Consider the following 256198-nt stretch of genomic DNA (forward strand, 5'->3'; position numbering starts at 1 on the left):
ACTATTTTTGAAATTAATCCTAGAAGTTTTACCTAATATTATACACAGGAACTCACAAGCTTTGTTTCACTTTGATCTCCTTGATTTATTTTGAAGAGGACTTTGTACCTACTTTTCTCTATGTAAGTCTTGCCATTTGCAAAATCAGTAACATTTTGATTTCTTTTTAAATCTGTGTATTTTATTTTATTTTTTAAATTTTTATTGGGGTATAGTTGTTTTACAATGTTGTGTTAGTTTCTACTGTACAGCGCTAAAGTGAATCAGCCATATGTATACATATATCCCCTCTTCTTTGGATTTCATTCCCATTTAGGTCACCACAGAGCACTAAGTAGAGCTCCCTGTGCTATACAGCAGGTTCTCATTAGTTATCTATTTTATACATATTAGTGCATTTTGAACTGTTAACAACTTTTGAAGTTTGTGACTTTAAGTAAATTACTTAACCTCTTTGTGCCAAGTTTCCTTAACTGTTACATGGGAATAATACTTATCATTTAGCGTAGTTTTGAGCATTAAATATGTTCATTCATGTGAAGCACATTGACAGTGTCTGGCACCTCATAAGAATTTAATAGATATTTGCTACTTTAATACAGCTGTATGGATGGGCTACACACACACACACACACACACACACACGAAACCATCTAGGGACATAAACATTAATTACTATTATACTTAGGGTGACTTTATCTGAAAATGTTACTGTATTAGTTCATTAAGTTCAGATTGCATATTAAACAGATATTTTCAAACTTCCATGTAGTTGAGGACCAGTGCATACTGTCTTTAAAAATCTCATTACTGCACAGGAATATTCCACAGTACTTTATAGAATAGAGTTTCTCCAATTGTAGTGCACTAAACAACCACATCAAAATACCTCTGGGGCTTTTAAAGGTTTCCTGGGCCCAGAGACCTTCAAGATGGCAGAGGAGTAACACGTGGAGATCACCTTCCTCCCCACAAGTACATCAGAAATACATCTACATGTGGAAAAACTCCTACAGAACACCTACTGAACGCTGGCTGAAGACCTCAGACTTCCCAAAAGGCAAGAAACTCCCCACGTACCTGGGTAGGGCAAAAGATAAAAGAATAAGCAGAGACAAAAGGATAGGGACGGGACCTGCACCAGTGGGAGGGAGCTGTGAAGGTGGAAAGGTTTCCACACACTAGGAAGCCCCTTTGCAGGCGGAGACTGTGGGTGGCAGAGGGGGAAAGCTTCGGAGCCACGGAGGAGAGCGCAGCCACCGGGGTGCGGAGGGCAAAGCGGAGAGATTCCCGCACAGAGGATCGGTGCCGACCGGCGCTCACCAGCCCGAGAGGCTTGTCTGCTCACCCGCCGGGGCGGGCGGGGGTTGGGAGCTGAGGCTTGGGCTTCGGAGGTCGGATCCGAGGGAGAGGACTGGGGTTGGATGCGTGAACACAGCCTGAAGGGGACTAGTGTGCCACAGCTAGCCAGGAGGGAGTCTGGGAAAAAGTCTGGAGCTACCTAAGAGGAAAGAGACCATTGTTTCAGGGTGCATGAGGAGAGGGGATTCAGAGCACTGCCTAAGCGAACTCCAGAGACAGGCGGGAGCCACAGCTATCAGTGTGGACACCAGAGACGGGCATGAGACGCTAAGGCTGCTGCTGCCGCCACCAAGAAGCCTGTGTGCGAGCACAGGTCACTGTCCACACCTCCCCTCCTGGGAGCCTGTGCAGCCCGCCACTGCCAGGGTCCCGCGATCCAGGGACAACTTCCCCAGGAGAACACACAGCGCTGCTGCAACGTCCTGCCCCGCATCCATACCCCTCCCTCCCCCCAGCCTGAGTGAGCCAGAGCCCCCGAATCAGCCGCTCCTTTAACCCCATCATGTCTGAGTGAAGAACAGACACCCTCAGGCGACCTACACGCAGAGGCGGGGCAAATCCAAAGCTGAACCCTGGGAGCTGTGCGAACAAACAAGAGCAGCCTCAGGAGCAGCGGATTAAATCCCCACAATCAATTTGAGGTACCCTGCATCTGTGGAATACCTGAATAGACAACGAATCATCCCAAAATTGAGGCAGTGGACTTTGGGAGCAACTGTAGACTTGGGGTTTGCTTTCTGCATCTAATTTTTTTCTGGTTTTATGTTTATCTTAGTTTAGTATTTAGAGTTTATTATCATTGGTAGATTTGTTTATTGATTTGGTTGCTGTCTCCCTTTTATATATATATATATATATATATTTGTTCTTTTTCTCTTTTTGTGAGTATGTGTATGCTTCTTTGTGTAATTTTGTCTGTATAGGTTTGCTTTTACCACTTGTCCTAGAGTACTGTCTGTCCATTATTTTTTTCTTTACTTCTTAATTTTTTAAAATATTTTTTTATTTTAATAACTTTATTTTATTTTTTTCTCTCTTTCTTTCTTTTTTCTCCCTTTTCTTCTGAGCCATGTGGCTGACAGGATCTTGGTGCTATGGCCAGGTGTCAGGCCTGTGCATCTGTGGTGGGAGAGCCGAGTTGAGGACATTGGTCCATCAGAGACCTGCCAGCTCCATGTAATATCAAATGGCAAAAGCTCTCCCAGAGATCTCCATCTCAGTGCTAAGACCCAGCTCCACTCAACCACCAGCAAGCTATGCCAAACAACTAGCAAGACAGGAACACTACCCCACTCATTAGCAGAGAGGCTGCATAAAATCATAATAAGGTCACAGACACCCCAAAATACACCACCAGACATGGTCCTGCCCACCATAAAGACAAGATCCAGCCTCATCCACCAGAACACAGGCACAAGTTCCCTCCACCAGGAAGCCTACACCACCCAGTGAACCAACCCTAGCCACTGGGGGCAGACACCAAAAACAACGGGAACTACGAACCTGCAGCCTGCAAAAAGGAGACCCCATAAGCAAAATGAGAAGACAGAGAAACACACAACAGATGAAGGAGCAAGATAAAAACCCACCAGACCAAACAAAAGAAGAGGAAATAGGCAGTCTACCAGAAAAAGAATTCAGAGTAATGATAGTAAAGATGATCCAAAATCTTGGCAATAGATTGGAAAAACTACAAGAAACGTTTAACAAGGCCCCACAAGAACTAAAGAGCAAACAAACAATGATGGACAACACAATAAATGAAATTAAAAGTTCTCTAGAAGGAATCAATAGTAGAATAACTGAGGCAGAAGAATGGATAAGTGACCTGGAAGATAAAATAATGGAAATAACTACCACAGAGCAAAATAAAGAAAAAAGAATGAAAAGAATTGAGGAGAGTCTCAGAGACCACTGGGACAACATTAAACACCACAATATTCAAATTATAGGGGTTCTGGAAGAAGAAGAGAAAAAGAAAGGGTCTGAGAAAATATTTAAAGAGATTGTAGTTCAAAATTCCCTAATATGGGAAAGGAAATAATCAAGTCCAGGAAAGGCAGAGAGTCCCATACAGGATAAACCCAAGGAGAAACACGCTGAGAAACATATTAATCAAACTATCAAAAATTAAATACAAAGAAAAAATATTAAAAGCAGCATGGGAAAAACAAAACATAACATACAAGGGAATCCCCATAAGGTTAACAGCTAATCTTTCAGCAGAAACTCTGCAAGCCAGGAAGGAGTGGCAGGACATACTTAAAGTGATGAAAGGGAAAAACCTACAACAAAGATTATTCTACCCAGCAATGATCTCATTCAGATTCGATGGAGAAATTAAAACCTTTACAGACAAGCAAAAGCTAAGAAAATTCAGAACCACCAAACCAGCTTTACAACAAATGCTAAAGGAACTTCTCTAAGGAGGAAACACAAGACAAGGAAAAGACCTACAATAACAAACCCAAAACAGTAAAGAAAATGGTAATAGGAACGTACATATTGATAACTACCTTAAATGTAAATGGATTAAATGCTCCAATGAAAAGACATAGACTGGCTGAATGGATACAAAAACAAGACCCGTATATATGCAGTCTACAAGAGACCCTCTTCAGACGTAGGGACACATACAGACTGAAAGTCAGGGGATGGAAAAAGGTATTCCAAGCAAATGGAAATCAAAAGAAAGCTGCAGTAGCAATTCTCATATCAGACAATATAGACTTTAAAATAAAGACTATTACAAGACACAGAGAAGGACACTACATAATGATCAAGGGATCAGTCCAAGAAGAAGATACAACAATTGTAAATATTTATGCACCCAACATAGGAGCACCTCAATACATAAGGCAAATGCTAACAGCCATAAAAGGGGAAATCAACAGTAACACAATCCTAGTAGGGGACTTTAACACCCCACTTTCACCAATGGACAGATCATCCAAAATGAAAATAAGGAAACACAAGCTTTAAATGATACATTAAACAAGACAGACTTAATTGCTAATTATAGGACATTTCATCCAAAAACAACAGAATACTCTTTCTTCTCAAGTGCTCATGGAAATTTCTCCACGATAGATCATACTTGTGTCACGTATCAAGCCTTGGTAAATATAAGAAAATTAAAATCGTATCAAGTATCTTTTCCGACCACAATGCTATGAGACTAAATATCAATTACAGGGAAAAATCTGGAAAAAGTACAAACACATGGAGGCTAAACAATACACTACTTAATAACCAAGAGGTCATTGAAGAAATCAAAAAGGAAATCAAAAAATACTTAGAAACAAATGACAATGAAAACACAACAACCCAAAACCTATGGAATGCAGCAAAAGCAGTTTTAAGAGGGAAGATTATAGTAATATGATCCTACCTCAGGAAACAAGAAACATCTCAAATAAACAACCTAACCTTACACCTAAAGCAAATAGAGAGGAACAGCAACAAAAAACCCCCCAAACTTAGCAGAAGGAAAGAAATCATAAAGATCAGATCAGAAATAAATGAAAAAGAAAAGAAAGAAGAGCAAAGATCAGTAAAACTAAAAGCTGGTCCTTTGAGAAGATAAACGAAATTGATAAACCATTAGCAAGACTCATCAAGAAAAAAAGGGAGAAGACTCAAATCAACAGAATTAGAAATGAAAAAGGAGAGGTAACAACTGACACTGCAGACATACAAAGGATCATGAGAGATTACTACAAGCAAATATATGCCAGTAAAATGGACAACCTGGAAGAAATGGACAAATTCTTAGAAAAACACAACCTTCCAAGACTGAAACAAGAAATAATAGAAAATATAAATAGAGCAGTCACAAGCACTAAAATTGAAACTGTGGTTAAAAATCTTCCAACAAACAAAAGCCCAGGACCAGATCGCCTCACAGGCAAATTCTATCAAACATTTAGAGAAGAGCTAACACCTATACTTCTCAAACTCTTCCAAAATATAGCAGAGGGAGGAGCACTCCCAAACTCATTCTATGAGGCCACAATCACCCTGATACCAAGACCAGACAAAGATGTCACCAAGAAAGAAAACTACAGGCCAATATCACTGATGAACATAGATGCAAAAATCCTCAACAAAATACCAGCAAACAGAATCCAACAGCACATTAAAAGGATCATACACCATGACCAAGTGGGGTTTACCCCAGGAATGCAAGGATTCCTCAATATATGCAAATCAATCAATGTGATAACCATATTAACAAGTTGAAGTAAAAAAAAACATATGATGATCTCAATAGATGCAGAAAAAGCTTTTGACAAAATTCAACACCCATTTATGATAAAAACCCTGCAGAAAGTAGGCATAGAGGGAACCTACCTCAACATAATAAAGGCCATATATGACAAACCCACAAGCTAACATCATTCTCAATGGTGGAAAACTGAAACCATTTCCTCTAAGATCTGGAACAAGACAAGGTTGTCCACTCTCACCACTATTATTCAACATAGATTTTGAAGTTTTAGCCACAGCAATCAGAGAAGAAAAAGAAATAAAAGCAATCCAAATTGGAAAAGAAGTAAAACTGTCACTGTTTGCAGATGACATGATACTATACATAAAGAATCCTAAAGATGCTACCAGAAAACTACCAGAGCTAATCAATGAATTTGGTAAAGTAGCAGGATGCAAAATTAATTCACAGAAATCTCTTGCATTCCTATATACTAATGATGAAAAATCTGAAAGAGAAATTAAGGAAACACTCCCATTTACCATTGCAACAAAAAGAATAAAATGCCTAGGAATAAACCTACCTAGGGAGACAAAAGACCTCTATGCAGAAAACTATAAGACACTGATGAAAGAAATGAAAGATGATACCAACAGATGGAGAGATATACCATGTTCTTGGATTGGAAGAATCAACATTGTGAAAATGACTACAGTACCCAAAGCAATATACAGATTCAATGCAATCCCTATCAAACTACCAATGGCATTTTTCACAGAACTAGAACAAAAAAGTTCACGATTTGTATGGAAACACAAAAGACTCCGAATAGCCAAAGCAATCTTGAGAAAGAAAAACGGAGCTGGAAGAATCAGGCTCCCTGACTTCAGATTATACTACAAAACTACAGTAATCAAGACAGTATGGTACTGGCACAAAAACAGAAATATAGGTCAATGTAACAGGATAGAAAGCCCAGAGGTAAACCCACACATATATGGTCACGTTATTTTTGATAAAGGAGGGAAGAATATGCAATGGAGAAAAGACAGACTCTTCAATAAGTGTTGTTGGGAAAACTGGACAGTTACATGTAAAAGAATGAAATTAGAACACTCCCTAACACCATACACAAAAATAAACTCAAAATGGATTAAAGACCTAAATGTAAGGCCAGACACTGTAGAACTTTTAGAGGAAAACATAGATCATTCTATGACATAAGTCACAGCAAGATCCTTTTTGACCCACCTCCTTGAGAAATGGAAATAAAAACAAAAATAAACAAATGGGACCTAATGAAACTTAAAAGCTTTTGCACAGCAAAGGAAACCGTAAGCAAGATGAAAAGACAACCCTCAGAATGGGAGAAAATATTTGCAAATGAAGCAACTGACAAAGGATTAATCTCCAAAATTTACAAGCAGCTCATGCAGCTCAGTATCAAAAAAACAAACAATCCAATCATCCCCAAAGAAGATATACAGAGTGCCAACAAACTCATGAAAGGATTCTCCATATCACTAATCATTAGAGAAATGCAAATCAAAACTACAATGAGGTATCACCTCTCACCAGTCAGAATGACCATCTTCAAAAAATCTACAAACAATGAATGCTGGAGAGGGTGTGGATAAAAGGGAACAATCTTGCACTGTTGGTGGGAATGTAAATTGATATAGCTACTATGGAGAAAGTATGGAGGTTCCTTAAAAAACTACAAATAGAACTACCATACGACCCAGCAATCCCTCTACTGGGCCTATACCCTGAGAAAACCATAATTCAAAAAGAGTCGTGTACCACAAAGTTCACTGCAGCTCTACTTACAATAGCTGGGGCATGGAAGCAACCTAAGTTCATCAACAGATGAATGGATAAAGAAGATGTGGCACATATATACAATGGAATATTACTCAGTCATAAAAAGAAACGAAATTGAGTTATTTGTAGTGAGGTGGATGGAACTAGAGACTGTCATACAGAGTGAAGTAAGTCAGAAAGAGAAAAACAAATACTGTATGCTAACACATATATATGGAAGCTAAAAAAGAAAAAAAAATAATCGTTCTGAAGAATCTAGTGGCAGGACAGGAAGAAAGACGCAGATGTAGAGAATGGAGTTGAGGACATGGGGAGGGGAAAGGGTAAGCTGAGACGAAGTGAGGGAGTGAAGAAGAGAATTCCTTCTTACACTAAAATGTATTCTTATCTGAACTGACTGTGATTTGTTTAGATATTCAGAGGAACAGGAGGCAAGTGGATAAAAAACCGAAGGCACACATTGAGCTTTCTTCAACTCCTGAAATTTCCCTACATTCGAGTACAAAAAAAAAAAAAATAGATGGCACATTTCATTTGCATTTTTCACCCCTAATTGAAGAACCAGTTTGTAATGGAAGAACATGATGCTGAAAATGAGCCAATGAAGTAGTTGGGTTTCATCCGCTGTGGGACTGCTTTCTCAGTGCAAATAGTATTTGTGGTTTCAAACACAGAGTCTCCGTGGCTGGGTTAAGTGAACAGCAACTCAGATCAAACTTCGTGTAGCTGTTCTGACAAGCAAGAACTGTGTCAACATTTTCAAAACCACCAAAGGCTGTCAGGTAAGGGAAGGACCACCATGCTTCTATTCTGCCACAGAGTATCCCCCTCTTCATTCTGTGCTCACCTGGTGAGTTTCTTCAATTCAGAATGTAGGCATCTTTCATCCTAGGACCAACCTTAATTTGACATTGTATGCAAACTATAATAAATCACACACACACACACACACACACACACACACACACACACACAACTATTAAGCAGCCCCACCCCTTTTCTGTGGTATTGTTTTGAGCAAATAATCACTGAAAAGTCCTGTTATTATTTTTTTTTTAAGAAGTAAAACTTTCTTTATTCATAGATGACATGATTGCCAATTTAGAAAATCCTACAGAGTCTACAAAAATGTCACTAGAGCTAAGTGAGTACAGTAGACCTACAGATAGGATATCAATTATATTTCTAAATACTAGTAACAAACGATTGCAATAATTTACATTTTTAAAAGATATCTCCCAAAGTGTTTTATGAAAACACTTTTAAAAAAAGGAAGAAGAAAGGCAAAAGGAAGGAAGAGAGAGGAGAAAGAAGTAAGGAAGGAGAAAAGGAAGGAGGGAGGAAAAAAAGGAAAAAAGGGATGTTTAATGGGATGGTAAAGAGAAGTATTAGGCTACCCCGTACAATACCTCTCAGTCATCTTGTATTAGAGGATATGCTGTTGGTATTAAAGGCAAACTAATTCAGTGACTGAGATAAAACTAAAGCTCAGATTTCCAAGTCTCAGCTCCAGGGCTCTTCTTGCTCCCAGCCATCTCCCACCAGCCATTTAGAAGAAGGAAAGTGTTTATTTATTGCTCTATTATGACCCAAACCAGCATTATTTGGCAGTTACTCTCCAAAAAGTTTAAAGTCAAAACGTCAATTTCATGAAACAACAGGTTTGGTTAAGGCCAAAATACTTTGAGAGTAACTTTTTCTTCGCGTGGTATTTCCATGGCAGGTTCTAGCCAAAACCCAAACTACATACCCAGATGAAAATGAAAATAAATCACAAAGAACCTCAGAAATGGTCTGAGCTTAGTGTGAAGAGTGACTGAATGATGACTTAGGTTAGCTCGTATTTTATCTGAACTAGATCCTTGATTTTTTAAAAACTGATTAGATCAGGATTTCTTTTTATTTCTTGTTGGTTTAGATCCTTGATTTTTGTATGAATAAAATTGTTATTGTACTGGTAAAATGAAATTTAGCCTACTCCATTAAATGTTAGGAAAATTCCACTGATTGATGACATGTTACAATTATCTTCTCAGTCATTGCTGGTAAGTGGTCTAATTAGGAATTGAGCTTTCTTTATAAAATATACTAAAAGGAAACCATGAATCTCTAACTCCTCAAATCACTCTTTCTTGGGGAAAATATGTTAGCACCTTTTGTGAGATATACCTTAATGTTAGAAGTAACTGAGTCAGAAATTCCCTGGGTTCTTACCATTTTATTTGTTTGTGGACTTGGTGACCTTTTTTTTTTCTTTTCTAATATGGACAGGATGAAGCACATAAAAGCATTTATTAAAGGACATATTTTTGCCTGAAAACCAGCCCTGTTTCTGCCCCCACAGGATGTTGGTGCTCTCCACAGACCCCGTGTTGATTACCCTCTGTGGGAAGCAGCGGTCAACTCTAATTAACTAATTTACTTTCAACAAGTGTTTAATTAGGGCCTTGGCCCATATGTTGTGCTCTTTTGAAGATTCTGCACAATGTAGGAACTTTATTAAAATACAAAGAATTAATCTGGTTTTCTGATGTGAGAGGCCTTTGACCACATAGAAAACAATCTGAATCAGTTGACAAGTATTAAACTCAATAAATGTATATGAAACAACATAGGGCATTGAGCCAACCACCATGGGGATAAAATACTGAGCCTTCAGAGACTGGACTGAAGATGAGTACACGGAAACCAAAGGGCTATCTTCAAAAGATGCAAAATTATAATCACTGCTGGTGGATTGAGAATAATAATGATTCTTTTTTGACTTGTCACTGTGTGTCAGATACTTTCTGCACTCTATCTCGTTTCGTGCTCACAAGAATCCTACAGTCAAAATCATCCTAACTTTGCAGGTGAAGCAACTGAGGCAGAGAGGTTAAATAGCTGGCCAAGGTTACAGTTGGCAGGTTGCAAACTTGGGGTTCCAACCAGAAGAGTCTTAGGGAATCACAGAGGTGATACTTTAAAGAAGTGCTTTGCAAACTTTGACGCCTATTAGGACTCCCCCGGGAATCTGGTTAAACTGCAGAATCTAGTTCAGTGGGTCACCTGTGAGGTTTGAAATTCTGTGTTTCTAACAAGCTCCAGGTACTTCTCATGCTACTGACCCTTCAACCACAGTTTCAATAGCAAGGACTTAAAGGGACAGGGAGGATTTCATCAAACTAAAATGTGGTGGAGAACATGCCAGAGGCTCTTGAGAATCAGAGGGCATCAGCAAATTAATCAGTAACTTAGAGCTTATAAAATTGTGGAGGCAGTTCTAAAGCCCAGGTCCAGGGCCAGGCACTGTGATTCAAAATCCTGTACTCTTTCTCCTTGAGCACTAAGACTACATGATTATATTCCACATGGATATAGTGGAAGTAATGATTGCAACTGGAATTTAACAATTAACTGCCTCTTCTTGGAGTTATGGTCGTATCACGGCTAAAACTGATTCCACACCAGTTGATCGCTGTCCTTGAAGACTGAAGCATAGGAGGTAGAGTTTGACTTTTAAACTCTGCATTTCTAAAAACCGTCATAATAGTGGGTGAGAGTGGAAGCATCACTGAGATCAGCTGATGTGCTGATTCCTCAGAGGAATCAGATTATGCAGAAGTTAAGTGCTGAGTCAGGCTCTCTAGGTTGAATCCCAGCATCACCCACTAGCTGTTTGACCTAAGTTGAATTTCTTAACTTGCCTGTGCTTCTGTCTGTTTATCTGTAAAATGAGGACCATAAGATTTTTCCAAGTATTAAATGCGATATTATTGAAAAGTGCTTGAAACAGTTCCTAAAATGAAATAAATGCTATGTATTTCTATTAGAGAATCTAAATTTGATCTGATTTGCTCAACCTAGAATGAGCTCTGACATACCAGTGGAGAAGTAGCAATGGTAAAAATGAACCAAATTAAGGTAGAAAATAATTGTTAAAGCTTGGCTGTGCCACTACTTTGCTAACTGTGGACATTTCACTAGATTTCCCCAAGCCTTAGTTTTCCTCACCTATAAAAGAAAGGATGTTGATAAAATGGGTAATTTCAGACATTTCTCCCAGATATAATAAAGTAAGAATCTATAATCCTATTATGAATGAAAAGGGAGGGGAGGGACATGGGGACCAGAATTATTTGCAGAGCTTTGAATAAGGTTTTTCAACCCCACTCCCCAGATTGCTAGCCACCCCCCACCCTGCCAATTTAATAATTTAAGAAGAGACATAACTGACTGCATTTTAACAAGTACCTCACGTGATTCTCATATATGTGATCCTTATTCTTTGAGAAACACTGTCCTAGCTAATAGAGAAAAAAATCCAGCCTAGAGTTAGTTTTTGCAAATAATCCTTATATAGGTGATCCAGATGTGAATAAATGAAAGATAACATCCAAGGTAATGACAGCTCCTCTTTACTTAGTGCATACTATATGCCATTAGATATTTTTATGTATGTGTATAAAATATCTAGTTTTCACAAAATCCCTGTAGATTTTTTTGAGCTAGATTCCAAGTTATCTGAACCTATTAATTCCCTTTTCATTTAAGCCATGTTGAGTTGGGGTTTTGGTTCCTTGCAGTCAAAAATACCCTCAGTAATTCATATGTTTTATATCAGGCACTATGGATTTAAAGTGAGTTTCCCCAAAAAGCTCAATGACTCATGGTAGGGGGAGAAGGTGTCAGAAGAGCAAAGTTGTGATAAATTTCAAAACAGATTTATTTAAGATGCTATGGAAACACTGGGGAGGAATAGAAATGTTTTAGGAGATGAGGGCCTGAATTAATTCCTGAAAAATGAGTAAACAGAATGGGTGAGAAGGACGTTGCAGAGGGACTGGCTTGTGCAAAGGCACAGATATAGGGGAGAACATGGAATATGGGGCTTGCAGGAAGCTGGTCTTCTCTGCCAGGCTAAATAGGGTAGATTATCAGCAGGTCCATTTAGGCAACAAAGAATGATTTTGTCTCCTCTGGGCACCATGTGGAAGAAGTATCTGGGATGATATTATCTTGAATCTGACAGACCTGGGTTTAAATCTCAACTTTGCCCTTTATTAGCTGAGTGATCCTGAGTAAGTTACTTAACCTCTCCAAGCCTCCATTTCCTTGTCTGAAAAGTAAGGTTAATGATGTCTAATTTGCAAGTAAATTTAAAAGATAAGGCGTAAAAAGTGCTTGGCACTCTAGTCTTGTTGTTACTTTGGTTATCATTACTATCTCTGTGCTAAGAATACAAAGAGAAAAAGACATTTTCCCCTGCTCTTGAGAAGCTTACCATTTAATTGACAAGAATAATATGCAAGCAGATAGTTCTCTGAGAACAGGAATGCACAGGATAGTACGAGAGGCGCATTTGATGATAAATTGTTAATTGTTGGAAAATAATATAAACAGGTGATCAAGGTTTCATTTAAGATCATGGTTTCTGTAGCTGTGTGGAGAATTGATTGTAAGTAGAGGCAGCTGATTGGTTAAGAGACTGTTATAGTGGGAGGTGAGGCAAGAGGATGAGCTAGGGATTAGCAGCTGAATAAAGAAAACTAGATAGCTTTGTGAAACGTTTAGTAGAATTGACTGCATTTGGGTTTCATGCCTCAGCTACAAGTCTAGGATGATGCTCATGTTTCAGATTTAGGAATGTTTAATATTGATGTCATTTCCCAGAATCTGGAATGTAAGAGGTAGAACTAGAATCATCATCATTTTCCCGTTCTCATTTTCCTCACCTGATTCACCCAACGCATGGCCAACCATTAATTATTCCTTCCCCTGCGGTCTGTCGTGCAGATTTCAGCATGCTGCATTATAGCCTGCCGCTTTTGCCTAAACTGTTCTCTATTCAGGGCTTCTCAAAGTTCAGTCCTTAAACTAGCAACATCAGGATTATATGAGAACTTGTAGGAAATGCAGATCCTAGGGGCCCATTGCATACTGACTGAATCAGAAACTTTGAGACTGGGCCCAAGCAGGCTGTGATCGAACAGCCTACCAGGTGATTACAATGCATGCTAAATTTTGTGATATCACGTGTCTACCGTAACCGTCAGGGCACTCAGTGATCGGTAGCGTTCTGACTTGCGCGAGAGGAAGCAACGCCAGCAACATTCTGCCAGTTCCCGGGGAGAAGCAGCGTGACTTTCCATGGACAGCAGTGGGGCCCCGAGGATGGAGCAACCCAACAGCCCTCAACACAAATGCAGGTAAGATCCAACTGGGAGAATTACAGTGAGTTGGGGCAGCTCTGTAACTGATTTGACCCAACCTGGGTTTTCTTCCCAAAGCAGGTCGGAACTCTCAGAGTAGCCATGATACACACTACAAACTACCTTAAGATTAGCCCAGTATCAATACCCCAACTCCACTAGGGGAAAAACTGGGGCCAAGTGGAATATGTAAGAGGTAGTCAAAAGGAAAATTGTCCCTTAAACATGTCCCTCCTGCACACTGGGACATTCCACTAATTTTATAGACAAGAATACTCAAACTCCAAGAGACAAATATAATAGCCCATCATGCCAGGTCAGTGGGTAGAATTTCAAGGGTCAACAAGCCATGGTCTTAACGGCTCCAGTTACAACTAGGCCACCACACAGATGCTCAATTGTCTACTGGACTCTGTGGCACAACTCCCTGCTTCTTGGGGAAAAGGAGCGGGGGCTGGGGGTTCCTTGACTTTCTCAGGGAAAAGGAGTTAATCCTATCATGACCTCTAGGGTCTCAGCTCCCAGCTGCCCTTTAACTCTCTAAGTGGCATCCCTGGGTAGGCTGCGTGGTTTGAGAATTGCTATGAAATCCCTTCCTATCCATTTTCAGAATAAAATCTTATGTACAGAGGTATTTCCTTTCTAATTAAATCATTCATTTCCTCATCCCATGAGCTCTTTTGTTGAAATATTGTTGAAAATACTTAAATTGTCCCATCCGTGTTAATACAAAAACTAGAGCTGTAAGAGCTCCTTTCTCTAATGACAAGAGGCTGTGTTGGGCTCTCCAGCTAAATACGTGCAGCTGCCCACCATCCGGGCTGCTTAGTTTCTTACAGTTCATCTCCTCCCTGACCCTCTTAGCTAATTACACTCGCAGCCCTGCTCACAGTTGGACATCTATGGACAGGATCTAGACATGTAGGACTACCGAGAGGTCAAATGGGAGACTTTTCATCTGTTTGTTTTTCTCCAGTCTTAATAGGAATTGTTAAGTGCAAGTAGCCAGACAGCTAATTCTGACCCAGTCCTTTGGGACATCACATTTTCCTCTACTCCCCTGTCTTCCATTCAGTACTGTTGCAATCAAGACCTCTGGACTCTGAGCTCTAACTCAGTGACCTTGAGCAAGGGTTTATTTATGCAGTCTTCATTTCCTCATCTGTAAGATGGGGGTAGTTGTGAACATTAAATAAAAGAATGCATGCAAAGTTAGTGTTGAACCTAGTACATGGTGCCGAACAAACGTTAGCACTGAGATGATGATGATGTGGTTAATTCTGGTGCTTCCCCCAAATACCCAGTGACTGTTGAGTGTAAGAATATGAAAGTCCCAGGAACCATTGGGACCACAAGGATGCTCTGGAACCAAAGGAACAGAAGGTGTCACAAAAATGAGGGAAAGGATCCTCCTCGCTTTAAAACAAAATGGCTTTGGCGTAGTTTTATATGGATAATTCTTGACTTTGTGGTCATTAGCAGTGCCAGTACTCATACAAAAGGTGCCAATACCAGTGCAAGTGCCACCTTAACCTGATGGAGGAAGCTGTAACTTCATGAGTAGGCCAGCAGTTTCAGGGCTGTAGTGGGGGCAACAGTAGGTAGGGGTAAATCACTGGCAGCCATGAGGAGAAGTGTGGACGGTTGACAGAAGTTCAAAGGACTTTATTTGTGAACTCCGTAGGTTCTCCCAGAATAACTAGAGGATCTCTGAGGTGAGCTAAATGTCCATTAATAGTAAATAAAAAATAGTACCAGAAAAATGTAACATACTGCTGAATCAGGGTGAGTTTTATCCATGACTTTCAAGGTCCAAGGATGGCAGCTATAGAGATTCCTACCTCCCTCACCCAGTTGCACCACAGATGAGAAAGCAGGAGGAAGGACCAGGAGTTCTAGGTGATCTGGCCAAAGGAGAACTACAGGATCCTGGCCCAGATCCTTCCCGTCCAAAGTGACGTAGCTCACTAAGAACTGGTCACCAACAGCCAAGGGTATGAAGTCTGCCCCTCAGTAGCCTGTCTTCACATCTGACTCTTTCATCTCTCTCCCTACCTCTTACCTCCCCACCTCCATTGCAGAATGCTCCTGTGTGAATTATCAAGCCTACTAGTATATGATATTAGAGTCTACAATAAATTATTTATGTTGATAATTTCTTTATTTTTCTAAATCAATTCAATCTAGCCCAGCCCTGCACAACTCATGAGAAATCTAGTTGCACTCATTTTTTATGGGTCCCCTTCTCTTCCCATGGTTGTATATAAGAGCCTTGGCACTTCCTGGTAAAGGAAGTCTCCAAGCTTATGGATTCTATTCTGCCATTTCTGATTGACCAGATTTGCTTGAAGCTGTGGCTCGCTTAAAGGTATTTTCCTATAGCAAATCTGGCCTCCAGGACCTTTGACCAGGCTCCCAAAGCCATGGCACTCATGCCATAGTTCTTAATACCAGTCCCCCAATACTCACACGGTCACCTTATCTAAATTCGTATCACCTGCAGTGTCCCATGTGCTGCCTCTCTTTTCTCCAAGTGCCAAGTGATTTCACTCACCCCTCAAAGAATGTTTCCATTCTCCTGGTCAACACTCAAGAACACCTGATCTAGAAAAATTTAGCTCTAAGATTTTATAATAATAATAATAGCATCAACAATAGCTGACATTTAGTGGACTCTTCTTATATTTCCAGTACTATGCTAAAAACTAGAATTATAACAGGGAATATGGCATTAAAGAACTTTTCTAATTAAAAGAACAGAGAAATATGTGAAGAACTAGAGTACATGGTGCTAAGTTCTGACATAGTAAAATTCATATAGCAAAATAATAAGAGCATTTACTTTTTTAAAACTTTTTATTTTATATTGGAGTATAGCCAATTAACAATGTTGTGATAGTTTCAGGTGCACAGCAAAGGAACAGCCATATATATACATGTATCTGTTCTCCCCCAAACTCCCCTCCCATCCAGGCTGCCACATAACATTGAGCAGAGTTCCCTGAGAACATCCATTTATTGAGAATTTATCTCCCATGCATTGTGCCAAGCATACACATTTACACAATATACACCCTCTTTCATTTATTCCTTATAATGAACTGTTTTAGGTACATTTTGAGGTATATGGGGGACAGAGGTTAAGTAACTTGTACAAAGCCCTTAGATAATAAATGACAGGGCTGAGATTTGAATCCAGATCTACTGACAAAGACTGCTTCATCTTATACTCCTTCCCACCCCACCGTGGGCACATAATGAGGGATGTTTTATTCAGCCTTGGGGCCTAGGGAGGTCTTTCTAGTGGAAAGGATGGCAATTATAGTTAAGAGGAGACCCAAAGAGTGTCTAAGAGTTGGCCAGGCAAAATGGCAAGCGTGGGTTTATGTATCTAATGTTGGCAGTGGAGAAAGGAGGTAAAAAGTTCCCAGTAGAGAGACCAGCAAGTGCAAAAGCCCAGAAACAACAAAGTACATTGTTCATTACTAGTTCTGTCTGCTGGTACTCTGGAGATGTAAAAGATAAGCAAGTTAAAAAGTTAAGGAGTTTGAACATTGCCTTGAGGGTGATGGGAACCAGTGACAGATATTTAAAATGGGATTAACAAAATAAAATTTAGGAAGATTATGTTGTCTACATTATGTGATTGGGACTGCAGCTGGGTACATCTGGAACTGGGGAGGTCTTTCTTAATCTTCCCCTCAAGCATGCATGTATCTTGTATATATTTTAGTGTATAACTATGGTAGTACATCATATTTTTGTGTTCTATATTTTTTACTGAATCAATTTATTCAACAAATATTTGTAGAGTGCTCTCAGGCAAGGACATTACAAGAAATGAGAACTATGGACCAATATCCGTCATGAATATAGATGCAAAAATATTTAGCTAGATATAAGCAAATCAAATTTAGCAATATGTAAAAGAGTAATACATCATGACCAAAAGAGTTTTATTTCAGGTACTTAAGGTTGGATTTGCATTAAAAATAAATAAATCAGTGAGAGTGACATCATCAAGATAGGTCATTCTTGACTTCTCTTCCCCTCAGGAGAAAAACGACTAACATTTATTCAAGAACAAGACACCACTGAGAGAATTCTGGAACACAGGGATGAAGCTGAAACAACCCCCTGCACCACAGAGACCAAGGCAGACTACGTTAGAAGGTAAGAGAAGTGGCTTCATGTTGATTGCATTGCCCCTCCCCCAGGACAATGCAGCACCATGTGGGGAAGGTCTCTCTCCTGAGCCTCTGGCTCCCCCAGTGGGGAAAGAAACCAAGCAGGGACAACCAGCCTCCCCCAGCTTTGTGGATCTCTTTGTAGGAACTTCTACTTTGACTTCACACCATGGGGATTACAGGGGAATCCACAGGGCCCAGCCACTGGGAATCAACTGTGACAGAGAAAAGCAGAGACATTTGCAACAACCAGCACATGGGTCTTGGCAAGTGCACAAGTAGTAATCCCAACCCAACAGATTTGTTCATCTGCAGAACCAAGTCAGGGGTACACTCTGAACAGAAAACTTGGTAGGTGTACACATCTGCCTGATTAGGATCCTCAGATGAGGAGTTTTGCTGACCCTAGAGCCCAGTTTGCCCACACCCAGGTGAGGTGCTAAGTCATAGCCCTACCTACTGTGGAGAGTGCCTTCAAGCCTGATCTGACCAGAAGGGCTTGTGACAACTCCTGGAAGGTGTGTGGACGAGGTGTCTTCAAACAGAGAGGTAGGTGGGCAAAGCATCTTGTCCTCACAGCAAAGCCGGTACTGGGCATGAAGTCTTCTCATGCTAGGCACAGGCAGGGGATTAATTTATAGCCAAGGCTGAGGGTACCTCCTGGCCCCTCCCAACAAGAGAGCCTGTTTGGGAGATTGAGAGTAATTTCAGGGTAGTGGGGGGACAGATGAAATAGGTGAGGAGGATAAAGAGGTTAAAACTTCCAGCTGTAAAATGAATATCATGGGGATATAATATATGTATAGGGAATATAGTCAATACTATTGTAACAACTTTGTATGTAACAGATGGTGACTGGTCTTATTGCAATGATTATTTCATATTGTAGTTATCATTTTATAATGTATAAAATACCACATCACTATGTTGTCTACCTGAAACTAATATAACATTGTATGTTAATTATAATTCAATTTAAAAAAGAGTGAGCCAGTAGCCTAGAGTGGCACCTCCTCCTCTCTCCGAGGAATAAAAACTAAGATAGCTCCACCTGCTGTGGAGTCTTCCAGCCCCATCTGACCTGAAGGGTGGCAATTCCTAGGAGCTATACAACTCAGTGACACTCAAGCAGAGAGAAGGGCAGACAGAGCCAATAGTTTTCAGAGCAAGTCCAGTGGCCCTATTCAGCCAAGGAACTTGGTGTGTGGGTCAGCTTGAGTTGAGGCAACAAACAAAGAGCTTTACTAGTTTTAGAGCTGCTTTTCCTACTGTGCCTGGACAGGGAATTGAATCATAGCCCTGCTCATCACTGAATGTAGCCTTCAGCCTGTCTGATCAGAGAACCTAACTAGAGCACATGGGAAGCTGTATAGCCCAATGAACAGCTCTTTGTACAGTGGCACTTGAACAGAGAGCATAGCCCAGGGCTTCTCCGTCTATAGAGCAAACCAGTGACCTCACCTGACCAGGTAATTCAATGCACACACAGGCCTGATTTGGGCCCCCAAATAATAAGCTATATAGTCTGTGAACCCTGGTGTGCTGGCCTGCCAGAGCATGGGAGCTAATTCATAGCCTCATCTACTACTGAATATATTACCCAGTCTCAGCCATCTAATAAGCCTGACAAGAGAATTCAGGCAACTGTGGAGACCATCCTACAGCCTTACTTGGGTAGGGAACCAACCTAGTAGTCCTATCCAGTTGTTCTCAGCCAGTGACACACCCCCCAATCTCCATCCTCTGAGCTCAAGCAGTTGCCTTGCCCCAAAATAGACCATTATAACAGACCTCACTTGCCCAAAGACATTATCAACAGACACAACCAGAAACTCAAACTGATCTGACTGATGAAGAACTGTATCTGTCAAAACAAACATGTAAATTCTGGAAGAGGAACCCCATTACTCAAACGGGTGGATACCAACATAAGGAATCAAGAATCATGAAAAATCAGGTAAATGTGACACCACCAAAGGAAACTAATTAAAATCAAATAAGTGACCCTAAAGAAACAGAGATCTATGAGCTGTCAGACAATGAATTCAGAATAACCTGCTTAAGTATGCTTAGTGAACTATAAGAAAACACAGACAACTAAACAAAATTAGTGAAACAATCCATGAACAAAATGAAAAGTTTGACAAGGAAATAGCAACCATCAAAACAAACAAACAAATCCTAGAGTTGAAAAACACAATAACTGAAGAATTTAATAGAGTTTCAAAAATAGACTCAGCCATGTAGAAAAAAGAATCAGTGACCTTGAGGATAGAATATTGAAAATTATCCAGTAAGAGGAGCAAAAGAAAAAAAGAAGGAAAAAAAAATGAAGAAAGCCTACAGGAATTATGGGACACAATGAAAAGAAACTATTTGTATTATGGCAATTCCAGAAGGACAAGAGAAACACAAAGGGACAGAAAGTATATTTAAAGAAATAATAGCTGAAAACTTACCAAACCTGGGGAGAGAAATGGACATTCAGATCCATGAGGCCCAAAGAACCCCAAATAGGTTGAATCTGAATATGGCTACACTAAGACACATAATTAAATTGTCAAAAGTCAAAGATAAAGGATTTTTTTGGTGTGGTACACGGGCCTCTCACTGTTGTGGCCTCTCACTGTTGTGGTCTCTCTCGTTGCGGAGCGCAGGCTCAGCGGCCATGGCTCACAGGCCCAGTCGCTCCGCGGCATGTGGGATCTTCCCGGACTGGGGCATGAACCCATGTCCCCTGCATTGGCAGGCGGACTCTCAACCACTGTGCCACCAGGGAAGCCCAAAGATAAAGAATTTTGAAAGCAGCAAGATAGAGAAGTTACATACAAGGGAACCCTCCTAAGATGTTCAGCAAATCTCTCAACAAAAACTTTTTAGGCCAGGAGAGAATAGAATGACATATTTAAAATATTGAAAGAAAATAACTTAACCAAGAATTCCATACCTGGCGAAGCTATTCTTCAGAAATGAAGGAGGGATATAGATTTCCCAAACAAACAAAAGCTGAGGGAGTTCATTACCACTAGACCTGTCTAACAAGAAATGCTAAAGGGAGTTCTCTGAGTGGAAGTAAAAACGCTAGTTAACGTGATACTCAGTGGTGAAAGGTTGAAAGCTTTTCCTTTAAGATCAGGAGCAAGACAAGTGTACCCACTCTCACCACTGCTATTCAACATAGTACTGGAAGTCCTAGCTAGAGCAATTAGGCAAGAAAAAGGTGTCTGAATTGGAAAGGAAGAGTAAAGTTGGCTCTATTTGCAGATGACATTTTAGGAAATCCTAAAAACTCAACCAAAAAACTGTTAGATCTAATCAATGAATTCAGTAAAGCTGCAGGATATAAAATTAACACACAAAAATCAGTAGTGCTTTCATACACTAACAATAAAACCTCTGAAACAAATAAGTTATCTCATTTATAATAGCATCAAAACAATAAACTAGTTAGGAATAAATTTGAGCAGGTAAAAGATATCTACTCTGAAAACTATAAGATATTGATAAAAGAAATCAAAGAAGACATAAACAAATGGAAAGGTCTCCTATGTTCATGGATTGGAAGAATTAATATTGTGAAAATGTGAATACTACCAAAAGCAATCTATAGATTCAATGTAATCCCTATCAGGATTTCAATGGCATTTTTTACAGAAGTAGAAAAAAACACTCCTAAAATTTACATGGAACCACAAAAGATCTTGAATAGCCAAAGAAATCCTGAGAAAGAAGAGCAAAGCAGAAGATATCACACTTTCTGATTTTAAGCTATACTATAAAGCTATAATCATCAAAACAGTATGGTATTGCATTAAAATAGGCACATAGACCAATGGAACAAAATTGAGAGCTCAAATAAACCCAAGCATATACTGTCAACTAATATTTGACAAGAGAGCCAAGAATAGTCATTGGAAAAAAAGACAGTCTCTTTAAAAAATGGTGCTGGGGTAATTGGATATTCACATGTAAAAGAATGAAACTGGACCCCTATTGTATACCACTCACAAAAATTACCTTTAAATGTATTAAAGACTTAAATGTAAGACCTGAAACCATGAAACTTCTAGAAGAAAACATAGTAACAAAACTCCTTGACATAGGTTTTTGGGAATGATTTTTTGGATATGACACCTAAAGCACAAGCAACAAAATAAAAAATAAACAAGTTGGGACTCCATCAAATTAAGAGCTTTTCCACAGCAAAAGAAACAATCAACAAAGTGAAAAAATGGAAAAAAATATTTGCAAACCATATATCTGATAAGGGGTTACTATATAAAATATATAAAGAACTCATACAACTCAATAGCAAAAAACCCCCAAATAACCCGATTAAAGCATGGGCAAAAGACTTGAATAGACATCTCTAAGGAAGATATACAAAAGGCCAATGGATACATGAAAAGATACTCAACATCTCTAGTCATTAGGGAAATGCAAATTAAAATCACAATGAGATATCATCTCATGCCTGTTAGAATGGCCATCATCAAAGAGACAAGAGGTAACAAATGCTGGCATGGATGTGGAGAAAAGAGAACTCTGTGCACTGTTGGTGGAATCGTAAATTGGTACAGCCACTATGGAAAACAGTATGAAATACACTCAAAAATTAAAGATAGAACTACCATATGATCTAACAATTCCACCTCTGGGAATATATCCAAAGGTAATGAAAACACTAACTTGAAAAGATACCCATACCCCCATGTACATAACAACATTATTTATAGTAGCCAAGACTGGAAACAACCTAAGTATCCATTGATAGATGAATGAATAAAGAAATTGTGGTATATATACACAATGGAATATCATGAGGCTATAAAAGGATGAGGAAATCCTACCATTTGTGACAGCAAGAATGGACCCTGAAGGCATTATGCTAAGTGAAGTAAGTCAAAGACAAATACTGTAAGATCTCATTTATATGTGGAACCCCAAAATAAAACAAAACTGAGCTCATAGAAAAAAGAGATCTGACTTGTTACCAGAGGGGGTGGGGAGGGGGAATTGGATGACAGATACAAGCTTCCAGTTATAAGATATTTAAATAAATACTAGGGATGTAATGTACAACATGATGACTATAGCTAACACTGCTGTATGGTATCTAGGAAAGTTGTTAAGAGAGTAGATCCTAAGACTTCCTAAGACTTCTCATCACAAGGAGAATTTTTTCCTTCATTCTTTTTTTCTTTCTTTTCTTTTTATTGTATCTACAAAAAGATGGATGTTAGCTGAACCTATTGTGGTAAACATTTCACAATATATGTAAATCAAACCATCGTGCTGTATACCTTAAACTTATATACAGTGATATATGGCCATTATTTCTCAACTGGAAAAAAAGCAAAATACATGTATACAAATGAATGAACTATTAAAAAATCCCTCCAAAAATGAATGAAAGTAACTTACCACCTTTTCAAAGAAAATGGAGGAAATCATATGATCATCTTAATAAATGCAGTAAAAGTATTTGACAGAATTTCATACCTAATCAGAAAAAATAAATTAGCAAACTGGAAATAAAAAGAAATTTCATCAACCTTCTAAAGACATCTACAAAAATCCTCTTGCTAGCTAATATTGTACTTAAAGGAAAATACTAAACGCTTTTTATGTAAGATTAGAAACAGGGCAATAATGTTCACTCTCACCACTTACATTCAGCATTGTAGTGGACCTCTTAGTTAGCCCAACAAGGGAAGAAAAAGAAATAGAAGGCATAAATATTAGCAATAAATACAGTTGACCCTTGAGCAAGTCGGGGGTTGCTCTGCGTATAATTTATAAGTCAGCCCTCCGTATCCACGGTTTCTCTGCATCTGCGGATTCAACCAACCACAGATCGTTTAGTACTGTAGTAATAACCTTTGAAGAACATCCCTGTATAAGTGGACCCATGCAGTTCAACGCACATTGTTTAAGGGTCAACAGTAATTAAAGTGTGCAAGGCCAATTGCAGCTGCTGGTTCAAATGTTTCTGATGGCACAGAACACCAAGCTTTCTCTCTAGCTGGATAAATAGGAAATACCAAAAGCAATTTCCTTTCACTCATTAGGGATAGCAGTAACCTTTTCTACTGTGCCTAGAATTAGGTCACCTCTACAACTCTCATCCATAATTGAGTCCTTCAGGATATCCCATTGATCCTCTACATTTATCACACCACTTTGATAGGATCTGTAGAACAGGAAGTAGATAGTATCGATGTTTTTGTAGGACAAAAGGAAGGAAGTAAATCCCCCCCAAAATACAGGGATTTTCTACCTTGGTTAAGCTTCTGGGGATCCATGGTCTGAGGTCTGCATGGATTTTCTCTCCAAATTGAAATACAAGTTGCTATACCCAACATCCTATATGTTGAAAACTAGTGATATCATTTGTTAGATCTCTTTGGACTTTAAAGACAATACATGACACGTTTTGGTTTAGTATTCTGACCAATGTATTAAGTGACCCAAAAGGCTGCTATTTTGAGTACAGTCTGAAGCCAGAGCAGGCTCTCCAGCTTTTCCAGTTATAGAACTTGGATGAAACATGGGAAATAATATCCTCCTAATAGGCAGAATCTTACTAATATGTTTCTTTGTATAGTAGCTTAGGACTGTAAAAATGACCATGCAAGCTGTAACTTTGAAAAGCAAAGTTAATAATCAATAGGAAAAAGTTCTGTGACCTTTAAAAATTTTGGTCAAACATTAAAAACTCTTACTGTCAATTATAAATGCATGGGTAAATAAAAAATAGTAACTAATATTTATGTAATATACTGTAATTTAAAATATTAGAAACATTGAGAATTAAAGTGTTTTTTTTTGTTGTTGTTTAAAAAAATGTTTATCAAGAGTAGTTTGAACAGTGATTGCTGCCTCCTTTTTGTATAACTTGTGATATGGAAAGATTATGTTTCTACACCTTGGTGAATTTCCATCCTCCTTTTTATCATTCTAACATTTGATTCTTTGCACTTACACTGTCATGAAATATCTCTGAGAGTTACCTCTGTGATGTGTTTTTGTTGTCAGCATCACTTCCTCTGAAATTATCTTTACCTCTTGTCATAACCACTTTCCTCACTTATGCCCATAAGTTTGCTTCCACTAAGTTCCTCTGACTTCATATCTAGAGTCTCTCAAATGGCAAAAATGTCGACATTCCAAAGGTCAGTCGTTTCTTCCATAACTCCATTTACATTTTACTTGAATTTCACTTCCAGAGTCATCAGTTTTTGTTTCTTTGCTGCACATCCATCTTTGTAGGCCAGTTTCCTTTTACAGTTATCTGTTTTTATAAGTCACATGGGTTTATCACTGGGAGACAAGGAGGCAACAGATGACACACTTTGCTGTGTGTAAACAGAATAACAGATGAGCAATGACCGCTGACAGACTTTGAAAGAAGTGACATGATTTGGTGCTTACAGAGTGATTTGTGGACTGAAGAGCTGGTAGTGAAGTTTGTACTTTATGCAGTCTCTCAGGGTCAGTGGGCCATAGGAACTGAAATTTGAACTGTGCTGTTGGGGGATTGTTGTTATTTAACTAAACTGAGATAACTGAAATTTGTCCATGTAAGTTACAATATGCATGGTTATAGCAAAGTGAGGACCCCTGATACTTTTGTTGCTACTTTGCCTTGAAGGACACATGGTCGAAGGTAGGAGTTTATACTGATCTTTAGGCATGGTTTGGCCATTTGGTCAGAAGGAAGAATTTTTGCAGATTAGTGACAAGGAGGTTTGGGAAAGGATCACGTGGGTGGTTCTCTCAGAATGGGCACAGAATGTGAGAATAATTACATCATAAGTGAATGTTCACTAAAGGTCCCCTTTGTGGAAGAGGCTTTCAGTAATAATATGAACAAGATGATACACCCTGTGTTTATCAAGTCAACCCCATTCCCAGTCCCCCTAATGTTTGATTAGTGGATTCATGAATGTGCCATGATGGCAGGAATGTATTTTATGCAAGATCAACAGTATAGGTTGCTCTCACCAAGCCAAGTCAGATTACCCCCACTTCTAGGTATGCCATATTCTAAAGACACCAAAATTGAGTCCTTGGAGAACCAGCCAGTTATTTGGTGAAATGATATTGCAGCCCTGCCATCATTGTCTTAGACTGTTTGAGCTGCTCTAAAAACAATTACCACAGACTAGGTAGCTTATAAACAATAGAAATTTATTTCTCGCAGTTCTAGAAGCTGCAGGTCTGAGATTAGGGTACTATCATGTTCAAGTGAGGGATCTCTTCTGGGTCACAGACTTCTTGCTGTGTCCTCACACAAATAGTGGAAGGGGTTAGGGAGCCCTGTGAGATCTCTTTTATAAGGAACCTAACCACCTCCCCAAATCCCCACCTCCTGATACCATCACCTTGAAGATCAGGATTTCAACATATGAATTTTGAGGCAACACAACCATTAAGAACACAACAATTGTGGAACAGACAGTGATTTGTCTTTAGGAAATAGATAGTTTTGAATTTAGATTTGCCTCCCCTACCCAGCATACTTAGGCTAAAAATACATGTAAAATTCTTCTCTATTAGAGTTTTCTACACAAATATCTTGACTAAGAAACTCATTTTTGGGCTTCCCTGGTGGCGCAGTGGTTGAGCGTCTGCCTGCCGATGCAGGGGACGCGGGTTCGTGCCCCGGTCCGGGAGGATCCCGCATGCCGCGGAGCGGCTGGGCCCGTGAGCCATGGCCGCTGAGCCTGCGCGTCCAGAGCCTGTGCTCTGCAGCGGGAGAGGCCACAGCAGTGAGAGGCCCACTTAATAAAAATTAAAAAAACCCAAAAAACAAAAAACTCATTTTTCAGCAAAAAAAAAGGGAAACGATGAACCTGTGGGCTATCATGATGGAGCTCACTAGTGTTACCACGTACCTCATTACGCACATGAAATAAAAGCTATCAAAGATTCAATTACAGCACCAGTTGGCAGTCAACACCTTGCAAGTTTGGGATGTGGCATATACTCTGAGCCAGTGACTGAGATGAGGTGCTGTTTCCCCCAGAGTTAGAATACTTGGGTCTGGAAACGGGTGAATGTAGGCATGACACCTCCCATTATTATACCTTATTACTCACTTACAAAAAGTTTTCTCCCAGTCCCCCAAACTCTGCACTTTGCTGGTTGGAGAATTTAGCACCCAAGAGAGAAACACTTCCACAATGGGGCATAGCAACTGCTGCATTGAACTGGGAAATATGACAGACCATTGCCATTTGGAGATTCTCGTGCTATTCGACGAACAGGAAGGAAAAGGTTACCCCTGTTCTGCCTGGGTAATTGATTCAGGTCCAGGGTCTGAAATCATCTGTCCCTTTATGGAAAAAGTTAACTTTTCTGGTTTTGTGGGCCATATGTTCTCTGTCACAATTACTCAGCTGTGTGTGAAAGCAGTCATAGTCAGTACTTAAATGAATGGCCATGGCCATTCCTTACCAAATAGGAACAAGACACGAAACCAAAAGATGAAAAGTTCCCTTCCTTCTCCTAAGTCATCCCCATTTGAAACACAGAAGTGTAAGATCAGTTATCCTTTCAAATGCTCCATGTTCCTGACTTGGCCAGTAAAATGAGAATTCCTACCCTCTGAGAAGTATTGGGAAGAAATGTTCTCCATTTCTTTATCTATCTTACATTCATATCTTTCTCAAGACTGAGGAATAACTGAGCACTGTACATGTATATTTCAGCCTCTTCTAGGCTTTGTCTCTTTGGGGAAGTTTTGTACCCATATATTTCTCCACATATACTCTTTACTTCTCTGATCTCTCTACAGTAAGTTTAGTGGGGCGGTCAGACCTTGCAAGAGAAGATAGGTGTGAAGGATGGGGAAGTCTGCAGTTTTGCAGCTGCTTTCACCTGTAGCTGGTGGGTAAACTTAGCTTCTTCCTTAATAACATCAGTCCTTGTGTAAGTCTCACTGTTTTGTTCACTGATTTCCCTCTCCTAAACTTCTTCTGTGTTCCAGGATAACCAAGAACAAATTTAAGAATTTTTCTCAAGTGACAATTTTCTATAATACCTAAAGTCTTGCTATTCTGAACCATGAGTGTTTATATGAGTCCTAAATCTCAAGATCATGAGCATCCCTTAGATTGAGAATTGGAGAATATAAATTCCCCATGTAATAAGAAGGGCAGGGATTCTAGAAGGCCAGGAAGCCAATAACAATTTTTTAAATTGTTTTAGCTATTGAGCTAGGTATTTTAGGTGTATTACTTCATTTAATCCTTTAACAACCATTTAAAACTTATAACAAACTGAATATTATACCTCCTTTAGATGAAAAATGGGTAACCAGAGATGTTAATTAATTTAATATTACTTATACAAAATAGTAAGCAACAAAACCAGAATTTAAACCTAGATTTCATTGACTCCCAAATTCGTGCTTTTAATCACTGTGCCATGTTAGTGATTAGTGGAGGGGGAACTAAAACAATTAGCTATGACTGTTTGTTGGCCACCTCTCCCAAGACAGGAGATAATTCTGAGTAGCAGAAACTACCCAAGGAAGACAGGTAGTTCATCTGTGGCCATTCTCAACTGAAGTGAGCATTCCATTAATCAAACATCTTCCCACTTATAGAAATCTGAACTTGGACATATCCTAATTCATGACTCCTCACTGGAGTTACAGTTCCTGGCTTTTCCCAGTACAGTGATCCATACATGATGGACACAACCCATGGATGACTGACAGAATAAAAGAACAAGTAGGATTCTGATATGAAGAAATCCAATGAGGGAGAGCTTTCGTGGTCCAACTTGTGAGTGTCAAATTTTATACTGTCTCCATCTGCTTAACTAGGCAGTATTCTCAATGTCCCCCTTCTCTGCAATTCCCATAATGATAGATTTTTTTCTGGAAAAAATTATAGAACCATCGTGATTCACTGAAAATCCATGATATATACAACTCAGTTGATGTTCTACAATCTTTTTAAACATATTTTACTGGCTTTTAAGTATCCTTCTCCACAACCACTATACAAAACATCCAGTTTCTGCAAATATTTCCACTCAGAACAAATAACTCCACCTACTTTTATTGAGAAGGAAGCCATATTTCCTCATTTATCTTCTCCAAAATATATGTCTCGATATCATACCATCATAGGACTTTCTTTGTAGATACAGAATATTTACCTTAGAAAATAAAAACACAAGTAAGGTACACAATAGACAATTACAGTGATTTAAACTGTTTTGTTTTATATAGCTAAAATTTCACATAACTGCTCAGCCATCTGGCTTACACATGGAAGAGAGTAGACTTACTGAATTGGCTGAGAACACAAGGAGAACCATCTGGTCATGTAACAAACATAGCTTGAGTTCCTACTCTCTGCCAGGAACTGTAACTAAGATTGAAGACAATAGTTCAGTCATATGAGGCTCCACACAAGAAAGGCTTTTTCCAGTTTGAATTCTCGGACAATGGTATAGTCTATCTTAAAAACCTGTGAATACTCCATTTGTCAACCAGGTACCTACTGACCACATCAAATATTGTAAAAAGTGGGTGTTTTTTTCCCCACTGAAAAAGAGAGTTAAAAGTAACTCAATGCTTGTATGAGATGACAATTCTAGGTCTCTTTTTCCAGTATTCATTTTCTACCCCACACTGTTTTTATTTTCTCATTGCTTTAAAAATGGATCAAATCTCAGATTCACCTTTTTGATTATGACTCATAAGTGGTTTCTTCTAGTCCTGATGACCCCTCTAAGCACTAGTCATGCTTAGCCCTGCCTACTGGACATTTCCTGTTGGATGTCTTGCTGTTTGTCCAAATTATTTAATCAAACTTATCCTTAACTCAAAACTAGAACTCTTTCTGAAATTTACATTTCTAGTAATAGCACCATTTTATTCTTTCAGTAATTTTGGCACAAAATCTGGTAGTCACCATTGATGTACTCTTAAGCCTTAGAAATGATTCATCATCAATCATGTTGGTTCCATATTTCTAATGTTCTCTTACCAACTTAAAAAATGTTCTACCCATCCTTCTTAGTTCATGACTCTATTCCTTAGGCTGTCTAAAGAGTAGGATACAGATTAGGAACCAAGATCGTGGAGTAGAAGGACGTGCTGTCACTCCCTCTTGCAAGAACACCAGAATCACAACTAGCTTCTGGACAGTCATTGACAGGAAGACACTGGAACTCACCAAAAAAGGATATCTCACATCCAAAAACAAAGGAGAAGCCACAATGAGATGGTAGGAGGGGCGCAATCACAGTAAAATCAAATCCCATAACTGCTGGGTGGGTGACTCACACACTGGAGAACACTTATACCACAGAAGTCCACCCACTGGAGAGAAGGTTCTGAGCCCCACGTCAGGTTCCCAACCTGTGGGTCTGGCAACGGGAGGAGAAATTCCTAGAGAATCAGACTTTGAAGGCTAGTGGGATTTGACTGCAGGACTTCGACAGGACTGGGGGAAACAGAGACTCCACTGTTGGCGGGCACACACAAAGTAGTGTGTGCATTGGGACCCAGGGGAAGGAGCAGTGACCCCAGGGGAGACTGAACCAGACCTACCTGTTAGTGTTGGAGGGTCTCCTGAAGAGGCGGGTGGTGGCTGTGGCTCACCGTGGGGACAAGGACACTGGCAGCAGCAGTTCTGGGAAGTACTCCTTGGCGTGAGCCCTCCAACAGTCTGCCATTAGCCCCACCAAAGAGCCCAGGTAGGCTCCAGTGTTGGGTTGCCTCAGGCCAAACAACCAACAGGGAGGGAACCCAGCTCCACCCATCAGCAGTCAAGCGGGTTAAAGTTTTACTGAGCTTTGCCCACCAGAACAAGTCAGCTCTACTCACCGCCAGTCCCTCCCATAAGGAAACTTGCACAAGCCTCTTAGATAGCCTCATCCACCAGACAGCAGACAGCAGAAGCAAGAAGAACTACAGTCCTGCAGCCTGTGGAACAAAAACCACATTCACAGAAAGATAGACAAGATGAAAAGGCAGAGGGCTATGTACCAGATGAAGGAACAAGATAAAACTGCAGAAAAACAACTAAGTGAAGTGGAGATAGGCACCTTCCAGAAAAATAATTCAGAATAATGATACTGAAGATGATCCAGGACCTCAGAAAAAGAATGGAGGCAAAGCTCGAGAAGATGCAAGAAATGTTTAACAAAGACCTAGAAGAATTAAAGAACAAACAAAAGAGATAACAATACAATAACTGAAATGAAAAATACACTAGAAGGACTCAATAGCAGAATAACTGAGGCAGAAGAATGGATAAGTGACCTGGAAGAGAGAATGGTGGAATTCACTGCCATGGAACAGAATAAAGAAAAAAGAATGAAAAGAAATGAAGACAGCCTAAGAGACCTCTGGGATAACATTAAATGCAACAACATTTGCATTATAGGGGTCCCAGAAGGAGAAGAGAGAGAGAAAGGACCCGAGAAAATATTTGAAGAGATTATAGTTGAAAACTTCCCTAGCATGGGAAAGGAAATAGACACCCAAGTCCAGGAAGCACAGAGAATCCCAGGCAGGATAAACCCAAGGAGAAAAATGCCGAGACACATAGTAATCAAACTGACAAAAATTAAAGACAAAGAAAAATTATTGAAAGCAACAAGGGAAAAATGACAAATAACATACAAGGGAACTCCCATAAGGTTAACAGCTGATTTCTCAGCAGAAACTCTACAAGCCAGAAGGGAGTGGCATGATATACTTAAAGTGATGGAAGAACCTACAACCAAGATGACTCTACCCGGCAAAGATCTCATTCAGATTAGATGGAGAAATCAAAATCTTTACAGACAAGCAAATGCTAAGAGAATTCAGCACCACCAAACAAGCTCTACAACAAATGCTAAAGGAATTTGTCTAAGTGGGAAACACAAGAGAAGAAAAGGACCTACAAAAACAAACCCAAAACAATTAAGAAAATGGTCATAGGAACATACATATCAATAATTACCTTAAACATGAGTGGATTAAATGCTCCAACCAAAAGACACAGGCTTGCTGAATGGATACAAAAACAAGACCCATCTATATGCTGTCTACAAGAGACCCACTTCAGACCTAGGGACACATACAGACTGAAAGTGAGGGGATGGAAAAAGATATTCCATGAAAATGGAAATCAAAAGAAAGCTGGAGTAACAATACTCATATCAGATAAAATAGACTTTAAAATAAAGAATGTTACAAGAGACAAGGAAGGACACTACATAATGATCAAGGGATCAATCCAAGAAGAAGATGTAACAATTATAAATATATATGCACCCAACATAGGAGCACCTCAATACATAAGGCAACTGCTAACAGCTATAAAAGAGGGAATCGACAGTAACACAATAATAGTGGGGGACTTTAACACCCCACTTACACCAATGGACAGATCATCCGAAATGAAAATGAATAAGGAAATAGAAGCTTTAGATGACACAATAGACCAGATAGATTTAATTGATATTTATTGGACATTCCATCCAGAAAGAGCAGATTACACTTTCTTCTCAAGTGTGCACGGAACATTCTCCAGGATATATCACATTTTGGGTCATAAATCAAGCCTCAGTAAATTTAAGAAAATTGGAATCATATCAAGCATCTTTTCTGACCACAATGCTATGAGATTAGAAATGAATTACAGGGAAAAAACGTAAAAAACACAAACACATGGAGGCTAAACAATACGTTGCTAAATAACCAAGAGATCACTGAAGAAATCAAAGAGGAAATCAAAAAATACCTAGAGACAAATGACAATGAAAACACGATGATCCAAAACCTATGGGATGCAGCAAAAGCAGTTCTAAGAGGGAAGTTTATAGCTATACAAGCCTACCTCAAGAAACAAGAAAAATCTCAAATAAACAATCTAACCTTACACCTAAAGGAACTAGAGAAAGAAGAACAAACAAAACCCAAAGTTAGCAGAAGGAAAGAAATCATAAAGATCAGAGCAGAAATAAATGAAATAGAAACAAAGAAAAAAATAGCAAAGACCAATAAAGCTAAAAGCTGGTTCTTTGAGAAGATAAACAAAATTGATAAGTCATTAGCCAGACTCATCAAGAAAAACAGACAGAGGACTCAAATCAATAAAATTAGAAATGAAAAAGGAGAAGTTACAACAGACACTGCAGAAATACAAAGCATCCTAAGGGACTACTACAAGCAACTGTATGCCAATAAAATGGTCAACCTGGAAGAAATGGGTAAATTCTTAAAAAGGTATAACCTTCCAGGTTATATGAACCAGGAAGAAACAGAAAATATGAACAGACCAATCACAAATAATGAAATTGAAACTGTGATTAAAAATCTTCCAACAAAAAAAGTCCAGGACCAGATGGCTTCACAAGTGAATTCTATCAAACATTTAGAGAAGAGCTAACACCCATCTTTCTCAAACTCTTCCAAAAAATTGCAGAGGAAGGAACACTCCCAAACTCATTCTGTGAGGCCACCATCACCCTGATACCAAAACCAGACAAAGATACTACAAAAAAAAGTAAACTACAGACCAATATCACTCATGAATATAGATGCAAAAATCCTCAACAAAATACTAGCAAACAGAATCCAACAACACACAATGGATCATACACCATGATCAAGTGGGATTTATCCCAGGGATGAAAGGATTCCTCAGTATATGCAAATCAATCAATGTGATACACCATATTAACAAACTGAAGAAGAAAAACCATATGATCATCTCAATAGATGCAGAAAAACTTTTGACAAAATTCAACACCCATTTATGATAAAAAGTCTCCAGAAAGTGGGCATAGAGGGAACCTACCTCAACATAATAAAGGCCATATACAACAAACCCCACAGCAAACATCATTCTCAATGGTGAAAAACTGAAAACATTTCCTCTAAGATCAGGAACAAGACAAGGATGTCTTGTCTCACCACTGTTATTCAACATAGTTTTGGAAGTTGAATAATAGTTTTGCATTATTATGAACTTGCATAAAATCTTTAATCATGGTTATTTTTAAATCTTTTATCAGTTACAGACAGTTCTGGACGTACTCTGATGCTTTTGCAAAAATGTTCCTGTAAAAGGGTTTCATCTTCAAGGAATTCATGGAAAAGACTCTGACAAGCACAGGTTTCTGGTAACTGACTATACTGCTGAACTGAATGAATAAGCATTTTCAGAACTCTAATGGAAAACTGATGAATTAATAAAAGTGCTAACTAACAAAAGATCAAGATGAAAAAGAAATTACATGGGACTAAGTGAACTGATGAGGATGATTATAATTTTTGTGACTTTCTGTTTAAATAAAAACAAAACAAACAAAAGAAAAGAAATAGGACACACCTATCTAGAGTTTTCCTGAATTACAAATGACTTGAGTAGTTTAGTGGTGTACTTCCATTCTTCTATTGTATTAACTATTTATTGAATATTTGATACTACTGAAATGGAGGGAAAAGAATTTCACTCTCAGTAGCTTAGAGAAATATGTTTGAAATTAATTTACATTGTGATGAAGACTATAATTAATACGTAACAAAACTTTAAAATAAAAAGTGTGGGTGTGCTTATGTGGAGAAATGGGAAGGAAGAGAGATTTACAGATACTGTATCCTACTCTTTATTTTTTTTCTTATTTTTAAATTTTATTTATTTTTAATACAGCAGGTCCTTATTAATCATGAATTTTATACACATCACTGTATACATGTCAATCTCAATCACCCTATTCATCACACCACCATCCCCACCACCCTGCGGCTTTCCCCCCTTGGTGTCCATATGTTTGTTCTCTACATCTGTGTCTAACTGTGCCCTGCAAACCGGTTCGTCTGTACCACTTTTCTAGGTTCCTCATACATGCATTAATATATGATATTTGTTTTTCTCTTTCTGACTTACTTCACTCTGTATGACAGTCTCTAGATCCATCCACGTCTCTACAAATGACCCACTTTCGTCACTCTTTATGGCGGAGTAATATTCCACTGTATATATGTACCACAACTTCTTGATCCATTCATCTGTCAATGGGCATTTAGGTTGCTTCCATGACCTGGCTATTGTAAATAGAACTGCAATGAACATTGGGGTGCATGCGTCTTTTTGAATTATGGTTTTCTGTGGGTATGTGCCCAGCAGTGGGATTGCTGGATCATATGGTAATTCTAGTTTTAGTTTTGTAAGGAACCTCCATACTGTTCTCCATAGTGGCTGTATCAATTTACATTCCCACCAACAGTGCAAGAGAGTTCCCTTTTCTCCACACCCTCTCCAGCATTTGTTGTTTGTACATTTTCTGATGATGCCCGTTCTAACTGGTGTGAGGTGATACTTCACTGCAGTTTTGGTTTGCATTTCTCTAATAATTAGTGATGTTGAGCAGATTTTCATGTGCTTCTCGGCCATCAGTACATCTTCTTTGGAGAAAAGTCTATTTAGGTCTTCTGCCCATTTTTGGATTGGGTTGTTTGTTTCTTTAATATTGAGCTGCATGAGCTGTTTATATATTTTGGAGATTAATCCTTTGTCCATTGATTCGTTTGCGAATATTTTCTCCCATTCTGAGGGTTGTCTTTTCATCTTGTTTACGGTTTCCTTTGCTGTGCAAAAGCTTTGAAGTTTCATTAGGTCCCATTTTTTAATTATTTTTTTTATTTCCATTACTCTAGGAGGTGGATCAAAAGAGATCTTGCTGTGATTTATGTCAGAGTGTTCTTCCTATGTTTTCCTCTAAGAGTTTTATAGTGTCCAGTCTTATGCTTAGGTCTCTAACCCATTTTGAGTGTATTTTTTTGTATGGTGTTAAGGAGTGTTCTAATTTCATTCTTTTACATGTAGCTGTCCACTTTTCACAGCACCACTTATTGAAGAGAGTGTCTTTTCTCCATTGTATATCCTTGCCTCCTTGTGATAGATTAGTTGACCATATGTGTGTGGGTTTATCCCTGGGCTTTCTATCTTGTTGCATTGATCTATGTTTCTGTTTTTGTGCCAGTACCATATTGTCTTGATTAATGTAGCTTTGTAGTATAGTCTAAAGTCAGGGAGTCTGATTCCTCCCGCTCTGTTTTTCTCCCTCAAGACTGCTTTGGCTATTCGGGGTCTTTTGTGTCTCCATACAAATTTTAAGATTTTTTGTTCTAGTTCCGTAAAAAATGCCATTGGTAATTTGATAGGGATTGCTTTGAATCTGTAGATTGCTTTGGGTTGTATAGTCATTTTCACAATATTCATTCTTCCAATCCAAGAACATGGTATATCTCTCCATCTGTTGGTATCATCTTTAATTTCTTTCATCAATGTCTTATAGTTTTCTGCATACAGGTCTTTTGTCTCCCTAGGTAGGTTTAATCCTAGGTATTTTATTCTTTTTATTGCAGTGGTAAATGGGAGTGTTTCCTTAATTTCTCTTTCAGATTTTTCATCATTAGTGTATAGGAATGCAAGAGATTTCTGTGCAATAATTTTGTATCCTGCAACTTTACCAAATTCATTGATTAACTCTAGTAGCTTTCTGGTGGCATCTTTAGGATTCTCTATGTACAGTATCATGTCATCTGCAAACAGTGACAGTTTTATTTCTTCTTTTCCAATTTGTATTCCTTTTATTTCTTTTTCTTCTCTGATTGTCGTGGCTAGGACTTCCAAATCTATGTTGAATAGTAGTGGTAAGTGTGGATATCCTTGTCTTGTTCCTGATCTTAGAGGAAATGTTTTCAGTTTTTCACCTTTGAGGATGATGTTTGCTGTGGGTTTGTCATACATGGCCTATATTATGTTGAGGTAGGTTCCCTTGCTGCTTGTTTTTATACCTGACAAGTCAAATATTTCCAATCTCTACAACATTATTCCTTCTGTGGGATTCCGTTAAGCACTTTGACTCTGCCAAGAATAGGCCACAGCCTTACTTGAGTGTACAATCCTCACCTCCAGGATTGGTCGTAGAATGACATGTGTCTAGTAGTAATCCCATTTCCCTGCATCGATTGATAGTAGCTCTTCATTGTACTAGAGTGTAAGCACCCAGAAGGGTGGGGCCCTGTTTTCAAGTAAGCATCTGGATTATTAGATCCTAACAAAGAGCAATGCATTTAGTAAATCTGTTCAGCAAAGAAACCCTGATTTTTGCTTTTCAAAGACATTGTTAAAAGAACAAAAAGACAAGCCACAGACTTTGGGAAAATAGTGGCAAATGACATGTTAAGCGAATGTATTCAGAAAATATAAATAACTCAGACTCACTAATAAGAAAACAAACAATCCAATTTTTTTTAAATGGGCAATATATTTGAACAGACACTTCACCAAAGCAGATATAATGATAAATAAGCCCAGGAAAATATGCTAACAGTTTACTAACTAAACATAATAATAAACTACTACACACCTATTAGAATTTCTGAAATGAAAAAAACTGACCATATCAAGTGTTGATAAGGATATGGATCTCATACACTAGTGGGAATGTAAAATACTAAAATCACTTTAGAAAGCAGTTGGTCAGTTGTGTTTTTTTTGTTTTTTTTTGCGGTGCGCGGGCCTCTCACTGCCACGGCCTCCCCCGTTATGGAGCACAGGCTCCGGACGCGCAGGCTCAGCGGCCATGGCTCACGGGCCCAGCTGCTCCGCGGCATGTGGGATCTTCCCGGACCGGGGCACGAACCCGCACCCCCTGCATCGGCAGGCGGACTCCCAACCACTGCGCCACCAGGGAAGCCCGATCAGTTTTTATTTTTTTAAATATTTATTTATTTGGCTGCACCAGGTCTTAGTTGCAGCACACGGGATCTTTTAGTTGCGGCATGTGAGGTCTAGTTCCCTGACCAGGGATCGAACCAGGGCCCCCTGCATTGGAAGCGCAGAGTCTTAGCCACTGGAACAGGGAAGTCCCCAGTTGGTCAGTTTTTAAAATCTTAAACATAAACCTACCATAAGACCCAGCCATTCTACTCTTAGGAATCTACTCAAGGGAAAAGAAAGAATACATCTTCACAAAGACTTGCACACAAATGTTCATGGCAACTTTTGTGGTAATAGCCAAAAACTGGAAATGACGCAAATACCCGTCAGCTGGTAAATGGATAAACAAATTGTGGTATATTCATATAATGAAACACTACTCAGCAAAAAAAAAAAAAAAAAAAAAAGACTAATACAACAACATATAGTAAGTCTCAAAATAATGATGCTGAGTGAAAGAAGCCAGGCATAAAAGAGCACATATGGTCTTACTCCATTTATATAAAATTCTAGAAAATTTAAACTAATCTATAGTGACAAAAAGCAGGTCATTGGTTGCATTGGTGCAAAGAAGTTACAAAAGGGCACAGGAAACTTTTGGAGGTGATGGATATGTTCATTATCTTCATTGTAGTGATGATTTCATGGGTGTTTACATATTTCAAACGTTACCAAGTTGTACACCTTAAACATGTATGTCAATTTCACCTTAATAAATCTGTGAAAAAGAAAAAGAAAAGAAAAAGAAAAATCTCTTGGCTGTTCACTGTATTTGAAGATATTGATCATATGGATAAATCTAGTCACAGAGGGAGACTCGCATTTTTTAAATGAAGATCTGGCTGAGGATTATTGCTGCAAATGTAAAATTGACTCTCATTCATCCATTCATTTAATATCTACTTATTTAGGACTTATTATCTTCTAGGCACTATTCCAGGCACCAGGAATATATCCATGCACAATGAAGGCAAAGTTTCCACCCTGTCAGAGATTAAAATTTAGGGGTAGAGGGGATGAAATGCTTAACACACAGACAAATAGATCCATGTTATTGCCAGGAAGAGTAAAGCAGAGGAAGGAGACAGACAGGAATGATTGGGGAGGAGGTTGCTATTTTAATTTAGATGGTCAGGGAAGATCTGACAGGTGACATTTGAATATAAAACCTTTTTCATAACATCAATACTTTTAATTCACAAATTTTCATAATTTTTTGAGGTTTTAGACAGGGAAATAATGTTCTGAGGAATAAGTTATAATTCTTTGACCCTTTATGTGACTCACTTCCTCGATGTTAAGAAAGGATTTTGGAGGTTTGTTGGTTGGGGGGTGAGCTATAGAGAGTTAAACAAAATATATATAAATTAAAGGCCTGTGAGAATTCTAAAAGCCAAACACCAATTAGGGAGCTAGTTTCAAATTAGAATCATCTCCTTAATTACCACTTTGAAGGGAATTACCTTGCTCCCCATAATAGAACATGTAGCTCCCTTTCATTTTGCAGCTGAGCCTAAGTATTCTGTTTTTGATTTACCTTTTCTTGTCCATACTGATTTTTATGTGTTGAAATCAGCACATTCATAGCAATGAATGATAAGATCGTCTCTATCTGATCATACTGGCACATCTGTGTTACTGTCTATCATTCACCCATCCAGCCAGCATGTACTTAGCACCCACTATGCTCGGTGCACTGACTGCAGCATGAGGCTATGGCAGTGAATCAGACATAGACCTTGAACTTGAATGACTTATTGTCTACTGGGGTAGATACATGTGAATAAATGAGAAATGAAAGTGGCAGAGGTGTTAACTTACAAGATAAAACAGAAGGAGGAAAGTGGCTTGTCATGCCCACAATTATGGGTGTCCTTGGTGACCTTTCTGTGAGTTGGAGCTTTTCCGCCTCTCCCTGTAATGTCCTGTCTGTAGCTCTTTGGAGCCAACCAATCTCAGTTATAACCTTAAATATCTTTCAGGTACTTAAACCTCTTCCAACTGTTCACCTATAAAATGGGAGATAGCAATAAGGATTAAAGTATACAATAAATATAAAGTGTCTTACAGATTAAATATCCAACTGATGTTAGTTACTTTCCCCCATATTTTGATCATCTTAGAAACCAAATCTGATTTTACATTTCAAAGATTCTATAAAATTATTATGAAATATTTCAGATACAAAATAGTTTAAAGAATAAATCAATAAACTTAGCTTCAGAAACAGAACACTGTCAATACAGTTGACATCTCCTATGTATCTCTTTTATCTCCCTCCTAGCAGTAGCCCCTTCCAAAAGAAGTAACTTCTATCCAGAATTTGCTATCAACCCATACATTTCTTTATATTTTTACCACACATGTATACATATATACTACATATGTATACAGTGTTGCTTTGTGTGTTTTTAAACTTTATATGAATGACCTCATACTCTAGGTGTTCTGAAAACCAGATTTTCCTGCAACTGCATTTGTAAGATGCATCCTTGTTGACATGTATAGAGCTAGTTCAGTCACTTCTCTATGCTCTTCCATGTAAACATTGCATGACTTATTTATTTCTGCTCTGGTTAGTAGACTTTTTTTTTTTTTTGTGGTACGCGGGCCTCTCACCGCGGTGGCCTCTCCCGCCGCGGAGCACAGGCTCCGGACGCGCAGGCCCAGCGACCATGGCTCACGGGCCCAGCCGCTCCGCGGCATGTGGGATCCTCCCGGCCCGGGGCACGAACCTGCGTCCCCTGCATCGGCAGGCGGACTCCCAACCACTGCGCCACCAGGGAAGCCCTGGTTAGTAGACTTTTAACAAAAGCTACTTCAAAAATGCTGCCCTAAATGTTCCTATATAAGGTGCCATATGCAAATGTGTGAGTTTCTTGGGGTTATACTTGGAAGTGAAATTGTTGGATCATCAAATATACACAGCTTCCATTTTATGGATGTTACCAAATTGCCCCAAAATGTTATTGTAATGTGAACTCCCACCAGCACTATATGAATCCCAATTTTCCACATTCTCACTAATAACTGGCATAGCCATATATAAAAATGTTCATTGCAACATTATTTACATTAGCCAAGATATGGAAGCAACCTAAGGGCCCATCAATAGATGAATAGGTAAGATATGATACACACACACACACACACACACACACACAATAGAGTATTATCCCCAAAGGTGAATGAAATCTTATCATTTACAACAACATGAATGGACCCAGAGGGAATTATGCTACCTGAAATAAGTCAGACAGAGAAAGACAAATACCATATGATTTCACTTATATGTGGAATCTAAAAACACAACATACAAAACAAAACAGAAACAGAGTCATAGATACCAAGAACAAACAGGTAGTTGCCAGAGGGAAGGAGGTTGGTTGATGAGAGCAATAGGTAAGGGAGGTTAATAGGTACAAACTTTCAGTTACAAAATAAATGAGTCAGGGGTATGAAATGTACCGTGTGAGAAAAAAGTTTTCAAATGAAAGGGTGTGAAATGGTACTTCAATATGGTTTCAATTGACGTGTTCCTTTCTACCAGTAGAGCTGAGCATCTTTTCATGTGCTTAGTGGTCATTTGGGTTTCTCGTTATATGAATAATTTTTGCCCATTTCCTCAGTGTCTTCATAGTAGAATAACTCACATTTTTCTTCTCCAATTTTAAATTTATTAACATTTTGATAGAATACATTCAAACCTTTAGCAGTATATTTTTTAAAAACAAAAATAAGATTTTCCTACCACCCTTGTCCCCAACCACCCAGTTTTCCTCTTTGTAATTAACTTTTCATCAAATTTGGAATCTGGAAGCAGTGCATAGAGATTATTGTTTCTGTCTGATGATTGTTCTGCCTGTGCAGTGAGGCGTACAGTAAGTAGAGTGAAACTTAGGGTCTTGTGGTAATTTTTAAAGGACTAGAGACACCAGAACCAGTCAAGAGGCATTTATTACCCTTGAACAGAGAGACAGGGTGAAGATAAAGGAGAGAGAATGATCATTGATGGTTGAAAGTCACAGAGAAAATTGAGAATGGAAGGTCTCATCCCAGCAGAGAGTTCAGGCTAGAACTGTCCTTGAATACAGCAGTCCCAGGAGCCATGAGCTTGTGTATGAACCTGTCTGTCCACATACAGGGTAATGAACATTGCGTTGCACAAAGATGAGAGTGTCAGCACCTGCTAAGCAGAGTTTCTTTATGAAGCCTGTTGAGCAAAATGCTGGCTGTTGCTTAAAGGTTCTCTGACATTATAATGAATAATATGCCTATGGCTTTTCTTTATTAAGTATTTGCTATACTGTATAGGAAATACTTTGCATACTAGCTCATTGGATTTCTCAACACTCCTAACAGATTGTTGAAGCATTTCACAGATGAGAAACCTGAGGTTCATACCTGGGAATAGTTTACCCATTGTCACAGCTGATATGTTATAGCTCGTAGATATTACTTGCCTTGTGATGAAGTCTGTAGATTTATTTAAAGTTCACAGGAAGGAGAATTTAGTTATGTATTCTCAAGTTCAAATTGTTGAGTCACCCACCTGCAAGTGAGAATGACCAGTTTATTGGGAAATGACGGGGTTATTTCACATCACACCTCACATGGTATTTCTTTACAATGAATGTATCATATGTCCAGAGTATATAAATGTCTGAAAGGCGGATGCCAGGTCACCACTGAGAAAGATCTGACTGGAAACCCAAACAGTTGGACATTTCTAAACATACAATGCTTCTTCCCCAGTGCTATCGTCTTCAATCATCTCCCCCTGGATATTGGTAGGGGGAAAAGTCACTCTTCCAGAGCAACCTTCTGGGTTTATCATAGAAATTATAAAACCTTAGATTTCAGCAATTCATGAGCAATTTTCATTTCTGCAGAGAATTTCTAAAAGTCTAGCTCTAGAATCCCAGGCTTTCATATGCTAGCCAAAATGAACGCTTCCTGAATTTTCTTTCAGAGTTCCCTAAAACATTCCCCACTCTCCCGAGGTCTCCTTTCTCAGAGTCTGTGAGAAGCAGTCCAGTGTGAACTCGAGGGTCTAACTGCTGGTGCTAGAAGGTAAATTACTACTTAAGTTTCTCAGATGAAGAATTCATGTCTTTTATAAAGAAATTGAACATGTGTTTTAAAAGGTGATATGTTATCCCTGAAACTCTTTGTGCTTTCGGCAGAATGAGTCTAAGCCAGTTTTGGGGGTTTTATTCATCTTTAAAACTCCTGTGACCACTAATCTACAGAGCTGTTTACTCTTTTGAAGTTTCCTTTCACCCTGAGCTGACAGGGTTTTAGCCAAGTTTGGCTTCAGGAGACCTTCAGAGATTATTCTCTGCCCAGGTTGTGTCCTCTCTGTGTGGTGGTTGAGCCCTTGGCTTAAATTTCATGGGGAGAACGAAGTTGCTGAAGTCCAAGGCAGACTTGATAAATGTTTCCAGCTCAGGAATAGGTTTGTGAGAGGAGTGTGTGTGTGTGTGTGTGTGTGTGTGTGTGTGTGTGTGTGTATGTGTTGGTTTGGCGTTACTGAAATGAACCCATGAGATATGTATTGAAAAGTTTAATTGTGCTTAGTGTTTTCTAAACATTTATACCTAACAGATCCAGAAATAATTTTGTTTCAAAATGGTAAGGACTATACAATAGTTATTCTCTCTGTATTATTCTTTCCCCATGTAATTCTTAGCTAACTTGAGATAATAATGAAATAATCTCAGTAAATTGTCTAAGAAAAAGAGTGTCATGCCAAATGACCCTGAGCAGCAATGAAAAAGTAGCACATGAAAGTGGTTAAGTGTATTACCCAAAGTTCCATTACTGTATTCAGCCATCTCACCTTAAGATGCACTAATATTTCTCTTAAGTAGGGTCATGGATCATTAATTCCCTGGCCTTGAAATCTCTTATTATTAAAAGTGTTACTTAGCAACTTTTAGATGTTGAAGTTAATCCAAATGAGAAAAACCAAAAGGTCTGTTGGTCTGTTCACTCTTATTGTAAAAAAAAATGATTGATGTCCTGTGCTGGAATATTTTTCATTTGCTTTCTCAGAATTATATTGTCTTGACTGGGTTAGGAAAAAAAGGGTAAAGTGTGAATTTCCTTGGCTGCCATAGATCGGGGAACAAAATCACAAACATATTTGGAGTTCATCTCATTTGTCTGCCTCACTCTTCTTCATACATGAAAATGACTTTCTTCTCTCCTTCCAAATGTTGGATTCAGTCTTTAAGCAATACATGTTATCTAATATCCAGCTGGTGGAACTAGCAGGCCGAAATATGTCTATTTCTTTTTCTGCAGGTTTGATTCAGTGTCTGCAAATTTTTGCTAAAAGCAGTCAGGTTTATCTTGATTACTATATGCTAATTGGCAGAACCATTAGAACTGTCCAAAATGAGATCACCACTTCCACTGCATGTTAACTTAAAGCTCCATGTGGCTCTCTTGAAATTCATATTTTTTGAAGAAGAGGCTCTACATTTTTGTTTTGTATGGGGCGCCACATGTTATGTAGCTGATCCTGCTTACATGTCTATCTTCTTACTGGAGTTGAGCTCTTGGAGGGAAGGGATTGTAATATTTCTTGGTCCAGTTCAACACATGTTACATGGATTGATTGTTTCATGGAAAGCAGAAAGCTTTGATTACTCATAATACAACCTGATAATACATTATTACTTTGTTTCAAGCTTTGAACAGACACTTCTTTTTTTCAAGTTAAAGTCTGTATCTAAATGATTCAATCAGTGTATTTTAAGTATCTCAGTTATGTCCCTGGAATGCTTTGGGTACTAAGGCATGAAAAATTAAGGATCAAAACCACAAATTTTTCCCAAGAACAAGTTTAGAATAGTGTGATCATAAAGCTTTCTACCTGAGAGTAGAAAATGTCATATTATTAAATTTTTAAAATCTCATTGAGATAGTTACTAAATGAACAAATTCTTACTGGATTAATGGAATCACCTAATAAACGGTGGCCATTAGCTACCATTATTCTCATCTCTGTGCTCTACATATAAAACATGCTTGTCTTTTTTAATTTTTTCCTTTCAATTAGATCTCAAAATCTATTTATTTAGGACATTTTCATGCACTACTGGTGAATGAATAGAAATTATGATAAACTTGCCATAAGGTAATATGGAAAAATAATCAAAAATCTTAAAATATGCAAACTATTGACCCAAAATTTCAATTCTAGGATTTTCTCCTGAAGCACATTACATCTATAACAGTAAAACATTGGAATAAATGTCTAATAAATAGTTTATTTAAAAACAATGTATTATATATTTATATTATTTTAATGATATAGGGAAATTACAGAATAATTATAAATAAATATAAATTATAAAATAATTATAAAACCATACTTAAATTGTTAGGATTCCAATTTTTTAATGTATAAATTCATTAAGAAATAGAAATAAACACTAAAATACTAAAAGTGATGCTCTTTTGGAAGAAGGGATTATAGATAATTTTTGTTTTCAATTTCTATATTTTAAAATGATTTTTTAAAGCAAAGGAAACCATAAACAAGATGAAAAGACAACCCTCAGAATGGGAGAAAATATTTGCAAATGAAGCAACTGACAAAGATTAATCTCCAAAATTTACAAGCAGCTCATGCAGCTCAGTATCAATTGGGCGATTGGGATTGACATGTATACACTGATGTGTATAAAATTGATGACTAATAAGAACCTGCTGTATAAAAAAAAATAAATTAAAAAAAAAGAAAACAACCCAATCCAAAAATGGGCAGAAGACCTAAATAGACATTTCTCCAAAGAAGATATACAGATTGCCAACAAACACATGAAAGAATGCTCAACATCATTAATCATTAGAGAAATGCAAATCAAAACTACAATGAGATATCATCTCACACCAGTCAGAATAGCCATCATCAAAAAATCTAGAAACAATAAATGGTGGAGAGGGTGTGGAGAAAAGGGAAGCCTCTTGCACTGTTGGTGGGAATGTAAATTGATACACCCACTATGGAGAACAGTATGGAGGTTCCTTAAAAAACTAAAAATAGAACTACCATACGACCCAGCAATCCCACCACTGGACATATACCCTGAGAAAACCATAATTCAAAAAGAGTCATGTACCACAATGTTCATTGCAGCTCTGTTTACAATAGCCAGGACATGGAAGCAACCTAAGTGTCCAATGACAGATGAATGGTTAAAGAAGTTGTGGCACATATATACAATGGAATATTACTCAGCCATAAAAAGAAATGAAATTGAGTTATTTGCAGTGAAGTGGATGGACCTAGAGTCTGTCATGCAGAGTGAAGTAAGTCAGAAAAAGAAAAACAAATACCATATGCTAACACATATATATGGAATCTAAATAAAAGCCATGAAGAACCTAGGGGCCAGATGGGAATACAGACACAGACCTACCAGAGAATGGACTTGAGGACATGGGGAGGGGGAAGGGTAAGCTGGGACAAAGTGAGAGAGTGGCATGGACATATATGCACTACCAAATGTAAAACCGATAGCTAGTGGGAAGCAGCTGCATAGCACAGGGAGACCAGCTCGGTGCTTTGTGACCACCTAGAGGGGTGGGATAGGGAGGGTGGGAGGGAGGGAGATGCAAGAGGGAGGAGATATGGGGATATATGTATATGTATAGCTGATTCACTTTGTTATAAAGCAGAAACTAACACACCATTGTAAAGCAATTATACTCCAGTAAAGATGTTAAAAAAAAGTTTTAAAATATTAGTTTTCAATATTTAATGATGCCTCCATCTTTGTTTGAGGTATTAACCTAAAATTATGTGCCTGTATATCAAAGATTGTATTTAGACTACAAAAACCCTTAAGCTGTATTTGAATTTTACAAGAAGAAATGTAAACCCCAGTGAATCCTTAAATGCAATGGTATTGAACATGGGAAGTGCTCCCTTATCACATTCTTTCAAAACACATTGCCTGGGAATCAGCACTGTGGGCAAACACCAACTATCCAACTTTGCAAATCATACTGAACCCCCTTAACATTGCAGAAAAACAACAAATCTTCCCTGGACTTGGGGAAGAACTTTATAGTGACAAATCCCAAAGTAAATATGTAAGACTGGGACTATTGAATTGACAAGAACTGGTCTCTTTGGAAATGGTGGCAGAAGCTTTCTTTGTTTTAACAGAGTAATTTATTCACAGCTCACTTTTAACACTTTGTAGTCAAAGTGCCCAAGTATATCTTTGCAGGTCTGTTTTCATTACTAAAGTTCATGCTTGAGGGCATGCACCATGAATTTTCCATGTGTCCTCCCTCCCAATGCATAGTGCAGGCACTGGCATATAATAAGACATCATAAGTGTTTTGAGAATGAATGAGGAATGTACAAAGGCAGGACTTATTTATCTCAATTTGAGTTATATTGCTTGACCTTTAGTGTTAAATATACTTTATAAATGCTTTTTATGTTTAATTTAAATTAAACAGAACCAAGTTTTGGTGTCAAAACTTTGAATAAAATGATGGAAACAGGGCTTAAATTTAGTTGTGATGGCCTTGAGGAAACACCTCTACAGATTTGTAAGCCATTTTGGCTGCCAATTTCAGATTCATTAGTGAACAAATATTAGTTGATAGCCTGGTATAAAAAGAACCATGGACTTGGATAAATTCACTCACTCAGCCTGTTTCCTGTTGTGTCAAATGGGAATACCACTACTTGCTTGTTGTACCTCATGATCTTTGTAGGGGCCCAATTTAAAAAATAGTAAAGCTCTGCAGAAACATTATTTATTATATGCAAAGTCCTATGTTAAGTGATCTGGGAAAGCAGTGTTTTAAACCCAAGAGCCGTGTCTTCAGGGAACTTATAATCTAATTATAAGTTTGAATTGCTCAGTCTAATAATGGGAGTAACCAATGTTTTTTTGGATCACAGAGCAGAAGCACCTCCATAAGTCAATCCATCAAGGTCTCCTATTTCTATTGTAAACTTTATGAACCTGCGCTTTCAGCTGCTCAGACTCTGATACAGTTTGGAACCTTAATTTCGGTAACTTTGCACATTTGAAACAGTGACAAGAGGCAAAGATTCTTATTGTTGTTTTTGAGTTTTTTCTGCTTTGAATAACATATAATTTCCAACAAAAATCATGGACCATAACTTTCCCTGAATTGTTTTTCTCAAGTTGAGACAGATTATGGGAAAACAGAGGGGCTGGCATGAGAGAGAGAGATGGAGACAGAGAGAAAGACAGAAAGAGAGACAGAGAATATGAGGGGCAGGAAGGGAGGGTGGGAATCTGGGAGGGAGGGTAGAATCAGGACCCTCTGGGAAGTTTCTGTTAGCATCTCATCTTCCCCTTGTCTCCTAGGCTTGTGAAAATGTTTGCCACTTAACATATTTCCTGGGTGAGGACACTTGGTAAAGATTTTAATACCTTTGTACAAAAGGTTTTTTTTTAAGTTATAATAAATTTTCCCAAAATCATTATCATCATCATCACCACCACCAAACCAAAAGGAAGGGAGAGATTATATTTAAGAAATAAGTCCATACAGTAGTATAGAATTGGCACCACTAAGAAATTGTGCCACTTTAGGTAAACTCGGGCATGTCCAAGATATAAATTGAGTCTGCCTTGAACTTGAACAGTTTGAGTTTTACCTGGAGGAACACAGAAGGAATTGCTCAGGTAATAATAGCCCAGAGATTTATGCAGAGCAGATGTGGGATATGAGGTGGCGGCGAGAAAACCACTCCTATCCTTCTTTTATCTGGGCCCTAATTTCCTGTAACTCCATTGTCTAAGGAGTCCAGACCAGATTCTGGACTCGCTATAAACTTTACTCAACCTTCAACTATACTCATTTATATGTAGTTTTATATTAAATCATCCAAGGCCCTCACAGAATCATAGGGTGACTTTGTGGTAGCTTTTCCCCCAAATTATTCTGGAATGTGTTTGGATTGGCATTTGAGCACCAGTTTTATTTGTCTCAGAGTGTAAATCAAAGAATCATTTCTGGATAGAGTCAGATCCAAATATCTTCAGTACAGATGAAGTATATGTACAGCCAGTAAAATGTTATATATTTTAATTAATTTTTATAAAATACTGTTTGTGCATCAAAATAATGTTTTAAAAACATGTCAGCACTAAACTCAGTGCTGTGGAGTTAAAAAAATCATATAATCTGAGAAAATATATTTAATAATTGGTGCCAATTTTTAGATGGTGGTCTTTTGAATTTTCTAAATTTCCTAATTAGGGTGTAGCAAATTTAATGACAAAGAACTGCACACAAGCACCTAATTATAGTGGAGCACCACTGATATTGAGGAGCTAAAGAAAGGGTAACTAACATACCATCCATTTTGCCTGTTGCTATTCCGCAGAACACATCAGAGTTCAAAACCATAAGATGAAACACATTCAGCCAGCCTATTTTCAAAAGCTCAACCGTCTGTGTTTTTGAAATGCACTAATTTAAATTTAAAGACACATATTTAATGTTTCCCCTTTGTAGGTTTTCAGCAACAAACACACGTGGCGTCACCATCTGTTTTCTGCCTGATTCATTACCAATTCATCCCCTGCTCTGTATGATCAGATCAAGAGGGTGGACATAAATTTGGCCACCTGGGCACTGGTGTCATTAATGTGCAGTCCAGCCACACACTCATAAAGTGGTTTTGCTTGGAGCTGTAACTTCGTGGTGCTTACTTTTTCCATTTGATCAATGTTGAGTTTTGCTCAGTAAGTTCTTAATAATGTAATTTCAGAACAAGCTAGAGAACCAAGAACTTTCAGGAGTATTTTGCCTACATATCTGGGAGGAAAGTGTGTTTTCAGGGACAAACACAGATTGACAGAACTAGCAGGAGTAGAGTCTGAAAGAAGAGAGGAGAAAGGTAGCGAGAGATACACAAAGACACACAAACAGGGATAGAGAAACACAGGGCCCTGTCCCTTTTATTTTAATGAATATATGTATGGAAGAGTTCAGAGTATTTTGGTATAATTCTAGGTATGACTTCTGATTGAAAATGAGTGAGTCTGTGTTTTCTCTTTGTTGTAAAAGAAACCCATAGCTATTCATCCCAAATCATTAAGTTCATCACAAAATAAAGCTGTCATATTTAAAACAGATGTTTTACTTCCCTAATTAAAACTTTAACTGACTAAATGTCACTTTGCAAACTACAGTGAATGGAGAATTAATCAGATAAATTATGAAGTCAATTAAGACAGACAAATTGCCCTGATTCCTTTTTTCTACCTTCTTTAAATATTGAGCAAAATCACAGAAACACAGTTATCTTAGAAATATGATAGATAGTAATTTATAGTATAGCAATCACATCTTTAAGATAAATTTAATATAATTGAAAAATCTTACAAATTATATAAGAATTCTCACTCGTGAATCTCATAAAAACTCTTGCGATTCTGAGATGAGTCAGATTTTAATAATCAAAACATTAAAAAAGGGACCATTAACAGAATCCTTTACTGAATAACTACTATACATGCAATTTTGAGGAATAAAAGGATGAAATACATAGCATGAACTCTCATCTCGAGATTTACAATCAATTGATGAGATTATTCACTTGAAAAAAAGTTAAAGTATTTTTAAATAAAGTATTTAAATACTTTATTTAAATAAAGTATTTTATTTAAAAGTTCTATTAAATCTCAAGTTATTCTTACTGTAGAAATTCAGCAGAGGAGGGTACCAATGATAAGTCAGGAAAGTAAGGTTACATGCAGGAGGTGATGGGAATCTTGTGCAGGATGGTGATTAGTCTTCTAAAGCTACCATAACAAAATACCATAGACTAGGTGGTTTAAGTAACAAATTTAATTCTCACAGTTCAGAGACTGAAAAGTCTAAGATCAGGTGTTGGAAGGTTTGGTTTTTCTTGAGGCCTCTCCCCTTGGTTTGCAGGTGGCTGTCTTCTCAGTGTGTCCTCACATGGCCTTTCCTCTGTGCATGAGTTCTCTTGGAGTCTCTCCTCTTTTTATAAGAACACCAGTCCTATTGGATTTTGGTCCCAACCTTATGACCTCTTACAACTTTATTGCCTCCTTAATGACTTTGTCTCCAAATACAGTCACATTGGGGGTTAGGGCTTCAACCTATGGCTTTTGAGGGTGCATACTTCAGTGCCTAATATGTGGGATTTTGATGGGGATGTTTTGTGGGGTGGGTGGTCAGTGATGTGATATGTGATATGATATGGCAGTCAAAGATCAGCCTCATTAACAAAGAATAATTGTAAGCTGTCATTAATAGCATTCTTTTTTCCTTTAGCTTTATTGGAGTATAATTGTAAATAAAATTATAAGATATTTAAGTGTACATGATGATTTGATATATGTATATATTATGGTATATATTATGAAAATATTCCCCCCATACATCACCTCACATATTTACCATTTGTGTGTGTGTGAGAACATTTAAGTTCTACTCTCAGCAAATTTCGGCTATACAATACAGTGTTATCAACTATAGTCACCATGAAATATAGATGGTCCTCCACTTACCACGGTTCGACTTATGATTTTTCAGCTTTACAATGGTGTGAAAGTGATATGCATTCAGCAGAAATTATGTTTTGAATTTTGAATTTTGATCTTTTCTCTGGCTAGTGATATTTGGTATAATACTCTCTCATGATGCTAGGCACTGGCAGCTAGCCACTGCTTTCAGTAAACCATGCAATCATGAAGGTAAATAACTATTCTGTACCCATACAACCATTCTGATTTTTACTTTCAGTATAGCTTTCAGTAAATTACGTGAGCTATTTAATACTTTATTATAAAATAGGATTTGTGTTCGATAATTTTGCCCAACTGTAGGCTACCACAAGTGTTCTGAGCACACTTAAGTTAGACTAGCCTAAACTATAATGTTTGGTAAGTTAGATGTATTAAATGTATTTTCGACAATGGTATTTTCAACTTAAGATGGGTTTATTGGGACATAACGATGTAAGTCAAGGAAGATGCTCAGATATTATGCATCTTGTGACTGAAAATTTGTACATTTTTACCAACCATTTCCTTTTCCTCCCACCCCTGGCAACCACTTTTCTACTCTCAGTTTCTAAGATTTTATTTTATTTTTTTGATTCCACATATAAATGATGCCATGCAGTATTTGTCTTCCTCTGTCTGGTTTATTTTACTTAGCATAATGCTCTCCAGATTCATCCATGTTGCTGCACATTACAGAATTTTCTTCCTTTTTAAGGCTGAATAATATTTCATTATATACATATATACATATGTATATATCTCACGTTTTCTTGATCCATTCATCTGTTGATGGCCACTTAGGTTGTTTTCGTACCTTGGCTATTATGAATAATGCTACAATCAACATGGGAGTTCAACTATCTCTTCAAGATAATGATTTCATTTCCTTGGAATTTATAGCCAGAAGTGTGATTCCTGGATTATATGGTAGTTCTATTTTTAATTTCTTGAGAAATCTCCATACTGTTTTCCATAGTGGCTGCACCAGTTCACGTTATCACCAAACCTGTACAAGCATTCTCTTGCCAGCTTGATAGCTTGTCTTTTTGATAATAGCCACACTAACAGGTGTGAGGTGATATCTCATTGTTGGCTTTTTAGTTTAGTTTAGTTTTGGTAATAAGAGCTATTTTAATGGAGATTGTGAAGAGATTGGTCTTTGGAATAAGTTAACATTAGTTAAGAATGAGTGTAAAGTATTGTCTTTTTAATTCACCCTTGGGATTACCATCTTCATTATTCAACATTTATTTAATTTTTATTTTTTCCAGTTTTACTGCATTATAATTAACATATAGCATTGAATTAGTTTCAGACATGTAACATAATGGTTAGATATATGTCTACATTGTGAAAGGATTACCACAATAAGTTTAATTAATAGTCATCACCTCACAGTTACAATTTTTTTTGTGATGAGAACTTCTAAGATATACTCTCTTAGCAACTTGTAAATATATAATACAGTATTGTTAACTATAGTAATTATGCTATAGACTATATCCCCAGAACTTCTTTATTTTATAACTTGCAGTTTATACCTTTTGACTCCTTCATCCGTTTCCCCCACTGTCACCCCCTGTCTCTGGAAACCTCCAATCTGTTATCTGTTTCTATGAGTTCAGTTTTTATCACATTCCACATTTAAGTGAGATCATACAGTATTTGTCTTTCTTTGTCTGACTTACCTCACTTAGCATAATGCTCTCAAGTTCCATCAATGTAGTCACAAATGGCAGAATTCCTTCTTTTTGTTTCTTGTTTTTTTTTTTCAAAAAAAACCATTTTATTGAGGCATGATTGATATGCAATAAACTGTATACAACTTGGTGAGTTTGGGGATAAGTGTACACCCGTGAAATTAATATCAACACAATCTGTGCTATGAACTGTCCATCACCTCCAGAAGTTTCCCCCATCCTCTTCTTTATTATTATTAGTGGTAAAAACACTTAACCTAGGATCAACCATTTCAGCATATTTTCAAGTTTACAACACAGTGCTGTTAACTATAAGCATCATGCTGTAGAGTAGATCTCTAGGGCTTAGTTGTCTTGCATAACTGACTCTCTGTACCCGGTGACCAACCCCTCCTGTTTCTCTCTCCCCTCAGCCCCTAGCAACCACCATCCCACTCTTTGCGTTTATGGGTTTGACGTTTGGGTCCCTCATACAAATCTTATCAGGTGGTAACTGTCCTTCTGTGTCTGACTTATTTCACTTAGCATAATGTCCTCAAATGTCCATGTTGTCACAAATGACAGGTTTTCTTTTTTTTTGTAAGGATGAATAATATTTCACTGTATGTATGGAACACATTTTTTTCCTGTCCGTTCATCCATCAAGACACTTAGATTGTTTCCATGTCTTGGCTACTGTGAATACTACTGCAATGAACGTAGGGGTGCAGCTATCTCTTCAAGATTCTGATTTCATTTTCTTTGAATAAGTACTCAGAAGTGGGATTGCTGAATCATATGGTAGCTCTATTTTTAATTTTTTGAAGAACCTCCATACTGTTTTCCATAGTGGCTGCACCAGTTTACATTCCCACATACAGTGATCAAGCATTCCCTTTTCTCCACATCCTTGCCAACACTTGTTATCTCTTGTCTTTTTGAAAATAGCTATTCTGACAGATATGAGGTGAGGCCTCAATGTGGTTTTCTTTTTTTTTAAATTAAGTTTTATTGGAGTATAGTTGCTTTACAATGTTGTGTTAGTTTCTATTGTACAGCAAAATGAATTAGCTATACATATATCCCCTCTTTTTTGGATTTCCTTCCTATTTAGGTCATCACAGTACATTAAGTAGAGTTCCCTGTGCTATACAGTATGTTCTCATTAGTTGTCTATTTTACACATAGTATCAACAGTATATATATGTCAATCCTCATCTCTCAATTCCTCCCACCACCACCCCTTCCCCTTTGGTATCCATACATTTGTTCTCTACATCTGTGTCTCTATTTCTGCTTTGCAAATAAGATCATCTATACCATTTTTCTAGATTCCACATATATGCATTAATGTATGATATTTGTTTCCTCTTTCTGACTTACTTCACTCTATATGATACTCTCTAGATCCATCCACATTTCTACAAATGAACCAATTTCATTCCTTTCATGGCTGAGAAATATTCCATTGTATATATGTACCACATCTTCTTTATCCATTCCTCTGTTGATGGACATTTATAACTGAAAATTACTCCAGTGTGTGTGTGTGCACATACATTTCACATTTTCTTTATCCATTCATCCCTAGATGAACACTTAGGTAGTTTCCATGTCATGGCTATTTTAAATAATGCTGCAGTGAACATGGAGGTGGAGATATCTCTATGAGTAGTAACTTTGTTTCCTTTACATGGATATCCAGAAGTGGGATTGATGGATCACATGGTAGTTCTATTTTTAATTTTTTGAGGAAACTTCATACAGTTTTCCAGAGTGGCTGAACCAATGTACAACAGTGAACAGGGGTTCTCTTTTCTCTATGTCTTCACCAGTATTTGTTATCTCTTTTTTTTTTTTATGATAGCCATTTTAACAGATGTGAGGTGATATCGCATTGTGCTTTTGATTTGCATTTTCCTAATGATTAGTGATGTTGAGCATTTTTTCATGTACCTGTTGGCAATCTGTATGTCTTCTTTGGAAAAATGTTTATTTGGGTCTTTTATTCATTTTTTAATTTGGTCATTTATTTTTTTACTATTGATTTGTATATGTTCCTTATATATTTTGGATATTAACCCCTTATTGGATATGTTTTGCAAATATTTTCTCCTGTTCCATAAGTTGCCTTTTCATTTGGTTGATGGTTTCCTTTACTGAGTAGAAGCTTTTTGGTTTGATGTAGTCCCACTTGTTTATTTTTGCCTCTTTGCCTTTGGCCAAATCCAAAAAAATTCCTGCCAAGACTAATGTCAAAGAATTTACCCCATATGTTCCCTTGTAGGAGATTTACAGTTTCAGATCTTAATTCAAGTCTTCAATTTATTTTAAGTTTATTTTGATATATGGTGTAATTTAGGGATCCAGCTTCATTCTTTTTCATGTGACAGTCCTGGTTCCCAACACATTTATTGAAAAGACAGCACTTTCTGCATTGTGTATTCTTGACTTCTTTGTCATAAATTAATTGACCATATATACCTTGGTTTATTTCTGGGTTCTCTATTCTGTTACATAAAGCTATACTGTTTTGATTACTGTAGCTTTGTAGTATAGTTGGGGAGAGCAACACCTCCAGCTCTGTTTTTCTTTTGCAAGATTGCTTTGGCTATTTGGGGTCTTTTGTGTTTCCATACAAATTTTAGAATTATTCCTAGTCCTATGAAAAATGCCATTGATATTCCTAGTTCTGTGAAAAATGACATTTAATAGGGATTGCATTGAATCTGTAGATTGCCTTGAGTAATATCATCATTTTAACAATATTAACCCTTCCAATCCATGAACAAAGTATATCTTTCCATCTGTATTTTTTCCTCTTCAATTTCCTTCACCACTGTCTTACAGTTTTCCTTTTACCTTTTAAAATAGATTTATTCCTAGGTATTTTATTCTTTCTGATGCAATGGTAAATAAAATTGTTTTCTTAGTTTCTCTTTCTGATGGTTCATTGTTAGTGTATAGAAATGCAACCTATTTCTGTATATTAATTTTCTATGTAGCATTTTTACCAAATTCATTGATGAGCTCTAGTAGTGTTTTGGTGGTGTCTTTAGGATTTTCTATGTATAGTATCATGTCATCTGCAAACAGTGACAGTTTTAATTCTTCCTTTCCAATTTGGACACATTTTATTTCTTTTTCTTGCCTAATTGCTCTAACTAGGACTTCCAACCCTATGTTTAATAAAAGTGGTGAAAATGGGCATCCATCTGTTCCTGATCCTAAAGCTTGCAGCTTTTTACTGTTCAACATAAGGTTAGCTGTGGGCTTGTCATATATGGCCATTTTTATGTTGATAAAAATTCCACTATACCCACTTTGTTGAGAACTTTTATCATAAATGGATGTTGAATTTTGTCCAAAGCTTTTTCTGCATCTGTTGAGATGACCATATGATTTTTATTCTTCATTTGTTAATGTGGTGTATCACATTCATTGATTTGCAGATATTGAACCATCCTTGCCTCCTTGGGATAAGTCCCAGTTGATCATGGTGTATGATCTTTTTAATGTATTGTTGAATTTGGTTTGCTAATATTTTGTTGATGATTTTTGCATCTTTGTTCATTTTTGTTGGCCTGTAATTTTCTTTTTTGTGATATCTTTGGGTTTGATATCAAGGTGATGCTGGCCTTGTAGAATGGGTTTGGAAGTGTTCCTTCCTCTGCAGGTTTTTGGCATAGTTTGAGAAGGATAGGTGTCAACCCTCCTCTAAATGCTTGGTAGAATTCATCATCCGGTCATGGACTTTTGTTTGCTGGGAGTTTTTAATTACTAATTCAATTTCATTACTAGTAATTTGTCTGTTCATGTTTTCTATTTCTTCCTGATTCCATCTTGGGAGATTGTACATTTCTAGGAGTTTGTCCATTTCTTCTAACTTGTCCATTTTAGTGGAGTATAATTGCTTGTAGTAATCTCTTATGATTCTTTGTATTTCTGTGATATCAGTTGTAAATTCTCCAGTTTCATTTCTGATTTTATTGTTTTGGGCCCTCTCTCTTTTTATCTTGATGAGTCTGGCTAACAGCTTATCAATTTTGTTTATCCTTTCAAAGAATCAGCTTTTAGTTTTATTGATCTTTTCTATTTTTTTTCAGTCTCCATTTCATTCATTTTTGCTCTGACCTTTATGAGTTCTTTTCTCCTACTAACTTTGGGGTTTTTCCCTTATTTTCTAGTTCCTTTAGGTGTAAGGTTCTGTTGTTTATTTGAGATTTTTTTCATTTCCTGAAGTAGGCTTGTATCTAACTTTCCTCTTAGAACTGCTTTTGCTTCATCACGTAGATTTTGGATCATTGTGTTTTCATTTTCATTTGTCTCTTAAGTATTGTTTTATTTCTTCAGTGATCCATTGATTGTTTAGTAGCATATTGTTTAGTCTCCATGTGTTTTTTTCTTTTTGCAGTTTTTTTCTTTAAGTGATTCCTAGTCTCACAGTGTTGTGGTCAGAAAAGGTGCTTAATATGATTTCAATTTTCATAAATTTACTGAGACTTGTTTTGTGGCCTAATGTGTGATCTATCCTGGAAAATGTTCCATGTACACTTGAATGCATATTCTGCTGTGTGTATGTGTGTGTGTGTGTGTGTGTGTGTGTGTGTGTATATATATATATATATATATATATATCCATTGGTCTGATGTGTCATTTAAGGCCATTTTCTTATTTTTTGTCTGGATAATCTGTTCATTGATGTAAGTGGATATTAAAGTCCCCTATTATTATTGTGTTACTGCCAGTTTCTCACTTTATATCTGTTAATATTTGATTTATGTATTTAGGTGCTCCTATGTTGACTGCATATATTTAAAATCCATGTATCTTCTTAGATTGATCTCTTGGTCATTATGTAGTATCCTTCTTTGTCTCTTGTTACAGTCTTTGTTATAAAGTCTATTTTGTCTGATATAATTATTGCTACCCCAACTTTCTTTTGATTTCCATTTGCATGGAATACCTTTGCCCATCCTGCCATTTCTCTCTGTATGTGTCTTTAGATCTGAAGTTAGTCTCCTGTAGGCAGAATATATGTGCATCTTCTTTTTGTAACTATTCAGCCACACTATGTCTTTTGATTGGAGCATTTAGTCCATTTACAGTTAAAGTAATTACAGATAGGTATGTACTTATTGCCATTTTGTTCATTGTTTTAGGGTTGTTTTTGTAGTTCTTCTTTGTTCCTCTCTTCTTCTTTTGTTCTCTTCCCTTGAGATTTGATGACTATTGTTAGTGTTACATTTGGATTCCTTTCTCATTTTTATGTGTGTATCTATTATAGATTTTTGGTTTGTGGCTACCATGAGTTTTATATATAGCTATCTATCTATCTGTTTATGTGATTATTTTAAGTTGTTGATCTCTTAATTTCAAGTGCATTTTAATAACCCTGCATTTTTCTCCCTTTCTCCCATGATTACTGTTTTTAACATCATATTTTACATCTTTTTGTTTTGTGTATCCCTTAACTACTTATTACAGTTATAGGTGATTTTACTACCTCTGTATTTTAACCTTCCTACTAGCACTGTACATGGTTGATTTACTACCTTTGCTTTATATTTGCCTTTACCAATAAGATTTTTCCTCTTATAAAATTTTCCTGTTTCTCGTCATCACCTTTTTCTTTTACTCTTAGACAAGTCCCTTTAACATTTCTTATAAAGCTGTTTTGGTGGTGCTGAACTGTTTTAGCTTTTGCTTGCCTATAAAACTTTTGATCTCATCAATTCTGAATGAAAGTCTTGCTGGGTAGAATATTCTTGGTTGTAGGTTTTTCCCTTTCATCACTTTAAATGTATTGTGCCACTCTCTTCTGGCCTGCAGGGTTTGTGCTAAAATGTCAGCTCATTGCCATATGGGAGTTCCCTTGTACAAAACTTGTTGCTTTTCCCTTGCTGTTTTTAATATCTTATCTTTAACTTTTGCCATTTTAATTACAGTGTGTCTTGGTGTGGTCCTCTTTGGGTAGATCCTTTTTGGGACTCTCTGTGCTTCCTGGACTTGGATGTCTGCTTCCTTTCCCAGGTTAGGGTAGTTTTCAGCTATTATGTCTTCAAATATGTGCTGTGCCCCTTACTCTCTCTCTTCACCTCTGGGATCCTTATAATGCAAATGTTAGTATGCTTGATGTTGTCTCAGAGGTCTCTTAAACTGTCCTTATTTCTTTTTATTCTTGTTTCTTTTCTCAATTCAGCTTCAGTGATTTCCATTACTCTGTCTTCCAGCTTTCTGATCCATACTTCTATATCTTCTAATCTACTGGTGATTCCTTCTAGTGTATTTTTAATTTCAGTTTTTGTATTCTTCAGCTCTATTTGGCTCTTCATTATATCTTCTAACTATTTGTTAAACTTCTCACTGTGTTCATCCATTCTTCTTCCAAGTTCTCTGATCATCTTTATGATCATTACCTTGAACTCTTTATCAGGTAGTTTGCCTATCTCTGTTTCACTTAGTTCTTCTTCTTGGGTTTTATCTTGTTCCCTTGTTTGGAACATGTTCCTCTGTCATCTCATATTGCCTAATTTGCTGGTTTTCTTCCTATGTATCTGGTAGGTCAGTCATGTTTTCTGACCTTAGAGAAGTGGCCTTTTGTAGGATATGTCCTGTATGTCCCAGCATCACATTCTACTCTGGTCACCAGAGATATATGCCCTAGGGGTAGCCCCCATGTGGGCTGTGTGTGTACTTCTGTTGTGATGGACTGACTACTGTGGGTGGTCTGGTAGACATGGCTGGCCCCGGTCCAGTTGGTTGCCAGGGCCTGCCTTGTGCGGAGGCTGCCGGTTGCTGGTTGGCAGGGCTAGATCATGAGGCAGCTGGCTGCAGAACCCCAGGGGCTCCTAGGGCTAATGTTGGCTCTCTGGTGGGCAGAGCTGGCTCCTGGGGTGGTTATTTGCAGGGCCTGGTTTCCCAGATCTACTGTCAGCCTGCTGGTTGGTGGGGTTAGTTCCAGACATGGCTGGCTGTGGGTTCTGAGGTGTCCCAAAGCTGGTGTTGGGTCACTGGTGAGTATTTCTAAGTGTTATGGTGGCTGGCTAAGAAGACCAATCTGTTTCAGAGCTGGTGTTTGTTGGTGGATGGCTCTAAGTCCCAGTGCCTCTGGCTGTAGGGTCCTAGGGGTCCCAAAGCTGGTGTCAGCCCATCAGTGTGTGGGCCTGGATCCTGGGGCTGCTGGTTCAGAGGCCCAAGGTGTCCCAGAGCTGGTGTTGGCCTGCTGGTAGGGAGGGCTGGGGTCCAAGGGGTCCCAGGGCTGATGCCAGCCTGCTAGTGTGTTGGCTGTGTCCTGACAAGGCAGGCTGCAGAGCTGCAGGGGATCATGGGGCTGGTGTCCACCCACTGGTAAGCAAAGCTGGTAGGTGGGACAGATCCCAGGGTGGCTGGCTGAGGGACCCAAGGTGTCTCACTGCTACTGTTGGCCTGCTGGTTGGTGTGGCTGGTCCCAGGGCTAGTGCTAGCCCTTTGGTGGGTGGGGCTGAGACCAGGAGGTCCCAGGGCTAATGCTACCTCACTGGTATATGGAACCAGATCCCAAGTTCTCTGGCTTCAGGGCCCTGGGTGTCCTGGAGTTGGTGTGTCAGCCTGCTGGTGGGCGGGGCTGGGGCCCAAGGGTTCCTGAGGCTGGTATTTGCACACTGGTGGTGAGACTCGTTCTGAGGCTAGAGCTGGATCACTGGGGGTCAGAGCTGGGTCCCAGTGTCTCTGGCTGCAGAACTCTGGGTATCCTGGGGCTAGTGCCTGCACACCAGTATGTGGGGTCAGGTCCTGGGTCCTTTGGTGAAAAGGACTGTGTCCTAGGGTGACTGTGGGCTCAGGAGGTCTTAAGACAGCCTGCTGGCTGGTGGGTAGGGCTGTGTCCTTGCCCAGACAGCTGCTTGGCCTGAGGTGTCCCAGTACTGGTGCCAATAGGCTGGTGGGTGGAGCTGGGTCCAGGTGCTAATAACTAAAGGGAGGTTTCCAAAATGATGCTTGGCAGCACCAGTGTCCAAGTGATAGAATGAGCTCCCCATAATGGTTGCCACCAGTGTCTGTGTCCCCAGCATTAGCTTCAGTTTCTCCTTCCTCTCCAGGAGACTCTCTAAGAGCAGCAGGTGGGTCTGACCCATGCTCCTTTCAAATTACTGCTTCTACCCTGGGTCTTGGAGTGTGTGAAATTTTGTGTGTGCTCTTTAAGAGTGGAGGCTCTATTTCCCACAGCCCTCTGGGTCTCCCAGAAGTAAGCTCCACTGGCTTTCAAAGCCAAACATTCTTCAGGCTTGTCTTCACAGTGTAGGACCCCCAAGTTTGGGGGCTCGATGTGGGGCTCAGACCCATTGCTCCTTGAGAACTTCTGCAATTTTAATTATCCTCCCATTTGTGGGTCACTCACCCTGGGGTATGGTTCTTGACTATACCACAACTTGTTTATATCTTTAGTTATAGAAGATTTTTTTCTGCTAGATTCTTGTCTTTCTCGTCAATAGTTGCTCTACAAATAGCTGTAATTTTGGTGTGCCCGTGATAGGAGGTGAACTCAGGGTCTTCCCACTCTGCCATCTTGGCCTGGGTCTCTTTTTATAGTTATTTTTAATACTTTTGTCTTTTAATCTTTACACTGGAGTTATAAGTGATTTACCCAGACACATTATATGATAGTATTTTGAATTTAACTATATATTTATCTTTACCAGTGAGTTTTTTACTTTCATATATTTTCCTGTTACTAAATAGCATCCTTTTGTCTCAGCTTGAAGAATTCCCTTTAACGTTTCTTGTAAAGCCAGATTAATTGTGATGAACTCCTTCATCTTTTGTTTGTCTGGAAAATTATTTCTCCTTCAATTCTGAAGGATAACTTTGCCAGGTAGAGTATTCTTGGTTGACAGGTTTTTTTTTTTTCTTGCAGCACGTTGAATATATCATTCCACTCTCTTCTGGCCTACAAAGTTTCCGCTGAAACATCTCATAGTCTTATAGGGGTTCCCTTGTACATAACAAGTTGCTTTTCTCTTGCTGCTTTTAAGATTCTCTTCTTGTCTATAATTTTGACAATTATAATGTTTCTTAGTCTGTGTCTCTTTAAATTTACTGTATTTGGTTCTCTCTGGGCTTCCTAGATCTGGATATCTGTTTCTTTCCCCAGGTTATGGAAGTTTTCAGTCATTATTTTTTTTTAATAAGTTTTCTGCTCTTTCTCTCACTTCTCCTTCTGACACTCCTATATTGTATACATTGGTCCACTTGATAGTGTCCCATAAGTTCCTTAAGTTGTCTACTCTTTTTCATTTTTTTTTTAGCTCCTCTGATTGGATGATTGTCCTGTCTTTGAGTTCACTGATCATTTATTCTTATTTTATCTAGTTTGCTATTGAAACCCTCTATTGAATTTTTAGACTTAGTTATTGAATTCTTCAGCTCTGTGATTTGTTTGGTATGTTTTTATATTTTCTCTTTGTTGAAATTCTCATTTTGTTTGTACATTGTTCTCATCTCCTCAGTGAACATATTTATATCATTATTTTGAACTATCAGATAAATCCCTTATCTCCATTTCATTAAGATCTGTTTCTCTGTGTTGTTCTCCTCACATTAGATAAATCAGCCACTTCTCCCAGTCTTGAAAATGTGGTCTGTGTAGGAGGTGAACCTCATAAATCAGCCCAGCCCAAGCTTCTGGTTGTCTCTCAAACCTTTGGGGTTTCCAAGCTGCTTTCTTTGTTCTTAGTGGGTCCCAGTAGGTGAGAGTGTGCCAAGACCCATCAGTGTCCCAAAGGAGAGGATTATATTTGGCATCTAGATGCAGGTTATTGGAAGCTGGACCCTCAGGCAACAACTGGGAAAGTATGTAGGTGAGCCCCTTGCAGGGAGAAACTGGCAGATAGTCATTTTTGCCTGTTCACTCTGTATGGGCCTGGGGTTTTAGCCGTGATGGGGAGGGGAAGGGGTTGTGCGCCTATACGCATTAAGAATTGCTTCTTTGTTTGCTGCATTTGTTTGGGACTCATGAATGCCATCCTCATTGGCTTGTCAGAGCCAGGAGAGCCAGAGGCCTGTCCCTCAGGCAGCAGCCATGAAAGCTGGGGTGTCAGATGTGTATATTAGATCCTTTCATGGAGATACTTGAGACTTGGAGTGGCCTACAGGGAGAAAATGGAAGTGTCCATCACCTTCCCTGGTCTCCAGGAACAATAGTTGTCAGCCCCTAAATGCATGCTAAATTAAAAGCCTGACCCTCAGGCAGCAGCTTTTAAAGTATACAGATGGGGCTTCCCTGGTGGCGCAGTGGTTGAGAGTCCGCCTGCCAACGCAGGGGACACGGGTTTGTGCCCCGGTCCGGGAAGATCCCACATGCCGCGGAGCGGCTGGGCCCGTGAGCCATGGCCACTGAGCCTGCGCGTCTGGAGCCTGTGCTCCGCAACGGGAGAGGCCACAACAGTGAGAGGTCCGCGTACCGCAAAATAAATAAATAAATAAAATAAAATAAAATAAAGTATACAGATATATTCCTTTCCGGGAAAGACTAGGAGATGGGCATTTTTGCCTTTTCCCTTTGCCCTGAGCCCTTGAAGGGGGGGTAGCCATTTAAGAACTCTGTTTTTGTGGGATTCATGAGTGGATGTTCCAGTGGCTGTCAGAGCCAGGTAACCCAGGGATCCATCCCTCAGATGGCAGCACAACAGCTGGGGTGCAGACATGTTTAGAAGCTCGTTCCAGGGAGATACTAGTGATTTGTAGCCAGCTACAGGAAGACAGTGAGGGAGGTGTCCAGTGATTTCTGTGGTCTTCATTGATGATCACAGGTAGCCACTAGATGTGTGCTAAGTTAGAAGCTTAACCCTCAGGTAGCAGCTTTCAAAGTATACAGATGGACCTCTTTCAGGTAAAAACTGGGAGATGAGCTAGTTGTTGGCTCCCTCTGCATTGAGCCCTGGGGAGATAGCCATAGTGAGTGTTTGTACCAGTTAACCACTGCTTGTTTGTTTGTTATAGTCTTGTGGGTCTCATGGACACAAGCTTCATTGACTTTCAGAGCTAGGTGTTTTGGGGTCCTGTCCCTCAGGTGGGAGTCTTAAAAGCTGGGGTGCTAAATATAGGGTCAAAACCCTTCCATCCTCAGGAAGAAGCTGGGAGTTTGGAGTTCCCTCTCACTTATATGGTGCTGTGCTCAGAGTAGGGTTTATGGTAAAAGCGTGTCTCAGCCTTTCCTACGCATTTCACTGTGGGTGTTTTCTCATTTGCCCAATGTGGAGGAGTCACTCCAATAGTTTCTGGATCTCTTTCAGAGGTAATGGCTCTGTAGCTGTACATTCAGTGTGTCTGTGGGAGGAGGAGAGTTGAGCAACCTCCCATTTCACTATCTTGGTCAACCCCCACTAATAGCATTTTATAGGCTGCCTACACTTGTTGCACAGGGTAAGTATGTGGAGAAAAGCTATGGAGATTATGTGTTGCCTTGAATATCTAACAATATTGTATGAACCTTTGTGAAAGTTTGACAACAAATTATTGTACCACCATCATCAGAATGTCAACTTCTTTCATTAAAATGAGACATTTCATTAAAAGTAGATGTCATTGTTCTAATTCTAAACATATACAAGCTGATTATTCTGATCAAATATCTTTTTGACTTTTCTGCTTTTCTATATCTATTGATTGATTAGCTTTCAACTAATAAGTAAGATAGTTTCTTGATCTGAAGAAAAAAGGAAATACTGAAAAGTGAAACAGTAAACTGAAACACTGCATTACAGAGTAATGCCAGACCATGCTAAGGTAACTGATGACTTCAGAATCTCAGCGGATTAATACAATAAAAGTTTATTTCTTGTTTTTGTAAAATCAGATTTAGGTTAGCCAACTACCCAAGGCAACTGTTTTCTGTGCAGTGACTCAGAGATCCAGGCTTATTTCATCTTGTGGTTCTACCATTATGATCACAGACAAAGAAGAAAAGAAACCATGCAGAGCATACACCTACTTTTAAGTGCCCCAGCCCTGAAGTGACACACATAATTTCCAGCCAAATTTTACTGATTAAAATCAATTACAAGACCCTACCTAACTGTAAGAGGATTGAGAAATGCAATGTTCCTTGATGGTCAGAAAGACATAAGTAAGCACTAGATGTCTCTGCCACATTTAGTTTTTCCAGATAGTAATATGTAGGAGAGAGTAAACTTGGGAGAAGCATGTGTGATGGGAAAAAAGATTAGAAACATTATTTAATTTTAAAAATGTAATGTAAGTTCTTAAAACTTTAGCTCTCCTATTTTTACACAATGAACACTGAAAAAAGTACTTCAACACTTATCTTGTTTTCCAGTTAAATACCATGATTGTGTATGTGTGTGCAATACCTAACTCTGTTCAAACATGTATGGTCTTACATCAGAGAGCTGTTACAAAACAACCTCAATAATTACAAGTTTAAAAATTCCTCATTGTTGAAAATTACAAGCCCAAGGACCTATAATTCACAGAAGTCATGTTTTATTATTCACTTGATATATTTTATGAAATTTTAAAGAAATTAGAAAATTCTTTGTAGGGCCCTTGAGATAATCATTTCATCATAAATGTAGATGAAATTCATAGGTAATATGGTAACCTAAAATTAAGTATCATTATCACATTTATGTGAAGAATAATTTCCATGGTTTTTAAGCATTGACTTAAGTTCTTCCAATATTGATACCATTTTCAAGGAGAATGTAAACTATTGGTAAGTTTCACTTTTGGAGTGTAAAATGAGGGGGAAAAATTGAGAAGACCAAACTCCTTGATTGTTACAAAGTTTTCCTAATTGTCCTTCACATCTCCTGATATTTTTTTCTAAACTGAGGGGGAAAGGAACTATGTAAGCCTTGAATCCCAGCTCTTGTGCTCTCTCTTAGTAGCTGACTGCTCCTGGATTTCCTCCCTGGACACATTTTCAGTCTCTTTACTGGTACCTCCTTCTTTGGTTGATATCAAAGCTTGAGTGCTTCTATGTTTCTTTTCCTCTCTTTGTCCATTCTCTGTCTGCCTCAGCCCATAAAGTTCCTTGGTGCCAAGTGCCATCTATACACTGATATAGCTCACAATTATATCTCTAGTCCTGACCCTTTTACTTAAACTCCATATTTATATCCAGCTGCCTACTTGGTATCTCCACTTAGATGTCTAGCAGACATCTTAAACTTAGCATGTGAAAAATGGATTTATTTATTCTCCAGTTTTCCCTGCCTTCTCTATATATCCTGTTGCATAGGGCAAGAGACCTAGGGGACATATCCTGTTTCTTTTTTTCCTTTAGGATTACCCCCTACATCCATCTCATTGGCAAGTCTTGTGGACTCTTCTGCCAAACTATGTCCTGAATCCAACCACTTCTCTCCTTCTCTACTGCCACCCAGCAGCCCAAATCATATTAATTCTCATCTGATTACTGCAATAACCTATAACCTAACTTTTCTCTCTGCTTTCACTGAAAGCTTTCTCTGAAAACCCACTTCTACACAGCAGCCCAAGTGAATAGGGCAAAGGAACCAAATCACATCAGTCCCCTCCTTAGGTCCTCCAGTGATTTTCCAAGCACTTAGACTAAAAGCTTTCACCAAAGCCTTCATGGCCCTTCGTGACCCTTCATGACCTTGCCTTTCAATACTCCTAACCTCATGTATGTCTCACGTTCCTCCTGACTGTACTCTAGCAACTTTTCCCTTTTATCTGTACTTTGATCATGCTGATGCTGTTTGCACCTCAGGACTTTTGCACTGGTTGTTTCCAGTGTCTGGGCTACTTCTTTCTCAGATCAACATACACTCAGCATCCAGGCTTTGTGCCAAAGTTTAGCCCCTGAGAGATGTCTTCCTTGACATTTCTGCCATTATCATGTAATCTTTTCCATTGTCCTTGGTAGAGGAGCACAAGATGACACAAAACATTGGTCTAAAAATCGTCTAGCAACTAAAATGAATGAGCCAGAAAACAGGGGCACTACAATTATTGACTATAAAGTTTTACTCTTAAAAGGTATTCAGTGCATACTCAGTATTCATAGGCTAATACAGGAAATGAAGACCAAACTCTAATGGAAAGAAAAGGCACTAAGATAATGGGAGATACAGTTAAGGAATTCTAGATCCCAGAAGTATAAAGAAGCCAATAAGTGTAATCAAATAATCATTTTAAAAAGAGTCTTTTGGGCTGTGTTTAAAATGAGTCCACTGCAATAATTCATGTAGATTAGGGTAATAAGAACAAAGAAAAGTACACCTATTACAGAGAAAGGATGGAAAGGTCTTGATGTTGAAGAGATAGAGGATAAAGAGAAAGTATATGACTCTCTGAATAGAATGCAGGGGCTCAGGTATGCTAGAAGACAGGGGATCTACTTACTGCAGTGAAGAAGTTAGGAGAGAACTTAGAAAAGAATTTTTTGCTTTTTGAGTTTTTACTATTTCACTTTAGGTTTGGGCCAGAAATATAGTAATAGTCTATGGCCAACAAGGGATAAAGCTAGAACTGGAGTGAGACATCAAGAGTGGAAATATAAATTTGGTACTTATCTCCATACACAGGGTCGTGTTACCAGGGCATATGCCTTCAATACATTTATTGGATGCCTCCAGAGGCAGAGTGTGGAGAGCTGAGGCAGAGTTAGAGGCAGCCTCTCAAGGAGTTTGCAAGGACAGTCCATGAGCCAACAAGTTACCTTCTATATCAAGGGTCAACAAACCCAGCCGGTGGGCTAATTCCAGTCTACCACCTATTTTTGTATAGCTGGTGAGATAACAATTTTACATTTTTTTAAATGATTGAAAAAAATCAAAAGAAGAGTAATATATCATGACATGTGAAAACTGAAATTCACATTTAAGTGTCTGTACATAAAATTTTATTGCAATTTAGTTACAGCCATTTGTTTACATACTGTCTTATGGCTGCTTTTGTGCTGCAATAGTACAAGGTTGAGTAGTTGTGACTGAGACATGTGGCTTGTAAAGCCTAAAATATTTACTCTCTGGCCCTTTACAGAAAAAGTCTGATAACCTCTCTTCTCCAAAACAGACCTAGTGAAGAAGGCTGAGTTTTATAACTAAACTAGGAGGGAGAAAGGGAGCCAGTAGAAGAGAATTAAATTCAAGTTGGATGTGCACTCAGACAGCATGCTGCCATGGAAGCTGAGGTTATAAAGCCCAAGGAGGAATGAGCTGGTTAGGCCATTAGAGAACTTCAGAACATCACCAAAGGACCACTGCTGAGCTTCTTAAAGGGGGATAGGCATTTCTCCAAGTATAAGTGACTATGTGCCAGGGAGTATGTGAAGCCACAGGACCAAATAAGCATGAAACATCTTCTTGGAACGTGATTTCACTCCAGGTTTTTGGGGGGATGCTGAAGGCTGGGGGAGTAGGTTTATATTTAAAAACAGCCATTTTACTGAGTAGAATGCACAATTTGCATGACTTTTTTGTATTAAAATTTTTTGTTGCATGAATAATTTTTATATTAAAATTAGGGTGCTAAAGACACTTCAAATTTGAAGTAAGCCTGCTTCAGGTTAAAATCCTGGAGTTGTAAATTCACTTTTCTCTGTCTTTAAGGGCACTTTAGTGGGAAGGTTTGAAAAATACTTCATGGAATACACAAAGAGTATTTCTGAGAGAAGACATTGTCACCATCTAGGGCTTTAAATTGACCTGGGAATCAAAAAGGTTTAACTCCTAAAGATTGTAAGTCCCCTGTCAACTCCAACCTATTGGTAGTGTTTCCTTGGAACACCTTTATTGGGAGGGATTCTGAGACTTGTGTTTAGTTCGGCAGTGATTAGCAATGTGTTCTAATGCTGGGGGAGGTAGTGCATGGCAGTTTGCTTTAATGATTCATCATAGATTAATATGAGAATCTGTCTAAATCTTTGACATATTTTTCAGACTGTTTAACCTCTTAATCAGATTTAATATGTTTACCATCTACTTTCAAAGCCATAGTTGCCCTTACATCTCTGCCTTCATGATTCAAGGGGTATCGACAAATATGGAGAGCATGTCCAAGTTAACCATAAAGGAATCCTTGAAAATTTTACAATAATGATCATCCCAGTCCATTCAGTCTTTTCATAATCCCCACAAAATACATAAACAAGAAGAAAGTTAAAAGGGCACTGTATTCCACATGAAAATGTTTAATATTTTATTCTACAAGGGTAGGATGATGTTTAAATGAGAATAGAACAAATATATTAATAGAAAAATAAATGGTAGAAACATAAATGAAAAGTTGAAGTGAGTGAAGCTGGGGCAAGAATATTTAGAATAATAATGGAACAGTTCAGAAGAGAGACAAAGAGAACCAAACAGGTTTAAGACAAAAAAGGTGAAGAGGTAAGGAGAAATTCAAGAGATACTTCTGAGGTAGACTCACTAGAATCTAGTAACAGATTAGATGTATGGAACAATGGTAGTAAATGATGAATACAGGGTCTTAGCTTAACCAACTAGGTAGGTAAAAATATTAATTACTAAATGGAGAAGGCAGGAAGAGGAATTGTTTGGGGGGCAAACCAGTGATTATGCTGTAGCATCACAGAGAACTACATTACCGAGGGCCCCTGGTTTCCAAGCAAGTTTGGGCAATGGCAGATGCTGGTGGAAGAGTGGAATTTGGCAGTAGGGAGAAGCCAGAGTATTCTTCCTTTCTCACTTTGCCTTTGGCAGCATTTCTCCTGGCGACTGGAATCTTTTCCGAGATTTCACCTCCTGCTATACAAGCTTTCTGTCTTTGGTTCCAGCGTCCTCAGTGGCCCTACCTCTAGCCTCAGCTATGATTCTAGCTCTAGCTGGGTGGCTTTGCCTTCTGGATTCTGGGAACTCCAGCTCTTCCTGTTACCCCTCTTGGTAGTGGCTTTCTGCTGTTGCTAATCTCCTGGTTGTCTTGCCATCCCAATTTTAGCTTCTCATCTCATTCATCACCTGTATAACCAATTCCCAATTAAGTTAAATTTCCTGTTTGAAATATTTAGACTGGTTTTTCCCTTGACTGGACCCTGACTGATACAGTAATAAATACAGTTTTAGACACGCTGAGCCTAAGTATGGGGCCCCCTGATCAAGATATTTAGTAGAGGCTTGGAAATAGTTAACAAAGACCTGGAGACAGAGATACAGGCTTATAAGTCAAAAACTACAGTTGGTAGTTGAAGCCATAAGGTTAGATTTCCCAGGTGGAGTGAGGAGATGGAAAGATTAAACCCAAAGTGTTAAGCAGTGGGTTTACCCCTGAAATATCAACATTTTTTATTTAAGTCAAGAAAGAACTTGAAGACCGAAAAGGAGTAGCCAGAGAAGTAGAAACCCAGGTTAGGAATGTCACAGAAGCCAAATGAGAAACAAAATTCCTCAAGGAAAGGGCCCAGTGGAGTCAAACTTGGTGGAAATAGCAGATAGAACACATTAAAGGATTGAGGCAAATATTTTCCTTTCTGTTTAGCAAAGGAAATGTATTGCTACATTTGTCAGAACAATTAACTTAAATGAGTTAAGATAAATGAGAATAGGAGGTGGCTGAAGACATCAATGAATGTAAGCTACTTTTTCAGGATACTGGATGATAAAGACCTTGAGAGAAAGAATACCTTAAGTTGGAAGGAGAGGAAGGGCTGAAGCCATTAAAGGAGTGGATACTGAAGATCTCACAAAAGAGGGGGTGGGATCAAGAGTAGAAATGGAATGGCTATCCCTTTGGAAAGAAGAGGGAAGATAATATGGTTGGTCAACATGTGCAAGGTTACTAATTCTGCTTTTTCTAACATGGTGTTATCAAGTGTATCCACCATGCACAAATTTCTCTAAAACGAACAGAAGTATCATTCTCTCCTACTCACAGCTCCCCTCTAAAGCAAAAAAAGATGTAGTTGTTGAAAGAATCATACATCACCTTTACATATAAATTACACACTTGAGGCTGAGTGTTAACTCTTCTCCAAATGTCTCTAGCAAGACATGAAAATTTCATGTTTACAGTGACTGATATTAGCATCTTGAAAAAGAACAAAGACATATTCATAAAATTGGCTTTTTCTAAGTGCTAATCTGTCAAACTTTTTTTTCTCTTGTGACGAGGATATATATGATTTACTCTTCTAACAACTTTCAGTTATGCCATACATATTATTAACTACAGTCACCATGCTGTACATTACATCCCCAAGACTTATTTTATAACTAGAAGTTTGCTCTTTTGACCCCCTTCACTCACTTCACCCAGCCCCACTTAAGGTTTTTTATTGAAGTGTAGTTGATGCACCATATTATACAAGTTACAGGTGTACAATATAGTGATTCACAAGTTTTAAAGGTTATACTCCATTTATAGTTATTATAAAATATTGGCAATATTGCCTGTGTTGTACAATATATCCTGATAGCTTATTTTATACATAACAGTTTTTACCTCTTAATCTCCCACCCCTATTATGCCCCTTCTCTCTTCCCTCTCCCCACTGTAACCACTAGTTTGTTCTCTATATCTGTAAGTCTGCTTCTTTTTTGTTATGTTCACTAGTTTGTTGTTGTATTTTTTAGATTCCACATGTAAATTATATCATACAGTATTCATCTTTCTTTGTCTTAGTTCACTTAGTATAATACCCTCCAAGTCCATCCATCTTGCTACAAATAGCAAAATTTTCATTCTTTTTATGGCTAAGTAATATTCCATTGTAGATATATATGTACCACATCTTCTTTATCCACTCATCTGTTGATGGACACTTAAGTTACTTCCATATCTTGGTAATTATAAATAATGCTGCTATGAACGTTGAGGTGCATGTATCTTTTTGAATTAGTGGGGTTTTTTTTTCAGGTATATATCCAGGAGTGGCATTGCTGGGTGATACGGTAGCTCTTAGTTTTTTGAGAAACGTCTATACTGGCTGTACCAATTTACATTCCCACAAAGAGTGCACGAGGGTTCCCTTTTCTCCACATCCTTGCCAACATTTATTTGTATTCTTTTTGATGATAGCCATTCTGACAGGTGTGAGGTGATATCTCATTGTGCTTTTGATTTGCATTTCCTTGGTGATTACTGACCTTGAGCATCATCTTTTTATGTGCCTGTTGGCCATCTGCATTTCCTCTTTGGAAAAATGTCTATTCAAGTCTTCTGCCCATTTTTAAAATTGGGTTGTTCGTTTTTATGATGTTGAGTTGTATGAGTTATTTATATATGTTGGATATTAACCCTTTATCAGTCATATAATTTGCAAATATTTTCTCTTGTTCAGTAGGTCGTCTTTTCATTTTGTCAATGGTTTCCTTTGCTATGCAAAAGCTTTTAAGTTTAATTAGGTCCCATTTCTTTATTTTTGCTTTTATTTCCTTTGCTTTAGGAGACAGATCCAAAAAAAACATTGCTGTAATTTATGTCAAAGAGCGTTCTGCCTATGTTTTCCTCTAAGAGTTTTATGGTTTCTGGTCTTAAGTTTAGGTCCTTAATCCAATTAAAAAAATTTTTGTATATGGTGTTAGAGAATGTTCTAATTTCATTCTTTTACATGTAGCTGTCCAGTTTTCCCAGCACCACTTATTGAAGAGGCTGTCTTTTCTCCATTGTATATTCTTGCCTCCTTTGTCATAGATTGACCATAAGTGTGTGGGTTTGTTTCTGAGCTCTCTATTCTGTTCCGTCGATCTTTGTGTCTGTTTTTGTGCCAGTATCATACTGTTTTGATTACTGTAGCTTTGTAGTATAGTCTGAAGTCAGAGAGTGTGATTCCTCCAGCTCTGTTCTTCTTTCTCAAGATTGTTCTGCCTATTTGGGGTCTTTTGTGTTTCCATAAAAATTTTAAAATTTGTTCTAGTTCTGTGAAAAATGCCATTGGTATTTTGATAGGGATTGGAAGTGAAGAAGTAAAAACGGTTATTGTTTGCAGATGACATGATACTATACATAAAAAATCCTAAAGATGCCACCAAAAAACTACTAGAGCTCATCAATGAATTCAGTAATGTTTCAGGGTACAAAATTTATATACAGAAATCTATTGCATTTCTGTACAGTAACAACAAACTATCAGAAAGAGAAATTAAGGGGAAAATCCCATTTACCATCACACCAAAAAGAATAAAATACAAAGGAATAAACCTATCTAAGGAGGCAAAAGGCCCATACTCAGAAAATGATAAGACACTGATGAAAGAAATTGAAGATAACACAGATGGAAAGATATCCTATTTTCTTAGATTAGAAGAATTAATATGATTACAATGACAGTACTACCTACAATTGTAGATTGTAGGCAATCTACAATTCAATGTAATCCCTATCAGAATACCACTCAAGCTTCTTGGAGAAAGTTGTAGTCCCATATTTTACTTTTACAGATGCTAAGCTACCCGAAAATACTAAGAAAACCAGTTTCATATGTTCTACTTAACATACATTGTATGAAGTATAGGAATGGTATAGCCATTTGTGGAAAACCACGAGATCTTCTTTGGGTAATTACCATGAAGCTGTAAATTACTCTATAGTATGTCTCTTTCTGTTGGTTTGTATTTGCTTATAAGTAAAGGCTTAGAAATCAGGTAGCTTTAATCAATTCCCATGAGAGTAAAAGTTTGAGCAAGTAATATCCAGACATAAAAAAAATAGATTGAAGGGAAGTGATGATTTCATAAATATATTCTATTTTGTTGGTAGGGAGAATTATTTTTGAAATAAATAGCTAAGGACAGAGGCAACAAGAGTAACAGGTAACAACTTGTGCATTGCTTAGTTTATACCATGCTGTGCTGACCGTACTTTATGCATTTTACCTAACTGAATCCTTAAGACACAGCCCTACACATATTTTACTTAGTCTTTAAGACATAGCCCTACGACGTAGGTAATATTGTTGCCTCCATTTTACAGATTAGGAAACTGAGATCTGGGGAGATGAAATAATTTGCCCCAGGCGACCCTCAGAGTCTAGACTAGACCTCAGGTAGTGTGGCTCTAAAATCCCCACTCTTAATCACTCTGCCGCAGTGCGATTTATAGCTAAACTAGTTAGTGTCCTACATGTAGTTACAAACATAGGTTTTAAAAATTTGTCTGCTTTTTTTTAAGGACCAATGTTTGGGGGTACAGTTGTTAAATATTGTTTTTCCCCTAAATATATCTCTAAAGAAAAGAATATCTCCACAAGAATAATTTTGATTTTTTTTAATGCACTAAAAGAACATCCCAGAAACAGAACAGGTATTGACTTATTAACGATGAAGCACTATATAAAGAAGCCCCCTCCCCACTCAGTAAATAGGAATATAGTGTAAATAGATGTGAAAGGAGGTGAACACTTTAGGATTAAATGCAAACCCTAAAGTTGTATACAACATTCATATATGGCTTATTATCTCATAGCAATAGTATGTTCATAATGACGTATTTGACATTCATATTTATTGGTCAGATGCTTTTGACTCAAAAGTTAAACAAAAATACAGAAGAGGTAGTTTAGCAAATGCAAGGTGAGAAAAAGGCTTTACCTTTGTATTTTTCCTCAAAAATCTGCAGCCATTCCTTTTTGTTCTAATTTTCTTCTGGACCATCCAGGAAGATAGTGATGCTTTTGGAAGAAGCCGATTCAAAACCCTCTAAGAATTGATTCCCCCAAGTGGACAGTGATGTTTTTGAAACAACTGCTCTGAAAGTCACCTGGGAAGTCTGCACAGTGTTCCTCTCTGTCTTGGATAAGAAAGAAATTCTGGTTCAAAGGAGTCCTGTTAAGATCTGACCAGCAGTTGTAGGAATTATGTTTCTCCTCCAATTCTACGCATGGTCTCATAAGATGGTAATTTCTACACTGACCTAAGAATATTGGTACATGCTCTGTCATTGCAAGTCAGGAACTGCTTTAAATGGAAATTATACATATTGAAAAGTTTGAAAAATTCTCTAGTTGACCTGTGAAACTGCATGATGAGTACTACAAGTGACTGCATGTAATTCCTCATGTTTTCAGTTGTGTTTCATAAAGTCATCACATCTTAGACTCAAAGGGAGTCTTGGCTTCTGACTGCCAGAGGCCTCAAGCTTTAGCTGGGGTCAGGAGTAGGGAAGGTCTATTGATATTCAAATTGTCTGACAGGGGTCATTTGACCCTATGTACAAACTAGCTTGTCCTATCCTTACAATGAGAAATAAGCCCACAAAGAAAAGAAAAGTTAAGTTTCAAGGGGCAGAAAAACATTCATCAATTCGCAAAACTAGAACAGTCATTTACCAGACAATGGTTAGGAACCACTAGAAACAAAGTGACATAATGTTAATCAGGTGTGACTTGTTGCACAGAAGAAAGCATAAATACAGTAAATAAGAGGTTTATATGTAGCCCCAGCAGAGTATGTACACATCCAAGCTGCTGTGAAACTGAACGGGAATTCCTGCAGCGGAACCCCAGCTAAAAGCAGTCTCCGTGCACAAGAGTTGGAAGGTAACAGATGTTGGGAACCACGTGTGGTAACACTAAGCAGATATCCACATACCTTGATCCTTGAAAATGCAATATGAGAAATAAAGGTCACAAGCGAAATAGCACTTTGCCTGCCAAGCGCTGTCTTTCCATAAATATGCACAAGTCAATTCTCCAGTGGGGGGGTCTGCAGCCTCACACCTCCTGCCCCTCTGTGGGACCAGGGGTGGCTCTCTCTGGGGGCACAGCGAGCTGAGTCACATGCTGTACACTTACTCCTGCTGCCACTGCTGCAGGTCGCAAGCTCCCGCCTTCACAGTCTCCAGATGCAAATCAAAGCATAAATAACACAGAGACCACGCTCGTGGCTCCTCCTCTCACAACGTGACTGGGAACAGGTACTGGTCCGAGCAGCGCAAATGCAACCCACCAGTGTCCGGGAGTGGAGAGTAGCTTTGTGCACTTTTGCAAAAACAACCCCCAACCAAGAAAAAAACCCAAACAAACAAACAACAAAAACAACACCACCCTGTGTCTTTTATTTTACTGGTTAGCTCTGTCTGTAGCTAGGAAGACGCTGTGTTGCTCCTGGGCTCTTTCGATCAGCTTCTTCTTCTTCTTGTTCTTTCTCTCCTTTGCCTTTGGCGCTCTCTTCCCTACAACAGGGGGAAGAGAAAGAAATGAAGACATGTCAGAAAAGGCTCTTTCTCTAGGAAAGAAAACACAAAACATTAAGAGTTTTATACAAAGCCCATCTGGAAAACATCACCTATGGAAAAAGCAGCCTCAAAGAGAAAATTGTTCACATTAATTTTGACGGAATAATAATAATTTACTAAATTGGATATGCTGTCTCAAACAGAGACTGATCTTCCTGTTACAGGGAACTGGCATATTTAAAAACCTCCCAGCGGCCTGATCAGTCTTGCAAATATCATTCTGCCACAAAAATTCCATTTATCCCCTCCTCCTTTTAACAATGCTACCCTTTACTAGACATCTTTACATCTTTCTACTGCTCCATATGTCAGTGGGTCAAAAGAAAATAAGCATCTATCTACAGTAAATATACCAGAAGTTTCAAACGCCCCTCTCCCTGCCCCCACGGGAGAAGAAAACGTCTAGCTTTTAACATTATTCCCTCAGTGTTCTCCAAAGGCCAATAAATGAAATGACATATGTGGAGTACTTTATTTTCTATAAAAATTCATGAGGACATCATTTTTATGTGGCTTATGGCTTCTTATACAAACCTCCTAGGCAAGTTGGTCCTATTGAGAGCAAGAAAAATGCTTGCTTATTTCTGAAGAGCTGATAGGTGTGTGTTTTACTACCAGAAAATCACACCCTGTTATCCTATTTCCCTCTTTGCCTTAGCCACTAGGAAGCACAGACCACAGCTAAATAGTTGAGGTTTTCCTCCATCAGGAGTTTTGGGATGCAGTTTTCCCTTTGCCTCTGCTGCATTTTACTTTTTCCATCTTGTGGTATGGTTTCCAGTCTTTATAAGGTCTCAGCATTTCTTTGCAAGTATGTCAAATATAGGCATTTGCTTTAGGTCCTTTGGGTTCTAAGCATATAGGAATCATGGGATTTTTAGAACAGAAAAGAGCTTGAAAGTTCATCTGCATTAGAAGTTTGGTGCTATACACCTTCAGGACAGGAAGGTTCTTCCTCACAGACTAGAAAGAATCCTCCCGTCAGCTCTTCTTCCTCCTCTACCTGTCCCTACTTCTAATTTATCATGTAGTTCCACAAAACTTAAGCTTTCTCTTCCTGTGAGGTATAGCTATTAGACACCACAGTCATCAGTACCACAAATAGAACATTCCGTTCTAATCCATGCTCTCCATCCTTCCCACACGTAAGAAACTCAATATTCCCAAGATCCTTTCATTACAGGGATATAGCTGGTCAGCTTTTCAATCCAGGCAATGGAGAAGTGGCTGATATAAGACATGGAAAAGAAATAGACCACAGGTTAGGAAGACAGATTTGAGCCACAGGAAACCAGAGTCACAGGAGATTAAAGGATGCCATGAGATTTTTAAGTAAGGGAGATGGTTCTCATTTCTGCTCTTTCTGATCGGAAAGGGTCTGTCTTGTTTGAGGATGGAAAAGTCTTACTCGTAAGACCCTAGATTCAATAAGTAAAACTTTGCTGAGTTCAACTTTTTATCACAAGAACAAAGATAAAAAAGAATAACTTATTTTTAATAGGACACCACAGTAAAATAATAAGAATATAAGCATGCCTCATATTAAATTATGAAGGTCCTTGAAGTTAACGTCTGGTTCTCATTAAGTTCTGGCATTATGTTATAAGGGCATTTTGCCAACTTAAAACGTAGTTAATCCTACCCAATGAAACTTTAGTCCAAGGCATCATTAGTCAAAGAAACTGTAAAGTTACAACCATTTAGTAACACTGTTTCTAATGATGAGACACACCTAATAAGGACAGAGAGATGAAATACTTAACATAAAATAGCATATTTAAAAAGAAGTTTCACTTATAAAGTTTTATGAGGAAGGTTTTCTTAGTTCTATATATTCTCTCAAAAAACAACCAAAAAATCCTTAGTTAAAAAAAATCATTGCTGACTACCATGTAAAAATTCAGTTTGTGTTTCATTTATTTAAAAGCTGGAGTTTCTTTTAGAAACAAAATAAAATTAAATGAAAAAATAATGCAAACATTCCTAGATTTTAAAATGTGTTTTGTAAGATAAAAATATACTGAATATAATTTAAAGAAAACCTTTCCCAATCACCATTTCAATTCTTTGTATAAATTATGTAGTTGAATGTTAGATGTGTACTCCTTCACTAACAGCAAATCTATGCTGTGACTGCAAACTCTCATTTTCAAAGGTTAATTTCATGTCAATTACCTAATCTCAATATATTATTCTGATGTAATTGTCAATATCAAGTAGTTTTTGTGTTTGCTAGCTGATAGAACATTGTGTAATAGAAGTTCCTCAATATTTGCATAAAGCAGTTCATACTGGGACAAAAAATTCAGAAATGCTTCTGAAAACTTATAGATTATATGATTATCCCATTGGCAATAAGTTTTATGGTACTGGTTCCAACTAGAGATGTTTTGGGAGACCTTATTACAACCCTAAAATTTTTCCTCAGATGTCTCTCTTAAATGACATCTCTGTGCTATTTGTTCACTGCTTGGTTTTGTTTTTGGTCAGCCACGTGTCACGTAGGATATATTTGCAAATACCAAAGGCTTAAGACGATTAGCCAAGACTTGACCATGGATAGTTCTAAATTACCTGAAAATATTTTGTGGTCCATAGTAGGTTGTTTGGACTTTAAGCCAACTCAAAGTAGTAAAATATTAAAACATAACCTAACATAGAGTATGAAAAGGGTCTTGCACACATTTTCTTCTGAACTCTACTAAGATTTTCAAATACAAGGAATTGGTAAGATTAAGGCTAACAGAAATATATATCCCTATTCTTATCTATATATTTGAAAATAAGTTATATTGGACCTACAAGTGTGCTAATTTGTTTCCACTTAACTTCTTTACATCTGTGACCATGAACTTAGACTCAGAGAATGACTTGTGTAGTTTCAGATTGTTCCACATTATCAAGTACATTCACCCTGAGCATTTAAGGGCAAATATGATGCCAGTCACCCAAAGAGTAATTCAACCCACGGACTTAACTTTCTTACTTCTCAGTTCACAAGAGAAGACTCGGCAAATATACTGCCCAGGATGAGCAGAAAAGGTTTGAGTTTTATGAGGAGATTGTCAGCCTTCAGCTATGTCCAACTCCAATGAAAAATTCTTCATATCATTGTCCTGAGAACTTGAAGAATGCAGTGGCCTTAAATTACTATTGGGGGAATCTCTTCAAGATCAGGCAGAATCTGATCTACAGAGCAAATCTTTACAGCACTGTTATATGAATGCAAGAAGATGACTGGCCCAGATATAACAGTTTTTAAGGAAAACAATGTGGTTTAATAGAGAAAGGTCCTCTCTGAGAGGAAGGAAACCTGGCAGGTAGGCAGTCTTGTAACTGAGATGTCTGGTAATACATTGTGGTTGTGACTCTCAGTTTCTACATTTATAGGATGAAGATGCTACAATTATCTTTCACTGGAAAGTCATGAGGCATCGTGTGAAAAAGTTGTGTCCCTAGGATGAAAAGGTATGTAAACCATCACTAGCAAGACAAGGTTATTATCAAAATGAACAAAGTTAGAAAAATGCTATCAAAGCCACACTCTAACCAACATAATGACATTGACTTGCACACATGTGGAAATGGTCCCACAGGATAACCTATCAACTCTTCTACAGGAAAAGGTGAACAGTCCCTTATGGAAATACTTGTAACATCCAGCCGTAGATTGCTCTCTTAGAATCAGGAATAGGACAGATTATTTTGAACCAAGATATCAGGCAGACTTACAAATTACATGAAGCTGTGAAAATACTGACTCCACTGCCAGTCAGACATGAATTTCATTCTTTCATAAGCTCCCCAATTCAAGGAAGGTCTTCAAATGATTTTTCCTCTCACTAGATTTAGGTAAGAGTCTTTTTATCATCGGAGCAATGGTTATTGTACGTACATCAGTAAGGTACAAAGGCTGTCTAGGGTTTGCATTATGATTACTAAGTGCTTTGAGAAAGACTTCCTAATGGTAAATACAATGAAAGAAAATTGAAGAATAAACTCAGTAGCTGTGACTGTGGAAAAAGATAAAAGCTTCTCTCTATATATACGTACACAAACACATACACACCCAACTGAGCAAAGTAAGCTACATCGTGCAAATGTAATTAACTATAGTTACCATTGTTACAGCCACAACTATGATGGCAAGGCTAATCACCTGGAACGAGTACCAATTTTTACTAAATTTTAATGGTAAGTCTGTGATGCTGACTTGAAACCTGGGCTTCACTGTATTTATGAAATTCACCATTAGACTTGGGAATCACCTCCAGTCATCCTTCAAAGCAGCTAAAACTGAGGACAAGAAGTCTGTAACTACTAACTCGACGAATCTTGTCATACTTCAGAGGATGTGCTGGAGGTGAAACATAAGGTTGCTTCCACATCTAAAGCCACAAGGACTGAGATGTAGACAATAAATAGTAACTGGGTTATTTCTTTTTCTCGTATGAGCAACTTTAGTTTGCCCAAGAATGAGTAGCAATAGAGATTTATTTATTTAAGAGTGATTGATAATTCTCTGGAAAAATGCCAGCTGATTCCTAAAATACTTTAAAAGCTCAAGAAAGAGACAAAAGACCTAAATACAATTCATAAAGGAAATAAAATAGCTAATAAATATATTTAAAGAATCAAATCTCATAATTAAAACCTCCAACTAAGATGAGTTGCCACTGCAAAGATTCTTAAAAGTAAAAATATGTAAAAAGCTAGTGAGAAAATGGTAAGACAGCATCAGGATGCATTATGAGAACATAAAATTGATACAGCCTTTTTGAAAAGCCATCTGGCAATGTATACAAAAGCATTAAAATATTCCTAACTTTTGACTCAGATTTAGGAATCTATCCTAGGAAAATAACCTAAAGTTGAACAGAGATTTCTGCATAGAGATGTTTACTATAATTCTGGAACAATTGTAAATTACCTAAATGTCCGACTACAATTTTTTATGACCTCTTTCTATGATTACAGAAATCATAAAGTTTCTTTTCAGCTATGAATTGAAGTATTTTGTATTTTAAGGCCATGACAGTTAAATTTATTCCCAAGAGTACTACTATGACTTGTCCCTAAAACTTGTCATAAATGGGTATAAGGAAAAGCCTGTAATTCAAAAGCATTCCTACTGTGGTGGTAAGCAGGTTCCTTAGTGGAGGGATCAGTCCCAATTGCATCTAACACATGAAAGTTTAAGAACTACTAACCTAAATATTTTAGACATTAAGAATGGATGTTGACTCACGAAGCTTCTTGTATCTAGAAAGGTGTCCAAGTAGGCAAATATGATGAGCATGACTGGGATCTACCCCTCTATATTCTACATCGTCCAAGATAAAAATCTTTCCACTGTTCATAATGGTTCAGAACAACATATTGATGGTTATTTATTTACATCAGCTGGAGGGTCAGAGACAGTGAGCTAGAACGAGTAAAGCCAATGAACCTATTTGGCTCCTTTACAGTACAGAGTTCCTTAATTGGCATTTTAAGTAACATCTATCTGGTTTTTCAAAAATACACTCTACTAAAAACATTTCACGGAGAGAGATCATTGTCTTTTTAAAGGACTGGTAAATTGTTCAATAGTTGTTTGATGACTGTGATCAAATTTTCTTTGAGAAAAAAATAATCTAGAGACAAACCAATAAATGTCATAGTGTTGAAAAATAACAAGCCATCTACTAAGGAAACTTTACTGGACATCTTGAATTTCAAGTCATAACTTGAAACTTCCAAGTGGTCACTTAGTCATTTCATCTTTATAAAAAAAAAAAAGAGCATGTGCTTTCAAAATCTATACACAATCTGGAGATAGCTTACCAGTTGGCTTGTTCATCTTACAAGGCTATTGGTGGAGAGTGACAACTGACAAAATGGGCTTCTCTAAACATACAAACATGAAAGTCATTCAGAATTCAGAATACTTACTACCTATGCAGATTTATACTAATTTGTAAGCTGTGATTCAATAAGCCGATTCTGACTGTGTGTTACTGTTCTTTTATCTGTAAAATTTTACCATATTTTTTGTTGCAAAAAGAAGAGTACAAAGTGGCTTCCTTTCTCTTCGAGGCCTCTACTCAAAGACATTTTAGTAGGCATGAGGTCTGTTGCCTATTTTGCTGAAAGGAAGTCCCATTTGGTTTAAAAAATCTTGTTGCATTGTTCAACTTGATGAAAATGGAAGAGAAAAGCTAATCCTGAGGATGACCTGAACCTTTATGAATTAAGTGTATCACCACTAAGATTTCTTGCACATGGTGTTTCAAAATTTCCTCATTGTATAGCTCTGGAGAAAATTATTGTTCTTCGGGTCTAAGATACAACTTCTATTACCAAGCCCTTACCAACCCATTTGAAGCAGTAGAGACTACAGAAAAGTAACCTAAATAATATCTAGGTTTGTTCCACACAACATTGATCGCTCCAGTTGATTTGTTTAACTTAAGTTCTTAGAAATCTGGTACCTCAAACAGGAAAGAAAAAAAATCAGTTTAGACAAGATTCCATGGAGTTTAAGATAGGTGAGAATAAACAAAAAGAGGTGGTTTCACAAATGTCTCGAGTTCTTTTCATGACTACTTTAGGTTCACTGTCAAGGACAAAGAGTTTCAGAGTAGTGAAAACTAAAATCATCCTGTCGAAAATTTCATTTGTGTGAAAAAAATAAATATATAACTCTACCACAAGGGGGCAATAATTCACTTTTACTGTAAGAGTATCTGGTTAAAAATATATATACAGGGGAGGTTTTAGGCTCTAACTTCTTAAATACTTTCTTTTAACCCCAAGTGAAGGTCGCCTTTTTTTCTTTTTAGCCAAAGGTAAGCTCTGTGGTGGACTAAGAATAGGTAGCAAGATCCATGCTGCACGAGGAAAAATGTAATTACATCTCTATTAAAAAGATGTTTGAAGGTAAAGGAGGCTAAGAGAAAAGAAAATAAAGATGAAATCTGCTATTCAAACAGTGATTTAGGGGAAAAAAGCATTATTCACAAACCCAGGTTCCCATTTTCTTACGGGGAAAGTTAACATAAACTACCTGCAAAGAACAGGTCCTTTTCTCTGAGGTCTCTTATCTATAAGAATAGAGTTGTAGGGCTTCCCTGGTGGCGCAGTGGTTGAGAGTCCGCCTGCCGATGCAGGGGACACGGTTCGTGCCCTGGTCCGGGAAGATCCCACGTGCCGCGGAGCGGCTGGGCCCGTGAGCCATGGCCGCTGAGCCTGTGCTCCGCAACGGGAGAGGCCACAACAGTGAGAGGCCCACACACCGCAGAAGAAAAAAAAAAAAGAAGAATAGAGTTGTAAATCTAAGAATGATCGTCATTATCTTCTGGTGCAGGGAGTGCACAGAGATTTAATATCAAGTACAAAAGCTGATTGTTAGGTGGTGACTCCTGAGCAAGGCTTCTGATCACATTGGCTTCCCAGCCTCAGGCAGTGGACCATGTTGGGGAGGGTGGAGAGACAGCAAGTATACCCGCCATTACTACCCTCTGCTCTAGTCCAACTCTGCTAAATGCTTTAGAAATAAAGCAAGCCAGGCACAGAGAAATCCGAGTGACCTATCCAAGTTCCTACAGCTAATTAGCAGCAGAGCTGGACTTGCAGCCAGGTCTCAATATTTCTCTCTTATATAATTTTACAGCTTTAAAAGTCCCTGGGGCTTCCCTGGTGGCACAGTGGTTGAGAGTCCACCTGCCGATGCAGGGGACACGGGTTCGTGCCCCGGTCCAGGAAGATACCACATGCCTCGGAGTGGCTGGGCCCGTGAGCCATGGCCGCTGAGCCTGTGCTCTGCAACGGGAAAGGCCACAACAGTGAGAGGCCCGCGTATGGCAAAAGAAAAAAAAACAAAACCAAAAAGAAACAAAAATAAAAGTCCCTGGATAAGAACACAGCAATAGAGTTATTTTTCAAGAAAGGCAGAAGAGTATTAGAAGACGGCTAATATTACTCTGACAGAGTTCTATGAGAAAAACCCATGGCCTCATCATAACTGAAAACCCATTATGAACTGTTAACTTAGAGACTTTCTGTAAATATACACTGCATTGATTCATTGCTTATTCTTTTCCTTACCTTTTATCAAGATGCAATCTATAAAATTTCTTGGTGGGGTAAGTGGATTGGTGGACATTCCTGCTATGGACCATGCACTGTAAGTGCTTCAGACACATTCTCATGTAATTGAACATTATCAAAAAATTTAAGCATTCAAACCGTTCTGCTAGAATGTCATGCAGCTATGCACCCTGAATGTACTCAAAATAAATAAAATTTGCAGAAAACAATCAGGCTCATTTGCCACTCTTAAATTAAGTCAGAAAAAAAATCAGGTTTTGCAGAGAAAATGATACTGATTTCATTTGATTAGGAGTGATGGGATAACCAGAGAAGAATTCCAAGTTGCTCCAAAGCTGACTTCATACTATAATGGAAGGTACCTTTTAAGATAACTCCATTTGAATAAGATGATTTAATCCCTTCATCTTGGGCTTCAATCGATAACCATTAACTTAATGAAAAACAAAAAGTCCAAGAAATGAAATGTAGGACTATCATCATACGGCAAGCATTTATTTAATTTGGATTCAACACAATTTGGAACTTGAAGACATACTTACAAGCAATAAGAATGTAAATAATGGTTTCTACATGGTAGCTACGTCAGAGCGTCGGTTATCAGTCCAGCCTATGGCTTACCTAAGTGGCAGGCCTTACATGAGGACAGTCAACACAGGGTGACATGAGGGGATACATGTTCCAGCCTCCATAACTGCATTCCCTCCTTTGTGCCCCTGTAGCACTTTGAACCTCGCTAACTAAAAAATTTACCACCTTTTATTGCAATTTTATGTGTGCTTATATTTCATGGCTACTAGTTTGTGAATAATTACAAATAGCTACAATGTAATGCCAATATGTGCCACAGAGCACTGGTTAGAGGCTTCCTAAAAATTAAGTTACAGATATTCACTCAAATTTATCTCAATTAACATGGTGAGCTAGAGCAAAGATGTCTGGGCTAGATCCGAACGCTGAATGTGGTCAGGAACCAAAACCATAGGGTCTTTGTCATCCATCGTCAAGCGAACTCTCTTGTTCTTCCTGGACCCTACATGGCTTCTGCTCTCAACTCCAGCTTACACATGGTTGATGAAGGCAGCCCTGGCCCTGAATAAACCCATGCCCTTCCAGCTTACCTCCCTCTTATAACGGCCTCAATCTCTTTTGCCTTAATTGCATATTCCCAAGAGAAGAACTCAACATGCCTTACTCCCCCTCAGTTAAACTACAGAGTCATGGATGCCTGGCCAGTGCATGGATAGGTCACTCCCAGGTCTAGCCTGGAGGGGTGGGTGAGTCACATGACACTGGACTAGGCAGGCATCCAGGATACATGGTTAAGAACATGGGTTTGGGGGTCAGACAGTCATAGATTCAAAGCAGAGCTCTGCCTCTCAGAAGCTAGTGATCTTGGATCAGTTACTTTTTCTAAGGCTTAGTTTTATTTCTGAACTAATAATATCAATGGTACCCACCTCAGCATTGCTGTAAAGGATAAAGAAAATGTGTGTCAAGTTTCAGATACTATACCTGGCACGTACATGCTAAATCAATTCTAGCACCAGATGAGGTGCCTCGTGTGTATTATTTCTAATCCTTATGACAGCCCGCAAGGTAAGCATTATTTTCACTTTGCCGATGAGGAAATAGGTTTAGAGAAGTTAAGTAAACAGCTCAGGATCACATAGCTCGGCAGTGATTCAAACCAACATCTGGCAGATTCTAAAACCTGTACTCTTTCCACTATACTCTTTGGATCCCTTGTGCCCAGCAAAACTTCTTTGATCTCATAATCATTTAAATGGCTGCTGAACAAACAAATTAATCAGTAAATACTAGGCTGGAGGCATCAAGATCCCCACCTAGTCCCCCAGCACATCAGGGTGCTCTTGGGCCATATTAGCTCCCCATTGGGACTGGCCTACAACCTCTATTTCTCATATTAATTATTCCTTGGGTTAAAGGCGTTCAAAGCCTCAGTTTCCTGGGGTCAAGCAACACATTTAGCGCAACTCAGTATCAACAGTGCGCCCGTGGTAAAACTCAAGGGAAGATGACACAGGATGTTTCTTTTTCAGCTGAGAGTTGGAAGAAGTTTAGACCTGTGGTTCCAAAAGCTAGTTTATGGGCCAGAGATAGTATAATCCTCCAGGGAGTTTTTTTTCTTTTTTTAAATGTAGGTTTCCTAGCCATACACTGACTCCTGAATGAAACCTTCAGGAGGGAAAATCCAGAATTTTTTTGCTAAGCTTCAGACGTGATTCAGTGCAAAGTTAAGATACATGCAAGTCGAGAGCATAAAGCTGTGCTGAAAAGGGTGTGGGCAGGAGAGAGAAAGGACTTTGGAACAGGATAAAGAAAGGAGTGCCAGGCATCCCTTCAAAATGAATGGCTTCCTCCTTCCCGACTGAGCTGACAGGTAGCTTCCGAACTGTGAAACGAAGCAAGCCTCTTTGTGCCCGGACTCCCTTCCCTAGGTTCTCTTTGTGGTGATGCCCCGAGAAAGCAGCAGAGATCAAGCTGCCTGTGTTGAGAGGAATGTACACATGAAGAAAGGGTCCCTTATCTTTTTGTTCAAGCTAAGTCACTCATGTTGTAGGTCACTCATGTTACAGCAGATTCATTTCTCCTGTGGTTATATTCCACAAACTTGCTTTACTCTAAAGAATCTCTCAATTCACTCAACAGATTCTGGTTTGAAAGACAATCTACTTGGTTTGCAGAAATTCTAAGGAGTTGGACAGAAAAAAAGGAAAACAAGACTATGGTTGAAAACAATTAAAATGATCATCAAATTTGGAGCTTCTGCCTTTTACTACGATACAGATCTGGCACTTCAAAACTTGGAAAAACAAAAAAGGACCCCTTAGACCAGGTGACGCAAATACCAGAGGTATTAAAATGTTATTGGTTGGGCTTCCCTGGTGGCGCAGTGGTTGACAGTCCGCCTGCCGATGCAGGGGACGCGGGTTCGTGCCCCGGTCCGGGAAGATCCCACATGCCGCGGAGTGGCTGGGCCCATGAGCCATGGCCGCTGAGCCTGTGCTCCGCAACGGAAGAGGCCACAACAGTGAGAGGCCCGCGTACCGCAAAATAAATAAATAAAATAAAATGTTATTGGTTGTATCCCAGAAAGAAGGAAGCATATTACAAGTCTTTTTCCTTCTTTCAGAAAGATGCTAACTATGAGTTTCCTCCATGTTATTAAATCATCATCATCTTCATGCTGCTGCTGTTAGCTGTGAGCCAGGCACTAAGTGTTTTACATATGTCAACTCATTTCATACTAAAAATATTCCTATGAAATAGATACTGTCTTCGGTGCCACTTTGCAGAAGAAGAACCAGAAGATCAGAGAGGTAAGGTGACCTAAGATGGCACAGCCAGTAAGTGGTAGAGTTTGGATTTGAACGCAGTCTCGTCCCAAAGCTTACACTCTTATCCATTATGCTATACTTTCTCTCATCACCTTTGTGGTATAATAAATGTGATCTCCTTAGAGGGAGGAGAGGAGGAAGGAGTCAGTGTTACCCTCTTCCCTTTAATCATAAACTCCCACAAACCCTATGAATAGGTCTTCAGTCAAAGGGTTGAACCACTAAATTCATAAAATGGAGGCTGGGACCATCATTGGTTTGTTACAAGACCAAGATGATCAAGGGCATATTTTCTTTGTTATTCTTGCAGAACAAGGAAAATAAACAAATATTTGCCAAAATAAATAGTCTCCATCTATAAGTAAAGACCAGACAAATGTTTTGGTCACTGTAGAATCTCTGTCAACCACCCAAGTAGCAGCAGTGGATTTCAATTAGAGGAAAAATATTTTACAAGGTACTCTAAATAACATGTTCAACACACCTAATGATTATTAGAGACGTCACATCTCTAAGGTTTCAAAAAGTCTGCAACCTTTGCTGGGTTTTCTTGAATCCTAATATCTTGGTGATGGCCAGATATTAAAAGAGCAGAATATAGCTAATAATTATTTTTTTCACAAACATCCTACTGTTTAATAAAATGAGTTTACTTCCCCCCAACTGGAAATGGTATTTCACGCTCCAGAAAAAGTACATAGACTGTTAAACATATAATATAAACTGAAATCAAAAGAAAGTGCTAAACATCCATACAGACACTCATATACATAATAAGTATCTGTAGTATTTCCCAAGCATTGCTCATGGTCATGTTTATATCACTATGTCCTAATCAGTTTTATTTGACTTAGGTGTTAAAGAAAAATGAGAAATGAAAAGTTTACATATAACATGAAAAAATTTTAAATGTAATGGAAATTATTTAAAATAAATCATCACTGAATCAGATATCCAAGAGGAGTCTTGCATTCCAAACTACTATAATTTCAGTAAAGACATCACCTGGAATTTGATAAGAAAAACTACATAAAAGAATATCAGTGAGCTATTACTATGTTATAGAATACATACTCTCACAGTCTGAGCAGGGCAGGTTCCAGGACCTGAGCTGAAACTTGGCCTAAAAGCATCAACATGAAAATGGTTATTTTAAAAAGGACTTTGAGGAAAGACTACAGAGAGTGCTTTGCCAAGAAACAAAAAAGATGTCAATGCTCACAGGATGTGTGAAAAGTTATCTTCTAAAATAGAACTTTTTTCTACTTTTCACTATGTTGCTAATCAAAAATACATAAAATTATAGCTACAAAGCTATAATACAACCATAATAATTTCTTTATCTATTAGGGAAGTTAAAGACCGAGTTACTGAGAACAGATATGAAAAGCTTTTCTGCTGTAGCGTTTTTCAAAAATCAGGTAACCATTTTTCTGACAACAGCTTAATTAGAACACAGTTGGAAAACAAGGGATGAATTAAGAAACTTCTGGAAATTGCTTCCAATCAGTTTGATTCTAATACAAAACAGAAAAAAAATGTATGGGTGATAAATATAAGATTTATACTTTGATACTTTTTTGAAGGAATAAATATTTTTAAACTGCCTTAAATTAATGTGTTTCCAAGTCTTCTTATAGAAAAATTTAAAATTCCACCAAATAATGCCTTTTAAATATATTGTTAAAAGCTAAATTGGTTCTAACATAAATCAAGTCTTTTTTTGAAAGAGAACTGCAGATATATTTTAATGACTATTTAAACTTAAATTCTGGGTCACTAAAAGTTTCAGTAGCAATGAGGTAGGCTATTCAAAACTATTGGAGACAATTTCTCTGAGGTGTGTGTGTATTCATAAATGCATGTGTATCCAAAATATATCCGCCTCCATAGACTATCTGGGCACATTAGTTGAGAGAACAGCTTACTTTCATGTAAATATATGTGTGTTTATCTTACAGCATAAAATTATATTCTTTAGGATTACGACCAACAAATTACAAGTTTCTTTTAAGATAAGACTAAAAAAAATCTCGGGAATTAAAAATTATAAACTCAAAAGGAGTAGCAAAATTGCTACAGTAAAAGTTTATGGTTTGGAGTCATCACTAATCAATGCTTTTTTTCCGGCTCTGACAGAACATTTTGCACTGAAGAGCAGAGTTTCTTTAAGCATCCAGTTTTTATGCCATAAAATACAGGAAAATGATTCCTATTAACTAAGAGCAGAGCATGACTTAAGATCTCTCCTCCAGTTCCTGTATTTATAAATAAAAGATGGAAACAACCGAAAATCTGGACAAGAGGAAGTTGTGTGGTGAGAGGAAAGAAGGGAGAGAGGAAGGAATGAAAAGGAGGGAGACATAAATGATTATTATGGCTACCACTCAACTCAAATACAAATTGGTCTAGGGGACCATTTTAGAAATATTTCCTCATTTAGAAATCAATCACTGATGTCACCCAAATGACAAGGAAACATTTTCATCATGATAGGATATGATTTTTGAAGGCTTACTATACTACTACTAGTTAGAGCTTATAAGCTGGTATAAAGATTGCTTTGTCATAGGTCCTATCCTAAGGATTTCCATTACAAAAACACCAATGAGACTGAATCATAAAGAGGTTCTAAACACATGATCCTTTGGGGAAGTTGGCATGGGAGATGTTACAAAAACAAAATGGCAACATTTGGGTCATATGGCATTTTGTTCTAAGTATTAAAGAAATACTTAAAAGGTAAAAAGGCAGTATGATGACTATAGTTTACTAATACTGTAGTACATACTGGAAATTTGCTAAGAGTAGATTTCGGGTGCTCTCATCCAACACACAAAAAGTAGCTATGTGAGAAGACATGTTAATTAGCTAAACTGCAGTAATCATTATGTAGATGTATATCAAATCATCATGTTGTACACGTGAAATATATACAATTCTTATTTAAAAGTGAAAAGAAAAGAAAATGGCCATTTGATTTGGTCATTAGGATGTCATCAGTGACCTTTAAGGCAGGAGTTCAGTGATGCTGAATGCAGAGACCAGGCGGGCTGGAGTAAGTCAGAGGGAAGATGAGAGTGAAGGCTCCACTACACAGCACTGTTCTGAGAGAGACAGGAGAGGCGAGCAAGGGGTTCTTCAGGATGGGGAAATCTGAGGTTATTGAAGGCTGAGGAACAGAAGCAAACAGAGGGTGGAAATGGTTTCTTCTATGGCTACAATGTGCCTGGCCACATTCACATTATCAAAGAGATAAAGAAAAAAGCAAAGATAAGGGATTCTCTCCAGGCAAAACTGTATTAGCGACTTATCTGGTAATATTAGATTTGAGCAATCGAAACTAATTCCTGTGTAAATCGCTCTGTCTATGGAGTGCATGGAAATCCAGAGGCCACGGACATGTTTAATAACCTTCCTTGATTCCTAATTCCTTCCTCATACTGTCATTCCTAGGTCTCTTTACAAGAGAAAGCCAAAAAATTAATGGTCTTTCCAGCAGGAAAGAATTGAATAAATGTATTCTCTGTGCCAAACTGTGATAATAAAAAGTAAATAAATAAAGTTAAAGGAAAAAAAAGTAATATTTGAGCATAAATCCTTTTCCAAATTCATTCCACATAACTCCACAAGTTGCGCATTATGTAAGTTGAGTACACTGATGAAATACTGTGGCTTTCCCATTGAGTAATAAATATTCCCTAATGCCAGCAAAATTTTATTTTATAGGTAGAAATTAGATCAGTTCCCATTAAGGGTTATCTTAATGCATAATGTTATGCGGGCAAAGAGTTTTTTCCCTAAGTGCTACTCCATGGGAATTTTATATACTATCAACTACGATTGGTATGTACCTATATATGTATACATTCAAAATTAAGTGCAACAAATTAAAATATGAAGTAGATGAAAAAAATAATGAAGTATTTACAAGGAGCTTTTCCCCTATGTTTTCTTCTAGGAATTTTACGGTCGCAAGTCCTACATTTCAGTCTTTAATCCATTTTCAGTTAATTTTTGGTGATGTAAGATAAGGGTTCAAATCCATGCTTTTACATGTGGATATTTAGTTTTCCTAAAGCCATTTATTGAAGAGGCTATCCTTTCCCCATTGAGTATTCTTGGCTTCCTTGTCAAATATTAGTTGACCAGATATGTGTGGGTTTATTTCTGGGCTTTTCTATTCTGTTCCATTGATCTGTGTGTCTGCTCTTATGCCAATACCATACTGTTCTGATTGCTATAGCTTTGTAATGTAGTTTGAAATCAGGAAGTGTGATGCCTCCAGCTTTGTTCTTTCTCAAGAATTGCTTTGGTTATTCGGGGTCTTCTGTGGTTCCATATGAAAATTAGGATTGTTTTTCTATTTCTGTGAAAGATACTGTTGGAATTTTTATAAAGATTACTCTGAATCCATAGATGGCTTTGGGTAGTATGAACATTTTAACAATATTAACTCTTCCAATCTCTGAACATGGGCTATCTTTCCATTTATTTGTGTCTTCTTCAATTTCTTTCATTAATATCTTGTACAGAACATTCACTTCCACAGTTAAATTTATTTCTAAAATTTTTTTTTACTGTTTTTAATGCTATTATAAATGGGATTATTTTATTTCTTTTTTCCAGTAGGTCATTGTTAGTGTACAGAAATGCAACTGATGTTTTGTATGTTGATTTTGTATCCTGAAACTTTACTAAATTTGTTTATAAGGTATAACAATTTTTTGGTGGAGTTTTAAATATTTTCTGGGAACAAGATCATACCATCAGCAAACAGCCTATTTTACTTCTTCCCTTCCAATTTGGATGCCTTTTATTTCTTTTCCTTGCCTAATTGCTCTGGCTAGGAATTCCAGTAATATGTTGAACGGTAAGAGTAGGCACCCTCTCAACTGCATGGTCTTTGGTGAATGCTGCAGGGGGAAGGATGTCTTCAGAGGCCACAAGGGCTTTTGGGGTTTTCACTGGTGACTCCCAGTTCAGACGTTAGGCACCAAGGCAGGCAGCAGTAGTGGCTGGAGCCAGTGGTGTGCACACACTCAGGTTTAGGAAGCCAGCTGCAGGTAGCTGTGTAGTGGCAGGGGCCAGTTGCAAACACACACACACTGGTGGGAGGCAGGGCAAGCAGTAAGGGCTAAGGCCAACTGCAGTGCACTGGAAGCTGTGAGGGTGCTGGCTTCTGGTTCTGATCTCTGGTGCCAGCAGTGGAGCCTGGCATCAGGAGTCAGGCTGGTAGCATGTGGTATATAGCTGGAGCAGCTAGCTGCAGGTGAGCACAGTGGTACAGGCCAGTGATAGGAGACAGGGCTAGATCCAGACCCACAAGCAGCTGTGGGGGCCCTGGCTGTCAACATACCCTCCTGTGGCTGTGTAGTCTCTCCAGTGATGGAGGTTGGGCCAGAGGCATGCAGCTGTGGCTTGCTGCAGATGAGCCCAGTGGTGCAGGCCAGTGACAGAAGACAGGGCCAGATCCAGGACCACAAGCAGCTGTGGAGGCCTTGGGTATCAGCATGCACTTCCATGGCTGTAAGACCTGGTCACAGGTGCACACATGGCAGTGGAGGTCAGATAAGCAGTGCGCAGCTACACAGCTGGAGGGGTTAGCCCAGAGAGCACACACAGCAGCAAGGTCAGCTGGGGGGCTCTGGGCTGGCATCTGGTATGCATGCAGCCACAGAGGATCCTGGGCTTTTGCTGGGGTGGGAGGGAGAGGGGAGCAGGGAGGGACTCAGGTGGCTGGTGTCAGCAAACATGAATACCGGGGGGCAAAAACCCAGTGACATCTGTGGTGGCTGTGCTGGCCCTTGGTTTCTTCAGTAGTGAAAGCTGCTGTTTTCATCCGTAGGACACGTTACTGGGAGCAGTGGCTTCTTTCACTGTGTATCTTTCACTGTGTATCTAACACTGGAGCCTGTGCTCTTCTTCCTCGTTCCCACCCATCTTTATGGGTCATGTCTCAGGTTTGCTGGTCTCTGGTGGTGGTGACTGAACTGGGTCCTTCATGTAATACTCCAAAAGGCTGGGGAAGCTGGTCATTCACCCCACTCTTCCTCTCCCTCTGAGGCAAACTCTTTCCAGCTGGGGAGTTTTCCTTGGTGCCAAGAGTGCAGCCTTGGGGGATAGGATGATGGAGGTGAAAGGAAACATTCTTCCTTCTCTTTTTGTGTGGTTATTCTCAGGACTTTTTGTTCCACTAGGTTACTGAAGTTTCTCAAGTGGATTCCAGAGCTCTCCCAGAGCTGTTTTTGTTTGTGGATAGCTGTCTAATTATTGATTTTTGTGGAGGGATGGGGGCTGGGGATCTCCTACTCTGCTATCTTGGTGAAGTCAGAGATAATTTTCTACTTTATAAACTGAATGGTAGGGTACAGGGATGATTTTATCATTGTTCTTTAAACAGTAAATATAAATTACATGTACTTTTTAGTAAGTATAATATTTCTTTAAAAAATACAAAATCACTGTAAAATATCCACTCCCCAAATAGAAAAACAACCCCCAGAAATAACCATAGTTAACCAAAGGTGTGTGTGTGTGTATATATATATATACATACATATATATATGTATATATATATACATCCTGTAAACAAAAGTGTTACTGTATCATAAATGCTAATCAACTACTTGGTTTCATAAGATATTCTGCAACGTTTTTTCAAGAAACGAAAACACTGGCATTATACTTTATAATTGTTGTATATTTAAGTATATTTCTGTCTTTTCAAAACAGTAATCCTCATTATCTGAACATAATTCATTCCTGAAAACATGCTGGATGGCAAATTTTTGGATAATGGAGGCCTGTCTTCTATTTCCAAAATGGAAAAAGTAATTTATTTCCAGTTTATGAAAATATCCTAACTAATTTCCCAGAATATCACTAAAATCCTTGAAAACATCTATGCAATAATCCAACCAAGGCTTTCTGAATTAAAAAAGAAATTTAAATAACCTAATTACCTGTTTAATAAAATTCAATAAACTCTGATAGATGTGTTTGTGTTAACCAAGCAATGATACTGTATAGTACCGGAAGCCTTCTATATTGGGGAGTAAAGTGAGCAGTGAGAAACACTATAGTGTGTGACCCCAAGATAGCTGCCATCATTTTCTTCCTTACTTGTATGCGTATGCCACACTTCATCCACAGGAGGAGTCTGTTCCTCCACTCCCTTTGAATCTGGACTGGCCTTAGCAGCTTGCATGACAGAGGTAATATTCTGGAACTTCTTTCATTAGAAGCATTGCATCTCCATTCTGGGTCCACCATCCTGTGAGGAAACCCAAGCTGATCACATGGAGAGGCTATGTGAATAGAGAGACAACAGCCAGCACCAACTGTTCCACCATGCCAGCCCAGGATCCAAACATGGGAGTAAGAAGGCTACACATGGGTCCACCTTCAGCAGTCACTTGACACAACAGAATGAGTGCCCCCAGGTGAGACCCTCCCAGCCACAACCTGTCCACTCTTGGATCCATGCAAAATGATAATCAAATTCTTGATTTTAAGCTACTAAATTTTGGAATGTTTGTCACTAATTAATAGAGAAATGCAAATCAACACCACAATGAGGTATCACCTCACACCAGTCAGAATGGCCATCATCAAAAAATCCACAAACAGAGGGTGGAGTCAAGATGGTGTAATAGGAGGACATGGAATTCATGTCTCCTCACAAGTAGGGCACCTACCAGGCACCGGTGGGGGACCATGGACACCTAAGTGGATGGGAGGAACCACCAGTGACCAGATTGCAAGATCTTGGTTCCCAGACCAGAGTTTGGGCCCAAGCTCCTGTGGTGGGAACTCTGAGTCCAAACTGCTGGAATAACAGAGAACCTCAGACCCCAGGGAATATCAATCAGAGTGAGACCTCCCAGAGGTCCTCATCTCAGCACCAAGACCCAGCTCTATCAAACTGCTTGCAAACTCCAGTGCTGGACATCTCAGGCCAAACAACCAGGAAGACAGAAATACAGCACCACCCATCAAAAAAAGAAAAATAAATAAATAAAATGACAAAATAATTTTTTACAGACAAAGGAGGAAGGTAAAAACCTACAAGACCAAATAAATGAAATAGACACCGACCTGAAAAATAATTCAGAGTAGTGTTAGTAAAGACGATCAAAAATCTCAGAAACAGAATGGAGAAAATACAGGAAACATTTAACAAGGATCTAGAAGAACTAAAGAGAAAACAAACAGTGATGAACAACACAATTACTGAAATTAAGAATACTCTAGAAGGAATCAATAACAGAATAACTGAGACAGAAGAATTGATAAGTGAGCTGGAAGTTAAAATGGTGGAAATAACTGCCAGGGAGAAGAATAAAGAAAACAGAATGAAAAGATTGAGGACAGTTTCAGAGACCTCTGGGACAACACTAAACACAACAACATTCGAATTATAGGGGTCCCAGAAGAAGAAGAGAAAAAGAAAGGGTCTGAGAAAATAGTTGAAGAGATTATAGTCAAAAACTTCCCTAACATGGGAAAGGAAATAGTCAATCAAGTCCAGGAAGGAGAGAGCGTACCATACAGGATACACCCAAAGAGAAACAGGCCGAGACACATATTAACCAAACTATCAAAAATTAAATACAAAGAAAAATATTGAAACAGCAAGGGAAAAGCAACAAGTAACATACAAGGGAATCCCCATAAGGTTATAGAGGATTTTTCAGCAGAAACTCTGCAAGCCAGAAAGGAGTGGCGGGACATATTTAAAGTGATGAAAGGGAAAAACCTACAACCAAGATTATTCTACCCAGCAAGGATCTCATTCAGATTCAATGGAGAAATTTAAAACTTTACAGATAAGTAAAAGCTAAGAGAATTCAGAACCACCAAACCAGCTTTACAACAAATGCTAAAGGAACTTCTCTAAGGAGGAAACACAAGACAAGGAAAAGACCTACAATAACAAACACAAAACAATTAAGAAAATGGTAATAGGGACATACATATCAATAATTACCTTAAATGTAAATGGATTAAATTCTCCAACCAAAAGACACAGACAGGCTGAATGGATACAAAAACAAGACCCATATATTTGCTGTCTACAAGAGACCCACTTCAGACCTAGGGACACATACAGACAAAGTGAGGGGATAGAAAAAGATATTCCATGTAAATGGAAATCAAAAGAAAGTTGGAGTAGCAATTCTCATATCAGACAAAATAGACTTTAAAATAAAGACTACTACAAGAGACAAAGAAGGACACTACATAATGATGAAGGGATCAATCCAAGAAGAAGATATAACAATTGTAAATATTTATGCACCCAACAGAGGAGCACCTCAATAAATAAGGCAAATGCTAACAGCTGTAAAAGGGGAAATCAACAAAACAAAATAATAGTAGGGGACTTTAACACCCCACTTACACCAATGGACGGATCATCCAGAATGAAAATAAATAAGGAAACACAAGCTTTAAACGACACAGTTGACCAGATTGCCTTAATTGGTATTTATAAGACATTCCATCCAAAAACAACAGAATACACTTTCTTCTCAAGTGCTCATGGAACATTCTCCAGGATAGACCATATCTTGAGTCACAAATCAGCCTTGGTAAATTTCAGAAAATTGAAATTGTATCAAGTATCTTTTCCAACTACAATGCTATGAGACTAAATATCAATTACAGGAAAAAAAAACTGTAAAAAATACAAACACATGGAGGCTAAACAATATGCTACTAAATAACCAAGAGATCACTGAAGAAATCAAAGAGGAAATCAAAAAATACCTCAAAACAAATGACAATAAAAACACGACAACCCAAAACCTATGGAATGCAGCAAAAGCAGTTTTAAGAGGGAAGTTTATAGTAATATGATCCTACCTCAGGAAACAAGAAATATCTCAAATAAACAACCTAAACTTACACCTAAAGCAATGAGAGAGAGAAGAACAAGAACAACAAAAAGCCAAAAGTTAACAGAAGGAAAGAAATCATAAAGATCAGATCAGAAATAAATTAAAAAGAAACAATATCAAAGATCAATAAAACTAAAAGCTGGTTCTTTGAGAAGATAAACAAAATTGATAAACCATTAGCCAGACTCATCAAGACAAAAAGGGAGAAGACTCAAATCAACAGAATTAGAAATGAAAAAGGAGAAGTAACAACTGACACTGCAGAAATACAAATGATCAAGAGAGATTACTACAAGCAACAATATGCCAATAAAATAGACAACCTGGAAGAAATGGACAAATTCTTAGAAAAGCACAACCTTCTGAGACTGAACCAGAAAGAAATAGAAAATATAAACAGACCAATCACAAGCACTGAAATTGAAACTGTGATTCAAAATCTTCCAACAAACAAAAGCCCAGGACCAGATGGCTTCACAGGCAAATTGTATGCAACGTTTAGAGAAGAGCTAACACCTATCCTTCTCAAACTCTTCCAAAATATAGTGGAGGGAGGAATACTTCCAAACTCATTCTGTGAGGCCACCATCACCTTGATACCAAAACCAGACAAAGATGTCACAAAGAAAGAAAACTACAGGTCAATATCACTGATGAACATTGATGCAAAAATCCTCAACAAAATACTAGCAAACAGAATCCAACAGAACATTAAAAGGATCATACACCATGATCAAGTGGGGTTTATCCCAGGAATGCAAGGATTCTTCAATATATACAAATCAATCAATGTGATACACCATGTTAACAAATCAAAGAATAAAAACCATATGATCATCTCAATAGATGAAGAAAAAGCTTTTGACTAAATTCAACACCCATTTATGATAAAAACTCTCCAGAAAGTAGGCATAGAGGGAACTACCTCAACATAATAAAGGCTGTATATGACAAACCCACAGCAAACATCATTCTCAATTGTGAAAAACTGAAACCATTTCCTCTAAGATCAGGAACAAGACAAGGTTGCCCACTCTCACCACTATTATTCAACATAGTTCTGGAAGTTTTAGCCACAGCAATCAGAGAAGAATAAAAAATAAAAGGAATCCAAATCAGAAAAGAAGAGGTAAAACTGTCACTGCAGATGACATGATACTATACATAGAGAATCCTAAAGATGCTACCAGAAAACTACCAGAGCTAATCAACGAATTTGGTAGAGTAGCAGGATACAAAATTAATGCACAGAAATCTCTTGCATTCCTATAAACTAATGATGAAATATCTGAAAGTGAAATTAAGGAAACACTCCCATTTATCACTGCAACAAAAAGAATAAAATACCTAGCAATAAACCTACCTAAGGAGACAAAAGACCTGTATGCAGAAAACTATAAGACACTGATGAAAGAAATTAAAGATGATACAAACAGATGGAGAGATACACCATGTTCTTGGATTGGAAGAATCAATATTGTGAAAATGACTATACGACCCAAAGCAATCTACAGATTCAAATCCCTATCAAACTACCAATGACATTTTTCACAGAACTAGAACAAAAAAATTCACAATTTGTATGGAAACACAAAAGACCCCGAATAGCCAAAACAATCTTGAGAATGAAAAATGGAGCTGGAAGAATCAGGCACCCAGACTATACTCTAGACTAAACTACAAAGCTACAGTAATCTAGACAGTATGATACTGGCACAAAAACAGAAATATAGATCAATGGAACAGGATAGAAAGCCCAGAGATAAACCCATGCACATATGGTCACTTTATCTTTGATAAAGGAGGCAAGAGTATACAATGGAGAAAAGACAGCCTCTTCAATAAGTGGTGCTGGGGAAACTGGACAGCTACAAGTAAAAGAATGAAATTAGAACACTGCCTAACACCATACACAAAAATAAACTCAAAATGGATTAATGACCTAAATGTAAGGCCAGACACTATAAATCTCTTTGAGGAAAACACAGGCAGAACACTCTATGATATAAATCACAGCAAGATTCTTTTTGCCCCACCTCCTAGAGAAATGGAAATAAAACCAAAAGTAAACAAATGGGACCTAACGACACTTAAAAGCTTTTGCACAGCAAAGGAAACCATACACAAGACGAAAAGACAATCCTCAGAATGGGAGAAAATATTTGCAAACAAAGCAACTGACAAAGGATTAATCTCCAAAATATACAAGCAGCTCATGCAGCTCAATATCAAAAAAACAACCCAATCCAAAAATGGGCAGAAGACCTAAATAGACAGTTTTCCAAAGAAGATATACAGATTGCCAACAAACATATGAAAGAATGCTCAACATCAGTAATCATTAGAGAAATGCAAATCAAAACTTAAATGAGGTATCACCTCACATCAGTCAGAATGGCCATCATCAAAAAATCTACAAACAGTAAATGCTGGAGAGGGTGTGAAGAAAAGGGAACCCTCTTGCACTGTTGGTGGGAATGTAAATTGATACAGCCACTATGGAGAACAGTATGGAGGTTCCTTAAAAAACTACAAATAGAACTACCATATGACCCAGCAATCCCACTACTGGGCATATACCCTGAGAAAACCATAATTCAAAAAGATTCTTGTACCATAATGTTCACTGCAGCTCTACTTACAATAGCTGGGACATGGAAGCAACCTAAGTGTCCGTTGACAGATGAATGGATAAAGAAGATGTGGCACATATATACAATGGAATATTACTCAGCCATAAGAAGGAACAAAATTGAGTTATTTGTAGTGAGGTGGATGGACTTAGAGTGTGTCATACAGAGTGAAGTAAGTCAGAAAGAGGAAAACAAATACCATATGCTAACACATAGATGTGGAATCTAAAAAAAAATGGTTCTGAAGAACCTAGGGGCAGGACAGGAATAAAGACACAGACGTAGAGAATGGACTTGAGGACATGGGGAGGGGGAAGGATAAGCTGGGACGAAGTGAGGGAGTGGCATGGACATATAGACACTACCAAATGTAAAATAGATAGCTAGTGGGAAGCAGCCGCATAGCACAGGGAGATCAGCTTGGTGCTTTGCGTCCACCTAGAGGGCTGGGATAAGGAGGGTGGGAGGGAGATGCAAGAGGGAGGGGATATGGGGATGTACGTATGCATATAGCTGATTCACTTTGTTATACAGCAGAAACTAACACAACACTGTAAAGCAATTATACTCCAACAAAGATGTTTAAAAAAATCCACAATAAATGCTGGAGAGGGTGTGGAGAAAAGGGAACCCTCCTACACTGTTGATGGGCATGTAAACTGGTACAGCCACTATGGAGAACGGTATGGAGCTTCCTTAAAAAACTGAAAATAGAGCTACCATATGATCCAGCAATCCCACTTGGGCATATAGCTGGAGAAAAACATGGTTCAAAAGGATACATGCACCCCAATGTTCATTGCAGCACTGTTTGCAATAGCCAAGACACAGAAGCAACCTAAATGTCCACAGACAGATGAATGGATAAAGATGTGGTACATATATGCAGTGGAATACGACTCAGCCATAAAAAGAATGAAATAATGCCCGTTGCAGCAACATGGATGGATCTGGAGATTATCATACTAAGTGAAGTAAGTCAGACAGAGAAAGACAAATATCATATGATATGGCTTATATGCAGAATCTAAAACCAAAAAAGATACAAATCATCTTATTTACAAAACAAAATAGACCCCCAGACTTAGAGAACAAACTTTGGTTACCAAAGGGGAGAGGGGAGGGGGAGGGATAGATTGGGAGTTCAGGATTGACATGTACACACTGCTATAATTTAAAATAAAATGCCTTTCCATGAAAAATAAAGAAATAAAAATAACCAGAAATGTTTTTTTGGAACGTTTGTCATGCAGCAATAGATAACCAGAGCATACACTACCCAACTGGGAAGACTACTGAGGTAAGACTGAAATGCACTGAACATCCTCCTTGCTTGGAGTCACACCATTGAAATGTTTTTGCCGGCAAGTGCATGTGAACCCATTATGGTAGGGTTTGATTCATAAATTTGGAGTAAAATTTTTTGCAAGTTATTATAGCAAATATTCCCATAGTGACAATTCTGGTATCATGGTGATTCCGTAAGATAACTTAGCTGGGTTACAAGATTTTGGAGTTACAGTCTTCATCTTTCAAAACTTAGATGCTATTTCCACTATTTTTTTTTCTTTTAAACACCCAAACTGGAAGTCTGAGGACAGCTTGATTTTGATTTTTGTCCTTTGGATATAAAGTACTTTCTTTAGAATTTTCTCTTTTATCCTTTTTTTTCAAACGTTTTTGCCAGGCTATGACTATATGTAGATCTCTCTTTCACAGACAGTTCTTTGGCTCTCTAAAACCAGGCCATTTTTCAACTCAAGTTTTTACTGTTAATACTGTTAATATCATCTTTTTCCCATCATCATTTTCAGCAATTTGTCCTTATCCTCTAAAATTCTGTTAGTTTCCCAAGTTTTTCCTCCATGTCATTATTCTATTTTCCAAATGATCAATTCTGTGCCTGACACTCCCCAATGAAAATGTTAATGTGACTACTCTATGCTCCAATTGCCTTCAATTCTTTATCTCACCTGATCTCTCTTTTAATCTGATCATGTTTTCCCTTTATCTCATTCTATTTACTATTGCTTTCTAAGCTATTTTATGAATATTATGTTTTCCCTGTACCTTATTGAGGACAAACTTTTTCCCTAAATTTTTTTTCTGTCTTATAATGCAGCAATGTCAGGAATCTGAACTTCATCAAGTTCTAGAATGACTTCCCTCTTATTCTACAGTAATTATTCTATAAACTCATCTTTTCCTCAAAAAAAAAAAAAAGTAAATTCTACTCAGATTTAAGAGATGAATTGGGGGGACTGCCTTTGGACAGTCTCTACCCATCTGGGTATTGATTAAATTCCATATTCATTCCAACTCATGACTAGCACTTGATTTACCCATCCCCCAACCGAATCCAATGTTTAGCACTTTTTCTCTGCTGTGACTATGCTGAACTAAAATGGAACCTTCTCTTAATGACTGTCTAGATTTCTGACACACTGAAGGGAAATACATTAAGTTATGATCTTTAACAATCACTCCCATCAGGTTTCTTCCCATCATTCCCCTGACTTATAGCACTTAAGGGACCCACACTTTCCAGGACACAGTGTGCATTCTTATGTATTTATTTTCTGGGAATTGAGTATTTCTAAGAAACACAGTACCAACAGGCTTTAGAGAGAAAGATGTAGGAAAGAGGAATCTGGCATAGACAGTTTATCCTTGTCACTAGGAGCACAAGCCCTGAAGCCAGACAGTCTAGATTCAGATTCTGGCTCCGTTATTCAACTTGCTCAAACCACACAGCTAACCTCTGTGCCTCTGTTTCCTCACCTGAAAATCAGGAAAACTAAGAGAATCTAACTTACACAATTACTGCAGTAATTGAATGAGCTAATATATTTAACACAATATCTGGACTATTACAAGTATTCACTATTAGTTATAATTATCATTCTGTTGTTATAAAGCAGAGGCCACACAACAAAATGACATCTGTCCGGTTTTCTAATTGATATGGAACTTCCATTTCTGACCCAGGGGCAATTCGGCTGTGAGGGGAGAAAGCATTTCTAGCTTTCAGGGAGCCAGAGTCATCAGTAGCATAATGTACATGACCCTCCACTTATGTTTTTAAACAGACTCCTTTTGGTTTTTAGTTATTGGAACGTCCTTCTGGATTCTTATGACAGGTTGCCTGTTGGTTTTGTTTTACAGTGTCATCCATTTCATCCTTATAAGGCTTTTAGTGAGAAGTCAGGAGGGGTGTAGCAAAGGCAAATCCATCTAGGTACCATTCTAAACCACAGGCCATTGATCATTAATCCTAAATATGTTCAAATACTAAAACTCAAGTTTACATGACTGAGAACAGCTCTCAGGTCCAATTCTCTTCTGTTTACACCAATGGCAAATGAGAAATTCTAAAAATCTCCTAACTAGAATTATGAACTGTGGGCCAAAAAATACTGCAGTGCTGGACAGAAATTTGAGGGCTCATCTACTCCATACATGTGTCTTAAAATGCGTCTATATCAATTTATCCTGGAAAAAGTATTTAGAGACCGAAAGTATTCTTAATAAACATAAGTACCAAGGAGCTCTTGATTATGTGAATTCCAAGTCCTCTTCTGTGGTTATATAAGTACAGTTCTTCAAAGAGAAAAATAGTTGGCCATCGGGTTCTATGTCATCTTTATATTCTTTAAACCTTATTAGATCATCCTTTACTACCCTTTTTAAAAAAATTTTATTGGAGTATAGTTGCTTTACAATGTTGTGTTAGTTTCTACTGCACAGCAAAGCGAATCAGCTATACATATACATATATCCCCTCTTCTTTGGATTTCCTTCCTATTTAGGTCACCACAGAGTATTGAGTAGAGTTCCCTGTGCTATATAGTAGGTTCTCATTAGTTATCTATTTTATACATAGTATCAGTAGCGTGGATGGACCTAGAGACTGTCGTACAGAGTGAAGTAAGTCAGAAAGAGAAAAACAAATATTGTATATTAATGCATATATGTGGAATCTAGAAAAATGGTATAGATGATTTTATTGCAAAGCAGATATAGAGACACAGACGCAGAGAAAAAATGTATGGATACCAAGGGGGAGTGGTGGGACGAATTGGGAGATTGGGACTGACATATATACACTATTGATACTACCCTTTTTTTAAAGTATGTAGTTAACAGATGCACTGCTTAGCTGAGAAAGTTTGCATAAATAATTAGCTTTATGTAAATACTGCCTATTCTTCTTTTGTAATGTCACATTTATTTTAAACAAGAAACTGAAAATTTAGTCTTGCCAAATTATGTAAAGATTTCTCTGACACTGCTTCTAGCCTAACCCTTTTTTTTTCTTTTAGTTTTTATCATATACATTTTATTCTATGGGTTGTTTTTTTTTAACATACTTATTGGAGTATAATTGCTTTACAGTGTTGTGTTAGTTTCTGCCGTATAACAAAGTGAGTCAGCTATACATATACATATATCCCCATATCTCTTTCCTCTTGCGTCTCCCTCCCACCCTCCCTATCTCACCCCTCTAGGTGGTCACAAAGCACCGAGCTGATCTCCCTGTGCTGTGCGGCTGCTTCCCACTAGCTATCTATTTCACATTTGGTAGTGTATATATGTCAATGCCACTCTCTCTTTTTGATTCTCTTTACTAGAGGTACTTACATTATATAAAAGTAACAGAACTGGGAGAAATGCCATTCCAAATTTTTATGTATGGAACATTTAAAAGTGGTGAGTTCCTAAAGTGGATACTTTCCAACAGTCATCTTAGTTCAGGAAAGCAATATTACATAGGAGGTTAAGAACATGCTCTTTAGAGATGAAGAGCCTTGGTATAAACATTAGCTCTGCCACATTAATTTATCCAAAGCCTCATAGCTAGTATCTTCTCTAAGCCTCAGTTTCTCATTTTTAAAATGTGAGAAATCGTTGTTTCTACCATATAAAGTTGGTGTGTTATGATTAAACAAGGAAATAAAATTTTAGCCCAATTCATGGCATGTAGTAAGCATTGAATGTATGTTAGTAGTGGTGGTGGTGATGATAATAATGATAACAAAAAAGATATAAATGAGACAGAGAGGAGGAAGAGATCTCCTTAGCCTTCCTTAAACCAACCACATGAAACAGTCTAACTCACAGCCAAACCACAGGGGAGGCTGGACCACACTCCCTGACACTGCTGTAAGCCCGTCATGGCTCCACAGGGGAGGCTGGACCACACTCCCTGACGCTGCTGTAAGCCCGTCATGGCTGTGCCATCCCAGCTCACTCACGCCACAGACTGTGAGTTTTCTGACTTGTACTAGAAGTTGCTCTTCCCATCTCCGGATGGATGGTAACGGCTGGTTTGGATGGGATTTACTCTACATCCTCTGATTTAAACAGCTTTGCAAAAGTAATTTTTCATTGTTTTGAGAGGATAAGTAACACTACAGAAGTACTTGTGTTCAACAAAGTAAGGATCATGCAACAAAAGGAAAACACCCAAAGGAAAACAAATGTGTAGAGGAGATAAATTCACTTCAGGATGGATGTTGACCAAAAAGAAATTACATCCACAGTTCTCGCAGTTGGGGACCAATGGCAAATTACATGCCCCCTGTTTAGCAGCTGAAAGGCAGCCAGATCCTGTGGCTTGGCTCCCTCACAAGCTTTAAATACACGAACTTGCAGAACTGCACCCAAGTAAGCAAATAACATGCAAACTGCTTTCGGCTAAGAATAGAGAGAAAAGACAGAAACTTTTCAATAACTCCAAGCTTGAAGAGATTATACAGATAAATGGGTTCAGCTTTGCCAAGGTAGAAACATTCAATTAAGTTTACAAAATCTCTAAAGGATGCTTTAAAACTCTCTTTCTCTCTTGCTCCCATCTTACAACTAGCTAAGTTGTAGGAAATTTAGATAAATATTTCAATAGCTGCTTTTCTTCTATTTTTTTCCACCCACCCAACTAGGTTTCCCACTATGAAGGGAAATGGAAAGCAATCTTGTCTCTTGTCTATACTATTAACTCTGGTTTTTAAAGAAGCTATAAGGCAAAATATCTGCTGGTGAGGAAAAATGTTGCCAGTAGGGATTACACAGCCTCTGTTCAGCTATAGTATTCATAAAAAAAAGAAAAAACTATGTATCTATTTTCCTACCTATTTTAAGCCATCTGGGTGATTCTGATGTGTTCTCCTTGGATTGGATCCTCTGTCTAGATGAGCACCACTAAGACTGCTTTATCTGTGTTCTTTAAATGGACTGATATTATCAACATCATTATTAGTTAACATCAATATGTGCCCAGGTACTATGCCAGGCACTGTTCCACTTAGTATTCATTACGACTTTTGAGGTAGCCATTATCATTTTACAAATGAGGAAACTAAGGGTTGATGAAGTTAAGCAGCTGCAAAGGTCACCAAGCTACTAAGTAAAGGAGTCAGGACCTAAACTCCAAAGCTTTTACCCTTCAACAATATGTTGTATCGCCCAGTTATGTAAGAGCTTCAAGAGTTCGAAATAAAGTAGGAGTGGAGTACAGGAAACCAGATTTGAAAGAATAATGAAGATAAAAGAAAAAGATTTAAACTTGACAGGCTCTATTAGCCTGATCTCTGTCACTCTAATTGCTGTACTGTCCCCAGTTCTGAAGCAGCATGGATCCTCCAACTGCTCAATTACTGTTGATGAACATGGTAAGTCCACTCAGAGACCTGACCTAATAAATGTCCTGCATGACGCCATGTTGCCACCAGGATTTCTCATGAAAGGCAGATGCAGTCTGAACCACAAAGTTGAATAACAAACAGCGAAAATTATACAGTCTTGGTTTTGCAATGATTTTTGAAGAATCATTATTCATCCCTAAATAAGTCATCTAGCTCATGATGGGTCCTCCATAAAGCCTTATTAAAAATACAACTCTGATCTCACACTTGGAGAAACTGGACTGTTGTCAGGGGGCACATACACCATCCCGTAGATCAACAGCAGAGCCAGGCATTGAGGTTGACCTGTTACCAGACTGGTCTTGACCACCATGTGTCATTTTTCATCCCATTGACTATGATATGGTTCAAATCCTAACTTAACTAATTGACATGCTGAACTACCAAGTAGGGTTTTGTAATCCAATTTGTTCCTCATCATTTAGGCAGCTGTTTTAACCAAAATGTGCTAACTTGTTTCAGGACATGCATAAAATCCAGCATTCCTCTACCCAGGCTGGTAACATAATGGCACTTTGCCAGCGGGAAAAAAAAAGCTTAGATGGCTCCCATAAAAACCTGTGACACGGAATTAAGCTAATTACAAAATGCAAGCTTAAGGTTTAAACTACTTAATTCTTACTAATCTTGCACTAAAAATTGAAGCCAACTATGGACAAGAGTTACTTTGTGTAAACTAACTCTCTTCAAATTAATGCTATTTCCTTTATAGTAAAAAGAAATGTTAATATAAAGTGGGTCTTTATTCTTCACATATCCTCCAAATCATAGTTTTGCAATACTTATGGCTCCGAGATAGCCAAAGTCCAGCAATGCCCTTGGTAATTTGAGATCTGCAGTACACTTTTGACACAAGCCTCCTTTATTTTCCCTTTAAATGCTGTCAAAATACATGAATGTTATCACTCCACATAACTTATGTTTGGATGCTTGGCACTCCCAAAACTAATTGAATCATTTTTGGTGTCAAGTTACAGAAACAAATATTGTACCAAAAATAGAAAAGTAAAAAAATAAAATAAAATTTGCAGAAGTCCAGTTACACAAAACTAGGAACTAACAACTAATATGAAACAAGATGTTGGCTAAAAATTTTTTTTAATTAATTAATTAATTTATTTTTGCCTGCATTGGGTCTTCATTGCTGCACATGGGCTTTCTCTAGCTGTGGCGAGCGGGGGTTACTCTTTGTTGTGGTGTGCAGGCTTCTCATTGCAGTGGCTTCTCTTGTTGCAGAGAACGGGCTCTAGGTGCATGGGCTTCAGTAGCTATGGCACATGGGTTCAGTAGTTGTGGCCTGCAGGCTCTAGAGAGCAGGCTCAGTAGCTGGGGCGTATGGGCTTAGTTGCTCCACGGCATGTGGAATCTTCTCGGACCAGGGCTCAAACCTGTGTCCCCTGCATTGGGAGGCGGATTCTTAACCACTGCGCCACCAGGGAAGCCCCAATGTTGGCTAAAATTTAAAGTGAGGTGACACTAATAGAACAAGTGCAACATGTGTTTTAAAAAAAGACTATCACTAAATAACAGTTAACCTAGAAATTTCAGCAACATTTCATAAACATGTATATTTCTTTGTTTCAGGGTAATACCTGGATGAAACAAAAAGATTCTAGTTTCACATACTAAACAGGTATTCTTCTACAGTTAGTTTTGAGGGGAAAAAATAAAGACCAGTCAAGAGACCACTAAAGCAGTCATGGTGGGCAGTGTGAAGAAAGAGTAGGACTGAGTAAAGCGGGGGAGAGAGAAGTTGTTCAGGTGGTAGAATCAAGTGGAGTAAGTGACCAAATGGATATGGAAAGTAAGGATGATAGAGGAGTAGGATGATTTCCAGGCCAAAATGAGTAAGGAGGTGATGCCAGCCTCTAAAATAGGGCATAGTAGGTGGAAGAGCCTGTTTGAAAGGAGAATTAGAAGTCATTTTAGATTTCTAAAATTTGAAGCACATTTGAGATAACCAAGTAGAAATGTCAGGTCAGGGGCTGGGGTAATGAAGGCACTGAGAGGGAAAATATAATAAAGAAAAGGTCATAACAGACAAATAAGATCCTTGTGGAGAAGGGCTAAGATTCAGGAATACCGGGGTAGCCTGGAAAGAAAGAGGTTTGTCTCTTTCATGGGAAAATACAAGTTAAGTAGGTACAGTATTTGAAGATATACAGATGGGAAGAAAGGTGAAGTATAGTTTGTCTGCCATAAAGTATGGACACCAAGGGGGGAAGCGGCGGGGTGTGTGTGTTGTGTGTGTGATGAATTGGGAGATTGGGATTGACATATATACACTAATATGTATAAAATAGATAACTAATATGAACCTGCTGTATAAAAAATGAAATAAAATTCAAAAAAAAAATTGTCTGCCATAAGGAGAAGACATCATCTCTGAGAAGAGTCAAGATTAGGAATAATTTCTGTGACAAATGAGAAAGAGCTTAGAAAGAAGTAATGGGATCTTTAAGCTGGGCTGAGGAATTTGCTAAGATTGTGAAGTGTTCTGTCCACACGGTCTGTGATTTCCTCAACCTTAGACTGACTCAGGTTTGGGGGATTCTGAAGCACTAGAAGAAGAGGCTAAGTTCCAACCTCTCCTGCTGAGCCTGTGTGTGTTGTTCAATCACAGAAAGACTAATGCCCATGATGCAACCTCCACTTATACATACATATGCCTCTCTGATCTGATGCTGAGTTTAAATGAACATTGTCACTATCAACATGAAGAAAATCAGAGGGCATAATTTTTCCAGTATTACAAACGAAGCCACACACATGTTGGGCCTGCTATAAAAGTAAACTTAAGCTCACATAAAATAGTCCACTTTTGAAAAGAAACTGGCTAAGAGATTGCATATTTATTCATATGAAATATACATGTATTTAAATTATCCATTCTCTTTCATTTACTTCAATGCTCATAAAAAATGCTGGTCTCAAATTTATCACCTATATAAAAAAATACATATTTATCTTAAAAAAATGTTTTAAGTTTCACCACATTAACAACTCTAAAAAATGTTGAAACCCATGAACAGATTTCTGGGGGAGCACATGTGCCAAGTTTTACCTCGAAGAAATATTTTAAAATTCATTTTCATAAAACAATTTTTCAAAAAGAAGCTGACATGTCCTTAATTCTATTTGTTTTAGCTGGCACCACTCAAGACTTAGAAAGCTTAGAAGAACAGAAGCTAAAACTATCATTGTACAACACAGAAGGTTATAAATGCAGCATTTTTGTGCAACTTTGTACTCATTTCAATCCACCTAAAAGTTAAAAACCTTGTACTTGGACCTGACAATCTATTCATAAGTATCCAGCTGTGATAATTTCAAAACTCTTTTCCATAGTGGAAGTCTTGGACCCCTCATCTTAAAAAATAAAATTACCACACAATTTTTTATATTTCTTTTTTTCTAAACTTCTTAAGGAATGCACATGCTCTTTGCCTATCATGGGCAAAGGTTATGAAGACAGTTCACCGAAGAGGAAATGCAACTGGTAAACAAAGGAATGGAAGAGGGAACCCCCTCATTAATAAATGAATATAATTGAAAACATGAAATATTTTTAAAAACATAATAAAACTGTTTGAAAATGTAAAACGTAGTTCTGGCAAGGTGTGGCAAGGCTAATAACTCATATTATGCCGGTAGCGCAATAATACAGCCCTTTGGAAAAGCATTTGGCAGTATGAATGTTGGCAAAAAATTGATGTTCTTTTATACAGTAATTCTACTACTTAATCTATTCTAAGAAAATAATTCAAAATATTGGAACATTTATAATAATAATCACAAAAATATTTTCTTCTAAAATAACTTCAGGGTTTTTTCCTGATTATAATACTAAGACATTGTTATCTGCACAAAATTTAAAACTTGCAAAAAGTATAAAGGAAGAACACTTTTACGCATCTACATTCATTCAGCTATTTACTGACTACCTACTTATATGCAAGGAACTGCTAAACACTGGGGACTGAGTAGTGGGTGTGACAATCCTTTCCATCATAAACATAAACCATGTTGGCTTATGGTTGATTGGCTGATACTTACGACTAGGGGTGATATTGATTTTTCCATCCTGATATTTTTTTGTTCAGGAGCCTTGCTGACAAAAGAAAACAAATCTCAAATGCAGGAAAATCTTAAGTGCTCAACTTTATAATTTAGGTATGGTTAAAAAAAAAATCATAGGATTATTACATGCAAAGCATCTTCTTATTCCTATGATTATATATATCATATACCTACATACGATTATACTTATATGTAATATATGTAGATGTATATATATAATTTAACATATATTTTACACAATAGTCAGACTTTAATATGTATAAAAATGTCCAGATACACAAAAATTATGTACTACTATAAATCTATAAGCTAGTAATTTTAAAACTTATTTCAGAAAATATATATTAATGGTACAAAAGATACCCATTATCAGATAAGGCTCAGAATGGATGTAATCTACATATTCATCTTTGAGTTTTACAATCTCATGGCTTTCTGCTGGGTCCTGGATTTGGGAGAAATCCTTATCCCCGTGGGAAGATGGTCAAGGTTTGGGGAAACCATGACCGGGTCTGAATTAGAGACAATTGCCCAAGCAACTGGGGACAGTAACACAAGCAGGTGGGAAGAATCAGAAGACACAAAGGCGTGGGACTGATGCACCAGGGCCACAAAATAGTACTCTACTCAATGGCAGAATTGTGCCCTTAGTACCTCATGAATAAATGACCTAGGTTTATGTGTCTAAGAGAAGGAGCTAGGAGTCTGGAACAGTACTACCACTTTCTGGAAGCTGAAGCTCTTTAGCATCCTAGCAAGCCATACAAGGTCAGCTGGAGGAGTTGACAGACTCACAGTAATAAACAACCGTAAGCACCCAGGAAATACTAGTTATGTACAGACACTGTGTGTTCTCCCTTAAGCCTCACAAGCCTGAAAGGTAGATTCCATCATCTGTCCCCAATTTACAGAAAAGAACAAGAGTATCAGAGACTCTTGAAGGGCAAGTAGCTAATGAATGGCCGTCCTGGGGAGACGATCTCAGGACTGTCCAACTGCAAAGCCTTTTCTCTCTTTACTCCTTTGTTCTGCCTCTCATCATTTGAGGGTTGCAAAAAATAGAAACAGATGGAGCAGGTGGCCCACAGTGGAGTCCCAGATTATGGTGATGTCAAGGCTGAACAGGTTGGCATCAAATAGAGATGCCAGGTCATCAAGGAACTTAAGACAATTCACAGGTGAGACTCCAGAACATTTACCCCTGGATGTGTAAACCTGCAATTCTACATTATGACTTTTCTGGAATGTTTTCTCTCCAAGCCATTTAGTAACTGGGTTACAGTAAGAGTAAGAAGAGTTCCTCCTCCATATTTTCAGCAGACCACTTAAGAACATATACATCTTGGTCGTATATACACACATACAAAGGCAATATGAATGAATGAGGTATATAAATGCTGATAGTATGTTTGCTTAAAATCCTGAACCTGTCCACAATAGGATTCTTGAAACTGCAATCTAGTAGTGCTTTATCGGGCGACAGTCTCATAACATAAACATTTAGTGTCCTTTAGAGTTTAAGTTTCAAGTTAGAAGAGATAAAGCATTTAATAGACTCAGTAGTTTTATTGCTACAGATAGAAATTTTAGTTTTGCTACATTTCTTGGCATGTTTATTAAATCAAATGTTTTGCTTCTGTTTACAGTAAAGTCTTTATGAAATCAGAGCTTGAAAATATTAAGAAATTAAAATTAACCCAGAAATGTTCAAATAATTTCATTCTCATGACAGTTTACAACTACCCACCATCTTCCTAGGCAAATGCTCCCAGAATCCTCCTTAAAAAACATTATCTTAAACCTTTCATTTATGAATTCCTGCAGAATTACTTAACATATTGAAGTAAAAGGTTTTCTTTTCAAAATACACAGTCTCTCTGCCCACAACACTATCAGCACAAAAGGTCATTTATTAAAGCTGTAATATCCCACCCACTTAGTGAAAATAAATAAATACAATAAAACAGACCCTAACTCCCCAGCCCATCCACCAAATGGATTAAAAATTGGGTAGCTCACCTGACTGTGGCTCTAGAAATGTGAAAAGTATTTGGAAGCTAAACACAAAGCATAGGTTCAGGAAAAAGGAGTCCCTCCCAAGAGGCACATAATCTCTGAGGAGACAGGTGACAGATGTGCCTATGGACCAAAATAAAATAAAGATCTGGCCAACCAAGCTGAGAAGGAATTTAAACACAACAAAAGCTCATGTTAGCACATGTTGGTGCCAAATGTATCCTGAAATCTTTGAGAGGAAAGCATTTTGATGAACTGAGGCTATAAGTCATGAAATGAAAAACTTCTAAGCACCTACCCCTGCCTGCCAGCCACAAATGCTCCCCACATTTTGCCATATAACACAGGCTAACATTGTACTGTGGCAAGAGATTTGAGATTCTGCTGTTATTGTGTTTTTAATGAATGGTAGGAATCAAAACAAAGCCTTGAGTCAGCACAAAATACACACTGCACATCTCTCCAAGAGTGAAGCCAGGTCTCAGAAAAGACCGATGTGTCTCCAGAAGATGAGAAAAGGGATTACGGAGAAAAGAAACATGTTTGTGAGCAAAAATAAGATTACAACTCTTGTTATTAACTCTGGCCAAGCCTAAACAAACTTTTTTTTTCTTCCAGTTATCATTGAGTCATATGGCCACCGGCAGGAACTGTTATCACTTCATTTTCTGCAGAACGTTTCAGAAACTTGAAACCTCCCACACTTTCCCCATGTGAATACTTTGGATTTTTAAACAACCATGAAGTGTTTGCTTCCAAAATTGAATACATTTGACGGCCTGGTAGTACAGCTGATCCCTCGCAAACTGTTTAGCAGGGAGAATGAGGTGACGGAGAAAGGTACCGAGAAAGTTACTAGACCAAAGTGCACAATGGTTAAAAAGTTATTATGTGACGGTTATATAGAACAGCAATTTAAATTAATTAAATTATTAGCATTAAAGCTGTCTCTGTTGTGCCTTTGCCTCTGTTTTGCTGTTCAACCACACAAAATGGAGAACATGTGCAAGAGCACAGCCTGAAACGCTGAAAGTAAAGAAGTAACATTTCAAACATTTGTTGTACTCTTCCTTGTGTTACTGACCCCATGAAGCACCGGCTGAGCCACACAGAAACGTGAGACAAAAGATGCAAGTAAGTTAAATGCCAAGTACTTTGCCTGCGTCCTATTAACATAATAAGAAAAAAAACTATGCACCATCTCAAAGTCCAGTGTGTGCTACAAACTGGGTAATAAAAAAATAAAATCAATCCTTGATTTTTCTGCCGCTGTTTTACAAATAAAATGCCTATTTTAGGTGTTTTTCTCTAAATAGAATCCCTCCTAAAACAAACAAACAAAACCCAAAAAACTACAAGTGCTTAATATCGTCTTTGAACCAGAGATAACTTTAAGGAAATCTCTGATACCAACAGATCCAAATTGACATCCCAGAAGTCCAACATAGCAGAACACAGCTTCCTCCACGTTGTTGCTTGTAGCCCCCTAGACCCTTTTGATTTTGCTATTGTAATATCATCTTCAATTTCACCCAAACAATTTGAAAGGAGTCCTGCCTTTTGCCACTTATCTGGCTAAAGAAAATGCTTTGTCATGAGGGGACTTCCTTTCATGCTGATCTACTCTTTCCTGAGCTCAGGGCTAGTTCTTAAACTTTCACAGAGGTGGTCATTTCTGCTGAGAAGATCAAGTGTTGCATTTTGCCTAAAAGGAACTTGAAATGTAAAACACCAGGTTTCACAGCTCCAGCCAAGTTAAGTATGTGTGTTTTATAACAGACGCTAGCCAGAAATGCAAATGATTTCCATAAAGTTTTAATCCTGTTATCAATCCCTTGAGACACACCCCCTTACCCCTGATCTCTCCCCTGGCTATGGTTCTACATTTTTATTGCATGTTTTATAAAAGAAAAACACTAGTAAAGATACCCTAGATTCTGGTTTAGAAGTCCCAAGAGATGACACTGAGGTGTAGACTTAGACAGTTTTCTAATTAAAAAGTCAGATGGTCTGTTTCTCTTAGAAATGCTTCAGTTCCCAGTGTGTGCCTGTAGGTGTTTTGCTCATGGCCTCTTGGCCCAAAGCCATTTAAGAGCTGCCTCAACAAGCCCCTTCATGAAGTTGGGCCTCGCAAGTGATGGAGAGCCAGGATATCCAAGAAGAAAGGATTTGTACACCTTAAAAATGTACTGCTTTTACCACAATTTAAAAAATAAAAATAAATTTTAAAAGAACTTGGAAATATAAAGAACATAAGCACAATTTTGAAAGAAAAGTCATTATATAGAAAAAGCAATTTGAAAATTTTAACAAATAGATGAAAGAGAATCAAATATACTGAACTGTTTTAGCCATGGATGAAAACACCAGTCACAACTCCCTTCTGATAAAGTTTTTTTTTAATAAAAGGTATAATATACTTCCTTTATGAACCTCAAGCAATTGGCATCAACATTTTTCTATGGTGCCTGTTCCTGCTTTCAGCATTTGGTTCTTGCTTTAATTTCAGCTGTAGCAGCTTTTAAACTTTTCAAATCTTGAATCAACACAGCTCATGGTTTGTAGAATACCTATTATAATGACAAGCCATGCATCTTACCAGAAAAATGCGTATTTTATTAATTTCTTTCAAGTCTATTGATCAGGAAACCCTTTACCAAGAAGACAGCAATTGTATCCAGACTCCAGAATAACTATTTGCAACCCATCTGGAGCTGTGGCATAGACCACAGTCAGAGTCCAAAAAAGAGGCTAAGAACAGAGCTGTTACAATTCACTCTCTTACATTCTTCATTCTAGAGATTATCTTCTATGGTAGCTTTACACTAAATCAAACTTCATGAAAGTCTAGGACTTGGGTGTACAAAAGCCTCAACACATTCTTCATCTAGATTATGATGATGATAATAAGAGCTACAAGAGTCAAATAAGTGAGTGCAAAAAAGATCACTATAACAAGGAGTACATTGAAGTCGTTTATGTAGAGGTAATTTCTGCACACTGTACATAAATTTCTGTAGACCATTTTTTATTTTGTGTTTTGGGGCTATATCTGAAAAATCCATTAAGATAACCCTTGCAGATAGTTCATGGATTACTTAAAATATTAAATGAAATGAAATTTACACCACCATAAGATACTACTCTGATGAATACTCATTTCCATCAGAATGGGCATCAGTCAGACCATGAGTAAACTTAACCAGTGAGGAGTCGGCATTTTGCTGATACCATTCTGTTCTTACATAGAAAGCAGCTTGGTTTCACAGTTGGCAGAACCCAGTAATGCTGTAACTCTGAAGTGGTCCTTGATTGAACACTCTATAAACAATGTAGTAAAACTAAGAAATGAACTCTTTACAGTTAGTGTTTAATAAATCGGGTAGGTTATGCCCACTGAAAACTGACCCAGGAAAAAAAACATGGAAAAGGAAATATATTTGAATTAGTTATGCAAAGGCATAAAAACACATGATTTTGAAGAAATGTATTGTAATATATATAACTTTCTTTCAGGGCTATAGAACTGCCTTCAATTTCTGCCACCAATTATCTGTCTTCAATTAAATTGCCACCATCAGTAAGCATTTTGGGTGGGGATGTTCTGTGCCAGACTTTGCAGGTCAAAATTCTATAGGAGGACTTCCCTGGTGGTGCAGTGGCTAAGAGTCCACCTGCCAATGCAGGGGACATGGGTTCAACCCCTGGGCCGGGAAGATCCCACATGCTGCAGAGCAACTAAGCCCATGCGCCGCAACTACTGAGCCTGTGCTCTAGAGCCAGCGAGCCACAACTACTGAGCCCACGTGCCACAACTACTGAAGCCCACGCACCTAGAGCCCGTGCTCCGCAACAGGAGAAGCCACTGCAATGAGAAGCCCACGCACCGCAATGAAGAGTAGCCCCTGCTCACCGCAACTAGAGAAAGCCCGTGCACAGCAATGAAGACCCGATGCAGCCATAAATAAATATATAGATAGATAGATAGATAGATAAATATATAATTCTATGGTAACTTTAGGGAATCAACCTCAAACCAGAAAGCTGAGATAAGTAAAAAATAATCTCCAAGTGTCCAAAAAGCATCCCCAGTCTCCTTAAGAACCCTTGAGGGTGGCCGGGTTGTCCATGGTTACTGAATAAAAGCAGTCTGTCTCTTCCAATTCCACATCCAACACACATTAGATTTAGAAGCCCCGGGGACAGCAGAAGGTTGCTGGCGTCCTATGTTAAGATGGGAAAATATACTGGCCAAACAGCTAAATGTCCTATTTCAGACTATGTGAACATTCTGAAAACCCTATTGCAGCACCATTACCTAAAGCCCACACCTCTTGAAATTCTGGCATTATAATGATCTCTGAAGAGATACAACAATGGTATTACCTAATTTAATCACATAAGAGTCCAGCAAGTTTAATTTCCTCTGCATAATAAGTATCAGAAATTAAGATTTAAATTCAGGAGTCTTTTAACTCCAAAATTCTTTTTTTTTTTTTTTTTTTTTTTTTTTTTTTTTGTCTGCATTGGGTCTTCGTTGCCGCGCACGGGCTTTCTCTAGTTGTGGTGAGCGGGGGTTACTCTTCGTTGCGGTGCACGGGCTTCTCACTGTGGTGGCTTCTCTTGTTGCAGAGCACAGGCTCTAGAGCACAGGCTCAGTAGTTGTGGTGCATGGGCTTAGTTGTTCTGCGGCATGTATCTTCCCGGACCAGGGCTGAAACCCGTGTCCCTGCATTGGCAGGTGGAATCTTAACCATTGCACCACCAGGGAAGCCCCTGACTCCAAAATTCTTTAATCCTTTACAGCACTGGCTTTGTAGCCTAAAATATCACTAGGAAGTACAATTTAAAAGCTCAATTGTTTCCTTGGTTGACAAAATGAAATATCATCTTGTATTTAAAATACTAAAAAAATTTTGTCCTCCTTAGGAAAATCCACATAATGGGACACGAAAGCTTTTTTTTTTGGTCAACAGGAAAATTATTTCTCTAAGTTCACGGGTGAAGTAGTTTTGGCTAATAGCTAATTCTGATTTTATCGTTACTAAAAGGAATAGATGCTAAAACATTTTTTAAAAAGTCTGAATGAGTGGACAGCTAGTTCTGAAACAGAGGTATAAAATGAACTTCAATTGTGTTTGTTTTTGTATTTGAGCTAGCTTTGTTTCTTGTTGGACTTCTATCTCCAGTAGCAGACAAATGCACTAATTTTCTCGGTACGGAAAATGCCAGCATGAAAGCCAAATAAAGTTGAGTTTAAGATAATTACACGAGATTTCATCAAAGCAACTTGGCACTCATCAAAATTCAATCCCAGCTAGCTGATGAGATTTCATCAGGCTGCTTAAGAAGCAGGGAAATAAACAAAAGGAGAGACAATGAAAACAATGTGACAGCTGTCAAACAAAATGCGGAGCACAACATTGAACGCTTCCCTAAATGCAGTGCTGAAACCACTAGTTCTCATCCCCGCCACACACACACACACACATACGCGTGTGTACAAGAATAAATGACCACATATTTTGAATTTTCAATCATCCTTCCTTGTGCTTTCACTGCATAATACTGATTGTGAAATCATTTGTTACCAAGTACTAAAGTTGCATAAAAGATGAACATCTTAAGGGCTGTACAGTTAAAAAAAGTTTTAAAATACGGGTGCTTAAGAGGTCACCTCCCTTATTTGAACTCCTTTAAGCAAGTTCTTAATAAATGTAAGCTATTATAAAAGGAATGGTTCAAATTATGCTACTACCAATGTTACAGTTTTGCAACTAGATATGCTCACATGTCATCCACCTGGTGGAAAATTTCACATAGTGGTTCTTGGGATATACAGGTCTTATGTTTCTGATAAAGTAGAAGTAAACTGGTAACGGCAACACAGTGCACTGTTTCAAACAGGGCTACAGAAGTTAGCAAAATAACTCAACTCAAAGCATATCTGATGACCATATTAGGTCAATCTGTGCACTTAGAGCTGACAATTATACCAAATAGAGGAAGGTCTGAAATGCTACAACACTTGACATTTGAGGCAGAAATTACTTTAAATTACTCGAGTTAGCAATACCACTCTCAACATGAAAATACGAGAATACTACAAGAAATCTTTGCACACATGTAAGACATGCATATGGTTTCCTTCTACAGGTTTTGACATAAGATGAAAAGAAGAGAGGAAGAAAGGAATGGGAGTCGACACAATATCTATCTTCCAGGGATTAGCACTAGGGATTACTTTTTACCCTTTCATTTCATCAGAGGTTTATTTCCTCTAGAATTTTCAAGCAACAGATAGTTTGGAAAGTAGATTTTTCTATATGTAGATATTTTTGAAAATAGATGCTTCATATCAGCCAATATCTGTTGTACGTTTTCTGTGTATAAGTCCAAGATAACAATCAAAGACTTATTACTAATTCAAGTTTCTAGTTTTGGGTTATTATCTTGGACTAGACATTCTAATAACTAAATTAAGGCTATCAATGACAAAATGACCCTAGGACTGTTTCACCAAAAAGTGAGCAGAAAAGATGTAAGACCTGCCAGAATTTTCTCCTAGGAGCAAGGGAAGATAATACCTACTGAATAAAAACGTTAAAGAGGCAGCTCAAGACGAAACAAAGTTGTGTTTGGAGCATATCATGTGCTTGTCCATCTTATACCATATTTAACTGTACATAATTTGTATACCAAAATGAATAACTGTAAACAAGTTGAAGGGAGGATTTGGGGTTTTTTATTGGTTCATCATAGAATCTTGCAGAGTCAACCATAAAAAGTAGATACATTGTTGAATCAGTCTGAGCTAAGTTTCATACCACTATTTGGAGAGAAAATACTGCAAAAATAAAGGGCCAATCACTGCAGAGAATACGTACGCAAGAACATGAAAACCCTAGCTGCAGTACCTCTGAAGGATTCCCAGAAATTACTATAGGTTGAACAATAAAGAGGCTGTATGGGAGAAAGCTCTAGGTTTGATGTCTAAGCAAGAAACAAGCTTTGCCTTTATCTTCTATCATTACCATGGGGAATTCACTCAGCCTCTCTGCACCTTAGCTTCATGACATGTAAAGGAAGGGATGTAAATGAATGCAACTTAAAGTTTTGTTTTAGAGAAAGACATGCTCCTTTTTCCCCAAAGGAAAACTCCTACGGAAACCACAAAACGGGCACTTCCCTGGTGGTCCAGTGGCTAAGACTCCATACTCCCAATGCAGGGGCCTGGGTTCGACCCCTGGTCAGGGAACTAGATCCCACATGCATGCCACAACTAAGAGCTAACATGATGCAACTAAGACCTGGCACAGCCTAAATAAATAAATAAATATTAAAAATAGGGCTTCCCTGGTGGCGCAGTGGTTGAGAGTCTGCCTGCCGATGCAGGGGACAGGGGTTCGTGCCCTGGTCCGGGAAGATCCCACATGCCGCGGAGCGGCTGGGCCCGTGAGCCATTGCCGCTGAGCCTGCGCGTCCGGAGCCTGTGCTGCGCAACGGGAGAGGCCGCAACAGTGAGAGGCCCGCGTACCTCAAAAAATAAATAAATAAATAAAAAATAAAAATAAACTCCAAAACGTAAAAAAGAAAAAAGGAAAGCTACTCTCATTCAGCCAGGGTGAGGGGCCAGATCCTTACCTGCTGGGCCTCCTCCCCACAAGCCATGAAACAAGCCACACACCATGAAATCCTGAATAGAATTAGATTGACCACTCTTGGATCTACATCTAGAGATTTCTTCCCTTTTATGGATCCTACCCTCTCCTCAAGATTACATGGCTGATACATATGGGTTTAAGAAACTGAATTCCCATAGCAAAAATGTCTTTAGGTACAGTGAGGCAACACACATTACTGTATCTGTTATACATCTGTAACCACATTCCTAACTTTAGGCTCATTACTCTCTTATGACGTAGGTAGCTAGTTCACTTGTTATAAACTATGTGCCATATGCTAGACCCACGCTTCTTGAATAACTACATACCTGAACTTGAGGTTTGCAAATGAATCATCATAAATGAGCAGAAACTGTCTCCTCCCTGTGGCAATTCTTCAGTCAGTCTCAAATTTTTCTGGCACTGGTTAATCCATGAGGCTCAATTTAGTAACTATTAATTTTGAAGTATCGGCTGAGTTCACTTCTTCTCTTTATTTCTACTCCTTTTGCCCTAATTTCCCCCCTTTTGCTTCCTGACACATACATTATATCAAGTAGATTCTCCGTGTTTACATATATGGCAGCATATATACATCCCATTTTTTCACGTTTTTGCTCATTTGATCTTCTCCCTTCACCCTCTACTCATTTTCACTTAGTCAAATCCTCCCATGATTCCAGGTCTATACTCTGAATGCATCACCTCTTCAGCCACTATTAACCTTTTCTAGTCATACTGCAACCTTCATCCCGTTCAATATTTGAGGCTTGCTCTGTCCTAGCCCCTACGCTAATCAGGATACTCAATGGCTGTCCAAGCCATTTCTAGAACTCACTGTTTCAAGTTTACCACCTAGATTACACTGTAAATGAGTTGAAATGAGTTTAACTTTGAATACGTTGACACATCTGCTAGCTGGAATGCAAATTAACCTACACTCCCTCTGCCTACCAAAGGCTATTACAATCTCGGTAAAGAGAATAAAAAGGCTTCAAGCCAAGTAGAGACAATAGAAATAAAAATGAATGAACAGTGGAGAAACAGGACTGGGTGAGCAGTTATTTTAAAAAGATAAAATAATAACAACCCACATTTTCTGATCCTTGATTCTGTGCAAGGCAAGGTATGAATGATGTTTCTTAATCCTCTTGGCAATCCTATGAAGCAGGCATCTGTTATTATCTTCCAAATATAGATACTGAAGCTTAAAGAGATTAAATAAACTTCTCAAGTTTGCATACTTTTTAGGTGGTTGAGCAAAGATCTGAGACCTAATTTGTCTGAATGCGAGGAAGAGATTCAAAGGTGGGATTGAGGTCCTTGGTAACTGGGAGGCTAGTGATGCCTTTGGAAAGGATAGCCATCCCCAGAAAAATAAGATCTTGAAAGGGTAGTAAGGTATGTTTCAGCTACGCTTGGTTTGACATGCTGGCAGGATCTCTAAGGAAGATGCCCATCAACAGCCAGAACTGTGGGATTGGGGCCCAAATGGAAGATGAGTCACATCTGAACGAGAGCATGAAGAGGTAAGAGTAAGCCATGGGAAGAATGGAAAATATAGCAGAATTCACAATGGAATTACAACAAAATGTAGCAGAATAATAAAAATTCCCCTATTTGCATACATGCTCATTTACTCCTCACAATTATCCTGTGACATATTATTATCCCCATTTCATAAATGACTAAACTTTGGGAAATTAAGTAATCTGACCAATGCCATTCAACCAATATGTGATCGAGACCAGTATGTACCAAATTTATAACTCTTTCCACTATTTTTTCACACTGTTTTTTCCAATATACACTCATTCACTGTCACTAAAGGTACAAAACAGAAGCTTGATGAGTATTCGTCAAAGATAGCCAAGTGTGTCTTGGGGGCTTGGAGGGTTAAAGGATTAGGGCGAACAAATACATGAGACATTGTTTCCCACCACACACCACAAACACCACAAATTGATAACTATACCATTTTCTCCTGCACCCGGCATTTAACTCAGACTCCTTCTCAACCCAGTGTTCCAGGCAGCTGCTAGTAAACGACACGCTAGATAAAAACATCTTAGGTTATACAACCGACATTGGGTCTTGTAGGATCATTTTTATCCTTGGCCTGAATAATATTTAATTTTTGTACTTTAAATTGTTAGAGTATTCCAAGCTAGCTGGTAAAGGAAACCCATTAAAAGGTTAACATCATAAGCTAGAAAATAGGGGCTAATACATCCAAGGGTCTTGGTAATGGCAAATGGAAGCAGCAGTTAGAAAGCAAATATAGTTCAGTTAGGGTGAATGCAAAATGTGTCTAGATTTTTAAAAATAAACTGAACTAATATAAACTGGGGAATGGCTTGGCTTAGAAAGTTGGCAGAAAAAGATTTAAGTGTCACAGTGGACTGCAAGTCAAGGCAAAATCCTGCGCTCTTTAGAAGAGCAAAGCATCACAGAAAAATGCATAAACATCAGAACCCAGAAGTATTCTCTGGTAATTCTCCCAAACTCAGGCTCTGCTTAACGCTCTGCTCCAAATCGGGGACATCTTCCATACATCTTACTGACACACCCCTCAGTCACTCCCACCTTCAATCAGTGTTCCACTAAAATACTTCCATGCCCCACTGTGTTCAAGGAAAAATTCAAAATCCTGTCCTTTCCATAGAGGTGCTTCGCACACTCAGTTTTCAACTTACATTTTTGCTGTGAGCTGCTATGACTGCCATTCTCAAAGTCTGAGTTCCAGCCAGGCTCTTGGGCTTATCCTCCCTTGGACACAAGAGGTACTCTTTGGCATCTACATCTTTTCCCTAAAAGGTTCTGTCTCAAATCATCTCCTTTTTTTAAGGTGTTTTCCACCCACCTCTCCTAATCTGTTTTGCTCTTCAGGAAGCATCCCCTAGCCACAACAGCTAAAACAGGATACTTCTCATATCAGTTCAGGGCCTAAGATGATACTTACATTTACAAATTCTATTTTGCTTCTTCTGTTATTTTGTAATGTGCATTTTCTTCATCCCTAACTAGACTATAAACTTTGGTTTCTATCACTCCCCACTGCCAATTTGCCCATTTCTTTAAAACCTGATTTAAATAATTGATTTGCTGAACCTGTAGATGTGGCCATGGAAAAATCATAGATTGCATTCGAAGCTCAGCTCCATCGCTTAATACCTGAATTATATTGGGGAAGTAGATTCGAAACAGGAATTAGAAGGCAGCTTGTAAAATATTTTAATAAAGTCAATTCAACTCAGTAAGCATTTACTCAAAATCCACATGGTTCTCTCATATCAAATAGCCTTTACAGGTTAAAATAATTGAAGTCCAGCCTTAGAGAAAAAACAAAAATCACAAAAGGTTATTTAAAATGTTAGGGCGGGGCGGGAGATAATCACCAGAAATAACTCTCCATCTAAATATGCAACTTCTGATCTTACTTAAGAACATCTTACTAGGTAGAAAAGACACCTGGCTTACTGACAAGCTCAAAGGGTAACTGACCCTCCACACAAATGCACATTTTCTAGATTCTCTAGATACCATGAAGTTCTAAACGGATTCAATATTCACTGAAAGAACCCAGTGGATGATTGCATTCAAATATAACTGGTAAGCCAGAAAGTCCTGATTCCATGATGCCTGTTCCTCTATATCTCACATTTCACTATTATACCTTCAGCTTTTATTGAGGAATAAACACTCCCAAGCTGCTTTCTACCTTCTAGAAGGTAGTGCAGATATTTGTGGTGCAGATGTTGTTGAAGACACTGTCCACCATACTACTCAATGCTCCAGAAGTGACTCCCCATTCGAGAAATCTGTTTAGTGTTTATCTCCCTATGGAACTAGAATATTCCCTTTACTATGAGAATTATTAATTTCCTTAATTCTACGACGTAGGTCCCACAGGTTGCGAACACTTTAATGTGCCTGAAATTGAAGTATTCATATAAATGTGTGTGCCACGTATATATGTGTGTATATGTATATATATGTAGGTATACATCCATATATACATACATGTATGTGTGCATGTGTATCTATTCATGTTTGTGTACATGTATGTGTATATATGTGCTGTGTATATACATGGTGATTTTCTCTCCAAAAGCTGTTTTAAATTGATACTGTATTTTATAAGTAATCATTTATTTTAAATTAAGGTAGAATCATATCCATGTTTTCCCTTTGCCTGGTAGGAAACCCAAGGCCAAATTTTTGGCCCAATTATTTCAACAAACACATACTCATATGGTCTATTTTCCTTGTCAATCCTGAGTTCCTAGTCTAAGTTTTCCCTAGTTCTGATCTTTTAAAATTTGTTTGGCTTTGTTTTGTTTTAGCATGTTAACAAATACTTTTTACATTAAGTTATCATTAAATCGTTTGAGTAACGGGCAGTCTATAAGGGTATAATACCAATTATTAAATGTCTCTTGACTATGCAAGTTCAAGTATTTTACTCCTCATTTCCAAAGTCCTCAAATACAAGAAAATAATGCTGACACACAGGCTATTAGGCCGAAGTATTATATAAAGACTCAATTGTAAAGCAAAATCTACTGCCCTTACATTTTTAGTTTAAATTGTAATAAAGTTTGCTACCTGAACCTTTTGCCCCTCTGTGCTGCACAAAGTAATTTTGTCGTCTTAACCACTTCTGTACGATGACAACATGAATCGCTCTGGGATTTGAGTAGAACTCTGTCATTATTTCCACGAAAATGTTTTCTTTCTGCCTCCTAATCCTGGAGGATATCCACAAGTCCAAGTCTAGGTCAATCCAGTAGCTGGAGAGGTATTTACAGGAAATCTCAATGAGCAAACAGCCTGCGCTCTTTTTATCAACACCGTTTAAAAATCCCAGAGAGGTGTCTGATGAGGAAAATAAGTTGTTCCAAGAAATCATTAGGGGTTTATACTTGAGACTGTCTTATCTCATAAGGAAAAAAAAGTCCCCTGTAAGAGGAGGGGAAAAAAAATCTACCACTGACACCATGTGTGTCCTATTAAAGTTGTTTTTATTTTAGAGTGTTGTAAAAATTGTTTTATGTATTTTACATTAAGATCAGAGTAGCGTACTGCTGGGTAGAATTCATAAAAGAAAGGCTCCTTTGGAATTTTCCTGTCCTTGCCTGGTTACACATAGACTGTCGGGCCTTCGGTGGCATATGTAGTTGAGAAATCCTTTTTACAAGTACCCATAAAAGAGACTAGTACATGTTGCTCCAGACTATAATTAAGTGGGGCTAAGTAGAGATTCCAGATGGGAAGCTGTAGAGACTGGCACAGAGGTGTGGGTTCGCTCACTCACTCCCTGGCCCCTCCGACAAGCAAGTCTGGCACCAGGACAGGCTCAAAATGCAACTGGAGAAGAGGTTGTCTTATATGCCCTCCGTCAGCCGCCATGTGATGGGTGCTTGGCACGCCCTTGTATTTCTACGTCTAAGTCCAAGATTGCACTTCATCTTGCCCTCTCTGGACTTTCCATGAGCTCCCATGCACAGCACATCGGGGCCCACTTTTCTGCTCCTCAATTTCCTCAGACCCTTACCCTCTGAAATGTGAGAATCAGAAAATCTGAAAGAAATCATTGCTAAAAAAACAATACAGAAACAAAAACAAAAAATACCACCACCACCGGGTGCCCACATAGTTATCCCCTACCCACTTGCCCAGAAAGAAGTAAAAAAAATAAAATAAAATAAAATTTAAAAATTGGCCTGCCGATGCAGGGGACACGGGTTCGTGCCCCGGTCCGGGAGGATCCCACGTGCCGCGGAGCGGCTGGGCCCGTGAGCCATGGCCGCTGGGCCTGCGCGTCTGGAGCCTGTGCTCCGCGGCGGGAGGGGCCACAGCGGTGAGAGGCCCGCGTACCGCAAAAAAAATAATTAAAAAAAATTAAAAAATAAAAAAAGTAGTTGTGGGCGGAGCCGCAAGGGAGGGGATACGTCCCAAGACACTGCCTAAAGGCTCATTGTTAAGACAGATGAGGCAGGAATTTCAGATACTTTAGCTACTGAGAGAAATGTTTGGGAGCAGGTGGATCTTTGTTAAACCTCAGTTTTATAAGATAATCATACATTTACATTTGAGATGTGGCTGCTTATGAATAACTGTCCCAGTTTATAATCACTATAAAATAAACATTACCATTCACTGCCGTGTGTCCAGAGTACCTGGGAAATAGTACAATTTGCTTAATTTATAGTGACTAACACAAATCCCTGATTTTAAAGGAAACAACATATTTAGCATAGCAAAGCGGCAACAGGAATTGCCCTTTTTTAGATGCTCTTATTCATATAAAAATTTCAGTATCTACATTCCTGACAACCCTGAAAGTTTCAAAAGAAAAGAGGTTTTTCTCTTATCCTCTCCCAAACTACTCTTGAGGTTGGCATGTATAAAACAGACCACATAAATTGCAACTCAAATGTAAACAAAATGTAGAGAAATAAAGAACATATGTCTAAAGCATATTTTCTTGACCCTATCCTACTGAAAATGTGCTTATTTCCTGCTCTTGGTTTAATCCATCACAATCTACAACCATCTTTAGTTATAGTATCTAATACCTAATCCACATGTTGCTGTCAGTTTATATACAGAAAACAAAAATTGGAGAGGTCTTATTACTATTGCCTTTTGAAAAGTAGATGCTTGCAGAGATTCTGGTTCTAAGTTGCTAAATAGTATTTTCTTTTGTATCCTACCAAGTTAAAAGCCACTTAAAAAAAAAAAAGTAGATGCTGGTCAAGTAATGTCAAATAAGAGGAGTGAGTTGTTTTCAAGTTGAAATCATAGGTAGGGGCAAGTTTTTATATTTAAATTGTAGCACAATCCTGAGAAAATACTACGAAAATACACCTAAAGTACTTTAGCAGTCTGATTGCTTAGATGGGTCAGAAAGAGAAAGGGCATTCCAGACACAGAGCTACTAAATGTGAGGGAGGGGCTCAGAGCCCCAAGTCTCCTGGACAGCCAGGGAGCAAGGGGGCAGAGAGGAGTGCTGGGTGTGGCCCCACCAAGACAGCCTCCGGGGGAGGGCCATCGTGAAAGACTGCGGATGGAAAGAATAATCTTGAAATCACATTTTTTTCCCCACAACTAATTGAGGACCAAAGATACTAAAATTACAGAAGAAGATGGCCTTAGTAGGAATGGCTGAAGCAAAACAAAGCCAGTGGGCTCAACACTTCGGCACTTGTGAAATGACCTTTGGGGTATGTTTCACCAGCTATTTCAAGTGGGAGGACATTGGGAGGGGGTGGTGATTGCAGAGTGTCATGTTTTTAAAAACTATTTGTAAAACAAAGTAAAATGATGCATTGGGGTGGAGGGAGAGACCGTTTAAAGTCAGCTTCTTCGATGTTGGACAACCATAGCTTTTATCTTTGAATTTTATGATAAGGAACAAGGAAAAGGTACAGGAAAACTTGAGTTTTCTGGGCAAGACGTTGGTCCTACTCTTGGCTTTACCATTAATAACTTGCTACATCTCCATGGACCAGGCAGAGCCTCCTGGATCTCAGTTCCTTCCTCTTCCCTAGTATGTAATGGAAGAATCAATGATGTTCATAAAACATAGCTATTGAGTCAAGAGCTAAAAAATCTTTCCCCTAGGTCTTCAAAATATCTCCTTCATTCAGGTCTCTGATCAAATGTCACTCCCTCAATTTCCCTGAACACCCTACATAATACACTCCCAATCCAAATTTTCACTAGCTCCTTACCCCGCTTTATTTTTCTTCACATAGCTCCCATCTCCACATGAAATTATGCACTCACCCACTTTTTTATTGCCATGATCCCACTAGAATAAACACCGTAAGAACTTTGAGCAATACCATGCCTAGACCAATGATTGGTACACAGCACTGCTCAATAAACACCTGATGAATAAATTAAAATTAGTTATCATGGAACTTTACATATGGGACAGAAGATTTCAGGTTGAGGTGGTGTTGGCCAATCCTGTGAAAGACTACTGTCACCTCCAAATGACATTCCCACTAACCCCCGCTCCCTGTACGTGAACGTTTTCCAACTTTGTACTGCAGCAACCATGATTTTGTTCTTCCATTTGTCATTTAAATTTCATCATAGCATGTTTATATTTTTCTATTAATATATTGTCTAATGTACAACATAGTCCACACTTGAAAGTCCTTCCATTTGAAACTGCAAGTTAGGGAATTCCCTGGTAGTCCAGCGGTAGGGACTCCACACTTTCACTGCTGAAAGTGTGCAGGTTCAATCCCTGGTCTCGGAACTAAGATCCTGCAAGCCGCGTGGTGTGGCCAAAAAAAAATTTTTTTTAAGTCATAATAAAGCTGCAGGTTATATATTAATAGAGTAACTTGGTCCCAACAGGATGAATTCTATCAGTGTGCTCAGGGTGGGAGGGAGGGGAGTGAAGACAGTTACATCGGCTCTGAGTACAGTCTTCATTTTTAGTAGTCTGTTCTTTTTCCCCTTGTTTCCTACACTCATTGTTCAATTGTTTTTCCTCTGACTCATTGTCAGTCTTTCCCTCTTTCCCATCGTCTTTTACGATCCCCTCCTCTTTCTTTCTCCATCCTCCTGCTATCTTGGTAGCTAAAGCATAGGTCATATGCAGACTTTACAAGAGTCTTGGACAGTCTTTGAGGGTTCACTATCTGTGAAAAGGAAGGAGGAGGAAGGAAGAGGATGAAAGCTGCCAGATGTAGAAGGCTTGGCAAATGCACAGTACAGCTACCGGAAAAGTGGTCAGTTCTTGGTCGTAAAACAATGCTCTTGGGCTAACAGTTCTCTTCCTTACCCTTCACATGACAGCCACAAAACCTACCCATATCTTTTGGCAATTAGTCGTAGAGTCATTGGATTTTAGGACTGGACTGGATCTTAGAGATTGCCTACCTCAATACCCTCAATTTAAAATGAGGAAATAGAGGCCAAGAGAGGTTAAGTGACTTGCCAAGGGTCATAGAATTAATGAGTTGACATGGTGCAGAGACCCAGATCTCCTGATCACCAGACCGGAATCCTGAAGAGTGAGAGTCAGAAAAGCCCAAGGTACTCCACAGATTATGTCATCAGAAATGAAAGAAAGGATAACTAATCAAGAAAAGTTTGGAAATGAACAGTAACTTCAAGTCATACATCAATCCATGACTTAAGACATTTCCAAATATTCTTTCACTGTTTAAAAGCAAATAAGCATACAATAATTAAGGGAAAATAGGCAAAAGCATTATGCTGTTGTTTTTAAATCTTACAGCCATTTATTGTCTCATTTCTAATAGTTTTCAGTGTAATATCTTATATACTTAGGACTACTCCATTTCGCTGACCTCTAACTTATGGCTTCTAGTAATGAAAAGCAGCTGATTTTAATGTGCCCATGCTCCAGTGTGAAGGAGGCTAAGGCTGCGTTTGTGTGCAATCAGGTTAAGATTGGCTCCAACGGGAGAAAAATCCATACATATGTTGAAAAGATCTGAAAAATGCCTGTATTCCCAACCTGATTACGACTTACATTTTTGCATGGTTTGTCAAAGCAGATCACCGAAATCAAGTCAAGATGTAAAATGGGATAAAGTGGTTTTCTTCTCTATTCTTCCATTAATCCCCGTGACCTATTGGAGAAAGGAACTTTTTCCTCTCTCACCTGAGGCAAGGTGGGATACTCCACTGGAAGTTATGCCAATTTTTATCAATTGGTGCTCAATTTCCAAAATTAACTTTCTAGTTTTCATTTCCTACATTTGTAAATTGAAGTTATTTTATTGCAGAGTCATTTTCCATTTCTATCAACAATCCTATGTTAGTTCCCTTTTTTAAAAACATAAAACAAATTCCAATATAATTTTTTAAACCTACTAACTTTAAAGTTTACTCAAAAATTGAATTTATTAAACTGAATATGTAGATACAGGGATTAGAGCAATAGCTAGTCTCTCCTAATGTCTATCCTAATAAATAATATTTGGTAAAACCTAAATGTAAATTAAATAAGAGTTCATTGCTGGTTCACTTGTCAAAAAGAGAATATTAACAGATGATACATAAACATTTGTTTTGACATAATTTTAATTGTTGACAGTGTCAGGTTATATCTATTAAGACAATGCACTGTTGCTTGAAGCATAAAAAATAAAAATGCAATAAACATTACAGGTTAAAAATTTAGCTGTTACCTACAAAATTCTCAAGCAAGGCTGGGGCTGAGTCAAAATAGTTTCAGAGGGGAGGGGAACGTGCTGGCTCTTGTTACACATAAGCATGTTTGTTATAGGAGCATTTTCAGGTTAATTTTTGCTATTAACGTAAACCACAATTGGGGGACCACGTTGCTGGAAGAGGAATGGGGGGGTAGTTATATAAACAATATACAACAAAGAAAGTCTTTATTTCCAATACCTGAATACATCAGGTTTGTTTTTAGGTACAAGGTTGCAGGTTAAATGCTCTCAGCTATCCAAGAAGTGGCTTATTAGTTTTGTAAGAAAATATTTTCTTATATTTTGACTGAAAAATACCCAGTTTAACTGAACAAAACCATCCTTGTTAGTGAAAAGCAGACCCAAAAAAACTTTGTTTCAAAGACTCAGCAAAGAAAAGCAAAACTAATTCAAGAGGAAAAGCTGCCTTCCTAATAGTAGCTTCCGAATCTGGATCTAATAGTTCTCAAAGGCCGACTGGAGTCTTCAAGTCTTAAGTTTTGTCTTCCTCCATGGATCATAGACATTCTCTATGAGGCAGCATAATATGGATATAAATCCATTCTAAGCAGATATATATTCCCTCTCTGGGCTATAGCCACGAAGCTGAAAAGCTATGCCCAACAGGAAGAACGAAAGCAAACAAAAGTTTTGACTGTTTCACAGGGCAATTTTCTAAACACAACTTTCTTTTTTGCTTTCCTACTTTGTGCACTAGAAAAATCCTAACTTCATCTTTGGCAATGCGGCATCCACTAGTGATAAAATAAATAGTAACAAGAGATTATGCTTTCAGAAGCACAGCACCAGCGCTAAGAACTGCATTTCGACATACGGACTCGGCTCCAGCCAGCACCTGAGCTATGTACACTTCTCCTAATTTGTAAGTGGGCCTAATCCTGTTATTACAGAATAATTACTACAAATCAGCACAATTACTACAAAGACACAAATAAACATACACATACCAGTAGCTGTTTTCCACAAATTATTATCAAAACAAAGAGAACCGGCTAATTGTGGTAACATTAAGACAATGTTTATTCCTCCCAGTGTTTGGGCAAGTTTATTTTAAGTTGTCATCTTCAACTAGTAATGATACAGATGATTTTACAGATTCCATAAACCTTTCTAATCTAAACTGTTCTCAGCTGAAAGTTGGCTACTTCTCTTAGAGCAAAGGCCTGATTTCATAAGAACTGGCTTTTATGGTACATTAGCAAAAAAAAAGAAAAAGTAAAAAACCAGCGCGCGCGCACACACACACACACACACACACTTTTAGAAATCTCATTTTAAAAGCTCATTTGTAATGTAGTCTTCTAAATTATTTTCAAGGTACCATGAAATTAAATATTCACTTTACATTCTTCACAGTTTAAGCATTCGTCTCTAAGGAAGTGTAACGTGGAATATTCACACCAATGTTATTATCAGGTTTCCCTCATAGATAAATAGTTTTTTGGGAGCGAGGGTGATTAGACAGGAGGAGAATTCAGAAAGCACACAGCCCACAATAGGGATTATCTGAACTCACCTCCTGGACAATGCCTCACGGCCATCTTACATCTCCTGGATTCAGCGATCGTTGGACATGGTATCGTGTCTTTTGCTGGCTTTTTAACAATTTGCCGTGTTCTGGTTTCCAGACCCCACTTAAATCCACATGTGCGATTATTTCTGCTACAAGTTCCCCATTCACTCCAATGGCCAACCTCACATCCTTCTAATAGAGAGAAAACAAACACAGATGACAATTTGGTATACATTTCTCCACCATCACCAAATTTACATAGCAGTGTTTCTCTAACTCCCCCACCTTCAGATACCAAAACTTAAGTTGTACAGCCCACAAGACCTGTATACACCTCTCAGGAACTTTAACTCTTTGAATTATGAAGTTATAGATAAAAGTAAATAACTACCACATAAGTACTTTAAAAATTACTATTTGTCTTAGTTCATTTTTTGAAGGGATGCTACTGGTCCATTCTAAAGACATTGAAATATATAATCTTTAAAAGGTTCAACAGCTAAAACCTACAGTAAAAGATACTCTTTTCATACCATGACAGGACACAAAATTTTACAGGTTAATTCTGCATGCCCCCCCCCGAAATTCACAAGTGTGTTAGTTTTATTTTGGAAGTAAGTATATGATGAAAAGGATAGTGAGTGTTTCGCATTTTCTGATTGTCTCAATTCTTTTAAAAAGTGTCTTACACTGCAGTATATATTTCTTACTCTCTAAATTGATACTGCACATTACCATAGTTTGAAAAGTAAACAAATATGGTCAGATATTTGAAAATGTATGTTTTGCCTAGATATGTAAGCTTTTAGCATCCCCTTTTGTAAGTTCATATAGTGGAAAAGTAGGTTACTCTCCAATACCCTGCGATGAGAGGAAGGGGGAGGAGATAAAAGCATAAAAATATGCAAAGTTAAACCTCCTCATCAAATTCACCATTAAAAACCCCATCACACTAGCAGATGAGGACTCAGGCCTAGAGTCCACACACCATTAGTATTTCCACATTCCAGATCTCAGCAGGCGTCATGGGAACTCTTAGATTTTTCAAAGCTACTTAAGATTTTTATTTAGGGGAATGCATAGGACTCTATGGTTAATTTGTTAATAGTTAAGGGTTTCATAAGCATTTCCACTGAACATTTGTAATAGGTGTGGGTCTTGCCTCTCAAGCGAATTCAACGTTTTGAATATGCTCTTCTAGTGACTTTCTTATTTTGCAGTAAGGTGTTGCCTGTATGCATGTATTAACTCACACATATATAGGAATATATGTACACATTTCTTCAAAAACCTCTCATTTAAGTGTGTTCTCTGCAAGCTTCCGAATACATAATTACAGACTACTTCAAAATTTCTACAGGGAAAACGTTCTCAATTTAAGTCTCCATTTTAAAGAGATGGAAAGCCTCATTTAGAATACACTGCTCTGTTGTACACCATATCAGATGTATAACATGTCAAATAAAATTCAGGCATGGCAGGGGTGGGAGTGATGAAGATGCCATCACACCTAAGATTAGATAGAGGCATTTATCAAAACGTAGGTACTGACAGATCTTTACCTTTTAATGAGTGGTATAAAATTACTGAACTTTTTTTAAACACTCAAAAAATATAAAATTTATAAAATGTGTATTCCTAATTATTACTCACAAACAGCATATATGTGTATATTAAATTATGCATTCTACATATCTAAATTTAGCAAAAGTAAAATTGTTTTACTGCACTTTGCAACATTCAGTCAATCATCAACAAAGTACATTTGGCACAAAAAATCTCTTCCCAATTGAATTTTTTTTATACAAATGACTAAGCAAGAAGCTCCATAATTAACACACGTAACAACAGTGACAGACCAGCTAAGCACACGGCACGGCTTGAAAATCTTGTTTTTCTTCTAAACAAAATGCTTTTCTCTAACGGTTACTAATAACTTTATAAGCTAATTAAGAAATGGATGTATTACATAGATAATAAAAACATTATTCTCAGCATTTAAACGGTTTAACTTAGATGTAAAACTAACAAATTTTGAAGCAAAATGTAATATATGATACTGCCTAACAGCATAAAGTCAGCAAAGAACTTAAATAATTTTCAGTTCTAATAAATAACAAGAGAACCGATTTGTTTCTATGATGAATACATCCAGCATGCATTTTTTTCCCCCAAGAAACGGGTGTTAAAATAAAAGTTGAAGTTTGAAAGTTACATGGAAAACTACTCACCCACACATTCCATGGTTTCATCTAATGGTGCAAAACCATCTGGACATTCCTCAAAGCAGCGGCCTCTATGCAAATAAAAGCCTACTTTGCACTTGGTACAAAAGTCTTTGCTAAAGCAAGAATCACAGTTTTCTATTCTGCATCCTAAAAACAATTTTAAAGAGAAAGAGAAAATTTCAGTCAAAAATTTACTGGTTTTGCAAATAAAATTTTCACAAACTCACTGGTTAGCTCCATTGGAATTCTAGTGGTCAGAGAAATATGTGTTCAACTCATTTGTTTCCTCATGCCATCTCCTTCTAAATCACTCCTACCTCTTCCAACAGCTCACCACATCAATAGGCTAAGACAAAATTCCAGCCCGGGGCCCTAGGCAGCATGAGACCCTTCAGAAATTTTTGCAACTCCAAATGGGATTAAAACGAAGGATTAAAAAGAAAAACACTCCCCCTACAAATTACATTGCTGGTGGGATTGAAATCTGTTCTGCTCTTCCAAAGACCTACTATGAAAAACACAATGGGAACAGTCTAATCAGTATATTCTGTTCCAAGACAGTAAGTTAAAATGCTGTTTAATGCATTTACTTTCATCAGAGGGTGTCTTAACTAGGAGGGGTACTTTAAGTCATTTTTTGGAAAACCCATAATACATTTCCTTAGTCCTCACAACAGTCCATCAGGGTGAGCAGTGGTACCCCTATTTTGCAAATAAGGAACCTGAGACTTAAGTCACAAAGCTGGTAATGGCTGAGTTGGTTCTGAAAGCCCCCAAATGGACTGTCTTCTAAATCTGTTCTCTTTTCTCTATAACACACTAACTGAATTTCGTTGGAAACAGTTGGTGAAAGAGAAATGCTTTCGGTTCTGCTAGGTGTGGTTTTGAATCCCAGCTCTGCCCTTACCAGCTATGTGGCTCTGAATGGCTACATGCCTCTCTGAGCCTCTGTTTCCTTCTGTATAAAACAGGGATGTCACTGACTTTACAAGGTTATTGTGAGGACCTACAACAATATATGTAAATCGACTAGCTCATAATCGGTAGTCTGCAGATAGACGCACCAGTGAATTAGAAACAGAAACATGTATTTTTCCACTAAACCATTCACATTACAAGGTGTAAAAAGAAGCAATAATTTACAGGCTTGTATTCTAGGTCAGATTCCCCTGTATTCGAGGAACAGCTGGGCTAGAGGTAATTGGTTTGTAGGGGTGAAAATAAATAAACTCTAAACTACTCTTCAAGGAGAAGGAAGGAAAGGTCGGAGAATTGGTTAATTGAAAGGAGAGGTTTTCGACAGATTACAGTACATTACTACTTGTAACAGATTTAATTGATGGCAATTAACAGCACATAAAGCTCTAGGAAAACTCCCTGGCAACACTTTTATTCTTTTAACAAGCCTCTGAGTGCCAGTACTATATTTGGTGATTTAACGATTCAGAAAAGCTTTAAAAACTAGTTTCCACAACCGAAGATATAATTGAATAAAAAATATAACCAAAACATGAAATCACTGAATATCAAAATTTTGAAAATTGAGAAGATAAAGCCAGAATACAAACACTAAAAAAGTTTGTTAAAATAGATTACATTATAAATAATGACAGTTTCTAGACTTATAAAAAGAAAACGGCAATCTTCACCTTTCAAGTTTGAGTCTAAACGTGTCTGCATGTATTAAGTGACCACCATGAAGCAGCTAATTCTTCTAAAATGTTACCCAAATTTACAATTGGAAAACCAACTCTGTGTGGGTGAAAGTCCATAGTCAAATTACACTATTGCTCTTTCAGGGGAGGATGGTGGACACAGAAGAATGGTTTATCACCCTATAAAATGTTCATTTGCAGCCTTAAATGCTGTAACCTATATTTTTATAAAACGGTGGTCTATCGCTGGTCAGTAGCTTCTTAATCATGGTCAAAATACATGACCATCATGTCCACAAATTGTTGGTTTTCTTGCTACATTTTTCGAAAAAGCAAGCAGCCCTTCCTGTTAGCAGAATTATTTTCCAAGAAATAATGATAAACATTCCAAAGGATAAAACAGAACTAAAGGGTGAAGAGAACAAAGCATTTATATATTTTTGTAAAAAAAGGACTATACATTTCATAAGTCAATTGTTATGTATAAGATCTGATTGTTTTTTGTTTTTTTTTAACATGGCCTGCACCTATGAGCTTTCAGGCCAAAAAGTTATAGCAATAAGCATTTGGAAATAATTTTACAAGGTCCTTTCCTGATCTTTATTGTTACTTGTAGCTCCCTTTCCTCATTTCATTCCATGCTCCTAAACCAGTTCACAGAATGTGGAATTTCTGAAATACCTATCATTCTCTCTAAAGTCCCTTAAGGACTTCTTCAGGCGTAAATCTGGCTAGAAGAAAGCTTAATTATTTGTCCTCAAATTTCAGTACAATAAAAATCTGATGAATTCAAATTATAAAATACTATAACCATGAAAAAGCACAAGGTGAATTATAAGCAATGACTGAGAATAAGCTGTGAGCCCCATCATTAAATGAAAAATGGCAAGTTGCAGGATATATAGAGTATGATGCAATAAAAGCACATATACACGTGTATGTGTACATATATGAAGTAGCGTGAGAAGTTAATTTGGGAAGGGGAAATAGCGGAATTTTGAAATGTTAAAAATTATATTTCTGAGTCATGTGAATCTTTTTAATTGCAATGTATTTGTGTATTAAAAGTAAAAGAGAAAAAGATATTTCAATATACATTTGTGACCTACTTAAATATACAGAAAATGCCACTGTATTTACATTCTAAAAGAAATTCTTTTGATTTTTAAACAGGCAAGAATGAATAAAGGAATGTTATCCCATCCCAATTTTTTTTCAGATTTGGGAGCATGAGGTTATACCCCTTATATGATAATGCTGAACCTGCCTTAGCCTTCAAAATAATCATTTGACCATCTCTTGCCAGTGTCCTTTGCTTTCGTATGTTCAATGGTGCTTTCCAAATCATTAGGAAAAAAGTTAAACATTTTTTTATTCATTGAAGCATTTAAATAAAAGCTTTGGTTGGTGCAAAGCTGTAACGACGTCAGGAGCTCCACTGATCTTCCTGGTCTCCGTCACTCTTCGCCACAACGTAAAACCAAAGCAGGCCGCCCACATACTTAGCAGCCTGAACTGACACAATGCGTTCACTCACAAACACCTTTGAGCCGAAAGGTTTTTTGTTTGTTTGTTTGTTTGCGGTACGCGGGCCTCTCACTGTCGTGGCCTCTCCCGTTGCGGAGCACAGGCTCCGGACGCGCAGGCTCAGCGGCCATGGCTCACGGGCCCAGCCGCTCCGCGGCATGTGGGATTTTCCCGGACCGGGGCACGAACCCGTGTCCCCTGCATCGGCAGGCGGACTCTCCAACCACTGCGTCACCAGGGAAGCCCGAGTCGAAAGCTTTTTAAAGCTAACGGCGGCATAAAACCAACTACACTGCCAGTCTGCTTCTTTTCAGGGATTCACATCAATTCTACTAACTCATTTTTTCATACAAAAGTAAAACAGGGCTTCCCTGGTGGCGCAGTGGTTGAGAGTCCGCCTGCCGATGCAGGGGGGGTTCGTGCCCCGGTCCGGGAAGATCCCACATGCCGCGGAGCGGCTGGGCCCGTGAGCCATGGTCGCTGAGCCTGCGCGTTCGGAGCCTGTTGCTCCGCAACGGGAGAGGCCACAGCAGTGAGAATGCCCGCGTACCGAAAAAAAAAAAAAAATATATATATATATATATATATATATATATATATATAAAACATTCTCATTACGAGTAAAAATTCAAAACAGTACAGAAGGTTTAAAGGAAACGATAGAAAGTCTTCCTTACCTGATGACACATCGGGCCTACTCCCCAGAAGTAGCCACTGTATTAACACTTCAGGAAAATTTTTATGTCCATTTTATAAATAAATGAGTTTTAAAACACCAATGGGATCATTCAACAGACTGAAAAACTTTGCAAAACTTTATATTGACTAAGAAAACGGGTATATCAAACTTTACTAAACACGGGTCTTGTCTCTAGAAACCTGGGCTTTAAGTCCTTGTTCAGAAATACAAGACCCTGTTTTATCCAATTTACATGCTTCTAAATTATAGTGCCTCCTCAAAACTGTAATCCACCAAGTGAGGGCTGCCAGTATCGGTTTAAGTAAAATTATTGTCCAAGTAAAACTGTGTCCAAATGCAATCTGATGGGGCTGTCATTTGGCAAGGGAGGCTTGCTCTGGCCAAGAAACAGAAAAATAGCCTGGGTACCCTTTCTGTCCTTCCACAGTAGCCATACCAGCTCCATTATAACATTTCTCAAATTATACTCTAGTTCAGTTCAATAGCTCATTCCAAACATCCTCCAAAAATTGAGTATGTGCCAGGTTTTGTGCCATTTTATGAGAACATAAAACTGTAACCCCCATTCCCTGTCCTGGAGGTGGAAAAGCCAAAGAGAGGGGGCCATGTGGCACTTTCAGGGCATCGCAACATAGCACAGGAGATATTAGAAGCATGTGCTGGGTACATTAGAGGCAGAGAAGATCCATTTCTGTTCTGCCATTACAAACTTTTTTTTTTCCAAGCTCTGAATTCCTTGTTTCTAACACAGTGCCGGACACATGGTCGAGTTTTAGTGCTTGCCAAGTGAATGCCATTTAAAAACTCAATTCCTTTATATTTAAAATCTCGTTTGAATGCTTAATATGAGATTGTTTCATATGCACTGTAAATATCTTTCATAGAAAAAGAAAATCTATGGTTGCTGGTAAAGGACTACAAATCTTATGGGAGGAACAAATAGTCCAACACCTGAAAACAAGTATAATGGAGAACGCAAATACTGATGTGTGGCAGGTCATGTGTGCTATGGAATTTGGAACCTCCGCTGAGTAGGTTTGAGAGAGACAGAGGGGAGAGCAGAGTCCTGGGAGGGCGACTCCTCCATCGTAACACAACGGCGATGGTTCACGTAGTGCGTGACACCTGATGAAGAGGGGCCGGAATGAACTGGAGGTTAGATGGGTGACGTGGCTACTCGGCTTTAGATGGCTGTGGGTGGAGAATTTCACCTCTTGTTTTATTCAGTTTCAAAAAAGGAGGTCAAATTATAAATTATTTGTGGTTTTAAGTATTTAAGTAACAATTAAAATGAACAAAAATGAAGTAAAGTTCAAATTAGGGCTTGGTCTAACTAGCAGTAAGAGGTCCCCATAGATTACACATGAGAATAACGTGATCAAAATGGTATCTGGTTTGTTCCCTCATTTTGGCAGATAACAGCCCCTCGGGGCCAGGCGCCATGATGATAGCTAGAGGGACAGATGAAGAAGCAAAGTTCCTGCACTGCAGGATATTCTGTCTACTAATAGGAAAGGTACCCAGGCAGGCAATGAGGTAATAATGTAACTACGCTAAAGTCTTTACAGTGAACTGGGGAGAGGGTATTTTCAGGAAATTAAGCTACCTGAGAGCAGGGATAGAGGGGAGGTAAGGAAAACCACTGAGAGCCTCATGCTCTAAGAGCTACCAGTCATGGGGAAAGGAGTTACAGTGAATCAACAGAACCAACAAAGTGGGTGGAGGAGAAGATGAGCTGAGAGAAGAGAAAGATCCAGTTATCCCCCTCCCCTGCCTCTTCCTTTGGTGCTGCAGCTCTCAGGGCCTTGACACACCAAGAGTTTTATTTATCTCCCCAGCAAAATCTAGATGACAAAAACCACCTCTTATTTGAATATCTCAGAGCGGCTAATAATATAAACAAAAAAATGAAAACCTTAGATGAAAAACAGAGAAAAAGCAACCTCTGTTCAACCCAACTGTGAACACGTAATTCTATAGGTTACAATCAATTATTAGAGAAAAGAAAGAATCAGTGAGGTAGAGAGGACCTCAGACACACACTGAGGAATCTGTTATTTCTTGGGCACCAGGGCTGTGGGCTGCAGGCTCCTCAGCACACTGTGAATATCTAACCGCTTCTTGTTCTCTAATTGCCCTTTTGTGTCAGCTTCCTGGCACCTCCTTCAGAACGTGGCATACACACCCATGGTGGGCGGCTGGGGGCGAGATTTAGTCTTCAGTTAGCAGTTGCAAGGATCAAAGAGCATCAAGTCAACCCCTGGAAAACCCTAGAGGTTTCTTGGCTCAGTGTATACTAACATCTGAACAGATATTAAAGGGACAGGTTGTTCCAAAAGACATTTGAAATTAGACTTTTAGCAGTGTTTTCACATGGAAAGTACTAGACTGTGCAACTTCATATGAGGTTTCTTAAAATTGTTTAAATATTTTTAGGCTTCTCTAACAACTTCAAATACTGCTGTTTAACATTCCTTCTCAAAACTTGCAATGGTTTATAAATATCCCTAAATAAAGTTTTTAAGCTTTATGTTACACAAATCATGCCTTTCTAATGTGTACTATTGCAGTAATCCCATTAGAGTAGGGGCTGATGAAAACTTATGACCTAAAATCTAAAATTACATTTTTTCTAGTAGGGTCTAGTTACATGCAGCTCATCAGAAGCTTCATTATATTTCAACCTAAAGAAAATAAAGGACAGATTCAGAGGTTTCAGGACTCAGTGTTTCATACTTACAACTGAGCTGTTTGAATGATGATGCAGTAAACCAGCATTAATTTCACTAAATTAAGAGAAGATCCAGGGTAGAAGTCTGTGTAAAACCCACCAGAGTGGATTTAAATAAAGATTGCCTTTATTAGCTAGGAGAGTTAGCATAGAGTGAAATGCAACTGTGTCAAGTGCAGAACAGGACATTTCAAACAAGAGCCAAGGCAGGGAATAAGTACTATGCTGAGAATATAGTGGCCTTTCAAATAGTACAGTGGTGAGCGGGTCTGAGGTTACAATCTTGGCTCCCTTACTGTTGTGTGACCATCAGCAAGTCAGTAGAGCTATCTTTGCCTCACCTTTAAAAAGGAGGTAACATCAGGCCCTATCTCAGAGTTGAGAGAAGTCAGAGGTTTAATAGAGGCAAAGATCTCAGCATAATATCTGAGAAGAGAACGTGAGCTATTATGAGTATAAAAATTTGCCAACTAGGATAGTCCAAGATGGCGGATGGAAGGAAGCTCAAATAAGGTACAAAGACGCTGTATGTATATGGGTATATGTATGTATAATTATTTTAATTCTATATCCTATACATTCATATAATAAATTTTAATTATATACATATGTGTGTATATGTATACATATATATATATATATACACACATACATACATAATGTACTACTTAAATGAAAGGCATTATCCAAAGACCACTGTCTACAGTAAACATAGTAGCTTTACCCTTGTTTAGGTCATACGGCTAAACAAACTGAATACAATCATTTGTTGAGTACCTACATGGAAAGTCATCTACTTCAAACATTCAGAGCCAGGATTTAGGAAAACTGAGATCTAAATGCAAGTCTGAATTGGGGGCGGTGGGAAATTACATGCTCTTTGTGCCCTACTTCCTTCCCCATCAGATAGGAGGAGAAAATATCTGACTTACCTATATCATATCTTTGTTCAGAGTATCAAATTAAAGGTGAGAACAAAAAGAAAAGGTTAAAAGGTACCACATAAAATGTGTATTACTTCCTAGAGCTAAATAAGCCTAACCTTCAACAAATACTGCGTCAAACATGCAGCAGCCACTTCCAAGCGCTATAAAGATGTTCAATTTATGAAGTGCACTAAACATGGTCCGTCATGGCCGTTAGGGCAGTGACCACAAGGATGGGAAAAATCATGGCCTGGGAGTAATTTTAATTCTCAAATTGCAGTTAGGTAGGATGAATGGACTCAATCCAGAAATGTATACATTGCTTTTCAGATAATTATAGAATACTGTTTTATATGCCCAAAGTGCCCTTTATTTCAACTTTGCAGGATATATATGCTATCAAAAATTGTTTCCTCCTGATTTATTTTAACTTAAAGTGTTACAACACTTCTTAAAAAAAAAACCCTCAAATTTGTAAAATATGTTGCTGGGAGCTTCACTGTGACATCTGACTATTTTAAAAATTATATCTTGCCCACCCACACAAGGAAATCTGAAGAAACATTGAGGCTTGTGTAAAATCATGTGGTCAAATAATAAGGAACTATAAAAATGTTGGCTTCATTTCTCATATGTTCAAGTGATGGATATTTGAAATCATTCTCAAAACAACTGAAATTAAAACTTGGACACGTTTGCTGGGAATACAAAGCTAGGTGTTTAAAGGGCTTTTTTCCCCCCATCTAAAGGGGATGAGAGAGAAGGACAACTACCTCAGAATAAAATAGGAAAGAAATGTGACAGTAATGAAAAAAGTTAAAAAAATTATAAACCAAATTAATATCTCTTATCAGATTTTAAATTCCTACCAGTAGCAGATCTCTCATCTTGGTTACTCCTTGTGCTTTTTTTTGGTAAGTTGTCACCCTTTCATATTAAGGTGGAACCAAGGCAGGTTAATAAATTTCAGACCTAAAAAAGACTTAGTTGAATTTTTCCAAATGTTGGAAAATGCAAATCTCTCCACCCAACTAACAGAAAAGCATATGTAAGCTAATATATGTCTTGCCCTCCACTCAACCTCCATCCAAGGAAAACAATGAGACTCTCTGAATCCCTTCACCCTCCAAATAGGCAAGAGCAGGAGTAGGCAAACTTTTCCTGTAAAAGGCCAGATAGAAAGTATTTTAGGCTTTGTGGGCTACACCATCTCTGTCTAAACCAGTCACCTCTGTTGTAGAACAAAAGCACCCACAGACAGTATGTAGGTGATTAAGCATGACTGTTTTCCAATAAAAATTTATTCAAGAACCCTGAAACTTAAAGTTAATATCATTTTTGTGTGTCATAAAATACTATTCTTTTTGAATTTTTCCAACCAATGAAAAATTTGAAAACTATTCTCACCTCAAGCATCCTACCAAAAAGGTGACAGGACTGATTTTGCCACTGGTCATAGTATGTTGACTATGATGCCTAGAGAATGATGGAAATCCATGGAGTACATTGAAGGAAAAAAGAAAAGAATTTCATTTTTAAAACACCAAATGGTAGCATTAAACTTAGAGAGGCATAGTGATGTCTTATACACACCATCTGGCAGTGTGTGTAAGACAAATATCAAATGAATTTGAGGACTCTGAAATTATTTCAACATAGGGATAATATTACTTCAAAGTTTTACTTCAATGTTTTTCACAGTATATTGATAAATAAAAAAGGGTGACTCCTTATCAGTTGGTAATAGGTCAAAATTCCACCCTATTTTAATAAGCTTTTAATTTCTTGATTATGTGTGGCATTGACTTGTCAGCGAAGGGGTTGACTGAAAAGAAAAAAATAATTTTACAAAATAATGTTTTGGCTAAAACCTGCATCATGTTTATATCTAGCCCTATGGTCTGATATCTTTACCCAGCTCTGTTTGTGAAGGTAGCTTTGATGATAAAAGTAGATACAGCCTTCACTGTGCCATGTAGTGGCAGGCAACACTTAGGCTTGTAAGTGGACTTCTCAGAACTTCTGTTATCTGCTCTGTAAATAGGGATAATACTATCTCCCTCATAGGATTGTCAGCAACAAATGAGAGAATGTACAGGAAAGCACTTTAAAAACTAAAGTGCAAAATAGATGCCTTACTTAGACAAAGGGAAACAGAGCACAAGGTAGCATCTGCCTTTAACAGAGAATGATGCTGTCAAACTTGGGTCTATCCTGAAATAATAGGCTCATTCAAGAGAGCTACCAAACCCACAAGAAAATTAAATGTAAGCTTGAAAAAGATTTCCTCTATTAAATACCTGAACAGACTTTTAACATTCCAAATATTAGTATCATCATTTAAAATTTTTAAATATAAGTAGTATTGAAAATCACATAGCCATGTTTACCACAGGGAGGAAAATATACATCCTAGCTCTTAGGCTATCTATTTGATATAATTTGTCATCCAGATCAAATAGCAAGAAAGAGTACCCTTTGAGTTTTCTCTAGCAGTTACCCAATACAATTAAAAAAGGGTCTTTCTTGCAACAAGTAGTCATGGCACTGCTACCCTAGACCAGTATATTAAACATCTGCAGTGTGAAGGTGAATAACCGTAACTGAAGTTGTTAACAGTATCTCCAACCTGGCCTACATCTTAAATCCTTGATAGTTTAACCATACCGGTGCTTCAAATCATAATGCTCAAACTAAGATTGCTCGACTGCAGCTGCATGAGGACCTCTGTGATCTTTCAAAAACACAAGTTAGTCATGTCATTTTCTTGCTTTAAAATTTTTCAATGGCTCCCTTTCACTTCCAGAATCAGTTCAAACCCTCGATTTTCAAACACAAGATCCTTCTTGATAGACATACCCTTCTACTATCCTCACTTCATCACCGTGTACCTTTCACCCTAGCCATGAAGTTTCCTTAAAACTCCCCATAATCTCCCAGCACCCAGACGCCCATGACAATAATTCTTCTCATAGTTGTTAATAACTATGTTCATTATAATCACACTATTAAATGGAGAGCCCATGAAAAAGAGTGTGTCTTATTCTATTCAGTATTCACAGGGTATGGGTACTTGACACAACAGATGTATCTACTGAATGACTAACAAATTTAATATTAAATCTCTTTCAGGTTAGAATAAACACTGAAACAGAGTTCACCTTATTTGTTTAAAACAAAAATACTTAAATTATAAAAATCTCCATTTCCAAATTAGGCACCAATTTATTATAAACTACACTGAAGCGCTTATGTCTCATTTTTTGTCTTTCTATAAGACATAAAAGTAGGCATATTCCTGTAAACCAAGTAGAGATAAGGGTTGGAAGGAGAGATTGAACACAGCAGAAACTGGACTTTAAAATTCATATAAAGTCACAAAGAGATCAATATTAAAGAAGTGAATAGCCAATAGCAAATAATACTGTGTTACCCAGTATTTTCTTAACAGATACTCTTGAGAATTATTAGAACTAGAAGGTTATTATTCCAGCGTCTGTTATGTATTTGTCTAAGCTTGTAAACCTAGTTAGTGCAAAAGCTCAAATCACAGCTCAGAGTTCCTTCCAATTCAGTGCTCTTTTATTTTTTTATAAATTTATTTATTTATTTTGGCTGTGTTGGGTCTTCACTGCTGTGCACGAGCTTTCTCTAGTTGCGGTGAGTGGGGGCTACTCTTTGTTGCGGTGTGCGGGCATCTCATTGTGGTGGCTTCTCTTATTGTGGAGCATGGGCTCTAGGCATGCGGGCTTCAGTACTTGTGGCTCGTGGGCTCTAGAGCACAGGCTCAGTAGTTGTGGCGCATGGGCTTAGTTGCTCACTGGCATGTGGGATATTCCCGGGCCAGGGATCGAACCCGTGTCCCCTGCATTGGCAGGCAGATTCTTAACCACTGTCACCAGTGAAGTCCTCAGTGTTCTCTTAAAGTGATTTTCCACAAATTGATTTCTCTCTTTAGAAAACCAAATGTTTTGCAATCCTTAATGGGATTTAAACACTTAAACTGACCATTCATTTAAAAAATAGTCAAAGAAACTTTGAGATTTTTCTAATATTCAGGTTTATAACTGTACATAATAGTTTTGTCTACATCACATGGTTTATTTTTAAGGAACAGTATAATGAAAAGAATATTCCATTGGAGTCAGTAACTCAGACACTTAGGCCACCCTGCTACTGACAAATTGTATGACTTTGGGGAAGCACTTCCTTCATAAGCCTCAATATGCACATTTGTTGGGGTTGGGTGGAGAGGGAGAGAAGAAACAGAATCAATTAGGTTTCTTCCAGATCTATGTGTACAGTTTTTAATTAGTTTAAGAGAACTTCTACATGCCTGACAGAGGCCTTGTAGGGTTGTGAACACACACACACACACACAGGTTGGTCAGTGAAAGTGTTTACTAATTGAACAAAACATCTCCTTTAAGAACTATTTGAAATATGCTGTTATTACTTGCTTTCCTCAGCACAAAGCAATAAGCTATTGCTTACCTTTATCTGAACTTTGTTTACAGACTGAAAAGATAGGAAATAGTTCACAGTATATCAATTTAAATTAATAGAAAAGAACCCACAGCTAACATCATGTTCAATGGTGAAAAGCTGAAAGCATTTTCTCTAAATATCAGGAACAAGACAAGGATGTCCACTCTCGCCACTTTTAGTCAACACAGTTTTGGAAGTCCTAGCCACAGCAATCAGAGAAGAAAAAGAAATAAAATGAATCCAAATTGGAAAATAAGAAGTAAAACTGTCACTATTTGTAGATGACTTCATACTATACATAGAAAATCCTACAGATGCTACTACAGAAAACTACTAGAGCTCATCCATGAATTCGGTAAAGTGGCAGGACACAAAATTAATACACAAAAATCTGTCACATTTCTATACACTAACAACAAGAGATCAGAAAGAGGAATTAAGGAAACAATCCCATTTACCATTGCATCAAAAAGAATAAAATACCTAGGAATAAACTTACCTAAGGAGGCAAAAGACCTGTACTCTGAAAGCTATAAGATGCTGATGAAAGAAGTCAAAGATGATACAAACAGATGGAAAGATATACCGTGTTCTTGGATTGGAAGAATCAGTATTGTCAAAATTACTGTACCACCAAGGTAATCTACAGATTCAATGCAATCCCTATCAAATTACCAATGGCATTTTTCACAGAACTAGAATAAAACATTTTTTAACTTGTATGCAAACACAAAAGACCCCAAATAGCCAAAAGAATCTTGAGAAAGGAAAACGGTGCTGGAGGAATCAGGATCCCTGCCTTCAGACTATACTACAAAGCTACAGTATTTGAAATATGGTACTGGGGGAGGGATGGAGTGGGAGTTTGGGGTTAGCAGATGCAAACGAGTATATATAGAATGGATAAACAACAAGGTCCTACTGTACAGCACAGGGAACTATATTCAATATCCTGTGATAAACCATAATGGAAAAGGATATAAAAAGGAATGTATATATGTATAACTAAATCACTTTGCTATACAACAAAAATTAACATAACATTGTAAATCAACTATACTTCAAAAAATATAGTATGGTACTGGCACAAAAACAGAAATATAGATCAATGGAACAGGATAGAAAGCCCAGAAGTAAACCCACACACCTAAGGTCAATTAATCTATGACAAAGGAGGCAAGAATATACAGTGAAGAAAAGACAGCCTCTTCAGTAAGTGGTGCTGGGAAAACCAGACAGCTACATGTAAAAGAACGAAGTTAGAACATTCCCTAACACCGCACACAAAAATAAACTCAAAATGGATTAAAGACCTCAATGTAAGGCCAGATACTATAAAACTCTTAGAGGAAAACATAAGCAGAACATTCTTTGACATAAAGCACAGCAATATCTTTTAAATCCATCTCCTAGATTAATGGAAATAAAAATAAACAAATGAGACCTAATTAAACTTAAAAGCCTTTGCACAGCAAAGGAAACCATAAACAAAATGAAAAGACAACCTACAGAATGGGAGAAAATATTTGCAAATGATGCAACCGACAAGGGATTAACCTCTAAAATATAAAAAACTCATACCACTCAATATCAGAAAAAGCAAACAACCCAATCAAAAAATGAGCAGAAGACCTAAATAGACATTTCTCCAAAAAAAGACATACAGATGGCCAAAAAGCACAAGAAAAGATGCTCAACATTACTAATTATTAGAGAAATGCAAATCAAAACTACAATGAGGTATTACCTCACACTGATCAGAATGGCCATCATTGAACAGTCTACAAACAATAAATGCTGGAGAGGGTGTGGAGAAAAAGGAAACCTCCTACACTGTTGGTGGGAATTTAAATTGGTACAACTGCTATGAAGAACAGTATGGAGGTTCGTTTAAAAACTAAAAATAGAGCTACCATATAATCCTGCAATCCCATTCCTGGGCATATATCTGGAGAAAACCATAATTTAAAAAGATACATGCACCCCAGTGTTCACATAAGCACTATTTACAACAATCAAGACATGGAAACAACCTAAATATCCATAGAAAGATGAATGGATAAAAAAGATGTGGTATAAGGATTTCCCTGGTGGCACAGTGGTTAAGACTCCACACTCCCAATGCAGGGGGCCCTGGTTCGATCCCCGGTCAGGTAACTAGATCCCACATGTATGCTACAACTAAGAGGTCACATGCCACAACTAAGGGGCCCACCTGCCACAACTAAGGAGTCCACCTACCACAACTAAGACCCACATGCAGCCAAATAAATAAATAAATAATTTTTTTTTAAAGTATGAATGGTAGCAAATATTAAAACAAAAAAGATGTGGTATACTTATACAATGGAATATAGATCAGCCATAAAAAAAGAATGAAATAATGCCATTTTCAGCAACATGGATGGACCTAGAGATTATCAAACTAAGTGAAGTAAGCCAGACAGAGAAAGACAAGTACATGATATTGCTTATATGTGGAATCTAAAAAAGTGATACAAATGAAATTATAAACAAAACAGAAATAGACCGACAAACATAGAAAACAAACCTGTGGTTACCAAAGGGGAAAGGGAGGGGAAGGATAAATTAGGAATTTGGGATTACCATATACACACTACTGTATATATAACAGATAACCAACAAGGACCTACTGTATAGGGTTAGGGTTAGCACAGGGAACTATACTCAATATTTTGGAATAACCTATAAGGGAAAAGAATCTGTAAAAAATAGATATATATGTCCAATATAGCTAAATCACTTTGCTGTACACCTGAAACTAAACACTGTAAATCAACTATACTTCAATAAAGACTTGTGTATCATTCACACACAAAAAAATTTAATAGAAAAGAATCACCCAATTATCCTCATTATCATCAATGCTGGCTCATTAAAAGAATTGAAAAGGGCTGTCACTTGGTCAATAGTAACACACCAGGTTGCTCCATTATACCACCACCTTCCTAGATAATCATGTTTAGCATTTCAGCAAGAAATTTGTTTATCTTTAAATGATTTTAAATGCTAAAAGTAGTTAATATAAATGTCTTCGTAAAACGCAAAAATAGTTTCAACTTTTAGCTTGCCTGTTCCACAAATTTATAAAGTGATCCCTCTTTCAAACAAATTGAAAAGAATTCCAGGAAGCATATAGCCCAGGAACAATGAACATGGGCTGTCAGCAGACACATGTTCCAGTATCAACTCCACTACCAGTTTTGAACAAGTGATTTAACTTCTCTAGGACTCAGTTTACTTGCTTCCCACAGTCATGTATCCACTTCATAAGTGGTTGAAAAGACTTAACCAGAAGGAAAGTGCTAAATAAGTCTTCATTATTACTAGTAAGCACATGGTGTCTTTCACAGAAGAGCAGCCAGCGTTACTGAGCCCTCCCTCTTACTCTCAGAGACCCCAGCCACCTGGGATATGTCAATCGTCCAATTCATATATATTGAGCCCCTATTAGAACGCCAAGTTCTTGACTAGCTGATCTCAGCCAATTAAACTGTGGAGCAGGTGAGACCAAGCTTTTAGATACAACCCCCTAAAACTAACATCAGTTGGCAAATGTTTTATCCTAGTCATAGGTGCATCAAAATATAGCCAGTTCTCTTGCAGAGATGGCTTTTATTGAGAAGAAAGCATAAGAATCGAGAGACTCAGCAGGTAATCACATCTCAATTGTCTTCTGATAAGGGGACAAGAGGGCCACGGGTCTGTGGTCCCTCTAAGGAACTATTCTTTAACCTTATCAAGTTCTGGTCAGGTTATTAATTGGCTAGGAGCAGCTCTTTCAATGTCAAGCCACTTTAGGACAATAAGCTTTCTCCAGCAGGCAGCAACCTGTTAACCTTCTGTAGAATGGCCCTCAAGGCAAGGTCCCTCTTCAGGGAAGAAAGCAGCTCAGGAAGTACTCTTTCAGAGAATGCCAGTTGAAAGTGAAGACCTTACCCACCCCCTCCAAAAAAAGACAGACTCTAAAACTTATCTAATAATGTGATTTTTGTTATTTTCTTTTCTCCAAGAGAAGCAGAAAGGTATGGTTAAAGAAACACAGGAATTAGACTCAGCTCAGCTTCATACTGTGTATCCTTGGGTAGGCTTCTGAACCATTCTGAGCTTATCTTTTCAATGGTAAAATGCAAATATTTATCTGCGACATAGAATTGTTAAGAGAATATTGGAATAGCCATTCCCACCCAGAGTTTGAGAAGAGGGGCTAGGCTGGAATAACAAAAAGTGATTTCTGAAGGCATTCAGAATCCCAGAATGTTAGAGCAATGATTTCATAGACTCCCTTAGTTTTTACAGATAAGGACACTGGGGCTCAGAAAATGAGGCTCACCCAGTGTCAAAGAGGAAGTTAGAATACCTGATTGATCTCCATTCTTGAGCCAGCTGTAGACAAAGCCAACAGAAGGCCCCGCTCTGCCTGAGTAGTCACCATGATCCCACTTTTCTGTCAGTTAACACTCCCCTGCTCTTCCCTTCAAAGTCTGGTCCAAAATAAAGGTCTACAATGCTTCTACTCATGTAGAAGCCACATTTCAATCAGAATCTTTTGTCAAAACTTTATCCACAAAATCAAAACATAAGGGAATCATATTCTAAGATATCAAGACACAGTTATAAATTAGAATACCATATGTGCCAGAATACTTGGAATCTTAGAGAATTAGGAAGAGGGAGTTATGAGAAAGCAAAGGAGGCAGAAAAGGGGTCAGCAGAGAGTTGGAAGCATTAGAAGCCTGACCTGACAGCCAGTGTATTCTACCATGGTCCATATCAGATATATGATTAGTGATTTTGATATTGATAATTAATGAGGGACGTGAGGGAAAATACACATCTCTTCACAATATCCTAATATGCTTAGAGGATATTAAGATGTGTCTTTTACTAAAGGCAAAGCCTTGTACTCCCGAATTAGTGACAGATAGAGACAACATAATTATTACACTGTAGCACTGATTCCCCAAGTGTAGTCTCTGAGCCAGCCATGGCAGCATTACCTTGAAACTTGCTAAAAAGGCAAGTTCTAGGGCACCACTTCCGACCTACCAAATCAGCAACTCTAGGGGAGGACCCAGCAATCAGTGTTTTTACAGATGACTGATTCAGCCTTCAGTTTAAGAACCACCTCACTTTGCTGCCACTAGAGAACATTCTAAAACAAGTAAAGAGTCTGCCCAGCTTAGGGATTCTCCATCCTCATCTTCCAGGATTCCACTCTCAAACCTTATGTGCCAACTCTCAGCTGACTGTCTGCTACGAATGTCCTTTTCCCTCTTGCTCTTACTCACTCTACTCCTCCCTTTGGGATCATTTCAGATAATAATATACTCTCTAGAAAATCTTAAGACTCACCCACTCCAAGTGCACATTAGCTGACATCCATGGGTTCCCCGAGTACCCAGTGCATCGCTGTCACAATTCCTACCACATTGTATTTCCTTGCATTATTTTCTAAACACACACATTTGTCCCTGCATAGTGTAAGAAAGGTATGCATTAAGTGTTTGCTACATTTATACACTTTATTAAGCAGTCTAAACTATCGCCCAAATTATAGAGTGCCCTCTCTTTCCTCACCAGATAAATACATACTATTAGCACCGGGCAGACTACCCAAGTGCCCCCTTCATGATTACGCTCCCTTGACTGTAGTGCAACCTCTATTCCAAAATAAAGAATATGATAGGCTCCTTCAGTGATCCCTAATCCATTTGCTAGTCTGCTAAAGATCAAACCTAAAGTAAAATAGCTCTAACACAATACATGATTTAGAACATTTCTGGTTTCTTTTTTTTTTTTTTTTTTTTTTTTTGCGGTACGCGGGCCTCTCACTGCTGTGGCCTCTCCCGTTGCGGAGCACAGGCTCCGGACGCGCAGGCTCAGCGGCCATGGCTCACGGGCCCAGCCGCTCCGCGGCGTCTTCCCAGACCGGGGCACAAACCCACGTGCCCTGCATTGGCAGGCGGACTCTCAACCACTACGCCACCAGGGAAGCCCTCTGGTTTCTTTTAAGTGTAATCAGAATAGTCCCTAAATTTGAATATTATTTTGAGTTGGAGCAGTAACAATCATTTATCATCTCCAGGTTTCCCATCAAGGTCTCATCACTGGCACTTTCACACATCATGCTCATCCATTTCCTCTGGACCCCCTAACTTTTCACTACTGACCTAGCTACCCAGGCTAGATGGTGAAGGAAGGAGATAATATAATTAAGTTACCCAATTTCCATACCATTTCCAACAGTCATGAAAGACTGTTCTCACTTAAACACTAACCTTTCCCTTCTCTTACCTCTCTTATAATTATGTGACACACCAACCCCATTCGCCTGTGTGCTTCAGCAGCAGTTTAGGTAATGGTGCTGTATATTACTGTTGTCTAATTCTGTATCGGTTTCACATGCAACCCAACTGTGTATTCAGTCAATTTGTAAGTATCTTCTAAATAAAGACATTCTTTAGTTTTATTTTACTTCTCCTGTAATCCCACAAATACTGAGGTTACATCAACATACTTGTTAGAGGTCTGCATCTTCACAGATCTTTAAACAATTATAAAGACTTTATGGTACTCAGAGTAATTATATAGGTCCTCTTATTTGTAGTGCACAATTATCCAGATTTGATTTAAAACATCTTAAACATATTTCTGTTAATTCTAAATACCTTGCTCTTTTTTCAAATGCATCATCACACTGCATGATTCAAGAATGGCAGGGGTTTCCAAAAGGACTCAAACTTGACATGCAGTAATTCTTTAAAAACACCTAAACACTGATCTTGGGGTTCACAAATTAAGGGATGGTTATACTTAACTTTGAATTTTCTTATACATTCAAAATTCCTAGTTTTAAAACCTATGTCTTTTCATTTCAAAAACAAATTATAGTATTCTCCTGGCCCCAAAGATATTTCTCACAAAGTGCCAAAACAAGGGCAGAATCATAAAATATAGCAGAGTGAAAACAAAAGTAGCAAGTTCACTGGATACAGAACCGCAAAATTTCATTTCCATAATTTTTTGCTTGCAAATGATTTTTAAAAATATACTGCCTCTGGCAAGACAATTATATATTATTTTCTTATACATAAAAAACTTTACTAGTCCATTTTCTTTCACTTCAGCCTATTTTTGATCCCCTTCCTTGTACATGAATTAAACAAAAACCTTGACTAACATGAGGTAGATACTTTATAGATTGCTGATTAAACAATTGTTTAATGTCCAAGGCTAATTTCCTCAGTTAGGTTTTGGATCCTATGTTCTTCTGTCTCTTTAATGATTTTGTTGCCTTAATCATCCCTCTTTCTCCACTTCAACTGGCTATTTCCCATTCAAGTCTCCTTCCATCTTACACACACACACACACACACACACACACACACACACACACATACACGATTTTCTAATTTGTGAGCCTTCTAGCTATCATCAGATACTCTTTTGCAACAAGCTTAGCAGGGAAGGGAAAGAGAAGGAGGGTCTACAGTCACCTGGCTGCTTCCCTAAGACTCAATGTACTCCCTGAAACCGTAGCAATCAGGATAGCACTCCAACATTAACAATGAAACAACTCCCATCGAGGTCAACAACTCTTGTTTAAACAGTACAACTTTGACATTGACCCCTTGATACTTCAAGTCTTCCTACTTGCTTCTGGGACATCATTCTCTAATTTTCTATTTTCCTGGTGATTCTGTCATGGCCTCTGCCACAGGCTTTTCTTTCCTTGCTCTAAAATGTCCCCATTCTTCAGGCTTCAATCCTCAGAACTCTTTCTCTCTCAGTTGATATTCTTTTCTTCTTCTCAATAATTCAGTTCAGATCTCCCTTGACAGCTCCAGACACTTACATCTAACTGCTTATTGGGTATCTTCCTCCCCAGGATGTCTCATACTTCCTCAAGCTCAACATGCCCCAAACCAACCATTCTCCACCATCATGATCTTTCTCTCCAGCAAATATGCTCTTCTTCCTATATTTTGTACCTTGATAAATTCTACTCTCCAGCTCTCAAGTCAAAATCGTAAGAGTAATCTTAATTTCTCCCTTCACTTTTGGCTAACATCCTCCAATTGGTTATGAAGTCCTATTGATTCTTCCTCAATATCTCTCTCCACTTCTCCATTTCCACTATAACTATCTTAGGTCATTTATTCATTCAAATATTTACTGAGCACCCAGTATGTGTCAGACACTATTCTGCATAACAAGAGCCTGAACAATACAGACTAAAAATCCCTTCCCTCTTGGAACTTGTGTTCTAGTGGGAGAGGTGAATAAAACAGATAAGTAAAATATGCAGTGTGTTAGTCAACCATAAGTGCTAAGGAAAGAAGGGAGGGAAGGAATGAGTGAAGGAGGGAGCAAAGAAGAGAGGGAGGGATAAAGAAGAGAAGGAAAAAGGAAATATTGGAATAGAGAAGGTTAAAATTTATATAGATTGGCCAGGGAGGGTCTAGTGAGGATACAGCTGTTCTTTTTTTTTTTTTTTTTTACCCAGAATATTGATCTTGCTGCCTTCATTGCAGACTCCCCTCTGGCCCATCTTCCATGCAGCTAAAAGAAAAATATTTCCCAAAACCATAACCTTTATCATTCCCTTACTTGTAATGCTTCGTTGACTACTTGTGGCTTTCAGGATGTTTCTACTACCTAAATTTAGCACATAAGGTCTGCAATGACCTAGTCCCCACCAACCTAACTAGTTTTTTAGTTTTCTGATTTTACAGTGGAACTGCACTCAACCACCTGCATCTTACTTCACAAGGAATGATTTTTTTGTGCCTCTCCATACCTTTCCATGTGTTTTTTTTTTCCTTTTTTCTACCTATAATACTTAATCCTAATAATTCTGCAAACACCCACAGCTTTTTTTTAAGTGGAAGCTCCTTCATTGCTGAAATCCACCCAACCATTAGAAAGTGCGTTTTACTTAGTTGGTAACTTCATCCATAAAATAGAAACACCATAATCTACTTTCCACACTTATTTGAAAAATAAAATGAGGAAAAGTACATCTAATAGAGTAGCTGGCACAGAATGGAAGCTAAATAGTTAGCAGCATTTACCACATAATACACTTAACTATCTGTCTTTCCACTAGACCAGGCTTTCTCAACCTCAAAACTACTGACATTTCAGGCCAGATAATTCTTTGCTGCAGGAGGCTGTCCTCTGCACTGTAGAATGTTGAGTGGTACCCATGGCCTTTGTCTACCAGATACCAGTAGCACCCCTCCACTTGTATTAACCAAAATGTCTCCAAACACTACTAAAGTGTTCCCTAATGGGCAAAATCACCCCTGGTAGAATGTCACTGCACTATGCCATAAGCAACTCAAGGACAGAAACTAGTTATTACTCATTATTGTATCTTCAGGTATCTAGTACCAAAGTCAGCACATAGTAGGTGTTCAATAAATGCACATCAGTAAAAACCACAATCCTGCCATCTAGCACCATAGATTAATTTTACCTATTTTCGAAAAGTATGTAAATATTATTTTATGGCCTCTTTCACCCAATGTTATATTGTGAGATTTATTTATGATGCTTCATGTTGCAGTAGTTCATCTCTACTTCTATATATACTTTTTTAAATACTCTATTGTTTGGACATTTGAGTTGTTTCCAATTTGTAGCTAGTATGATTAGTGTCATCATGAATAATCTTTTATATGGTTTTCGTTACAAGTCAGGATAGCAGTTTTGTTGAAGGAGAAATGGGAGTGATTGGGAAGGATATAATGAGGGTTCTTGGGGTACTGTTAACATTTCTTCTTGAGTGATGGTAACATACGTGTGTCCACTTTGTGATAATTCATTGAACGCTCCGTTTATGATCTGTGAGCATATTCTATGTTATCCTTCACTTGAAGGTTTTTATTTATGTTACTAAGAAAATAGTTGTGCAATTAGAGGAAAAAAGAAGGCCAAGGATTCTGGGAAATATTCTGCAATGCCAATATTCATGAGAAAAATAAATGTTTACCTTCATTTGTATCAAAGAAAAGCATATTAAAACAAAAAAAGATGCATTTTATCCTTTTTGTCACTAATACCCAGTGTTGGTGAGATGCAAGGGAAAATGTCTGCTATTAGTAAAGACGTGAATGAGTACAATTTTCCCAGAAGGCCATTTGGCAATATATATCAAAAGTCTTTAAAATATATTTTATGCTTGTATCTCAATTATATCTCAGTAAAGCTGGAAAAATATGCTATGTTTAAAAGCTTATCTTATGAAAATAAATCAGAAAAAACGTGTAAAACTATACATGTGTGTATAAGCAAAAGAATCTATATACAAGGAAATTCTTCATATAACGGCTTACAGTGGTGAAAACTAAAAGCAAATTTTCAACAGATAATTAGCTAGATTATTATGGTATATCCATTCAGTAGAAAACAAGCAGTCATAATTAATGACATGAAAAAATGTTCATAATTCATTAAATTAAAACGTTACAAAACAGAATGATGACTCATTTGTAAGGAAAGAAAGACATAAATATGCACAGAAACAAAATGTCAAGAATAGAAGCCAGAATATTACTCAGCCATAAAAAAGAACAAAATAATGCCATTTGCATGGATGGACCTAGAGATGGTCGTACTGAGTGAAGTAAGCCAGACAAATATCATATGATATCACTTATGTGTGGAATGTAAAAAAAAAAAAAAAAAAAAAAAAGATACAAATGAAATTATATACAAAACAGAAATAGACCCACAGACCTAGAAAACAAACTTATGGTTACCAAAGGGAAAAGGGCGGGAAGGAATAAATTATGAGTTTGGGATGAACATATACACGCTAATATATAAAGTAGATAACCAATAAGGACCTACTGTATAGCACAGGGAGCTATACTCAGTATTTTGTAATAACCTATAAGGGAAAAGCATCTGAAGAAATAGATATGTATGTATAACTGAATCACTTTGCTGCACACCTGAAAGTAACACAACACTGTAAATCAACTCTACCCCAATAAAAATTTTAAAATTATCTAGAGAAAATTATAATTCCTAGCTAAATTTAAATGTTAGTCTGAGCAATAAATATTATTGTATATATATGCAGGTGTGATTATAAAAAAAAAATAGAAGCCAAAATGTTGACTTTTGTTATCTCTGAGTAGTATTTATTTTTGTTTCTGCTTTTTATTTTTTTAAAGTTCTATGTACTTTCCAAGCTTTCTGCAAGGAATATGTATAGCAATTTTTAAAATTAAGCTTTTTCATGTAAATGGGTTTATCAATGAATGAGAAAGAAAATATGAGAGAAATCTCACCTAACAGTATCAGAGACGATGGCAACTCAGTGTTGTAGTATGTTTTTTTCCACACTATGCTGCAAATGATTATTGAATTGGTTTTTAATAAGCATGTTTGAATTTTATAAGATCCACACTGTATGGACCAAGAAGCCAACCTCAGCCAATATTCTATAGAGCAAGTCTTTCTTTGGAAGAGAGGTTTTTCTTTACAATGAAATCTTACTTTAGTGATTAGGAAATAGATGAGCAAGTTTCACTTAGAGGATTTTTTAAAGCTACTGTTACTTGAAGTATAATCTTCTCTACTGTCTAGCATTAATCTTCTGAAACAAAAAGTCAATATGATTTCAAATTCTAAGTTTGTGACAGCTTTTCCAATTTAAATCTGTCTCATTCTCTGTATGGAATACAAATAACAATGCAATATATTTCAAGCATCTATGAAAAAGAGCCAATATTACTAAGAATGAACCATAATCATCTGAAGTCATATACTGAGAATTAAGAAATAATTTTCCACTTTCACTTTGCTTCACAGGAGCCTTGTTAATAAGCACTTCCCGCTTGTACCAGATAAGTAATGATTTCTAGGTCAGTAAACTGCAACATCGATTGCATTCACTTACAATAAGTATAACCATAGCAAACCCATTTTCACGTGTAGATTCTCTTTCCAAGGCTGATTTACAGTCATTGCTCTCCTCTCCATTTCTGAGAAAAGGGATCAACTTAACCAAAATGTTTGTGTTAAGCCCTGCCTTGGGGTATCTCTCTAAGGAAGACCCTGTTGATAAGACTATGAGGTACTGCTGAATGACCACCCATTCCAGTTTGCCCAGGACAGCCCTTCTTTACACCCAATGTCCCTGCAGAGTTATTAACAGCAGCCACTTTCAATCCCCAATGTCCCAGGTAGAGTAATAAATTATATGGTCACCCTATTGTCCATACACAGTGTGTAGAGTGCTAGGCATAGAACTTGGAATAAATGCCTGGAGCTATCTACACTCTTATCCTCCTTGTGCACTGATAGCCTGGAATAAAAAACACACAGAATATTCATGGACTCAAATCCACCCCCCCATAGGTGGTCTAAAGCAATCTGAACAGGAATCCATTTCAAGATGGACACATCCTCCTATGAAGGTTCAAAAACTATGAGGATAGACATTACTAGCTAGCCCAAATCATACACCTTAAGGATAAGGTACATATTTGAAAAAAATGGCCAATCTATTGATACTCTGGGGGAGCCGTACCCCTCTAGTTATTAATCCCAACAGTTCCATAAAATGGAGGTCCATACAAATCTCTAAATCCATATGTTTCTATCTTGCTCATGACAAAACTATTCACCTAGTCACCTTAGCTAGAAATCTTAGTATCAAATTTGATTCTCTCTTTATTCTGTGAAATTAGTTAGTTACTAAGTCTCATTGATTCTATTTTAAAAGTCTCTGGAATTCATTACCAAAAACCTTTCATCAGAACACAATTTCTCATCTGCAATTGTTACAATAGTCTTCTCCAATTCATTTCCTGCACTTCTGCAAGAATTATCTTAAATAAAGCAACTGCTTTAATTCACTGTCTGCTCAGAACCCTCAGATAACATCCAGACTTCTTAACATTGCACTCAAGACTTTTAGCATTTGCACTCAAGCCTCCCTTTTCATCTTCAATTCCAACCACACCTCACACTAAGCAGCTACTACTCAATGGTTCTCCAGGGATGGTACTGCTCCCCTGGGAGGTGTCTGGAAATTTTTAGGGACATTTTTTATTGTCACGGTGATTTGGGGGAATGAAGAAGATTTACCGAGCAAGGACTAAGAATGTTAAATGTCCAGCAATGCAGGCCAAGTTGCCTTGCCAAGATGCCAACAGCATCCCCAAAGGAGACCTCTTGTTTCCCAAACACATTATTTTTACAAACGTGTCCCTTCTTCTTCCCAGATTCTATATAACCTTCCTCTAGTAGTTCTGCCTTCTTTCAAAATAACATTGCCCTTGGATGATAAAATTCAAACTCTCTTCTTACCTAAAGACCTCAGCTGATTTAATAGTTATGCACACAGTGTGTTAATTGGAGATAATTAAATCACTCCCATAACATACAAGTTGCCTGCTGATCTAGTACTTAGTGTATTGAATTATGATTAAACATCTTACCCATCTGTCATTTCACTCCATGTTCCCCTTTTTTCTCCTTCTATCCCCTAAAATTTGAGCTCCTTAAAAAGGGGGATATTCCTTTGGTAGCTTACTCATTTTTTTAAACTCCAATTTTTACCATTTACCCAGAAGTTAAGAATAATTCTATAATGAGAAGTGACTTTTTGGACTAAAAGGTAAAAAATTGTACTTGTATTCCTATGTATAGAATGCCATTCCCTAATAACCTTTTTGTGGTTGCTAAACTTAGAATACTTTGAAGTAAACTATATTTTAGTGATGCTTTAAAGCAGTGATGCTTTAAATTCATGTATTAAATTACAGATTAGACTAATTCAAGTATTACAAACCCAAGTATAAGAGAAAAAGAAGCTATAGACACTGTGGTAAGCTCAAGAGGATGTTCCCAATATAAAGGTATTTAAATCCCTTTATTTATTGATAAGTGCTGAGTACGCCTTACAAAGATCTGCCTACCATGCTTGTGTTTAAGATACATGCTATGAAAAAATACTTAGGTAATCTTTAAAAAAAAAAGTGTGTGTATACAATATACTTCTATACAAGAGACAAAGTAAAAGTTTCTTATACCACCTCACTTATTTTTTTTTAAGTTTAAGCTTAAACTATTTCTGTAGCATATTAAAATTGTACTCTTTCTTAATCAAAATTTTCAACTTAACTCCCCCTAAGTTGCAAAAACAATAAACTAGGGTGGACAAAAGTTGACTGCTCACTTGCACATCTGTTCATATCTGGGGCTCGGTGTCCATAGTACCCGGATGGGCAGGAATGCAGGCACTCTCCATACTGGCGCATGCCTTCTCTTCGAAGAAAGAAGAATAACTTCTGTTGACATCGGCTGCACCCATTGTCCTTTGAACAAGACAAGCATCCCTTGCAAATGGGATTTGATACATAACTAGCTGTAAAAGAGAAAAGACAAAATCCATTTAAATATGAATATGATCAGACTTCTGGTCAATGCAACATGCTGAAAAGACAAGTGTCTCTTGTCCTTTTACTTTAATCACATAGAAATGCTAAACAAAATAACCTCTGCCACCCTCCAAAAAACAATGGTTCATACACAACCAAACTTAGAAACAAAGAGGAAACCCAGAGACAGAGTTGAGGCTGGAAGCTCAAACTGAATGGTTTATGGAGATGCTAGAGCAGACAGAGGCAGACCTCAGGGCAGGGTCCTCAGTCCAGATCAAGAAATATGCATGTAGAATCACGTTGCTATAAACTTGAAACTAACACACTATCATAAATCAACTATACTTCAATATAAAAAAGAAAAGAAATATGCATGTAAAGAGCTAATGCTTGTCTCTATGGAGACTGGAGTCGTAAAGGCTTGTGTGTCCATGGAACAAGCACTAGAAGCCCCCACTCCAGCTGGCCAGAGAAGAGGTTTCCAACCCTGGACTGGGGCATAGAGGACGTGAGCACAGGAGAGAAAAATATAACCCACAAGAGAAAGCTACCCCAAATCTATGAGACTTCCAAGTGTGGTATCCAAGTTTAAATCATCAATGTAGTATGGGGTCCCTAAGTCAAGAGGTTAACATAAAAAACTTGCCCAGATCCAGCAAAATCCACAAAGAAAAAAGTATGAAACAACCCTACAGAAATCTTCTACAATCCTGAGACTGGGACTACAACCTGGGACTTTCATGGAAAACCACCTTAACATCAAAATGAACAAATCACATGTGCAAGCAAACCTCAATGAGGAAGAGTCAGTCTGAGTAAGAGATTTCATACCTAAAGAATCAGAAATAACAGAACCATCTGAAAATGACTTTAAAATGAGTATCTTTGGAGTATTTGAAGAGATGAAATGACTAGAAATCACATGGGAAGAAGCTGTATCATAAAATGGGCAAATTAAAAAAATTAAAATTCTAAAACTGAAAAAAATTCTAAGGACAAATTGAATGGTAGACTGGGAGAGGGACTTAACTAGAAAACAGGCTTAAAGAACTGTGGCACAAAACAAGATATAAATATTAAAAAGGTAGGAAGCATGTAAGAAAAAACAGTATCTGAAATATATGAACCTTATGAAGTTCACTACAGCTAGTGACAAAAATGGTAATTTAAAAGAAAACAAATTCCGTTTCTAGCCCTGGTATAAAATTCAGAAATGATACAATCTGAAATCCTAGTATAATTTCTAAAGTATAAAAATTTCATGTAAGGTAATAAGCTTAAGGCCACACTGACTTCATTTTATTGAGTTAACCCACAAAAGAAATAAGACAAGGAACAGAAAATTCATCAATTATTGAAACTTTCTGCTTTGAGACTACATCCTATTTGCCCTACATATAATCTTTATTGCATATAAAATTAATACCAAGCCGACAGTATTCAGACTAGCAGCTATACAACAAAGTACATTGTATACCACACCAGTCCTTATTTATAATGATTTAACATCCAATATATTTACAGCTACTTGCAGCAGATCTACATAGGTTTCAGTTCCACAACATGCTCTCCCCACTTCTGGGCTCTCTGACTTTTTCTTGCAGCCTCTCTTCCAGAGAGATTCCCAAACAAGAGCTTAGTCTAACCTTTCAGTCTAACCCTTTCTAACCTTTCTAACCTTTCAGTCTAACCCTTTCAGGGGCCAAAGAAGAACCAAGACACTCAGGACCAGAAATCACGGTCAAGACGACCCTCTGAATTGGGCATTAAGATCTACTTCTTCCCACTTATTCCAGGACTTTGTTCTATCAACTGTTCAAAACTGCTTTCATTTACATAGTGAATCTATGTTAGAGACTTTCTCTTGCTTGCAAAGCTATCTATGCTTCCCAACTAATTTCTTATTTACCACCTTATTTTCTTAAACCTGCAATTGTGGAGCAAAAAAGAATCAATTCAGATTAAAAGTCACCTCCTCAGATAGAATTCCTAATAAAATTTTGGCAAACTTTCCAGATACTCCTTTATATATGTACGCATATACAGTATTTATAATATGTAATTGGTATTTTTCATAACTGTGATCAGACTTTACATGAAGTATGATAACTTGCTCAATTTCAATCAAGTTGTGAGCATCTTCTCATATCAATGAATCAGACCAATATCACTCATATTTCTTGGAAGTGTCAGTTTTATCTGCAGCCTCAACCTACCATCCCCACCCATGTAATTATCCCCAACACTACTTTTATGAAGACCACAACTGGTTTTCAGATCCTCAATTCAAGACCTCATTCTCAGTCTCTTGTCCTCCCAACTCCTGTAGCTGGGTCATTACTGAAAGTTTTCTTCCTCTTCTAGACTAATGAGAATGTCTCCTTCTAAAGATTTAATTCCAGCCCTCACTCTTGTAATTTCCACTAATCTTCTCATAAGTCAGGCCCTTATTACTTCTCACTTAGACAGTTATAGTGCCCCAACTCCCCACGTACCTCTCTCTACGTTCTACTGTTGGCTCAGCTCTTCTGCTTTTATTTTCATCACAGGATTTCTGTTATCCCTTACTCTCATGAAATAATTATGACTTATAAAGCATTTTCACATAGCCAACTGGAAATAAGGTTAGACTATTTACAATTTCCCCAGCTGCCTTCTGAAGAGGTTTTATTCTCCCATTTTGTTATTAGTGTCCTGAGCAGGTTGTAAGGAGTGAGTATGTAAGTTTCAAAAACTGGGATACAGACAAACTTTTGTGTAAGGAAGGGGTAAAAAACTGAGAGTGGGGTGGGTAGGGTGCAGAACACGGGATGAAAAGGACAGAACTAGGAAGACTCAGCAGCTGTATGATGGATGAAATGGCTTTGGCAGAGGAAGCGGTGACTGGGGAGAACCCAACTCATTTTAATTTTCAGGGCTGCCTAAGAACATAACCCACCTTAAGCACAAAGACCCTCTGGCATGATATTTGGGGAAGAAATTTATGACTCTCTTGTGAAAGAAAAAGTCCTTATGTAGGAGCAACCAGGAGACTAAGGCAAGGGCAGGAGCTGCTGGCTGGAGCTGCATCAAAGGCAGCCCCACACTGCAGGGTCCTCTGCAGCACGTCTAAGAACAGTTCACTGGCTGCCTTCTGCTCTGCAACTTAACTACAAATATGAAAAGGTACGATCAAGGTTGTCCAAATCCCAAACGTAGTTTCATAAGTAAAAGGAGAACTTGGAAGATTTACATACATAGCAAAATGGTTTAAGGAGAAGGTTCTCTGTACCACAGTCATCACAAAGTAAAACTGAAGCTATACTTACTTTCAGTTCAAAAGTTAAACCAAGAGCTCTTTATCACTATAAATCACACTCTGTAGAAAGAAGTATGGAGAAAAGAGAATTACAGAGCTAAGAGAATCATCATAAATTAAAGGCTTTTTGTTTTGTTTTATGTATCAGAAGCCAACTTTCATCCTGACCACAAAGATTTCAGAGTCAACAAATTGTACTCTACATTTTTTAAAAGGTATTCTTAAAATCAATAAAGCATTGCTTTATTTACTTGAACCTTAACTGACAATGAAAATGAAATAGGGAATACTTACCTGAGTCCATATCTTAGATATCTTTATAACCCTACACAGGAGGAATTCTCTTAAAACAAAAGTGATGTGAGCCACACCCAACCTAAGTGCTCTCTCTTCCCTTCCCCCAATCTTCTTCAACCGTGCTCCTCAATACTGAAGGACAAGAACACATGTAATTTTGGCAATTTGAAGCTTTGTGCCCCAAACCTCAAATGGACTTTTTGGTTTAATTAACCGTTGTCCAATGTCAACTATCCTAGTCACCTCTATGTTGTACGTCAACAGCTTAATTCAACAAGAACGTCTTCATCCGTTATATGGTGACTACACCAATCTCTGTATCTAAAGCCAGGCAAAAATAGACCTTTAAGCATGACTAGAGTAATTTATTTTGTCAGGATCTTAATAAGTCAAATGGCTCTGCCTATTTCTATGAGATTTAATTCAAGTGTGCAGGTGAATAAACAAATCTTAATTCCCAGCTTTGATGACTGTGTTTATTTGCTCTCCCCGTAAGCTTCAACTTTTCCAACCCTAAAGCCTGCTGACATCCAGAGCCTCATCACTCCAACCAAAACACTTCTCTAAATCTAGATCCACCCAAAATTCTAAAGATGAAATATATCACATAAAACATTAAAAATCTTCAAAAAGGTGCTGGACAGTGGTGTAAACACAAATCCACACATATCTCCCTGACAGGGAAAGGAATACATGGATATAGAAGACAAAAATCATGAGGCAGAAACCAGGTAACAATTACTTATATCACTAAGTATATAAGGAGAAAAAAAATAGTATAAGTAAAACTCTTTACTCTTTTTTTTTTTTTTTTGGTGGTACGCCGGCCTCTCACTGTCGTGGCCTCTCCCTTTGCAGAGCACAGGCTCCGGACGCGCAGGCTCAGAGGCCATGGCTCACGGGCCCAGCTGCTCCGCGGCGTGTGGGATCTTCCCGGACCGGGGCACGAACCCGTGTTCCTTGCATCGGCAGGCGGACTCTCAACCACTGCGCCACCAGGGAAGCCCAAACTCTTTACTCTTGATTCTAATTATCTGATTTGTATTCCTCTTAAATTGCAAAGTAAGTTTGGTTTCTCAAGAATCCTGATATTTTAAGTTTGATTCTTTGTTAAATCAAACCCAGTTATTCACATTTTTTCCCATAGAACATTTTATGTAGGTGTTGAATGCCCATCTGTTTCTAATATACTCCTAATACTTTTTAAAAGTGTTCCCCTGTTTCTGGAGTAGGCCCTGCCAAACAAGAAGAAATCTAAATTCCTGTTAGGTGAAGGCATCCACTCCTGACAAAGAGTACAGATTTCTAATCCTGAAAATAATGGGACTGAACAATGGGCTGTTGGCATCTTAGCCTTGCTCCATATTTGCAGGTTCAATAATGTTACAAGTTGAAGAGCTTTTTAAAAAATGAAAAACTACTATTAATTTCATTGATCAATCTTATCATAAAATTGCTAATATATTTATCTCTGCCCAATCCCAAATTCAAGATATATATTTAGAAACCAAAACCCTATCTCTGGCACCAATGACAGGGAACTTGCATGTCAGATTCTATACAAATCAAGTCAGGCATAGATCCTCCCACTACAGCTTGGCAACACTGGGATAAAAAACCATGTAATCATGTATACTCCCAAGCTCAAACTCAGCTGAGCAATCAAGGTCGTAAAGGGCAAACGTGCCAAAAATTCCAAAATTTTATAACCTGTAGAATTAAACCATATTTTCTCAGAATCTCTTTATCTTTTATCATGAGTCCTTCAATAGATACTAATATTTTTAGGAAAAAGGCTTACAAAACTTTTAACTTCTCAAAGTACTAGCTTTGAGAAACCCATATTAATTGGCTGCCTGAAAATGTTATTAGTTGATAATTAATACCATTGTTTATCCACCTAAAACATGTTAATTAGGAATGAAAGAATGGATATATCCTCATCTTCAGAAATATTCCTTAGGAAAATAGTATTTCTAAAGATTTATAAGCCTCCTAAAATATTGAAATCATCTCTAGAGATGAATATTCTTAATGACATCAGGATTAAAGGAATTTAATCAGATGATTTTGCTGCTCCTACAAAAGTGGGTGTCTCACTGTATAAAAACTCAAAGCTACTAGATTTTAAAACATGGAGGGAGAAAGTTAAGTAGAATTACAGGTTTATTTTAACACATGAAGTGCTAACATCTTCAGAAAAAATGAGGAAAAGGACCACCATTGTAAGCTCCTGATTTCTCGCCAGTGTCAGCAGTACATGAGTCATAATCCTTTATAGACTGGCACCTCAGAAGTACAGTTACAACCACGATTAACCATGGCTGTAGTGTGGTTAACTGGACGGGGTATTTCTTTTTCTTTTTTTTACACATCACAGGAAGCAGAAAGTCTGGATGAGGCATGTCATGCATGCTTCAAGTATAAATTAACTAAGACGTCTCAGGGAAGTCCAGAATACTCAATAAGGGCAGGTCAAGGAAAGATGATGAGCTAAGATACGGCTGCAAAATAAATGTGGATGGAATCTTACATTAGTATGTTTGAGGGCACAATGAACCTATCCAGAACATGATAAAACACATTCCCCTTCTAATTTAACACATCATCATTAATATTCAAGAGAGTCTGCCAGAACTGGAGGAAACTGAAAGAACGTACCAAAGCAGTCACTGCAATCATCAGAGGAAAAATTACTTTGGTTCAACACATTTTACCTTGAGACCAAGCAGTATCCCTTTAACATATTTCACCCAAAACGTGAGCAGCTGAAGCAGATGCAGGTCACACATCTGGTGATAGGAGCCAGCGATTTCCCAAAACAGCTTCTGAATGCACATCTTACATTCAATGCAAGGTACTTAAGTGTTTCTTTTTTTTAATCAGAATCCATCAGGTCCTGATCCTCAGGGCTCAGGACCACAGAGAGAAGCTCAAGGAAAGTTGAAATGAGCACTTTGATGTGCCATTCTATGTACTGACCAACTAAACATGAAGTAGAACACAAGAATCTGAATGAGTTAAATGGGACCCAGAAACAGGTTTCCAAAAACAGTCATTAACACCCAACGTCAAGTAAAAAGACACAAGAAAAGATAAAAGTAGCTATGTATAGACTCTACCAAAAAATTAAAATAATGAGCCCTCAAGTTAGCATATACAATTCCCCAAATGGTGAAGTATTTCTCATAATTAACACTCACTGTCGAAGCCAAGCCCTGGAAGAATTATTCCTCTTCCCTCCACACCCCCGCTACAAACTCTGGCACAAAAATCTTAATGCATATTCCTATGCTAGATGTTAACGCTGACAGGTAACAGGGAAATATATACAATTAAGGGTCAGAACACCCGCATCCCAGAACTAAACTATTAACATAAGCAAAATACCAGAATCATAAGCTCTTCAGCTTCTACAACTGCTAACACCAGTAACATTAACTAGTTGATGAGAAAAATATAAGATGGTTTGAGATTTGCTCATTTTCCCAAAGATATATGATGTTCTGAAACAAGGGAAGACTCATATTTTATGTTGTATAAAATAAGCCACCTGCTTGAAACCGTGAAAGAGAAAAAGATTTACTCCATAAAACTGTTCTAATGCCAGAGGAAAAGTAAGCGTGAAGTTATAATGTATGGGAGCCTCCAAGCTGTGGCTAGAAACTGCTGTGTAGTATAGATCACTCATGCCAAGGGTTGGCTTGGACGTTCACAACATACTTAAAAGACCCTGTGGAAATGTTGACAGAATGTTGGTGCTAATGGTAACTCCAACACGAGCAGATCTAAATAGATACATTTATGAAGATTGTGAAACCACCACTTTCACATGGTCCCATGTTTACACAAGGAGATAATCCAATTATTTAAATAGAAAAAAGCAAACTGCTCATAAACAGAGCCAGATTTTTATTCCATAAAGTACTTAAATACTTCTTATACTAACACTACTTCAAAATAGTTTTGCATACTTCTTAAGTACTGTAACTTAAGTGCGCATAGCGTCTGACCTACCCAACTGCCTATAGGAAAAACTCCCCTTCCTGTCTATTCAAAGATTAATAGAATATAAACTAACTTCTGCTTATTTCACGATTTTAATTTTAAAACAATAAATGGAAAGCCAACTGGATGGCTTATTTGGTGTCATAAACACAGCCCTCAAGAACCACCCATGCCATAACTAACCAGATTAAAGACTCCATGTGTTTTAGATGTGGAAACTCCCATGGATTATACCACTGTGTTTTAAAACTGGGAGTGAACACTGTTAGCTACCCTGTTCTAGAGAAAGGTCTCTTCAAACAAAGATAAATAAAAAACATTTTTAAGTTGCCTTAATGAAAAACACACAAACACTTTGGGTTGACAAACATTATTATGTAACAATTATTCCGGAATACACTATAATGCAAAAAAAGGTGAAAGCTTTATTATACTCAGTGTAGGTCGCTGTGGATAAAATATTACTTATGCTAATAAAAATCAGAATGATTCACTACTAAATCTTCAGGCCTACACAGGATTTAGTTCTCAGTAATTTTTAAATCAATTGTCTGTATTTAATATTTATCAACAGTTCATTTTAACATGCTTTGTCAGTTTGCTAACTTCACAGCAATCAATACCTTAGACACAGTTTGCAATCTAGCTGCTTAACCATTCTTGCTCTAAGAAGTTATATCTATTCAGAACAAGAAGAAATGAAAAAGAGAAAAGTCAAAATGGGGGTGGGGAAAGAAAATGAACTTGGGGAAACAGTCTAAGTAATGTTTATTACTCATAATTTCTGTTTATCAAAAGTGAATAAACAGATCAGAGAGTTTAAGAAACCTTTCCAAAGTCATACAGTTTGCTAGTGACTAATTTAAATCCAGTTCTGACCTCTGATTTCAAAAGCCATGCTTTTAATTTCCTCATTAAGAGATATATGTACAGCACCTAGGGAAAAAATGCATTGTACCATGATTAAAACTGTGAGAACTTTCTTTCAAATTAGACTGTACCCTTGTAATTTGCTCACTGCCCCTGTGCTCTGTTTTTAGCTACAGCAAAATAATCAAAGTTCCTTTTGGTGATTAGCCACTAAGAGTACCATACTAACTCTTTCCTAACATAACTAGGACTATATTAAGTCTCATAAACCAACAAAATTAGGATGTCATCCACAAAAACACTTCAGAGTCAAACTGCTGATACAGCACAAAGGATAATGGGGGAAACTGAGTTACAGGTTTCTTCTGGCAGAGGTTAAAGAGAAATCTTCAAAATTATAAATGGAAAGTCTTTAACTGTTTGGGCATACAGCAAAAAGCCAGCACTCTTTACTCCAATTGACAAGTTCAAAGAAAAAACATCACCCCCAAACCATGCAATTTCCTGCAAATGGGCCACTCTCCTCACTGTCTTTGAAGACAAATCGTGTCCTGGACAAGGGGCCTTTGAAGTAACACAGCAAGCATAGCTATGTAATTAGAAAGGCTCGTTATGCCATCCAAATGAGCAAAACTAGACTTTAAAGATGCGCTAAAGTGAAGAGGCTGGACTGACAGACTGACACAAAGAGTTTGAGAGCAGTTTGCCCCTGCTCACTAACCATAATTCTCCTTCACTCCCTCCAAGCCTCAGAAGCCAAAAGCAAACTCCATATGCACTACTGGAAAACTGTAAATAGTGTTTGGTCACTCTCAAAAAAGTGGCAAAACTCTATGTATGCATGTTTACAGACATAGATGTGTATATAGATACCTACACTTATGCATGTGTATATAAATGTATGCATATACTATTTTTCTGAACCATTTGAGTATAAGTTGTAGACATTACACTCTTTTGCCTCTAAATTTCAGTGTTCAGTATGTATTTCCAAAAACGAGGACATTGTCTTATAATATCAGCCATATTGATATGATCCAATACTATTTTCTAACCCCTAGTCCATATTCAATTATCCCAATAATGTCCCTTATATCTACTATTTTCCCAGACTAGAATCCCATCCAAGATTATGCATTGCATTAAGCTGAACTATTTCTTCAGTCTCCTTTAATCTGGAACAGTTCCTCTTTCATGAGCTTGACATCTTGGAAGATCAGTTATTTACAGAATATCTGTTTGGCGGACTGATCTCACATTTTGGGGATTATGTATGAATTGATGTTATGTCCTTTTCTCGTGCAGGTCAAGAGACACTTGATGAATTTGGTTGCATTACTGGTGATATTAACTTTGATCCCTTGACTAAGGTGGTGTCGGTCAGGTTTCTATACTATAAAGTCACTATTTTTCCCTCTATAAGAAGTTTTTTTTTTTTTTTTTTTGAGGAGATACAGTGAAACTACATACATATCCTGTTCTTCAAACTTCCACACACTGGTTTTGGCATCCACCCGTGATCCTTTTGCCTAAATCAACTATTCTTCTGATGGTTATCAAAGGTGATTTTATAACTCCATCATTCTTCTCCATTTATTAGGGGGTGTTCTAGTGTTAGGAAGAGCTTTCCCTTCTCCTTCATTTATTTCTCTCTTGTTTGTTTACATCAGTAGGGAATCGCAGATTTTATTCAGTGTACTATCATCTGTTACTGTAATCTGTGCTCAACTTATCCTAGATTTGTTCACTGAGAGCCCTTTAAGGTGCTGTGGATTTTAAGTTGCATTTTATGTGCACGCTACCAAGTGCTTAGGGGTAGAGAAGAAGGAGATCAAATTTATCCTGGAAGAGCTAAGAAATAGGTGGTAAGATGAGTTGCCAGTTGGAGCAGGAGTTTGCCAGTTGGAGGGGGATATCCCAAGGGGAGGACTAGTACGGGCACAGGTGTCTGCACAGGACTGGGGGATGCTGAACTCTCTGTCCTTGTATGTCTGATAAATCTTGGCCTATCTTATTGACAATCTATCTTTCAGACAATAGCAAAAGGAGCCACTCAATACTTAACTTGGATACAAGAAAGAATTTGCTGAGAATATGGAAACTATGGTGTTACCATGGGGTAATATACAGAAACTGCGACCCTAGAAGTAAAATCCAAGATTTCAACGATGGATTTTTTTTTTAAGTTTGGAAGGATACAGGTTTGGCTTTGCAGCCAACATTTCTAAGTTGGAAGAGGAATTAAGAGGATATTTTCAGGGCTTCCCTGGTGGCGCAGTGGTTGAGAGTCCACCTGCTGATGCAGGGGACACGGGTTCGTGCCCCGGTCCGGGAGGATCCCACATGCTGTGGAGCGGCTGGGCCCGTAAAGTTGCTGTGCTCCGCAACGGGAGAGGCCGCAACAGTGAGAGGCCCGCGTACCGCAAAAAAAAAAAAAAAAAAAAAGAGGATATTTTCAAAATAAGAATCTACTTATATAATCCCAATGGGAAAAGAAATGAATGATATTCTATTAGAATCCAGTAAAGTTTCATAGGAAGTCCTCTGATGAATTCAAACATTTTAAGCAACATGTACAAAAGGATACATTCAGGAGAAAAATAGGTTAGTCACAAAGAAATGTGAGGAAGGCTAAATTTTCCTAGGAAGGCTAAATTTTCCTAAAGTTTATAGGGAACTTTTTTTTTAAGAGCAAAATTAACAAGATGAAATTGTTCAGTCCAATTATTGATATAACGTAATACTAGATGAAAGAGGTAGAAAAACTTATTTTCTGCTTTCATTTTGTATTTATTAAAAACAAAGACCTTCAAAGTGAAAAGGGAAAAAAATCACAGCTTGAGGAAAAAATATTGACTATAAGATAAGCAAGAAGACCCTAGTGAATATATCTTTATATTTTTAAATATTGAGAAATTGATTCCTGAAAAAAAACTGGAGGGCTTTAAAGAAGGGAAATGAATCGATGTCTGATTTTCAATAAGTTGGGAAAACTGAATTTCAAAAACTCCAAATTTTAGAAGAGGCTTTAGGACACCAGGGTTGTAAGCACTTATAGTTTAAAATAATTATCATAAACACCTATCACGGTGTTTATGTCAATAAGAACAAGTCCTGTCAAAATTAACCTCATTATTTTAAAAAAAATCACAGTTTCCCTTGCTTTCTCTCCCTATCTATATATCAACATCTATATCTATGTCTCTGTCTATATACATACAGATCTACAGATAGAAAGATATAGAAATAGCACACTCATATTTGGTAAACTACTTATAAGTAAGTTGCAGACACCACAATACTTCACATCAAATTCTTCTGCATGCACCTTCTGAGAATAAGGACATTTTCTTACATAATCACAATACCATTGTCAGATGTCAGAAAATTTATCATGGGTAAAATAATATTTTATGGTGTTTATGTTCATACTTCATCAGCCATCCCAAAAATGTCTTGCCATCTATCCAGACACCAATCAAGGACTGTGCACTGCATTTGGTTTGTTTCTTTAGTCCTTTTAATTCAGAACACCTCCCCCATTATTTTTTGTCTTTCTTGACATTGAGATTTTTAGAGTCCAGGCCAGCTGTCTTGTAGAATATCCTACAATCTGCATTTGAATGACTGTGGCCACAAAATTAGATGCATCATTCTGCCATCATTAATACGATAATTTAATTCAGGCAGGAATCATCACCATCCTAACACCATTAGGTGCAAGCTTACTGGGAAAAAGTATCACCCAGGAGATTACTTACTAATTCCAAAGGGGGAAGTTCCCTTTATGATGAAGAGGTTTGGCAGAATCCGCATTAACCAAGGGATCAGACTGAGTATCACCAAAAATGGGACAAACTGCCTCATGTGCTTCCTGATGTGATGAAATGAGAAGCACACATCTATCAAGAATTCTTGTCAATAGGTACTTCTTCTAATTACTTTGTAATCACTAAGTCTCCAATTTCATTTTCAGGGATCCTGAACTTGATATTGCAGAAACCTGTTTCTTCCTCTTTATTCTTTTCATTTTTACTCACGGGATTCTGAGAGCAACGCATTTCAAAAAGGATTGTAGCAAAAGAGGAAACCAAGGAGACAGTAGACAGAGATTATGAGGCATCTGGTGTCTTCCCACCATAGGAGCCAATCATTAGGCTCATACACACAGGCACACACCTATGCACAGACGTGTGCAGGCAAGCCCATACACCCCAAGGGAATAGAGGAGGGGGGACGTTAGCTACTCTCTGGGAAAATCATTCCATCACTGTGGTATAGAAGCATTTCCAGGGCCACCACACATGGCTATACTCTACACAGCTCTGGGGGACCCTGTTCACATAGAGCAGCTCTGCCTCAAAAAAATATAAAGCAAAGCCTCCTACCTGATGACCATGAGCCCCTATGCAGTCTGTAGAAGTACTTTGTTTTACTCACAACGTATCTGTTACTCTAAATTTTTTAATGGAAATTCAGATTTCTTGCTTTTTTCTTGAATAGTCATATGGTATGGCCCACATTCCAGCTTGATAACTATCAACTGAGCTGTATGACAGTTGCCTGCATCAAACAGACATGGCCTGTCCACTTCTGCTCATCACTCTCCATGGTCTAACACATGACCAACTTCATGCACAGAGCAACCACCTGGCCTCTGGGGATCACCTTCTACAAAGAAGATAAGATGCTCAAGTTCATGCTACTGTGAACAACATTTTCCTAACATTCAATTCACTTACTAACGGGGGGGTGTACCTCATCTCACAAACCAGTGCAACTTTCTCTTTGTGAATTTATAATCATGAAATAGTAGCTTTTTCACTGTAACCTAGTAGAGAGCAGTCGGCATAAAGAGAAATAATGTTACTATTTAAGTAATATCAGTGAAAACCAAAATTAGATTCAAGAATTAAACTATTATAAACATATTTAAAGGTACCCAAATTTCACACATATGTAATAAAAAATCACTTTGTAAAATGGTTTGCCTATTTTAAAATCTATGTTAATAAAGCAAAAGAATCCCTGAAAGCCTGTGTGACAAAGTCAGACCAGCAAAAAAAATACTTACTAAACAAAGGAACAAACTGGAAAAAATTATAGCAACACACAAAAAAAGGGTAGATGCTTTTGTATATATTGAATACTTGCAGATCAACATGGAGAATGGTCCTTTTAGAAGAGGAAGTAGGGAATATAAACAAACTATTAAAAGTTGATCAAAGAAACGGAAAAATGTACATGAAAATATGTTCAAACTCACTAGTGACAAAAAATACAAATTAAAATAAGCGGCCAACTTCATCATATATTAAAGTTCAGGAGATTGATGATTAAAAACTATCAGTAAGCATTTAGAAAATGACAACCTCATATACTCCTGGCGGTAATGTAAATAAGTAAAATCTTCTATAGTTTAGCAATATTATACTTTTCCTTTGACCCAGCAATGTCACTCTCAGGAATCCTATGGAAAGAAATGGACAAATACATAAAGACACACAATTCACATCACAGCGTTTGTTTTAATGGTGAAAAGATAGTAAAGAGCCAAAGTGTCCATCAATAGAACACTGAATAATTTATCAGATCTAAAATACTGACTTTAACGATCATTTATTATACACAGCAATGTTAGTTAACATGCAAAGAAGGCTCTTTCCATATAGAAAAATGTAAGAAGGCGGATTATAAAAATAATGTAAGACTCTATTTAAAAACAAATGTGTATAATATTACACATATTATTACACATATTATATTACACATATTATATTATTATCATACATGGCATGATGTTCTGCAGTATGAACTGACTTTTTTCTTTTAAGTTCATTCTTAGTCCTTAGGTTTTTCTTTATTCAAAAATACAAGTAGCATTCATTGGCTCAGGGAAGAGTTTCTCAAAGAAAGAAGTGCAAATGTTCAAATTTTAAGTTTCCAAATGCTATTTTAAAACTCTTAGAAGAGACAAAACCTTCTCATTCTTTTAATTTCATTGCGTTATGAGACACTGAGTTCTGAGTTTCAAAAACAGGAGACAAATTTCACAGAGGAAAAATGTTTCTGTCTTAAATAAGCATGGAAGACTATCAGAGCCAATTACCTGCTTAGATAGGATAAAGATCCCATGAATTGGGGATGTAGGAGGGAGGGAGAAGAGAACACTCAGTTTAGGTTGAGTGGGTCTCTACAAAGAGTCATATGCCCTAACCTTGGGGGAAATGGTTGCACGAAAGAATATTCATATCCTGTCCAGATAAATTAGGGAATCAGAACAGAAGATATATGTGAAACCTAAGAAAGGAGTGCCCAGGTGTGTGCCTCCAACCTGGATACTTAGAGCCTCAGGATGGAGACATGGGAGTGAGGCATTTGGGGCAGAAAGGGCCTGAGAAGGCCTCTCAAGCCCAAAGCCGTCTAGGAAAACATCCGAAATAACCTCACATCTCAAGAAGAGCTCAGACACGGTGGAGAGAGACCACAGGCCAGGGACAGCCTCACAGTCAGGACAAAAGACGCGGACTTCGTGGACATGAATTCATGCCCTGACAGAAGGTATGCAGAGCTAGACACGGAAGAGTCAAACCAACGCTAACTGCACACAGTCGTGGAGAGTGGCATCAGGATGACAGAGGCCCTCCACTGCTTCCTCTCCCCAGACAAACTTGATGCAAACCTTGCTGAGAGGCGGGTGGATGGAGAAAGAGGGAAGGCCAGAGCTCATCTGGTGATGAAAATGGAAAAACACTTAATTGACAGAGTATATGAATTTATCAGGATAAATTTTCCACTACTAAGAAGAACAAGGTCTCGAGATAGACACTAAACTCAAGCTTAGAAAATAAAGTGACTTTGCTGTACTCCCGGGGTGTGTATCTTAGGAAATTTCTACTTTCTCCATATACACAGAAAAATATCTTACAAATATAGATGCAAAAGCGTTAACAATGGTTAATGAAAAGAGATAGAATGAGTTCATCTTTTTCTGTACACTGTTCAGCATTTCATAAAGTTTTGCAACGAACCCATATCACTTTAATAGAAAACAAAGCTATTTTGGAAATAAAAGGTAAATGACAATTATTCTGCCTTAAAATGTTTTAAAGAATTTAAAACGATCATTAGGTTTTTAAAATAATTTTGGTGGCAAAGGACAATTTCTCTCCATTTCTTAGTTTCTACTTTTAGTTATCCTGACTTTCACATATGGAATTGAGAAAAGACATTCGTAACTTACACGGTGATTCACCTGAAAGAATAAAGTAGGCCATGTGCCTTTGCGCCACGGGCACTGCAGGCGCATGCGCACTGCCGGGGGGGCATAATTGGGCAAGGAAGAAGTTACTGTCTCTTTAAAAAACATAAAACTCCTAATTTGCTTAAAATACACACAGAACCCCAAAGGCCTTAATAACCTTAATTGCAATTTCCTCCAAGTAGAACATTCATAATCCTTAAATCCCTTTACTGAGTTTTATTGCCAGTAATTAGCCAAAGTAGACAGAACTGAAAGAGTGTGTGTGCATGTGTTTGTGTGTATTTAAATTTAATAGACTCAAGAAATGTTTGTGTCATTTAGTCCCCACTTTTCAATACCAAATGGAAATATTCAAGAAGGAAAGGGAAGAGAGATGGGAAGAATTCAGAATAGGTGGAAAAGAAGGAATTTCTAGATTAGTTCAACATCCAAATAAATGTAGTATTTGGATCCTCTTCATATAAGTTATTTGTTTTAATTATTCCCTAAACTTTCCAAAAACATTTAGTGGGAAAGCTGAAACCATGATTGGTGTTCCAAACTACAGGGCTACATTAGCAAGTAGCCCTTTCAAGTCTTGCTATGTAAAACGTGGTCCTCAGCCCCGCGGTAGCAGCACCCACTCGAAGCACGATCACCAGCCTCCCCCGCACCTACCGAATCCAAATCCATATTAAAAACAAGATCCCCCATGATTCCTACACATTGATCTAAGGCATTCCGATCCAAGTTTTGAATGCAGCCTCCCCCTCCAAAATAAAAGTAATAAGGAAAATTAATCTCTGTACCTGAAAACACTAAAACTACCTTTGTGTCTCCCTATACGTAGATTGTAATCAATTCAAAGGGGAATTTTATGTATCTTTCTATCAGAAAAACCAAAAGTCGTAATTAAAGTAGAATCTTTCCATTTTATTCTTTCACTCAAACTACAAATTGAAAATAGGTTAATTTGCAAAAGAAATTCCAACGGTGTAAGATTTATTTTCCAAAGTTATTAGTTGACCCTATTCACCCTACAGGATGGGAAACTGCTAGGTCACAAAGTACCATCCTAGTCAAGTAAAGGCTACATATAAGAGATCTTCCAAAAAGTTGAAAAACGAGCTTTAAGAGTATACTATATAAAGAAGAATTAACAAAGATTAGGAAATAGAAAAGTTAAGGTTTTCAAGTTTTCGTTCATTGAAATTTACAACCCTCATATTGGAATTTACCCTAAATTTACAACCCACACAAATCTGGCACAGATCAGTGTCTAATGCGTCTTGCCACACTGGATCAGACTCATTCTCCTTCCTGCCCAGGATTCTGATGATAGCACCAAGGGACATGCTGTGGGAAGAATGGCTGTTCTTTGATGTCAGCCTCAAAGGTTAGGAGTGTACCCAAAACATCCTAGCTCCCTGTAACAACCCATTATGGAGCTGTCATCCACAAACTTAGTTAAATCATTTTTGAGGTTATTTATATTTTCCACCCCTACTTCCTCTTAGAGTAATCAGTTCCATAAGTTTCTAACTAGTTGGGTAAGGTGATATTTTCTAATCCCATTGCTCTTAGAATAAGGCAGTGTTCTTACTATCAATATTATTCATATCATCCATGATGTAAAAGGAAAATGGCCATATCTCCTCACAGCACTTGTGTCCATAGATCCCTATCGTTTTTTTTCTTCCCATGGGCAGGCATCTTCTGTCGTGACCATTTTAGACTCCTCATATCTTCTCTGATTTCACTATAGATCTTTTGGGGGGATTATCATTCTATTACAAGGAGTGGGTATACTATTAACTTGTTCAAAGATAAGAGAATGCCCTCCACTTGATTTCAAAGTTCATTTCCTGAGGATTTATGACTTTAGTCAAAATTCTTAGGGATCCTGTAACCCCTCATCAAAACTAGAAGCAAACAAACTAGATTAACTTCCCATACTTATAATTTGCCGCCTTTGTTTTTTTGTTTGTTGGGTTTTGCTGGTGGTGTTGGGGGGCTTCTCTCTCATACCTGTCCACCGCTGTGAACATAGATTCATCTGCCTACTTCTATTTCTCAGGTAAGCTCAAGAGCTTACCCTGCAATTTCTCCTCTTGTGTGGCTTGGCCTTCTACCATTTCTTACCAGTATTGGCAGCCAAAAGTAGAACCTGTATACCCTTTGAAAACAGTAGATTAAGACTACATTGATCCTCAATCTTTAAAATTCCCAACTTGCTACATACTTCAAAATTGAGCCCAGTTCTAAACTGAGGTCTCTTTTGTCCTGTAGGAATAGTTCCTTAAAAAAAATCTGCTTTTACCACTTTACCGTCCAGTTCTAGTTTTATTTGAGAATCACAGAGAAAAATGACATACCGACAATGGGCACCCATGGTAACTTTTGAAGGTGAGGGTGCAGAGAAAGGAAAGATACCCTTCTGCACATGCTCCTGACTTCCACTACCCACCTGGGTACTGGAGAAGAACTAGAGAGGAAATTAAGAGAGTTAGATGTAGTGAGTGCTTCAGGAGGACCCAGCCTGAGGCTGAAATGTGAGAGTGAGGGGATGGCTATAGAAAGTCTTCAGAAAGTATCCAGGACCACCCAAAATGGTCAAGTGTGAAGAAAAATAAAGACATTTCTCACATGTAGGGTCCCAAAAATATATATCTCGTGTACCTTTTCTCAGTAAGTTACTGAAGGACATGCTCTACAAAAACAGGGGAATAAATTAAAAAAAGAAGAAAGAAAGTAAAAGATGGAATCTAGGAAACAGCATATTAAACACAAATTAGAGGCAGAAGGAATCCCCAAGATGATGGTTAAGGAAAATCCCAAGATGATGTCTGTGAAGCAGGCTATACAGCAATCAGTCTAGATGGCACCACATCAGAGACTCCGAAGTTTCTTCAAAAGGATACAATTAATAAAATAGTTAATATATTCTAACATACTAGGAAGAGATTTACACAAGCTGAAGAGAATTTAGAGTTGAAATTAGGGGTGCATATAGGAAGGAAAAACCAACTCCAGAGAAAACAACAAGTTATACAGGAAACAAAATGTGATAAATATATACGTACTATGTGACTCAGCTGTGTTTGCATGGTTATAAGAATATAACCACTAGTTACTCATCCTTCCAAACTGATACTATAACCATATGAGAGGATAGAGAGGAGAAGCATGCTCGTGTGTAGTAAGGAAGGGAAGTAGTGAGAGTGAGCTAAATCCTTATCTCCCATAGTGGAATTCAACAGATAATGCCCCAAGCTAAAAAGTACAGCAAGAGCAATAAAAGCATGTTTTGAACAGTTATGACCATAAATACCCAAAGATTCTAAAAGAGTTGAAAGTAGTCGTGGCACAGTTAGCAGGAGGGCATTGGGACAAGGGCAGTAGTTTTTCATAACAATCTTGGTAGAACTATTTGACTCTAAACCATATGTGTGTTTAACTTTGATAAAAACAAAGGATGTGGTGTTTCCTTGTAATATTAGTAGTGAATAATTTAACTATACTTAGGAAAATTTCAAATTTATGCAATTAAATTAGAAGAAATTACAAACTAAAGATTTAATTACATAGCACTTACAAAGTCAAACAGAAATAAACATACAGCTGAATGTTAATATTCTGTGGGCTGTCAGCAGTTATATCACAATATTCAAATTCCCAGATTTGTTCTAACTGTTCGCAAGTAAAAAAAGACTTTAGAATCTCAAGTCTCAGTGTACAGTATCTTCCTTCATTCAGCAACTGAACAATTTATTTGATGTAGAGAAGAACAAAACATTATTTGCCATAATGTTTTTATTTAATTACGGATAAAATTATATCCTTAATTCACATTTATATTTCCCTACTAAAAGAGGACTTCACTTAAATCTTGGCAGAAAGCAAGAGTCTCAAAATGGACACACAGTTCACCTCTATGATGAACCCTTTTAGGGGGGTCTCTTACTTTACTCAGAGGGAAATGAGGGAATGAATCCAAGTTATTGTGATGTGTTCTTATATAAAATATTTGATTTACAAGGAAAGAATGCCTATACTAATGACACATGGCGTTTGTAATAAATCCTTCTCACACCGTGGTATATTAACCAATATTTCCCAAACCTCCCTTAGGTCAACACAAGAGACCTCCAGCAGACAACCAGATTAACTAGGACCACATCAAGTAAAACCAGGCCACACAGGACTACTTTCCTACATAAGAGACAAAACAATACATGTATGATTTCAATAGTTTCTCAAGCTGTTCCAGTGTTGGCTAAAACTTACATCTTTCCAGACTTAGCAAAAATACAGACATTATCCAGGCCTAAGGAGTTTCATATTCAGTAAGAATTAAGTCTCTTTGTTCCTCTTTGCCAAGATGTCTTAAAGTCTTAAATAGAAATGGAAAGGGGGTAGAGACGTGATAGAAAATCCAGATAAAGCATTAAAAATAAATGCATGTATTACCAAATGTGAAGATTTTTTTCCATAAAACATGAAGAATCTAAAAGTGCCAGTACTCTGAATTTCATGATCCATGATCTTTTAGTGAATTTGGTTTTCAAATTAACAGTTCATACTTTAAGAAAACAAACGTTATGCCAGCCCAAGAACTGCACATATGTTATTGCATATATGTTTGAAATAGTTTTGAAAACTGACATATGGTGGTATAGTTAAGTGTATACAATACAGATTTTACATATAAGTACAAAAGAGGCGTATATAAAAGCAAACTTGATAGAAGATTTATTATTTTATTTCTGGTCTATGGACCTCATAGTCTGTAATATTTTCAAGCCTAACAAAATGAATTCAACTCAAAATGTTACACTGAACTATCCAACACTGACCCTTGTTATTTAAAAAATATATATATAACCCATACAACCCTTTCCCTTTTATATCTTTATTGTATTTCTGCAAAGCTGACCCACACTCCATGGTAGGCTTTCCCTTTTGTGGGCTTCCCTCAGCCTGTTGGTCTGAGCCACAAAATAGTCGTACATTTATATGCTGCTTTTAAATGTTCCTTTGAAAGTTTTTTGTTTTTTACTTTTCATTCAAATCAAGCTGGGTGAGAAGACCACAATCACCTCCTTTCTTTTTTGTTTTTCTTTTTTTCTTATTCTTTGTGATTAGAACAATAATCATTCTTAGGAAGCGCTAAAGCACCTGCTGGTTGAGTGCATGTTAAAAATATGACAGCCACATTTTTCATGCAAATATAGTAATCCCCTTTTTGTATAGGATGGTTTTCTCAAAGCGTTCTTCAAAAGAATAGACTTTGGGCTTTTTGTTTAATACTAGTAGCAGAGAGATGAACAGGTAACTCACCGTGTGTCAGACATTACTAGTTAGTTGCCTTCCCTTGTTCAGGATCCCGTTTCTCTTTAGGGAGGCATTATGCTGGGCAAAAAGCTGACTTCCCAGACGTTGTGGTAGTAAGGAGGCATTTGTTACATGTAGGCAGGGACAAGGGTATATGCCAGTCAAGTCTCTCTTGTTTTTTAATAAGAAACCGACAGCTTTTCCAGAAGCCCTATCCGGGAGACTTCTACTTATATCTCAGAGACCAAAACCTTACATCCATCCTAGACTCCCATCCCCTCACCACAGTCAGTTACCAACTCCTACTGACCTTCACTCTCCAATACATCCTTCACTCCAATCTCTTTTCTGCATTTCTACTACCATGGCTATTCCACAAGCCTACACACTTTCATGCTTCCAACTCTCACCTCCATCTAATCCTTTCTCCACTAAACTTTCAGAGGGACTGAAAAATTAAATAACTCCTATCACTCCCCCGTTTAAGAATCCACAAGCCCAGTCTCACCTCTGAGTTATGCCTCAACCCTACACAAGACACCAGCCCCAAACTCTTGCGTTTCTGTTTCCACTCTTCACCATCCATCCCCAGAATACCTTCAACCCCCATCTGCCCTTATTTTTCTAGTTATTTTATATTCATTATTCAAGTCTCATATCAGGCTCTATTTTATTCATTAAATTATTCATTCAATAAATATTTATGATTATTCCCTATGTCACACACACTAGGGACACAATGATAAGTAAAATAATTTACAATTTCCCAACTTAAAAAGGAACATGCAACCCCTCCAAGAAGCTGTCTCTGATCCTTGAACAACTTTTAAGGGCTTAAGGGCCACTACAGTATGGCCCCTCAGACATGCTGGACTGTCTTCTATTACTATATTTGTCACATTATGATGAAATTAACCAGCTGTCTATATGTCTTCCCCAGTAAATAGTAAACTCTTCAAAGGCAGGTATCACCTCCTGTACATTTTGATGTGCCCAGAGTCCAGCTCAGCGCTTTGCATCTAGTATAGATGTTTGCTGTTATGCAAGAACATACTGCTTAAATGCAGTGCCTTTCAATTAACAAGTTTTAGTGCACAGACCTTTTACTTAGCTTGTTAGAAAATAAAGCTCCTGGTCTCCAGAAACATACCATACCATCTAATTTAACAAGATATGTATGCATGATATGTCAAATTTAGTGCAACATTAAATAATAAGGGGAAAAATCTCTAAGGTTTGGTCTCAGTTGTTTTGAACAATATTATGACAATGTTTTAGAGATCACGAATTTGAAAAGCAAATCAATTATATCTCTTTGCCAAATAAACCATTCACCCATTTACTAAGACAGTTTGACTCACTGGGATATTTAAATAAGATTTCCCCCCCCAAACTGGCTACCCTCTTCCGCTACCCAGAACCCCTGCTTTCCAGTTGGGTATCAATTCCCTAGGTATACTGAGCAGATTCCATAAATGAAAGCAAGATGAAATTTATTATAGTAGTTCTTGAATTTTTAAGGCCTGTTACTTTTTATTTTAAAACATCAATTTAGATTTAATATAAAGCCAACGCCTTTCTTCCACTCCACCTACAAAGGCAGGAAAAGTCTAATTCCCTAACAGCTTGGAGTACAGAGGAGTTGGATGCATTAACTCCCCAGTGTGCTACAGAGGAAAAGGGCATGTCTCCCACTCAAAGGATGAGGTTTTATCCTTCTCCTTAGTTGGCCTTAATGGTCTCATTGCCGAAGGGCTCAGGAAGGAAGAGTGATGACATCACCTTCATCAACAGGAACCTTTTCGGGGAGGGGCTAATACCCATAGCAACTTCCCTAAGCTTTGGTAGTCCCTTTACAAATCTCACCGCACCTTCCAGCTAACACTGTGTTCACACTGTATCCCCCCGATACAAGCTTTAGCTGGCCACCTCCCCACCATGTTATAAAGGTCCTGTCAAGACTGTAATCCCTAATCTCATCCACCCTGTAATCAGATATGCAGGCTCCATCTTTACTGCCTTCTAGAGGCAGTTTCCACCTCACAGTCTCCTTTCTCTTCTTCAGATAGAGTGACAGCCACAGTCTACTGCCTAAGTGTCTTCCAACAATGAAAGGAAAGGTAGCAACCTTCTGACAGTAGCAACACAATTTAGGAACAGTTTTTTCTTAAAGTCCCCACCCTTGCCTTTGCGGAGTAGAACACTTCCCCTTCATCCTCAAGCTCCCAAACTTTAAGAGTTTATATGTGTGAGGGTACAAACATATAGAAAGCATCAGAAATTGATATAAAATAATAGTTGCATCTAGAGAAGGATAATTAAAGGGAACACAGGAGACATGCTTTTTACTGTTTTCTTTTCTCAATTTCTTTTTTTCCTTGAAAATGAAGATGTATCTGTGTATAACAAGTGTAACTAAAATGAGAATGAAAGGAGAGAAAGAGGAAGAGAGGAAATGAAGGAGATAGATTGATTGCTTCCTTATAATGAAATGATTCAATGATCAAATTTTCAAGTTAAACTCCCTTTGTATTCACATTACTATTTATTAATTTACTCCAGAAATAGTGAGAACAACTCTTCTTCATGGTTACTGCAAAGGAATAAAATTATATCACTTTAATCAAATGCAACAAATTCAGAATTAAGAAAAACATCATAAGACTTAAGCATCCCTGAGGAGCACGCCACATTACCCTCAGAGCTCATTCAAAAACGAAGCTTAGAAAACACCAGCTTCTGGTTAAAGTCAATCAACTCAGAAACAACAGAGTCTTTGTCAAGGAAACCCGAGTTCAAGTGCATGAGGATCAGATAAAACACAGCACATGGCATCTGAACTAAAATGATATGCTTTGATTTTAGATTAGACGTTAAGAAACCAGCAGAATGCAAACACTTAAGAGAAAGGATGTACAAATAAAATTACGATTGGCTTCCTCTTAGGTGGTGACAGTTGAACAGGAAAGTGGTAATAGTAAAAGTGCTACAGAGCAGCATGTAAACATCTTTATTTGTAAATCCACAATATAGAGAGTTCTACTTAATAGGACATTGTGTTATGGTCACAGATAATAGATATTAGATAACCAAGTGTTTAGAAAGTACAGTGTTTAGGAGACTACTGATAATAAAAGAACAACTGTTAATTCAGAAAAGACCACAAGCAGGGCCATGTGCTTTAAGGCCTGTATCCTGTACAGGGAGGAGGACGTGGTGGATGGAAGGAGTTATGCAGAGCTGTGTCTCAATTACGGCTATAAAACCAGTTCCCCAGATTCTTTTAGAACCTCTCGTTAGAAGCTACTCAGATTACCTAAGATAATAAAAAGCCAGGAAGCATAAGGGCTCTTTTGACCACACATTAAACATGAATTAAATTACTGAAATTTCATGGTATAGAGTCCCAATATGGTGTGTTTCTGTGTTTAAAAGCAGGAGAATTTAACAATTTTATACACTGAGGATGCTTCCTAAGGAAGAAAAACAAGCTAACGCATACATAACTCCAAAATTCTCTCCATCAAAGACAACTTGGAGAAGACTTAGATTAAGTTGCTTCAATGAAATAAAAATTATATTAATCTGAAAATACACTTGTACCAGGTTATTCTTTGAAGCCTTGTTTGTCCCTGCAAAATATTGGAAGCAACCTAAATGTCCACACACAGGAGAGTAAGTGGATAAATTATGGTACATCCACACAACAGGACACAATGCAGCTATAAAAAAGAATGAGGGAGAACTCTAACTTTAAACTGATATGGAGTGATTTCCAGAATGTACTGTTAAGTTAAAAAAAAAAATCGAAGTGCAAAAGTATAACAGAATATCTAATGTGTGTTACCTTTGATATCAGGGAAAAGAAGATAAATAAGAAAATTTTAAAATGTCTGTTCACTTGTGCAACAAGAAACATAAGTTGAATAAACCAGAAACAAGTGAGATAGGTTACCTTCGGTAGGCAGGTGAAATGGAGTTAAAAAGATAGGGGACTGTAAATAGGTTAGAAGGGGTAGGGTGTGGGAAGTACACACACTTCTTTTATACTGTTCTGACCTTCATAATCTTGTTAATATTTGACATACTCAATAAATGAAAACAGTAAGGATGGAGAAGAGGGAAAATATCCCACCAAAAAAAAAAATCGAACTGAATTTTAGATGAACAGAACCACACTGAAGTGGGAGGGAAACTAATCTAAGTAATTTTTGAACACAATATCTTGCCTACATATCCTTAAGCTAAAGACAAAGAGAACTATAAACAAATACTGATTCTGAGGAGGTTTGTTTTTCACAGTGGTATGGGTTAGCATTTCTAAAAGCCTTCTATGTAATATATTCTCAAATTGAACAAATGAGTAAATATATTGCGGATGAGAGTTAAGTTTTTCATTGTTAGAAAAGAGTTAGAAACATGGAAGAGAACACACTAGAATGAACCCTGAGATGTTGGATTGGAACTGGAGGCCACAACATCATGAAATCACTTTTAATATGTTCATAGAGATAGATTATATATGCACAGATATGTATGTATGTGTATACACACAAGCACAAACACACAGGCATATGTTTTCTAGCTTTGTTTGCTGAGAAGGTCTAGAATTAATGCCATTCCCGATAGCAATGAACATACCTAGCATCCAGATTCTGTTTTCTAAACACTATTCTCAGATAAAAGGAGCTATGGCCTCTTGGCGAAATGGCTGATTCAAAGGCAGGGTCAGGGAAAGTACAAAATCAGCCTGAGACGTTTTGTACCAGAAAGCAGAGAAGTCTTCAGGGAATGTTGGGAACATGCCAAAAATAGAAGTTTAGAGGAGCTCCCAGTGGCCCGATCTAGGACAATGTGAGCAACAGAATAAACATTGACAGATTATAATCCATAGAAGAAAATAACAAACCATGAATCTATATTGCTATGAATGAATGAATGAACGAATGAACAAGGGAGAAGTTCTTTGCAGAATTCCAAGTAATGAATATAAAATAAATGAGGGGGATTTCCCTAGTGGTCCAGTGGTTACGACTCCGTGCTCCCAATGCAGGGGGCCTGGGTTTGATCCCTGGTCAGGGAGCTAGAGCCCTCATGCCGCAACTATTATGAAAAGAGCTTGCATGCCACAACTAAAGATCCAGCGCAACCAACTAAATAAATAAGTATTTTGATTAATTAAATAAATAAAATGGAGATCCCCTCACTTGGAATCACCATAGTAATAATCATTTCAGGCACTAGTTAAAGCTATTGAGTAAATGTATGATGAGTAAAAGATTTTATATAGCATCAAAGCATTTCCCACAAAATACTTATTTCAGAGAGAAATATAGTAACTTTACAGACAAGATACCTTAGTGATCAAAATTAGTATCACCAGAAATGGAACAAATCAATATCATGTGCTTCCTGATATGATGCACTGGAAAAAAAAAAACCACATCGTTTCTGTTACATCCCTGGCAAGAACGCAGAACTTCAATCTAGTCATGAGGCAACATCAGACCAACTCAAACTGAGGAATATCATACAGAATAACTGGCCAGTACTCTTCAAAAATGTCAAAAAGACAAAGCTTTTGTCTTCGTGAAAGACAAAGGCTGAAGAATTAGTCCAGATTAAAAGGCGAATAAAGAAACATAAAGCAATGTATGATCCTGGATTGGATCTGAAACAGACTTTTCTTCTTTTACTACATGACACATTAGTGGGACAACTGGGAAATTTTGAATAAGTCCTATAAGCTAGGTAAAGAAAATAACACTGATATATACTGTTATTTTTAAAAATGTATTGTGGTTATAAATCAGGTTTTCACTTTTAGGAAATACACACTGATGTCTTTATAAAGAGCATCATGCCTCCTTATAATTTCAGAAAAAATAGATAATATGATAAAGCAATTGTGAAGTGTGTTAAATATTAGCACTTAAGGAATCTGGATAAAGGGTATATAAGATTTCTTTGTACAAATTTTTAAACTTTTCTATAAGTCTGAAATTATTTCAAAATAAGTTAAACAATATAAGATTTCAAGTTTAGGCAGAAGAAGCAATAACCAATCCATTTCAAAGTAATTAAAATAATAACTACCTATAAAAAAATGATAGCAATTAATACAAAGACGTTTTATGAAAATACCTCTGGTTTTTCCAAGGAACTGGATCTCTATTTCACTTTTATATTTCTTGGAGTTTTTGAGTAAATCATGAAAACCACCTCTGATATTTATTAGATAATAAGGCTTATTACTTTAAAAGACTAGCATATCCAAATACTGCATTTTCCTCTTAGATTTTTCAGTAGAGGAAGTTATCCAACTGATTAACAAATAGTTACTGAATGAAAGACACTGTCTAGGTGCTTAAACAGATAACATCTACATCTGGTTCATCCATTTCAGTGCCAACAATAAACCACTATACAAGATTTACCCCATGGGCTTTGCCAAATGAATTACCAATCTGGTAATCTGGTCAGTCTGGTAGGACTACCACATGCAGGCAGAACATTCAATACAGTCATGATAATAAAACAATTCTTGAATAATAATTTCAAGGAACTTACTAGAAATGCATCCTTCAGTGCATTTTTATCCAGGAAAATACAAGAGTAGAGGGCTTACATTAAAAAAAAATTTGTATCAATTCATTCCTAATCACCACTATCCATTAGATTTTTTTTAATTGAGGTATAATTGACTTAAAACATTGTGTAAGTATAAGGTGTATAATGCATTGATCTGATACATTTATATACTGCAATATGATTACCACAATTTTAGCTAACACCCCCATCACATCACATAAACCACTATCCACTAGAATGGACAGATCAGGATAGATGTAGTTTGGGGGAGTGGTTTCCCAGTAGCTCTTTTCAGAGCCTAATAGGAACAATAAAAAGGGATCGTATTTCTTGTAGGATTTCATCTTTCTCAAAAACAGAACCCTCCTTGATGTTTCAGTTTACTCCCTAATATATTCTCATCTGGTTTTATATTCAACAGTCTGCAAGCTCCTTTCTGTATATTTGCATACTCAAAGATTCAACGCAACCCTCATACCCTTCAAAAATTCTTCAGTGGTTCCCAACATCTACTGATAGTTTTTGGTCTCTCACCTCTTATTTCCAGCCTAGTGGGTCCCCTGAGGAAGTAACTATATATACCAAAAGTTCAATGACCTGACGAACATGTAGCCATTCTATATACTGTACCATCCAACAAATTTAAGTTTCAGGTTCCTAGCTTGACACTCAAGAGACCCCTCCAGTTTGTCCAGGACTGAGGCGTTTCCTGGGATCCTAGACTTTCAGGGCTGAGAACCAGTGTTTCAGGCAAACCGAGACATTTGGTCATGCTAGTTCTGGAACCCAACAACTGACCTCTTGACCTCCCAAATGCACCTTTGCTTCTGATATTCACTTTCTCTGGCTCATCCTACCCCCATCATCTCTACATATCTAAGTGAAAATTATTCAAAAACTTGCCCAAATGTCACCTTCTCAGTCAAACGTTTGCTTTTCTCCAAACCTGGAGGTTAATTTCTCTTCACTGTAAATTCCAAAGCAAATCAATTGTTTTCTCCCTTGGGGCACTTGTGCTATGCTGGGGAGGAAGAGGTGGGTCACTTACTCCTCACTTCTGGTGTTTTCTTCTCCACCGGGGGGGTGGGGGCGATATCTATATATATAAGCTGTGCACGTTCTCCTCCTTTTCACTAATTCTTCCCCAAGAAAGAGGGAGGAAGTTCTCTGTATGGAGATTTGGGACAAGGAACTATGCGTTGCAGACCAGCACCGTTCTCCATCTTTTCCTGTCTGGGATGGTCTTGCATTGCCAAAGTGTTATAGAAGCAGGCCTCCGTGCTATGCCTGGCTGGATGGGCTTGTCTGAATCCAAGGTATGGGATTAGGAAGTTCATTTTTGCTGTACATCAAAGCCACGTTCTCGAGCATCAGCTTCACAAGTAACAAAAATGATATTTAATTTGTCATCTGAAAACCCTGATCTTGTTATCATTCACAACTTGGGCAGATAAAAGGAATGCTGTTTATCAACTACAACCCCCTCTAAACTGTAGGTTCCTATAACTGGGCCTGTAACATCTCCATAGCATACTGTACAGTGCCTTGCAGGTAGTAGGCACTCCTAACCAAATGAGTAGATACTAATCTCTCACTATTGATTTTTTTTTCAGTATGGCAAAGTGAAGTCAGTTTATGCTAAGTGAAATAAGTCAGAGAAAGACAAATACTGTATATCGCTTATTTGTGGAATCCAAAAAATACAACAAACTAGTGAATATAACAAAAAAGAAGCAAACTCACAGATATAGAGAACAAACTAGCATTTACCAGTGAGGACAGGGAAGGGGGCAGGGGCACTATAGGGATAAGAGTGATTAAGAGGTACAAACTATTAGGTATAAGATAAGCTATAAGGATATATTGTACAACACAGGGAATATAGCCAATATTTAAAAAACTAAATGGAGTATGACCTTTAAAAATTATGAATCACTATATTATATACCTGTAACTTATATAGTATTGTACAGCAACATTACTTCAGTTAAAAAAAAAAAATCCTAGGTCTGGTACTTACTAGCAAGGTGGTCTCAAGTAAATCTCTTGACAACAGAGTCCCATTTTTTCCCCAATTAAGGAATTGCTACAGAGACTTATAACCCACAAGGCCTAAAATATTTACTCTTTGGCCCTTTACAGATAAAGTTTGCCAACCCCTCTTCTAAGGATTGTTGTAAGGATTACAGATCAGACGCTATTTATTGCTAGTGCCTAGCGTATTTTTGGCTGTTATCAATTTAAATACCACGGTAATATTTAAAGTAATATTTTTTTAAAAGAAAATTCCTGTGAACATACAAAATTAACAGCTCAAATACCCTATACTCAAATATTCCACACCTAAAAGAGGGGAAAACAGACCATAAGAATCATCATTTTTAATTTGCTACAAATTTAGAGGCTCAGGAAGCATTACCAACCACAAAACTCTCACACTGAAAAGCATCTACAACACGTTTAATCAGTGTTCCCAAGAACAATGATGACTCAAGAGAAATAAAAGATACACTAAACATTTTTTCCACTAAAAGGGAATCTTGAAATAGAACTTGAGCAACAAGTATATTTACATATTTAATATTCTTTAATGAATGAGAAGCAGAGGGTACTGATGAGAGTTATTCCAGCTTGAAAAAAGTTGTGAAAACTATTAAGTCTGACCAAGACACTGCAATAATTCTTCTCCCAATTAACTTTGACTTCTTTAACTTTGTGTTAAGTGTCAGGGATCCAAAATAAATACAGTCCTGGTCCTTGTAGAATTCAAAGTCCAATGAAGAACACAAAACATGCATTTAACAAGGTTATCTAAATTCTTCTAGCTGGAGTTCAAACACTTAGCAGAAATGACCCTTCTACCCTTCTCTCAGCTCCAGATCAGTTTTGTTTGGTACCAGGGATGGAGGGAAGAATTCTGCAAGGGAGGGTCCTAGGACAGATAAAAAGACAAGACAGCTAAGCTTGTGATGCTGGCAAGCCCCTTGGACTGGATTTTAGTTCCGGAAGTTAAAAGAGTGAGAAATCCTAGCCAGGGGCTTCCCTGGTGGCACAGTGGTTAAGAATCCGCCTGACAGTGCAGGGGACCTGGGTTCAAGTCCTGGTCCGGGAAGATCCCACATGTCGCAGATCAACTGAGCACATGCGCCACAACTATTGAGCCTGTGCTCTACAGCCCGTGAGCCACGACTACTGAAGCCCGTGTGCCACAACTACTGAAGCCTGGGCACCTAGAGACCGTGCTGCGCAACAAGAGAAGCCACCGCAAGGAGAAGCCCACGCACCGCAACAAAGAATAGCCCCCATTCGCCGCAACTAGAGAAAGCCTGTGCGCAGCAACGAAGACCCAAAGCAGCCAAAAATAAATAAATAAATTTATTTTTTTAAAAAAAGAAAGAAATCCTAGCCAGATCAGATGAGCTGGCTGAGAAGACTGCAGAGATCCACGCAGTATTCATTTATACAACCAAAGTTCAGCTTAGGATTTGGGAGGGCGCTGGTGTCTCTGCGTCTGCATGGAAGCTAGCATGGCTCCTGGACCCTACAGGTTGGCAAATTGAGATGTTTCAGAAGCGAGAGTCTTTGGTCCTGCCGGGCGCCTGCACTGTCCTGAGCAGTGGCCATGGAGAGGCTCCTCCAAATAACTTCATGAACCACAGACATTGATTAGTCCTGTCTAAGCAAAGGAGGAAAACCATGATGGAGGATGCTATATGGTGACTGCCAGGGATGCCCAGAAATAACTGGACAAATTGACTGGGAGTGTAACCCACAATCCTTTAGTCGTTCCTCTGCTGGCTTGAATATGCCCTACTCATTTAGTTTTATTTTCATGTGTATCTTAATACATCATGGTAAGTGCTATGATAGAGGTCTGTACAAGTTCCTATGGGAATCCGGATGAGGGGCTACGAATTCAACCAGTTGAGGCAAGTCAAAAAGAACTCTGGGGCTTCCCTGGTGGGGCAGTGGTTGGGAGTCTGCCTGCCGTTGCAGGGGACATGGGTTCGTGCCCCGGTCCGGGAAGATCCCACATGCCGCGCAGCGGCTGGGCCCGTGAGCCATGGCCGCTGAGCCTGCACGTCTGGAGCCTGTGCTCCGCAACGGGAGAGGCCACAACAGTGAGAGGCCCGCGTACCGCAAAAAAAAAAAAAAAAAAAAAGAACTCTGAGGAAGATCAGTTATGTTTTTAAGAATGTAACAAGGAGAGCCATTCCTTGCTATGAAATGGTTCTCTTTTCACATTTCTGTCAATGTTTTCTTCCTTCTAAAGATACAGTATAACAATGGGATACTTTTCATCAAGTGTATCTTCCACTGAAATCCTTGCATGGGGTACCTGAAGAATTGGCAAGCACTTAGCCACTGATGATTATACACCTGTGTTAGTATCTTTTGAGGATAGAGATAACTCTTTATGCTACCAGAGAGAGAATTAGTGTTTCCCATTTATTGAGTTCTTTCAGACACGACCAATTCCATTGTTAAATTATTCTTGTATCTCACAGGACATGCATCTAAGTTACATTTCCAAACTGGAACAAGCATAACTTGAACCAGTCTCTTTAGAAGTCATGGTGTTATAGGCTTGAACCTACCACCAGATTAATATTCCTTCAAATAATGGCTATAAAGAGGGTACTTAAAATATCCCAAAGATCTTGCATCACTAATGGATCACTGTTACATGGTGCAGAAAACTTGACTCAGGAAGCAGTAAGCGTAAACAGGTGGAGTCCATTATAAGCTTTCTTTTCTTGTGGTGTAACTAAACGGCCTTATTATGCTACCAACTTGAAAAAATAAATTGTAATGTTTATTACTGATTATTAAAAACACCACGCACTTTGAAAAATAGAGAGTAGACTGTCAATCCATTTTAAAAGAGACCAAATCTTTTATGTTTGCAAATGCCCGTTCAGAACAAGAGGAATACAGGTATTAAGTGTCACCTGGGTGAGAATAAGAACTGACATAAAAATCAGAGAATAAAAGACCATAATTTTATAGATTAAAAATTCAAGATCATCCATGAGTGAAAGTGTAAAAATATTTACTGACACTGGGATTACTAAAGATGAAACCTTTGGTTAGCAGACTTTGTTTCCACATTTTTCCACTCTCTCTGTTAATGGAAGAGGGGAAAAAAGTAACCTTGAATCAAGGGACCCATCAAGCTGCAAAAGTTATTTGCTGTCTTTTATAGACAGTAACTAGCTTCTCCACTTTCTGGCACTAATAGAAGAGAAGAAAGGTGATCGAATAAAATAGAATTGGTGCCCCACATGTCACTCAACCCAGTTGGCCCAGAAGCTACGATGGTGGCTTAGATTGGCAGAGGCCAGAGGGTGGGAGGGGACAGAGGAGAGGTTGTCACCCCATGCACCCACACACAGCTTGTATGGGAGGTAGCCCCAGCCCAGGAACGATGACTAGACCTCAGGCAGATAGTACGAATATAAGTTCTGGCCGCACTCCCACCTTTTCAACAACTTCAGTAAAACACTTTGCACACTCTTGTCCTAACTCTAAAATTAAGATTATTTTTTAAAGGAAAACAAAAACAGGAAAGAAAAGTAGAGAGGAATTTACAGAAAAAAAAAAAACCCAACATCTACTGGTTTTACCACATCTAGGCCTAACTATAATCATAAATATTTAATAATTACATAGTTCACATGTGGTCTATCCCTCTGAGTACCTGCTCGTTCATCTTCATTCCTGATAAATTATGAACTACTTGAGGACAGACAATCTTAAATTTTTATCACTAACACCTTAATACGGTCTCTATTACATGAGGGTTGATCAGTAGTTTACATTTCTATCCTGTGTCCTGGCCACATTTCCTAGAGATACAGGGCACATTTCCTCTTGGCTGCCTATGCTTTCAAAGTGAAGGTATTGAAATTAAAAAAAAAAAAAAATTAACCTCCCCTATCAATTTTCATGTTTCTTTTCAGAAACACAGTAAATATCTTTTATTGTGTACTGTGGCACAAATTCTTGGTCACCCCATTCTTTCATTCCTAGATCCAATAAGTCACCAGTTGAAAGGATTCTTCTAAACCTTTCTAGCATCTCTTCTTGTCACCCAATGCTAGGACCCTTGTCCAGTTCTAATTAACTAGTGCTAAGATTACAGCAAGAATGTCTAGGTAGCCTCCCCGATGCCAGCTTCCTTCCCCTCCAAAACACTAGTCTTCTCCAAGCCCCACTTCCATCCCCCTCAGAATACAGTCATGCCTGGAAGGCAGGTGCCGTGTCTCACCAACTCAGTGTCCCTTCACATGTTTGCAATAAAGTACTTCACGGACTGAGGTACCACATGAACTTCAAGTACTTCACGGACTGAGGTACCACATGAACATCAAGTTATGTTCAAAATTAGACTTCTTTGGACTCTCTGATTATTTCCTTTAAGTATAGACTTGCAAATCTTTGTAACTGCAAGGGAACAGAAAGCTTACTTCTTATTAAGACGCAGCTCTCGCTAGAGTACCTGTATTACCATTCACCTGTATACTGTGCTTCTCAGACGCTTGTTAATCTTTAAACAACAGCAACAACAAATGAAGAAAAGGAGGCTGGATGCGCTTGGTGCTGGTGTGCGGAAAGAGAGGCATGGGGGGCAGAAAAACGCAGCACTAACTTGAACATTCTTTATGCACTTCCATCATAATTGGAGAGCTAAAAACGACAACCCACTGGCAACACCCTTCGCTGAGTCACAGTATTCTTCGTGTGCATTTTTCTAAAAGCAATCAAAATGGTAATTGCAGGACTAACTTTAGAACATGAAATCACTGTATCTGCACCAACATGGAATGCAATGTGAAAAGTAATCTCTCATTAAACCAGAAACTGTGGTTTACAGTGTTTAAAAATTGCCTTGAGTCGTTCATTCTCAGGGGATAGATCACAGTGCTCCTTAAGGACAGAAAATTTAGAGAAAGCATTAGCTCCTGCCACAAAATACTTAAGAAATCCCATGAGGTTCTGGGTTTTTCCCCCACTTGTTCTAATTACACCAGGAATAAAACGTTCTTTACGCGTGTCTTAAGTACCACCCTTAAAAATGTCCTTTTCCCAAACTAGGTTCCCAATTCAAATAAACAACCTATAAAAAGCCATTTTTGAGACAATCTGAGAAATTTGGTTGTGGTAGGTACTAAATGATGCTGAAGAATGATTGTTAATTTTGCTAACTCTGGAAACGGTATAGTGGTTATAAAATAACCTCATTTTATAGATAAATGATGAAGTATGTTAAGGTAAAATACATGATATCTGAGATTTGATTTAAAATATCAGGTACAAAATAAAAAGGACAGATGAAGCATATATAGAATATATATATATATTCTTAATAAATGTTGAATCTGAGTGATGAATATGGGGGGTATCCCCTATTTGTGGTTTGACAGAAAAACTTCATAATAAAAAAATTTTAATGTTTATTTTTCTGCTTTATGTACGACTCAGAATAATGATTGCAGTGGCCCAGCGGAGAGGGTGCTGGGCCACAGGAGCAACAAAGCAGAGGAAGATTTGCTGTGACCAGGCTATGGCCAAAGCCATGTGAAGGTTAGTGTGGGAAATGTCCTAAACAGAAAGTCTAGAAAAGATGTGCATGTGCACACAGAACACTTAATCTTGCAATAACCTCACATGACCAAGCAGACTCCTACACAGAAGCCAAGTGTTATTTTCTTCATGTTTTGAATGAAATTAGCAACTTTTCCCCCAAGCACTATTTTGCTTCTCCCCCAACCAGAACATGCATGTGGTTTTATGTTAAATAATTGAAACCTATTGAAAACTCCTTCCAGGTAACTACACCTTCCAAGTTTTGACCATTGCTCTGTAGGAAGACCAAAAAAAAAGGGGGCGGGGACAAGATTAGATCCTTTTCCAAGAAAATAATATGATGGACACAAAAGACCAAATGATTACCTGAGTATCTGGCAGTAGCAAGAGAACTTTAGAAATCTATCTTTTCTGAATTATATTGTTATCTTCAAATTATTGCCTCTTGTAGCTGCTTCTTAGGACAAGTAAGGCACCAGATAAATCAAAGTCAGAGATTTCATGATACTTCCTGGTGAGTTCCAAATCTGTCTTCTTACTGTGTTTCATCTCACTTCTGAGTATAAGTGAGTATCACAGACACAATGAGTAGTTGCCATGTCAATAGCACAAGCTTACAGTGAGCACTGGTTTCTCCTGTAGTGCTTAAACATCTGTGATTCCTGGATGCAGCAGGGTCCGAGCTTTTCCTCGGAGAGTCTGTTTCAGTTTATCTGGAGGGGTGCCCAGGCTCCCACATCATTAAATGTTCCCCAGATTATTCTCACCATTATCAGGTTTAGGAACCACAGACCATGTCTATCCATGGACTGCCTGGTATGGAAAACTTTTTCTTGATTTTGTTAAATATATTACAAAGATAGAGATACAAGGGCATCCTGTGAATCTGTGCATACTGTCCTCCAAGTATTAAAAAACAACTTTTTAAAAAGTTTGCATTAAATTCAAAGATATTTTATTTAACAACAACAACAAAAAAAAACCCAGAATATTTGGTACAATTAGCATTCCCTTCATATCAAGTAAACCACCACTGGCACTTTGCTGTCTCCACAGATCTTGGTAAAGCAAACAAAACAAAAAAAAATCCCACCTCACATTACTAAAATGTGCTAAAATCTATAGCAAAAGAGTTGCTCTGTCCCCTCTGTAAAAGTCTGACCACTTTCAAGACTCAGCTCCTCTGACACCCTCCTCTGTCAAGAGGAGGCATGGAAGCCTATGGCACATTGTATATACCTGTGTCCATAGCACTTGAACATTGAGCTGTAGTTACTGAAGTCATAAATCTGAGCATCCTCAAAACAAAAGCCATATGTTATTCATCTTCATGCTACCAGCACCTTGGAAGTACTGGATCAATGCTTTGCTCAGTGTCTACTAGGTATCACATAAATAACCATCCATGTTCTAGAATGGCTTAAGTAATTAAGTCAGTCGCTCAGTCCCTTGGTGTCTACGACTACCAAACAAATACGAGGCTAGATTGCTTAATTTTCCCTGACATTTCCATCCATTCTCTCTTCCACTATGCTCCATATCTTAAGAGTTTCTAGACCTTAAGGGTACTTAACCTCATGTGTTAAAATCATAGCATTTTTATAATCTGGCAAATAAATTAGAAACAAATTCTAATAAATCTTTTTCTGGCAGCAATTCCCTCTTTGCTTAATAGTAATATTAATTGACAGCATTTGGGAATACTCTATTTGCCATATTGCTTAATATGCTTTATATTCATTAACTCATTTAATATTTATAAAAATGTTATGAATATGTTATTATTCTAATTATACAGAGAGTGAAAGTAAAGCACTGAAGAGGCTATGTTGCCCAAGGTCATTCAGCCACGAAGTGACAAAGCCAGGATTCAAACCCAGGCAGCCTGGCTTTAGTGCTTCAAGTGTGTTTTCCTGTGTATTTAAAAACAAATGAATAAAATAAGTGTTTGAAAGATTGTTTATCATAAGCTTCCTTTCTGAAGGAAAAGAAATAGTTGGTAGTGAAGAGGTCTGAGCTCATCCATGCAGTCTCCACACTGGTCAGCCCAGCTCCTCTCACCTCCCATCAACCTTAAGAGAGTCCCAGTGACTACCAAGCTGCCAGGCACAGTTACCCTTTATCACTGTCAGCCAAATAACAAATGGTGTAAACAAGGGATTAATCAAGAAAATAATACTGAGCACCTGTTGCTAGAAGGCTCTGAGGAATTGGAGAAAAGAAGACATAATTGAAGCCCTTGGAAACCATCCAATCAAAAGGGCTGCATGAATAGGCATTAGATCACCTACACTACTAACAGGCAGTAAGTGTTATAAACATACGTATTGAAATTTCCTGCTTTAATCCACTAACTTCTCAACTGGGATGATCACTGAATCCATCTGAACTGGGTCTGATGGGCTGGACTTCAAACAGAAGGGAGGTAAGGGGAAATAAAGGCATTTTCGACAGAAAAAAGAAAAAAAACCATGTGAGAAAATGCATGGGAACAATCAGTCCTGCAGTTCAGCTGAAGCACAGAGTAAATGCCTAATGGTCTCAGAAGACAGCTGAAAAGGTAGGTTGGGTCCAGACCAAACAGAACATGGAATATCACACGAAGCAAGAAAATTAGCCTCCAGGCACTGACAAGTTTCCTAAAAATCTGAGCAGGAAAATGACATGATCAAAGAGTAGTAATAGAAATACGAATCCAGCCTGATGAGTAAAACTTAGAGGGAGAGGGGTGATTAACAGAGAGAAAAATCAGTTAAGAGACTTTTGCAATAATCATGACTAAAATATTGACTTGGGACAGAGTACTGGCAAGGCAAAATTTGGACTTTATTCATTATGAACCAAAACTAACAAGTCTTGATAATAGATGAGTGTGGAGATCTGAAGGAGAGAGAATATTTGAAGATGTACTCAAAATTTTCAACCTGGGAAGAGAATTGAGGTATCACTAAAAACAACAGCAAAGTCGATGATGAGCAAGGTGAGTGAAGTTGTGGGTGTCATTGGTTTAGTTTTGGCTGGGGAAGGAGGTACAGAGAATTCACTTTTAGGACAAGTTGGCCATGAAAATGGAGCTCTCCGACATGCAAATGAAAGCACAGGGCTGGTCTACAGAGAGATTTTAAAGTTATCAAGCAGTTTAGGAGGAGAGCCCCAAAGCATGAACTAAAATCAGGTTTTGTTTCCTTGCAATATTTTAGATAAACCCTGAATGTGTGGCAGGGAAGAAAAATCCTACGGAGATTGCAAATGATTTTTCCCTAAGAAGTTGAACAATGAAAGAAATGGCAAAAGCAGAAAGGGTACATTCTAAGGATTGTAGAATCAAAGGATATTTTTACTTTACATGTAATATGGAAGATACCTAAAGACTTTTGACAGTAAGAGTAGACAGTGTCAAGGAATGTAAGATAAAAGATACAAATGAAACAGATCCTATATGAGAAAAGCTCAGAAAAGGGAATATAGGAGCAAAAGTACAAGTAGAGGCGACAGGCCCCACTTCTGCTGAAATAGGAAAAAATAAATGTAAAAGGATAGGGGACGTTTTTAAAAGAAGTTTTTAAGAGGAGTAGGGTATGCAGGGTATGTAACAGGGGGACACAATATGGTGAAAATGAGAGAAAAGATTAGTGAATTCTCAGAAGATAGCTTTGATGTCTCTCAGAAAATTAAGTAGCAAGGTTGTTAAGGGACTTCATGGAATAAAGATCAAGATTGTAGAAAAACATTTGGAAAAGTCACTGTCAAAGAGAATGCAATAAAGAGTCCTAGAGAAGTGATGAAAAGGGTTTCCATAGAGTAGTAAATCCCACTTGTGGGCAAAATGCATATCAACTCCCCCTTAGCAGCATGAGATTCACATCACAAAAGGTCAAAGGGGAAAAGCTTAGGATACTAAAGACAGCAGTCTGGAGATGATTGTTAGGGACTGAATGTTTGTGTCCCCCAGAATTCATATGTTGAAACTCTAATCCCAATGGGATAGTATTTGAAGGTGGAGCTTTGGGGAGGTTATTAGTTCATAAGGGTGAAGCCCTCAAGAATAGGATTTGTGCCTTTATAAGCGTCAGAGACTTAGCTAGCTCCCTCTCCTTCATGTGAGGATACAAAAAGAAAATGGGGGCTTCCCTGGTGGCACAGTGGTTGAGAGTCCGCCTGCCGATGCAGGGGACACAGGTTCGTGCCGTTCGTGCCCCGGTCCGGGAAGATCCCACATGCCGTGGAGCGGCTGGGCCCGTGAGCCATGGCTGCTGAACCTGCGCGTCCGGAGCATATGCTCTGCAACGGGAGAGGCCACAACAGTGAGAGGCCCGTGTACCGCAAAAAAAAAAAAAAAAAGAAAGAAAAGAAAATGGCTGTCTGCAACGTGGAAGAAGATCCTCACCAAACCTGACCATGCTGGCACCCTGACCTCAGACTTCTAGCGTCCAGAACTATGAGAAATAAATTATTGTTGTTTATAAGCCAGCCTATCTATGATATTCTATTATAGCAATCCAAATGAACTAAGACAATGACCATAATAAGTTCAGTCAGATTTCTGAGTTTACCGATATGTTGATAGTCGCCCACAAAAAATGAAATTTAGGGACCTGTGACTACCAAAGAACAAGTTTAATTAATTGATGGTAAGGAAAGGTCAAGCCATATAAATTGTATGCAAGATATAAACTTGAGAACTAGGAATTAGAAGGGTTTTGAGATGCAGTCACTTCAACAGGTAATTGAGGAGAAAATGAGATCAAGGACACACTCTCATGGGTCACCATACTGGTGCTGAATTTAAAGGAACCCTCTATGACCCAAGTTTGAAGAAGCTAATAGAAGATACTGAAGGAAGATCCTGAATGTCTACAGATTGGCGATAATGAGGGGAAAGCAGTAGAAATGGACATAGCAGACTATAAAGAAGGAGACTGCTAAATAACTGTGGTCAGAAACAATGGCAAAGATGAAGCACAGAGAAATGAGAAGCAGACCTTCCTTTTCCAGGGAAATCAGGAAAAGGGGGGTGGGTCTTCCACAAGAGGAAGACTCTAGAAAAGAGGCAGTATGGCTCGCAACATAGATTTCCTTACAGCTCAGTACTGGTGCTCATTAAATGTTGAGTTCTTGAAGGAGTCATTGTAAAGAAATAGAAGCAACTTTGTCCTTAACATAGCTTTCTCCTGACACCTAGGGAACCAAAGTGACAAAGTGGGGAGGATGGGAAAGTGAAGGATCTGAGTTCTTAAAGGTGACTACTAGACTAGCGGTGGGTGCAGGATAAGCTTTGCGTCTAGGGCAACAATGATGGTTAACAGATGAAGGAAGCATGAAACTGGCAGACTGGGAGGCAGCACGAAACTGGGAAATCGGGGCGGGGGATCAAACGCTTTGTTTGGAGTCAGGCCCAGCTTTCCATCCTGGTTCTATCACATGTGAGCTTTAAGAGCTTCTTGTCTCGCCTCTTTGCTTCCTTAAACTCCTAGTCTGCAAGTTTCCAAAATCCGTTCCAACTGCATGTGGCTGATGCAAGGAGTGAATGAAACGACGAATGCTTGTGAAGCACGCGGCCGAGGTGTACTGCGGGCACAGCAACAAAAATGAACGGTAGCTATCGCCACCAGAGGGAGGAGGCGTTGAACAGTCTCAGACAGAGGTTGCGAAAAGTGAAAACGGCCTCCAGCCGACTGTGGAAAGGACAGAGGAAGGTAAGAGCGAATGCATGACCGCAAGTGCCTCGATACGTGGGGCTTTTAAACCTCAAGGGTGAGGGCACTCCATTTGTAGTGGGGAGTTTGCTTTGACGAAAATGCTTGCTCTGTAATGTTACCTGTAATGTTAATGCTTAGTCACTTGAGAATTCCGCACTGTAAAATCCTTCTTGTCTAAGCCTTAGAGAGAGATCTGGGCAGTGGGTTGACGGAGTGCAGTGGAGGTCTCTTCTCACTCCAGCAAGGTAAGGATTATGTTTCATCTGCTCTGTTTTTCTAAGGGTGCCAAATAATTAATATTTTATTCCTATTAAGGAATGAAAGAAAGGATTTCTAAAGTTGTGTCTACAACACATTATACTACTCTTTTTGCTAAACAGAATAGTTATTTTTATTTGGTTATACATTTTACCACAATACTTTGGGGGGCGGAAAAAAAGTACCATCTTGGAAAAAAAACAAAAGATAGTCTTAGCACCTCTCACCCTGAAGCATGCCAACATTCTCTCATTCCACGTTTAATCTGAAAGAAAGTTAAAGAGATACCCATGACATCTTGGCTGAACTTCATAACTGTGATACCCAGTCCAGAAGCAAAGGCATCTGAAAGCTCTGCAGCCCAGCCAGGGCCATCCCAACAGGGACAAGGAGAGGAAGGGACTCCCTGAGAGGCAAGGATGCTTCAGAGAAAAGTGCAATGAAAGAGCCACTTGTACAAAACGTTGTTTTGATAACCAGGAATTTTTTTTTTTTTTTTTTTTTTTTGCGGTACGCGGGCCTCTCACCGCTGTGGCCTCTCCCGCCGCGGAGCACAGGCTCCGGACGCGCAGGCCCAGCGGCCACGGCTCACGGGCCCAGCCGCTCCACGGCATGTGGGATCCTCCCGGACCAGGGCACGAACCCGCGTCCCCTGCATCGGCAGGCAGACTCTCAAGCACTGCGCCACCAGGAAAGCCCCCGATAACCAGGAATTTTCAGGGACGTTACGTGGATAGAACTGCATTTGAATTGTCATCAATAGCAACTTCAGAGGGGAAAAAATGTTGTTTTCCACTAAAATTTTTAATACAAAAGCAATGTTTTTACTGTCTGACAAATAATCATTTCTAGCACAATGCCTGACACCCAGCAGGAACTCAAAAGACCTTTGCTTAATGAATCCATGTCCCGTGAAAAGCTGATATGTCCCAATGATTATGCCACAATTCTAAAGTGGGTTTACAAACTGTCACAAAATGTCACTGATTCTGCGGTCAAGAAAACTATGAATATTTAGGAAGTGGTCAAGAAAGGAAAAACTCTGATTTTAGAGGTCAAGAAGTAACACTAGTATCTATATTTCTAATTCCTCAAAAAGCTATTAAAAGGTTAATTTTAAACACAAAAGTTTCTCTTGACTACAAAGCCCATGTATTAGGCACCTGGATTCAAAATCCAAACACTCTCAAGAACATTAATTCCTTTCTCCCTTCATTATATAATATGATACATTCGAGATTATAAAGAAGTATGTTTCATTTACTATTCACAAAAATACCAAATTCGTAGGTATTAAAACTTTTTTGGTGGGGAGGGGGCATTGGGTAGGGGGAAGAAATGTCTGTTCCACATGCAGCTGCAGCATAAGCTTAGGTGAATCATATTCACCTCTTCTAGACATTAGAAGATAGCCATCTTGTCTGTGTATGTTACACGGATATATACATCTTAAACAGTAAAAGACTTTTTCTTACATCTACTTAAGTGAGTTGCAGGGCAAAACATGTGAACAATTTGCTAACTGCTTACTCCACTCAGATTGCCATAGAGTCGGCACTCCAGGATATATAGATATGGTTGGACTTAAACTGTGTAATATAAAACACAGCTATGTTTTTAATCTGTCCTTCCTACCTTGCCATCTTTGGTCACTAAAGTGGAGAATCTCTGTATCTCAGGTTCACATAAGTAAATATTCAATAACACATGAAACACCTCTTATCTTGGAGAGGCAAAAAGCCAAAGCAGGTAGAGTTAAACGCTAAATAACCCTCTTCCAGACAGTGCGAACGATGGCAGCAGCTGCTTGAAGAAGGCTCCCCTGCACACATGTAACAGAGTATGGAAATCATTTGTTAATGAGAAGCCATAATTTAGGCCTAGGGCCTTATGAAAAGAAAACGTTTATACATTTGCAGAGCAGCATAATAAGATTTCACAAATGCAAAGATAAAATGTGCTATCATTTATCTTGGACTAAACTATCTGGGCTTTGATTGCCTTGAGAAATGTCCAAATCAAGAACAATTATAGATTTTGCTCACACCACATATGCCATGAAACACTGAGCAAGTACTTCTTTTAGACTATTCGGAAGATTAGAAAGGAAGAAAATTGTCTATTCAGTGGTAGCCAAACCAGTAAGATGGGAATACAGTACGATGTAAAGAAGAAAAATAAACAGAACCAGGACAAGCAGTGAAAAGGATCACCAGTCATTTTTTTTCACCCTTATTTTAGGGAAGGAACAATCTTACATCCAGCCATGTAAACTTTCCTCTTGGGTTAAAATTGGCACCTAGAGACAAAAGCATCGTTCGCAAAATACATCTCTAACTGCATGGCCTCGCCAGTGGTCTGAAACACTGTGTGCTTCCAGCCCATAATTCAAGTCTGGCCTGGTGTGTTGAGGCAATTCTGCCAAATTATACATGAAATGGACAAAAATTTTAATATTCATCCTATCAGTTCCCTCTCCCAATACAATCGTTAAGGGAAATCCCACATAACAGGCTTTCTAGAAATAAACCATTTGGGTGTGCAGACAAAACACTAAGTTGTTACCAAGTCAGCAGACATAATTGAAAAAATAATCCTAATCATTTAAGGACAACGGTTGATTCCAAGTGTCTGGAGAGAAAAAAAAAAGTCAAGAAAGGTAAAAAAGAGAACAGAAAAAAAGGAAAACGGCAAAGATGGAGACTGGAAACTACATGAGTCAGAATCAGAAAGTAGGACCTAGAGACTGAGTATTTAGCAGGACTCCACAACCAGAAAGCCATTTCCTTGCCAGCGGTCACCCAGTAGAAGCAGGGCTAGTAACTGGTAACAGTTTTAATCACCTTCCTGCTCTTCAGTATCACTTAATATAACCTATGGGCATTATCTAGGATATGAAATATTACTAATGAATATGAAATTTAATCATGTACCAGAAAACACCATTTGAAATTTTTGCATATTATAAATATTTAAATTGTAGTCTTTAATACTGCGTATGTCAGAGGCCATGCCAAGAATACTAAGGGGAACTATGGGGAATTTGTGACCTCATGTTTTGTCAGCAAAAGTGCTATATTCTAGTACCAACGAAAAATTTGGACACTTCACCACACGTGCTCTTCAAAACACCTCAGGAAAATTCTTGAAAGGTTGCTGCCTCACTCGGTGAGTAACTTGGTAAAATTTTAAAAAGTGCCTGCAATTGGGAAGCAGCCACCTAGCACAGGGAGATCAGCTCGGTGCTTTGTGACCACATGGAGGGGTGGGATAGGGAGGGTGGGAGGGAGGGAGACGCAAGAGGGAAGAGATATGGGAACATATGTATACGTATAACTGATTCACTTTGTTATAAAGCAGAAACTAACACACCATTGTAAAGCAATTATACTCCAATAAAGATGTAAAAAAAAATGCATGCAATTGAGGAAGCCTGTGGTCCACTGTGCTTATAATATTCACCCAAAGTAATGGGACGAGGTAAGGGATTGACACCCTAAAGATTTCTTTATTGTGAAAAGAAAGTATCTATATACAAGGGAACTGCTTCTATGTATTTGCTAAGTATTTCTGCATAAAATTAATGACAGCCAGAACTTTTTTGTCCTTACTATGTGCTAGGTACTATGTTAAGCACTTTTTAGGTATCTCTATATAGTCCTCACAATTACCCTAAGGAGGCAGGTACTCTTAACATCCATTTAACAGATAGGAAAACTGAGGCCCAGAGAGGTGGAGCAACTTGAAGAAGACACATAGAGTGTGTCTTCTTAGACCCTAGGGTGCTATCCATTAAGTATCCTGCCTCTCTTTACATGCCACATGTCAAATTATGAGAAAGAAAATTTTAAGAAAGCAAATTCCTGAGGAACCTTAAGAAAGCAAATTCCAGGGCTGCTAGGAAAGGGAGTGGGGCTAACCCATCAACATCTATTCACATTTACATCCCAAATGAGGCTGCATGATAACTCAACAGTTAAAATTAGAAATAACAGTCACAAAGAAACAGTGAAATTACAGAAAATCTACTAGAGTCAGGAAAATAGAAGTACATCAATTTTTCTGAGTTCCAACACTTAAAATAATCATTTTCATTTACTTGGAATCTTGGCTTTCCAAAGTGACTTATTCTCCATTGATAAGTATAAGCTTAAGCTTTACTGTAGCTTTAAAACCCTAATGTTTAGAAAGAACAGGTAAAGCTCCTCCCATTCCTTTTTTTTTTTTTTACCCCAAGCTGGGAATTACAGTTTTTTAAAATGTCTATCATGTACATAATTCCATAATCTCAGAAAAAAAAAATACTAGACCACTCACTGCTCTACTTTTTCCACTACAGTTAGTCAACATTGGGAAATCTTCAGTACACTCCAAACCACTTGTGTTTCCAGGATATATTTGTTTTATATCTACTGCATTTTCAAACAATTTCCACAGCCCAGAAAAAGTCCTTCCAATGAAAACAAATTGTCTTTTACTTATATGTATTTAAGTGCTAGAATGTTTGCTTTCATAAGATTTTGGACTTGAGGTATAGATCGGTTAATCAGAATAATGCTTAAATTTAAGAAGAGTGTATACAAGAGTAAAATCCACCCTTTTGGATAATTGGTCACTTCTTTCATAGCACCGAACTAAACAGCTCCAGTTTCCCTACTAAAAATTAGCAACAAAAGTATGTATATATAGACTGATGAAGCAAACATGGCAAAATGGTAACTTTTTATTTTAGTCTGTGGGTGTGTAGATGTGTATTTTACTATTCTTATGTTTCTGATTATTTCCAGTTTATCAAAATTAAAAGTGAAAAATATATTTTTAAAGTAACAAAAGTTACAAGGTGGCATTAATAAAATCCCATTTGGAATGAACAAAGCAAAGAAATAAATTGCAAGCATGAATAAATGAAACAGTGTCCAGGGACAACTGCTGTCACTACCCGGTAAATGTCGAACAGGACCTGAAAGCTGGCTAGGCTGGATAATCGGTTCCCATCTCATCACCCTCTGAAGCGGGAGGGAGGAGAAGCAGCAGCATAATACACTCCATGAGATCAGGGAGCAAAGTAAGTTATCTACAACCCCAAGCACAGAAAAATCACCTGGAAAAAAATCTCATGCTCAGCTGCCTTTTCCTGGGTTCCCTTTTACTGACTTGAACCTTCAGATTTCTTCTTAGGAGATTAATTACAGTGATGGCTACAGCAACATACCACAAATGAATCAAAAAGTGAAGAACCCTCTTACACCATAAAATCAAAACCACATGCAAGGATGTGTGCAAGAGCTGAAGAACGCCGCGGGGCTCTCAGCAATAAGCGAGCTTCCCCAGCCCCACTGCACCACAAGGCCTCCAAGAACACATTCGGTGAAGAAAAAGAAAACTCACTGAAATGTTAAGGGAGAGAAACTGGTAGTTGATTTTTTTTTTAAGCTCATCGAAATACTAAAATAGAAGCCTGTTACTATAAAATAAATCTAGACATGTGTCACTGGCAGTCACCAAGTTGAGAGTGGGCATTGCAGAAGCAGTTTGGGGGCTGGGGGCAAAATAAAGACTTCAGATTTCACCCCGTTAAGATTTGGGTTGAGGGGTTCCATCAGTAGAAAAAAAGGGCTGCAAAGAAATTTAAGTTTTCTTTTGAACTGGCTTCTTTTGCTGGACAGAAAGTATGAGTACTAAGAGATGTCAAATGATTTAAAAGAAATTTTTAAAATATTGATACTACCTATTGCCTGAAAACCTCGTCAATACAGATAGCAATGCAAGAATGTTTCAAGAATAGTACGGAAGAGTCCTGGTCTTATCAGGGCTGTGATTTTGAAAGGACAAGTGGAACAGCTGAACTAAGTAGATTTGAATATTATCCCAGTAAATGAAGACAGACAGGGAGTTAAGTCTCTAGAGACAAAAGGTGGAGGAACATTCACGTACTCAGATTCAGTCTTTGAACATGACACCCAGAAAGATTCAAGGACTCCAGTCACAGCGAGAGCTGATGCCCAGCCGGAAGGAACTCCAACCTAGGACTCCTGACTCATAAGCCAGTGGTTTTCTAGTAAACTATCGCCAAAGAATTCAAATCACATGCACATAAGTAAGCTCTGGAAATCCATTGTTAGCACAGTGCTTATAGATAACAGCACTGCACTGAATACTTAAAATTTACCAAGAGGGTAGATCTTACATTAAGTGTTCTTACTACAAAATTAATAATAATAATAAAGAGATGGGAGGAAACTTTGGGAGGTGACATCTATCTCTATGGCCATGATGGTGGTGATGGTTTCACAGGAATATACTTATCTCCAAACTCATCTAATTGTATACGGTAAATATGCACAACTTTTTACATGGCAATTATATCTCAACAAAATATGGTTGTTTTTTTTTTAAATCACATACACAACCAGGATTAAAGAAAAAACTTCAGTTGACTGACTTAAGTATTTTCCTTAGGCATTTCCATCCTAGTTCTTTGGTAACCTTTATCAAACTAAGCAATGTACATGTTAAAATATTGGTTTTTTTGTATAACTTTTAAAAAGTAAAAGTTATATGTTAAAATAAGAAGGAAAATTTTAGCTTTTTCAACTGGTGAAGTATTTCTAATGTGACTCATTTTCATACTGAAAAAGAAAACCCTATGTATAAAAACTGGATCAAGCAGGAACAGGATAATATAGAAAGCCAGGAAATAGAACATATGCTGATTTTGGGTTCTAGATTAACATGTTTCTCTGAATTCCTTACTTTTTTATTTTTCTGTTTTTATTAGGGTATAGTTGTTTTACAATGTTGTATTCATTTCTACTCTACAGTGAAGTTGAGTTCCCTGTGCTACACAGCAGTTTCTCATTATTTATCTATCTTATACATATTAGTGTATATATGTTAATCCTAGTCTCCCAATTCATCCCACGCTCCCTTTCTCCACTTGGTGTCCATATGTTTATTCTCTACACGTGTGTTTCTATTTCTGCCTTGCAAACCGGTTCATCTGTACCATTTTTCTAGATTCCACAAATATGCGTCAATATACAATATTTGTTTTTCTCTTTCTTACTTACTTCACTCTGTTTGACAGTCTCTAGGTCCATCCACATCTCTACAAATGATCAAATTTTGTCCCTCTTTATGGCTGAGTAATATTCCATTGTATATAGTTACCACATCTTCTTTATCCATCCAATGTCTGTCGATGGGAATTTAGGTTTCTTCCATGACCTGGCTATTGTAAATAGTGCTGCAATGAACATTGGAGAGCATGTGTCTTTTTGAATTATGGTTTTCTCAGGGTATATGCCCAGTCGTGGGATTGCTGGGTCATATGGCAGTTCTACTTCTGGTTTTCTAAGGAACTTCCATGCTGTTCTCCATAGTGGCTGTATCAATTTACATCACCACCAACAGTGAAAGATGGTTCCTTTTCTCCACACCCTCTCCAGCATTTATTGTTTGTAGATTTTCAGATGATGCCTATTCTAACTGGTGTGAGGTGATACCTCATTGTAGTTTTGATTTGCATTTCTCCAATAATTAGTGATGTTGAGCATCCTTTCATGTGCCTCTGGGCCATCTGTATGTCTTCTTTGGAGAAATGTCTATTTAGGTCTTCCACCCATTTTTTATTTACCACCTTTATTGGAGTATAATTGCTTTACAATGGTGGGTTAGTTTCTGCAGTATAACAAAGTAAATCAGCTATATGTATACACATATCCCAATATCCCCTCCCTCTTGCATCTCCCTCCCTCCCTATCCCACCCCACCAGGTGGTCACAAAGCACCGAGCTTATCTCCCTGTGCTATGTGGCTGCTTCCCATTAACTATTTATTTTACATTTGGTAGTGTATATATGGCCATGCCACTCTCTCACTTTGTCCCAGCTTACCCTTCCCCCTCCCCATGTCAAGTCCATTCTCTACATCTGTGTCTTTATTCCTGTCCTGCCCCTAGGTTCTTCAGAACCGTGTTTTATTTTTAGATTCCATATATATGTGTTAGCATATGGTATTTTGTTTTCTCTTTTTGACTTACTTCACTCTGTATGACAGATTCTAGATCCATCCACCTCACTATAAATAACTCAATTTCGTTTCTTTTTATGGCTGAGTAATATTCCATTGTATATATGTGCCACATCTTTATCCATTCTTCTGTCGAGGAACACTTAGGTTGCTTCCATATCCTGGCTATTGTAAATATTGCTGCAGTGAACATTGTGGTACATGACTCTTTTTGAATTATGGTTTTCTCAGGGTATATGCCCAGTAGTGGGATGGCTGGGTCACATGGTAGTTCTATTTTTAGTTTTTTAAGGAACCTCCATACTGTTCTCCATAGTGGCTGTATCAATTTACCTTCCCACCAACAGTGCGAGAGGGTATCCTTTTCTCCACACCCTCTCCAGCATTTATTGTTTGTAGATTTTTTGATGATGGCCACTCTGACTGGTGTGAGGTGATACCTCATTGTAGTTTTGATTTGCATTTCTCTAATGATTAGTGATGTTGAGAATCCTTTCATGTGTTTGTTGGCAATCTGTATATCTTCTTTGGAGAAATGTCTATTTAGGTCTTCTGCCCATTTTTGGATTGAACTGTTTGCTTTTTTTGATATTGAGCTGCATGAACTGCTTGTATATTTTGGAGATTAATCCTTTGTCAGTTGCTTCGTTTGCAAATATTTTCTCCCATTCTGAGGGCTGTCTTTTCGTCTTGTTTATGGTTTCCTTTGCTGTGCAAAAGCTTTTAAGTTTCATTAGGTCCCATTTGTTTATTTTTGGTTTTATTTCCATTTCTCTAGGAAGTGGGTCAAAAAGGATCTTGCTGTGATTTATGTCATAGAGTGTTCTGCCTATGTTTTCCTCTAAGAGTTTTATAGTGTCTGGCCTTACATTGAGGTCTTTAATCCATTTTGAGTTTATTTTTGTATACGGTATTAGGGAGTATTCTAATTTCATTCTTCTACATGTAGCTGTCCAGTTTTCCCAGCACCACTTATTGAAGAGGCTGTCTTTTCTCCATTGTATATTCTCGCCTCCTTTATCAAAGGCAAGGTGACCATATGTGTGTGAGTTTATCTCTGGGCCCCCTATCCTGTTCGACTGATCTATATTTCTCTTTTTGTGCCAGTACCATACTGTCTTGATTACTGTAGCTTTGTAGTATAGTCTGAAGTCAGGGAGTCTGATTCCTCCAGCTCCTTTTTTCTTTCTCAAGATTGCTTTGGCTATTTGGGGTCTTTTGTGTTTCCGTACAATTTGTGAAATTTTTTTCTCTAGTTCTGTGAAAAATGCCATTGGTAGTTTGAGACGGATTGCATTGAATTTGCAGATTGCTTTGGGTAGTATAGTCATTTTCACATTCTGCCCAGTTTTTGATTGGGCTGTTTGTTTCTTTTGATATTGAGCTGCATGAACTGTTTGTATACTTTGGAGATTAATCCTTTGTCCATTGATTTGTTTGCAAATATTTTCTCCTATTCTGAGAATTGTCTTTTTGTCTTGTTTATGGTTTCCTTTGCTGTGCAAAGCTTTTAAGTTTCATTAGGTCCCATTTGTTTACTTTTGTTTTTTGTTTTTTTTTTTTATTTCCATTACTGTAGTAGGTGGGTCAAAAAAGATCTTGCTGTGATTTATGTCCAAGAGTGTTCTTCCTATGTTTTCCTCTAAGAGTTGTATAGTGTCTGGCCTTACATTTAGGTCTTTAATCCATTTTGAGTTTATTTTTGTGTATGGTGTTAGGGAGTGTTCTAATTTCATTCTTTTACATGTAGCTGTCCAGTTTTCCCAGCACCACTTATTGAAGAGACTGTCTTTTCTCCTTTGTATATCCTTGCCTCCTTTGTCATAGATTAGTTGACCACAGGTGCATGGGTTTATCTCTGGGCTTTCTATCCTGTTCCATTGACCTATATTTCTGTTTTTGTGCCAGTACCATACTATCTTGATTACTGTAGCTTTGTACTGTAGTCTGAAGTCAGGGTGTCTGATTCCTCCAGCTCCATTTTTTTCCCCCCCTCAGGATTGTTTTGGCTATTCGGGATCTTTTGTGTCTCCATACAAATTTTAAGATTTTTCATTCTAGTTTTGTGAAAAATGCCATGGTAATTTGATATGGATTGCACTAAATCTGTAGATCACTTTGGGTAGTACAGTCATTCTCACAATATTGATTCTTCCAGTCCAAGGACATGGTATATCTCTCCATCTGTTTGTGTCTTCTTTTATTTCTTTCATCAGTCTTATAGTTTCCTGAGTACAGGTCTTTTACCTCCTTAGGTAGGTTTATTCCTAGGTATTCTATTGAACTACTTTTTCAAAGGTGACCTTTGCACTTTAGCTAGCAATGCTTGGTATCTCTAAGGATGCACATTTTCTGTTCTTCACCAAAAGCAGCCAGTTTAAAAGAAAAAGCTGCTTCCTTTGAGAAATTCAAACTTACCTATGATTTTGTACAAACTTCCAACAGGGATGTATTCCTCTAATATTCATTAGAATTAATTTTATAAAGACACCATTTCAGGGAATTTTTCAAAACCATGAATGGAGAATTTGTTAGAGACGTAGGATGGGAGGAAATATGAGCAAAAAGACACACAGAGTAAGCAAGGGGGAAACATAATCAGCAGCAGCAAACAGTCTCTGCACACTTGCTTGGTGCCAGGCTCTGTTCCAAGGGCTTGACATGGACCCTCTGTTTAACTCTTACCACAAAATCATTAGCGAACAACACATATATATGGAATCTAAAAAAAAAAAAAAAAAAAGATTCTAAAGAACCAAGGGGCAGGACTGGAATAAGAACGCAGACGTAGAGAATGGACTTGAGGACACGGGGAGGGGGAAGGGTAAACTGGGACGAAGTGAGAGAGTGGCACGGACATATATACACTACCAGATGTAAAATAGATAGCTAGTGGGAAGCAGCTGCACAGCACAGGGAGATCAGCTGGGTGCTTTGTGACCAACTGGGGGGGGGGGGGGGATAGGCAGGGTGGGAGGGAGATGCAAGAGGGAGGGGATATGGGGATATATGTATACATATAGCTGATTCACTTTGTTACACAGCAGAAACTAACACAACATTGTAAAGCAATTATACTCCAATAAAGATGTTAAAAAAAATATCATTAGCTAGGTAACTACCATTACCTTCTCTTTACAAACAGCAAAACTGAGGCAGAGAGATGTGAAGAAATAACCTGATCAATGTTACAAAGTAATTAAGAAATGGAAGAATTTGGGGTGCAAATATTTGGACCAAATGAAGAATAGAAAAATGAGTTTCATTGTTTGAAGGACCCTTGAGACTATTTAGTCTAAATCTTGTTTCTAAATAGGCAGGATGTCTGGTCAAAAGGTGAATTTAAGTTCTCTCTCTCACTTTCTCACACACACCCTCTCACACACACTCACACACACACTCTCCACACTCTCAGTCTCACACACTCTCACGCACACACTCACAGTCTCTCACACACTCTCACACACTCTCTCATACACACACTCATGCATTCTCTCATGCACACACTCTCACTCACACTCACACACACTCTTCCCCACACACTGTCCCACACTCTCTCACACACACACTCTCCCTCACACACACACTCTCCCACACACCCACTCATACACGCACAGTCTCTCACACACACACATTCTTGCACACACACACAGAGTTCGTGGCAGAGCCAGTGAATAGTTACTTGTCAGGGCTAATTCAGGTCGGGCAAAGAGCCCCTCACAGCCATTCCATCCAGAGTGTGAACCTTGCCAGAGACTTTAGAATAAAAGTAGGAATAAAGCCCTCAGATTTTAAACATTCTAGTCTTAACTAGGGTACAGAGCCTGTATACCTGAATCTTCTAATAGATCGTAAAACCTGATCCACCTGCTGCCATCAATCATCCTGTTCTCAGGGGTTTGCAGGGTGGGCTTCTTTGTGGAAACGTGTCCACAGCAAGTGGTAGAAAACTCCTTCCCCCCCCCCACCTGCCTGGAAACTTCAGTATTGGCAATCACCCTACTCTTACCCATCCTTCTCCATGCCCACAATCTCAAGACTTCCCAGAAAATCAAAACAGGTTCTCTACTTAAAAGGGCTAAAAATCCTTAATCTTGACCAAAAACCCTTCCATCATCAACAGTACAATGCTACACAATGCCCTCTCCTTAGAGCCTATAGACATTTCTAGAAGGAATGCCACCAGATCCTATCCCCAAACTAACGTTTCTATCATTAGGCAAGCAAAATAATCTACTGAACTTTGAACATCAAGGAATTTCACTGTATCAGTAATAAAAGCAGACATTCCTTCTGCGTTGCATTAAATTCTTAAAAGTTCAAACATATATTGGGCATAATCAGTAAGAAATAAAGACAAGAAACTTTCAATATTTTCCAGTTATAGGCCTGTAACTATAAAAGTGATTGGATATAGCCTAATATGTAAGCTGTTGGTATTAAATTCTATACATTTCGTGTGAAATCACTGTGCTGTACCTTTGATATGTTTCCAAAACATCTGCGACTAAGAAATATAAGGACCACTTTATAAATAGTGTGAATCTTATGTTTAAGAGTTAAGTCTCGGGCTTCCCTGGTGGCACAGTGGTTGAGAGTCCGCCTGCCAATGCAGGGGACATGGGTTCGTGCCCCAGTCTGGGAGGATCCCACACGCCGCGGAGCGGCTGGGCCCGTGAGCCATGGCCGCTGAGCCTACGCGTCCAGAGCCTGTGCTCCGCAATGGGAGAGGCCACGACAGTGAGAGGCCCGCGTACCACACACACACAAAAAAAGAGTTAAGTCTCCATTTTCATGAAATCTTTTCCTAGAGCATCATCTACTCCTTCCCCTCTGAACCCAGAAGACGTTTCTCATCTGTATCCTCCTTTTAGCATTCTGTCTTGAATTTCCTGTATACTGCTATTGATGTTCTGCATTTATTTGTTAAAAATTCTTTTTCTTTGATACTCACAGTCTAAGCACTGTACCAGGCACTAGAGATACAATGCGAACAAAGTCACCATGCTTTTGGAGCTTATGTTGCAAAAGCTCTGGTGTGGATAAGAGAGCCTGCATCAGTTAAGGCAAGAAATGCTAGCCTGTTTTTGTTTTTCTGGGTTTTTTTCCAGCTTCATTGAGGTATGATTGACAAATCCGTAATATATTTAAAGTATACAATATGATGATTTGATATGTGTATACATTGTGAAAGGATTCCCCCCCATCGAGTGAATTAACACATTCATCCCTCCTCACATTTACTTTTTTTTTTTGGTGAGAACATTTAAGCTCTAGCAAATCTCAATGAGAGTACAGTGTTATCAACTATAGTCACATTACATGTTAGACCCTTAGACCTTATTTATCTTATAACTGAAAGTTTGAACCCTTTTACCAATTTCTCCCTACAGCCACTGGCAACCACTTTTCTACTCTGTTTCTATGAGTTTGACGTGGTTTTTTGTTTGTTTGTTTTTAAGAGTCCACATATAAGTGATCCCATGCAGTATTTTTCTCTGGCAGGCTGGCTTATTTCACTTAGCATAATGCTCTCCAGATTCATCCACATTGTTGCAAATGGCAGAGTTTCAGTGGCTTTAACACAAAAGGAGTTTTGCTTCTTGCTGACACAGGGTCAGGTGCAGATGTGCAGTAGGGAGATTTCCACGGAGTCATTCAGGGACCTAAGCTCCATTCACCTGGTGGTGCTGATGTCCCCTGGGGGCTCCGAGAAGGGGGTGTTAGATCCTCTGCACCAAGTTGGCCAACTCAAGAGGAAAGAGAGACCCTCCACAGGAGGTTTGTGGGGACAGGTCTAGAAGCAGTAAGAACATCCCTTCTATACATTTTCCATGACAAACTCAGGCCCATGGCCACACTCAAGAGGCAAAAGAAATGGATTTTGATGAATATGCAGTGTTTGCTACCAAAGGGACAAGAAAATTCTACAGTGTTTAAGAAATAAATAGTTGATATAATAGAGTAGGGCTGGAGCTAGGGTGAGGGGAGCAAGGCTCCGACAGTGGAAATGCAGGGAGTCGCTCTCTCTCAGGCTTGGGCAAGTACACGCCTTAGATTTGTGCCATAGGTGCCCCTCTTGCCTCACCCTATCCTGGCCCTGATACTTTAACTGCAGAAAATGGAGAGCTAGAGAAATGCATTGCTTTAGATACAGTTATCTGGAAAGGAGCTTTCTAGCCAGAGTAAGCAGCAGAGGCACAGGTCCTGAAACAGGAAAGTTTAGAGTGTTTGAAAAACAGGAAGAGGCCAGTAGGACTGAGATAACAAAAGGAGGGTTGGAGAAATAAAAAGTGCCCAGGTCACACATAGCCTTTCAGGCTGAGTAAGGAGTTTGGGTTGGAAACTCCAACTAAAGCATTTATGTGGCGGAATCAAATGCTCTAGATTTTGTTTTATAAGCAATTGTTCTGACTGCCCTTTGGAGAAGGGATTGCAGGGAGATCAGATGGAAGGATACCAATGTGGTTTGGGAGGGAGCTGGTGATAACCTGGTCTACAAAATGTAAATAGATGCAGAAGAAGAAGGATTTAAAATATACTGGAGAGAGGTACAGAAATCATAGGTATTGATGAGGAAAAAAAGGGATAAAGATTTATGCAACTAAGTGAATATTAATGTTATATGAAGCCAGGGGGGAATGAAAGAGAATGTTTTTTTCTATTTAAATAGTGAGCTTCTTGAGGGTAAGGGAGATCCTTCTTTCTATTCTCAACAGGAATAATCCAACAAGATGTTTTTTAAAATATAGTATCAAAGGCTCAAGGCCATATGCACATCATCTCCCACCTACAGAATAAGAATCAGTACCATATTCTGGAGAACAACTGGCAATGAGATCAAAAGCCTCACCTCTCCATCTTGGTGGCTAAGAGCATGGCTGAGTCAAAACGCCTAGGCTGAAATTCCAGCTTTACCACTTACTAGTTCTTGGTAGTTCTGTGACTTTGGGCAAATTACTTACCCTCCTGTGCCTCAGGTTATTCCTTTATAAAATGGGAAGAAAAATACAGCCTACCTCACAAGGTCATTTGAGAATTAAATAATATGTAGCACAAAGAACTATGATTGGCACATAGTAAGTGCTCAATAAATGTAATGGTTAAAGTATATTAATTATTATATCTAGTTCTGTGAATGATTCCTAAGGAAAAGAGATGTGGGAAAAGATGTACAGTACAAGGAGGTTCATAGCAGCAGCATTAATAATACTGAAAACTTAATATTGAGATGTTTATCCGCCCAATGATAAGGAAATGGATTTTAAAATGTCACAGTAAACAATGACTTATGAAGCAGACATATCATTAAAATAGGTATGAATATGTGCTTTATGATGTATTAAGTTTTAAAATCTTATATTTATGTACAAGGGGTGGAAATATCTAGAAGGATAAAAACCAAAATGTTAACAGTGGTTACTGCTGAGTGGGAAGATTATTGGTAGTTTTGTTTTCTTCATTGTTTTGTTCTCTATTTTCCAAATTTTCAACAATAAATAAATGTTGGAATTATATCCATAAAAAATTCTGCAGTTAGTGGTTTTTAAACCAATGACTTATATGAACACAGTGCAAAGTCTTTACCACTTACTTCCAAGACAAAACACCTAAACATCTCAGCAAGATGAGGGTTTATTACCAAAATACATTTCAAAACTAAGTGAAAAAATGGGACATGAACTACTGGCCCTAATTAGTGGATATAGCTCATTTGTTTTCTCACTTAAAAATGTACAGGTTGAAGGAAGGAAAAGTCATTCTCAAGAATCATTAGTAGAAGCAGCTAGGTGCCTTGCCAGTTCTCTTTCCCTGACTTGCAAGATAACCAATTTCTTCAGCTCACAATACTTTCTGCTCTTAAAAACACTGCAAAGGGAGGGTGGGAGGGAGGGAGACACAAGAGGGAAGAGATATGGGAACATATGTATATGTATAACTGATTCACTTTGTTATAAAGCAGAAACTAACACACCATTGTAAAGCAATTATACCCCAATAAAGATGTTAAAAAAAAAAACAAAACACTGCAAAGGCACTTTACTTCTAAGAAGAGCACACACCTACCGGGTTGTATTTCTCTAGCAACAGGTTTGTTTTCATGAGCCATGTACTAAACGTGTTTCTATTCGAAACTTCTAGCGTGCTCTTATCTACTTCTCCCAACAGACATTTGTGTGAATTAAACTTTCAACTTCATTAAATAATAAAATTATTAAATGTAGACGTTATAGATATCTTTCAACAGGTGAAACAAATATCAATGGCAACTTAATTAGTAGCAATGAGCTAGGGTTTTAAATGGATAAAGGAAAGATTTCTGTAATTAGCAAGAACTACCTGCAGAATAAGTAGGAGGAATTTTTTTTTTTTTTTTTACAACTTTTACTGCCACTTTTGCACTGAAGACATAACCTCTAGACCCTTTCTTCATATGCCTTCAAGTTAAAGACCACACAGCTAAAACCGAGCCATTGACGAGTGTGGGGTACACATTCAAGGCGGCAGGCTGCCATTCAGGTCAAGCTTTGAGGAAACTTTAATCCTTCTCAGGTGACGCTACTTTTATTCTACAACATCCAGTTGATCTCCTCAAATATTTTCCTTCCTCCCCTCCCTAAGCCTTCCAGAGAGTGTTTAAGTAGCCCAAAGTACTGTTTTTCTACCCAATGAGTGTCAGATTACACTAGGCTGAAGCTACTGTATGTTCACTCAGTAGCTTCTCTGAAAGCTGTTAACAGAAAACATTATCAGAAGATGTCTAATAGAATTCAGGTTTTCAGAACGTTTGCATTTCATTCCTGTTAGCATAAGCCAAAAAAAGAGTTTTTTAATGTCATTCTACCACTAATGTTTCAGTAAGCAGAAACTGCTGGAAGACTTCACCTCCTCCGTCTGACAGCCCATGGCTTGACACAAATCAAAGTTGACCCACTGGCCAGCCAAACATGCATCAACTCATTACTCTGAAAATTACTCTGCAATTAAAGAGGAAGAATTAAGTGTATTGCCTGCTCTCTAAGAACTGCTTCATAGTTAACAAAATATCTATGGTTGAAAAGGAACAGTTCTTTTTTTATTGAAGAATTTCAGCTAATAATTGTGGAAGGAATAAAAATAGAAAAAAACTATTTTATAACCCTAAAGACACTGATGATTCAAAGATCATCAGTGGAAGAAACCATTACATGAAAGGTTAATGGGAGCCTCAAAATGGAGGAATCAGGCTGTAACCACATGAACCCACTGGTTAACCTTAGCATCACTAAGAAAATGGGACATTGTGTGCTTCCTGATGTGTTGTAACATGAAGTGCACAGCAACACCTGTGAAGCGTTCTAGCCAAAATAGTTGAACCTGAATGTAATCAAGCCTTCAAGGAGAGCTTCCAGTTTACAAAAACATGGAGGATAGAGGAAGTCAAACGACCCCCACAAGGGAGCAAAAGGAAAAATCCAGAATGTCAGATAGTCTGTAGAAAACTGACCTGATCTTTTCAATAAGTCAGTGGCACGGAAAACTGGGTGGGAAGGAAGTACTGCTCTAGAATCAAAGGAACTTGAGGGACATACCAACCAAGTACAATGAGTGGGTGTTACATCAATGCTGATTCATACGTATCAGCTGTATAAAGATATTGTTGAGGCAACTGATGAAGTTTGATGACATACTGATTATGAGGTGTTACCAAGGAATAAGCAATTTTGTTAGGTATGTTAATGGCACCGTGGTTTGGTAAGAAAATGTCCGTATTTGTAAGAAATAGATAAGGTAAAATGATGTATCATCTGAGAGTTGCTTTATAACACATAACAATAAAAACTTAAGAAGAATATAAGGAATAGATGAAACTAGTGTGATGAAATCTCAACATTTGTTCGATCTGGGTGATAGGCAGTCTTATGCTACCCTCTCTGCTTTTGTGTATGTTTGAAATTTATCACATTTAAAATGTGAGAACATTTAAAAGTATGTTCTTACCAGCCCTTTATATATAGCACACAAGTATGAACAGATCCAGCTCCCTGGCAGTGCCAATATTAGATACTACTCAATATCAGAGGGAACTAATTTAAGATACCTCTAACACCAGAAGCAACTGTACAGTAGACCATGTTGATATTTGAGTAATTACTTCACTAACATTACTTCATAAAGGATGCTAACAGCTCTTGGAGTTCTGTAAACTTCAGAAGGAAGCCAGTTAAACAGAATTTTCAGCTTTAGCTGAAGAAGTCGATTTGATTCATGGATTTATTTAAAAATGTAATCAGCACACTCAGGCGATTCTTTGGATTCGTGCAATTTCGTGGAACTTCATGGGCAGGAAGGAATTTGAGAGTCCAATTCCAAAAGCTACACACTTCTAAACCATGGCTAAAGCATTCTTCCCCACAGGGCCACTGGGTGCACACTTCCAGGGGTTGTCATTAATATCATGCTTTATGTGCAGTTCACAATCTGAGCAGCTATGTACAGTGCTCCACTAGTTATTATACTTCTATTGCCATTACTTTTTCTTTTAATACTATTATTTTTATGGTATCATTAATAATAATAATACTTATTACACAGCGTTGTGAAAATGAGGATTTAAAGAACCTACAGGTCTGCCACAGGTTAGGACACATGGGTTGAATTGTGCTCCCCAAAATATACACTGAAGTCTAATCCTCAGTACCTGTGAATTTGAGTTTATTTTGAAATAGTGTCTTTGTAGCTGAAATGAAGTTAACATGGGGTCACTGGTGTGGTCCTTAATCCAATATAAGCGGTGTTCTTTAAGAAGAGATGAGAGACCATCACAGAGGGATGACGGCCGTGTGAAGGTGAAGACAGAGATTGGAGTTAGGCTGTCACAAAGTAAGGAACATCTGGGGTCCCCAGAAGCTGGAAGCAGCAAGAAAGTATCCTCGCCTATAGTCTCAGGGGGAGTATAGACCTGCTGACACCTTAATTTTGGACTTCTGGCCTCCAGAACAGTGAGAAAATTAATTTCTATTCTTTTAAGCCATCCAGTTTGTGGTACTTTGTTACAACAGTCCTAGGAAATCAATACAGTATTATGTGTGCTGCAAATGCACTTCTGAAAGTAATGACATCTAGAACAAACCACTGGTGTGCGCTGAGGACCTTCATCTGCCTCATTCTTTAATCTAGGTAAATATTTCTCTTAATGTAGCCAACTTCTTTTTGCAACTATATCACATTGTCACCTCAAAAATCAGTGGTAACCCCTTGCCTCCAACATCCTATTCGTCCATAGTTGGGTCCTTGATCTTAAGATCTAAACTCTGCATTTTTTTTCTAGCTAGTGGGAAGCAGCTGCATAACACAGGGAGATCACCTCGGTGCTTTGTGACCACCTAGAGGGATGGGATTGGGAGGGTGGGAGGGAGACACAAGAGGGGGGGATATGGGGATATATGTATATGTATAGCTGATTCACTTTGTGATACAGCAGAAACTAACACACGATTGTAAAGCAATTATACTCCAATACAGATGTTTAAAAAAAAAGATTTCATTCACAAATTCATCCTGCCATTCCCAGCCATCGAGATCTTTTTGTAACGTCAACCGACCTTTTAAATGTCCTCTTCTACTTCATATTATGCACAAGTGTGAATGGCGTGCCCATCTGTTTTCAACCTAATCATTAAGAAAATATTGTTCCAAACTAGGCTGAAGAGGGGTCCTTTACTATGCCAGAGGCTTCCTGCAAAGTGCACATCAATCCATTACTCACCACTCTGTCAAATGTAATTCAAGTAAGTAACAGAAGATGATATATGTCCATTTCTCTACCTGTTCCAAAAGAATTTTTAACCCTATTATGCTTTCATAAGTGCAAAGTATTATTATTAACGAATTTTTGTCCAATGCTCCTTTATCTTCCAGTCTAGTAACCCCATTAAAGAAAGCAAAGTATTTGTATGGCATAACCCATGCTGGTTATAGTTGCATTGAAATCTGACCTTCTTATAACGAAACATTCTCGAAATTGACGTCCTGGTCCTGTAAGACTTGAGAGATACATCTTTTCTGTTTTAGGAATTCAGATTAGACTTCAGTATGTATAATACTATTTATTACTGAAGTTTAGAATGATGACAGAGGCATGTGGTGCAGAATCTAAAGAAGTGATGTTGTTTAGTGTTCTCTATTTAGGAAGGACATTATTTGGGTCTTATAATTTGAGTTGAATAATTGTCAACAAGAATTTCTATTTAAATATTAGATGCCAGATACATTGCAGATGTGCTCATCATGGCTCTTGTGGTGTGAGTGGCCCTTCAAGGTTTCTCTACACTCAATACAGCCACAGGCTTTACAACACTCTTAAGAGATACCCTCTGCTGCTGGAAAAGGGCAGTTTCCAATGACTCGGGGCATCAAGAAAGGGTCTTTTACATGAGTGGATAGTTTCTTAAATATAAGCCATAATCTTCCTCCCTATGAGCCTCCTTCATTTTGCCTTAATCCCAAGGGAAGAACGAATTACACCCTTTTTCCATGTGACAGGCCTCAAGTTTTGGAAAGGAGTGATCCTGCTTTCTTCCTCTCTCTAGGTCCAGACTCTCCCATTTCTTCAAAACTCTCTCCCAGAATTCAACAAAAAAGATGACTCCTTGAAGCTTGCCAAAGCCTTTAGAACAGTTATTACTCATTCTGAGTCGCTTTCAAGTCAAAATCAGGTTGAGATCACCCACAGCAGCTGCAAAGAACTAATTATTTTTACTTCTACACGAGAGAACAATTAAAGTGCACAAAATTCATAACTTTGGGCCATCAATTTTCAAGAGACAATTGCCAAGCTCTAGATCAATTTTCAGGATAGTATTATTCAAAGGGAGAGGGACAAAGAAATCTTTCATAATTGACAGATTCAGTCAAGAATCACATCAGCCAGGACGTGACTTATTGACCCCCAGGAGTGGTGTGAACGGCTTTCAGAGGCTCCACAACAAACTAACCTCAACCCACTAATCACACTTCTGGGAACCACTGCTGTCCACTATCAAACAACATTTGGTTTTTCAAATTAGTCTCCTATCCCTAACAAAGTTTCTCTATAATACTAAGTTGATGGAAGGATAGTAACCACGAGGTATATTTCACCAGTAGAAGGAACGCTTTGGGTAAGACAGCCCTGATTTCTCCCTAAGCATCAGACAGATACCCAGATCCTTGTGTCAACAGAAAAGTTTAATGTTTGCTCTTTCTATTCACTCCACCTACAGCTATTCTCTGTCATGTCTTCATATTGACTTAGAGCTCAGAACTAATACCCAGGAGTCCCTCAAAATATCCTGTAAACCTGACCCTTAAACACACATACATACACACACTTCCAAAGAAATGATCCTCTAAAACATCATCAAGAAGCGAGTGTCAAAAATTAGAATTTTAACAAGATATTCTTCCACCTACAAGAACTACCCAGAGGACAAGTCACAGACTAGGACTGCTTTAATTTATATTTAAGGATGGTGACCTGGGAGCCCCAGGTACAATTCTTCCCATGCCACTGGGATCATTCAGTGCAGAATCCTCAAAGACCAGTTATAGCAGTGGAACACCTGAGAATAATGAATACCACAGTCACTCTAAAGGGCTATGGGGTGTGGGGGGGGCAGAGGGGAAGGGTGTGATGGGCACAGGAAACATCACTCGATCATGGGAATATTAACCCAGCTATGACTCAACTTGAAACCTGGTCTACTATCAATACATAGATACACAGGAAGGTTAATGAAGATATAGCACAACTGTCTTCAACATTAAAAGCCAGACTTTTTTGGGGGGGGGGGGAAGCGCTGCTCAGCTCGCGGGATCTTAGTGTCCCCACCCCGACCAGGGATTGAACCTGGGCCCACACAGTGAAAGCGCCAAGCCCTAACCACGGGACTGCCAGGGAGTTCCCAAAAGCCAAGAAAGAGGCATTAGAACACAGAATGTAAGGTGATCAACAATGAAGGGCCAGAGAATTTTTAAATCCTATGTCAGACATTATTACGTGAAGGGGAAAGAGAACCTAAAAAAAATTAAACTTGAGATTTTTCAAGATAAGATCAGACAATTTTTAGCATTCTCAAAGGGTTGCAATGTGAGAGATCCATTGAATGAAATGGGTCTCTACATAAAGATTAAAGAATTTGGCAAACAATTGGGAAGTACTAACTTGGAGTCGTTTGGTCAACTCTGAATTTTACCAATTGCTTAAATTTTTAGGCATGCACTTTACGGAAAACATTCTTTAAAAAAAAGAAAACAATTAATTAATTAATTTAAATAAATTTAATTTAATTTAAAAAAAAGAAAAACTAATGTTTTCCAAAGTAGCTATAGAAGCTGGAATCCACCTCCCGGTTAACACGATCTCTAGATTTCATATCTGCCTCACAGATATTAAAACTGTGAGTTTGGTTAAGTCTGCCTTTTGGCGAGAAGGTCTTGTCAAAAGGAGACTAGGGACCAAAACCAGAAATTCTCAGTAAAACTGAAAGCTCTCTTTACTTTTTCCTTTTCCCTGTCTCTCCATGAGGAGGTCAAATTGTTCACAGCCTCAATCTTACTGGAAAGAGTAGAACAGGTTTCCCACCTGAACCTACCCGGCAGGGCAGGGCAGGGCAAGGCAAGCACAAAACCTACAAAATTTCAGAGAACAAAGCACGAGGAAAAGAATGCAAAGTGCGCCCTCTATCGCTCTGTGTGTTTTAACTGCTAAGTGGCTGGTTGGATTGCTGAATCCAGTGATAGGTGAGAGAGGAAGGCCATCACGGTAGAAAAATTCTAAGTGTGCTGACCCAGCAGCAAGGATCTTGTAGAAGCCTACGTGGTCAGAATTGAAGAGGGCTAAGCCTGGTTCTGACCAGTCTGTGAACTGGCAGTGTGAAACATACAAATCCTATCAATGCCAGCACTGCACATCATCAGCTGGAAAATTGCAACACTGATTTCTAAAACTTTCTATTACTGTTTTATTAATGAGATAAAAATTAGACTATATGAGAAGCTTTAACAGAACCCCTTATTCTGTGTTTATTTTGTACTTTTATAAACTTTTTAGGGAAACAGAATGTAACAACTATTGCCTTTGAGAAAGGTATTATTAGCCAAGTAATTATTTACTGAAATAAGTCTTGAGATAGTGTTTCCAATGTGTCCTCACATTGTGGATTATACACACGGCAAATGGCTGGAAACCCACATATGGAAAATACACACTTGTTTCCTAAAAGTTTATGTCAATTTGAAGCAGTCAGTTGGCATCGTGCTCCTTAACAAGGTCTACCTCCTATTTCTTTAACCAATGCTTCTTAGCCTGTTGAAGGAAAGATGAACCATGGCCACTTTAAGACCTCAGTGAAAGCTCTAGATCCTCTCTTTACACGCTAAAAAGAAACAGAAAACGTTTTGCATCTAATTTCAGGAGTCTCACAGAAACCCTGGCCCCATCTCTGGACCCCAAGTTAAGAAGCCTTGCTCAAAAGAAACATGCAGAACCAGCTGTTTTATAAGTGCTCTTAATATCCTTCAGCAGGTGATGAAAATCAAATGGTTTTAAGTAAATTGTAAAGGTTTTCCCCAAATGACAAGATAAGGTGGAGAGCTACCTACAATTAGTTTCTCTACATTTTAAGAGTAAAAATAATAGTATTTACTAGCTTTTCTCTAACCTTGATTGGCTATGCTGATCATATGATGGTGTTATGGTACATAACACTTATGTGATACATAACACGTAAGTGTATGTACAAAATTCATATATACACACCTACAAGCGAACATATTGATACACAAGCACACACCCACAGACACACAGATATTTGTTCTGGCTATGGGAGTACCAGAAATAAAAGAAGTTCCCATAATTCATATGCAAGAACATTGATGAAAAATTTAGCAACACAAGTATGCAAGTTTTTAACCAGATCACACTTATGCTCTTACACTGCAGTTACTCCACCCACTCAGCCTTCGGTTCCTTAATACCAGTTACTTTAGTGGCGTAATTATGAGTTGTAGGAAGTTCTGAGGCTCAGTAAAACTCTGGGTCCAAAGAACTTTTGAATGGGCTCAAAGGTGATTTCTTCTTTTAAAACGAACACTGATGTTCAGAGTGTACTGTGTACAGGAAAAGCCAGTGAATTCGGGAGGGTTGGATTCTAGTTCTAAGCTTTCTTCCACTTAAAAATTAGTTTTTTAAATTATACATTTCAGTAAGCAGCTCACCTTTTTTATTAGTTAAACCAGTCTCACCTCCTTCAAAGGGTAGCAAAATGTCAGTGCTCTCCTGGAAGGCACTGTACAAAAAACTATGTAGTCTACTCACACCTACAGAAGAACTTGTTCTAAAATACACACATACACACACACACACACCTGTGTCTCTCACAGGTATGTCTACACTGCTATATTTATTATTCTAAAGTCATAAATATAAGATTGAATGTTTGCCTGCACTAATTTATTTATGTTATTAATATGACTGCCTTTTAAGAAGATAAATGCTACTTTCTTTTTTCTCTAAATAATTATTCATACAGACAAAGTGTTTGGGGATGAAAATCCTTTATTGGCCCTTCGTTTAGAGGTATGTTTTAGATATGGGTGACTCCCACAGAGTTCCCCCCCTCCCCTGTCCAAACTCACCCACCATTTGGGATACTCTATCATTCAAATAATAAACAGGTATATGAATACACACACAAGCACTAGTGTACTCTGAAATTCTGAAGATTATCAGAGACTTCAGAATAAGGCTAGGCTGGGATGCTTTTATACATCAGTGTTGCTCATCTTTAAACTCTAAAAAAGAATAGTCAATAATCAAATTATACCTATTATCCTAATTATTCATTCAACTATGCCCAAAGAACTTCGAATTGAAAAGAAAAACATTTCTCATTAAGTCACTAGCATTATTTTAAGGGCAAACAACAAAATCTCATCATCACTGACTTTCTGTTCAGCCACAGCTTGTGGAGGAAGCACTCTAGTTGGCCTGGTTTGGGGAGTATTAAGATGAATATGCCAAAGTTCTGCCCTAGAGGAGCTTAAAATATAGTAAAGATGACACATGTGGCAAAGTAGCCAAAATAAAGGGGGAAATGAGAGTCCTTTAGGAGTAGCATGAAAAGCTAAGAAAGCTTTTAGGGAAAATTCCAGGAAGGCTTCACAGAAACGGTGACCTTTTATTTAGCTGGGCACCACCACATGCTCGACAACCCAAAAACATGAAAACATAACGGTATGCTTGGAAATGAACTCTTATGGTGTAGCTTAAGCATACAGTGCTTTCGTGGTGGTGGAAGGTTGGAAACAGGCTGTGGTCAGATGGTAGAGTACCCACCCTTGAATGTAAAGTGAAAGAAGCTGGAATTTATTCTGCAGTCAATATGGAGACCTGGGAGGTTTGAGGTTTATTAGCAAAGAAGTAACATGATCAGATCTGTGGATCACATTGAGAAAAATTCAATGTGGCAGCATTGTAAAGGATGGAGTGAGGAAGAAGTGGATGATGGGAAATGAGTCAGTGAGGACCTGAGCTAGGAAATACCTCTGGGAATGGAGAGTATGGGGTAGACGTAAACAACATTTCTGATACCCGCTAAGACTGAACAAACCAACAAAAGAGACAATAGGAAAGTCAAAGGGTACAGCTAGGCTTCCAGCCTTGACACACAGAAACCCCTGAACAGAAAAAAGGAACACAGGTACAGGAACACATTTGGGAGAGGAAGAGTAATTCCACACATAGAAGAGGAATTGAGTTGTCAAGACTGAATGTGCATGGAATGGAATACCTATCCATATATGAGGGTGCATGAAATATTTATCCATATGGCAGTAGTTGGGAAATCAGAGAGTAACATAATCTGGAGTTCAAAAAAAAGGGGGATAGAATTGAAGGACTTTACATGGAAAAGGCAGTTGAGGATAAATGGATGGATAAAATTCCCCAAGGGAAAGAATAAAGGTAAAGAAATAGGAGCCGACACCTACTCCGAATGAGGGGACCAAAGAAGAAAAATGTGCAGAACATGGGAGGTGAAACTAGAGTGCAGTGTCACTAACCAGAGGAAGAGACTTTCTTTGGAAAGGAGTGATAATCTCAGAGACGGGAGGGCTGTAACGTTGGCAGGGTTGGCACTGAGGTGAGTAGTGAGAATGGATGACCATTAAGAAAACCCTTTCGATGAAATGGTGGAGGTAGAAGCCAGATTGTGACAGACTGACAAGTGAGTGAATGAAAGCGGATTATTAGGCAAGACAAGAGAAGGGTTGAAGTCAAGAAAAAGATTGGAAAGTAAGGTGAGAAAGAAGGAAATTAGGAATTTTAGGATGGCGGGATAGCAGCAGGCTTGAAAAGAGGGTGACTGGTTACAGAAAGGTCCTAGAGGAGAGAAGGATACATGGGGGGTAGGTCTTGGAAAGAATAAAAACACCGTATCCTTACCCATTCCCTCCTCTAGTCCTCAGCCCCCCCCACCTACCCCTGTCCTGCTCTGTTGTCCCGAGAAAAAGATGAAAAATGGGAAAGACGAGTAAAAATCCTTTTTAGTTACAAAAACCCAATTCTCCATAGTTACACCACGCCCCACCCCACATACCTACATATACACGTACGTATATGCATGTAAGTAGATATGCCTTCCCTATCATATATAATTGTATACTACTTATGTACTGTATTAATTAGTGCCTTCCATATTTATTCCAGCTAAAATTGTGAAAATGTATAAATATGACACGCAACACTGTATCTAATGGTCAATCCTTGATTGTGGCAGATAATAGGGAAAAAAAATAGTGACCATTACAACATTTTGAAAAAAGAACATTTTAAACTTTATTTTTATCCCAGAGCTTACCACCTCCTTTTAGCAGGGTGGTTCTCAAGTACTCTGTCACATGATTTGTCTGTCATCTATTTCCTGAACTTGGGAGGGGTAAGAGTCCTTATTTCCAGAAAAAAAAAAAAAAAAAAGGTTCAAGAGGCAGTCAGTTGGAAGAAAAGAAGTAAAAAGCCTGGATAATCTATAAACTGTCCAGTTAGTCTCTGAATAAATCAAGACGTAGTTTTGCATTAAGAAATTAGAAGCGTCGGGGCTTCCCTGGTGGCCCAGTGGTTAAAAATCCTCCTGCCAATGCAGGAGACATGGGTTCAATCCCTGTCCGGGAAGATCCCACATGCCACGGAGCAACTAAGCCCGTGTGCCACAACTACTGAAGCCGCACGCCTAGAGCCCGTGCTCTGCAACAAAAGAAACCACAACAATGAGAAGCCGCGTACCACAACCAAGAGTAGCCCCCGCTCGCAGCGAATAGAAAAAGCCGGCGCACAGCAACGGAAGACCCAATGCAGCCAATAAATAAATAAATAAATAAAATCTATTTAAAAAAAAAAAAGAAATTAGAAGTGTCGTCTCCAACTTGTGATTTCTGTAAACATTGGATTCGACCCAAGCTAGTTTTATAAACAGATAACGAAAGCCAGGATAAGTGGAGGCCTGAGGAAATGTCACCTATTCTGAATCACTTCCAAATTTCAAGAGACGAATAAGACGTTGGTTGGGGAAATGGCAACTTTCTAACCTCTGCTCACTGGTAAGGTACTGGCCAGAAAAACTCAGAATTATGCTGGAAGAAAAGCCCATTAACAAGAGAACAAAAGAAAAGAAGGAACATATTTATGCTGCAAAGTTAAAACATCACATGAGCTTTTCTGAAACACTCTAAACTTAAAAAAGCAGGCCTACAAATGTATTCCGAAGCTTTTAAGCGTAGGTTAATATGTTCCATGTGCCATTTTGTATTTTGAAAGAATACTGTGAGAAATAAGCTATCATTAAAAGTACTTGTAAAACTTGTAAATATCTCTACATCTACTCATTTGATTTTTTAAAACACTAATTAATTCAGCCTTATAAGGTTTAAGAGGAAATGTAGTGTTTTGTTTTGTTTAAACAACCGAAGTTGCCAGTAACATACCACACTATTTGTGATAAACACTTCAGATTCATGGAAGAAGCCAAATCTAATCGTAGGAAAATGAGCGGTTATGGAGAGAGAAGCTGAGGCTTCAGGAGGGAAAAGGCTATGGCGGGAAACACTTGTCATACCACGCCCCCTACCATCAGACCACCAGAAACACAATTACATGTCTGGGAGCTTTGCTGCTTTTAAAGAATTTCATCAAGAAGTTTTCATAAATCCCTGGTAAGTCTGTGACTGGGCATATCAATAGAATGAAGGAGATATAAAATGAAATCACTACATACTAAGCTCAAGAAATCCCAGAAGACCATAATAAAGTTATGATTTGTCTATCTACCTTTCAGTAATGAGGCCTGAAATGTGGCTTACAACCGTTCCAAAAAATAAGACAAATCGGATAACCCAGTTTACCATACAAATAAACCATAAGAGGTCCCAAGACAGATACAGGCCACAGGGGTTAACAGTAGCTAATAATGACTATGTTTTTGAAGGAGACTGGAGGGTGAGGGGCCAATGAGTTACCACATAGACACCACATGAGTTGTCAATCAGCGTTTCAAAATGTTGGCATGTGTCTCCCATCTACAAGATATTCATTCTCACTATTGTGTTTGTGCCTTACTTTCAAATGTATTGCTGCCAGGCCCCAGTAGTGATTATCAAATGCACTTTTACTGTATGATTTTGTTTTCTAAATAAGCAGACAAAAAGACTAGTAGATGGCTAGTGTTGTTTATGATAGTCTCTCCCATACACAGTTTTATCTGACATTCTAGTCTCTAATCCTCTGGCCATATTTTGAAATAAAGCATAAAGTTAAAGGATATATTTGCTCTCTATTCCAGACTGGATGCAATTGATTTTAACTGACTAAATTATCTGATCTCTGCCAAGAATTTTATTTCATTAAGAAAATGATATTATAGAGCATCTGAGATCATAGAGCAGACTAAACATAATGCCAAAGGAGTTCTGAGAATGCTCCACAGTGAAGGTTTGATTATTTGCAGATGGAATATGAAAAAAAGAAAAAGAATCAGATCCCGGGCATTAGCCTAACCAATCCTGGTATCACTGCTGCCGACATCACAGCACAAAGCCAAGAAAATAACTGATCTTCTAAGCCACAACACCTTTTTTTAATGTACTAATCACTTTTCTTTCTAGAAAGTAATACTTAACTGCCACTATCCAAAACAAAGGGAAAGGGGGAAATGTTGGTACCACAATAGGCTCTAGCATGTCAACTGTCACTGCTGACATGATTTGGCTAGTAGTCAAGCATTCGCCAAGGAACTAATTTAAATCAATCTCCTTTGGGAAGGCCAATTGTTTGGTATGCGCAACAATTGGTGTAGGATCAATCAGTGGACATGAGATCAATTAAAACCAGCTTAAGCCTGTGAAGAGAGACAATTCACACAACCTGAGTTAGATCTCTATTCATTTCAATACTCTCACAATGCAATCCTTAAGCTTCCTTGCAAAGCAGAAAAGCTACTATCACCCTACACTGTCTAGCCAGCACTTTAAGTAGTTCCACTTTTAATTAAAAACACAGTACGCCCTTTGTTGGTACAGATAGTGTGGTCACTTTTAAGGGTTGCAGTTATTTTAGCCAGAAGCTTGAGATTTGGGAAGGGACATCTGTTAAGGAAAACACACACATTTTGATAGAATTTTTTCTTTACAACCTTACCAGTTTACATGTACTTGAAAGCATTTGAATTTTATTAAATTGAAAGGTTTGTCTGGCAAAAGTTACTACTGCACACTTTAGAACTGGGTTTCTAAATGTCAGCACTTGGGGATGTGGTGGTAACTGCCATGAGATTTTGCTAAAGCACCTTTGAAACAAATAGGTTTTGCAGCAGATATAGGAGGAGGTATAGGCAGAACTTTGGAGATGGCACTGGAAAGGAAAGCATGCAGTATCGCTTCTGGCCGCAGGAGTGCTGTAATGTCATGTTCCACCAAAGAGCATCTCTGCATTAAGTTCTACTAAAGCAACATGCTTGATTCTTCCCAATTCAACCACAATGGGGCAGGCAATGTGGATCAGAAAGACATCGCTGAATTAGCAAGTCATCTAATAAACAAGAATTTGGCAAAGGATTTTGTATTTTGAACATCTTAAAGCACTTTAGTCTTTTCCACCAAATAGGCTGCAGTATCTACTTGGGGGCAGGGGGTGAGGGGTGTAGGGAAGCCTCTCCCTACACTCTGACCACTTAGACCAGGGTAATCAAAAATTGCCAACTCTACCAAGTGATACCTGGAAAGAAAATACCGGAGTGGAGAAAGGAGGCAGAGGGGAGGTGAAGGAGATGGAAAGGGACTTTGGCAAGAGTGGTATCAGTATCAAACTTTCATGGCCTCTGGGAAGAAATTCCTCCCTAGTACATTTATTCAGAAAAACTTCTGAAAATAAGCATTTTCCAAATGTCAGAAATGAAAGTCAAGGAGAGTAAGAGAAATGAGGGCGAGAGAAAGGGGTATCCTTCTCATAAACCACAGCTCCATAGTGTCAATTGGAGAGCAGAGGCGGCGGAAATCGCACACCACCAAGTTATCCTGAGTTCTGCCCTCTGGCCGGCCAACCTTCAGCCCTGCGGGTAGGTGAGAACAGCTTAACGACGTCCCAAAAAGCTTTGAAAAATTAGGGCGCAGAAACCTCTTTCCAAAATCTGGATGCAGGACTGGAGATTCCATGAAATGAGTTGTAAATAAACCGCATCACAAGTCGAGCGAGACGTTCATATCCCAGAAAAATCAAAATCTGTTAACCTCAAGACAAATTCTAACTGTGCAAAAGTCCAAACTGCACGACCAAGACGGATAAACTCTAAGGGGCTGCTGTGCACCTTCCGTGAGGCGGTATTGCAAGGTGGGGCTGTGCGTACTGGGAGCGGGGGTGTTGAGGTTTGCGTTTAAATCCTTCAGGGGACTTAACAGTGTTTAGCAGCCCTTCCCCTGAAACGCAGTTGGACTAGCTGCAGCCGCAGCAGAACTCGGAGACAGAAATACAGGCGCACTAAATCATCAGGAAATCTAGCTTTCTGAAACCTTTCTGAAGGCTTCCACTCGCCTCCCCGCAGTGCACACAGGTGATGGAGAGGAAGGAGGTCAAAAAGCCGCCAAGTGAGTTTCACTGAGCGCCGGCACTTCTCTAAGAAGTAACTGCTTTTGAGGGGAGTAAAGAGAGAGGGCAAAGTCGGGCCTGTCTCCAAAACATCACCCTGCAAGCAAGCGTTCCCCCCAAAAAACCTGCGCACGAGTTGCCGCTCAATGCGCTAAGTTCAGTACGTCATCCCACCTAGTCGTAGAGTCCAGAAAAAGAAATCAACGTTGCTCTTTTCCTAGAAATGCAGGTCCTCCACATCGACTTGGTAACCCTCCCCAGCTCTCGATCCCACACGCGCGCGCAGACACAGACATACACACACACCCCAACACACACACACACACGCCGAGTAGTAGGCCGTGTCCAAAGCTATCTGGGGTCAGGACTTGGGGCGCACGTGGGTGGTGAATGTAGAGAAAGATGAGCTGCAAGGAAGATGGTTGAGAGGGCTAAAAAGAGAAAAAGAACAAGAAAAAAGGATGCCAGGCTTAAAAAAAGAGAGAGAGAGACCGAAAAAGAGAAGAGTTCAGAAGTAGAAGCTCGGCAGTCAACGTGGGTACGGACCGCACCGCTCAGCCCTGAACTCCCGCAGGACGCCCGGCTCGCCGCGCGTCTCGCTCCGGCTCGCCGCGCCTTCTGAGCACGGAATAGGCAGCGTTCGGCAGAGCTCTGGAGACCGGAAAGCGGGGAGCGGTGGCGCGCAATGGCGGGGGGTGGAGGGCACAGTCCTGCCCACCTGAGCCCCTGAGCGAGCGCCGCCACCCGCGCCCCCGACCCCGACCCCACGCGCCTCCGGCAGGGTAGAACCCACCTCTCTTACTGCGTCTCCATCGATTGCCTTGGCAGTGGCTGTAATCCATACAGTTCAGGATGATGAGGGCAAAGGAGAAGAGACGAAACTGCATCTGGGCGGTCGGGCGGGGGAGAGACGCCTCTCAAAGTCGGGGAACTGGAGGGCTCATCCGAGGAGCCGGCGCCGTCCGCGCTGTTGAGGAAGACGCCGAGGGGGAGTCGCCACTAGCCCAGGGGCCTGCACTGGTCAGTTCGGCGCAACCAGCATCTTTCCGCCTTGAACCTGAGAGACGAGGAGGAGAAGCCGGGTGGAGAGAGGCCCAGGGAGGCAGCTGCCTCTTCACGCGTCCCAATTTAAGAAGGGGAGGGAGGGGGGGAAGCGAACTCACTGCCTGGCAGGAGCTGCGGAGCAGCTTAACCCCAAGCGCACAGCTGCCTGCAACTTGGAGAGGAAGGTGATTACAATCAGTGAATTAGCAACCTCTGCAGACCTATAGGCTCCGACCCGGGGGAAAGGACTTTGCGCGGGCGCTCCGGAAAAGAAAAGAGCTCCACAGTTCCCGAGGGTGCAGGGTTAAAGGCGCGCTCTTCGGTCCTTTGGTCCCACAGTGGGGTACCCAAGCGCCGTGGTCGCGGTGGCCAGGCGCGGGTCGCCTACCGTGAGCACTTACGTCTCAGGCTGTGCGGCGTGCCTAGGCGCGGAGCTCCATCCAGGGCTCGGAAAGCGAGACGCCTCGCTAGCACGTGGGATGGGGAAAAGTTTGCCGAGACCCGCCGGGAGCGCGTAGCAGCTCTGGGATCCCGGCGGCTGCCTTGGGTTCGAAGTGCCCGGAGGGTCCTCTGGACTGACCGCGCCTAGCAGGAGCGCGGCGGGGCGGGCGGGTCCGCAGCCTCTGGGATGCTGCGTCCCCGCCGGTGTGTGCGATCCTACGGCAAGGGTTACGCCCGCTCTCACTCTCTGGGTCCCTGTCCACTTGTGCGGTTTCCAGCGCTCTCTCCACAGCCACTTCACAGCTAAGGTTTCTCCGTTTCCAAGCTGTGGGAGACAGAACGCTCCCGGGAGGCCGAAGGGATGGCGAGCTCACTTTCCGATGGAGATGCAGTCGGGCCGAGGCTCGGGATGCTTCTATAAGTAGGTGGTGCTGTGGTCCAAGGCAACTAAGTCAGGGCTGCCTCGGAGTTCCTGGGTCCTAAAGCCAGAACCTCTCCGGTTTCCCTGAGGTCCTAAAGAGCGCTGACAGCCTCCAGCGGGCCTAACCCCAGGCGAATCCCCTCCTGGCTTTCCTGGAGTGGGTGGCTAAACTGAAGAGTAGCTGAGGTGGAGGTGCCCCCTGACTGTGCTGGCCTGACGGCCCGGCTGTCTTCACCCCCAAGGCGTCTTCTCCGCTGCTCCGGGGTCGACTCCAACCTCAGCGCCGACCTTCCAGCAGGAAGATCTGACTGACTGATGGCTTCTCCTAAACCTTCCTTTCCGAGCTCCCGGCCGGGACGGCTGCTTCTGAAGTGGCGTTTAAACTTGAGCCGCACCCCGAAGGATGCCACACCTCTGCCACTCTGAAGTTTTACGTCTTGGCTTTGTTTTACAGGAAGATGTTAGCAAGGCTGAAACTAAAACGCGTCTTCGGTTTAGGGAGTAAAAAGAGTATTCCAATACTTTGCTTATCCTTAGAGGTTGTACTTCTTGACTTTGTGCCTCCTGCAGAAAAACTTACAAAAAACTTTGATCCCTTTCTTGAGGTAAGCTAGAAATTGGGGCCTTGGTTCTTCAAAGAAAAGGTCACTTTCTACTGAAGTATTTCTCATTCATAATCTTCCTCCCTCCCCCACCCTCAAAAGTCTCCTGAATTGAACTTTTAGGTGCCTTGAGTTTGGGGAATACTCTGTTTAACAAAGTGTTACACTAAATACACTTACGCTATCTGATTTCATTCTGGTGAAATCTTCTGTCCTGAATTCATTACTGTAGGAATGAATGTATTTACCCCCTAGGCAAAAGATAAGAATTTATACTGCTCACCATGGGAGTAGGAATGTTTGCAAATATGACCTCAGGTACCATATTATTATGCTAGCATTTTGTATCATTTAAATTTCTTTCTCTATGCCTTCAGTTTCAGAAGATGTTCAGAAGTTTGGAGACTTGAGACAATCATATAGAAACAACAAGAATATTAAAATAGTCATGTTTATTAATTGTTCCATTAATGCCTATCCATAATTATCTTAATGGAATCACTATTACATAGCAGTATTTATGTGCTAAGAATTTTAGTATTATTCACTTTATGTATGTCTGAGAACACCCAAGTCAATCTGAGTTGAAGTCCCTGGTCCCATTTCCCACATAAGAAAATTCAGCCCCTGAGATTGGCCCATAGGGCACAAGTAGAGTTGACAAAGCACATAACAGCAACAGTGGATCTGTTTCTTAGCTTTCAGAGTCTTTGATTTTTGTCACAGAATTTGGAAGTGATAGGAAACATTTCAGTTTAGGGAGTAGCCCAGCATTTGACATGATATTCCAGTGAATATCCCCCAATCATCAGAAATACCATTTCTCCCATACACTCACACATGTGCACACCAAATTTATTGCACTTCTAAAGGAGTTAAATCCATGAAAGAACAAAGTCCTCTATAAATAAGCCATCTACCTTTCTGTACAGCCTTGGGACTCATTCAAGGTTAGTGGTCATCAGTGTCTTTTAAAATATATAAAGACAAAAATAAGCACAAGACCAAGTAGATCTAGCTCTACCATTAACCACCTGGGTCATTTTGGGCAAGTCTCTGGATCTGTTTCCTTGTTGGTATTTTTAGGAAATTAGAACAAGATCTCTTTCACCCCTACCATGTTCTGGTTTACAATCAATTTTCTATTTCTATCAAGAAGTTTGCTACAGAGTCTAACAGTGTCAGGACAAACTCATCGTTGATGAATTTTCAATATAGAAAGATGAGAGTTAGCCACTGTCATCCTTAAATTTACAGACCACTTTCAATCTCTGTCTTCAAAGGTTACTTTCCAAAATTTTAATCATTTGAGTTGCACTGATGGCATTTTTTAAACCAGAGATACTTTTCAGTTTAGTGAACTCCTAGATCCATTTCACAAAAAAAGAATTTTAACAGCACCACTTCTGCTGAAGATAGGTTAATGCTCTTAACAAGACAAGAACGGGCACTAGAAGTAAAGAAGATTCCTAATTCCTTTCTCCTTGTGCTCTCTCCTGGTCTGTCTGTGCTTTTTAAAGGACACCATGGAACTTCAAAAAGATCTGTCACACTTAGTTCTTGGGGTACTTAGAATCTCACACTAAATCTCAAAAAGATCTGTCACACTTAGTTCTTGGGGTACTTAGAATCTCACACTAAATCTCTTTGGGCTAGTTTGTTGATAAAGCAGAATTTTTTTTTCTTTTCTTTTTTTGCCATTCACTGAATATTTCTCCTGATTTCAAGAACCCAGGAATGTTCTTGCTACTAAAAAACACATCCCTGGTGGATCCTAAACTATCATTAACTTTAACCCCATATTTCTGTGTCCTTTCATTTCTAAACTGTGAAAGCGTTGTTGTTGAGGCTCAGAGTTCACAGTTTCTCCATCTTGGAGACTCAATGGGCTTTTTCTTCAAACTGAGTTTAGACGGTGGTTTCATTAAACTCGCTTTATAAATAGGCATGTGTCTGGTGTCTGTTTACAGAGAAGCGTACTGACGAGGTTGACTTCATGCCATGCACTGGTGATAGAGAAGGTTAACTGAGTGCCGGTGGGGTGGGGGTGGGGGGAGATGATGTTATAGATTAGAAGCAAGTTGCCTACTTTACTTTTTTGACTTGTAATTCATTCACACAGCTAAAATTCAATCGTTAATAAAGGGCATACAGGGAAAAGCCTCTCTACCAGCCAGCCAGTTCTCCTCCTCAGAAACAGCCAGTTATTCATGTACAACCTTCCAGGTTTTTAGTATACTTCCAGAGATATGTTGTGCTTATCAAGAAAATGCATGTGTATACACATATATATTCTTCACCCCTTTAGGCAACTGGTAGAATACTCTATTCACTAATTTGCACCTCGATTTTTTTCATGCATCTTAGAGTTCATTCAGTATCAGTTCATAGCAAATGTTCTTGTTGTTTTTATACAATCACCTATCATTTCATTGTATGGTTGTATTTAGCCAGGTCCCTACTGATAGACATTCAGATTATCTACATTCTTCTTCTGTTATAAGCAATGCTTCAATTAACCTTTTCATGGGTCATTTTAAATTTGTATTATAAGTTCCTAAAAGTAGAAAAGTTGGATCAAACAGTTAGACATACTTGTGTGTGTGTGTGTATGTGTATCCTTAAAATTGCCTTCCACAGAGATTCTATCCAGTTACAATGTATGAAAGTGCCCATCTCCCTATATACCGGCCAATGTGTTTTGATCTTTGATACTCCTAGGCAAAAAGTGGTATCTCAATGGTTTTAATTTTTATTTCTTTTCTTTTAAATGAAATTAGGCATCTTTAATATGCCCAAGCAATTTATGTTTTGTATATATAATCTTTTGTTATTTGAGTTGCAAATATTTTTCCAGGTTTATCATTTGTCTCTTAACTTTACTTTTGATGTACATTACTACGCTAAAACTTTTTAAATAATTTTATGTAGTTAAATTTGTCAGTCTTATCTTTATAGTTTCTATGTTTGTGTTACACTTGTAAAAAGTTTTTCCCCATGCCATTCTTTTTAAGTTTCTATTTGGGATCTTTCTAAGATACTTTTTTTGATATTAAAAACCATAAGATGTTAGTGATTTTATGACAGTATGATGTGGCTGCAACAGAATAGAGTTTACATTTTCTAAATCTTTCCTGAGTATTTATGTTCACAGATTTGGTTGACTTTGGCTCTGACTCTCATCTTTATTAGCTAATTGATTTAGAGTTCTCTTATCTTTTATGTTATCAGATTCATACCCTCAGATTTAAAGTTTCCCACAATCTTCTGATTCATTGTTGAAATTTGGTGGTGTCATACTTATTTTTGCAGTCTAGAATTTATCCGTTACTTACTTTGAAACAAATTATGGCATTTTTGTCATTGTATCAAAATTGATATTTTTTTTCTGTTAAATATAAGCTGAATGTCCATTTTGCTAGCTGCATGTGATAACCTATGTTCACTTATTATATTTTGTATGAAATAATTAAATGAATTGATATGAAAGATCTTCAACCAGGTCACTGACCAGTCCTTATCCAGGCTAATTTGTTGTTTTTAAAAGCCACATCATAATCACTTATTTAACATTTGAAAAATGTGTAAATATTTGACTCCTCCAAATATTAATACTATGTCCTGCCACTTGAGAACTCTTTCTGTAGACTGATGTGATAAGGCCTATTTCTCATTTTGTTCTTCATCCCCATGGAAGAGATCCAGGAGGCTCTCTTCAAAGGAAGTCCAACTCAGACCAGCTCATAAGAAAAGAACTCAAGATTTGACCTGAAGCTTTAAAATTATTCCCTTTATTTAATCTTGTGCATTCTGAACTCTTTTGAACTAAAGTAGTGTCATTTCCATTCTTTTTTGTGTGAATGTGGTTGCTGGAAGGAAGTGTTACTACACTTGGTTAATAACAAGAGATAAAGATTCTCAGCTATTTTAAGAATGAGACACAGTTTTCACTAATAGAAGAGAATGTCTCTTTTCACTGTTTGTGGACACTCAATTAGTTATGCTAATTGAGATGAACAATAGGACAAGCATCCCTAAGAGCAGGAAACACCCTCCCCAGAACTTTTTTCAGTATTGATATCCCAAGTAGATCCACCTCTCCTAAGCAATTGATTTGTCTTTAACTTATGGTTATAATGAACTGCGTTACTATTCAAGAGCAAATTTGTGGTTTACCATCAGCAAGTATACAAAATGGTCAGGTACTTTATGTACTAGTCTCATTTCTTGCTCAATTTTTTCTCACCTATTTTTAATGTTGTATTTTGCAGTATTATTATGCATCTTCATAAGCTGCTTTAATTTTGGAATATAGAAAATTAAAAAATAATAATTTATACCTTATACACATGATAATACAAATATATATATGTCAAAGAATCAACATAGGGGTTCTAGTTGCTGATTACGTCTACTCCAACTGTTCATTCAAGAACTGAGGAAATAGCCATGGCATGAATTTGGAGATCCACTAGGCCCATTGGGAGATGAACCCAAGCCCAAACTCTATCAATTACCCAGTCTTCATAAACCCCTTCTCTTGATATTTTGGGTGTCAACAAATTAACCAAAGTCTAGTTATTTCCCCCTCCCCAAAACACAGTCATCTGAGTAAATGGCTCCAGGTCCTGTGGGGGGAGATCAGGAGAAAGATTTACTGTGAGAGTCCTTGCTCAAGAGACCTGACCTTGTCTTCATTCAAGGAGCTCTGGGGCTGTGAACTGGCTCAAGTCTGGGTTGGTTAAGGGGCTGTGACTATTGTGGTGACTCAAGTTACACTTCTGTAAGCCAGACCTAAAGTTTTTCTGTTATACAAATCAAGACTTTAGTAGGCTGTCCATCTACTTCAGTCCTAGATAAAAGTAACTTATAAGTACCAATTGCAATCACATAACTAGCTTCAGAAACACACACTATAGCAATAAGTATTTCTTCCTTGATTTGATATAAATAACAAATATCAATATTTTGTCATCTCCTACTCCTCTATTATTTAACATAGGTTGTGTAAATTGTATTGATAGTTAACCTCATGTCTCAGTATTTAAACTACCGAATATGAAATAGCGAGTGACTCAGCTAAAAGAATGAATTTCACCCCAAGATTAATAAAGGGACATCTGATCCTTTGGGTATCCTCTTTCGGGAAGCCAGTCTATGTTTTTGTGCAGGTAGCTGTGCCATGTACTGTAGAAGCATAAATTTGCATTTATCTTTATTTGGAAGTTAAATGTGGTTAAAAGACGTATGTATTGGATGCCAGATTGTCAAGAGATGGACTGTTGTGGTTTATACTATCACTTGGGTTAAGTTGGGAACTGTATTTCTCAAATCCTCTGGCATGTAATGCTTTTAGGTTGGAGCTGAATAAAAGAGGAATTTACATGGGATTTGGGGGGACAGAAATGAAACAGCATTCAAGACTTTCTTGGAGGTCTTTTTTTCAATATGATGCAGTGACAGACAGAAGCCTATGTATACAGCAGGTACCAGCTTGAAACACGCTCTGCTCTACATCCTGCTCTTCTGAATGCTGCTCTGCTTATCCAGAGCCCCCAGGCCCACTACTAGATGACCAGCTGCAGAGGCAGTAGATTTCCAGAGACCTCTCCACAAATTCCCCCTTTGCCATCACACTATGGTGGTTGGTCACACTTGGCTTCTCACACATATTAGTGACTCCTCTTTTTCCCTCCAATTTTCCTTCCAGATCTTCCCTTCCTCAGCTCTTCTCACAATCATATAAGATCTAGTTCCTATAATCATTCCATCTGTAACACCCAGTGACTCTGCTCTCCTGACTGAACCATGGCTGATATAACTATTATCAATTGATTTTTCCACTATTAAATATGAGAACTTATTCCCTTTTCCTCCTGTTTCTTTCCTACACACCATCCTCCCCCCACCCACCAACCCCATCCTTCAAATATGGCTAGATCAATATTGAGTGGCTATGTCTGACTATGTTATTCAGAGCTGAGTCATGTAGTAAACTGGACTACTGTTACTTTCCTGTGCAACTTTTTGTTTTCTCTGAAATTCTCATTACCTTGTTTTCTCCTCTGCAGAGTTTTCTGTGACTTATAAAAAACTGAACCCAAACATTCTTCGGGTCATCTTAATAACCTCTTATGTTCCTACCTACCAAGTAGATCATCAGTTTCATTTTCTTCAAGTTCCTCTTGAAGGCTCTGGCATACTTCTGCTGGACTGGTTACCCTTTGTGCCTGATACACAGTTGTCATTCTGGGATGTCCCTTTACCATCTTCCTGGGGATTCCCTTTTTCTTTCACCTCTGGTGGATTTTCTGTTTCCTATGTCCCATGTCTTCCTCTTTCCTAGTTAACCTTTCATTGTGGTGGAGGACATTCTCCAGGAGTTTCCTGAAAAATTTTGTATAGGGGTAAAATTTTTTTGAGACTTTTGCATGTCAGAAATGTCCCTATTCTACTCTCACAACTGACTATTTGGATAATATAAAATTTTATATTGAAATCATGTTTCTTTAGTAGTTTGAAAACATGACTCCATTGCTTTTTACTTTGCAATATTGCTTCGAGAAGGCCAAAACCATTCTAATTACTGATTCTTTCTCATGTTCCTGTCTGAAGCCCACTCCCAGAAGATTGAAGGGCTGAAATTTCACTGAAACTACTTTGTCATGGATATTTTTTCATTGATATTGTTAGAGGTTTGATGGCCCTTTTAACCATAAAATTCATATTTTTCAGTTCTATAAATGTTCTTTAATTATTTGGTGTATGATTCCACCCCTTCCCCACCCCACCCCCCCCACCCCCCCCCCCCCACACACACACACATTTTTCTCTCCTCCTTTTTTGGGAATACCTATTGTTCACATATTGGACATCCTAGAGTGGCCCTCTAATTTTCCTATATTTTCTCTCCTATTTTCATCTCTTTGTATTTTTTCTCTATTTTCTGGAATATTCCTTCAATTTCATCCTCCCAGTCTTCTAATGAGTTTTCCATTGCTCTTCTCACTTTGTTTTTAATTTCCAAGAGCTCTCTTATTTGATTTTAAAATTTCCTTTACTGTTCATAGTCTTGTTTATTCCAAGTTGTTGTTTGTTTTGGTCTTTATCTTTCATCTTTGAGGCTTTTCTTGATATTTTAAATTCTTGGCTATTTGCTTATATTTCAAAGTGAGAGACTAACAAGCTGATCTTTGAAAAACAATTCTTACCACTTGGGTGATGCTTGCCAACTTGAGCTTTACTGTATGGTAAATACAAACCGTAAGCAAATGGACTGAGGCATTTATTGGAAAGAATCAAAATATAATTTATTTAACTGTTTTCACTAGGTTTGGTTAGATTTCCCAGAACAAAGTTTTCCAATATTCTGCAAAGAGGGAGGGTTGAGGGGTGGCAGTTATTGTCTTGTCTTTAATTCTTCCTTCCCTTGCGTATTTTCTCCCCTTTTGAAAAACTTATTTCACTTAAGTTTTGAAAAACTTATTTCACTTAAGATTTAGTAAGGTTTCAGGAGAGAAAAAAATGAAAGGCATGGGAATCCACTTTATTGTTACTTGTCTTTGTTTTTCTTTTATTCACTCAACAAATAATGATTGAAGTCCTATATTTTGACACTGTTATGGGTGCTGAGGATACAGCAGTGAGAAAGGAAGACAAGATCCTTATGGAGCCTATATGCTAACTGGGAAAATATAAACAATAAAAAGCAAATACGCAGGATTGTCTTTATTTCCCTAAGTGTTTATGTTAACATTTATTTTGATGCAAGTTCAAAAAACTCCCACATACTCTTTTCCAAACATCATTAATAATTTAAATTTTACTGCATTTGTTTTTCATTCACTTTATCTCTACAGCTATACATATTTTTTCTAAACCATTGATGAGTAAGTTTTAATATGGTCTGTTAGTCCTAAATACTTCAGTGTATACTCCCTGAGAACAAGAACATCCACTTATATAACCTCAACATTATCAAAATTAGGAAATTTAACATTGATAAAATATCATTACCTAATTCACAGTCTATATTCAAATTTTCTCAGTTGTCCAATATGCCCTTTATAGCCACTGATTCCTCAGCCCGGGCTTGAGTCCAGGATCACATGCTGCGTTTAGTTGTCATGCCTCAGTGTCCTCTTTAGCCTGGAACTGTTCCTCAGTCTTTCTTTATCATTGTTTGTCATTGATATTTTTGAAAAACACATTCTATTTTGTTGAATGCCCCTTAGTTTGGATTTGTCTAATATTTCCTCATAATTAAATTGAGGTTATGCCTTTTTGGGGAAGAATACTATAAAATTGATGCTGTGTCCTTCTCAGGGCATCATATCAAGAGGAACATTCTGCTGATCTATCCTATTACCTACTACTTGATTAAGATGTTGTCTGCCAGGATTTTACATGGTAAAGTCACTATTTTTCCTTTTGAGATTAATAATTAATTTGTGGGAAACATATTGGATTATGTAAATATCCTCTTTCTCATCAAACTTTAATCCCTACTTTTGTCGTCCATTAATGATTTATTAATTGATAATTAATTACTGTGATGTAAAGAGGGTAAATCACTTATTACTCTGATGGTTGTCAAATGGTGATTTTCTAACTCCATTATTTCTTCTACATTTATTATTATTATTTACATTTATTATTCTACTGTAAGGAAAAGCTTTCTCTTCTCCCTGATCAATTGACTGATATCAGTATGGACTCATAGATTCTTAGTTTGCTCAGTGTGTTATATTGTGTTACTACTTTTATTTTGAGTCTCAGTTTGACCCAAATTTGGCCTGTGGAGAATATTAAGCTGGGTTCTGTGCTTCAAAGATTCTTTAAGGACTTTTTCACTTTTAGGCGCAACCATAACTTCCAGACTTATCTTGTGTTTTCCCTGTTCCAGCCCTGGAATAAGCCCTGCTCTTCTCCAAGCAGCCCTGGTTCCTTTCAGTGGAGAATTATATTTAGAAACCAAGACCTGGGTACTTGGTATATGCAATTCTACTGGTATGTCATAGCTTCTACTTCTTCTCAGCATCAGAGTTAAAATCATGAGTTCTTTATATACACCCCTCATTCCAACCCAACAGCACAGAGTTCATTCTAGCCTTTTCTATTTCCATATTTGTAACTCCCTCTGCAACAGTGATAAATGTAAATTGGAAATACCTATAAAGAGCAATTGCTGCTGTTGTGTGAGTATCAAGAAAAGCTTCACCAGAGATGATACATAAGCTTGGTCTTGAAGGCTAAGTAGGATTTTATCAGGGAAGCAAGAAAGGGCGTTTAAGTCAAAAGTGATAGAAAGAGGGAAAGCCAAGATATAAAGGGAAATAGCTGGCTAATAAACCAATGTGCTAATGGAGTGGGTCATGAAGGGAGGGAAGTTAAGGGTTTAGACTGGCAAAGTTGATAGCAGTCAGATTGTAAGTGAATGGACTTCCATGGTAATGAATAGGAATTTTACCTTCAATACGGACTGAGTAATTTTTTAAAGCAGGAGTTGTAACATATTCAATTCTACCTTAGGAAGATAATTACTTTGGTAGTACTGAAAATGTATTGGAGGGAAGCCAGTTCAGAGGTCAATTATATATATATGATATGTGACTATATTATATATGACACACATATATATATATATATATATATATATATATATATACACACACACACAGTTGATTCTCATTATTTATGGTAGTTGTGTTCTACAAAGTCACCATGAACACAGAATTAGCAAATACTGATCCATTGCTCCTTGGAGAAATACCGGGTAAGATTCCTGCAAGTCTCTGATCACTTTTCATCAACCAATCAATACATAACCTTGTTTTATGTGTATTTTCCTTTAAAGACACCATATTTAATATGTACTGTTAATTCACTAACATCCTACTCACAGCAACAGCACTATAAACTCACACCTGAATGAATCTTATTTAACACGTATTTTTTCAGTAAGGCACATCACAGCCTTCTTGCACTGGGGGACACTAGACAGCACTTCAACACTACACGTGGGGACCTTTCTAAACAATGAAATTACCAACAAAAAATTTTTAAATGTGAAAAATCTGGCACTAGGGCTTCCCTGGTGGCTCAGTGATTGAGAATCTGCCTGCCAATGCAGGGGACACGGGTTCGAGCCCTGATCTGGGAAGATCCCACATGCTGCGGAGCAACTAGGCCCGTGAGCCACAACTGCTGAGCCTGCGCATCTGGAGCCTGTGCTCCGCAACAAGAGAGGCCGCGATAGTGATAGGCCCACGCACCACGATGAAGAGTGGCCCCTGCTCGCCGCAACTAGAGAAAGTCCTCACACAGAAACGAAGACCCAACACAGCAAAAATAAATTAATTAATTAATAAAAACTCCTACCCCCAACATCTTCTTTAAAAACAAAAAAATCTGGCACTAAATAGATCACAAAAAGATACTTGTTCACAGTATGAGAGCTGAAACAAGAAGGCAGAATGCCGCTTGTTCGACCTCAGCTGGGAATATTAACATCAGGTGACTTAAATTTTTGCCACTCTGCATGTCCACAAATGACCAAGAAAGCACCAGGAATACTGATTTTGAGGCTACAAATAAATTTTCGTGAGTAGGCAAATCTACAAATACAGAATCTACAAATCATGAGTATCGACTATATATACCTATATACATACATATGTATGAAACTAAACCAGTGCAATGTTAGTGGAAATGGGAAGGAAGGATTTGATCAATTAAATGTGGGAATGGGGAGAGGTAGGAGGCAAAGATGTTGCTGAAGTTTCTATTTTGGAAGACTGGGTAAATGTTAATGTTATTACCAAAAAATATAATCCTGAAAAAGAGTCTGGAGGAGAAAGATAATACAATTTTGGAAATGTAGAATTTTAAAACAAGGGCAACATCCTGGTAGCGATAGTCAGTAATCATTAAAATGTGGAACTGGAGCACCTTACGGAGGCCATAGCTAGGTATAAAATTTGATTATAAGGTACATATAGAGTACAATTGAAGCTGTAGGAATAGAAGAGATTGCTTGGGTAAGGAGGCAAAAATCCAAAGATAAAACCTTGAAAATATATACTAAATTTAAGGAGTATAGTGGGAAAGAACCAATGAAAAAGCCAAGGAGAAATTTTGGGGGAAAATCTCAAATCTAAGGGGATTATAAGAACAATAACAAGTAAAAAGGCTAGTAAATGTTCCCCAAGCAGGACAGGAAGTAAAGGAAATATTATGTATGCAAACATGTATGTAATACAATTCTAAATATGCAACATTATTTGTATATTTGGTACCCGTTGCCTCTGTAACAGTCTAATTTTTATCATGCTTTAAGATGGTAGAAATAATTTAAGATTGGTTATCCTGGAAATACACCAGAGTCCAAATGGACCAAGAAGATCGTTTTTTGGAGAAACTAGAAGCGCCCCATACCATCAATCTCAAGGTAGAGAAAGAAAGATATGTACCAAAGATCGTGAAAAGTTGATCCATGATGTCACATCAAGAAACATAGGTTTGGGACTTCCCTGGTGGCGCAGTGGTTAAGAATTCACCTGCCAGTGTGGGGGACATGGGTTCGAGCCCTGGTCGGGGAAGATCCCATATGACACGGAGCAACTAAGCCTGTGTGCCACAAATACTCAGCCTGCCTGCACACTAGAGCCCACGAGCCACAACTACTGAGCCCACATGCTGCAGCTACTGAAACCCACGTACCTAGAGCCCATGCTCCACAACAAGAGGAGCCACTGCAATGAGAAACCCACGCACCGCAATGAAGAGTAGCCCCTGCTCACCGCAACTAGAGAAAACCCGCGCGCAGCAACGAAGACCCAATGCAGCCAAAATTTAATTAACTAATTAATTATTTAAAAAGAAACATAGGTTTGTCTATCACATTCCAGTAAGACCTATTCATAAGCAAAGTACAGTGAAAGGACAGGGGCAGAAAACTGGGAGAGTGGACACAGAAAGAAAGGATCAGGAATGACGAAGCATTGACCAGGGTTTTCAGGAAGAAGACTTCCAGTTCCTAGGAATGGCAGGCTGAGCTATCTGAACAACTCTCCAGCTGAAAACAACTAAAAATGATGAATATAATAAACATTTTTCTAATAGCCACAAAGAGCTAAGAAGATAGTAAGAAATAACAGGCCAAACAAGAACCCAGGATGGTAAGTGAACACAAAACCACTTTCATCCTGAGGCTATTTGCCTAACACAAAAACGTGAATTTTCATTTTCTCAGGAAAGTGAGGGTGTCTTGTGGGAAGGGAAATAGAAATTCAAAGGCAAGGTTCACATTAGTTGAGGAATTAAATAGGAGCTGGCAGGAACAAATTTAAAACCTGTCCAGGGAAAAAAATACATTCATCCTGAATTCACATTATTTCTAGAAATAATTTTTCAGATACAATAACCAGCACAAAATACAAGAGAACCAGATGCAGACACACACAAAAATCACTGTGGACAAGAAACAACAGACAATGAACCCACAAAGACTACAAATATTGGTGTAATCAAGCAAACTATAAAACAACTATGCTTTAATGTGTTTAAAGAAATACTAAAAAACAAGCTTGACGATACCTGCAGGGTATAGGATTGACCGTGAATGAGGTAGGAAGACAAGGCTAAGGACAATAAAGTTTCGGGAGAAAACTTGGAGGATTCTGTTTGCATACATACATGCCTATATAATGAATAAAGTCAATAACAATATCATCATTTTCATCAAAATGCTTTATTAAGCCCCTACTACGTAACAGATATCTGTTGTTTTTGCATGTCTATTTTTCACTCCCTTCCTCTCAAGTAGCCATCTTATTTTCCTTAATAAGGAAACACACACTATAAGGAAGACTCACCTTCCTCCAAGCTCCAAGAGTGGTACGGAGACCCCAGACTGACTAACTGAACAATTCCATTCACCTGGTTACTGTAATCGATTCAGGAGTGGCACTGGTTTCCAAGACAGACCAATGAAAGTAAAACTTTTGCTGGAACTCCTGAAGGAGCTGGAACTGCTGAGGCAGCTAACCTGGGAGGATGGAAGTCTGCTGGCTGTTTTCGAACCATGAGAAGAGAGCCTGCTTATAAACAGAGCCAACACCAAGAAAAGAAAACCCAAGGTAGAGGAATAGATTCTTAATGACATCATTTAAACATCTAGATTCTATGCGTATAGGCCGGACACATCTCCATTTTACAGGATAGTACATTCCATTTTTCTGCTTAAGTCGGTTTGAGTTGTGTTTCTGTAACTCACAAACAAAACTCCTGGTATATAAGAACATTATTCAGAGCCCTGGGCTGGTTACCAAGGATAAAATATCTGAAAGAGGGAAAGTCAGTCTTGGAATGAAAATTTTAAAAGAGGAAATGATTAGAAAATTTAGGTAATGAGACTTACCTATTGCCAACACATCCTAAAAATAATCTCCTTCTACTGATTTTCATAGCACTTTATCAATTACCTTATCTCAGCACTTAAAACATTTTACTTTGTATTATAGCAAGCATTATATATCTCTCCTACAAATCTGCATACCCTGGGGAGGAAATAATCATAGAATTTCAGAGTCAGAATGTACCTTGGAGGGACTTCCCTGGTGGCACAATAGTTAAGAATCCACCTGCCAATGCAGGGGACATAGGTTCGATCCCTGGTCAGGGAAGATCCCACATGCTACAGAGTAACTAAGCCCGTGAACCACAGCTACTGAGCCTGTGCTCTAGAGCCCACAAACCACAACTACTGAGCCCACGTGCCGCAACTACTGAAGCCCGCACACCTAGAGTCCGTGCTCCACAACAAGAGAAGCCACTGCAATGAGAAGCCCACGCACCGCAAGGAAGAGTAGCCTCTACTCGCTGCAGCTAGAGAAGGCCCGTGCACAGCAATGAAGACTCAACGCAGCCAAAAATAAATAAATAAATAAATTTATATTAAAAAAAAATACCTTGGACAGACTTAGAAGGACTTTCTTATTTCATAAATTGAGGTAGGGACTATGTTTTATCTTGGTATCCTAGATGTGTTTAGGAGGTAATATTAATTAATTGAAGGAATGAGATGATAAAATGAAAAGAGAAAAGGAAATAAGAAAGGAGAAATTAAGAAAACAGGAGAGATATAATAAGTAAAATTTATGTACTTTGGGAAAGGGAGAAGAAGAGAGGTTGGAAGACAGAAGGAAAGAGAAAAAGAATAAGAGAAGATAGAAGAAATTAGAAACATTAAGCAATACTTTTGGGCATCTCCAGTTATGAGCTACATTATAATGCTTTCTTTTAGAATTTTGACCCTTCTGAGTCTTCTCTGCTTATGCAAATAATAAAATTTATTTCTTAATATCCTGAGTGCACATTAAACGACAGGACGAAGGAACTCTGGATGTATTCTTCACAGCAGGGGGAATCCTAATTTAAATCATGGAAGTAGGGTGGAAACTGGAAGCACCCTGGACTGACTGATGATGGGTTTATGGAAGTTCCTCTTGCTTATCCTGTTAGATTGTACTGTGGTTTTCAATGATTTGCTTCCCCTTTCCTTTAGCGTAATTATCTTATCCATTGCCATGGAGTATGCAGTGACTTTTTGTGGGAGAAACACATCTCCTTGCCCCACTGATATCCATCTTAGCTGTGCAATTTTCTGTGGTCAACAGCATGTGTGAGCCATGTCACACCAAAGCAGAAGCTTTAAGAGCCATGATGCTTGCCCTTTTGCTTTAGATATGAAAATGACATGTTTCAAATAAGAGCTGCTCCTTTATCCTGAATCCTAGAATAAGACGACACTGGCAGCAGAGCCACAGCTGACCCTCAGACACCTTTGCTGTTCTATGTCACTGAGACTGAGGGATTATTTGTTACCAAAGCAGAGCTGACTTATACATCATTAAATTGTCTTTGATGTGCAAACCAAAGCTTTTTAAAGTAAACTCCTGAGTTACTTTGTTTCCAGTACTACATGCTCTGAGATAAAACTGATACAGAAAAAAATGTAATGTTTGAAATATAAATTTATCTATGTTTATAAACCTTTTTTATTTCTCAATACCTATGAAAAAGAACCATAAAAATCAATCTATAATCTGTAAAATTCACAGATCCACAATGTCTGAGATTGCAACAAAAGAAAATAACCACATATTATCCCAGCAGAAACTTAGATTGCTTTGCTCTCATTGCAGGAAAAATCGGTTACTTTTAAATGATAGAAAAAAAATTATAAGGCAGTCTGTGTGTATAGGGAAGACCACCCCTTTCTTCACCACTACCACCATAAAAATATTTACAGACTATAAATATCTTGGTTTCAGGACTCACTGGTCATCTGATAGTTCAGTAATAGTCTCAGTGCAGAAAGAAAAATATGTTTCTTGGTTTTAGAGGAAGGAAAAGGAAAACAACTCCAATAGTTGCATTTTTTAATTCCAAGCTGCAAAGGAAATGTTTTCTTTCAGGAAAAACCAGTGAAGCAAGACTCCCCTGAATCTTTATATAAAGCTAAAAAAAAAAAGGCAATGAACCATAGGTAATACCACTTCAGAAAAGGTGAGTTTTTCATTAAAAACATGATAATAATGAGTAAGAGTACTACCAGGACTACAGCATGTATGTGACTATGTATAGATTTAGCCAACCTGCTACACAGCTTTCCTCCTCAAAAACTCAAAATTACTTTTCCTTTTAATCTAAAACATAATTAATTTCATTTTCCCCTTTCTTTTCAAGTCACAGGGGAAAAAAGTAACATTAGAGAAAAAATAAAGGAATGGTTTTTATAAGCCATTTGAGTTTCAGTTTCAGGGACATTTGAAAATTTTTTTCCAAAAAGCTAGATACACATAAAAAGTAATAAGAAAAATATGCTGTTCACTGCATCCTGAATCCTCATCTTTCAAACTGGACCTATTTGTGAATGTCAGTTAGAGCCTGCCAACTGTAGAAGCTGTATTCCTGCTGGAAAGTCCTAGCACGAGAATATTACATTTCTTCTGGAGGGAACCCATTGCAATTTGCTAATATTCTTAAGGTGAGAGGGCAAATTCAGTGTTGCCAACTGTACCCACCAAGTGGGTTTTGGAAGATGTTAACTGTTGGTGTTCGGAAAGAGATTTTTTAGATTCCAAATGTTTTCTATTTGTTTTTCTCAAAAGAAATACCCATCCATCAGATGAGAGGGTTAGATTCTTTGGGGAAGAATCTGTTCTTTCCCCCTTTTCGGTGGCAATTCATTATTTTTACAAGATTAATCACTGGTCATAAATCTCATGTGTCTAAGGTACTTGGCCTGCTCTTTGCTGCGTCACTGTAAAATATTAATGAATCTAATATAACACGATTGCATCATCCAATGTATGCGTTTTTGAAAGTGGAAGCCAAATGTAAGTAAATTGAATTGGCTGACTTCTAAGAACCAGAGAGTTGTGTGCGATAGTTTAGACTGAGCACAATCTCAGCCCAACTCCATTCTGCTCTTCCCCCTTCAGAAACCAAGTTCTTTCATTGCAACCCCCTGTCTGCTGAAAGACTGGTCTTCTTGACCACAAAGGACCATTATGCAGCCTAATGAAATGGAATTTGGAATCTTTCATTTCTCTTCCCTTCATTTCTCAGTGCAAAAACAGTTGTATCAGCTTTGTCCCCAAATGCAGCTGCTCTGCAGGTGTTCGTTCCCTGTAACCCCAACCAGACAGATCCTCATCAGGTCCAATCAAACACCTCACAGTATTTTTGGAAGAGAGTAAGGTATCCCCTTCTTCCTTGGATGCCCCTTTTTTAACCAGGCCATCATCTGGTGCAGAGATCGCAAACTCAACCAGCTATTCTGGATCAAGTAGGGAACGTAAATGAGTAAAGTGAGTAGATAGGGATGATGGTGAATTACAGATTACATGTCCCATCCAGAGAGGGTAGTCACAACTTAGGTCTGGCCAAATTTTTTCACATAAGCATTTGACCTACCAAAGCCAAGTCTTTTCTTTTTTCAAGAGAAATGGTACATCAGTCAAGAGCCAGTCAAGGAAACCACACAAATCCAAACTTTTATGATATATGATATCCCAACTTCCACCTGTAGCTAACTTAAATTTTTAAAACACATACAGGCATACATGCATTATTCACAGATTAAGTCTGTGGTTCTCCAGTTTGTGATAGTGAGGGACAATATTTCTCTAGACAAGTAAATGGACAGAGGTAGCCTCTTAAGATATTTTACTGAAGTTACAGTCAGCTTTTCAGGATTGCAGAACACATTCAGCTCAGTAACTTCAGTCTACTTAACTTCGTGTTCATTCATTTATTTATTCATTTATCCATCAAACATTTATGGAGTGCCTACACTAGGGGATGGTTGTACAGAGAGAAATAAGACATAGAACCTGCCTTAAAGGAGCTTACAAACTACCTACGGGGTCTGACATATAAACTAAATTATTATGGGTATTACCAGCCTTTTATAGGAATTTGTTGAATGCAAAAGAGACAAACTATCACCGTTTTTTAAAAAAATCAGCTCTCAAAATCACAAGGCTGCTCCGTCTTGCCCCAATCTCCCTTGGAGAGCTCTTTCCACCCCAACGACTCTTCTCTCACATATGCTAATTAGTGCATATGCTGAAGGAGTTGGGTGTGTTTGCTGGCTGCTTCACACTCATTAAACTCCATAACTCTACTAAACTGTGCATATCAAGAAGCCAGTTATACAGGCCACGCTCTTAGACACTCTGCCTATGTGAATGCGCAAAAATAACTTAAGACAGAAAGAAAGAGTGTTTCTTGTTGCTTTCACTTTTCTCCTCCTGATTTCTCCCTTATTCTCTATACCCCCAATCCCCTTACTTTAATATTCATTTCTCATATAAAGACAGAATATAGCAAAATGCCTGGCAAGAGTTTTAGCCACTAGAAAATAATGCAATAAAACTTAATCTCTGTCTTTAAAAAGTGTATCATTTGCCCTTTGAGACATCCCACCTCAATCCCTAAAAAGTAAATAGATATCCAAATACCCAGGACTGAGGAATGGCATTAGAATAGAAGGGTTTTCAGATGTTTGGGAATATTCTTTCTCTGCATAATTTACAGCTGGGTTTTGGGGTCTCCACACAGTTGAAAATCAATAAGTAAAGACAGGAGCTATTGACATCCTCTGGAATAAATTATAAGCTATTTTAAGGGATAGTTGGTGTTTATTGAACATTTTTTATGTTTCAGGTACTATGTTAGAGGATTTTTGCTGTCTAATTTAAAATTTTAATCCTTACAATTACTCGTCAGAGTTACCACATTTCCAGGTGAGGAAACAGACTTGGAAAAATCAAACAACCTATGTAAAATCACACCCTAGTTAGTAGCAAAGCCAGAGTGTAAATGCAGGTCCTTCTGCCCCTGGGCTTTTGCCCCTCCCACTAAACCACACTGTTACTTTAAAGCAGACACTGAGTAGATCTTTTCTCAGTCACGATTTTACACATCGTATAAATCACTTAGCTGCCACTTGATCTTTCAGCCAAAGAAGTAAAGAACCAGAAAACAATTAAAAATGTCAAACACAGTTGTATATGACCAATTCTTCATAATAAGACTACACTCTGATTTCAGCCATGGTCGTGGCAAAGACATGGGGTAAAAAAGCCTATGAATTGCTTTCCCCGGTAATAAGTAGGATTTGGTAATAATTACATTCATAAGATAATATTGGTTATTCTCTTGTAATTTACTGCAGGAGTAAACCGGCATCAGTAAGACTGAGGATGGATGAATTGACATATATCCATTTTATAGTACAAAGAGACAAATGTCATTGGTTTTTATTAACATCAACCATCAAGGTGATAGTGCTGTTTGGCCTCTCCACAATCTCCCTTGGCCCGGCTGCCTACCTACTCCCACCCACCACAGATTCACATGCATTAATTAGTGCATATACTGAAGTGTTTATGTGTCTGCTGTGTGCTTTACACCCAGTAAGCTTCATTACTCTATTGTGCACACAAAGAAGCCAATCACACACCACCTTCTCAGGTTCTCAGGTCTACATTGAAAAGCAGAGATTCTACAGTCAACAGAAGATTGAAGAGGGTCTGGTGTAGACCAAGTTCCCTCCCACTCACTTCCCAATTCCATAATTCCATACTCTAGAACTCTAACTAGAGAGGACCTGGACATCCATAATGCAAGCACAGGAGGAAGTAGGAAAGTAAATCTTAGGCCTTAATTTTTAGTACGGATAGTTAGGACAACATGAAAAAAAATCAGCGCAAGAGCAGAGCTTCGCCCTTTCCCTATGATTCTGAGCCAATCCCCAACTCAAGCATTTTTTTCCAGATCCTAAAACCCTTCCATTCAACATTTTACATCACTCCTCCCCTCTAATATTTGCCCAATGATTTGCACTATTTGGAACAAGTTCAGCCACATGATGAGCCCTTGTCTAGTCTCCTTCCTGAAGGAGCCCACAGGGATGGGAGAATTAGCTTCCTGCCAAGGGTGCCCATTCTGCTTCCAAACTCTGTTGATCTGTGGTGGTAAAAGAGACTTTAAATGAAAGATTCCCCTGACCCATTCCAGGGCCCCCTGCCCTTTGCTTCCAGCCCTGGCCCCTCAAAATTAGAGGATGGTATTTTTCCAGGATATCTGTCCATTTGCTTCATGAAACCATTCTACTTTCTTAAATGGAAGTGTTGTTGACCCCTTGATAGCTTCCTTTAATTTTGGTCCCATTTGCAAATGGATCTAGTAAAATTTCATGAAGTTTTGTAAGACACAGATAGTCTTCTTTCTGGTGTTGTGTACAGCTTCTCTATGTTTGCATTCCTTTGTTCAATTCAGTTGAGGATGGGAGGATTCTATGACACCTGTGTTCATGTTGTCATTTTCCCTGAAGTCTTTCACTGAGATTTCTTCTATGGTTCCTTGTTTATAAAGCCATATCCACCCACTCCCATTTCTGGACTTCGTATTAAAAATATTAGCTTTCATTAATGGGAGTTTTCTGATGCTCAAGGAGGGATTTTGTGCCCAGAAAAGACTATTTAGAATTACATGGAATTTATTCAGTATAATAAATTTCCCAATTTAAAACTGAAATTTGCTGCAAATTGAAACCAGAAAGAGATATCACCTCACACCAGTCAAAATGGCTATCATCAAAAAGTCTACAGATAACAAATGTTGGCAAGGATATGGAGAATAGGGAACCCTAGTATACTCTTGGTGGGACTGTAAGTTGGTGCAGCCACTGTGGAAAACAGTTTGGAGGCTCTTCAGAAAACTAAAAATAGAACTGATCCAGCAATTTCACTTGGTATATACATCCAAAGAAAATGAAAACTCTAATTTGAAAAGATATATGCACCCCAAAGCTCATAGCAGCATTATTTACTGTAGCCAAGATAGAAGCAACCTGTGCCCATCAAAAGATGAATGGATAAAGAAGATGGGGTATATATCTATACAATGGAATATTTCTCAGCCATAATAAAGAATGAAAT

The 256198-nt window shown here is 38.3% G+C and overlaps 1 protein-coding gene across 3 annotated transcripts; it reads right to left on the reverse strand.

Annotated features, from left to right (window-relative positions):
* Positions 1-75495: 75495 nt before the first annotated feature.
* On the reverse strand, positions 75496-234061 carry RSPO2 (R-spondin 2; the record flags this gene model as incomplete). 3 transcript variants are annotated; one of them, XM_082858918.1, is made up of 5 exons in its annotated part: positions 75496-75858; positions 132123-132311; positions 134351-134494; positions 160599-160787; positions 233968-234061. In XM_082858918.1, 5 exons carry the CDS (start codon positions 234059-234061, stop codon positions 75746-75748), a joined length of 729 nt encoding a protein of 242 aa, XP_082715044.1. In that variant the 3' UTR covers positions 75496-75745. The 3 variants fall into 3 exon arrangements, with proteins under 3 accessions (XP_082715044.1, XP_082715043.1, XP_082715045.1); XM_082858917.1 differs by having other exon boundaries at positions 160599-160783; positions 233943-234061; XM_082858919.1 differs by lacking the exon at positions 160599-160787 and having other exon boundaries at positions 132123-132308.
* Positions 234062-256198: the final 22137 nt, after the last annotated feature.

The sequence above is a fragment of the Leucopleurus acutus genome, assembly GCF_964270905.1.
Source record: "Leucopleurus acutus genome assembly, chromosome: 17".
NCBI classification, from domain to species: Eukaryota; Metazoa; Chordata; class Mammalia; order Artiodactyla; family Delphinidae; genus Leucopleurus; species Leucopleurus acutus.